General features: G+C 47.8%; 1 protein-coding gene and 1 pseudogene across 1 annotated transcript; one reads left to right on the top strand and one right to left on the bottom strand.

Annotated features, from left to right (window-relative positions):
* The first annotated feature begins 9,896 nt into the window (after positions 1 to 9,896).
* Positions 9,897 to 174,689, top strand: LOC121047997 (annotated as a pseudogene).
* Positions 174,690 to 185,451: 10,762 nt separating this feature from the next.
* LOC115314092 (hepatoma-derived growth factor-related protein 2-like) lies at positions 185,452 to 187,001 on the bottom strand. The gene is made up of 2 exons (XM_029973095.4): positions 186,752 to 187,001; positions 185,452 to 186,239 (listed from the first exon to the last, which is right to left on the bottom strand). The coding sequence occupies exons 1-2, from the start codon at positions 186,822 to 186,824 to the stop codon at positions 185,458 to 185,460; spliced, it is 855 nt and encodes a 284-aa protein (XP_029828955.1). The 5' UTR covers positions 186,825 to 187,001; the 3' UTR covers positions 185,452 to 185,457.
* Between the last annotated feature and the right edge of the window lie 56,792 nt (positions 187,002 to 243,793).

Here is a 243,793-nt window from a genome sequence, read left to right as displayed (position 1 = left end):
AGTTTTTTGGGCTCATGAATATAAACTGTAGGGCTCGGGCCGGACTCAGGCTTATATTTAAAACATTTTTGTCGGGCTCGGGCCGGGCTCGAACTTCTGTCTGAAAATTCTGCCGGGCCCGGGCCGGGCCCGGGCTATGTCTCTTCCGGGCCGGGTCGGGGCGGGCCTATAAATTAAATATTCTGTCGGGCTCGGGCCGGGCCCGGGCCGTGCCTCTGGCGGGCCGGGTCGGGCCGGGCCTAGAAAATCCGGCCCGTGCAGGGCTCTAGTTCGTCGTGAGCGTTCCTTTTTGCTTTCACGACGTCGTACAGTTTGTTCAACTGCGCGTACCGCCTCAGTTTGACGAGGGGAGTGGAACGGGGCAGTCCAGTGATGACCCTCATAGCGTGGTTGTTCAAAGCTTCGAGACATTTCCATTGTCTTGCTGTGAGCCAATAGTTGCGTGCTCCGTAGCATACCCGGGATACTACGCGAGGCTTGACCATTTTTTGGCAATGTCTTGTGTCGCTCCTCCGCGTGCATTGCAGATCCGTCTGATCATGCTGAGCACCGAGTTGCACTGTTTGAGTGTGTCGCGAAGCCAAACGTCTCCTATGCCGTTCTCCTCGATGCGGATCCTCAGGATCCTTACCGAAGGGGACGGCTGGATTCGTTTCCCCCCGCCAGGACCAGGTTCAGTTTCGCTGCATAGTCTTCCTTTACTCGAATTCTCGGGCTGCGTACGACCGTGTTGTTCGTCTTGTCTGGTGCCGCCAGCATCTCCACACGGGTCAGATGAGCCTCGATTGTATCTAGGCAAGATTGTAGTATATCTTTTTGCTTTTCGAGATCTTCCCCATAAGCCCAGATCGATACATCACCCTCGTATATGGTGTATTCTAGGCCAGAGATCTTACTGAGTTCGTGTGGTAGCGCCACAATCGCCAGATTAAACAGCATAGGCGACAGGACCGAGCCTTGTGGGACACCCAGGTTGTTCGCTCTTGGCACGCTATTGTGCCTGCTGCAGCGTACCGAGAATGTCGTTCCTTCCAGGAAACTCTTAAAGAAGTTGAGGGTCCTGCCGGTAATGTTAAGCCGGCTGGCGTCCTTGGTGATCGTCGAGTGGGGCACCGAATCGAACGCTTTTTTCATGTCGATGGCCACGATGGTCCGAAATTTAGATTTGTGCACGTTGAGAAAGACGCTGGACGATATCAGGGCCAGCCTTTCTTGGGTTCCCAGGCGGGGCCTGATCCCGGTCTGAGCTGGATGAAAGGCCCCCGTAGTTTCGAGATGCCAGTCGATTTGCTCAAATACCATCCGCTCCATGACTTTGCACATGTATGATGTGAGAGAAATGGGCCGATAATTGTTTAGGGATCCCTTGTCCCTGCCGGGATTCGGAATTGGAATGACCAAACAGTGTTTCCACTGCTCAGGCAGCTTGCCGGTGATCTACCGGGTGAAACAAGGAGACGGTAGGCTCTTTAAATCGACCGGAAAATTCGGTTTCTTAACCTATCGCGCTACGACTTTGTGCAGCGTTGCCCACAGATGGTGCATTTTTTTCGTAAAATTTGCAAAGAGCGAACTTACCTGAGGGAAAAGTAAAGAAATAAAAAGGCTTAGCTCCTATGGAAACGCAGCGACGCCACCGGCCTGCAATCAACACGACGCCGTTTCGCACGGTAGACAAGAGATGGCGCAAGCGGTCGCGACGCCAACTGCCGCCAACGAACGAGCAGACTACGCCGAGAACCGGCGTTTTTAGCAGACAAGGAACTGCAGTTGCTTGTTGTTACCGCGCCTGTTTTTGTTTCTGCAACTGTCGCCGTTTGCGGAACGCGCGCCGCTTTTGATTCGAAAAGGTCGTCTGCTAAAAACGCTGGCTCTCGGCGCCGTATGCTCATTCGTTGGCGGCGTTCGTTGCGCCATCTCTTGTCTACCGTGCAAAACGGCGCCGTGTTGATTGCAGACCGGTGCCGTCGCTGCGTTTCCATAGGAGCTAAGCCTTTTTGTTTCTTTACTTTTTCCAAAGGTAAGTTCGCTCTTTGCAAATTTTACAAAAAAAATTGCACCATCTGTGGGCGACGCTGCGCAAAGTCGTAGCGCGATAGGTTAAGAAACCGAATTTTCCGGTCGATTTAAAGAGCCTACCGTCTCCTTGTTTCACCCGGTAAATGAGGTTAGTCCAATTTAGCAGTTGGAGCTCGGTGTTTTCGGGGAGGTTCTTGAGCGTAGTCATTGTGACTTTATCCGAGCCGGGAGCTGAGCAGGATTTCCCCTTGTGGAGCGCCTAATCGAGGTCACCAGAGCGAAAGGCCGGTTCATGCGTTCGTCCGGTGCTAGGATCTCTCTGGTGTACGGATTTCCGAGCTCCTATAATAATTGAGGGGTTGTGTGGATTTTTATACAGCGTATAGTTGGACAGTCATTTCAACGTTGCGACGAGTCACTCGGTGTAGATGAGCAATTTATCCAGTGCAGTACAACCACTAGCCTGGGGTCTTTAACGTGCACCACGCAGTAGTGTTACACGACCGCACGCCGGTACGATGCTCATCCAGATCGAAACGGGCAGGGGCGGGGATTGAGCCCAGGATTTCTGGGCTCTGCAGCGCGAGCTTTCACTCCACGTGCTCCGAGCTGGTGTGCGCTAGCCCACTCGGCCACCGATTCCCATTTCCGAGCCCCTGATCATCCTTACATGGCGGTTGAGGGAAGAAAAAATCTCCGGCCAAGTGAGCGAGCTGCTCTGTCTCATTCATTTTTAGTGCCAATATGCTGGTGTCCTTCTTGCTCTTTTTCTTCCCGAGCATGGCTCGACTTCCCGGCCAAAGTCGCTTCACCGAAGTCTTCTCGGTTAGCGAGAAGCTGAAGACTATCCACCTATTGGTGCCGAGTTTCTTAGCGTACTGCTTGGCTTCTACCGTGGCTGGCGTGATTGTTCGCCGGGCTTGCGGGGTCTTGCGTCCATTGCTGTACCGCTGAACCGCTAGGAGTCGCTTGGCCCATATTCGTAGGAGGTGCATGTCGGGAGTTGGCGCATCTTCAACTTTCGTCTCGGTGGTTGTTTGTTTCAAGGCGTCGCTGAGCAGACTCTCAAAGCTGTACCCTGTAAACTTATCCGCTTGTAGCGTTTGTCGAAACTTCTCCCAGTGAACCGTTTTCACGACCTTTTTCTTGCTGCTGCTTTTAATCTTCCGAGTTGGTGAGAACTCAAACTAGAGTGGCCAATAGTCGCTGCCCCGGAGGTCCCTGACTCGCTTCCACTTTTAATGTTAGGTGTAAGGGCTCGAAGTCCACGTGAGATCAGGGTAAATGTCTTTCTGCCTGACGTCCCCCATTCGTCCTCCTGATTTGTTCACTAGTCGGGTCCGATGCGCCTGCACCTCACCGAGCAGGTGCTCCGCTCCCTTTGTGTTTGTGTCGTAACCCCATAGATGGTGCTGAAGATTAAAGTCACCTCCGTAAGGTTTTTGCTCCTTTGGGTAGAGATTGTGTAAATGGCCTAACCATCCGTGATCGTAGTCGTGTTTCTTGCCTCTTACTGGTCGGTGGTAGACTGATGTGAAGATGACGTTCACTTGCCACTGGACCGTGGTGCGAACTGGCACTATTTCCTGGTGGTCATTGCAGTACTTTGTCAGCTCAACCTGGTGCTGATCCCAGTCCTCTTTAGTGTAGACCAAGGCTTTCCCCGGAGGGTCGGCGCTTTGTCCCGGACGATTATTGGAGACCGATGGGCTTGAGTAGAGAATGAAACCTCGAAGATTAATGTCGTGTGCGTTGGCTTCCTGCACAAAGAAAACGTCGGGCGTCTCTTCGGGTTTGTCTTGGAATCTTGCTCTGAGCTCCGTCACCCGACTGCGAAGCCCTCGACAATTCCACTGAAGCACCTTGATTATGCTTTTATGATGCATACGTTGCTGGCGAGTGTCTTCCATTGGTTGAAGGAAGCTTTGTATTGTCTGTTTTCTTCTTGCAGCCTCTGAACCGTGGCTTTCAGCCTATCCAATTCTGCTTTCAGGAAGGCGTAGGTGTTCTGCTGGGGTGCTGCCGGGTCGAGTCCCTTTCGGAGCCTGTCAGCCCACAGTTGTGAGGCGCCCGGCGGGACCGGGATCCTGATCTCCCTGGTAGCAACCTCCCGCTTTTGCTGCAGCTTGTGCTGTTCCTTATCACTCTTGACTTGTTCTCTCATCCGTTTGTTGGTCTCTTGCCATGTGGGGCAGACACGGTTTCTGCCTATGTGCCCAGCCTTGTTACACCCTTGGCAGAGCAGGGCGTTCGGAGTTAGGCATCCCACCGGGGTAGCTAAACTCGTCGAGCACAACTTTGTGTCCGAAAGTTGCGGAACGCGCTAATTGGACTCTCGCGACGCTGACGTCAAGCTGAGCGAGGTGTCAATCATCCAAGCTCTCTCCGTGCTCAAATTCCGGCGAGAATGTAAGACACAAAGTCGTAGCGAGCTCCATCGAAGCGCGTGCGAGCAATACCGTGGTGCCAGCCGATTGAACGGCTGCACTGATGACGTCTCGCCCGAGTGTCCCTACATCCCTACGCCGCGTTAGAGTCAATGATGCCTAGATTGTACCTAGGCGGCCGGTAAATACTCTGAACTTTCTCGTCGCAAGATCGTCGTTTGTGGAAGTTATTGGTGACGACAAAGTGACGTTTCACAACTTTGGGAAGGAGTTATTTGAGGCCAAAATCTTCGCTTCGGAATTGAAGCGAAGATTGAACTTTGTGATGTTGTGGAGCCGTGCGCGGTGTACGCGGGCGGCTTTATAGAGCTCATCTTCCGCCACTGTCAACAACGCCACCGGGGTCACCCACAGGCGGTTTGTAGAGACGTCGGTAATGTCTGAGAGATGAGGGGAAACGGGGGATAACAAAAAAAAAAGCCGAAGAAAGGGAAATAAAAAAAATTAAAGACTTTTACAAATCTTTGTAATGCGAAATTAGAGCTCAACTCTTGAGGAGGAATAAGGGAGGGTACGGAGAGGAGGGTATGCCCCTCGTCCTCCCCCCTCTTCCTCTCCTCCCCTCCTCCCCCCATTCAGTTCCTCCGCTAAATTTAGCAGGGAAAAGGACATCACATGACAATCTAGCGGAGAAGTGAATTGGCGTTGAAGTCACGTAGCTGGGAATTGAATTGGTGTTGAGGTCATGTGACGTCAATTTCGCGCTAAATTTAGCGGGCCGGTTACGCCGACGGCGACGCCCACGCCGCGAAACCCGGAAACGGGCGCCAAAGAGCTGCGCTCTAAAGAAAGAATTAAGGTACGACCAACACACACAAACAAATAGGAGTCTCAAGAAGGGCCGTAGAAATTGTTCGGGAGAGAGAGAAAGATAGAGGAGGTGATGGTGGTGAAAAAGGGGGATATTCCTTTCCCCTAATATTTTATTATAACTCTCTGAAATGCTATAGTGGTTCGGGGCTGCATGGGGCGATACTCCCCCCCCCCTTCCACCCTTATGCCCCTTGCCCCCTCTTTTGACGCAACTGGGGGAGGGGGGGGGGCTAAATCCCCCCCCCCCTTCCCCATCCTCCTGTTTCGACGACCCTGCTTAGAGGTGTTCCAATAAGCAATGACGAAGAACAGCACAGCCTGCAATTTTCGAAATAACGGTTCAAGAGATTCTGGAATTAAAACGGCTCGCGTTCCATGAACTCAAGAGTGGCCATGACAGACTTTCAAGCGAAAGACTCGTGCCAGGGCACGTATATAGTGTGCGTGCGCGTTCAGTGACATCATTTTATAGTTGATACCTTTGACGATGGAGTCAGGATTATCAGTTGTGAACGACAAATTTGATGGTGCGTGTTCAAAACGACGATGTCAAGTTTAGTGTCCTTGCGTTCTTGAAGCTTCACCGCCAATATTGACAACCTGACATTACATTTATTTCCTTGTTTCCGTTGATAAACATACTTAATCCCAAACTGACTGATCTTCGAATGTCTACCATAAAATGATTTTATCCCGCCGATGAAGGGACAACTGCCCGGAGGCGAAATTCGCCCGAAAGTGGACAACGGTAGTCGGCTGGTTGTGACCTAGCCACGTCGGGCCACACTTTGGCCAGATTCGAAAGGGTTAAAGAAAAATTTATTGACACGGTAAACTGCAAGACGTAAATCACACCGGTATACAACAGGAACATGTTTGATTTATCCTGGCCTTTCCGTCCAAGGACGGAAAGGCCAGGATAAATCAAAGAACGGCAGGGACGCTTTTTAGTAAATTCTGCTTTATCGGCGGAAATAAGAGCGATTCCAGACTATCAACTTTGACGGTGTTGATTTTAAAATGCAATTCCCAAGCATCCATCGTGCTTTTTGGAGACCATCAAACATGACGGTCGCAGCTGATAATCTTTGTTGTGACGTCACACGTATGAGCCACGGTCGTCTCCGCGCGCTCTCTAGTGCTGCTCTTGTTCGGTGCCTAGGGAGGCGTAGGGATATTTCGTCCCTTAAACGAAAAACGTCACGAAGACAGACGGATCTGCGGGTTTGTGAGAAAAGAAAACTTCGCAGCAATCTTTTGACTCCTCCCCCCACTATGTCATAACACAAAGAATATTTTTGTTGACGAGTTTAGCGACCCTGGTTGTCGCTATGCTTGTTGCCCCATGTTGCGCAGACCGTAGCAGTCGGGCAAATGTCATGCTTATGCCCCAAGCGGTGTTAGTTAGCGCAGGTCACTGCTTTTGGCATATACGGTAACACCTGCATGTACCGCCTTCCGTACGAGACAGATCGCGGGGGCATGTCTCCATCGAAGGTTAACATTGCCGTGTTTGTCTTGCCCAGACGTCGGGCGGCCACCATGTGCACCTTCTCTGATTCCAGTTCAAGGTTGAGTACCTCGTCTTGGAGATCGTCTTGTAGGGTGTGAATGTCGTAAATTACCCCTTGCAATTGGTTGCGCTGTAAGTGCGAAAGACTTGAGCGGGTATTTTCTAGTCCTCGATGTTCACCTCGATGATCTTCTCTAGGACGGCCGCCAATGCCTCCGAGTCAGTCCTGACCGATGTGGTATTGGCCCTTTTTATCAGGTACATGGTGTATATCGTTGGTGCTTCTGTGATGTTTAGAAGCACTTTGAGTCTTGGAATGGGCGGCTTGATCGAAGTACGTGATCTTGTCAGGCGGATCTTATACTCGATTGGCCGACGCTTTTGGCGCTTGGTGACACACCCCGTTATTGCTTGCGCATACGGGTTCCCCCACGCCCGTTTGCATTTTTTCTTGTTTGTTACGGTGACCGAAGGGTCCCCGTTTTCTTGCAGCAAGGGCCCTTCTGCTCCCACAGCTGCAGCTCTTGGCTGTGACGTCCTTCCCCCGTCGTGTCGTGGTGCTGACTTGGCGGAGGAATATCTGACGTAGTGCCTGTAGGGGTGTGTGTAGGGTCGGTTGAGGCCTTCTAGTTGGCCTTTTTGGCTTTCGATTTCTTCTTCTGCTGCTTTCCGGCAACAGGAACGATGTTGTGAGTCTCTCCTAAAATGCTTTTGGAATTGTCTACGAGACTCTCCTTCCAAATGCTCGAAAGTAAAGTTCGTAGAGCCTACTCAACAGTCGGTGCTGAGTTCTCTTGGGAAGAAGTGGCTTGCTCACCAAAATGGAATACAGTGGGCAGCTCGATGTCATGTCTAGCAAGGGTTTCGTTGGGGTCGAACTTGCCGGTCCCGCCGTGACAGCGGCGGGTCCGGCGTTTTGCCCGGCGAGGTTTCTTGTGTCCATGGCTTCTAACTGCTGGTCATTAGGGCTATAAGTCTTGGCCGCTTCTTCCTGGTTTTACGGAGGAGCCGGCATCATTGTCTTTCGACAACCGCCCCCGCCCCCGCCCCCGCCCCCCGACTTTCAAGGTGCTAGGCCTAATATCGGGAGCCTAAGACAAACGCGCCGGATCTCCTCGGCACCTTCTTCTTTCTCCCTGCTTCGTACTCCATTTGCTGCGCTACTGCCGTTGTCGTCGTCGTCCTCGTCGTCGTAGTCGATTCGGCATTCCACTTCACTGAACATAAGCGACATGAAACAAGGGTCAAAAATCTGAACGGGAGACAGTTCCCGCTGCCAAACCGCCAGGCCAAACCTGTTTCCCGAATGCCTTCGGAACGCTCGGATCTTTCAGCCTGTGCTACCGCACTGCCACCGCATGCATCCGGGACCTTTCCAAGCTCGCCGCTTCACAGCAATACATTGCGTGCGTCGGCGCCTGATCTCACTACCCCTCCTCTAGTTCACTCTACCAGTGCCAAAGTCAACATTCCCCGCCAGTCGGGGGTCCATTGACCCCCGTCACGTAAACGGCGCCGAGGATGGCATGCCCCGCTTCTCTACCGGCTAACGTCCGTTGAGGTTATCGTTGCACTACCGAGCCGGAATTTCTCGCCAGACAGGCGCTGTGGCGCATGCCTGTGGCCTTATTTGAACATAATATTCTCGGTGGGAGTGAGAGGGGTTGAAGACAAAGGGGTCGGGCTAGCTATATAAGGAGATAGTAGGCAGGGGTCTGAACAGTCTTGATTTGTCGGTCTTCAGTTGGGGTCTCGAGTAAGGAGTTTGTGAGGGACAGTCTTAATGGGGTCCTTATCGGGAGGTTTCATCGTAGGTCTTGAGTAGAGAGAGTTTTGACTCATGGGTAGTATTTAGTAGAGGGTCTTGATAGAAGTCGCCATGGAGAGAGCCGTTCAACTGCAGCCGCCATCAGAGGACAACGGGACTTGGGGCGACGGAATGTGAGTTAGTTAACTGTTTCATTGCACTTGCTGTGTTTTGTGACTTCCTTGAGCACGACTGAAGCGTGGCTTGATGGAATCGCGCGTATACAAGGTCTAACGAGCCCACAAACGTCAGGTGCGTGACTAGTTTTTAAACAAAAATTCCAAAAGAGCGGGGAAAGACGGCAGAGTGTCAGTGATGGTCATTGATAACACATTTGAATCGCGGTCGGTCACCTCGGTGGCTCGGGATTCGAACTCCTGACACGATAGTGGACGGCCGCGCGATGGTTTGCTTTTCAGCGAGTGCGATAGTTGCGGCGCTCAGCCGCAGTGAAGTCGTTCGGGGCGATCTGCCTACTGACTAAGCTGTCATCCTGACAACTTTCCTATCAGACGAAGCGGCGATGTGCAGCTTCGTGCTGCACATCTACCCTCGGAAACGACCGTACCGTACGCGTTGAAGATTTCAATTGGGCCTCTACTGCAGGCGGGTATCTGGGATGACGTTGCAAGCCTAGGCGCGTTCGAAATGGGGCACGTCTGGCTGCGGCGGCCAAAGAGAAGTCCGTGAAGGCAGGAAACCTAGCTACAGGTGAAAGACCGTCTCTGTCTTGACATCGGCCCGAAAGAGCGGAAGCTGAAGGTCAGGGATCAATAGGTGGCTTTTGACGTGCCAGTCGAAGCCATCCGCCTGGCTTCGAACTTTTTGGCAAATGAAAGGTGCCTCTTGTGAGCACTGGCGGGTCCAGCGCCTCACGGACGTAGATTCAACGACCGCCCTCGTTCGGTTGGTTCTTCGGGTCAACATGACGGCGGAGTCTCTGCCTCACCAGCTCCGTTTCCAAAGCGGCACCGTGCTTGTCGTCACAACCGGGCGAGCGCCGGTGTGCCTCCGATGCAAGCGCGGGTCACACACGACGTGATTACAAGGCGCCCAGGTGTGAAAAGAGTCGTGCGTTTGGGCACGAGACCCGGGACTGTATGCGGTCTTATGCACGAGCCGCCGCCAGTCACGTTCTTGAAGACGAGAGCACGAACCACCTCATGGGCAAGGAGAAGCGGAGGAGTCTGTGACGCCGTTGACACCAGTGATCCCAACACGGGACACTCCAGCAGCAGGCGTCGAGACCAGAAGGATGCCAAGAAGTCAACATGACCAGGCCTTCACAGCGGCCCCAATGTCGGAGAGCTTCGCGCCGTCGAAGCTGCACGACGAGAAGGTGACAGCGCAGGAGGCATCGGCCTCGAACGACGAGAACAGCGCACTGGTTGAGGACAACGTGAGCGAAATGCACATCGAGGGCAAGACTGCCAAGTAACGCTTTAGCGAGTATAGTCAGAGAATCTCAACGAGCCTCTCGAGCAGCCGAAGCGTCGGCGCCTTGCGGCGGCGGGTAAGAGGGCATGCCCGGGAAGCGTATTGCCGTTTGCTCATCGAGTAAAACAATGAAGCACATCCAGGGCCCTGATTGGCCTATTTGAACGTCCCGGTCTTTCGCTAGCAGGAGAGGACAATTACCCTTTCGCGTTCGTTGTTTGTTGTTTGATATAACAAGACGGTTCTCACCGAAGACGGCGGCGGGGTCACCTTTTTCTGGCGGTTCAGTGGGGAACGGCAGGGTGCATTACTGGGGTCGGGTTAACCCACCCGACCCCCCTCGTTCATCCCGCTTCTCGGCAACAGTTTCCGAAAGCAAAGCTGACGATAATTTGGTGGTGAATTCAAACCCCACCGCGTGGTGGAGCGTTAAAAGCATATTGGGCCAAATTTCCGTGTAGAAGCAAAACACGAAGATGGCGGCGTCGGTTCCCGATTAGGTCTCAAGCCTAGCCAAGCAAGCAGTCAGCCAGTAAGAAAATCTCTTGAGGCGGCATCTGTGTACGCGTGAAGCACTGGTGCGGGTTTCACCCACCCGCGACGCGCGCATTTGTGACGTACCTTAGAAAAGGCCAATCAGAGGCCCCGGATTCGCCCTTGGTTTTAGTCCGTGCACTCTAAAAAAACGTCTGTGCGTCTACTTTCATGCACAACTCTCGGAGAGCCAATCAGCGGAACTTAAGGAGGCAGTCAGCGAATGACGATGGCGAAACATGTGTTTAGACCAAAAAACGCAGTCTGAGTTGTGACATTAAGCAATGCCAAACGTCACGCTTGCATTGCTTAATGTCACAACTCAGTCTGCGTTTTTTGGTCTAAACAGATGTTTCGGCATCGTCATTCGCTGAGCTGCCTCCGTAAGTTGCGCTGATTGGTTTTCGAGTGTTTTGCGTGAAAGTAGACGTACAGTCTCGGGCGATATGAAAGACCCACTGGGAGCGCGTGGCCGAGGCGGTGGCTGGCGGGGGCGCTGCGAGCGCTCCGGGCAATTCCATTCTGCTTCGAGGGGAGGACGCTCACTCGGGGCTCAGCACAAACTGATTAGCGCGCGCTTTAGCTGAGCCCCGAGTGAGCGTCCTCCCCTCGAAGCAGAATGGAATTGCCCGGAGCGCTTGCAGCGCCCCCGCCAGCCACCGCCTCGGCCACGCGCTCCCAGTGGGTCTTTCATATCGCCGGAGACTGTACATACTTTTTTTAGGGTGTGAGGAAGCAACTATACGCGTCCGGCAAGCGGCCGTGGTAGCGCGACGTCGCTTCCCCGGGGTGACTCGAAGTCCCAGTAACGTGTAGAGGCTGCAGCGGCTACCTATCTGGAGCGCCAATAGGTAAGATTTATGCTGGAAGTATTTGACTTGCTCGATGGCAGTAACTCTTGAAAGTTTCCTTCGTGCCGCTACGCTTAACGTTCGGGGACTTATGGCTGTGCGTCGAAAACTGCAGCTCTACTGGCTGTTCGCTGAGCATGATTTGGACGGAGTCGCTATTCAAGAGTTAAGAGTGAGGGACAAACAGACCACGACCTACTGTAGGTCGTGATGCAGACAGTTTGTTGTGGCATATGTTGTGGCCGTTTCTGGCTCGTTATGAGGCATGCCTGAGTGACAGTGTTGATTTGTCCTGCCGATTACTCCTTTTTTCTAAAGAAATCGATCTGTGCTGTCGTCCACTTAGCCTTTCCATGCCCATCTGACAGGTTTATTTTGTTATAACATATTATAATATAACAAAAACAAGTGCGTCAGCGGATGTCGGGTGCTGACGTGTCGTTAATTGGAAATGCGACGCTGGTTTATGAAGGAATAAAATAACGTTTATTTTACCGGATTAACTTTTAATACATGAAGAGGTCTATTTTGCGGCTGTTACATGGCGTGCATCCGGTCGTTATTTTCAGAGCGGTTTCTTCTTCCCAGGCAGGTGCTATGGGCAAGGTTCAATTCTCCGAATCGCGCTCGCGAAGCGTCACGTGTCCGAGGATCTACAGTGCGCCTCAAACTTAACGCCGCCACGGAATTTGCCGTTTCTGATAGTCCCTGTGGCGGTCGATTGAACTATGTCTAGAATGTTTGGGTTCCCGATTTCTATCCTCTCCTGAGAAGGCATACCGAACGTTTTGGTGACGGAATTAACAGTAAGTAGCCGACACGAGCTCAATGTTTGGAAACCCTGTAGCGGCGTTAAGTTTGGAGTGCACTGTACTTTACACATCCTGCCAAGGCCAGACTAAAAAGCTGGACCAGCCTAACCTGTTGAGGATTACATTACAGTGGTGCGAATCGCGCTCTCAAAGAGTCCCGTGTTCGAAGCGCACTGCCTCCTCCCCCCAATCCCCTACCCCGCATTCTTTGGTTCTTGTCCTCGCGGGGGGTTCTTACACATCCTGACGATTCCAGAAAAACAAGCTGGCCCATCTAACAAGTAGCAACGTTATCGCAGCAATGAACGGCGACCGTCACCAGAAAGACGTCACCATCTTTTAGAATCCCTGCCGCCGTGGTGCGGTCTCTCGCTGGAGAACGACTCCCGTTCATAAGGTCACCTCCCACTAAATCCTCTGGGCATCTTTTCTGCCATAGTGCCTCAAAGATTAGACGAAAGACTGCGTCACCACCACGGACGGCACCTTATTTGTATCGCAGTTTGCCAGACATAAATACCGTAGTCTTCCACAAGAAAGTATGTTCCAGCTCCCTGGCATTCAAAGACCGAACTATCTATTGCTGGGCGCTGCGCCCACTTTTTTCTTCTCGCAGTTCCTAGTCGCGTGTGAAGGCTACTGTACCATTCTTCTAGAAAGATAGATTCGTAGCAGTGATAGCGACGGTTTTCGTCTGCTTCGCCCTTGCCTTGCTGCTGCCCGCGTGAAAGAAAAAAAAAGGGGGGTTTTGGCCGTGATTAAGAAACTTAGGTTAAAAAGCTAATAAACGCTCGACACCCTTTTTTGGCCATAAATACGGGTAAAGATACTATGAGTATGCATGTAATTATAACCAAATATGGCCGGCGCTATACTTCGTTTATAAACACCCATAATCATCTTTGGTTATAATTATTGGTTATAACAAGCGATCGGTGTCCTCTTTTCGTTGCTTGTATAGCCTAAACCGAACCGTGGTCTAAAACCGGTGTGGCTATGAGGTGCGTCGTTTGTGAGAAGTCCGTGTACAGTACAGGTGGTCTCTGTCATGAAACGTCTGCCTCTAACCAAGAAGGCCGCTTTGGAACGCATGTTATAAAAGCCCCTTTTACTGCCATCTCCTATTCCCTTTTCGTGCAAGATGGCAACGGCCACCAAAACTCCGTTACCATGGCCCGGGCTAAGTGTTATGTTTGACCCGAGGGAAACGAAGTCAGACAATTTGCTGTTCAAATGTCTACTCTGTATGCCGAAACTCAAGCTACTGAGCACATCTAGGACGTCGAACTGTAACTTGGAAAAAGCACATTAAGCTAAGTTATTTTTCAATGTCACTTCCTTTTTTCTTTCGTTAAAATGTCGTGGTTAAGTTTGGTTAGTCAAAAGAGCGCAGCTTCCTTTCGGGATCGTTTTGTAAGTCGCAGTTTTACAGCTACATCTCACAATGCTCAATAATGTAAGCTAGCGAAAGCTCTTCGAAATAGGCTTAATTTTTTGTACTTGTATATTTGAGAAGGAGGGCAAATCAATCATGGCAGTTATATATAAACATAGCTATTTCATATTTGTTTATGTTTTCGATTTATTTAGACAGTTTTCTTATAGTAATTCGTGATACAGTTTCTTTACTTAATATTTCGCTGTACAACACCTCTCATACCTAGAAATTAACAACGGTGCTTCGCATTAGTCCTTTTTTTTTTTTTTTTTGTTTCCGCCAGTTTTTTCATTCGCAGAAGCTATCAGAGTTCGAGGTGCTTTCAAGCAGACGAAAAACCGAGACCACAACCCCCTGTCCTGAGGCGCCCTTGCTGAAGCAGATGAGGATCGACCAAATGCATCAAGTTCACGTTTCTCAAGAACGGTTCGACAAGCTTGTGGAGACGTTTGTGGTTGAGACGCTAGTCATTCTCGGTCATGGAGGAGCCGTCGTTTGTGAGACTTTTGGGCTCAGTCGCTTCTGAGAAAATGCTACCCTCACGAAAGGTGATAATGACAAGGAGGCACGCAAGCTTCAACAAAATGAAAGCCACCCTAAGTGAGACATTCCGAAACCTGGATACCTAGGCTTGAGATTTGAGAAAAGGTACACGGAAGTGATGTAATAGAAAGGAGGAACGTATCCTAGCAACACTCACGTGGCGGCTCTGCCCACTTTGTCGCCGCTATGTCATCGCAAACTTGACACCTGTCACCCGTTTGAACGACGTCCAAAGCCAACCCCCGGCGAGCGGAAGGAGCTACGCAGTCCCTGAGGCGCTCCTACGCGCGGAATAAAAGGTAGGATTTATTACGACACGGCGAGCAGTTTCGGCGTTTAGTGAAGGTACGGCAACCAATCCTGTGCGTCGCTGGCCGTCGTATCTGTTCTAGTACAGGTAAAAGTATTGAAAAACAATAAAAACCTAATGTGCGTTGTTGAAAAAAAACGAGTTTTTGTGTCCTTTTGCAATACATTTAAGAGTTAATTGGAGAGAAAGTTGTTTCAACATTACAAGGAATGCCAATGCGCGATACGCCCCTTCTTTAAAGCAACATGTCGGAGCAAGCCAGAATCGCGCGCTTGACCGCTGCACATAAAGAGCTCCCGTTACCAGCGTTTTACGGTCCCAGGGTGTAATGAACGTGCGGAAGCAAGCAGACGACCTGGACAAAGACGCCTGGTTGCTCTGTTGAACCCAAGATACATTCGGTTGATATGACTTAACCTGAGACAGGGAAGAAACAAGATACGTAAAAGGGACAGTCAACGCACAGCGTATCCAAAAACAGCTGTGTATTCGGAAACGTGCGTTTCTTTTCCTCCCCTGTCTCAGGTCAAGGTATGTCCACTTTTCACGAGCTCGCCTGCGCGCTCACCTTTATTGAGACCTACAGTGTAGTCCTAACTTGCAACAGCAACTACTGTCATCTTGTCTGGAATACCTCAGTAGCAAACTTCGCCATGTCTTTTTTGTATATACATTATGGTCTAGCCGCATTTAATCTTGTCCTAAATATGGCAGGCCTCGTGCATATTAATCGATATGTTACGAAATACAACCTAGAGGTAGTGTGCTGCAAAACATGTTCAAATAAGAGATCAGTGTTTGACATAACATGTAATTTAAGAATGTTTAAGTGTTTACGTTGTGCTATGCTGGTCAGTGTTAATTTTTACTCTCGTGAATGAAATATTGCAACCCATGTTTTCATATCATTTTACTTTTTCAAGTTACGGTTTTGCATTCTAAAAAATAAATCACCTGCAAAAATAAACTAGTTGTGCAACATAACATAAACCCTGATACTCTACGTCAAAAAGGACACATACACCGAAAGGTCTCAACGACAGCTGAAAATTTTATTTTCCAAAAAGTGCTTAAATAGGCACCGTGACAAAAAGTAAGGGAGAGAGAAACCTGCAATATCTTGAGAGATCTAACTTACACAAATCCCAATACTAACATCAAGAGACACACCTGAGTGATGTACAGTCATAATACAGAAAGTAATAACGGGATGCTTAAAACCACAGGGGAAATGAAACAATACCCAAAATGGCAATATCACTGGTTTAATCAACACTAAGAAATAGGCCTTTGCAGGTCTACAGATGGTGTAAAGTATTTCTCGGCTCTTTGCAGGGGCAAGCCAGGTGTCTTTTGTCGGTTTGGCAACCGGTAAACTTCTCTGTCATTATCCCAAGCATTTCATGCCTCCTTCTCATAAAATGGAAAGGCTATCGATATCACCGCCATGCACTCAGCATATATCCGGGGGCAGTATCGTCCGTCTCTAAACACAGCATATGAAATATCTGTGAACAGGTCCATCATGTTCCTCGACCTCACGCTCGAATTTGAAGATATAAACACATGTTGGAAGTATGAACCAAGGTCGTGCAAAGGATTTCTTTTGTTTGTATCTCGTCATTCAAAAACTATAAAACGCAGTGTTTCCTACAGTGCTCTTGTATCGGCCTTAAAGAAATATGGTCACCAGAATAATCGGCATTTTTTTAAGCAATTTTCCTGCCTACGTAATTCTGGGTATCCGATTGGCTTCCTGGTAAGCGCATCTGAAAACATCTACACCAAACTAACACAAGTCAGCTGACTAAGATATGGAAGAGAGAAGACAACCCTATTAACAAATCCACCAGACCGGTTGCACCATTCTAGTGTGGTCTAATGTGCACTTTAAAACACACTAGGCTGATCTGGTGTGCACACCACAGCACACTAGAATGGCATGACGTGCACACTACGCCACACCAGACCAGTCTAATGGGCACACTACGGCACACTAATCTGGTCTGATATGCACACCAGGGTGCCTCTGGTGTGCATACATTACGGATATACATCTAAAGTTGAATGAAAACGTGTTTTCTTGTAAAATTAAATAAGATGTATAGAGCTGAAACACCACATTTGATTTTATAAGGTCCTCAATTCAAGGGGCGATGCAACAATTCAGTTCGAATAATATGTACTTTGCGGAAGCATGCTGACACATTGTAACAAAAGTTTACCCATACACTCCAGCCTGACGCACAGAATAGAGGTTTGTCTCGTCAACAATCATCGTCAGCAGCTTTTCATCAATGAAAATTGAAAATATTTCACTGGGCTTTTTACATCATCAGAGGCCGTAAACACGGGTTCCGCAGGCTCCACAAAACACCGGTCTTCCTTTCGCCAGCCGAAAACTTGCGGCGGTGACTTTTGTTTCTTTCTTGATGTTGACAGAACTGGAAAGGCGGGCGTTCCGCCTTCAATTTCGTTATCGCTTGGAAGTTGTGTTGTTAGGCCCTTCGTTGGCAAGTTCTCCTCGTCACCGTCACTCACTCCACTATCACCAGATCCCGCATCGGACACTGTTCCACTTTCCGGAATCACAAACTAAACAGGGACGATCGTGACTTCGTGTCTGGTAGAAAGATCCTGATAGAATTTCCATCGGGCAGCAGTAGAATACGAAACTTGAAAGAAAAGAGCACGGGTCAAATTCTATCAGTAAGAGTAAAGCTTTACGAACCACGTAATGCACGTCGGTCGGAAATGGCTATACGCACTACGCGGAGAGCTCATGCCATTTTCGTCACCCTTTTCGAACGGCGCATTTATCACTGGGGAGCTCGTTAACACAGCTTCCCGCCTGCGTTCACGCCGCTTCGCGGCGAGGTATGCGGCTGCAAATTACAAAACTTAACCAGCACACGCTACTTCTCAGTGTCCAGCCGGCAACCCAAGCCCCGCTGTCTCCGATCGCACCTCCGGAAAGGGAGTCCCATACCATTTAGTTAGGCCCTCCGCGGATGGAACCCGCGTCCACTTGCGTATGAAGCCGACACCTTACCACTATGCCCCCTATGCCACATTTCTTTTCCAACAAAAACAAGTTTATTTACATATCGCAGTTACACGTAACATGCGTGGACACTTTCGTTTTATACGAGTTTCGCGTAGCGCGTATAGCCATTTCCCGCCGAAGTGCACTACGGAGTGCGTATAGCTTTACTCATCAGTAAACGGGTCAACACAGGGATGAACTAAACCACACCAAACAGGAAGCTTTCTTCCGACAATTACAGCTGATTCCTCGTGCATAGGTATGTAAAATTCAGAGTGAACGCCTGCCCCTAAACTATCGCCCAATCTACTTACCTGGCTAAACATTTATCGGCTTAAAACTACCGAAACACTGTCAAATCTAAGCACGGGAGCGTACACCACTGAAATCACAGAGCTACTATGCGACGTCCTCTCTTACACGATACGCATATCTACTCTTTACTTTTTGCCGCGACTTTCATACATTTCAGGGTAAAATACGTCTGCCCTAGGGAATCCAGAACTTCTAAAAATGCAAATTAAAATATTTCAGAGCAAAGTGCTGCTTACCTTTGTAACAGCAGGTCGAAGTGCGTAGCACGGCGTGCACGATGCGCGTCCTGGGCGCCGCCATGCACATCGGAGCCGACGGAGCGACGGAGTATCTGGAGAACCCCTCGCGGCGAAAATTCGAGACCTCGACACCGAAACCAGAAAATACATCTCCTAAGATACGTTGAACATTTCGCCTCGGTATTGTTTTGGGTCTCCCCAAAAAACTATTATTATATTGAGTGTATCCTGAAGATACACTTTGCCTTAAAGGGTTAAAAAAATAAAAACGAAAGGAAAACATTTGTGTTGCTAGAAGTGGTGGGCATCGTCAGCGGCGTCTGTGCACACTGGGCAATTTTTGACTCGCCAGAAAGTCATGAGACAATACATCAACTGATTAGGATTCGCAGCAGGGAAGAGCACAATTTAGGACTAAAATTTTGTAGGGACAAGTCTGGTATAATCGTTTTCAACGACGAGAAGGGGGAGTCCCTGGAGATACAGGACACACTGATAGAACACGTAGAAAAGTACAAATATATGGGAGCATGGTTAAGTGAAGGAAGACTGTATTTAAAATACCATGAAGATATTGAAATAAAGAAGGGGAAACGAGATTCGGCTATCATGAAACACAGGGCACTATGGAACTATAATAGATATGAAGTCGTTAGGGGTGTATGGAAGGGAGTCATGGTGCCAGGACTGTCATTTGGGAATGCGGTATTGTGCATGAGGTCAGAAATCCAGGCAGGTTTAGAGATACAGCAAAGGAGTGTGGGTAGGTTGGCATTGGGTGCACATGGGAATACACAAAATGAGGGAGTACAGGGGGATATGGGTTGGGCATCTTTCGAGAGTAGAGAAGCGATCAGTAAAGTATCATTTGAACAAAGACTAGCTGAAATTGAAGATACACGGTGAGCAGCGAAAGTGTACAAGTATCTATATATGAAAAGTCTAAACACTAAGTGGACAAACCGAACCCGCAAGCTGAGATTTAAATACAGTCAACGACATGGAGCCGATCAGAACATACCAGTAGAAAAGGGAGTAAAAGAAATAGAGAGGAAATTGTGGGAAGAGAGAATGCAAGGGAAATCAGCTTTAACAATATACAGGGCACAAAAACAAGAAATAAAGAAGGAACAGCTGTATGGTAATTCAGTGGGGAGCTCTTAGTTGTTTGAAGCTAGAACGGGGGTACTACGAACGAAAACGTATATAGGTCTGAATTCCAAGAAGTAGACACTCTCTGCGACGTATGCAACCGCAAAAGGGAAACTGTAGAACATGTAATTTTAAGGTGCACGGGGCTTCGTCCCACCCTCTTGGGGGGGATGACTACGGTTTTGGAGGGGCACTGGGTTTTCCGGGCATGGATGGACGAATGGATAGGGAAATAATTGCGGTGACTAAGAGGAGATTGGAAGAATGGTGGAAGAGATCTAGGGAAGGATAAAAAAAAAATACAGATAAAAATGGGCAATAAATTCAATTTAAAAGAGAGGGGGGGGGGTTCTGTTATAACAAAGTTATAACAAAGGAATGACGAAATGTTAGGCTAGGTGGCGCAAGCTGCCGCCCGTTACAACGGGTATATCCATTACCATCCATCCATCCATCCAGCTGCGCCAGCCGCGAAGGATGGAGAAAAAACGGTCATGGGAGCAAGTCACGACAAAAGGTAAGGAAATTTCTTTGTTTCTTTTTGTTCTTGTTGCATTGCGATTCGGGGATTTCGCATTATTAGATCTGCTGAGACACTTGTAGCTTGATCTTCAGTGAACGATACGAGCCTGAATGTATAGCTTTACAAAAGAAAAATTTCCGGGCAGCTATCAGTTCGAAAGTCTGTGTTATTCAGCATAGCCAGCCGGCAAGCATATTCTAGAGTTGTTATTTGGACACCAAATTGAGTTGTCTTCACCACTTGTGTCGTCGCTCTATAATAATGGCCGCCCGATCGGCATGTACTTCGCTCGTCTCCCAGGGAGTGACACAACACAACGAGAAGATAGCAAATCGGTTTACAATACTTCCCAGTTGTCCGTCTTCGAGAGCCGGCAATGCGGCCCGCTGAACCGGGTTGTCGCCCGTCATTCAGAGCTCGCAGTCGCAGTCCACGTCCAGGGGGGCTATGTTGCGCTTTTTGCACTCCCAGGAGACTAGGGAGAGGGAAGTGACGTCAACAACGCAGCAAATGCAGATTGGATGTTGATTTTGTTTTCTTCTGTCAACATCCAATCTGAAATTGCTATGGTCGTTGACGTCACTTCCCTCTTCCAAGTCTCCTGGGGGGCTATGTTGCGCTTTTTGCACTCCCAGGAGACTAGGGAGAGGGAAGTGACGTCAACCACACAGCAAACGCAGATTGGGTGTTGATTTCGTTTTCTTCTGTCAACATCCAATCTGCGTTTGCTGTGTCGTTGACGTCACTTCCCTCTTCCAAGTCTCCTGGGAGTGCAAAAAGCGCAACATAGCACCCCTGGGAGTGCAAAAAGCGCAACATAGCACCCCAGGCCTGCGGATCGTCCTTCCCACGCCAGCGCTGCGTAGGCAAGCTGTTCCGGGCTACCACAGCCCACGTCTCCCTGCGGAACCACTCCGGGATCATCATGGCCTAGGCCGGTATGGCGAGGGCTCGTCGTTTCCGCCGGTCCTAATCCAAACCTCGCTGGTGGAACGCTCTGGGAATCACCATGAGCCAGACCAGCCAAAACGGCTCCATCGTTCCTGAGCGGCCCCTGCCTGGTGCAGCACGCTCTTCCTGTTTCCTCGCGCTCGCCCCGGCTAGAAAATGTGGGTAATTAGAAACATACTCTGCATTCTAGAGAACAGTACGCACGTTGCAATGGCTGTACTGTGATATGCAAGCCTGGTGTAAGAAGATGACAGGCAACAAAGTGCGCATGTGAGAAGGATATTTACGCTTCACATGAGCTTTTTCTAAAGAAAACTTACGCATCCTGTTTTCTGCATGCCGTCAAATTTGTTACCAGACTCATCATTAAATTTGGTTGCCGAAACAAACAAAACTTTATGTGCTACGAAAATCCGCTATTTGAGAACTCGCAGGTTCGGAAGGTTTTGGTTACGACCGCGCGTGTGCCGAACGGCTATGCACACATACAAATACGACTGCCGGGTCGGGCCAACGGGCCTCTCGCTTTTTAAAGGCCTGATCGCCTGATTCTCGCCGTCACAGCGAAGCAACAATCGACCCTATTGTTCCTACCGTACACTGTTAGAAAAACTCCTGTCAAAATATGGGACACATACATGCTAACCTTGTTGCCACAACATGTACTGTATTACAGGACTACAGAACATGTTCCATACTTCTTTAGTACGGGACATGTTGTTGCTGTATGGGCAGCTACAACAAGTTCCATACACCATCATCACGGAACAAGTACTGTATGCTACAGGAAATGTACCATCGTGGCACACAGCAGCACATGTTCTGTTGCAAGCCATGCCAGAACATGTACCATTTTTACGAAGTACATTACATGTTCCAATGCGTCCAAAATGACACAGGTTACATTTCTTGTACGTACGGAAAAAGTTCAGCCTTGTTTGTGATAGTACTCGCCCCATTTTATGTTACTGCCGCTATTCATGAGTACATCCGGGCTTTGTATGTCACATGCCAAGCTCCTCCTTGAAAACGTTGATATGCGACATGCAAAACAGGGATGTCGTGGCAGTTTGCAGGCGCAACTTGATGCACGTCTTCGCAACATAAAATTACCTGCAATGCGCAAATGTTCCCCAAACTTGTATGTATGGAAAATTTGAACTGTCGTATCTAATGCGAGCACTATCCTGAAAACAGAACAATGAATCTGTGACATATATAGTCAATAGAACAGCCAGGAATGCCATGAGAAAGTGTTCACATGCTACGTCAAGTTTAGAGAGCATTGTACATGCAGTGACGGGGATAAAGGCAGATAAACATTTGTAAAAAAATCGTTATCAAACTAAGTTCACGCTTGGTCCTTTTGGTTCCAACCCATAGCAACGGACCCATTGCAAAGAAGACTGAACAGTTTGCTGCTTCAAAAATATTTACATTTATTTTTCTTTTAAATGACTAGAGCAGATACACAATAAAAAAAAAAACACAGTTCATGTCGCAAATATTTTGGGGGGCAGCTCAGCCATAAAAAAAAATATCAAAGTGAGCAGTCTCCTAAAAAAATGTGACCAAAAATTATGCTGACATGCTACATCTCGAAAAGAACCATCTTGGCGTATACAACAAATTGTAATATTAACAATAGAAAAGAAAGATTAATCTAAACAAGCACCGAAGTTTCTTTCCACTTCTTTTGGAACTTCGAGAACTTTTGGAGGGCTCCCTGCGCCTTCAGATGCACCAGAGCAACTTTTCTTGACGACTGCCGGGACCCCTCCTGCGGGTTCATTGCCACAAGTCGCCTGAAAAAAAGATAACATAAATAATGGGTGAGATTTCTTAGAGGAGGATGTATAACAGAAGCTAAGGAGTTCCTGGCTCCTTCTTTAACTTCTCTATCGGTTAGTAATCCAATCTGGACAAATTCTAAACCTCGTCTATAGTATACTTTCAAGCCGAGACACGCCCTTAATTTGGACAGTCCGTGCAGACACCATGAGCCTCCAAGTCTGATCCTTGCATCAAGACGAATTGTGATTGTACACAAAAAAACAAAAAAAAACAAAAAAAAACGATTCAGCTTACTGGCATCAGTTCTCAGTAATAACTGGACACATTTCGGATCTTGTGTCAGCACACAACGCTAAAACATTCTACAACCCGAGACGGAGGCTACAAAGAAGGACGAACACATCCATCTCAATTGAAACGTATGTCTTCGAAGCCTCCATCTCGGTTTGTAGAATGTCATATTAACCAGCTTGCCTGTCTAGTAAAGTTGTACCCAACGATACTTCGGTTAAAAAAAGGAATTCACAGTACCAGTAAATGCAATATTACAAAAAAACTTGCCTGGAGTGCTTAAGCAGAATATTCTGGTTATTATTAGAGGGAGGTTATCATTTGAGCCCGCTCTCGTTTCGCCCTTCTCACTTGGCCCTTCTCAAAACAACCATTCTCAAAAAAATCTTCTCTCTTGGACCTGGCGCATTTGGTCCTTTCCCGTTTCGTCCTTCGCATTTCAACCCTCCTCATTTGAGTCCGTTCTCGTTTCGCCCTTTTCACCTGGCCCTTTTCAAAACAGCCATTCTCAAAAATATCTCGCTTTGACCCGTCGCACTTGACTCGTTCTATACGAAAATCGTTTTTTTTTTTTGGGGGGGGGGGGGGGGTTATATTAATAAGTACATTGATATATTTTGTGCGTGCGTGTGTGTGTGTCACGCTACAGTCATACTCTCTCTGCCAAGGATTTTAGCAGTGCGTCGAGATCGTCGTGAAAAGCTACTAGCTGACAATAAAACAGACCAACTATTTATCGCAGCCAACTCATATTCCAAAATGTCACGTTTTTTGGGGTCTCTCGACCTGGGACAATGCCACCACTTCTATATTGCAGTGTTTCTCAAAAGGGGGTCGCGAAGACATCTATAGGGGTCCGCGAAGCCATGTCTAATCAGTCAAGCACGACAATATTAGTTGTCTTTCTTCACGTCGTTAAGAAACGTTCCAATTTTTGGGTGAGTACTCTCGTGCGTGTGTCAATGAGATAAGTCTACTTCACACTAGCAATTAGTTATATTCATTTATTAAATCATTATCATGATAGCCTATACCTTTCTATTCCCCTCACCCCGAGCGGGGTCCTCCATCATCTCCGCCTTTCTACAAGGGGCCCGCGAAACATCAATGGTTGAGAACCACTGCTAATATGTATGCTATTTCTGTTCAAACAAAGTTTCCAAAATAAAAGTTCATCGCTTTTTTTTTTCGTTTGCTTAGAGGAAGGGAAGGACGCGTCATTGTACGATTCTCAGTGCGCACCTCTACACATAACATATACCTAATGGTATGTTGGGGGCCCAAGCAAGGTAAGGCTCATCAACAAAGCCACGAAAGCATAACAACGTTAGAAGCATGCCGAAGTAATGCCATTCGGTCGTAGGGCGAACGGGCAAAATGAGAATGGGTCCAGTTGCGAAAAACAAGATTCGGATCTTATGAGAAGGTTCAAACGAGAAGGACCAAATGAGAATAGGACGAAATGTGCAAGGTTCAAATGCGAATGGGACGTTTTGAGATACACCCATTATTAGAATGCTGAACATTCATGTCTTTTGGTTCATATTAGTTATTCTAACTGATAAGCATAGCCCGGTCGCAGGTATATTCGTGTGCCCCTGCAGCACAAGGGCTCATGTATTTGAAGCCGATCGATACTAAGGCGGATTAAAATATAAGTTGCATGCTCCGTAGGATGCACAAGTTCTAGTATTGGTTCTATATGACAATGTATCTGAATACCAGATTCATCCTGATTCTTTCATTATATTGCAACATAATAATATGACTTACAGAGAAACGGTCCTCCCAAGGAGGTCACGCAGTTACTGCAGCACATCCAATTAATATGAGCAACGAATATTTTCAAGCGAATTGTGAATAAGGGTGTCTAGAAAGCAGCACGTTAACATCAGGCCTTTGCCTTTCTTAGTTCGAAGTTTCAACAAAAACATGGTACAACATGTTCCAGGTTGCTGTTGAACGTGCCAAACGAACACATATGCTAACGCTAATATTCTGCTCTACAAAACATATTTCTTTCCGAATTGCTGCCGAAAGTTAGACACTTTGTTTAATGTAATTGACAATGCCTCAGCGAAAGTGTGACCAAGCTGAATGAAACCCTTAATATCTACATGGGAATACTGCAATACGTTTGAGGAATCGTTATGCGCCTGCTACACCGAGCGTTTTTTTTTTTTTTCTTACAGATTTGTTTTAAAAAAAAAAGCCATGAAAGCTACACTTATCCGATTTGTGCGAGTGAGTTATACGCCCAGGGGGCATTTGGGGGTGGTTAATCTTCGCGATAAGTCGGATAATTAATTAAAATTCGTTAATTAACTTTTTAATTACTGAAAATAGTCATATGGTTCCAATTAGAAATTTGCTGAGCGTCGTCCAAAACCCCTAAATCAGTAATTTTTAGAAATACTTTGAGCGCGTGAAAAGAGCAACAGTGCGCTGAAGCTACTAGTGGAGCAGGTACAAGGCTGGGGCTAAATAAGAGACAGAAAAATCGCACAGGCGCCTTACCGCGACAGCTAGCTTTGTATGTGCTCCACGAGTTGTAACTTAAATGCACTACTACGCTTCTCACGCGCTGAAAGTCTTTCTAAAAATGACTGATTTAGTGGTTTTCGATAACGCTCAGCAAGTTTCTAATTGGAACCATATGTCTATTTTCACTAATTAAAAATTTATTTAACAAATTTTAATTAATTAGCCGACTAATCGCAAAGATTAGCCACCCACATAATGTCCCCATTGGCGTAGAACTCACTTGCAGAAACCGAATAAGTGTAGCTTTCATGGCTTTCTTTAAACAAATCTGTAAGAATAAAAAAAAAAAACGCCCTGTATATGTACAGTGCTCACCAAAGGAACACGCTACTGTATTACCTCTGGAGATTACATCAATCCATGACGTAGCGCACAAAATTGTTGCATTAAGCAACATGTTATAGTTGTCGTTTGGCCACCGACAAGTTAGCACTTTTATGAGGTAATGAACAGTTGGTGTGTTCCTATAAGTTTCGGAAACATTGCACATTGCCAAATGAAAACAGAATTTGAACTTTTTTGACTTGTACCATATTATATAATGTAAACGAAATATGTTTCGAGGGCTCAATATTTCCCGATTGAGGTCAAAGTTGAAGTTTTGGAATAATTTTCGGGTTCTAATTTTCACGATGCGGTGGGACCTCAATATAGTTTCCAATGTGTTTACATTTTACCAGAATTGTTCGCGGGACCTTTTTTTTTCAAATTGTAGGCGATTTGCGAAAATTAGGTTCTTGCGAAAAATAAGTCGATTACAGTCTTCGAAATTTCTAATTTTGAGCCAAATTGGCTTTGCCGGAAATACGTTGAAGAGCACACCATCATTCAAAAGAATGCCAAACTGCTTAGGATGTTGGCAAGGACACGATAACAGATTAGCTACATAATTTATTGCTAACGGCCTATTATGTCATTAATGCTGTCAAAAAATATTTAGCAGTTATTGCTGCTTCCCAGACGAAAAAAAATTGCCTATTTATTTCTTCATGAAATGCAATATCCACTAGACAATTCTACCACCTGAAGGAATTAGAACTGTCCATACGATACATTTTTACAAAGGAAATTCACAGCGCACATTTTTATAACTGAAAGGCACATCTATAGTTACCTCTAAACGAACTTCAACGCTGCTAGCAGCTCAACAGGGTACTTTAGGTATGTGGCGTACATCAGCTTCATGGCAGAGAGGAAGTTGACTCCTTCGAAGCACCTGGTGCCATCCAGTGGCAGTCGAAGATGCTTTTGCCTGAAAAAAAGTCGATTTTTTTAGTCATAAAGGAACGCTGAACCGAACGTTTATGATTTTAACTGTGTTTGAGAGCATTAATACCTAGGACTTCGGGAGTTATATTTTTTTTCAAACATGGCACACCTTTTCAGTTTTTATCTGGGGAGGAGATTCTAAGTTTCTTCCGGTTAACATATATATCCACGAGTTTTATCGCTTTATTCCGGTGATATATACAGTATTTTCCTTTAAATCACAAGGAGAAATCGCACTCCGTTGAGGTGAATGAACTTGATAAGCGATGAAAACAAGTCAAATCCAATCCTCAAAAAAAAAAAAGTGATCTTGACATTTAAAACCCAATTACAATTCACGAGCATGTCGCATATTCACGAGCAAGCTCGTGAATTGCGAGGTTGGTTAGGTCATGATGGGGCGAAAATATTTGTTTGGGGGGCTCTGCAGTATTTTTATTGGTAGAGCGAAGCTCTGCCACTATGGCCACGATTCGGGTCGTCCAATCAAAGAACATCAACGCGCGTCGTGCGTACAGCCACTTCTGGTTGAGCTGCACGACGTCGTGCATGTAGCATTACTCTACATAAAAAGGGTGTCCTCAGGCCATAAGCGGGAGTTCACTCTGAGCATGCGCAGCGTTCAGAGAGCTCCGATGTGGCGTCCAGTGAATACCACCTATTACAATAAAGGTTTCAACTCGACCGGGGTAATTTCGAAGTAAATTCGTTTATCAGAAGCTCAAGTTATTTAGGAAATATCAGTCCTGAAAAAATGGCATTAATTGAGTACGCAAAACGCCCGGAGCATCCGCGGCACGCACACGAGTATTACCACGACGATGATTGATTACTGGCTCAGCGCGGATAAGTTTACTGGGCGACTCAAAATATAGCACGATAATGCGTTACTATTCCTAAGATGCAAAAGCCTGCACTATTTCTCTGCATCAAGCAGGTGCCACCCTTATTTCACCGCATATTTAGCAAGCTGCCATGATCGCTCACACGGTCGAGTAGCAGAGGAACGCAGTGCTTCATTATGCTTTCAGACGCATTTAAAAAAAGAAAGTTAAAAACAAGCTCCGTTTCTCAAACGCTCTATTGAGAATATATTACGCTTTCAACCTTATGAAAATACTTCGTTCCTTAAAACATAACTGACCAATGTTCACGCCTTCTAATCCAATCTTCCCTCATCCTCCAATTGCCCCATCCCCCTCTTCGATCAAGCGCTAAACTTTGAACCATGTGAGGTTGAACTTGGCGGCGAAAGAAGTTTAATTCGACGCGCTGAAGCACGCGTGTTGACAGCGGCTTGGCATAATAATGCGGGAGTACTGCGAAAACTGTGCCCTCCTAGTGTTCAACTACTAAGTAGGAATAATGAATGCTTGGAGTTGGGCTAGTTGGTTTTACATTGATGGTATGCTGCGCTGCGTAGTTACGCGGAAAAAAACTGGAGAAATGAAGTTAATGCAGAAGGACAGACAAAAACATGCATGAATTGGCGCAGACTAACAACTGTTTAATTTCTTCCTCTTTTTTCTCCCCCGACCCGTATTTCCAAAATTGCGGCTAAGAAAACGAATGGTTGATGTTTTGAATTTGTTGGCTTCTGAACTTGATGGTGTTTGCTGTAGCTGCCTCTTTGATATACGAACTGGATGGTGTGTTTTTTGTAGCGTTTACCTGGGGCCTGATGTTTGCTCCGACAAGTTTGGTATCTTATTGAGTAGATCTATTTCTTCTTGTCGCAAAGCTAGTGATGGCTCACTGACGCACGCTCCGTGTCTACCCGAGGCCATGTGAAAAGCCTCGATTATTTCACGCTTTGTTCTGTCCTTTGATCTGGCCAAGATGGGAGTAGTGTCAAGGAGAGCTTTGCAGTTGCATTTTGAACAATGCGCTGCAAGGTTGCCAGGTGCTTGCAGTTGTCCGCATGCATGGTTGTGCTCCCTTAGTCTCTCGTTAAGACATCTTCCAGTCTGCCGGACGTAAGATCTTCCACACGACAGTGGTATTTTGTATAGCACACCTTCGACACATTCAACAAGTTTGCTCCTGTGTTTCACTTGACACAGTGCCTTGCTGTTAGTCTCGTCCACTTCATTGTTGACCTTCCTGCATAATCCTTTGAGCCTGAAAGGGGCAGATAGTGACACTCTGACTTCGTACCTTGCGGCGATGTTTTTTATCCTGAGTGAAACATTGTGTATATATGGCAGTACCACCTGTACATGGCAAAAGGAAATAGAGAACTACAGGGGTTTTTCCAGAAAAATGGAGTCAGCAAGTGCTTTAGATATGTAGACGATTTTTTGGTGTGTTTTCCAATACACGAACTAACAGACAAGGTATGTTCAAAGATCATGGAGAAGTTTCGAGAAGCGCACAGAGGACTGGATTTTACTTTTGAGTTACCTGAGAAAAGCAGCCTTCAGTTCTTGGACATCCACATGGCTTTTGATTACAGACACACATGCTGGATGTACAAAACTAGAGGAAAAAAACGAATTCTGCCGTATGATTCTGGACACACAAAGTTAGTAAAGAGGAGTGTTGCCTCAGGATGCATGTGGCGAGCAATTCAAAAATCGTGTCACCATAAAGTCTCAGAAAGTTTACAGAGGCAGACAAGCAGACTACACGGAAGCGATTATCCTGAACCCATACTGGTAGCTGTCGCAGAAAAATGTATTTCCACACTCACAGGAAAGTGCAAAACCAAGGAGAAGATCTTGGACAAAAGACCAATGGTGGTACTGCCATATATACACAATTTTTCACACAGGATAAAAAACATCGCCGCAAGGTACGAAGTCAGAGTGTCACTATCTGCCCCTTTCAGGCTCAAAGGATTATGCAGGAAGGTCAACAATGAAGTGGACGAGACTAACAGCAAGGCACTGTGTCAAGTGAAACACAGGAGCAAATTTGTTGAATGAGTCGAAGGTGTGGTATACAAAATACCACTGTCGTGTGAAAGATCCTACGTCGGGCAGACTGGGAGATGCCTTAACGACAGACTAAGGGAGCACAACCATGCATGCGGACAACTGCAAGCACCTGGCAACCTTGCAGCGCATTGTTCAAAATGCAACTGCAAAGCTCTTTTTGACACTACTTCCATCTTGGCCAGATCAAAGGACAGAACAAAGCGTGAAATAATCGAGGCTTTTCACATGGCCTCGGGTAGACACGGAGCGTGCGTCAGTGAGCCATCACTAGCTTTGCGACAAGAAGAAATAGATCTACTCAATAAGATACCAAACTTGTCGGAGCAAACATCAGGCCCCAGGTAAACGCTACAAAAACACACCATCCAGTTCGTATATCAAAGAGGCAGCTACAGCAAACACCATCAAGTTCAGAAGCCAACAAATTCAAAACATCAACCATTCGTTTTCTTAGCCGCAATTTCGGAAATACGGGTCGGGGGAGAAAGAAGAGAAAGAAATTAAACAGTTGTTAGTCTGCGCCAATTCATGCATGTTTTTGTCTGTCCTTCTGCATTAACTTCATTTCTCCAGTTTTTTTCCGCGTAACTACGCAGCGCAGCATACCATCAATACTAAGTAGGGTCGGGCCGTATGCCGCCCCCAATCAGGAACTATAAAAGGCTCAGCTTTATGCAGCTGGGAAGACGAGACGCTACACGCTGGGCATCCCGAACTTGGAATATACGACACCCTTAGAGATAGTAAAATAACACTGCGTTAGGAACAACTCAAAGTATACGTACCTTGGAAAACAAAGCCGTCTACGCACCGCTGAACGCCTCTGACGACGCGATAACGACGTCGAACTCGCCTTCCGAACGGGCAGCAGCACTCCGCAGCTCACGGGCCCACGCCGGCCGGCAGCGGCTTGCGCATGCGCGGGTGAGAGATGTCTTCCTGCTCGCGGCGTAACACGGCTCACGGGCACTGTACTTCCGCGGTCTGATAGAGTTCCATAAAAATTGCTGGATATCCGGCACTTTTGGGCGCGTTCAATTCGCTTATACCAGTTGAACCGACTATAAACTGTAGTCTTGTAAGGTTTTTTTTTATTTATACGGATAAGCTCATACTTATTGCCTAAATAGCACATTTCAATGCATATGGTACAATTCCCGTTTTTGAAAGCAAACAACACATTGTATGCATTTCCAGAAAACGGGACATGTTCTATTCGATTTTTCCACGTAGATTGATGCAATTTTCTAACAGTGTATTTCTCTACGTGGCATCTAAGTGACTCGTAAAACAACTTGTGTAAAATTGTTATTTTGCCAAATAGTCTGCTAAACGAGTTCGTCAGACCACTTTCCAAGCCTGCACATTTATTTTCGTTCACTTCAACAGCAACAATTACTGTAGAATTCACTTACTTGATGCGTCGCACTGCAGTGATTCACTTCTGTCGCCGTGTCGCTTCCCAAGATCTCGAGGGGAAGCGGTATAGTTTGACGCTTGAGTCGCCTTCGTGACTGTGACAGTCTTTCACGCATCAGTAGCGACATTTATTTTTTGGGAAAACCCTAGGAGTAGGCGAGATGTCACAGGAACCCGCTGAGGTCATAAAGACGTGAAGCCGGGACTTACTTTTAAGAAAAACGGTTCCTAAAAACGCTGGCGCTGATCCAAAATGCCACATTCACACGTGGTTTCTAAATGCGCCTGCCTGCACTCCCCGCGATCCGGACTGTCCAGGCCCACCCAGTCTTTCATTTTGCAGCCGCTAGCTGGCGCAACGTGTAGTGCGTGCCGAATTTTATTGCCGGTTAATATTTCGGTCACTTTAAATGAGGGAAGGGGGTGGAGTGCAGTGGAGAGGAGAGGACCCTATTGAAAAAGGCCAATATGAACTCGGCTTATTGGAAATATTGTATTCCAATGAAGTTAATGGAAACCAATAAAAACTTATTGTTATCCGATTAACCCAATACGCACGATGGGAATTCATATCGGAGCACAATATCCCGATATAGTATGCGGTTATTGGTATACAACAGGATATTGGAGCACAATATCCCGATATAACTTGCGGTTATTGGAATACAACACGGTATCGAAGCACAATATTCCGACAGAACTTACGGTTATTGGATTAGAATACGACACCGCGTGCATATTGGTGACCGACATGGACATACTGTGTGGCCACACGATATATAAATATCGGTCGTCGATCACGGGCCCAAAGGAGAATACAATATCGCGTGGATAAATCTCAGAACGAATTCCAAGTTACCAACATGAATTACGTCGGCATATACCGCGGACTAAGAGGATACGTAACACAGTATTGATCGCCCGTGAAGCAACATGTGGATATCGGTACGCCCACATATACGACATCGCGTGAATGATATCGTAGAACAGCAGGAGTTACCATACGGCAATACGAGAGAGAACGATATTGGAGGTGGATACACACAGAACACAAACGTTCCGCGTTGCAAACACATTAACATTGATCGAAAGCGCAAGTGTACGTACGGCACACAGTACACACAGCCTCGAGCGCTTGAAATGCTAGACAACCACCAAACCATTCAGAATAACTAGCTGGGACACCCGCGACCTACCTTTCAATGAGAAAGCCCAATAACGACGTGGTCATTGGAGTGATCGTTTTCAAACAAATGTTTATTGCAGTTTTAATGCAACAAAAGTTAGGTTACCGATGTGGGAACCCAAATCGAACGCGATACGTGACAATGTCAGTTCGCACGATAAAATAATGAGGATTAATGGGCTTGACAGGTCACGTGCTTCTTACCCGCACATTTATCGATATTGACCCACCTTTCTGAGTAATCCTACGTCGTACACAAAATCCACAACCACACACGAGCACATTTCACCCACCACTCTTCGTCGCCTGTTTCGCAAGATTCACACACTGTAAAAAACGACGGGAAAAATACGTGCATTTGCGCCATCAAACGATACGTTACAGACTCGTTTTATGAGAAAAGTTTCCATCGTCAACCCGCGCGCACGAAAGCTCGAGCGCTCGAGCTTCGGAGGCAGTTCGAACTCCGAAGGGAGGCGAGCCGAGCGAGCCGCGAGTAGCCCATCGAGCCAGACGAGCGGCTGAGCGAGTCCGCCTAGAGTTCCTGTATTCGCAACTCCAACGCCCTATAGGTGGCGAAGCGGTAGTTCCAAGATGGCGGAAGAGACGGGGATAGTTTCTCCAGGATATCCCGTGTGCCTGCTCGCTGACGCTGTTCAGCGCGCTAAAAATAATTTCTTTGTCTACAAATGTGAAGCGGTTAGGGAAGGATCATATTAGAGGTGACGGAGATGTTGTTGCACGTTAGGAAAACGAGCATGCTGATATTTAAAAGTTGCAGAAACCTCAAATTGCGAAGCTTTGGGGTGAGCGAGCGCATTTTAGGCACCGGCCACGTTACTGTTTGTGGCAGAATATTTTTGAGGGTGATGAAGATATGTTTGCGCTTTGCCTGGCCATTAGTGCTCTAAAAAGAGAGCCGCGAACGGTGACCGTCAAGCTTCGGAAGAGGAGCAATACACAGTATTGGTGTCTTCGCGTCACAGCCTCTCAACTCGCTGCTCAACATCTCAGTTTTAGTGTATTGCAACACGTAAACAAACTGCTCTATCGTTATTGATAGAAAGTTTGTTACCGAAGGCTACCGTGCGGTGTAGAATTACAACCGCAAGCTCGCGCTGCGCCTTTGAAGCACAATTTTCAGTGCGCGCCTGGAACGTTGCCGTGCTCATAACTCAAAAAAACAAATGTTGTAGTCTTCACACCCCTTGTCACATATACGACACTCCAGAACTTCAGTTCGCCGTGCATCCCACTGACGTCAAACTAACGGCCCCAACTTTTACGAGAGGCTTGATGACGGCGCAATATAAGATATTAAACAATTAAAGTACTCATCAAAGAGTACCAAAAAAAACAACAAAAAACACCGATGTTTTGCAGTAGAATTAAAAACAAAAACGATTACTTTTTTTTTACAGTCATTTACACTTACTTAAGCTATTTTAATAAGTTGCACAACTCGGCTGTCAAGCCGCTCGTAAAACGTTGGTAGCGTCGGTTGAACGTAAGCGCGCTGTACGTCCAACTGAAGTTTAGGGGTGTTGTGCGCTATGCAAAAACTGCCTATTAACAAAATCGGCGTGTTTAGGGGTTTTATTCATTGCTCTCTCAAAAAGAAATATCTTAATATACCGTACATTTTTGTACCGTGTTATTTGCAACATTGCGGTCCCTCTGGCCAAAACTGCGCATTCTACGCTCTCGTCATGAACGGCTGGCTAACACAGGCGCGCTTAAAATGCTTCGAGCATTTCTTTATTTGTTTGTAATTACCTAAAAGCAAGTACGGGTATTCTGTCTTTTTAAAGTGCATGGAATAAATGGTCATGTTCCTTGTAACGGCCTTAAAACGCGAACCCATTCCCGATTTGTATTGGTCGCCATACCGTTGCGCGACGAGTTTTCTCCTACTTATGGCAGAAAATAGACTTTCCGTAGACCGTACTATAAAGTCCTTCATTATTAGCGGGAGCGTTTACCGTCACATTGAGCACAGATTGAGCTGGCGGTCATGCACAAGACCAGAAATCCTCAGCTTATGCGATACACGAAAAGTCCCTAATGAAATTAGACATCCCGGTCTTTCGTGCAAGGCTGCTGCAAGGCGGAGCACAAGAATTCCTTTTTTTAACGCGCTCACTTTTTTCGTTAAAACGGCTTCACGCATGAAGGCCGACAGTCCCTGCCACCGTTTCCGCGCCGCGCTGCCGCTGCCGTCCCCGCTCCTCTGGTTCTCCGTTCGTCCGCTAGAGGGCGAGCGGCGCGCTGGAGTTGCGATCCCTACGGGAGCCAGAGTTGCGCATTTGTTTTCCCCGCGCCGCCACGTCGCTATTCGCCGAGATCCATCACGTGAGGAGCAAAGCATCCGTTGGCGTGAAAGAAAGCCACCTTTACGGTCGCTCCGCCGACGTTTCTCTTGCCCCGGCGTATGTTTCCCTGCTTTCCGCCTCCTTTTCCTCCTCTCCTGTTTTCCATGCGCGGCGGCGCGCGCGGCGCCGCTATTCGCCAAATTTAGTCACGTGAGGAGCAAAGCATCCAGCTCGTGCGGGAAAGCCGGCGCTACGGCCACGCGCCGAGGCTGAATGCGCAACTCTGCTACCGTAGGTAGCTATACAGGAACTCTAAGTCCGCCGAGTGGCCGAATCCGCCGATCCAGCCAAGCCTAGCCGAACCGCCGAGATTGCGCGATTGCGTCATTGCGCAGCGACCGCGACCGCGCGACCGCACCAACCCGGCGAGACGGCGGCGATGGCGGGACCGACGGATGACAGCTCGTCAAGTTCGTCGCGCACTTTGCTTGTGGGTTCCAAGTGAAACCAACGCACTTTCAATCGCTTCGAAAGGTACGTTAGACGACTTTATTACTTGCAGCATTGAGTGCTTTGGTATACACAGATCAAAGTGAACACTGAAGGACAGAAGGGAGACATGATGTTTTGAAATCGCAGCTTATTTTGAACGCATGCGTCCCCGCTGAAAGCGTCTGGCTGTGCTCTGTTGCAGACCTCGTTTCGACTGCGTGTACTCTGATGTAACGTCAGTCAGTGTTTACACTCGGCTAGCTTCGCTATCTTGTTATCTCATGTGCGAAATAGACGTAGAAACCAGCGCCTCGTCTCTTTCGGATATTCAACCTCCAGCCCCCTGGCTCCCAGCGTGCTTACCGGCGCAAACCGTTCCACGTGTTGGATTCGTGGGCTCGTTCGAAGAGGCGTTGTTTAGCGCTCACGAGTCGCCGAAGTGTTACCGGAGCTTCTCTTTACGAAAGTCGCGATCGACGCTGGGCTCTGAGCTCTTACTTTTTTCTTCCCTGGTAGACTAAGAGTGCCGACCATTCATCTGTGGTGCCGACTGGCGCCGTACGAAGTTGAGAAAAGCTAGCGAGTCTGTCAGATTTTCGTGATGCCGCCCAACTGCTATGCTACCGGCTGCGCTCAACGAATAATGTAAAAAAAAAAAAGCGTTTTCTAATTTTCAGTTTTTTTTTTTTTTTTTTTTGCCATGTTTCGTTTTAGTCGCCGCAAAGTAAATCGCGGCCGTACGTCGGTTGACTCCCGATTACTGTCTCTACATCGTAGATTGTCTCACCACAATGGTGCCTCGTTGGTGTGATCTTATTCTGATATCGTTACATCTTGCTTTTTCATCTTGGCACACTTCTAGACGACCTTCTACACATTGCACTCCTTGTCGACATGTCGCTGGTGTTAGAGACAAATCTGAAGTCGCTGTTTGCTCACTCCTTGGTGCACATATTTCATGTTCAACATCAGGTATTTGAAGGAGGCGCCATGAAACCCTGGAGTTTGTTTAGAGGTACCTCAACATACTGTATTCAAGTGTCGTTTTGTGTGTTTAGTTTCCTACAAAACCAAATTGCACTTTGTTCGTAATATACCCTATAACTGTTCACTACAATTAAAGTTGCTATGAAACATTGGCCACGAGAGGTGACTCGGCCAACGCAGCCTGAAAATTCCTCGCATAATTTTCTTCATGGGTCATTTTGAACATTGACAAATTTTCTTGTGAATAATGAGTGTTATGCACATGTGTTCTACTTTTCGTACAGGTACTTCAGTTAGATAAACCCCAGCAAAGGCAGCAAGACAGTCTCATGGAGTCACACCAAGGATAACTGCATTCCTGCTCGAGTCCCGAGTCTTGTCAAAAACTTCACTGAACATAATGGTACATTCCGTTTCCTTAACTTTTTCTTCTGAAATGTGTTTTTTTTATTGTTGCTTTTTTCTATTGAAAAAAGGGTAGTGCAACGTTTAAACACCCAATGTTTTTTTTTTCTTTTTGTAAAATGTGTAGTACATCGTTTAAACACCCAAGCGCTCATAAATGATCTCTGTACCAGACAATAGGGTGTCTTATACTCTGTTTCATATTTAGCGTGCAACGCTGTCAAAGGTACTAAAGTGGTGCGCATGAAAAAATAGAAAAAGTGTTACTCCGCGCGTTTTGTGGACGAGTGGTAGAAGGCACTGCGCTCTGGCGATATTGACGTCTTGGTGGCCGTGATTCAAACCCATTTTACGCGCAAAGTTTTTTTTTTTTTTTTTTTTTTTTTAGACATACTTTTCGTGCAAGATTGTGCGCATTGACGAAGTGCATATTTCAGTTCCTCCTTCTTGATTTTTATTTATAAGTCGCCGAGAGGCCAGATTTCTACCATCTGGTCTGCCGCTTTGCAAGTGTTATTTGCCTCCAGCACCGAGTTATATTTTTCTTTCGTGCAGCGTGGAATGAGGAATCGCCCTGATAGCGGCCTTGTCCCAAAATTTATAATAAGACGTTAATCGACAATAGTTGTGGCCTGTACAGTTTATTTTGAAATAGCTGTCAAGGGTAGGAATCTCCCTCTCGGAGCACTTGTGATGCACCTTCAGGCGAATGGCGTTCTGTGTGAACTCGTCATGCTTGACGGTCCCCGTGCTCGAAACTTTCACGTTGCGAGGTCTTTGCTTCGGGGACGCCACCTTGCCAGATAGGCACTGCGCCTTGCACTTCGCGACAGTACGGGGCACACTCCAGTGTCGTTACTGGCCGTCTCCAGGACTTCACGACCGAATTCTCCGGGGAATGTGTTCTTATACTCCCGTACACATTGGGGATCATCTGCTTGCACTCTTTCAAGATTTTCGCACAAAGAATCTTCGAAAACATCCGAGCAGGAGAGGTACTTGAGCTTGCTGCGTAAGACGCCATCTTCTCAAAACCAGCCAGTGCCACACAACCCGAAAACCCAGAGCGGCTGTCACACGGATGAACACGAAAACAATTTAAGGTGGTTTACATTATCTTTTCCTTTTTCTTGAAAAACATTTGTGCTCTGTTGAAATCATAACGCCACTATCAGTTACTAGCCCCGAGAAGGCACATTTTCCGACTTTTTAAATTTTTTTTGCAGGGGACGCACTATCTTATGGGGCGAACGTAGGCACGGTCAGCAATGCAAACCGGTGCGCTAGCTTTGACTGCGTTGCACTCTATGTATGAAACAGAGTATAGGATCTCTTCAGACGGGGCAACCTTTCCAGCAATTTTGGGGCTGCTGGCGGGTTGTTCCCTAGTTTTCCCTAGATTGACACGAATTGCTGAGATCGGGTCCGGCTCGAAGCGGACGAGCGACTCTGACTACTCGGAGATGTTTGAAGCGGCAGCACGTGACACCCCTGTGGTCGTGATGATGAGAACTGAGGACTTAGTTCTGGTTTGAAATGGATCATTTTTGAAAATAAACTGTTTCAAAAAGATGAGTTAGTATTCTCAGCGCAATTTAAAGATATAAAAACATGTTTTTAGGATATGACTGTGCGTCTAAATACTGAAAGAAAAATAAACTTTCATGACGATGATGGCAAGTCGTAGCAATTCGGTTGCTGCATGTGAACGCGGGCGGCCCGTGTTGCTGGTGTTGCGACATGAAGTTGCTGGGCGAAATTGTTCCGTCTGAAGCGGGCTTTAGGGAACTGAATTCAAGGGCCGTGGAGCTCTGGGTGCAAGCCCACCTGGAAACATTTTTTTTTCTTTTTTGCCTTTTTTAGTATTTAATTAGATATATATATATATACATATATACTTTTTAAGTTTTAACATATAGATGCATAATTTACACACTAATTCATTTTCAGAAGCGCTTTTATTCACACTCTGTGGCTTTCTAGTGCTTGCAATAGCTTCTCGGTGAGCTAATGCCAGCTCTGCAAAAGGAGAGGGATCTTCCCACGCTTTGCAGGCTGTAAAGCTGTGGTTTGCACAGCTCTAGTGTGTCACACCTCGCTCACTAGCTCCATCACGAAGCATAGGCGCTGCATGAGTCGCGCCGCACCGTAAGCCCATATACGGTCGGGTGACAAACCTGGGACCATTTGTCACTGCACTCAGCTATGGTATGGTGGCATGGTCGGGGCATGAAGCAGGGGTACAGCTTGGAAATGCTGATCTTCATGACATTTTAAACACATTTTTCATTACTTTTGTGTCGAGTTGTCAGCATTCTAAAGGTGAGAAAGCAAGCAGCAGCGACAGCAAGAAAAGAAAAATTTAAGACCGCTTTCACCAAGAATCAATTACGAGCACTAGAAAGGCATGGAGTGTAATTAAAACGCTTCTAAAGGTGAATTAGCGTATAAATTAAGTACTTGTGCCTCAAAAATACAAAAAAAACAATGTAAATATAGTTATAAGGATAAAAATATACACCAGGAGGACTTAAACCAAAACTACAGTCTGTAAGTTTGAAATTTGACATCTTAAACCACTTGGCCACCACCCAATTTTATTTCCAGGTCGTTCATCGAGGTATATGAATTTTGTTTGCAGCTGTCGGCTGCAAGAGAGATTGCCTTATTTTCATTTACTTTACTATTCCCACCAAATATGACAAGTGATAAAGAATAGAACCTCATTTGGTTGGCCGAGGCACTGTGCTTGCATCAAGGTAAACTAGCCTGTCTTGCTGGGTTCATATTTTGTTTCATCACCTTTTTAGGATTCTGATGTCGCTCATCAAAAGAAGAAAAAAAAACTGACTAATTCCGACTTATTCTGGTGTGCAGGTACCCTTGGCAGTAAACTCCGCTAAATGGGGCAAAATATAGATACTTTTTTTAGCGAATATGCATCGTTTTAGCAAAATGAGCTACACTATTTGACTAACGTGAAACAGAACGAGCCTCTCCACTTGGGTCTTTTTTCATCTCTCGCAGACACTATTTCCTGCTTTTTGTGGTTTGTATCAGACTTTTGTATTTTGTCCGGCCAAAGCATCTGTGTTACACTAAGACTGGGTTCTTTAGGATATCTACAGGTATTCTTCGCAGCAAATGGCTTCCAATCGGGAACACGAGTTTGTTCTCGGCCACCGAGAGCAAGTATTTTCAAGGGGAGCTATTGCCCGCCTATATGAGTTTTGTATTTCATTCCTCTTGAATGCCATAACCTTTGTGTAGTGGTCTTGCATTAGTATTTTGTTGTCTCTCTTCTGCAAAAACACCCAAGTTTGACTAAGACCGGGTTCTTTCTTATACATGCAGGTCTTGGTGGCAAGTACCAGCCAATCAAGGCCAGAAGTTTGCTCTTTGCCGCGCATGGCAAGTGTTTTCAAGGTGAGTGATTGACGCCTATCTGAGTTGTGCGTTTCATTCCTCACAGACACTCTATGTCCTGTCTTTATAGTGGTCTTGTGTCAGGCTTTTGTGTCTCTGTCCGGTCAAAGCATCTGTGTTAGACTAAGACTCGGTTCTTTAGGATATCTGCAGGTATTCTTTGCAGCAAATGGCTGCCAATCAGGAACACGTGTTTGTTCTCGGCCACTAAGAGCAAATATTTTCAAGGTGAGCTATTGCCCACCTATATCAGTTTTGTGTTTCATTCCTTTTGGATGCCATTTCCTATGTGTAGTGGTCTTGCACTAGTATTTTGTTGTCTCTCTTCTGCAAAAACACTCAGGTTTAATTAAGACCGGGTTCTTTCTTATACATGCAGGTCTTGGTGGCAAGAACCAGCCAATCAAGGCCAGAAGTTTGTTTTTTGCCGCGCATGGCAAGTGTTTTCAAGGTGAGTGAATAATGCGTATCTGAGTTGTTTGTTTCATTCCTCACAGACACGCTATTTCCTGTCTGTATAGTGGTCTTGTTTCAGGCTTTTGTGTCTCTGTCCGGCCAAAGCATCTGTGTTAGACTAATCTTTAGGATATGTGCAGCAATTCTTGTCAGCAAGTGGCTGCCAATCAGGAACACGAGTTTGTTCTCGGCCACCAAAAGCAAGTATTTTCAAGGCGAGCTATTGCCCGCCTATATGAGTTTCAGCATTCATCAAAGAGCGCAAAATCAAAGCCCGGGGGTTGGCCATTGCAAAAATGTTGACTCTGAAGCGCATAGGGAGGAAGCTTTATAAAAGTATCCACCTGCTTCTACAAGACAAACCGAAACTAAGAATGTGGGTTCCATTTGAAAAAAACAAACATTGTCAGCCCGAATTAACTCGGGGGCGGCACGGAGCAAACAGGCCACGGTACGAGTATGCTTGGTTCAGGCGTTTGTAGGGGTGGTAGATGACTCGGTGTTTTCTAAAAAAAAATATGTTTTTTCTAAAAGTGTGGTGGTCGAATATTCAGGGATGGGCATTGAGTCAGGATGTTAAGGTAAAAATTTCATCCACATGCCGGGATTCATGTGCCTTGTCCCCCTAGCGAGGGGGACAAGGCCTTCAAAATTTTGGGTTCGCAAAAGGGGTGCGTCAGTATTGACGTCTCATTTTACATCATGCGTCTCAATTTAAAACGCACTATAAATGACATGCCTGAGATTCGTTTGGGTGTACTTCCTCTCAGCAAGTACATGATTGTGTCTCAAAAAGGTCTAATCTGATGTTGACCGCTCCTCAGGTCTCCACCGACGATTCATCAGGACGAGACCCAGCCTGGACGTATACCATTCCCTACGGCCGGATCTGACTCTAACTCCGAAAATGCTGCTTCGATTGTATGTCTAATGTATTCTCTTGCCTCTTCCCCCTCTACCTTTGTCCCTTGCTGTGTGGTTAGTGTCTGCTGGTACCCCTCGGTCTTTTTTCTCAGTGCACTGATGTGTTCCCAGAACCTTTTTGCCGCATTTCTATCCTTCTGGTTTATCTCTATCATCCACTGGACCCCTGCTCTCCTAATTTTTGCCTGTATTAATGCTGATGCCTTCCCCTTTCTTTCCTGAAATTCCTCTCTTTTTGACGCTACTTCGGCTAGTGTGGCCCCCTTTTTCTTTGACCATCTGTGTTCTTTAGATGCCGCTTGGCGTCTCAATATTGCTGACTTAACCTCTTTATCCCACCAGCTTTTGAGCTTGTGTTTTAGTTTTCTTCCTCCTTGTTTGATCCGATATTTTTCTAACTCTTTTGAAAACACTAAGTCTTCATATGTCCATTCTTTACCCGGTCGCTTGGATACTATGTTCTCGATTCGCTTATTAACCTCTTGTAACTGTTTATCACTTAAGTTGTTCCTACCCTTTTGTTTTTGATTATGCATTTCTGGTTTTATTGTGCCAAATCTGATCTTGATTCTCTTATGGTCGCTCCCCAGACTTTTTGTGCCTTCCTCATTTTTTTCCATACCTCCTAATTTGTTGTATATCTTGCGCGAAATTAAACAGTAGTCAAGAGTCGAGTGCGAGTTCTTTCTTTCCCATGTTATTTTTCCATCACATTTCACCTGAACGTTAAACGATACCAGATCAAGAGCTTCGCAGAACGCCTCTAACATCCTCCCAGTTGTATCCGTATGTCCATCAAAGTCTTGCAAATGTGCATTCCTGTACTCCGAGATAATTATTTCCTTGTTATTGCCAATTTCCCTAACGTCTCCTGATATACATGTGAATTGTTCTGCATCTTCCTCCCCTGCATCACTCCCTGTTTTTAGATACACAAAACCCAGGATTGTGTCTAAACCCCCAATATTGCCTTTGACCCAGATGTGTTCCCTCCAGCCGTCTCGTTGTCTTTCCAGTCCTGACCCTTCACTAGCACCCCTAATCCCCTCCCTTGCATTCCCCATTGGCCCGGTTGCATCCCATCCAATGATATCCTAGAATGTGTGGTGGTTGTTCCATATCCCTCAGATGCGTTTATGCTAATCCATACACTGCAAAGATTTCACTTTCTAATTGCTCCTCAATCTCCTCCCACTTAATTTTGTTCCTGCCCCACTGCATGTTTATGAACCTTATGCTAAGCTGCTTCTTTTTCCTAGTCCCGCGAGGCTTCCTCTCACCCTCCCAAACCCTCCCAAACCCTCCCCCCTGTATCTACATTTTGGCCCTCATTTGCACCGGCGCTCTCAGGGCTCCGGGACCCCCCAAAAATGTACGATGTGATGTCCAATCCTATCACCTACCGTGCTCCCAATAGTTCCACTGTGGTGGATGCCCCATGTAAAAGGGTCGGAGCGAGCCTCGTACACCACCCTGTTTACTTCCATTACTCCGTACTCAAATCGTCGGCTCAACCCTCTTATTGCCCGGTTAGCTTCCACCACCCGCTTCTCTATCTGCAAAGACTGTCCCCAGACCTCTGGAACGGTGCATATTTGCACATGCACAGTCTCACCCTATTGAAGAAACCAGCTGAAGCTGGTCCCAGCTTCAAGCTGGGTTATTGCCCCAGCATGCCCAGCTTGGCATGCTGGTCATGCTGGTTGATCTGGTCACACTGGTCATGATGGTTTATTTGGTTATACTGGTCATGCTGGTTGATCTGGTACCAGCTTCAAGCTGGGTTATTGCCCCAGCATGCCCAGTTTGGCATGCTGCTCATCCTGGTTGATCTGGTCCCAGCTTTAAGCGGGGTTGTTGCCCCAGCATGTCCAGTTTGGCATGCTGGTCATGCTGGTGGACTTCGCAACCAGTTTAACCTGTTTAAATTAATGCCCAGGATAATCAAGCCAAGCTCTTCAGAAAAGCCAACTCGGCATCCAATTTATTATTTTCGTAATCGCGGCCGCCTCACATGAACTCAGATGCTACATATCCTCGGCGCTGACACAGTACTAAGTGACGCACAGACAGGGTTCTCGGGGCAAAGCCAACAGTTTTAATAAAACCAGATTGCTTGTCTTTCAACACAGAAATACTAGACACGCGCCAAAAACAGGCAATAGCAAAAGAAAATGCTACACGGATGAGAGAAGCGAACGTGGGTCCCGCCAGTGATGGGGGCGAAGCGGAAACTTGCGTGGTCGGCAGAGGCGAGGAAATCCGTGTGGCTTGGATGGCATTGGCGATACTCCTCGGCACCACCGCCATTCACGAGCACACAAACGTTAGAAGACACGAAGCGACGCCTCGATCGGGACGTCCGACAGCTTCCCGCACTGAACGAACTGCCGCTCGCTGTCTCCTCAAAACCCGCTTCGCTTGCACCGTCGTTCAAGTAGTCTCCAAACAACGCGCACACAGCCGTCCCCTCGAAAATCTGTTCAAGATAGCCAAACACGTCCTCAAATTCTCCGTTCATACCACTCTCTCTCTCTATTTTCTCGCACACAAAGGTAGCTTGCAGCGCGCCTGACGCGCCCGGTCGTCTACAAAAACGAGAGGACAAAGAACAGGACGTGGCCTCGTTTTAGCCTAAGCCGACCTTGGCTCGCGCTCCCAGCATGACCAACTTGACCACCAGGATTATTATTTCGACCAGATTCGCCAGCTTGTCTCCCAGCATGACAAGCTTGTCTCCCAGCTTGACCACATTGGCTTCATGGAAAACCAATTTGACCAATTAGGACCAGACTGGCTCCCAGCTACACCATATTGAAACTAAAATCAGATTCTAGTTAGACCATGCTGGTTTTCACTTAAACCAGACTGACCAAATTAAATTATAGCTTGCCCAGCTTAAACCAGCTTGTTTGCCAGTTAAACCAGTTTAACTGCCACATTGTCCAGATTGACCATCTTAGTTAACATCTTGGCCAGTTTGATTTTCATGCTGCTTTTTCAAATAGGGCAGAGACCTCCCTCAGCTTACGTAACACCAACTCTACCTGCCTGGCGAGGTTCTGGCTCCGTCCCTTTAACACATCATTTAGTCCTGCGTTTACTACCACTAGGTTCTCTCGCTCCCTGTTTTTCCCCACCTCCTCCTTCGCTTTGGCCACAGCGTCTACCATGCACTTTCCTGACTGCGCCATACGTTTACCCTCCCATCCCCTTTCACCCTGTCCAGCAGCCCCTCCTTAAACCTTGTTATGTTTGAGTCTCCTAGCACCACAGCACCCTTTTAACCCCCGACTGCCTGTCTTCACCCCTTCCAGCTATCTGTGCTTTCTCTGCCTCAACTTCTGCTGCTTTTCTCATGCCCTGCTGTACTGCAGTACTATACAGCTGTGTAGGCTCCTTTCCTACACAGTCATTCACCTCGTCACTATTTAACTGGCCCCCTTTGTCTGCCGCCCCCACCGCTGTCTTCTCTGCCACCTAACCCTTTTTCTTATTAACTACTCCTGTCAGTTGCTCAACCATCTCCTCATACTTCTTCTTATGCTCCTCCAACTCCGCCTTCCACTCTTCCCCCTGTCTAAGCTCCTCTACCTGTTGCTCAAGCTCGCCTCTCTGTTCACGTTCTCGTCTCAGCTCTCCCGCCACGCTCTCTACCTTACTTTCCCATTCCCTGGTCATCTCCACATCCTCTTCGGCCCTCTTAATCAAATCTCCCACCTGCGCCTCGAGCTGTACCCGCTTCTCCCGCTCTACCCGTATCTCCCGCTTCAACTCCTGAACCGTATCCGCCCATTCCCTTCCTATTCTTCTAAAACCAAGTCCTACCTTCTCGCAACTCCGATAGGTAAAGTTGCTCTCCTCGGCTTCTGCTACGCTTTTGAACTCCGTCTCCATCATGCAGCACCAACGGCCACACTCCTCACATTCTACATCGGGTCCTCCTTTTACTTTAGCCGTTACATCCTTCTTCCGTCACGTATTCACCATTGCCTACCGACACACAGCGAGACCCCACGACAAATAGCGCACCAGTATACCAAGAAAGCCTGGGTACGTCTCTGCACACACAACCAACTAGCCCGCCAAAAGTTTCAAACGTGCAGGTGGTTCGGTCTCGTGACCCTACCTAAAAAGCCTGCTTTAACCCAGCTATCCTATCGCTTCTTTAAAAACTTCTTTCTGCTGCCTCATAAAAACACCAGAGTTAGAGCAAAAATGCTTTACAGCAGGGCGCTAAACCTGGAGGATCAACCCCAATGGGGTGTGCCTCTTGCCTTTAGTGCGCAACACCACCAATGAAGCAGATCCAACAAGCAAGCCTATCCTATTGCTACTTTAAAAACGGCTTTTTACTACCCCATAAACACACCCGCAACTAAACTAAATGCACCAAAAATCACTTAGCTTCGCAAAAGATCTGGAAAACACGTCCTCTTTGTCAGCTGACGAGCAGCTGACTGGTGAGACATATTGATGCCTAATTCTGAACACAGAAAGGGAAGGTAGTGAGCTATGGTGATGGCACACTCATTCATGTTTTTTTTTTTTTCATGTCGTATCGTGGAGTGGAGCCAAGGGTGTTTTTTCACATCGCTCGGCTGCCCGAGACTGCACATATTTGTACAAAACATGGGAGTGCACAGCAGTATACTTCCTTCGTACTTTGCGATGTTGAATTTAAAAATTGTCAAATGGTTCATTAAAGGTTACCTAAAATATCATATATGTGAAAAGCCAAGCTTTCATTAAACAATTTTTTTATATCATTATTAGTGTTTGATGTGTACAGCCAGCGGCGTGGACTTTCCATTTTCAGGGGGGGGGGAGGGGGGGGGGGTGCTGCGCGTTACCTTTTCTCCAGAACTGGAGATGAAAGCTAACGAAAGCCAGCTGGGATTCCATTTCCCATGTATTTTGTCAATAAAGGCATCATGGACGTTATTTTGTTTACATGCCACTACTATAGAAGCTCGTTACATGGCACATAAACAGCGTCTCATTAAGGATCATGGCCCAGGCAAGGGGGGAGGGGGGGGGGGCTTGGCCCCCCCGGATCTCAACGGGGGGAGGGGGGGGGAGGCACGAGGCCCGGTGTCCCTCCTCGAAGTCTACGCCTATGTGTACAGCAATAATGGACCTCCTTTCTTAATGCATATTCCAAAGGTGAAGTTCCTTCTCTTAAAGGGGCTTTTTAAGATGGCCTATATATGGCCGTAACACATTCTATGTGCTCTAAGCGTCCTGAACATTTAAAGTTAAATCATGTAGAGCTTATTTCACTAATAAAAATGTGATAAAAGATAGTGAATCTGAGACGTACAAATGGCGCCACTGAACCCGGCCGAATGTAGGCGAGCAACGAACGGGGCTCAGCAGACAATCACAAGCGATGGCTTCACGTCCGGACAAGCAGCCGACCAGTCCTGCTCGTCTGCACGAGAAGCCCTCGCTTGCAATTGACTGACGATTGTCTTTTGCCGTTTTACCCTATTCGCCTTGATTTGGTTCAACCACATTCGCTACCTTTGATCATATTTTTTAATAGTGAGATAAGCCTCACATGATTGTAAGTTTTAGACTTTTGGGGTGCTTAGAGCAGTTAGGTTGAGTTAAGAACATAAATAGGCCATCCTGGAATACTAGGGAGTGTCCCTTTAATTTATTTCATTTTTTTATTTATATATTGTACAATTCAGCATTTCAGCGAAACAAAGCCGCAACACGATTGCAGATGAAAGTGGAGAGCCCATTTGTGTTGCCTGTATTTCTCCACTTTTCGTGCATTTGCTTGATAGTGTCACTCACTGCAGATTCATCTTGGACCTGGCATTAAAATGCGAGATGCGGCATTTACACCCGCCGTGGAAAAGGCTGCCACCCCTGGCCGCTTTCTCAGAATGGTCAGCCGATCACTATGGGAGCCTGCGGAACTCTTCAACAGGGTGTGTCAGGGCAAGCCTGCAGGCGTCTCCCCTAGGAGGGTGTGGTGGGAAAGAAGTCCCTACCGCACGAAAAAATTGACGCTCTGACAGGTGGTTATTTCTGATCAACCTGGAGGGGCACAAAATCTGTTATGGCTGTGCTGTGCTTAGCTCTCAACATAATGTGTGTATAGTGTGATTTATGATTCACTACGATTTGATATATTTTATGAACCTATTGTTGATTTTGCCTTGTGCAGCACACATGTACAGTCAGAGGCACTATGAGGTCAGACAAGGTGAATGCGGGAGGACCAGGAGAAATGCCGCGTGGGGTGCAGCACTTTCTTTGCACACTGGGAGCGAGGCCACGGTGTTCGATCTACAGCTAAACCCAATATTATCGAACCCGGTTAATTTAAGATATTGGTAAATGGACTGGTAGCTGCAATAAAAATGCATAGCGAAACATGCAATTACATCGAACGAAGATTGCAGCGTCTCCCCATAGACCGATCTGCCAAGAGTGCTGTTTAGCTCTGCAAGCTGGGTTTCCCCCGGTATAGCATATCTTTGGGGGAAAGCCAGCTTGCAGAGAAAGCTGACTTTTTTTCCTTTTGGGTGGCCGCGTCGACCGCCCAGAAGGGGATCAAAAAATCTCTTTTGCAGGGAGAGAGGGTGAGCCGGTAAACGAAGAAGCGGCCACTAATTAGCTGCGGACAGCGTCCCTCATGAGGTACAGATGCCCCTTCGAGTGTAAACTACTTTTCTAAATGTGGCGTCCTTGTTCGTTGTTAAATTCATTAAAACTTTTATAGAGAATTGCCCGCTATATCGGAGTGGTAGACGGTTCTTTGAAAGTTCGATATAGTCGGGTTTGACTGTATTATGTTGCCCACAGGTAGGGCAAAGCAGATTGATCGCGGGAAGGCGGGCCGAGTGATATCCTGACTGATTATCAGGCTGGACACGACAGAAGTTCCTTGTTTACTGTTGTAGTTGTGATTTTATTATTTTAAGCCTTTGTTTATGAATAACTGCTTGTTTATTTTTTTTTATGCACTGCAGGTTTCATCATGCAATACCAACTTTCCCAAGCCATCACTTTAGCCATCCAGATGTGCTGGAAAAAACGGCATGGAAGAAAAGAGCCATGGACAGCCCTGTCTGCAAGGGAATGTGCGCGAGTGGTGTGTGTTGGGAAAAAATAAAATAGTAACTTTCATTATCTTTGTTTGTAGTTTTGTTTCATGGCAGAATGAACACCTAAACTTTCGAAAAATTGGTATTCTTTTTGCACAATTTGCTAGCTGTTGTCGTCAGCAGTCCTTTCTGCATCTAATTGATATTGTGCATGCATGACCTGGTCACCCCAGAAGACACTAGATCGGCGGGTAACATCAGAACACGCTTAACAGGGTCACGTCAGGACAACAGAACACGCCAAGACACTAGAACACGTCAAGACACTAGAACACGCCAAGACAATAGAACACGCCAAGACACTAGAACACGCCAGGACACCAGAACACGCCAAGACCTGTGTCTGAATTTGCGCTCTGGTGTAAACGCCAGAAACACACCAGACCCGAGCTAGTGGATTTTTCAATAGGGAAGAACTAAGCAAAAATTTGTAGTACCCTACATTCGTGGCATAACCCATAAATTAAAGGTGAGAAGGTGCGAGGCAGGGCAGTAAGGTTGTGTGCTCTGCTTCAAACAAGGCGTATTTTATGAAGGTATAAAACGCAGGGCAAGTTAGTGAATCACATCCATAGTAACCCCGAGACGTGGGAAAAATAAAAAAACGGACAGAACAATAAAGTCTCTAAAACAGCTTGAAATTTATTGAACAACCATTGCCTTATATAAATGTCCCAGACCTCTTTCACAATTCAAACGACCTCCTCGCCCACTACACAGTCTACCCTAACAAGACAAGACAAAGTAAATTGCAACTTCAATCAGAAGAAAATGTGCAACATTTCTTACAAGACGCATTATGCCCCGTGTGACACAGAGGTTGTTTATCACATTCCCCTATCACGTGACAAATATCACATTGGTCAAATTGGCAGGTGCGTAAATAATAGGACAAGAGCGGCAATGATCTGTTGTAGCTCCCTTGACAGATGTTGCATCAGCATCTGTGAAGGGAACTACAACAGGTCATTGCCGCACCTGTAAATGCAGTGTTGTGCTCAGCAGCATCACCATTCTTGCAAGAAACAAAAGCCTGTATGCACGAGAAATGCAAAAAAAAAAAACATTTAAAACAATGGCCATCGAAGGAAACAAAGCAGCATGCGTAAGCGTTCCTCCGATCAAACTCGACAAGAAGTGTTTGGAATGTTTTATATCCCCCTGAAATGCGGGTCGTTTCAAACTAAATTGTATCTATAGCTCTCAGAATAAAGAACAAAAAAAATCAGATAGCTCAGGGACATGAAGAGGAAGAAGTATGAAACCATAGTCGGTAGTCCAGCGATGTTTTTCTGTCAAGTTCAAGCCGGCCCTACCCATGGTGGCTGTGTGATGAGCTGTGCAAGGTGTTGGAGCTGAAAAGACTGCATAGCTTATGGACGACCGTGACTGCGGAGCAGCGAGCGAAATGTGCATTTGACGGCTTTCATGAGGAGGGCTTCACTGACGGCAAGTGAACAGAGGGGTGTTTGGTGGTCGGGACCTCAGTCGTGATGGCGAGCGGCTCCCCGTCGCCGGTGGCGTCCGTGCTGGGTATCACCGTGGCGAGGGCGGTAGGGGCTCCCCGACGGTGTCCTTTTGGGCGGGACCACCGTCGTGGCGACAGACTCCTTGATGCCGGCGGCGTTCCTCATTGCGTGGGACTGCCATCCTGGCGTGTATGGTGCTGCGCAGGGGCATGGCTGCAGCGGTTCTCAAACCGGGCGACAAGGCATTGCCTCAAAGCCCTCTCTTAGAGGCCGACCAGAAGATTGGCAGGAACCAGTCTCTTGCCATCAGACGCTGACCCCTCCGAGCTCGGCTCAGACTCCCACTCTGACTTTTGAGGGTCGGAACCTGACTCCGGTTTTGGCTCGCTTAATACAAGGCAGGCGTTGTGCAGCATTGCACGTGCCGTTATAATGGTGGTGGTGGCTATTGATGGATGGTAATGCAGAGTCCGGTGCCTTTGCAGACACCAGAATCTGTTTTTCAACAGCCCACTGCAGCGCTCCCCGACGGACCTGACTGAGGAATGTGCCTTAATAGACCGGCAGCAAGCAATGGAGGTCACGTGGATCCCACGACAAGGACGAAGAACCAAGACTCCAAGCCGTAGCCGTAGTCGCCTGCACGTTTAGAGGACGCAACCTATTATAATCTGTTCTCTTTAAAATTGACGGCAAGGAAGTAGCGAAAAGAGATGATTGCAACTTTGTGTTTTCTTGGTACTATGCTCCTTCGGATAGTATTTACAAAGAGGTGCCAGAGGTATACACACACGGCCTGCACAGTTATTCATGTTTGGTACAGCACATTTTCTGTGGTACTGTGGTTTTCAAGCGTTACACAGCCACCGTATGCGAGAGGAATGAATCGAGCATGCTCACCGAGGAGGAGCCTGTCGTCGTCTACCAGCTGCCCTTGCTTGATGTTCCCGCAGAGCCAAAAGAAGCATCACCAAAGGAGTCGTGCACTGACCCAGGGCACCGTGGCTCCATGCATCTTACCCAGCATTCTGCGTCACGCATCTGGAAGTATGAGAGAGATACCGACATGAATTTACCTGAATGTTTCACTCATGATTCACAAAGCAGTCTCAATTCCAGAACGTTCCAAGTTCTTTTGACACTATTAACATGATTGCGACACACCTTCATGGACGCAAGATATGATGACAAACCACCACTTCCTTCAAACAAAAATAATGTGGCGGGCGGAAGGATGCACGTTTTAAAAGTCACAACATACTACTTAGAGCACACGCTCGTGCAATCGGAGCACATGGGCGGATTCAGAGGGGGTGGTCCGGATGTCCTGAATTCTTGAATTTTTCATGTGTCAAAATTTAGGTCGTGGAAACGGGGGGGGGGGGGGGGGGGGAGGGAGGGGGAGGGGTTTTTTAACATATGATACGCTGACCAAAAACCTGACCCCCCCCCCCCCCCCCCGCCCTCTAGAAATACCTGCGTCCGCCCCTGGCAGAGCACACAAGCCCGCACCTCTCATTTCTAAAATGGCATATCCACACCGTACCGGCGTTACGCTGTATTCTTTTTGGCACATATGGAACTGATTTTGAGAACGTAATACGAGCTTACATACCACTATCACGTTGAGGGTGTAGAAATGCTTGCGGCACAGTACACCGCCTCCGTGGCGGTGGGATCGTTCTTGGACGGGCCGACGATGGCGATCATCGTTTCGTTTACGCAACCGATGACGCCGAATATCCTACCGAGCGGCCTGAGGCCCGTCTCCACGTCGTACCTCTCGCTCGGCGTCTCGGGCAAGCGGAGCCAGCCGCGCCGGACCCCGACGCGACGCACGATAGCGACGGACACGACGCGGGCAGGGACGCCGACTGTCTTCAGTCCCACGCTACGTGCTCGTCGCTCGCCACCAAACTTTGTAAGCACTCCGTGACGTATAAACGAAGTGTACAACACTTGGAGCTCCACAGTTGTGAACGTCCACGAGCTTCGTTTCGCAGTCTCTTCGCCTCCGGTTCCTCGCGCCAACGTTGTCTCGCGCTGCCGGCGCTGCGTCGCACGCTTGCAATCATCCGGGAGCTCGAATGCAGCGCGGTGCTGTCGGTAAGTCTTCCCGGCGAAAACAATAACTAAATTAGTTAAAAAGTGGCATATTCACCCGACGATGACGCGGTTTGAAAAATATGACCAACGAAAGACGCCTACTCAGGAGCTAGTACCTTTTGATACGTACTGGGTACAAAGCGAAACGTCAGGATGTTGTCACGTCCGGTAGCCGGCTCCGCCCAGTTTAGCCGACTGCGCCCACATTTTTCTAGGGAAATTAGATCACTCTTGCTTCCAACCAATCAGATGTGAAGACGTCACTTCCGTATACTTTTAAAAGGAACATCTACAATGTCGAACCTAGCTATACTGAAGTACGTGTCGGCGACGGCGGACTGCTGGACACGGTTTCACATGTGTCTTTTATTTTAAAAAAAACGACGTTGGTGCGCATTCTAGCGACATCGCACATTTAACACACAGTTGGAACACAGTTGAAACACAGTTGAAACACAACACACAGTTGAAAAGTCAACGACGAGGAAGAAGAAAACGAGAGCACCAAAGCAGTGAGCTGTATCGTTTCAATTATTTTTCAACCTCGAGTATTCTTACACTAAATTCAATCTAGTGGTCGAATTCAGTAAAGTGTAGTGATTCAAACGATACCTCACTATCATTTAATTTCAATAGAAAATATTAGAAAATCAACACAGAATTATGTGCGTATCGAACGACCATCTTTTTTTAATCGGTGGGCTTCAATAGCAAGACGTTCTAGACTTTATCAACAACTAAGTAGATGTAATTCTTCATTTTCATGCTTAAGGTTGGAACCAGGAGGGCCTAGCGATCCTAAAAATACCAAACAGTCATTGAAACTAACTCGAGAAAACTTAAATTTCAAGAAAATAACGACACTCAATATATCTAGAAGAAGCATTAACTAAACCGTTCTTCTTGAATTTCTACGAAAATAGAACACAGTCAAACGAAACTTCTTCTTCTTCTAAAGTTCACATATGGTTAACACCGGCAAGATCGAGTCTTTTACGCAGAAATATGGACTATTAAGAAAAAAGAGCAGAAATATGAATCCTAAAACAGGCGGAAGCAACGACGACCTGGAGACATCCCAAATCACACCTGACCACACCAACAACAAAGAAATATGCGACATCCACCTAAGCTTCATAAGATTAATCGAAGACGATAAAGCTAGGATTAACAAAGAAACTGGCTCACAACTGTTACAACTGCTTGCGAGATTAATGAGCATTAGCTCGCGTCAAGAAGCCGAAAACGCAGCTGTTCGAGCAGTGCTCGTAGAACGAGAGAAAAACACCACGTACGCGGACGTGCTGCGAGGGAACAGGAACGACCCCAATGGGTTGGGAGGGAGACCATCTGTGGATGCGTTACAAACGACACCATAACTTCCCGGCCCGGGGGGATCACCCGCGTAGATGAATCATGCAATGCTGATCTATCTGAGATCTCCAGCACCGAACGCGTCGAACAACATCAAAGTAATCTTCAAAAAATACTTTGAGCCGCACAGCCTGGGACTGAATTAAGTTTCAGTGCGAGACATCAGAGAAGGAGTGGCTGTACTATCATCATCAGCTGAAGGACTGCAGAATCTCCAGGACGCGATCGAAATTCACCCAAGCACCAAAGATCTATTCGTGCTTAAAAAACCGACAAAACGTCGACCACAATTCCGTGTGTCGGGCGTCGACCCTGACATTCTATCTGCGGAATTCTTCATAAAACTTCAAAGTCAAAACCCAGAGATCGAAATTGAGCCTTCGGACTTCAGTCACCGGATTTCATTCAAAGAAAAATCGGGGAACAACACTCACATCTGTGAAGTGAGCGCCAAGGTCTACAAGAAACTAAAAGAAACAAACAAACTGCGCCTAGGCTGGACTTCCTGCTCCGTAACAGAGAACTTCTATGCCCCAGGTGCGACAAATGCTGCACCTACGGACATACAAAAGCCACATGTGCATCACAGATGATCTTCTGCTCCATCTGTGCGGGCAACCACCCTGCACAAGAGTGTAGAATAACAAACTATGAGGAGGGTAAATGCCGCGCATGTATCAACCGAAGGGTCAATGCCAACCACCCTTTTGGAGCGAGCGAATGCGATACACACGCCTTCCACGTTTTACAACTCCGATCTCGAACAGATTACCCAAAATAAGCAAACACAAAACTAATAATAACAAACAACATTACAATCAGGAAAAAGAGGAATTAAGAAGGAACAACCCGAGTAAAACCTATAAAAAGAAAACGCATCATGCAAACAAAACAAAACATAAGTTGACCGATGATTAATAAATTAGAGATCTTACAAATCAACTTAGGGATATCAAGGGCTGCAACTGTTAATCTGGTTAATATATACAATGAAAATAACGCTGAGTTTATTTTAATTCAAGAGCCATATGTTTTCGATAACCACATTACAAGTATTCCAAACTGAGAACCATTTTTTCACTGCCCCATAGATCCCAAATGCGCCATTATAGTTAGAGACCGATCTTGTTCAATCTTTCCAAAAATACTTGAAAAAGATCTAATAGTCTTACAATGTACATACTCAAACAAAACAGTAACAATAATAAATGTCTACATATCTCCTACAGCTTCATTTAATACATTCCTAACACGTCTTGAGTCAATCATAACAATAGACAAAAACGACATAATCATAGCCGGAGATTTTAATGCAAGACACACCAATTGGGGGGACAAAATAGATGATGACCGTGGGGAACAATTAAATAATTTTGTACTAACACATGTGTGACGGTGTCGCGTGAACGCTGGGAGAAAAAGAAAAGGAAGAAGAAGATCGAGCAGGAAAAGAAAAAGAATGTCACCACGCCTCAACGGAGCCGAACATTAAAAGAGATATTTGGACGACCAATCGAGCTTCGTCGCACTTGGCGCCCGAACGGGGACTCCGTAATGAGATAAATTTATGTGGGGACGGCGGTCATTATCAAATCGCCCATTAAGCTCTTCGCATCAACGAGAAGGCTTAGCTACAACGTCAGCAACGATGGATGAAGACGGCGCAAAAAGCGGCAGTGACGCGTCGTTGCAAGCTAAAGTTGAGGCGGCAGTTGCACGGAGCGAAGAACTTCAGCAGATCCTTTCGAGGAGGGACGAAGAAATCGCTGAATTGAGGCAACGCATCGCAGAGCTTCTTAGCCGACAACAGACTGTACCCGCACCGACGCCTGCCTATTCTGCAAGTGCTGCTGGGGATAGCGCTTCTCTGAAAGCCATGGAGACCCTGGTGTGCGGATTACTGTCCCCAGTAATCGAGAGACTGAACTGCTTCGAGGCCGCGAGCTCGAGAAGCAACTCTGAAAGCAGCGACGAGGGCTCCAAGCACCAAGGGCAACATAATAAAATATCCAAGAAAAAGAAACGGCAGCAGCGGTCGCTGCATGCCGAACTACAAGAGAGCATTCGAAACTCATGCAACACATCTGAAAGCAGAGACAAGGGCTCGAACTAGCAAAGCCAGGGGAGAGGACTGGGAGATACCGTCAACCATCGAGTTCAGCCATCTACCGCGGCCGTAAGTGCAGCTCCCCTCCTTGCCACTGACGTAATTGGTTGGTTCCATCAGGCCGAATTTTGGCTGAAAATTTACGGGCTGCTGGAAGATATCGCACTGCCGCTGCTCATATCAAAGCTACCTTCCAAAGATTTTGCTCGGATGCGCTTCGAGCTTAACTCCAAGAAGATTAGCACTTGGAATGACGTGAAGTCCGCGCTTTCGGCGGAACTACAATTTAGAAAGCCCTGCGGAAAATCAAAGAGCAATGTTCGCTCGAAGACAGACCTACACAGAAACGTGCATGGAGTACGCTATTCAGAAGCTGCAACTTATAGAAGAATGTGTCTTCACAGGAAGCGAAGCCGAGAAGTGCGAATTGCTTCTTGAATCGCTGAACGACAAGGCAAAGCGGATGTATTTCGATAGAAGCTTCACATCGCTTGATGACTTGCTTGACTCTTTTATGAAGTTTGATCGGGCAAGCGGAAAAGCCAAGAAGCCCGAAGAGAAGTCATTAAAAGTTTCAAACTTCCACGAAGGGGGGGCCGATGAGCTGTGCAGTTTCGTCAAACTTGATCGGCAACAGCAGCCCGGGGAAAAACGTCAGGAATACAATGCAGCGAGCAGTGCGAATGACAAACCACGACCAAGCCTGACCTACCAAAGGGAATTCCGTCGCCAGAACAATGCAGCCCAGACCAAGGCTCAAGGATCCCGTCGGAAAGTACTCAAGCTTTGCCTAAATTGCAAACAGGAAGGCCACTTCGTTACATGGTGCCCCCAGCCTCTCAGGCAAGAATTTTTTGAATGGCGGCGCGCATTTCAAGCGGAGCCTAACATTCCGACTGACCTGGAAAACTCCAACCTGGTGTCTTCGGGGCCTGCGGGGAGACACCAGTAGTGCAGCGCGTTAGCTGTGAATCTTCTGCGGGCGTCAAACGGGTCCCAGTCTTTATGGGATCCCTTGAACTCAGTGCAGTTTTGGAGTCTGGTTCCGCCAGAAGCCTTGTGAATGGAGCTGTTTGCCAGAGACTTCAGATGACACCTTCAAAATTTTCCCTGAAACTTGTGGGAGCAAATGGACTGCCACTTGAAAATAATGGAGAAGTGAGTGTCGACATTACGGTGGACGGAAGGTCATTTCGACAGACTTTTGTGGTTGTCCCACATTTAAAGGAAGACTTTCTTACTTGGAGATGACTTTCTACGCTCATCAAAAGCATTTATCGACTGGGGTACAAACACGTTTTCGATCCAAGCCGAAAAACCACTCAAGGTTTATGCAACGACCACCCAAGTAGTACCGCCTCTGTCCCGTAAAGTCATCGAAGTCGTTTTGGAAGTCCCAGACGGCGAGACAAGTCGTGATATCTTATACGTAACAGGTTCTCCATCAGCTATTGAACGGTACCTGTTGGAACTGCAACCGACAGTCATCGATGCAGGAACAAAGACTTTCAAACTTTTGGCTACAAACTTTTCCTTGAGGCCATCCAAATACCTGCGAGGGCATCTTTAGGATCAGCAGAAAAGGTAGAAGCTGTTGAAGCGGTTGACTTGTCTCCCATCGAATGGGAATCAGTCCTGCAATGTTCCAGTTTTTCTGATCTTGAGAACCAGGAAGATGTGCCGAAAGTCCGCAACGAAACGCAGCAGATAATAATTGATGAGTTGAGCTTCAACGAGGGAGCTTCGCTGAACTCCGAAGAGCTGGAGGCAGTAAAACAACTGTTGATGAAATATCGTTCTAGTTTTGCAACCGACACTGCACACCTGGGATCTTGTACGATAGAGAAACATTCCATTTCTACTGGTGGTGCAAGACCAATTGCGCAATATCCAAGGCAAATTTCACCGGCTCAAAGAGATTTGGTGAAGGCAATGATAAAAGACCTAATGGATGCAAAAATTATCCAGCCCCCCAAAAGCTCCTGGGCATCACCACTGGTTCTAGTTCAAAAAAAGGACAAGTCGACAAGGATGTGTGTAGACTACAGGAAGCTAAATACTGTAACTGAAAACGTTGTCTATCCACTACGACGAATCGATGATGTTCTGGCGGCATTGAGTGGGAGCAAGTATTTCTCAACATTGGACCTCCTTTCAGGATTCTACCAAATAGAGGTGGAACCTGGCGACACCGCTAAGACAGCTTTCGTTACGCAGTGGGGGCTGTATGTATTTCTGAGAATGCCGTTCGGGTTAAAAGGGGCACCGGCAATGCGTCAGCGAACTGTAGATGCCATTATCGGTGATCTAAAGTATCGCAACGCACTGGTCTACATGGACGACTGCATTGTTTATAGCACAACGTTCCAAGATCACCCTCGACAACTGGGAAATATTTTCGCGCGCTTTGATGCAGCAAATCTCAAGTTCAAACCGCAGAAGTGCCATTTTTTTTTTGCAAAAGAGTGACTTACCTTGGACATATTGTATCCCAGAAAGGTGTTGCACCTGATTCTAAGAAAGTCGATGCCGTAACGCGATTCCCCGTACTTAGAACTGCGGCTGAAGTTCAATCGTTCTTGGGACTGACGTCCTATTTCCGAAAGTTCATTTGGAACCATAGTGCCATCGCAGCCCCCTTGAGAGAGCTCCTGAAAAAAGAAGAAGCCTTCACCATGGGGTGCTCACAAGAACACGCCTTCCATGAACTGAAATCTGCCTTATGTGGACCTCCCGTCTTGAAGCACTTCTCAGAAGACTCTAAATACGGCCTCCAGGTCCACACTGATGCTTCCAGAACCGGCCTCGGCGCCATCCTCTTCCAGGAAGATGAAACTGGGGATTACAGGCCTGTTGTATACCTCAGCCGTTCTCTTCACGGAGCTGAAGAGAACTACACATCCACTGAACTTGAGGCCCTTGCAGTTAATGTTCTCTGGAACAGCTACGTCCCTACCTAATGGGCAGAAAGTTTCATGTTGTTACAGATCACCATGCGCTCTGCTGGGTTCTTCGTTACAAGGAGGGAAACCAACGCCTGCTCAGGTGGTCTCTCCTGCTCCAAGAATTCGACTTTGAAGTTGTGTACAAGTCTGGCGCATGTCACACTGCCCCCGATTGTCTGTCCCGTATTCCAAGCCGCTTCTGCTCAGGGGAACCTTCGAGTACCAACGGCTGGGGAGAGACTGGGAGGACCCGCACTTGCGATGTGTTTGAGGTCAAAGAGCCCAACTTAACCTCCGAGCAGAAGGAGGACCCGTTCTGTACAAAAATCATAAAGATACGACAGAAAAAGGCTGGTACAAAGAAACAGCAGAAGAGAGCAAGTAAACAATTCGTGCTTTTTCATGATGTATTGTACAAAAGGGATGCAGGACCAACGCATGAACGATTTCTTTTATGCTTGCCGGCGACGAAGCGAGCGGAAGTACTTCACGCATTTCATGGAAGTCGATTCGGAGCACACATGGGAATCCGTCGCACATACGAGAAAATCCACAGTAAATATTTCTGGCCTCGACCGTATCTGGATGCCCTATTGAAAAAGGCCAATATGAACTCGGCTTATTGGAAATATTGTATTCCAATGAAGTTGATGGAAACCAATAAAAACTTATTGTTATCCGATTAACCCAATACGCACGATGGAAATTCATATCGGAGCACAATATCCCGATATAGAATGCGGTTATTGGTATACAACAGGATATTGGAGCACAATATCCCGATATAACTTGCAATTATTGGTATACAACACCATATCGGAGCACAATATCCCGATAGAACTTACGGTTATTGGAATAGAATACGACATCGCGTGCATATTGGTGACCGACATGGACATACTGTACGGCCACACGATATATAAATATCGGTCGTCGATCACGGGCCCAAACGAGAATACAGTATGATATCGCGTGCATATATATCAGAACCAATTCCAAGTTACCAACATAAAAACGTCGGCATATACCGGGGACTAAGAAGAAACGTAACACAATATTGATCGTCCCTGAAGAAACATGTGGATATCGGTATGCCCAGATATACGACATCGCGTGAATGATATCGCAAAACAGCAGGAGTTACCACACGGTAATACGAGAGAGAACGATAGTGGAGGTGGGTACACACACAGAACACAAACGTTCCGTGTTGCGAACACATCATTGATCGAAAGCGCAAGTACGTACGGCTGAATTGGTACGGCACACCGTACACACAGCCTCGCGCGCTTGAAATGCTAGACAACCGCGAAACCATTCAGAACTCGCTCAGAATAACTAGCTGGGACACCCGCGACCTACCTATCAACGAGAGAGCCCAAGAACGACGTCCTTATTGGAGTGATCGTTTTCAAACAAATGTTTATTGCAGTTGTAATTCAAAAAAAGTTAGCTTACCGGTGTTGGGACCTAAATCGAACGCGATACGTGACAATGTCAGTTCGATGTAGTTGCTTCTTACCCGCACATTTATTGATATTGACCCACCTTTCTGGGTAATCCTACACCGTACACAAAATCCACGCCCACATACGAGCACATTTCACCCACCACTCTTCATCGCTTGTTTCGCGAGATGCACACACTGTAAAAAACGACGTGAAAATACGTGCATTTGCGGCATCAAACGATACGTCACAGCTTCGTTTTTTGAGAACTTTCCATGCTTTCCATCGTCAACCCGCGCGCGCAGCAGCTTGAGCTAAGTTCGAAGGGAGCAAGCCCAGGCGAGCCCACGGAACCCTAGTGTTTTATTATCACTTCTCTCGAACTGAAGATAACCCCGAGCATGCGCACTAGCATGGAAGGAAGTACGCGTCGCCACGCGGCACGCGAGTGAAAACTGTCGTGTCATCACTACAGTGTGTATGTTATTATTATTTAGTTATTTTTGCCGTTGCGGATGCTTTAAAGCAAAAGCAGCCATGTCTGGCATTAAATAAAGACGTTTTTCAACTCAACTCAAAGATGATCCCATTTCTGAGAGCGAAATGGAAGGGGTGCTTATGTTTTGCGGGCTTGTCGCCATCCGATAGGGCTCAATTATTTCTCTCCCGACTCGCTCGCAGTGACTTCCCATGGCTGTCGTGCCGGCAAAATTAGGAGCGCAGCCGGCAAATTTTCTCCCGTGAATGACGATCGGGTGCTTAGAATCCGAAGCAGCTCTTTCGGCGTCCATTTGATGTTCTCGGAGTCGGTGGTGAAGGCATCGCCCCGTTTGCCCGATGTACCTGGCCCCGCAGGACAGGGTGATCGCGTACACTTTCTCCGTCATGCAGGCGGTAAACTTGCTTGCGTGTTTGTTGGTCCAGCTGGGTTGGGGGGGGGGGGGGGGGGGGTCCCTCTCTGTTGACGTCCTACACATGTCGCCGAGCCTCGAGTTTCATGTGAACACCACTTTTGTGTCGTATTTTGAGGCGAGTGCTTTTTGGCGGTGAGATGTGTGGTTGTATGGAATACAGGCTGGTCTTCTGGTGACGGGTGAAGTCTCGGCGGTGGGCCTGGCCCGGGGGTTTGCAGCCAATTTTTGCGAGGTAGCCAAAAACAAATCTGCAGGGTAGCCTGCCCCTCCGAAGCCGTGCGCACTGTTGGCTTAGGCTGGTCTCCCGTCTAAAAGCTCGCGCCTCAAAATACGAGACAAAAGTGCTTTTCACTTGCAAATCGGGACTCGGCAACATGTGTAGGGCCGTCAACAGAGAGGGACCCCCACAACCCAGCTGCACCGAAAACCACGCAAGCAAGTTCACCACAAGCATGACGGAGAAAGTGTATACGATCCCCCTGTCCTGAGGGGCCAGGTACATTGGGCAAACGGGGCGATGCCTCAACGACCGACTCCAAGAACATAAAATGGACGCCGAAAGAGCTGCTTCGGATTCTCAGCATCCGATCGTCATTCACGGGAGAAAGTGTCCCGGCTGCTCTTCTAATTTCGCCGGCACGACAGCCATGGGAGGCCACTGCGAGCTAGTCGGGAGAGAAATAATTGAGGCCTATCGGATGGCGACAAGCTCGCCAAACATAAGCACCCCTTCTATTTCGCTCTCAAGAAAGGAGATTATCTTTCTGAGGCCCAGAATGGAAGCCGAACGCTGACAAACTAGACGAGGCGACAAGGTCACCGGCAGAAGCGGCCTTTCCTTTCATTCCGTTATTCCGCACCTCCAGTCGAGCGGGCCCCCTTCCCTGCACTCTCTTCCTCGCTTGGCAACCTCCTCACTTCCTCTGCTTCCTCTGCTTGCCCCAAGATTTCCCTTCCCCGTACTCTCACGGAGCGGGCGGGCTTTGAGCTTGAAACCGAAAATAAATTGTAGTAGAATAGAGGGTTGGGCGAGTTGGTAGATATTGAACATAGTTACAGTTGCGCACACAAGGACAAGGACAGAGAACAGGAACACGTAGACGACAGACGAGCGCACACTCACAACTCATATATTAACGAAAGAGGAAAAGAAAGTGTTAGCTTTCCGTCTGTTTCATCAACAGAGGAGGAAATTGCATTCTTAAAATCTTTTTCGTGTGGGTAGTTTTATGTGTCCCCTTCGAGCCCTCGGGCCTGTGGTCCCTCGTGTCTGTGTGGCCAACGCTCGAGCGGATTCCGCGTTCTGTACCACTTTCTTTTCCTCTTTCGTTAATACATGGGTTGTGAGTGTGCGCTTGTCTATCGTCAACGTGATACTCTTCTCTGTCCTGTCCTTGTGTGCGCAACTGCAGCTATGTCCGAAAATAAATTTTGTCGAAGTTGAAAGATTTTCTTTTTCGTATCGTCCCTTATGTGTCTCCACTTTCTAAATGTTTAAAAAGCACAAACACGCTCAAATGTACAAGTTATAGATATATGCGGGCCACGTAGGTCCGGTTTCCGAAATGGGCTTTTCAGTGTTCTGTTGTTTTCGTGCGTTGCAGACGCGGCCCGGCTTTTTATTGTAAACGGCCGGAATTCGTTCGTGGAATTCTTGTGCTGTGTTTGTTGGACGCTCTTCAACAAAAACGGCTCCTCGCCGACGACAAAACGTCAGTTAAATGTGCGCAACTTGTCTCGAATGTGTTTTCGGGCTGCCCAAGTCGGATTATGCATCTACCAACAATATATAGAATACAAATAAAAGCAACTAAACTTCATAATACAATAAAAACATGATAGAGTTAACATTTTCTGCCATAATGCAGTGTTTATTTATCACACTCCTCCAGGTGTTCATTAGTGCCGGCTGCCGGCATCGATGACGCTGACGCACAGAGCGTGGCTGAAACCCTCGCTGCCTTTGCTGTATTTGCCCACACTACATGACAGTAATTTCAAATTCGTTTTATTCAGATAATCGTATAGGAGGATGGGGTAACAGGCAACTCATGTCTCCTTACTAGGCCCAATCCTCGTATTTAGATGCTCACAAAACATTGTTTTGTACAGAAGGTATACTGTAGTAGGCGAAGTGTGACAGTGTATATAGAGGTTAAGTCTACGATGCCTGATAGTTTCGAAGTGACGCAGTCTGTATAGTCGTCCATTCAGCCAAGTCCTTTTCTTGAAGACAGCCCGAACACGGTCTGCAAGCCTGCCGTGCGCGCAGACTGGTGTACTATAATAGCGTAAAACCAGCGTCGTTCGAGGCAACAACGCACGAGCTTTTAGTTCCGGCTTCGCTCCTCCTTCTAAGCGCAGAACGGGAGAACGGGAAGGCAGCATTGTTTTCCGGTGGACTTTGGTCGAAATTTCAACTTGAGGATACTATAAATTCTACACGTGGAAAGCAGGTCAAAGCCCATGCGAAGGCACTGCTCTATAAAAGCTTATGAAGAGCACCTGTACCTACTAAAGTGAGAATCGCTGGAGCGTCCCAAGCGTTCTTCTCCCCGCCAAGACCACAGGAAAGAACAGCGTAGCAGCGGTAGCCGAGCCCCCGCGTGCTACCCCGGCCACATATCGCGCCCCCTTGAGTCGGCCGATCTTGAGGTCGAGTAATTAACTCCGCTGGGGACACTGAGGAATGGACGCCAGCCGACGGTGGGCGTACTTGTTACGCCGTCCGAACGCGGAGTAATGAATGCGCCCGGACGAGGTTCCCGCTGGCTCGGGTCGTTCGCATAGCGGACTAGACGGGCAGGGCCGCGCGCTTTATGAGCTATAGACTGGGTCATCCGAAGCTGAGCGCGTCTACCAGGCTGCGCAGCCTTGGACGGACGAAAGTGTTATCGAACGATGGGATCGCGGTACGGCGCGCACGCCACCGCCCAGAAAGGCATCCGGAGGCACTTTCGTGGGGGCCGTAGACGCTCCGTGCGCCGACGGCGCGCACTCCGCCTGGTCGCGTGATATCGAAAATTATATCTCGGGCGCTTGTCCGCCGCCCACTATTACGCCACTAACACGTAAAGGTGGGCGGCCAGCGAGGAAATATTGAGGCAGCAGTATTTCGAGGGACTGTGGGCGACCGCAAGAGGAGCCAATCCCAGATGGAGAAAGAAGACGAAAGCTCGCCGAGCGGGAAGGGAGCCAGCGCTTGGTAGAGGCCTGCACGGGTACGGGCCAGCCCGCGGGTCAAGGGCCGACCCGGCCCGCGGGCCGTGCTCGAGCTTCACGGCTCCATCCAGAAGGGCTCGGGCCGGGCGCGGGCCGGGCGCGAGCCGGGCGCGGGCCTTGGATTCAAGTCTATAAGGCAGGCCAGGGCGGGATGGCGCCACAGCCCCACTGGCTGTGGAAACTGGCTAGGAAACACCTTCTGCAAGCGCCGACAGATGGCGGCGGGGTACATGCTTCGAGGTATTTTCTTATTAACTGATGGCAAGGAGGTTTTATAGCCTCACTTTCTTTGCAGTCGGAGTAAATATAGTTTTCACATTTAAAAATTCTAAGCTTAAATGGTAAAACAAAATGGCTAGGTCGCGTAAGCTACTGCCCGATCCAAAGGGCTCAACCGGATTCATCCATCCATCATCCATCCATCCATTCGAGAGGACACATAGCAAAGGAGGCCGCACTAGCTTGGTTTCTTATAGAGAGCGACGGCGTCACGTTACACCTTGCAACCGAAGATCGCTGGGGACGTCCCCACGTACCCCTTCGCCAGTTTGGGCGCCGCGCAGTGAGAGAGGGTGCACCGTCTATCACTGGGATGCGTGTTAACAACCAGACTTGTACGTAATCCGTTACAAGTAACGGAATTACTTGTAATCCCTTACATTTATCGGTAATTTAGTAACGGAATAATTACATATTTTCTAGAGTAATTTTAAAGTAATTCCCTTACATTTTTGACGTAACGGATTCCTTGTAATCCGTTACTTTTTTTAAGGTCAACCCCCCCTCCCCCCTCCCCAATTCTAAATAATTTTTTTTCATTTTTGTAAAGTCGAGCGCAGTGACACTGTCACGCGAATCGACCAGCGCAAAGGGAGGCTTGGCACTCTTCAGTTCCGCAAACCCTTTTCTTTGCAACACCAAGCCCCTGTATCTATCTTTTTTTTTTTTTAGACCCTAACATCAATGGAAAAAAAACCAAAAAAACAATTCTACAAAAAAAAAAAAAAAAAAAAAAGGGGGGGGGGGGGCAAGTCATTTCCGCTTTTTTTTATTTCCTTTTTTTGGTGTCATCCTCTCCCCGAAGACGGGGAGAGGACACCAAGTGATTGTGCGCCTCTTCGAGAAGCTCCAGGTGGTAAGTGCACTGAAAATAATTAAAAATGTCCTTCTCGGTTATAGTGACTCCGTCTACCCTACCATTTTCATAATGTCACAACACGAGACAACGCTCCGTCTACCCTACCCTTTTTGTGAGTCAGCTTTTTGCGAGCACTTATAAAATGGTAATAATCTTCCTTTCTTCTTCTTCCTGTTTTGCCCCAGCAGGACGCATCTTATCTCAAGCAGATATTTTTACAAATAAAACATAATGGTGGCTGACGTAGACTTGATATTCTGGGCTTGAGGAGAAAGCGAAATTCGTTAGTGGGGCCATAGCGTGGCTTACTTAGTACTCTGCCCTTTGCTGGCCGTGGCATCAGCGGACGTCTATCTGGAGAACACCGGAGTAAACGGCAGTCAGTCCGTGCTCCGTGCGTTTTTGAACGGCACCAAGGAAGGTACACACGACAAACGTGCGTTTACATTTCCTTGTTTTAACCGACGTTCTAATTGTTGTTATGAGTATCCTTCTTTTTCTTTTATTACTTATATTTATATACTGGAAACTTTTTTTTATTCACCAACGTCTTAAGTGAGGCTCGAACTGTTCAGAACCAAAGGAAGAAGAATATTGAACCAGATCTTATTTATTATTTAATTATCCCCTTACTGTTACAACTGTGTTTTGCTGTTGATGACTTCTACAGCTTCGCGATTTAGACAATGGAGAATTTTAGTAGATCGGTCCGATGACTCCGATAATGATATCCGATACTTCGCCACCGTCTTTGCGTATGCATCATATCGTTACTGGGTACCGTTATTGCGGGTATCGGAGGTATCGGAAGGATCTACTAAATCTCTCGAATAACAGGCAACGGCTGCAACGACGAAGCTCTGCTCTACATTCGAGGTAAATAGCACTTCCCTTGCTTCGCTGAAAAAGCTCAATGCAGAGCATGAAGCATTCGTGAGGAACAATATGCCACTCCCATTTAGTGCCTCAGTTCAAATGGTGTTCAGCGTAGCAGTCGACGTACTGAGTAAGAAATAACGCAAATTGTTCTGAAGAGACTTTCGAGAGCCAGCTGTTGCTCAAAATACTCAAGGTCATTAAAAGGAACAGGTGGCAAGAATAAGAACTTGAATAACCCTCTTCCCTTTGTCTCTTACTTGAGGACAATAATGTTAAAAGTAACGCCACGAATGTAACGGATTACTTTTTGGGGTAACGGTCAGTTACTTTTATGGGAGGGTAATTGTAATTGTAGTAAATTACAATTTAGCCTCGAGTAATTGTAAATGTAATTCCTTACTATTTTTCAGTAACGTGTACAAGTCTGTTAACAACCACGTCCACCCCCCCCCCCCCCCCTCCCCGTGCACCGTCCATCACTGGGATGCGAGTTAACAACCCCGTCCACCCCCCCCCCCCCCCCTCCCCCCCTAGATCAGGCCGCTTCGGGGGAAGGGTCTCCAGATGGCTCATTACAAAATATCAAAAACACCTTGCGCTACTCGAACACGCCGCCTCGCGGCGCCCCTCCGGCGGCCCGAATACGCCCTAGCCCAGCTGTCCCCCACTGCACCTTGGTTGCCAGGTGTTACGTCGCGCAGTCGCTTACTGCAACCAGTCAATCCTGTGCGGCCGCCGTTGCTATGCGCTCTATCGCCTAGCTGGTCTGGCCTCTCGAAAAAAGCGGCTGGGGTACGGGTGCGCGCTATGGACGCCTTCGGAAGCTCCTGCACACTTGAAATTTTAACACCCTTATTAGTGTAAATGGCTCCTCCTCTGGCTAACCCCCTTATTCGTGTAATGGTGTAACTCCTAGCATCCTAAAAACAATATCGCGGTCAGCATCCGACAGGCGAGCCGTACACGTAAAAGGATTAGCGTTTTACTTGTATGGCTCGAGGTGGTACATGGCTTCTCGCCTACGGCTCAAACGCTCATTTAGTTTCATCTGTGGGCGAAAAAAAAAACATTCCAAACATCTGCCTCAAAGCGCCAACACCGCACGTAATATGAGTAAGGCCAAAAGCGCTGGAGGCTGAATAGCCGAGATCGTCGACGAAGTCTCGCTGGGCCAGCTCAATGCCGGTTGCATTTTCATCGCATCAGGAGAGTTTATAAAGAAGAGATCGTTTTACAAACACTGGCATGCTGGCTCTATTGAACACAACGCCCACGTGCCGTGAGCGATAACGAATCGCTCCGACACCCACTGTCGACAGCGGCTAGGAGGTATCGCACCGACGCCTGTTTGTGGCTCTCGACAACTAATGTCCGTGCTCACCTCTGTAAACGTGTGTTATCCACTCATGAACGTTTGTACGTAAAGAACGGCTTTCAGCACATAGAACACGCACGGGGAAAGCCGCCCAACCTCCTTTCGTTACAATCAAGCACAATAACAGGGCTACCAACGGCATCAAAGGGATCAACGCGACGGATGGATTAATGGAATCTTCGAGGATCTATTTCCAACCTTCTAATAGTCATAGATCAGCAGCAGCCAAACTTTTAGAATTGGGGGGTGACGACCCCCATGTAGCGACGGAAAGAGAAAGTTCTACATATTTGCAACAAAATATCGCAACTGCATTGATTGCCCGTCGCACGACCACATGATCACTCAAGTCACAGAAAAACCATACACACATCACATAACACTGCACATACGCATACACGAGGAAACAAGCATTCCCACACAGTCACACCGACCATCAGTACTTCAACTATAGACATTTTCCACAGGAGCGCCGCCATCTTGAATTGTCGTCACTTCCAGTATGGGCGACGACAAAATAGTAAAACGTTTCAACCTGTAACTAGTAAAAAAATAGAGGGGAGTCAAAACGAAAATGTGTGACGGTTAGGCTTAGATCCTAAATGTCTTCTATTGGCGTGGTGACGGCAAAGTAATGCTTTCGCCCATACTGGAAGTGACGACAATTCAAGATGGCGGCGCCCTTGTGGAAAAGGTATATACACGCTAGGTAATGCCCCGATCGGTATCTGTGCCATTTTAGGGCGCAGCTCTTAGGGGCCCGTTTCCGGCTTGAGCGGCGTCGCCGTCGGCGTAACCGCGAGGTCACGTGAGCCACCCAAGGGCACGTACCCCCCCCCCCCCCCGAGGTCACGTGACCCCCCTGAGGGCTGAGGCCACGTGCCCCCCCCCCCCCCTCGAGGTCGCGTGACCCCCTGAGTCCTCGTGACCCCTTCGAGCTCACGTGACCACCTGAGGTCACGTGACCCCCCCTTCCCCCGAGGTCACGTGACACCCCCGATGTCACACGACCCCCCTCAGGTCACGTGACCTCAAGGAGTCACCTATTCCTCAGTACGCTGTCATCCTCCTCCTCAAGAGCTGCGCTCTAATACGGCGTTACAGGGAATTGTAAACGGCTTTCATTTTTTTCGCGCATCGGTTAGCCCACTGACCACGCTAGTCCTAATGAAGATATGAAAAGATTAAGCCAATATTCTTTCTCAATAATGTTTCCCCGCATTTGTCTTCGATAGGTGCACATATCCCTTAATAACTTCTTACCGCATAGTCTATTGTATATGCTACGCGCCTAACTTCTTGTAACTCGACGTGAGTGAAAAGAAAAAACAAAATCGTGTGTATTTGGTCTGGCAACCACTCCCGTGGTCTGGTTGCCAGAGGAGTTAAGGCTATAGTCAGCGACGCTGTCGGTGCGGGCACAGCTGGTGCGGCAACGGCCGTGTGCAGCAGCGCACTGTGAACGCCGAGAACGTGGTGGAGAGAACAAATCGTCGACTGAAAACCTGGAGAAAGAAACCGTGCGAGTGGGCAAAACCTGGGCATTGATAAAAGCAGTATAAGGCTAGGACGCAAACGTAAGCTGTCCGTAATGTAGTTTCCGCTCGTTAAAAAGGAAACAACCTACAAATCCGAATCCCCAACCCCGCGATGGCTTCAGTGGCTTCATCTTCGCAGGGAGCTGTTAACTGATCGAATTTGTTAAAAAACACGCGTGCGCCAGGCAGCCCAACATGACGCGTTCCACCGCACAAAGTCGAGAAGTCGCCAAAACACTTATAAGTCTGACACAATGCCGTCCTAAACTTAAAAAAAAAAAAAAATCTACTTGGGCGTGTTGTGTTTTTGGGTGACACACGGTATGGGAAAGCAACCGGAAAAATGGCTGCCTTAACGTAACCAGCGGCGTACTATTCGATGGGTGCATTTTGCCTTGTGAAATTTCAAGGCTTATCATCGTTCCTGTGAAAAGTTAGGCTTACCTCCGTTCCTGTGTAATCCAATGCAGTCGACAGCGTCTGCCGGCGGTAAACTCGGACGTCCGTGGCGAACGCATTTTTTATAGTTTCAAGAATGTTCTAACTTTGCAAAAGAACGGACCGCCTTAAAATTTCACGACGTTCTCTCTAAAATACACTTCTGAGGAAACTGGACGCCCGTTGAGTGCAGGCGCCGATTTTTCCGGCTGAGTTCAGCGCGCTATCTGATACCTTGGGATACTTTTGTCCTACTGTGATGTTTTCAGCGCGGCAAACCTTCAAAGTGTGCTGTGAGATCTATAGAGCGTGCAGGTACGGGAAGTTTTGGCATGCTATGGTACTGTTCACTTTTACTCTCTGGGGAAAAAAAATGCCGGCATCATATGTTTTTTACACGCTTGGTCATTTTAGGAACTCAACCCCCCCCCCCCCCCCCCCCCCAGAAAAATTTGCTACACCTCGCCCAGATTTAGAATTCTGAATCTTACGTGGCCATCACGCGACACAAAGTCGCTTAATTATACGTGACCGCGGTTCATGTCGTCCATGGATCCCTGGATGACGTGTCCCGCGATTACCTACGATTATTCATATTAAAAATAGCGCAAAAAAGACGGGACAAAAAGTCGAAAAACCACACAGGACAAGCGCTAACTGGCAGCTAAAATTTATTGAATGCTTCCAACTTTGCTGTCGCGGTGCACGCGCTTAATCTCGTCTCAACAAAAACAGGGCGTACCGCGAAATCAGCAGATACAGCCCGCCCACCGCCTGTTCCAAAAAGTCAGCAAAACAGCTACATCACCCCGCCGCACAATCCGAACGAGGAAAGGAATAGGAAAAACGCCGTGTTAATATTAACAAGTTAGATAGTGTTAATGAAACTGTACTCTTTCGGCTGCATATACACCGATGCGACGCTTATGCAAACGTCTTTGTCAGAACCATGTATTTTTGCCGCCTCCAGCAACTCTCGTTCTATCCTTCCTTTGTTGCGTCCCTCCACCTGCGCACCGTCCAGCGTGGGGGAACAACCACAAGTTTTACAATGCCCCGGCAAGTGGGAGCTGTAATTGTTGCCAAGAGAGGCCGCATGCTCTCGAAGGAAGGATAGAACGAGAGTTCCTGGAGGCGGCAAAAATATATGCTTGTGGCAAAGACGTTTCAATAAGCATCGCATCGGTGTCTATGCAGCCCAAAGGGTACAGTTTCGTTAGCACTATCTAACTTGTTAATATTAAAGTGGCGTTTTTTCTATCCCTTTCCTCTTTCGGATTGTGCGGCGGGGTGATGTAGCTGTTTTGCTGACTTTTTGGAACAGGCGGTGGGCGGGCTGTATCTGCTGATTTGGCGGTACGCCCTGTTTTTGTTGAGACGAGATTAAGCGCGTGGACGGCGATAGCAAAGTTGAAAGCATTCAATAAACTTTAGTTGCCTGTTAGCGCTTGTCCTGTGTGCTTCTTCGTCTTTTTGTCCCGTCTTTTTTGCGCTATTTTAATATGAATGTCCATTACCAACTTGCCCAGCAGACCAAGCTTTTACACGTACGATTAAGCGACTTTGTGTCCCGGATTAGCACTAACCTTAGGACTAATTTAAGTGCTTACATGATACAAAGTCACGTAATTGAAAACATCTTAATTCAACGTAAAAGTTTAAGGTCAGTTTCACAGCAGTTACGTAGAAACGTTTACGCAGTACAATACGCTGCAAAATGCTTCGCTTTTCAACAAGAATCTGTGCAACGACTCAGCTACGACTTTTTACATATTGATCGTTCCATTTATTTTTGTAGGAGGTTATAAAAAAAAACAACAAAAAAACACAGTTTTGTGTGTACACAAAGTATCATTCTGTCATCTCATTAAATTTTCTTTGGCACTAGCGTCCCCCACCTTGGGGTCGCAATAATTGTGAAGGTTGAACGAAGGAAAGCTTTCTGCAATCTCCTTCGCTTTTATGTGTCCCTTCCTCCAATCTTGGAATCTCAGTATCGAGGAAGGCTCAGCTTTTGTAGGGGTGGAAAATATCTCTGTGTTTTATCAGAAATGTGTTTCTTGTTGCCCATAAAGTGGGGTGGGCGATGTCTTGGTGATGAGGAATATCTCGGGATATTATGGTAGGTAGGGTGTACGGTTAATAACTTGTTTTAATTTACCTTCAGTAGCAGCCAGCGGATCTCAAGACAATAAGACTTCCAGCAACACACACGCTAGAGAGACTTTGCCAGCCTCCCGTGAGTGTTCGGCACCACACCACAAATTTATTGTTGGATTGGTTTTGCCTAATGAATAATTCAATTATTATTACGTTCCTTTCATAGTATGCCAACGGCATGCAGTTGAGGATAGCCGGCATGAAATAGAAAACTGCAAGCAAAAGGAAAGAAAGAATATGATAGACAAATAACATAAAATTGTATTCCAAATTCTATGGTCTGCTCTAGTAAGATTCTTGGCAGATAATGCCACGTGAGAGTACAGGTCTCAAGCATGATTTTGAAACAGTGCACTATTTTTACATCTCCATCATTAGTATTTCCACAAAATAGCCGTGGAGATAGTTTAGTCAGTAGAGGAGACTGCACCAGCAAACCTGCCTCTGGAATCACACATTTCCCCAGCATCTACACACACAGCGAAAAAGTACACCCCTGGACGTGTAAACCGTTGTCCCAGGGCGGACTCCCCAAATGGTGTTGGTTTTACACGCGAGGCTCGGTGTATATCGTTTGCACCCGAGGTCTCGTGTAAAATGAACATCTTTGAACGTGTACTTCGTTCTGCGGTCACACGTCTAGGGGTGTTTTTTCAGAATGGCGGCCGTTTGACGTAAGACGGGTTCTACGGGCGAGGCCCAGCGCTTTACACGGCTTTTCGCCGCAGCGAAAGCGTAGTTTGCACGTGTTCGTTCGTAATCGTCCATACGTGCTGAAGTACCGCAGGCATTCACCCCCAAGCGCCGACGCCGTATCCATTACGGCGATTACGCGACAGTGGGAGCGATCATCGACTGCATCCAGCAGCGTGTTTCCCCATCGAGCTGGTCCCGTTCGCGTGGCGGTTCAGCCGATCGCCGAGGCCTCAAGCCGGTTGCATTGTCACAGACGCCGGGTAATTTCCACAGGAGTTATCTTTTCGCGACCACAGACATGAACTTTATTGAAAAAGCCCGTTTGCCGTGAGCGACGACGAATAGCTCCGACACCGACCCGACCGGCGTTACCGACGTCCCGCTCACCTCTTTACCGCGAGCAAAGTTGTACGCGACGTTTCGACGTATCCACTCATATCTCGTGTGTACGCAAATTTTGCGGCTTTCCGGGTACGAATCTGCTACCGAAACGGCCAGCGTACGAAGACGAACTAAAGCCGGCGCTATGCGCCATTTAAACACCCGGTTACTTTTCTACTAGACTGTAGCTATAGTGGTGTAGTTCCTTACACACTAAATGGACTACGTACGAACAAAGCTAAAATAACATTGGGCGGCTGCTTGCGCCATCTAGTGAGTATGCGGAAAACTACAAAAATGAAAGAGCATTTTTGGAAGTGACACGCTGGAACACGGACGGCGCATACCAACACGTACATCACAGCACATGCCACAAGATCAACATACAAACACATATACATGCACGAACAACAAACAGAGGCACTAACAACCCGACACTCCTACTCAATGCCATTAGTAACCCGCTCGGTATATATAGCAGACTTTTTGTTTCAGACGAAGGTCCGGTGACCCCCACCGTATTTTACATGAACGTAACGATACTACACAATTATTACTTATATAGTAGGGTGACATAAATATAATTTGGGAAAGTACACATTTCTCTTAGTCTAGATTATGGCTAAAAGACACCCTATATTTTTAAAAAAATGTTTCGAGCTAGCCAAAATGTAGCAAAATCTGGTTTCGTTTTCGGAAGTTCGAGCGCTAAAGGCTGGAATGCGCTAGCGAAGTGTGTGCTTGCTTCTGTCAAACTATAATCCATTGTATGACGCTCTCAAAGCTGCTGGCTGCAGCCCCCGTCTTGGTTTAGGGTTTGATTTACACGCGCTCCCGTGGAAATGAAATTATGCGCGCTCGAGTCGATAATATTGACAGCGTGAAGTATAAACCGAATGTAAACGATTTTGCGAGAGACGAGAAAAGCGACGGCGACCCGCTTCGCTGACGCTCGGTCACTCGCGCGACGACGCAAGCCGCATGAAAGCGGAACGATATTTTCTAGAAATCCAAAAACCGAGTGACGCGACGAGCGATAGTAAGAAATCTTCGTAATACGTCGCTGACTCGTCGCTGTCGCCGTCGCTCGCTAAATCGCTTTATGCAGTTCAGCCTTTATACTCACGCTAGTGCCTACCTGCATTACCCGCTGAGCCCAAGCAAGCGATAAGGATATTCAAATATGTCACAACAGTGGGCGTGCATTCGCTAAGAAAACATATATCTCAAATTCCTGCAGTTTGACGTCGGGATCCGTTACTTGTTCTGCTGTCACCTTGGCGAAACGGTCACTAAAGAGAAACTAGTCAGTTTGTTTTATCAGAAATTATAAAAACCTTATCTAGCCACTGGTATGCACAAAAGCATTCTGGCATTTCATATAAATAGTTTAGAATAAACTGAACACAATCGGTAACTTAATTTTCCAAACATAATAATAAAAAAATCTTTGAAAACAATGTATTTTTAAGGTGTTTCAAATAAAAAAAATGAAAAAGGAGCCTTAATTCAGCTGCACTATCACGTAAATACTTTGGGAAAAAAATATCTATTGAGAAGTAGGTTTTGCAATCTCTAATTTGCGTCTTTCAACTTTCCAGTTACTTTATGTGTACTTGCAGATTGTATTCTGACAAATCTAGACAAAATTGTATAAAAAGTAACAGTCTATATAAAATTTATAGCTTAATTAAATTCACATTTGTTTGATAATGTTCAATCCTAAATATGAGTTTTAAATTTCACATCTATTATTACAAATGATTGAATTACATGCTGCTTGATGTGTGCTTTGCTGCCCCCCCCCCCCCTTTAAATATATATATCCTGTATATTTGCTCGTTAGTTGTTGTAAACCTCTTAATGTCGTGTTATTTGTTTGTTGTTGTAGGTGTGTGAATGCATATGTTGTACCCCACTCCTACTTGGGCCTTCAATTTCCTGTAGTATCCTCTAAATAAAATTACAAAAACAAGTGAGCAGTAAAAATCTGGAAGACTAAGGTAAACACAGAGCCGTGCAAAAGGCATTCAGTATATGAAACAGATACAGATATGGGCCTCTGGTGGTCCATCGGTTCAGCCTCCACACCGCCTAAAGACGGCAGTGTTGCAATATTACGAACCAGTGCACAGGTAGACAGTTACCCAAAATCCAAACACAAAAAACTCACATCAGCGCTGTGCGAGTGTATATTTTTGTGTATTTGGATTTTGAGTAACTGTCTACCTGTGCGCTGGTTCGTAATTATGTTGTACCAACTCGCCCAATCTGCCGTATTAATAGTGTTGCAAAATACTTAGATCAACTATAATGCTAATGACTGCAGTCTATAAAAGCAAGCTACTCGTCGGAACGAGCTTGACGGTACGAGAATAAAAAGAATGTTTTCACAGTTAAACTCAGTCTGTTGCACCGTCTCTTCCGTCCTCAAGATCGAAAGTGCTACAAATTGGTGACCTGCACATGATGATTGACTCCGAGCACCTGCTATCCAGGGGAATGTTCTTCGTGGCCAAGGGCACGGCAACGGCTCTGCCTTTTCGGACGAAAATGCAGTAGGCACATATTCAACTTTCTCAGCCCCCACATCTGCAGCGCCTCCGCAACCGCCTCTGCTCAGTCGCATCTAGCGCCGGCATCTCCCAGCAATGGGCTGCGACCACCTTGCTTGCCCCACCGGCTCGGCAAGTGAATATTCATCGACATTTTCACACTGTTCACAAGGCATGTTGCTAGCCGACCAGGGTCTCCTCATCGTTGCCACGTCAGGCATTCGCTCTCAGTTCGGTTCCTCATCTTAGGGGATGTTGCATCGGCCCCGCAGTCGGCCAGCATCCCCTTTTCAGTCCGAGGCTGTACACTCCAAACTGATCGAGCCGGACTGAAAGCACGACAGGGTCGATTTCCCCCGTCTGCTGCCTCATTTCCTGACCTCAGCGTCGACTACCATGCACGGCTTCCGAACGCTCTCTTTCCTGCTCTCTAGTATGTCATCTTGCTTGCGGTACATGTCAACAGCAACGACACCTCTCTGGAGCCGCAATCACTTCAACAAAATCGTGCCATTCCTCACAGTGCAGAGCTGATGGCGATAGCTCTGCGGCAGCCTATCGGTTCATCCTTGGCATCGCCAAAGATGACAATGCTACTCATACTCGTTGCCACAAGCTCAACGACATGAGAATAAACAGAATGTTTTTATTGCTCGGAGTCGGTCGCAGCATCTTTTCCGTCCACAACATCGTATACTCTATAGGTAGTAAGCAAAAGAGACACACTTCAGATGAAAAGAACGAATGCTCAGATCACACATGCTGCGGGTGTCCAAAATTATCCATCATGTTGAATATTGTTTTGGTTTTTTTAATTCTAACAGAAGACAAACATCATTATCGCGCAATCAAAATGAATACTTACGAAACACCTAAGTCGCAGTGTAAGAGCTCATCGCTGAGCTGCGGCTGTGGCATATATTTATTTAAAAGTGCACCGATGATAAAACCTTCAGGTTTGGCAACAATACCGAGATTACAACGCTTGTTACCCTCTTAACAAAGAAGAGTTGTCCATTATAAAATACATAAGAAATAAAAAATACCGGAAACAATGCAAGGTACAAATCTGCACAACAGGCTTCCGAATTCAACTACTTCGTCGTACTGGAGTCTGTTACAGTAATAACAGCTTTGGATGGGCTGTGAGGACAGCATTCGCACTGAACTGGGTGCCTTGGTGACTATCACCAGTGTTGAGGAGTTGCAACACCAGAGTTGGAACGATTCCGCACTTCCACAACCCTGGAATCGAATGCAAATAAAATGGTGGCAGCACTGGAATGGAATGGGAATGAAATTAGTAGTTACATTTTGCCCAGAATAGAGTAGGAATGGAATAGGCTTTGTTCTAATGCGAGCTGCGTCAATGCCGTCAAAGGGGCTTTCGAAACGGCATTATTGCACTTAGGTAACTGACGGTTTGGTTATCTGACTGCTTATGTTCCTTCGAGGATGAAAGTGGCAACCCCAGTGAAGCAACCCAAACAGTAGAGTTGTAGGCGGGACAAGGGCAATTTACTCGATCTTACTCCAGGGTAAGGGTTTTGTACCTCGGCGTTCCAAAACCTACCCGTGCCCAGCACTTTTCAATCTGTGTTGTCACGTGACACGACCCACCGGAGTAACTCGGATCCATTTGGGTAAGATTTGGAACACAGCCAAAGTGTCGTTCCTGGCGCTGCGAGATGCAACCATAAGGCTGTTGGGACCATGTGTGATTACAGCACCAGTTGCAGGCCACCAGGCAGGGACAATGTCACGCCGCCTGCATTTCGTTAATACACGTGACTCCTCACTTATTATGTATCTCGTAAAAGTGGAGGACATATGCGGTTCTTTTGTGGAAAAGATGGGTGACTTAGTTTTCCTCTCTGTTATGAGGCTTTTACGCCTGGTGGTGTGATTGATATCTGCAGTGCCCCCATACCAATTGCCACTAGTGCTATGTGCGACCAACACTCAACTTAGTAAAATCAATGATTGCGGGTAGGGTTTTGAATTTTGCAGTTGTCTACGCATTTCACAACGCCAGCTTTACGCTGACGTTATTTTCCGGTAACTTAGTACTAGCTATCAAGTGCCATTTTCACAATTGGGAGGGATTGAGAGGAATGGAATGCAGCAGTTCAGCCATTCCAGGAGTGGGGATGGGCCCAGTTTTTCCTTTCCAGGAGTTCAAAGGAATGGAATTAGTATTAGAAAATTCTAATTCTCTGGAATGGAGTTGGGTGGAATGGGGAATCTTTCGTTTGTTTGCATGCCTAGAATGTTAGAGATGACTCGAGAATCTTGTTTGTTCGAGCTCGGAACACTTTCTAGATGCCTACGGGCTTACAAAAAGAGCTTCGCATGGCTGCTCGAGTCAGTCGTCCTTTTGTCGCTGTCAAAGTATGTGCGGTCTTTGTTACTTTATGTTTCTCGGCACAAGTTCGCTGCATTTAACATCGATCTGAAGTTTTATTACTCAAGTTTGTTTTTGTTCATGACATATTGGTGGATGTGCAGGGTAACGCAGTCTATGCCCATAAAGCGTACCATCTGTGAACACGATAACTCTGAAGACGACGATCGTGAAGGCGACGTCCTTGAAATCATCCGAGGACGACTCCAACTGTGACATCAACGACGACTTCAACTATGGCCTCGGAAGCGACCCGGACAATGAACTTGACAAAGCCCCTGGCTACCACACTTAGACGAAAACATCATGACGACTTCTACGCTGATCATGAAACGGACGACAACTCCAAAGACCAAACCCGGCTACAATGTCAACAACCAACCTGACAACGGCCTCGATGACAAACAGTCTTCAACCGTGATGACGAGACTGATGACGACACTAATGATGACCCAGGCGAAGACTCAAACAATTTCATGGAAGACGATCTCGACTACGGCTTTGACAGTTACCCAAGGACAATCCGGACGATGACTTTAAAGGGCAACTCCGGCCAAAACTCGAAATTAAAGAAATTACTGGTATCGCTGTAGTGACACAAAATACGACCCCAGCCAAAATATTACGTCCGTGGGATGCCGCATTCTCAACTAATGCCAATAATAAAAATGTGACCCGCCGCGAGCCGCTGCACCTTAGCGGGCGGCTAGCGGGTTGCCGATCACTAAAGCAACATTGGGCCGTGACGTCAGTACCGTTCTCTTTTTTTCCTCCAGTCCGAGCGTTATGCGGAGTGCGCTTCTTTGAGCCACTACCACCGCTACTTGGACTTGTGATTGTCATGTTTAGCCGTTGCTTTTATCTGTAGCCCGTGTAGCTTCGGTATAGTCTTTTGTTTATTTGCTTGTGAGGACTCAAAGACTGGTTTTAGCGAGCAACTCGTAGCGCCCAAGACTGCCCAGCTGTTCCTCGAAGGATGCCGAGTACAACTTGTAGTGCTGTGGGCTGCTCAAACAACCCGCTGCACAACCCGGAGGTGCTTTTTCACAAGTTTCCAACGTACCAGAATTGAAGAAGGTGTGGGTAAACGCTGTTCGACGAGTGGACTTTGTCTTTTACGCGCCCAAGGAAAAAAGAACGCAAAAACAGACATGTACAGCCCTAACGCAACAGCCCGTGCCGGAAAGCCTCAAAGCTTTGTGTCTGTTAGTGACCCGCAGCGCGAAAGCGAGAGGGCCCCCAGTACTGTACTTCACTGGCAGCGCGTCGTAGAGCAACGCCGCTCCATCCACGGAGCCCCGATGACAATTTAGGCCTAGTGACAGAGATACGGAAGACCGCACACACGACGACAGCCGCTGAGTACGGTACTGAACGAGTTCACTCGTTTTCCAGTCGCTACCTTTTGGGTATACTAGCGTCAAGTACGGCATGGCGCATGCACGGAGGCAGCGGCCGCCGAGTACGGCACTGTATGAGTTTACGGGTTTTCCAGTCGCTAGCTTTTAGGTATACGCACTAACTCTTCCTACATATGCTGGATAACTACAACGTATACAGATTTAAAATAAAATCAGCTTACCTCCTACCTTTAGACGGCTAGCGCAACAGAAGTAGCTGCTGCTGGGCCTGCGTACTTGTTGAACGAGAACGATCCTGACGCCACGTTCACATAGCGGCTGATTTCTAGTGCTGCCAGGGCCTCGAGCGGCTAGTTTCGGTTTTGTTGGCCGTGCCCGAAACAAAACTTTGAGGCGTCCATATCTTTAAAACTACGCACAATAACGAGGAAAAAATTACACCTTGCAATTCAGGGACGCTGACTGCACTAAAAACAGTCATAATCCCAAAATTGAAAGTATGGTCCGGAGTTGCCCTTTAACGAGAACCACGACTACAAACTTGACGGCGACCTTGATGATGAACCCGATGACGATATCTACGGCAAGTGTGGTATCTGCCACGAAGACGAACAGGACGACGACGCCTGGTATGTCACTCAACGAACGGAGGAAGTTTGCCAGCTTGGTCGCATTTTGATGCAAGCCACAACTTCCCGACGATGACTGCTACAATCTTTGTCGCCACGACGCCCAGTTTCAGCCTGGCTACCCACTTTGATTCTAAACACAAATTCATCGTCGCAGCAAGAAACTGTTAAAGTGGTGCTTCGACCTCAAGGTTATTCGCTACATGAGACCTAAGTTGTAAGTAGGGCTCCGTGTTTTCGGAGTTTATTTTTCGTCAAAATCGGAGGGTGTTTTTCGGAGTTTATTTTTTGCCGAAGATTCGGAGTTTATCGGAGTTTACATTTGTTTGATTGCCAATTCTCCGAAATTCGGAGTCTAATTTCACAGTGTTTCCTATTGAAAATAAATATGTAAATAATAACCGGATGTAAACGTATGCCAAATAAAAAATAACACGCGCTTGTATCGATTAAAATTTCTTCAGTTGAATTTGACGTTCGTGTCACTATTAATTTGTGCCACGACAAAAGTCGCACACAAGTGTGGCTTCGATAAACTTCGATAACTTAAAATCAATAAACTGCCGGAGGTAGCCGCAAGGAAGCTCGTAGTCATCCCACCAATCTATCCCGCAGCCGCGCGAGGTGGAGTGGTTAAGGATGTAACAGAGAAGTCTCAACTGCCCCTCTTTCCTATTTTATACAATCTCTATGGTCCCTAGCTTTCACTGTTACAAAAACATAACTTCTCCTATCTTCAAATCACAAATCGGATGGCTCCAACTGGAAACCAAAAGAGTGGCTTTTGACGTGACCCGATTGTACAATGAATGACCTGTTGCCCTGAATCAACCTTGACGAGACAAGCGGCAAGATCCCTTTTGACAACGGTCTGAGATTTGGAAGATAATTATGGTGCCATTTTCACAGGACCATTGACTCCGTGCTAAACAAATTGTTAAAAAAAGAAAAAAAAAGTTTTGTTTTGTTTTTTTTGTTTGGGGGGGGGGGGTGGCATTGGCACAAAAACATTCGGAGTTTATCGGATAAATCCGAATTGACGAAATATTTACCGGCGGGTGTTTTTCTGAGTTTTTCGGATTTATCCGAAAACACGGAGCCCTAGTTGTAAGTCGTTGGCCAATGGCACATCAACATTGTCACGCTGCCCTCTGCGACCCGAAGGCGATTCACGTCTTCCGACTCAACTGAACTAGGTATGCTCGGTAGGACTGTGAAAATCTGCTATTTACGTGACTCTGTATTTTGACCTAGTCTTGTTTAAGCTGTTAATTTAATTTTGTGTTGCATAGAGACGATGAGTCTTTCACAAGAGGGGAGTAATGCCACGTGCAAATAGCCGAGTCAGCAGCGTGATCGACTGTCATGCCGCTGACCCCACCAGCGCATGTCCTTCTTTCTTTTGTTTGCGTGACTGGAATGATGAGATGACTCTAAGTACCTTCGCATGGCTGCTTGAGGCAGTTGTCCTTCCGACATCATCAAAGGTCTTTGTTAATTTATGTTTCTCAGCACAAGTTTGGCGCATTACACACTGATTTTAAGTTTAATAAATAAGTATGTTTTTATTCGTGACAATATTTAGATGAATTTTGATAATTCAATCTTCTGATATTTCAAACTAAAGTGTGTGGCTTCCAGGGCCCGTTTGCTCAAGCGCTAACCGCGGCTAAAGTTAGCCGCAGTACCTAGGAGAGGGATTTTGAAATCACGTGACTGGCTCGGCAGGGATGCAGGGAAACATGGCGGTGCCCCAGTGAGTGAGCGCCGCTCGCTTTGAAACTAATATGTTGTTGTAGCTGCACTATTGGGCGCGTTAGTCAGCAATGAATGGTGCCAGAGGCTTTCGCTTTGCCTTACCTCATTTAAATCGCAAAGCATGAGCATATGACCTCGCCGCATTTTTTAGATAGTCTTTCGATTCTGGCCATTCTTAAGTCTAAATGAACGCGATAAATGTTAGCATGGCAACGTCTTTGGAAAGTGGATTGCCTTGACTCAATCAGCCGGGTATTAATAGCACACAAAAGCAGACAGCGTCCCAATAGACCATAATAGACCTTTCTCTAAATTTCCCAAGCACCGAGGTGCATGGTACAAGTTTAGTTATACGCGTTGCACGTGCTGGCGTCTGAAGTAGTAACTGTTTTAAAGCAAAAAGTCTAAAACAAATTTTGTCTTGCACGTGCGTTGGTCAAATTTTATTATGATTATTTACTTCGAATCTTTTATAAGAGGAAGGTCAGTGCGCGCGGACCGCAGAATTATACTTCCAGCGTTCTTCTCGATGCTTGGGTAATTTAGAAAAAGGTCTATAGGGATGCTGTCTGCTTTTGTGTGCAATCAATACCCGACCGATTGAGTCAAGACAATCCGCTTTCCAAAGATGTTGCCAAGCCGACAATTACCGCATTCATTTAGGCTTAGGAATGGCCAGAGTCGAAAGACTCTAAAAAATGCGGCGAGAGCCTTGCTCATGCTTTGTGATGAAGTGAGGTAAGGCAAAGCGAAAGCCTCCTGCACCATTCGTTGCTGACTAACGCGCCCGATATTGCAGCTAAAACGACATATTAGTTTCAAAGCGCGCGGCGCTCACTCACCGGGGCACCGCCACGCTTCCCCGCATCCCTACCGAGTCAGTCACGTGATTTGAAAATCCCTCTCTTAGGTACTGCGGCTAACTTCAGCCGCGGTTAGCACTTCGAGCAAACGGGCCCTGGAGTTTGAAATAATGAGAGTCGACTGTAAAACACCATTTTTGCTACCCCAAGTAGCAATTTATTTTAGAGTAATTTCTGGAATCTTTTATTCAGACCTAACACTTCTTTTTCGATAAGCTTGTCGGATTTAAATTGAACTGGTTTTGAATGCTCATAACATTTAGACTATTTTTTATAGCCTAAACGTAGCAAGCGTTCAAAACAAATACAACCTAGTGCATCAGATACACAGAAAACACAATATTAGCAAATGCTACTTTTATTGAACACATTTGGAGTTTCTGTTGCATGCATACAGCGCTGTGAAGAAGTACACCATTCTTATATGAAAATAGGCTTCCCACCAGTGAAATTTCTCAAGTTGGACAGCCTTGTTGTAAGTCAGGCACGTTAAAGAGAACCCTGCCAAAGTTTTCATAGACACTTTTACAAAGTTGTTTCATCTGTACAATAGCGACTTCAAGGTATAGACCTTTCCAGAAAGAGCGCTCTGGCCGCCGCCATTTTGCGAATCGAGCGACCCCTATCAGCCAGAAATTTCTGGCACCCGCCTGAGCTGTGGAAACCCGGTCAGCGTGACTCCCCACCTGCATTGTGCATTCGGATTTCGCCGGCTTTTCTTGGAAGTTTTTACTTTATTCGCCTGTTTAGAATGCTTACCCTTTGTATGTTATCTTCCACTGTGAAAACCAGAGAATACCAGGGCTCGTAGGCTGCTCGGCCTTCGCAGGAAACGAACAAAGAGAGCGAACGTCGAGCAGTTCGCGACGCAGGCAGTTCGACGTTCTTGGAGGATTATTTATGTTGAGATAATCTCCAAAAAGCCTTCCCGGCTATGTTCCGGGTCTTCGCGAAAAATAGCTGATAGGGTCGGGTCCGGGTTGTGGCGACGGAATAGACACGTTCGTTCACTTGCTTTGGAGCTGTGCGAAAAAGCAGCTCTCTTCTAGATGTTCCCCAAAACACGCCGGATTCCGTCCGATTGTCGTTAAGTGACTATCGGTGATCGTCGGCACTGTATATTGGACATGCTGTTTTATTCGAGATCTTTCTCAAGTCCTGTTCGGATAACGCGGCACCGTGGGGTACGTACAATATATCTATATGTTGTTCGATCGATGATACTCGTTGAATTTCATGTTGTGGGCGGGGAATATCCATGTAGTTCGGATATCCTGTGTGGTCAAATATTTTCGACGGCTAGAGCTTTGTAAATTGACACAGCTGAGATTACGGTGCCAAAAAAAAAAACATAAAATGAAACAAATTTTCCACTTGCATTTGTTCTGTCGCGCACGGACTCGCCAAAACAGCTTTCATTTCTTCATTTTTGTTCCCAAAAAAATAGTACAATGCATTCTTAAAAACCCCGAGAAATTCTATTCGCCATAGAACACGAAATAAAAAAATAGAACGCGGCAATTTAGCCTCCACCAGCGCCCGGAAGTGCGCCTACGCAGGCTGCCATAGCCCCCTGACTAGAAAACCCACAGCTCAGCGCAGTCGGGCAACACTGGCGTACCCTCTCAAAACCAGGGGCGCCCGCTGTAAATCGCTTCGTTCGAGACTGCCGCTGGAAAGGTCTATATGTGTAGAAACTTCCCAAAATGCAAACATTATGTGAAGAAACTGCATTTCAAAGTTGACGTCCTCGCAACCCCCCCTATCGGTAGCTGCTCTACGGCAACAATGAAAAGAACTATACAAAGACCGCTGAGGCCACATAACGTAAGACATGGTGTCCAAGATTCGCCATGGACGGCATTGTTGGTAGTTGGACTTGTTTGTGCTCACTCTTTTACCCAGTCTGTCAATTGACAGCTATTTACAGTGCATGATAGGAACTATTTGTGCTGTAGACATAAAAACATGTACATGTTGCCCCCCCCCCCCCCCCCCTTTGAATCTGGCAGGCGAGGCCACTCGAAAATGTTTGAGAGTAGCTGTGTAGAACTGACATGTTCTAACATTCTGATGACACAATTATACATATTAAAAGGTATGCTTAACCGAAATTCGAAGCTTGCAAAACAACACTGGGGCGGTAGGCGGGACGCTGCAAAATTCCCAAAACATCACTTATAGAGCATTATTTCTAACGGATGACCGTATTTTTGGAAACATGTGGGATTCAACAAGGCCGACGAGACATGTGATGTCGCGATTCTCGTTCCCTCTCCTCTAGGCTTCATCCCCTTAAGCAGGTGAACCGAAGCGGGAATGAGAGAAGCGAGGCCGCTTCCCCTCATTCTAAAGTGTACCAGGAGAAGTATGACGTCACATTTCTTGTTTGATTGTGCCCTTTCCTTTCCAAGAATACGGCCATTCGTTTGAGATATTAATGTAAGAGTGATGTTTCGGAGTTTGTAGAGCTCCCATTGAAAGCTTCCGTGGCCTTATTTTATGAAATCCAAATTTTGGTCCAGCATCCTTTTAAACAAGATTTTTCAAATATTAGCATAATGAACATACAATTGGACAACTTGCTAACTTACAACAGTGTCCTCCCGATGATGCCGTACAAAGGTTCTGTCACACGCACCAACCGAGGGGATTGCTGCAAGTCCATCCACCCTCAACTTTTAGTCACCTTTGAGCCTGAAGAACTGCTGTATGAGGCCCGTCCAGCCACTGAGCACACAAAGAGAAACACGGGAAATAACACTCTGTGACGAGCAAAGTCTCTCGGCGGAAAGCCCTCCATGACAAATGAGCACTGTTGGGTTACGGCAACGGCGTAATACACAGGTTCTGCTTCTTCGATGCCTTCACCGCTGCGGTGGGTGGTCGTAGCTAGTCCTAGCAGATAGTGTCACGTTTGTTGCTCAAACCAAAACGCCAAAGCCGCATAGTATTCTTGTTGCCGAAGTTCATAAGCCTTCATTCCCGGTCTACACACACTACACCAAGCCAGCCACGAGCAAAGCTAGCTAACCTAGTTTCTGCTTCGGCGACAAGCCGCCAGGGCGGTGACACCGCCGCTGAAACTTCTGCCTCGGCTCTTCAAACCGGGGCCCCTCAGTGCACAAGCATGACACTTGCTAGGCTGCTCTGCCTGTACCAAGTGACATGTGCCCGCATGTTGCCTCTCATAATTCTTCTGACTATACGTGCCCCGTATTGTACACGGTCATACTGTGCACACGGCGAAAGTTCCCTTTTGAAAGTGCTCCACGGTCGGCCTACAATGCTGCAAACACATAGCACATGACCACTATAGGTGACGACACTTGGGATACTTGCCATCCCTCGTTGTGGCGCAAAGTCGCTTTCTCAGTCGTCCTCACAAGGGGCAAGGAAAGGCAGGCACTGCATAAAAAATCAATACATATTATAACACTGGCTGTGGCAAACTAGTTTCAAAGATGATACAGTCACGTCTTCTTAATATGGACACCTCCATACTATAAATTTTTTTTTCTATAATGTAAGGTGTTTATATGAGAAAATTAAATTTAAAACAAAGATTGGATAACAAGCATAACCAAACAAACAGTTTATTCAGCTAAAAGATAATGAGATGTGAGTTTACTCTATCGCTTTAGAGCCGTTTAACATGTAGCACTACTGTCGTTTACAAGAACAGATACCTAGGCTGTAAAGTGATAATCGGTTGAATAGCAAAAGATGTTGCACTGTATGCACAAGCCGGATGTAATTGACACTTAGCTGCCGGCAGTTAGGATCCTATAATCTAATGATCGTAGACGGGAATTACATCTGGTGCCTACGGCTGGAATAATGTCTTGCTTCGTAATAGAAAAAGCACAAAAAAAAACACAGGATGGAGAAACCGGGTGTCACAAATTCAGGCTTCTCATTATTTTTTTTTAAACACTTTTATGATCTTTTTTTTTGGACCACTCTAAGTGTCGGTACGGTCAGCTGCCACTTTTAATCTCAGTTCGTCACGTCGTAGTTCCTTTCTAGGTCCCTAACAGGTTTGCTCGTTTGCGGGATGGGTTTTTGTTGACGGGCAATGCGGATCATCCCGGCGCATAGTTTGTGGCTTTGACATCACGGACGGAGGGGTGCGTATGCCGGCTCGCATATGGTGCCGATTTGACATGCGGGGGTGCCGCTGGGATACAAAGATGTTTACGCTGGCTAGCGTGCTTTTTGAAGGCAGCGGCTTTGCCCAGTCTGTCACCTGTCGTGGTTATCGTGTTCTACGTATCGGCGATAATTGATGTTTTTGGACTCATACGGGGGAATGGATGGGCACGTATGTTTGGTTGTTGGAAAAATGTAATAGGTTTTGCCATTTGGGTCGATGCCGGGCAGCTTTGTTTTTCTGGGAAGTTGACTGACCCGAAAGGCGGGGAAACGGGAGGTTGGTCGGTAGACGAGCCTATAAAAGGGGGTTCGGGAACAAAGGAGGTAGTCGAACCCCGGAGCTGGCCGGGTCGCTGCTCGACGCGGTTACTCCCTGCAGATGAGTCTTGGAATGTGTAATTTTTGGCTTTTGCCCTGTTTGTCGGGCAAGTGTTCGAATTTGTTGTGCTGAAGCTCGCGTGGCTGTGTGGTGCGCGGTGTCGACCTCATCAAGCTTCTAACCGGACCGCCGGACTCCGAGACGTCGTTCTTCGGCCGACAACTCCAGACTACGGACTACTCTGGACTCAGCACCTACCGGAAAGCTAAGCCAGGTTTTCTACGACTTGTCTACTTCATCCTCTGGCTCTGAAGTATGAACTGTTCAACATAGGGAAGATTTTTACGCAGTGCTACTTTCTGTCACGACTGTTTTGGGGGATTATCCCATGTGTGTAACGGCAACGTTCGAGTTCCATCTCGGTTTGTTCTCGTTCTTAGTGTCGGGTTTTCATCACTGTTTTGTTGGCTTATTCCGGTTTTATGAGCGTCGAGTCTTTTTAGTATTAGTTTCTGGCTCGCGGGGCTCCATAGCTTTGAGCTGGAGCATGGTTTGTGTTGAGTGCTCTATTGCCGTGTACAGCTTAGTTGTTCACTTCATTAAATCTAATCTTTTGTTCGCTTATCATCCCTGTGTCATCGTCTTTCTCTACTGATTATACACCAGGCGCTAGTCACTGGTCGAACTTAGCTCTTTTGTTCTTTTCCCGTAATTTCTCGTTCATCCTCAGAGTGGATCATTGAATTATTTTTATTAATTTGAACCCCACTCCTTACACCGAAACAGATGGGGAAGCACCACAAAGTATTAAACTCGTCGAACATTAAATGTTCTTGAATTACACCTCACCCATGCTTGCTACGTGATGAAGCCCAAAGCTTAGTTCAATGCCAATCAATATTAAATGTCTTTAGATGGGCACCTGCTGCCCAATCATGGCCTTTATTACAAAGCACTGTTCACACATTTGCGAGTCCTGCAGTGCCTTGTGGAATGGTGGGCGATACTTGCCGTTCCGCAAGGCACTGCAAGACAGATCAGGCTCAACTTTTGAATGTCGACGTGCTTACGGAATGCTGCAGCAAACCAATCATTCGCCGAGGGAAAAAGAAAGGAAGCTGCATGCCTCCGTGTGCTCATTGCCAGGGTTTTCTGCTCTGCTATGCACCCTGCTTGTGTGCTGTGATTTGCAAGCCAGCGCGGGATATATTTCCTTGATTTGTTTGTGTGTTCAGCTGTGCGAGGTTGTGATTGAAACAACCAAGAAGTATAGACCGCCATTCTTTTCATCAAGCTAAGGCTTCGCTCATCCGAACTGGGGACGATGACTGCTGTTGTTTACACGATTTTCGACAGCTATGTGGAGTGGCTTTGTGTTCAAAATTGCAATCCCAAGTGAAAGAAGTTACCGCAGACTATACTGTTAAAGGTTGCTGTTTATAAATTTCAACTGGCAGGCTCTGGCTACAACCACCTTAATATTCATTCAACATTGTTTGCATTTCTACTTACCCGTGATCGCTTCATTTGCCAAACACGTTAATGGCCGGTCACCTTACCAATGAAACTAATGTGCTAGTGTCTCCGGCGAAGAATTCCCTCAGGGCTACATGCAATGCACAACACAGTTTGTAGCCCGTTGTGTCTGAAAGCTTTCACACTGGGGAAACGTTGTTGCTGTCACAAACGCAGTCAAAGAATGCGATAGGATTGAGGGACAACAGGGGGATTGTCCAAGTTGACTGACTGACTGCATGAGCATATGTTTCTATCGTCACCGTGTTTCCTCCACGCAGGCGACGGAGAAAACGATATAGAGACTCCTCGCGTTTGCCAATTTTCTCTACAACGTCGAAATACGAGACACCCAGCAACGAAGTGTCGATATTGCCGGAGAGAGCGGCGGGACAACGATCAGCGCAAGATCGCGGCTTCGCCACTCTTATGCGACGGTGTCTTCGGTTTCCGCTCTCTGCAGCTTCCACCGGGACGCTAGCCGTGCCTAATTGTGTTAGCTTTGAGCACCACAGTTCATAGGGTTCACAGCGCCCGAGCGAAAGCTCGCGCAAAAGAACCGGCGAGCAGTCGAGTTGTTTCCAATCGACGGGGTGGCTAAACGCCGGTTGTGTGAATCGGGCTTAAAGGGGCACTGACACATCAAAATCATATTTTTTTTTATTATCCGAAACGATTGAAAACGATGCCGGGACATTACCCTCAAAATTTGAGATTTGGGAATTCAGTATTCGTGAAGTAAAAAAACAATTTCCAAATGCCGAATTCGAAGTTCCCGCGCGATCGGCGCCGGTGCCTTGACGTCAAAAATTGCGGAGACCTGAGAGTCGACTTCCTTTCACCACTCCCTGCTGTTGCCATGGCGACCCAAAGCGAGGAGGAAAGGAGCGAGCGGTGGCGTTCCGGCGGACCGGTTTTGAGCGGTGTCGCCTGTTTTCCGTTGGAGGATACAAATCCAGGAGACGGCACCACAACGAACTCCCGATTTTTGGTATTTCAAAAAGAAGGGCCGTAGTGCGTTCGCAATTGCGTTAAAAAACATGTTTTAGGATTGCCGTAATTAAATGTTATAGAGATGTCGCCTACAAAGCTTCTAAATTTCCTGATTTTTGACGTCACCGATCAAAAGAAGCGAGGAGGCGAGACGCGGGAAAATCAAACGCCAAAAATAAAAAGGCGCGCGCGCGCGCGGTAAAATTTTTTTTCGCGATGCGGTTTTTTTTGCGTGTCTATGACTGCAACTTGCATCGTTTTGGACAATAAAAATAAATACGACCTTTGGGGTGTCAGTGCCCCTTTAACGCCTGAGCCGGCTTGCTCAAAGCAAATCTAACGTTCTTGAACGGCACGTAATAAAAATCTGAGACTTGCTGCATTCTATACAAACTTGATAAAAAAAATCAAACACTCACCTTCGACTGCTACGTCCGCCGTACCGCTTCGAGGCAGAAGCAACATGGCGCTCGACGTTTTGGGGTGTTGGGCTGGGGTGTTTTCAGTGTTGCTTACACGCCTAGTCATGTAAACCGAAATCAAAACACCAATTTTTACTACCCCAAGTAATTTTTTGACGATTTATCACTAGCAGAGCGTGTAAAAATATGCTAGCGAGTGAAAATGGGGTGTAAACGGGCGTAATAATACATTTTCGCTAACAGTGTAGGGCTTCGAATGACGTCCCACTAGGGCTTCGAATGACCTTTCGAAGCAGCTGCAAACCTAATCTTTACCGGAACGCGTGGGAGAGTGTTCCTATTGCTCACACGCGCCTTATCCTGCATCATGTGGTTTTGAAGCTTGTTTAATGGTTATCTTCGCAGTTTTCTTTATGGAAACGGATACTCAGCTGTCTGCTGTATGCTTGATTTCAAAGGAGATATGCTGTTTTGCCTTCAATTGTTTGCAGGGAGTTTTTTGCTTACAACGCCAACGACACGAACATTTCCTTGGCTGGTAGAGGTATACAGCTTCGCTGTAAAATGCTCTATGGATGTTAACAATAAAAATCCCGTTTAAACGGCACACCTTCGTTCCGATTGGTCGTGGGAAGTCTAAAAATAAAGAGCGGGCAACCCGCGTGAGTCAGCTTTGGCATTATTAGATAGAGGTCCTGATTCCTTTTATCATCTACAGTCACCGACTTATGCCGGCTAAGAGTGCCATTGATCCTCCACTCACCGACAAATAACTTGCCCGTTTAGAGCGTCAGCGGCAACAGTAGCGGGAGTGTCAACGTCGTCGCCGGGCGGAAATTACCGTCGGAGGTCGGGCAGCCGATGGCAAGCGGAAACTAGTAGCTGTCGTCGTAACGATAACAGCTTCGCTGGTCCTCCACCTTCACGTGATTTGGATAAAATCTACATTTTGTTTTTTGCTTTAAAAAAAATGTTATTGCCAAGGCCAACAGGCGCAGCGCGTGTAACCTGCATGCTTCTTGATACAGGGACGCAGTTTACCATGGCTTTCGCTGCGAATGCCCGACTCAACCACCAGAATCGGGGTTACCGGTGTTCGACGTCATCATGTGACGTAGGTGCAAGGCACGTATAATCTTATGTCTAACACAACACAACCCCCAAAAAGACATATTTGGGGGTTTTAATTGCCAAACCAACGGCGGGCATCTGGCACGCCCCAGCGGAGGACTGAGGATTAATTTCGACCACCTGAGGGATCTTTTGACGTGCAGCCGAAAGCTCGGTTACACGGCGCCTTTTCCGCAATAAGCCTCCGTCAGATTGCGGGCACCTCGGCCGGGATTCGAACCCGCCACATGGGGATCCGTAGGCCGACGCTCTCGCCTCGGAGCCACCGAGGTGGCTGACACAGCCTATCAAAAGTTTATTGGTCTCAAATTCCTTCGAATCCACACTGGCCTTATAATCGAACAAGCCGACAAGGGCAGTACCTTAATCTTTCGGCATCAGAATCTTTACACAGATGGGGCTCTGCGAAAGCTATCTATCCCCGATGTTAGAGCGCAGCTCTTATGGCGCCTGTTTCCGTGTTTCGCGGCGTTTGCGTCGACGTCGGCGTAACCGCGCTAAATTTAGCGGGAAAATTTACATCACGTGACCTCAACACCAATTCTATATCCCGCTAAATTTAGCGGGGTGTTGCGGGATATGAACAAATTCAATTTCACTGCTAGATTTAGCGGAAAAATTGATGTCACGTTTTCTCAACATGCAGTTCAACTCTTTGCTAAATTTAGCGGGAAAATTGATGTCACGTGACTTTAACATCAATTCAATTCCCTACTAAAGTTAGAGGCAATAGAATTTTTGTTGAGGTTTCGTGACATCAATGTTTCAGCTAAATTTAGCGGGGAAATAGTGGGAGGAAAGAGTGTATGGAGCAAGGTGTAAGATAGACAGGTGGGGAAACGAGAGCCAAATGAGCAACCGGATTGTGTCGCCCTCGGTTTTTTCTTTTTCTGTGGCGCCATCTATGTGGAGCACCGCGAACTCTCACCCCGGGTGGGCGACCGGTGGCGACCGGCTAAACTGAGGGAGATGGTTTCTCGTGGATTATCAATGGAGGGCTGTCGTGCTCTCGGTTTATTTTGTGCACTCTCCCATAGAGTTCCATGCAAATCCGATTCCAATTTTTTTCCTCTCGCCGCAGCGCCATCTGTCGCAAATCGGGGTACCCGCAAGCAGACGGGTACACAATTCGGTCACGGCGCTGCGGTAGACTTTTGTAGGCCGTTTCCTCAACTGTCTATCTTACACCCTGGTATGGAGGAAGAGGAGGGGATTGTACGGAGGAGGAGGAGAAGGTAGGAAGGAGGATTAAAGGAGGAGGAGGATCAAAGGAGATGGGGATGAAAGGGGTATACCATCCCCTCCGTAACCTCCCCTCCTCCTCCTCCTCAAGAGCTGCGCTCTGATTTCGCGTTACAGAGATTTGTAAACGTCTTTCATTTTTGTGAGCCCTTTCTCTCTGACCCCTACCAAAGAAAAAAAGAAAAAAACTAACTTTTATTTGAAATACATTTTGTCATCTCTAGTGGGACTTGCATAATCGATCAAAAGCCCCGCATCGTTTCACACTACCTCGTTTCCGAAATTTATAAAGCAGGGTCTCCTGGCTGTTTTATTGTGTCTGCCGTAGCCAGGCCTCCCCAATTTATTTCGTCTTTGCCTTTGTCGATTTGGCTAGGTCAACGCCACAAGAGGCGCTATCGTCTCCACGAAGTCCACCACGTCTCCCTAGATGGCTGTCGCTCATGCTGAAAGGTTGCCAGCTCTATCACAATTCCTTGACTGGCCCATAGTTTGCCAATATTTTTATCGGTTAAGTCCAGAGCATTTTTTTTTATTTCCTCATCTTCAACCATCATTTTATAATTGCTACATTGATATTTTTTTTCTTTTTAGATTTGGACCCTTTTCCGTACTTGTCCGCACGCCTAATCTGCTCTGAACACCCACGCAAGCTCCCTTCAGTCTACGTAACGTATCTTGAAATCATGTAAACTTTTCAGATAGTGATGGCCAGAAGTTTTCCACAACCGCACACAATACAGGAGAACACTTAAGACTGCTTACGTGTAGGAATGCTTTCGCATTCCTACAAGCAGCGCGTCCTGCTGTCCGCGGTGCAGAAAACAGCGGGCAGCGCCCCCGCTCCGTCGCAGTGCGACATGGCTGCAAGCAGAGCGTAGAACACGTGAGGAGCGGGAATTCCCCGCTCCTTTTCACCCACCCCCCTCCGGGCCTCCGGCCACGCCTGACACATGACCCGAGAGAGGGGGAGAGATGGACGGCAAAGCGTGCGTCACCCTCTTCCTTTTATTGGCGGGCGGGACGCAGTGCATGGAGAGGGCTTCTCTGAGGGATGGCGTTCCTTGGAACTATGACGCACGGCAGCCAATAGGAATTTATTCCTCAATGCAGACAACGCCGGCTTCGCTCCATGGGACAGGGGAATGCAGGTGCCGTTTTTTTTAGGCGCCGTTCTTCCCCGCGGCTTCAACGCTGATAACGCAGGTTCGCTCCATGGGGCAGTTAATGCTTTCGCATTAACAAACCTACCGACAGCCACAATTACTTTTGTTACTCCTAGTTTAAATTTGTTGTTCTTCCTCCCGGTGGTGTGGGAGGCAGGTTCCGCTCCGATGGTCTGGAGCGAGGTGGCACGAACGTCGCTGAGTGACGGGTCGACTCACTGCTTGAATAGAACTATGTGCATTTATTTACACTCTAGTTACAAGTCCCAACTTGGGAGACCATCGTGCCTCGTCTAAAGTCTCGACCCCCGGCCCCAATTTCTCTTTATCAAATCTAAAGTCCGAATCCCTCAAAATCCTCTTCGCGCTCTTTTTGTAGGCCCGTAGGGGCCTCCTTTCGCCTCAGGAACCGACCATTCTCTTCAAAGTTCACCACTCACACGTGGTACACTGTTCTCCAATGGTCGGCGAGCTGTCATCCTGGCGCTCCAACCGCCAAACCTAAATTCCTTGTAGAGTTGTTCTCTGCAATTTTCCCAGTCTGACTGGCGCCAACCTCTAAATTATTGCATCGGGCAAAGAGCGACAATTTTACACTAAGCGGCAAAGCCCTCTATACACCGGCACACTCGGTTAACATCCACAAGCAGCCGCAAGAACGGGCTGTCCCAGGGATCTGTCCGAGCAGACTCCCGAAACCCGAGACGTTTCTAAACGACCGCGGGGGAACCGCTCCCTCATCTCAGCAGCTCTGCCCACGCAAACGCTCCCTCCAAAACGCCGACACCCACAAAGAAAGCTAAAAAAAAAAAAAAAAAAATGGCGACGCAACTCTGGAAGGTTCCAACAAAAGAAAACACCTTAACTAATAAGCATGATTTCTATATACTTAACTCTCCTCGAACAATCATAGATCACAAATCGACTTCATTCGTTTCTAACAATTTCTCTTCCTCCACAAGATTTGGATCGGCGACACCGACTAGTTCTTTTATTCGACGCGGATATCTACTAGGGCTTCTCCGCAGCGCGACCAGTTGTGTCTCCGGCATCTCCAGACACGACGCCCTTTTCCCCCAATCTAGAGTGCACCCCTCTTATTTTCTTGTTTGGTTCCCATCTAACCCCTGCAAAGCAATGATCAGCTCAACATCCCACCTATTATCCTCTAAACTAAAATCTAAAGCGCCTCCCCTCACTTGCCGTCGACTTGCCAACCTAAGCCCTCTCTTAGTTTGAAGCGTCCTGCACACGAAGTTCTTAGGAACCAGAGCATGTCGCGCATTGAATTGCCGTACATGTAATCAAAGTCCCCGACAACCACGTGTGTAAAAATACGGGGGAGTACCCACCCCAGTTTCATTGAAAACTGGATTCACCTAAAGTCACTGGATCTGGGAAAGTAGCTTCATTGCCTTTCCACCAGCTAGCCGGACACAAACAAATATCAACATGCCAGCGACATAACCGCTAAAGGGGATCGGCTCATCGCTGTTACCACGGCGATCAGCGTTCGCCATTTTGGACCCTTTCGGAACCTGGAAGCTCCGAAAGGGTCATTAGAACCAGTCGCACCAAGATCGCTATGCAGCACCATCGTACCGAAAGCGTTCCTCGGCCAACATGAGCGTATTTGGCACTGTGCATTCAATAAACGTATCACTCATGCTTATTTCCCCAGATCTTTTACAATTATGTCGGTCTTCTTGCGTGTTTCAAGACAGTAAAATTATTTTCCAATGCCCCCAAGCACCGACGCCGCGCGTGATGCCATACATCTTCGTACAGCCGTCACCCGCAACGTCGGTGCTTGGAGGCACAGAAAGATAATATTAGTGTCTTGAAACACGCAAGAAGAGCAACATAATTGTAAAAGATCTGGGGAAATAAGCATGAGTAATAAGTTTATTGCATGCACAGTGCCAAAGACGCTCATGTTGGCCGAGGAGAGCTTTTAGTACGACGATGCTCCATAGCGATCTTGGTGCGACTGGTTTTGACGACCCTTTCGAAGCTTCGAAGCCTTAAAAGGGTCCAAAATGGGAATTACCCTGTCAACTGACAGCGATGAGGCAATCACCTTGAGAGGTTTTGTAGTCTGTGTGTTGGTATTTGTCTGTGTCCCGTAGGAGGTGGGAAGGCAATGGCGCTACTTTCGCAGATCAAGTGACTATAGGTGCACCTAGACATGGGCCAGGATTCTCTAGTTTTAAAAAATGGCGTTTGAACAAAGTGGGCGCTTCCGAGGTATTTCACGGAACATATATTTTCTGCGCACTCTGCACCTCTCCCCCCCACCCCCCCCCTCCCCCTCCATCACTACGTCAGAGGAGCAGACCGCCCAACCCACAAAGGTTTCAGGGAATACCGCAGACTCGTTGAGCTGGAAATGGTGGGCCAACTCAAACAGGAAGCTTCCACATACATATCGGAACATTTATTTTCAAAAAACGATTCCGAGGTCAACATGCAGGTATATATGTGTAATGAAATCAGGCTTCCACGCACGGCCTCAACCAAAAAGTTTCTCACGGGTCTTTTCTGGTTTTTCCTTTTCTCCTTCCTCTTCCTTGTACACAGGACCTCCTCCTCTTGGCTTATTACGGTTTCGTCCTCTCTCAATATCTTTACATTCCTGCTTACTTCCTCCCTAGCTCTCACACCAACACCATAACAGCGTGTGTTTCCATTTATGTCCATGACAACGAAAAAAAGAAACGTCCTGTTTTTTTTTTTTTGTTTTTTGTTTTCATTGTCACGACTTATTTCAATTCACCCTTTTCTTTCCCTCTAAATTTGGCATAATTCAATGTCCGATTTCCTGTTGCTTATTATCTAAAATTGAGGCAGTAGCACTCCGTCTTTTTATGAGTCCGAGATCGTGATACAAGTTCTATCCGACTCCTACTACGATGTTTACGCATGTATGCTGTTCGTGTTACAAAATTAAAGATACGCACTTGTTGTTCGGAAACTGTGTCTAAAAAACAACTGCGCTCAATTCCGAAACTTTCGGGATTATGAGTGATTTCACAGTAAACACCACAAATAAACGACACTACACACTTAAAATGTTTACACCCTTATTCGTGTAAATGGCTTGTCCTATGGGGAGCACCCTTATTCGTGTAAAAAAAACACCTTAGAAAAGGGGTGTATCACACTTTCAAATAAGGGTGTTTGGACAAGTACGCGAGTAGCGAAAGCGGCCGATTAAATGCGCGGTTGCGGGCGTCAGTGACAGCATACGACGCATTAGCGTGTGGGCTTCATGTTCCTATCATACAAAAACGGACTAATTAAAAAGAAAGCTTCCTACAGGTGGAGTTGAACTGACAACCCCTCGATAACAGTTCAAGCGTTCAACTCACTACACCACCCTCAAGATGCAGATTTTGTGCTTTACTCCTGCTACTTAAGTCTTCCTAGCACATTTAGACTTCGAGTGGTTTTTTATTTTCGTTAATTTCAAATTTTCACGAGCATCCCTACGACTGCTTATACGCCCCTTTTGAAGTATATGCGATCGCGGCTCGATCACGTGTACTTTCCAACCTCTACATCCGGCTTTCGCGCGTGGCGGCGCTTTTCTATTTGGCTGTATCGTCCTACACACGAATTGACATTTCCACGTTTGGTCGCATCAACGTACCGAAGTTGAATCGGTCGGACCACCCCGTGCAGTTCATTAGGACTTTCAAACTATACCTGATCGTGACGATCAGTCGAGATGCCTTTATCGCCATTGTTTGTCGTAACAAAGTTCGATTAACTGATGCCTTGGGTTAATCCGACATTTCACCGATACATCCCTCTCACACCCTGTAGATATGGGTGTAAAGAGAAAGGCGAACAACCTTTTAACACAATTTACGAACGATATGTACCTGTAGGGTGTGTGAACGGTGTAGGATGGGTGTGAATCGTCCGTACAGCCTTGTTACACCCATCAATAATTGAAATCGTGTAAAAATGGTGTAAGATGGGTGTGTTTTCTAACTCACATTATTCTTACACCCTGTTTACACAATAATGGGTGTTAAACTTTTTACTGTGTATGCAATTGGCTGCGCGAAAAATGAGATATATTTTGTGATATCTTGCTGTAAACATGAGCAAAAACAAAAACCGAAACTCCGGCTCCTTCTGGCCTCGGGCCACCGAAAATATGGCTTCCACGTGGTATGAGCACTCACGCGATCCTCTACACGACGACTGGCGGGATCGAGGCGGGTGTGAACAAAGCGCAAGTGTTGCCTGCATCGCAGTCCTCAATACATATTGGTGTCTACGATATCCGACGACGTCTGCATAATTGTGGCACCAGTTTGCACACCTAGTGTGAACGAAACACCGAGAGACAATAATCGCAAACGGAGAGACGGCGATGACGGCGGTTGTGACGCGGAAGACGGGGGGGAATTCCGGACGGCCGGGCGGAGGCTGAGTACCGCGCTGCGCAGGCGCCTTACGCCAATCAGGTGGACACCTCTGAGCGCCGAGAGGAAACGCTGCTGACGTGACCTGCTACGCTTGTTCGGGGAAGTAAGGGAAACAAAAAGTAGCAATGTGAATGTCGTTTAGCTCAACGTTGGCTACGCTGACACCGTAGCCTGGACTGCGTTGTTGAGTGTGCCTCGATTCGCCCGCTAGAGTCAGCCGATTTCGGCAACTTCGTGCGTTCCAGAGATTGCCTGACCGTTTAAGAAACATTTGAACAGAACTAGGTCATATCTCACAAACCGTCTTCCTAGGTAATAAATACTAAAGTGTATTGCATTTTTTTTTTTTCAAAACAAACAATGAAGTGGAGGCGCTCTTGAGGTTATGGCATTTTTTTAACATTGCTACTAGGCTGAGTTCTGGCGAATTGAAGTGCATTGACAAGTTATGTTACTTCCGCATGTCCGGACCGCACCAGCATCGACGCCGGGCAGGTTGTCGACAACCTAGCGAGCAGCCGAAGAAGAAGCACGGGAACATTGGATATAAGAGAGTGTATGGCACGTGCCGTTTATTCTTGTTTTGTTAGCTTTGCTAGTTTTATTCCAGGCTGCCATTCCTAGACTGGAATTTGTAGAAAATACAAACATTGAGAGAAAACTGCATATTTGGTGATTATCTGCATTTCCTCCATGAAGAGCATGATACCTCGATACCTAGAAAACATTCTTTATTACAATGGAACCTGTTGCACCAGCTGCAACTGATCCCCCATTCGCCAGAGGGATAGCTAGCCATTGTGGGCTAGCCATTGCGGGCGGAGAAAAGCTCACCGGAGAAAAGCTCACCGGAGAAAAGCTCACCGGAGATAAGCTCACCGGAGAAAAGCTCACCGCGAAACCGGCAGATGCGAAGAAAAGCTCACCGATTTTTCTTTTTTAACTTAGCGGATTCTGCGTCAAACGTGGCAATTTAACATAATTCGCATTCGCCACTTCATTAAAAAAAAAAAAAAAAAACTGTCCTCTTTCTCGTAATATTCTTGAAGGTCATTTGGCATATTTACTAATTCCTCAGATATTAGTAATCACCCATTCTGCATATTAATGAAACCGCAAAAATGATATCAGAACATCGTACACCGCGGTAAAAAAGACAACAATTTATTGACAACTGAGGGTGCGCCGTCGGTAGCTCTGTCAAATAAAGAGGTTTGTTCTTTGTGAGCTAATGAATAGCGGTGTGTGAACCATTTCAGCTCCAAATATTCTGTAGTGCCTAATAGTTAAGTAGGTATTTGTTGATGCAATCAGTGTCGGCTACGCTGTTTACTTTCTGTTAATTTCACTAAGAAAACTTTAGTTGCGAGAATAGCTTCCTCCTGTCGTGTTTGTTGTCTTCACTCCATCGTCGTCGTTTGAGCGGTTTTCATAATGTATAACGTTTACAAACTCACCCTATTCGCTACTTTACAGAAGACTAGTTCTCATATAGATCACGAGTAACAACGGTGCCAGTGTGCAGCTCTAAAAGTCATGAGTGACTCACCTTAGAAGGGCGCTATCACACGATGGCAACCTGCGGAAACACCAGCACGAACGGCTAGAAAACGTGCATGTCAGTGGAAGAAAGAAGCATCGATATCCTACTGACTGTTTTATCCTGTTTTCAAAGGTTAATACAAGCTTCAAAGAGAATTTCAGGCACCGCGTTGTTGCGCATGCACTTTAGGATTTTCGGTGTTTACAGTTTTGATTTTTAGGTTTTAGGGAGACATAAGTTTTCGAACTTATTCAGGTTCATAAAATTTTCTGTTAGGCTTTAGTTGCCTCGAGAGTAAGCCGCAGAAAACACTCGCCCGCCATTATTCATTTGGGAGCAATATACTTAATAAGCTTGGCAAATAATACAAAAAATGACATTTTCTTTTTGACAAAGCTGACGAACTTTAATGATAATAAATTGATACATGTTACGCATGATCCAACAGCTTTCATATAAAAAAAAAAACAAAAAAACGGTGAGTTTTTCTCCGCATCCGCCGGTTTTGCGGTGAGCTTTTCTCCGGTGAGCTTATCTCCGGTGAGCTTTTCTCCGGTGAGCTTTTCTCCGGTGAGCTTTTCTCCGGGATTCAGCCATTGCTGAGGCACTCGGGAACTCAGGAGCTTGTTGGCTTAACGATTACCGACGCTAAACGAATAAAACACACATTTGGTCGTCCGTCCCAAAAGTGCGTTTTATTATTTCAGCGTCAGTAGCTGGGGCACTCTTTTGTTATGGTTTGATGTTTGTCTTGATTGTTTCGCATTGACCGTGCATACAATCTCCTACGACGTGCCTCCGGACGTGGTTGGAGATTTGCCGTGTTTGGACGCTTCCGCTCTAGGCGCACATAAAAATCTCTTAGCACACTTGCTACGCCCTTTGTCCACACAAATGTGGTTTCACATTTGTGACCTGAGCGTCTTTCGCAGTGTAAACGAGACTAAGCCGTGGCCACGAGTCGAAGGCAGACATCCGCGGCTACACAATAAGTCTTGAAGTTCAGTAGTGCTCAGAGTTTGCTCCCAAGCGGATGGGTCCAGGAGTCATATCTGAACTCTGCGAATGTGAACTGCATGGTGGTCATCTGGTTGGTGAGCCACACCGGCAGACGCCCACATAGGTCTTATCAAGCAACAAAAAATCGGGTTGGTTTCATGAATGTTTAGACAGGCGTAAGCTAGTCAGACTGTGGTGACCTTTCCCACTGCTTTATTTTTTATTTTTATTTCATAATACCTTGAAGGCCATTACAGGGCATTACACAAGGGATGGGACACTAATAGTTTCAATGTAAAAACAGTAATACAAGCTCGTGAGCAGCAACACAATGAATGACAAACTGAACATTTCAATATAAAACATAGTGATGCAAACCGGTGAGCATCAATAAAAATACAAATAAACACAAAAAAATTAAAAAAAGTGAATGAAGGGCACGATATTAACATGTTAAGACTCAGCATTATTTGCACAGGGATCTAAATGTTCACCTAGTAGCTTTTTAAATACATCCACATTGTTAGTTGTAACTATGTTATCAGGTAAAGCATTCCATTCTAATATTGTCAAAGGAAGAAAAGAATTGGCGTCGGAGGTGGTGGAGGCAAATATAGGCTCTATTTTACAGCTGTTGTCTAGTCTTGGGAAAAACGAAATGGGACGTGGGAGTAAAATTTTTCTAAGCGTAGGGTTGTGGTGGTAGATCTTGAAAAACTGCGTCAATCGAGATATCTTCCTTCTTAAAGCGAGCTCAGGAAGATTTGCTCGCTCTCGCAAACCAGAAACACTAGTGTAAAAAGAATAATCAGAATAAATAAATCTCAAACCTCTGTTTTGCACACTTTCAAGTTCTCGTTTGAGGTAGTTCTGCCACGGGGACCATACGGATGCAGCGTACTCTAGCTTGGGGCGGACTAAATTTAGGTATGCGATCTGTTTCACTTTAGGGGGGGCGAGTCTTAAGTTCCTTCGTAGAAAACCCAGTGTGCTATTTGCCTTAGCGATTATCTGATTAATATGAGTGGCCCATGCTAAATCGCTTGTTATATGAAGACCAAGATATTTGTAGGATGAAGCACTACTGAGTACAGTGTCGTTAATATTGTAGGTGTAAGAAGATAGTGACAAAATACGAGAAAAGGTTAGCACTTTACATTTATCCAAGTTCAACGACATCTGCCACGTGTCACACCAATGAGCAATGGATGATAAGTCGGTTTGCAGGGATGAATGATCGTCAGTATTCGTGATTGTGCGATAAATTACGCAGTCATCTGCAAAAGGGCAAATGGTGGAAGAGACACAGAGAGGGAGATCATTAATGTAGATTAGAAAAAGAAGTGGTCCGAGTACGCTTCCTTGAGGGACGCCTGATGTTACGTTAGTTCGAGATGACTCGGAGTTATTTGCGACGGTGTATTGAGAACGACCAGAAAGAAATTGTGATATCCAGGCGATGATAAGGGAATCAACTTTAAAATACTGAAGTTTGGTCAAAAGACGATTATGAGGTACTCTATCGAAGGCTTTTGCAAAGTCAAGAAAGATGGCATCGACTTGTTTTTTATGGTTAAGGTTAGAGTGAATGTTATGTACGAATTCTAGAAGTTGCGTTTGACATGATAGTCCTTTCCTAAATCCATGTTGATTAACGTTGAGAAGGTTATTGGAATCAAGGTATTTTATGACGTTTGAAAATATGATGTGCTCAATAATAGAGAGGTGATATGATGTGTTCAATAATAGAGAGGTAATAGAGAAAGAGAGAAATATGATGTGTTCAATATTAGAGAGGTGATAGGCCTCCTTAACAAGCAGCATGTTGTAGTGGCAGAAGTTCTTATGGTCGTTCACGTACACAGTTAACGAAACCAGTATAACTGTTTACCGAACTAAACATTTATTCAGCAAATTAAAATTTTTTTAAGGTCTTAGTCAAGCAGATATGCATGCGTGTGCTGGGGCCTGTGGACAGTGGCAGTGCAGCTCACCTCCAACGTGGAACTTGCACAGTTTGTGCTCGCGGCTTGCAGTGACGGCTTCTGAACCCACAACCCTGTGAAGTAATTCTGTGCTTGAAGAAAACTTGTTTTTCAGATAGGGTAGTCGTAGTATCCGTCATCTCGAATTTCGACCAGAGCTTACTCTTTCAAAGAAATTGTCTGAACTGTAAAGTAAGTATCTGCGCCAAATATTGTATATATGACATCTTCATTAGATGTCCATTCACGTCCACATAGACAAACTAGAAAACCTGTCCGGCGGTTTGAAGCACATACCGAGTGGACGTCAGATTGGCGGATGAGCACACACCGCTAAGGGTGGCAAATTTTGCTCCTGCACAATGACAAAGGTGGCACCATACCCAGAATGCACAGGTTGCAAATGTCGCATAGATACGCCCTATTACAGATTTGTGAAGGGTTTAATAAAACTTTCCAATGTCACTGCAGAAACAGGTGGCAACGGTGATGCATTCGCACTTGTAAAGCTGTGTCACCTGAATGCAGGCTTGGGATGTGATCAGTTACAAGTAACAGATTACTCTTAATACGTTACTCTGTCAAGCAATTTTGTAATTGCCACGTTACTTTTTTCGGAAGTAATTTGTAATGCAATTTCGTTATAAAATATTGCTAACGAATTACTTTAATTACTCGTAACTTTTTTAAAAATATCAGCATAATACAGTAACTGGAGCAATACGAGCACAACATTCAGCAGCGTAAAGATGGCGAGTTAAACCAAATAGAAAGTATCAGGAACGGGAGAATAGCCGAAAAAAAAAACACAATATTTTGTTTCACCAGCCACTAGAACGACAACAAAAACGGGCAAGGCATGTAAAAAATATACGAAACAGAAAGAACAAGTAAGACAACGCCGAGTAGGTTCTCTGTCGCCTTCCATCCTGTTTTTCTTCTTCTCCCGGGCGGGAGGAAGCTCTTCGTGTTGTTTTAATTTTGCCTTTTACACCGTTTCACTCTTTCACACTGCTTCGACGTCTCCCGCCAACCGCACACACATCAAACGCGGGTTCACATCCCCTCAATTCCCGGGTTCACAACTCGCGTAACAGACGATGTAGCCCCGCGCGAAGGGGTCGAATTCTCTTTCTCTTGGATGTGCACTTAGCCAGAGTGTCGAACCGGAACCGAACCGAACCGAAACTGGAACCGAACCATTATTTTTAGCGGAACCGGAACTGAAACGAACCGAAATATTCGCCGCCATCTGGGAACTGAACCGGAACAGGACTGAAAAATATATAACGGTAACCGGTTCAAAACGGTTCACGGTGATTTTATTTCTTACAAAGTGAGTATTTGAGAAGTAAAAATTGGCAGCTGTATTTCTATGTAGTGATCAAATTGTCATATACCGAATTGCTACGTATAAAATAATTTGGGTTTTCGTGGCGCTTTTGTATTGGCACTGCGATTAATCATGTTTCACGTGGTCACGTGATGTCATGGTGTCAAAATATGCTGCCAAATAATGTCACGTCACGTGCAATTGTGACGTAGTAGCGTGACTCACCGCGTCAAGTCGCCTTAAATTAAGTACGTCACTCTAGTCCGTTGCAATTCAAGAACGTAGGACGAGGGAAAGGAAGGCCGGGGAGGAGGAAGCGGGCGGAACACTGGAGAGCTGAGGAGATTTCCTCCTTTCTTCACCAGCGTTCCGTCTGCTTTTTCCTCCCCGGCTTTCCTTACCCTCGCGCTACTGTCTTGCGTTGCAACGGACTATGGATGTATTAGCGTTTTTGACACCTTGACGTCACATGCCATCACCACTTCTCACCGCAAGTCACATGACATCGTGACGTACTTGATTGTCATGAGCCCGAGTCGAGTGCTCGGGTTCTTGACAACCAGCATCGCCAAACATTCGTGTTGGCTCGTGTTCAATCAAAAATAAGAATAGCTGAACCCTTACACCGGCGGTATACAATTAGCGTCAAATCACATCGCCGCTTGTTGTAATAGCGAGTTGAGGATTGGAAAGCTATTTCTCTCCTTTCTTTTTCGTGCGTCTGCCATTGAGCGGAGAGAAAAACTAATTGGTGTTTTTGCAAGCTATCGACGTCAGGGATTAGCTCTTAGGAGTATTTACTTAAAGTACAAAAATTGTTGCATTAACCCTTTTAAATGAACATATCATTGAGGCAGTCAAACATGTTTTCGTTGTTGCTCAACTGTCCCATGAAAGTTGACCCGAGAATAGAAGCATTCAAAGGACTAAATATGGCTTATAAATCTGACGATAGATAACACCACAAGTGTGTACGGCAGGGATACGTGAAAAGATTCTAGTGGTCTTAGAGGCAGCCGCTCAGATTCTCGCAGTTTTGTTTAAACGTCACAGTTTTTGGGTGCAAAATAAGGTAAATGGAGGACTACTGTTAACAAATGACACAAATGTAATTGTCCAATTGGCACCCCCGAACGGAGAAAGGAGTCCCTCAGAAATAAAAAAAAAAATAAATAAAAAAAGTCTCTGGAGGAGCATCGTCAAATGAAAAGAGGGAGGCTCCAAGGGGGGGGGGGGGGGGGGGGGGGACTTTTAAAAACATACTGTGTGGTAAAGGTTCCTCTGTTCCACATCTTGGGCGCCGACCAGACAGCGTGATCCCGCAAAACTACTTCAGTTGGAAAATCACTCCTGCTAGAAAGCTTGTTTTCGTGGTGCCAGACGCTCGCGCCGTTCCTTACGACGCTGCACCAAGAAAGAATAATTTATGTTTCTGAATACATTAGTTGCAGTGAGCGCGAACCTTCTCCAGCGTGCATTGTGCACCACGGGATTTGATTTTCTCAGCAAAAACAGATCTCTGACCACTGGCATATAGTGCGATGATGTCACGTTCAAACCATGATAAACAGTTCAGTTTTCTGGTGAAATGTGATGTTCTCAACACAATACTCGGTTTCACTTTAAGTGTGAGCGTAGCAGAAGCTAAAAGAGCGAGTCCCGGACTTTCAGCGTTCTCGCTAAGCACGCGTGCTCCTGCAGTGCAAGCACTGGTCAGGACTATATTCTCGCGCTTGTAGCATCGGCGTCAGGACTTGAAGGGGCCCTGCAAAGAGTTTCTGGCTATTTTGTTTTTTTTTCTAATTTGCGTCGTGTTCGCTCTAACTAGCCAGAGACTCTAGCCACACATTAAACATAAAATAAAGAAATAAAGTCTGACGTATTTTTAACATAATAGGCGAAATAAGTTCAGAATTTGGAGCACATTTTCTTTTGAATTGGATGACGTGCTTGGGTCTCAACCAATAGAGGACCTAAACGACAAGAGTGTGCAACAACCATGCTCGATCTTCCTAAATGTTGGAAATTAACACCCAGTTATGAAGATGTGAACGCCCCACAAATTTACAGGTGTCCCAAGTAAAAATTTGAGTGAGAGTCACGTGCTTGAAGAGGTTAGAATGGGTCACTTGCGTCTATAGACCTTTAAAGAAATCGCCTCTTGGGCGCTGCCATCTTTGTCTGCTCGGCTGTGGAACGCCTTTCAAGCATGCGCTGTTGATGTGCTGTGCGGTATATCGGAAGCTGGGCATCCGTCCACAGCTCAGTGACTCAGCATTTTTTGCCCGCTCGCTTCGTTCGAGACTGCCACTGGAAAGGTCTATTCAGCCAGTTCTTCCTCTAGAATTCTATGTCGTCATTATCTGACGCTCTAGATTAATGTTGTCACTGAACGCTCGTGTATGACACTGATAGGCAGGCCTTTCGAAGCAGCATTTGATTTTCGTCGTCCCTTTGCAATGCCTCTTTAAGCTGAAACGAAGTATAGCAAAAGGGGATATCCAAATTGTAAAGTTGGCAGTATGTATAGCAGTCTCACGATGATATGCGGCAGCCTAATAAAATGTTAGAGCGCGCATGACTGATAAAGCACAGATTTTTAAAATGAGGCCCCAAAACAGGAACATGTAAAACCAAATATAACTTTAACCTACCCAGAATGTATTCTGCGAACAATCCGATGTCCAAACGTGATTTAAATTGTAAATATATTGCCTGCTCTTCGCGATATTTATGTGTAATTAGGAACATCAATGCACGCATTTCTGTTAGAGAAATACGGACCATAACCAACGAAGTCCTGAACAGTTAGGAGTCCGATGTTTCAAAACCGGTTCGGTATTTTCATCAGGGGAGACTATTTGCACGTGGAGAGCTGCAGCTTGTGGGAGCCGGGGGTGAAAGACGAGGCAGAGGGCACGTGACAGGCGGTCGGCGGAGAAGTCACGAGCTGGCGCAGGACAGTGCGGGCTGAGCGAGGCTGAAAGCTGGACAAGAACGACGGAGCCGGGGCTGCCTGACCTGGCCCATCGAACCCCGGAGCGGTCCACCAGCGAGGTCTAGAGCAAGACCGGTGGAAACGGCGAGCCCGGGCCATATGACCTGGGCTATGACGATCTCGGGGTGGTTCCGCAGCGAAACTCGGGCATTGATAGCCCGGGACAGACAGCCTACGCAGCGCTGGCGTGGGAAAGGCAATCCGCAGGCCTGGACACGGACCCCGACTGTGAGCTCTGATCGACGGGCGACAACAAGAGTCGGCGGGCCTGGACTACCGGCTCTCGACGACGGGCAACCGAGAGGTACAGTAAACCCATTCGCTGTCTTCTCGTTGCAGTGTGTAACTCCCTGGGTGACGGGCGGAGCGCATACCGATCGGGCGGCGATTATTAGTAGTGGACCTCCGTAAAGAAACCCACATTAAAATGGCGCCCAACGTGGGGCCCGTTCGGAATGCCTCTGCTTCTAATCGTCCCCAGGGAGTCCCATGGATTCGTTAAGCGGGTTGTTCACTAACGCTTACGATGCCCGTTGAGACAAAGTATGTTGGAATTTTGGTGACTTGTCTCACAGCAGAGCTCAGCAGGTGTCTCCTCGAATCGAGTACTTAAAGGTCTCGAAGGACGAGGTTGCGGACGCGCTTTCTCAGGTACCCCAGCATAGTGGTTGGCAGAAGGTGACCCAACCGGGGGGAACACGAGGAGCGCGGTTAAGATGTAAGAAAGTCGTCTTCGGAGGCAGAGGAGAGCCACGGCATGTTCGCTGGTAGGCAGGATAGCGACTGGCAGGAGGGAAAACAGCCAGGAGTTATTGCATATTTAGGATTTAGGCTTGGAGTGATGCGGTGAGCCAGTAAGGGCTTGTCGAGGCCCGGGGTGCAGATGGGTTTTTGTCAGTGGGTGTCGGAAAGATTGCGGGAATTGCAGTCGACACCGGGAACACTGGCGGACGAGATTGTCAGCGGGTGTTGGATAAACTGGCGTAAATTGCAGTTGACACGGGGAACGCTGGCAGGCGAGTTAAGGAGCAGTATGATTTGCAACCGCTGGGCCTAGACGGCTAGTTGCTTCGCGTCACTCCAACAACCGACGAAGGGCAGAGGGACGACTCTCCCTTGAGGGGGGTCGTTCCGAGAAAGCTGCGAAATGTTTTATAGGATACTTTTTCGGCTTCACTCTGGCCGGTCGTGGCAGTGACAGCAAGACTTTTAATAAGTTATGTCGCGTCACGACCTGGCCGGGGATGAGGCAGTAGACATTCGAGTGGCTTGTAGCTGTCTAGCTTGCCTTAAGTCATGAACGGTTAAAGCGGGCTTGCTCGCTAAGCTGCCGCCCCCTCCGAGGACCGAGCAGTCCCTAGAGCTCGTATACACGTGGACGGAATGGGACGCTGACGCTTACATCGAGTAGCACATGGTATATGTAGCCGTTGCGGAATTGCGGGTATGGTATTTGGTCATCCTGCCACAGGCTTTGGATCCCTTCGTTTGCGCAAAAGATGGACTAGGTTTACGCCATCGTTACCTGTTCTGAAGGAAACTCACACTTTGAGCAACGCAGCTAGTAATTTTGCCGCATCGCTTGCTTCGAGGTGAGAAGGGCACCCGTGGTATAAAGATGCGAGCGTCGTGTCTTACTTCTAGGCTTACTCGGCGAGATACAAACGAGGAGGCTTGCCCGGTTCACATCGCTGACTTGAAAGGATACTACCGTCGTCGCGATGGGGAAGACGTATAGCATGAGGTTGCGGTAGAACACAAGAAATCCCCTGTTCTTGGCGACCCACGAGCGAGCTCTGGAATGCAGACTTGCTGAGTTGGCCGCATGGTACACGAACCCGTCGGCAAGCTATGTGGCGGTAGAGGCAATGGCCCCCGCCACATTCTGCGGCAGAGTATTTGTTCGCTGTGTGTTGTTTTTACAGTTTGTTCTGCGCAGAATAGCTTCTTGGAAAGACGGCCGTATACAGACGGCGCAACCCAGGAAGCCCACCGGGAGGGAAGACGGGACCATTCGTTTTCCCATGTGCTCAGGGTGGCTGACAGTTGTTCGGCCTGACGAACGGTTCAGGCGGGCAGTTCTAAGCCCGCTGTGACCTCTAAGCGGAACGGGGCAAGTCCGTCTGCATCGGCCGTACCAGCTTAGAGCAAGCCCCCTGCTGCATCGCGGTGAGTGAGACAGCGAGCGACAGACAGGTCGGCATTGTCTGCCGGCTTCGCTAGACACCACCACCTACGCCGCTTTCGGACGCTGCAACCTGGCCACTCCGGCAACAGCAACAGCGGCCGCCCATGAAGTCCAGCGGCTCCCTGAGGCCCATGAGGTCCCCCGAAGTCCGGGTCTTGAGGGGGGGAGAGTGTGGGAGCCGGGGGTGAAAGACGAGGCAGAGGGCACGTGACAGGCGGTCGGCGGAGAAGTCACGAGCTGGCGCAGGACAGTGCGGGCTGAGCGAGGCTGAAAGCTGGACAAGAACGACGGAGCCGGGGCTGCCTGACCTGGCCCATCGAACCCCGGAGCGGTCCACCAGCGAGGTCTAGAGCAAGACCGGTGGAAACGGCGAGCCCGGGCCATATGACCTGGGCTATGACGATCTCGGGGTGGTTCCGCAGCGAAACTCGGGCATTGATAGCCCGGGACAGACAGCCTACGCAGCGCTGGCGTGGGAAAGGCAATCCGCAGGCCTGGACACGGACCCCGACTGTGAGCTCTGATCGACGGGCGACAACAAGAGTCGGCGGGCCTGGACTACCGGCTCTCGACGACGGGCAACCGAGAGGTACAGTAAACCCATTCGCTGTCTTCTCGTTGCAGTGTGTAACTCCCTGGGTGACGGGCGGAGCGCATACCGATCGGGCGGCGATTATTAGTAGTGGACCTCCGTAAAGAAACCCACAAGCTTCGCTTCCATCTGCGGTGTGTCGTTTGCTTCGTTCACTTTTAATGCGAAAGATTTAACTGTCCCATGGATCGAACCGATGTCATTAGCTTTGAAGCCGCGCCAACCGGCGCCTTCCTCCGTCCCAATGTCGCGTGTTGCAGAAATCTGATGGATAAGCTCCCATTGGCTGGGGCGCGTCATCAAGGAACGAGGCTCCCATTGGCTCTCGTGCGGCGTAGTTCCAAAAAACGCCTCCAGAGAAGCTCTCTCTATGGCGGCGCAGCGCACGCAGCGGCCCGGCTGCCGGTAAGAGGTGCGGCGGTGCGGGCCTGGCCGCACAGCCCGCTCGGGCAAACTCCGTGAGGGTGTGCGGCCGAGCTCAGCTCGGCGAGGCCACTTCACGAAAGCGCGCGCTCGGTCCTCGGCCAACGAAACGGGGCCGTCCACGCCACTACGCAGCTGGCGAACTATGGAAGCAGAAGAACGGCATTCATGATTTTGTTTCCACAACTCGTAAGAAGTGCTTAGGTGTCCTCAGACTTCTTTGTTCTTCAAGTGCCCTAGTCCGTTGACATACGCCGATGGTTAAGTGGCTGTCGACCTATTAAGCCCGACCTATTGAAACGTCGAGCTCCTAAATGTTTATTACTTCGTTGGTGAAGGTCTGTATTTCTCAAAATATTGACCCAACTAGACAGAGTTCCGTTGAACGTGTTTACGTTTAAAACCTGCAACGCTATACATTTCGTTTTGCAGTAAGGTGTCCTGTATGGGATTATTTAGAAGAGTAACATTAATTATCTATCTTTCTGCACATTTCGTGTATTTGCCTTCAGATCTATAATGTGAGCACACAGTTCGTTTTGGCGTAGCCCGCGACCCGGTGTTTCACACTGGCAAACAGCGAACAAAAAAAAAAGTGGTTTCCTTTGACTCAACAGATGGCGTGTAAAATATTTCAATTAGGAATTTATTCTTGAGTGAAGAAGATGAAAAGGACATGCTAGATCGCGAGAAAAACGAAATAGCAGAACGAAGAAAACGAAGTGCGGAACGAGATCGCCTCAACCAATACCGAACGACGCAATGCACATCGAACAACTCAACGGATCACAACGTTTTCCACCAATGTAAATATTGTGCATAAACTTTTTTTTATTCCTCCTCTTAACGCAATTTAACATGGCGTATTCTCGAGTATCATCCTCCCGTGTTGGTCTCAAGCGGTTATGTGAACTTCATACAGTGAAGATTATTGATGACAATAAAAATATTTTATTGCTGTTTGAAGACTTTGACAACATAAATAAAGGGCCGATCACCCTAACGATATACATCATTAATAAATACACTCCCAAATTATCTGAAAAATGCTCTGCAAATCTTTCCGGCGTTTGTATCCTAGATAGGCACGTCTACAAGTGATTTGGGAGAACCTTAAACCAATGTTTTATTTTAAAGCTGAGTTAAATAACATATGTGCTCCTGACACATATTCAACTTCTCAAACATATAGAAGTATGTTGCTTCTTTTATGTGATGAACAAGAATTTTATGTGTATGTGGGCTGGACGAAAACAAGGTACAGAGTGGCGCTTGGCGGAACTGTGACGATTGCGCACGCAGACCGTCAGAAAGTGACCAATTAAGTAGCTGTAATGTCGAGCAGAGTATAAAATACTACCTTGTTTTATTTAAAAAAATATAAGAAATAACAAGGGTAATGTTCATTTGCAAAATAATTTGACCGGCATTTTGACAAGAACAAACCTCAAACACCAAGCAATGTCTAAAATATTCACTTCGGTACCCGTTATTTTAGGCCAGATCCGTTCTAAGTACGAGGTCACCATTTTCTGCATGAATTTGCCTGCATCACTGTGCTGGGTGTAAACAATATTGGTCAGGAGTGCAAGCGTTCTGCTTGTCGCTCAGTGTTTCTCTAAAAGGTAGACTGAAAGGATTTGTCCTAAAACTGTCCTGGCATTTTGAAAATAGTATTGCTTTTAGCTGAGTTGCGTCGTCATCATATATTGGAAAACGCATTTTGCAAACTGGATTTCGGGATGTATATGGCGAGAATATTGCCATTTCATAATTTTAAGCACTGTAATTAATTCGTAACCTCAAGAGCATAACACGATTCGACGTATAATACTGCGACCCAAAGTTGTAGCATTAACGGGTATTTTAGGCGACCTACCAAACTGATAACCTATAGATTCAGGTAAAATATATGCAACCGTCGTAAAAAAAAAAAAAAAAAAAAATTGAGTCATATATGTTAATTTAGCTTTTCTTTTAGAGTCTTATTGAAATTAAATGACGCAATTCTATTATTCTACGAATGATAGATAGCTGTATAGATACTCGTTTCACTGTTGAAACAGTGCCTATTGCCTAAAAAAAAAAAACGCGGAAAATATAGTCTCAATTTTGCGGTTCAAACCGGTTCGAGCCGAATCAAACCGTTATTTGTTGCTCCCCGGAACTGAACCGGAGCTGAACCGAAAGCCATGAAACGAACCGGAACGAAACCAATAAAAATTTCGGTTCGATACCTTGATTCTAGCACGCTCTTGAGGCACGGCTGAAAAGCGATCGGCGCGAGGCTAAGAGCACCGTCTTCGAGGGTACGGACGATACTTCTTTTGGTTTGCTTGTCTGGGCATGGTGGTCGAGTCCACTCCTCACTTTAGAGTCACTGGAACAGGGGGGGGGGGGGGTGGGTAGGCATTCTAAGAAGTGCTGGCAGAGAGAGGGAGAGAACGCGTAAAAGTTGTGTGATCCTGTATTGTTTTGTGAAACCGATGGCCACCGCTTCTCTTGCGCTCTATGCCCTCCCCTTCCCTGGCCTTCACGAATATTGGTATGAAGGTGAGAACAGATGAACGATCGATAACCCGTAACCGCCACTTTTGCTCTGACTGGCCGAGTTTTCGGTCATGGAGGGTCATGGCCATCTTTTAATGAGATGCTCAAAATTTAGGGCATAAAGGGATACTTCAACAAAATTTGAAATATACCCGTCGTTTTCAAAAATAGGTTGAATATGATCCACAATATCCGTAACTGACAATCGCACGTTTGTATTTCGAGCCCGGCGGCTGTATTTTTCGTTATAAACGACCCACTCTGGTAAGCGCTCGGAGAACAGCCAGCGAAGGGCATGTGACGTCCAACGCAATCGTGACTTAGTTCGTCTCGGGACCAGCAAGGCTACGGCGAGGCCGACGTCGACAGGATGGCCTAGTCGTTCCAATCACCGAAGTGGCTGCTTTTCTGCGAAGTTTGAGTGACGGGTTAATCTTCTATAATCTTCTAGGGGGACAATAGCGACTTCTGGGACGCACAAAAGGGATTCTCGGGATGAGGGGAGTTCCTCCTTCCCCTCTTTTCTCGTCATGGCTGGATTGATTGATTGATTGATTGATTGGGGGCTTATGGCGCATCAGCATCTAAGGCTAAATTGCGCCAAGCTTAGACTATTGCCATTCTGGTTTAAGAAGAGGAAAGAGCTATAGTAGCGTAATATATGATAAAACTACGAACATGAATGTGTATAAGTGTAAACAATATGACAATGAATTTAGGATAGAAAATAAAATCACAGTCGGTGTAGAAGGCCGATATCTGTGAGGAAATTAAAAACACAACTGTATGGAATGAGCGGTTCGTCACCTAGTAGTAGGGCAAGGTGTAGTGGAATGTGTTTTCTATAAAGCAGTGAGAAGTGTTTATACCGGCATTGGTCATACATAGGGCATTCAATGAGTATGTGCATAATACTTAGAGGTAGGTTACAGTGCACACATTTCGGGGCATTCTCCCCGCTCAACAGGTGTCCATGTGTAAGACGAGTATAACCGATTCGTAACCTACAGAGTATGACTTCATAAAAGCGCTCCCGATGTCGGGCACTCTCCCACTTGCCTAAGAAAGTTTTGATTGCGTGTAGTTTGTTGCTCGTTTCGCTGTTCCACTGCACCTGCCACTTTGCTTTGATGCAACGTTTCAGAGAGTTGTGGTAATCTTTGTAAGGTATTTGGTGCGTGTCAATTTCTCGATCATTTGCAGAGCTAGCTGCACAATCAGCTGTTTTTTTTCCAGGAATGCCAACATGGCTCGGAGCCCAGCATAAGACTATGTCAAGATTTTTCTTAGCAGCCAGGATACTCTTGTGCTTTAACTCAGAAACCAGTGGGTTTTTTCCACGGTTCATTGATGCGACTGCCTTCAGAGAGCTTAAAGAGTCGGTGTAGATTACAGCATGAGAAAGTCGTTTTTTGATTATGTAATCAACAGCCAGCAGCAAACCATAAAGCTCTGCTGTTAGTATAGAGGCTTTTGAATTTATTCTCTTCACCTGATTTACCGATGGTCCCACATAGCACAGCCTACTACTGAGTCTTTTTTTGTCCCGTCTGTATAAAAACTGGCATACTCGTGATATTTGGTCTGAAGCTCAAAGGAGTCCTGCCTTATGACTTCCTGTGGAACATTCTTTTTGTTATACTTGGTCAGTGTAAGGTCGCGTTGTATGTGGCAGTTGTTCCATGGAGCTATATCTGGTGGGTACTGGACTAGCTGAGGCTTTGCATCAATCCCAACAGATTGTGCTGCAGTATTATTCCTCATAGAAAGAGGGGGGACTATGGAAGGTTTGTTTTCAAATGTAAGCTGGAACTTGATAGTCTCAATATTATCTCGAACGGGGTGCTCTGCGACAGAGCGCACCCTGACAGAGTACATAAAACCCAGGGAAAACCTGATATACTCAAGGGACAGTTCGTTTGCTTCCGCGTAAAGGCTAAGCACTGGGGAGTTGCGAAACGCACCTGTAGCCAATCGCAGTCCCTGGTGATGAATAGGATCTAACATCTTTAGAACTGATGCCCGAGCAGAGTTATAGACATCACAACCATAATCAAGCTGAGAGCGAATGACTGAGCGATAGATACGCAACAGACACAGTCGGTCGGAGCCCCATGATACATGTGACAAGACCTTGAGGATGTTCAGAGATTTAAGACACTTGAGTTTTAAGCTCTTAATGTGTGAAATGAAAGTCAACTTGGAATCGAACACAAGGCCCAAAAACTTGTGTTCATTTTTTACAACAATAGGAGAACCAGACATGTTCAAAGACGGTTCCTGAAGAGCACCCCGTCGACGAGAAAAGCTGACACAACCTGTTTTTTCGGGAGAAAATTTAAAACCATTTGTATCGGCCCATCTGACCAAATTATTAACCGCAAGTTGGACGCGACGTTCACAAATTGAGGAATTACAGGATGAAACGGAGATCTGGAGATCATCAACATATAAAGAATACTGCACCGAAGGAGGAATTGCACGGCCAATTGAATTAAGTTTGACAATAAAAAGAGTAACACTCAGCACACCCCCCTGAGGGACTCCATTTTCCTGTAAAATTTCTTTAGAGAGAGTTGTTCCCAGCCTCACACGGAAAGTACGCTGCTGCAGGTAACTCTGTATTCGCCTCGAGATCGAACCGTGTCGCCACCGCGCGGCCGAAATTGGAAACGCGCGAAAGCGGGGATGCAGCCGTGCGTCGTCTGCTACGGGCGCACACTCAGAGCATGGATCTCGACGACGCAAGCCCGTTTCAAGCTGAGCTTGACATTCCTTATGAAATGTTTTATGTTTTTGTTGCCGTTTCTTCTTACTAAAGGTTGTGTTGTATCGTTTCCCATGCGTAGAAATTCAGCAAAGCGATTATTATTAAGTCGGAAGCTTCCATAATCTTAGTGCGTTGGTTTGTATACAATCGCTGATCCCACGTATTTTTGTTATCTCGCACAAACCGTGGCTTCCATAAAGCATTGAATGTCGGGTGGGTCTGTGGTTTGATTCGAAAATTAAGCCGACTGATTGCTATCCTTTAATAGACTAATCAATCAATAAATCCGTATGTTGATTTTTCGCCGGTAATATTGCGTGAAAGGCGTTAAGATTACACATTTGTTTACTGGTTTTACTATGTCATAAATGGCATATCGCATTCACATTCTAAACTTCACGTTGTTACTCCTACAGAAATATGAAAACGGGAAGCCTTTTAAAGTGAAGTAATTTTTTTTTAAGTTATTATTTAAACAGTATAATCACCCTCGGTGAAATGACAAGCACGCTAAAGTGGTTTACCCTGCAAGCCTGTGTCAGAAAAGAAATAAAGACGTCAAAAATACTAAAGCAGGCATTTTTTTACTCCTTGTTGACTTTCTCCAGCACAAGACTCCAATTAACCGGCAAAAAAAAAAATCAATTAAAGCATTACTTGAATAATCTGAAATTTAATCGATGAACTGCCCAGTCTACGTTAGGTGAGGGCGGAGGGTGATCGGAAAGTCTGGTGAAGGTCGCTAGCCTTCATCAGTAAAGGAGTATCACTGCTGCCGATGCTGTCTGTGTCGTGGTGCGCGTCGTTTATTGGGGTTGCAGAGTCTACTGTGTTTGAATGCAAGAGTATTTAGCCACAAATTTACAGTATTAGTCTCTTGACATCCGCAGCCCTAACCAAGAAAATTGAAGCGGGTGAACCCACCCTACCGAGAAAAGCATTTAATAATAGGAACATTGCTGCGTTGCTCGGTTACACTCGTTTATTACAGTCACGACAGATATATTATAACAGTTTGTTTCACTTGCTTCAGTTGTCTTGCCAACCGTGCAGTTTGCAGGGGGGCTATGTTCGACAAATGTTTAGTTTTTTCTAAAAAGAAACGTAAGTGACAAAAGTGATGATATCGCGTCTGATTGGTTAGAAGCTCAAATGACGAAAAAGGGAACTTTCATCATTTGAGCCTCTAACCAATCAAACGCGATATCGTCACTTCTGTCACTTCCGTTTCTTTTTAGGAGAAACGAAACATTTGTCGAACATACCCCCCCAGATCTTAACTAGAAGAGAAACACCCTCCTCATCGCAACGCAGTAGATTTGTTCAGACTCCAAAAAACTTACCCACACTATGGCAGAGTAAGAGGGCTGAGGAACTCAATAGCATGATAATTTCCAATACAGCGTTAACTTATCTTCATTCCAAAATATTTATATTACTGCAAAAGCTAGGAGTTAAAAAAAGCATAGAAACTGCGATTTCACAGCCCACAGTACCAGTATTATGTTATGTGGGTTGGGATTGATTTTTTTTTTCACTCCCACGTGATAAACCGATACACCCATTCTAAAAGAAACAAATATTTAACACAAATAATCCAGTTCAGCCGGAGACAGGCATCAGTCGAGGTGATCCATGCTTCCCAACGTCTGCCTAGAGCAGACGACGCACCCACAGAAGCTATTATATAAATTTAGACCGCACGCTGGCAACACTATTCGATCTTCACTGAAGTACCGAACAGTACCGCATCCTTTTCCGCTAGAATTGTTTTACCACCGATAGTATGCGACAAAATAAACGCAAGAATCTACGCCGTCTCGCGCGCGACCGTGGAGAGCCTATGGGGCGGCCGTTCTCCTATCCCCGCTTTGATGACGATGATAGCGCGACCGTAGCGCCACCTCTAGGTCGATCTCGAGGCCAATAGCACTCAACATTCGGCCACGGAAACCAAGATCGAACAGATCCTGCAGTATGCCGTAACGCCAGACCGTGTCGTATGCCTTCTCCAAATCAAAGAAGATGGAGAGACACTGTTGCCTGTTGACAAACGCCTGACGTACGAAGGTCTCAAAGCGGACGAGATGATCGACAGTGGACCGTGCTGAACGAAAGCCACACTGGAACTTATCAAGGCAGTTGTTTCTTTCTAGAAAAAACATCAGTCTCTTGTTAATCATCCTTTCTAGTGTCTTGGAAATACAGCTAGTTAGAGCTATTGGTCTGAAGCTAGATGCACAAGAGGGATCTTTGCCGGGCTTCAGCACTGGAACAACCACAGCGATCTTCCAGGAGGATGGAAAGTGGCCCTCGAGCCAAACTCTATTAAAAAGGTACAAAATTAGCTCCATAGTGGATGGATGAAGATGTTCAAGCATTTTATAATGAATACCATCTGGTCCAGGGGCAGTTTGGGATAAAGAAGTGCCATTTGAAGTTCATATAATGTAAATAGAGTATTATAGGGTTCGTAGGTGCCACCTGATGTGTTAACAGCTTTTTTTTCTGCATTTATCTTGTTTCGCTGAAACGTCTGAGTATAATGTTGGGAACTGGAGACATACTCGAAATGCTCGCCAAGGATGTTGGCCTGTTCCTCAAGACTTGCAGGACACACTCCATTTCGACTCAGGGGTGGGACAGTGAATGCCCGGTAAGAGCCGTCAATTTTATGTACGCGATCACAGACTTCCTTCGCAGGTATAGTGCTGTTAATTGAGGAAGCGTACCCTCCAAAACTTTTTTCTTTGCTTGCCTTCGAATCCACCTCGCCTGGGCCCTTTTTCTTTTAAATTCAATAAGATCACATATTGTAGGGTAGCGCCTAAAAATACCCCAAGCTCGATTTTGTTCTTTTTTGGCCAAACGACAATCTTTGTTCCACCAGGGCTTAGGTCTCCTGGGTAGATGCGAGGACGTCATGGGGATGGAAAGAATGGCAGCCTGTAAAATGTGGTGAGTGATATGTTCGGTGGCTCTGTCGATATCGAGATCGTCAAGTGATGTGCATGCCAAAAGAGACGATTCTTTGAAAGTTGACCAGTCGGCGTTTTCGAATTTCCAACGAGGAGAGCGCGTGGGGACTGTCATGGGAAGATGGTTAAATTCTAAAATGATGGGAAAGTGGTCACTTCCGCGAGGATTAGGGATGACCTTCCATGAAAACAATGGGATTAATGATGGGTGACAAATAGATTGGTCAATGGAAGTGAAAGTGTGAGTTGTTGAACTAAAATATGGGGCTTCATTTGTGTTAACTAGGCACATTCCCGAGGAAAGAAGAAAGCGTTCAATGAGAGCCCCTATGGGATCTCGTCTGCCACTCCCCCACAAAGGATTGTGTGCATTAAATCTCCCAAAAGCAGAAAAGGTGGTGGGAGCTGACTAACAAGGTCTTCAAGCTCCTCAATCTTTAGCTGATAACTGGGGGGTATATATAAGGAACAAACTTTAATTAAAAGATCTAGCAAAATGCGGGCTGCCACAGCCTCCAGCGAATTCTGCAGAGTCACTTCGCTACATGGGGTTGAGCGTGGCACTACAACTGCAACGCCTCCAGATGAATGAACGGCTTGTAACCGGTCCTTGCGAAACACGTGGAAGTACTTTAATATATTAGTGTGGCTCGCTTTTAGATGTGTTTCTTGTAAGCAAAATGCAATGGGGCCGTGATCATCTAGTAGCTGGCTCACATCGTCATAGTTAGGAAGGAGGCCTCTACAGTTCCACTGAAGAAAAAGAGACATTGATATTCTAAAAGGAAGTCAGATCAATATATATACACAGTGCTTAAAGTCTGGGGGGTCTCTGGGGGTCTCAAACCCCCACTGATTCTAACGGGTAGTCTGAGATCCTCCTCCGAAGCCCCAGCATTAGTGAATTCAAAATCATATATTGCAATAAAATAGCTTGTTTTTTAGGGATGTGACATTAATTAGCAATTTGAGGGTTGCAAATAAAGCGTGGGCAGAGTCAGCAGTGGGTTTTATTTTATCTGCATCTAATAAATCTCGTCAGAACAACCCCCCCCCCCCTTACCACCACCTTCTTGTAGGGACCTCCCCTCAGCTTACGGGAGACTTTAAGCACTGTATATATATATATATATATATATATATATATATATATATATATATATATATATATATATATATATATATATATATATATATATATATATATATATATATATACTAAAGAAAGCTAGAACATAAATTTACGGGGCTTCTGGTGCCTCAACGCGTGGGATTGTTTTTTTTCTTAGAAGTGTCCTTTGGTCGTCCTACAACCTCAGAGGAGACCAGAGGAAAAGACTCTGTTTCAGGGAGAGGCTGGTCGTCTTCAGAGAGCGGTAGGCTCTCGTCCAATTTTTTCATTCGGCGAAAGCGTTGGGCCCTTGGGCGGAGGAGGAGGTTGTTCTGTCCGCCTGGGCTTCGGGGGGCTGCAGGAAGCACGAGGAGAGAGCCCTCGACCCCTGCCAGAAGGGCCAGTTAGGTCCGCTGATGGCACCTCTGGTACCTTGGAGGGAGTGGTACCCTCCTTGGAGGGTACAGCACCCTTAGGACATACAGGTGACTGAGTGTGCGTCACCTTCAGAGGTTCGGAAGGGGACCCCTGTGGAGACGACAGGTCTTCCGGAGAAGTCTGTGTCTCCACAGATGCCGTAGACAGTGGGGGTCCCCTCAACATTGCCTGGGCATAAGAACACCTTGCCTGAAAGGCAAGCTGTTCTTTGGCTGCTTGGTAGCTAAGGTTGTGCTTTACTTTAAAAGTCAGGATATCTTTTTCCTCTTTCCATTTTGAACAGGAGCGAGAAAAAGCAGGTGAGCTCCGCTACAGTTCACACATTTGACTTCATTTTCGCAGATGTCTGCTACATGGTAAGTACCACCGCACTTTCCACACGTTTCTTGGCCGCGGCAGTTTCGAGAACCATGCCCGAAACGTTGGCAGCGGAAACACCGCTGAGGATTTGGGATGAAAGGGCGGACTCTACAGTTCAAGTACCCTGCCTTCACAGTGGATGGAAGAGCATGGAGCTCAAATGTGAGTATCAGATCGCGGGTTGGTTTTTCTTGTCCGTCACGTTTTAAGGTGATTCGTCGAACAGCAACGACAGCACTCTTGCGCAGACCTTCAAGGATCTCGTCTTCACTGCATTCGAGAAGGTCATCTTCTGAGATTACACTGCGAACAGTATTCAGGGTACGGTGGGGGGTGACAGTAAGCGGGTAGTCTTCCAGGCTTGTCATCTTCAAGAGTGCTGTGCTCTGTGGCTTATTTTCTATCTCAACAAGGAGGTCTCCAGCAAGCTTCTTTGCCTTATAACATTTTCCAACCACTTGTTCTAGATGCTTTGCAATGACAAAGGGAGAAACTTTTGACAAATGCACAGTGTCACTCGCAGAGTGAACTACAAGAAATCGAGGATATTTTTCAGGTTCATTAGCTTTTTCAAAAGTAGGGGGAGCGGGGCGAACCCTTTTCGGGGTTCGCTCTGCTCGGGGTTGAGAAGAGAGGGGCGCCATAAAAAGGCAAAGGGTTTTCGGAATCTGTGGCGCGCCACCCACCACGGAGCCCAACGAGGGAATAGGTATCACCCCATAACAAATATGGCTTTGCTGGAAGCATTACTCTATTAGCGCTACCCAGAAACTATAACCAAGTGTGGATCTGGACGAGAGTATTTGTCACCACCCAAGGTTAGCCCTTTCCGCCAAAGGAGTTGAAGAAGGAAAGAAGAGAAATGAGAAGAGTGAAAAGAAAGAGAAGACAAAGGTGAAAGAAGGGAGGGGATAATAGAAGGAGTGGCGACTAGACTGAATCATCCTGGCCGGGCCTTACCAGGACTCCCGTCTATGAGAAGCGGGGGCCGAAGTGGTGTATTGCCTCGCCCGGGGAGCCCCGAAGGGTCCAAACCCACCCCGGGCTCGGCTCAACCACCAGGATGCCCTTTTCCCCAGACACGGAAAAGCCACGCACAGTCATACGTGGGCGGGCAAACCCGCATGGCTCGGGGTCCGTGGTGACGCCACTCACCAAACACCTGCTTTCACAGGTGCCCCCTGCGGGGGTCATCGACTCTTCGCTGGAGGCGAGACAGTTACCGTCTCTAGCTGTCAAGGTTCCTAGACGGGCACTACAAATGAGGCGTTGGCGACATTAACCAGGTGTTCTTTACTAATAATTTAATTCGTTTTAAAATTCCTTTTCGTGACTTTTTTTAACAAGATATTGGTGTATTCGAATTGATGCTGCTCCTTTGAACACATATAGACAAAAAAAAAAAATGAGCGCCGAAATTTCATTGAAGTATCCCTTTAAGGAGAATGGAAACCTAGAGTTTCAGTGCATACTTTGCTTGCCAAAAAACACACATATTGTCATCAGCAAGAACAACAAACTTTAATCTTAGGAAACACATCAAGGTAAGCTGGGACACCTGCATTCTGCATTGGCTATATATTGTAACGTTAGAACCAAGTTTTTTTTTCTTGTGCATAACAGGCCAAACACCCGAGTCAAAGGGGAGTTTTTGTCGATCGCTTATTCTTTAGCTCTGAATCTCGTAGTGGCGGTAGACGCTGTTACAGAGCATGCGCACCGCTAGCTTTGTCTGCACACTTCCAGGGATCATTTCCGGAGGCCGTAAGCTAGCGGGACGGCGGGTGCGGTTCAAGCTTTCGGTGCCTTGTCAGCTTACAGGTGAATGGAGTGCACCTACACTCCTTCTCTTAAAGCAGCTGTGGAACAGTTCCAGTGGTTTGGTAAATATTTTGGGAGTTGGTGTCTCGACCTTTCTCAAGTAAAGAAAAAAAAACGGTATTGCTTGCGTGTCCTAGTTTTTATTTTAAAAGTGGACAAAGATTGAGGTTTTTGGCACCTCACAAATCCTTCACCATCTTCCGAGTCACTTGCGCTGTTACGTCAATGGGGGTTGCGCGGGATTCCGGTGAAGCTCTCTCTCTAGAGCCATCAGTGAGCAGCGAGAACTCATCCGCTCGCGATCACGTGACCACGTGCTGGCGGGCGCCGCGCGAACGATATGGTGAAAGGAGGAAAGTCTCATCCGGGTCCGGCCATACCGTCCGGCTCTGTACCCCTCCCCCTCCGGCTTCAGGTGGCTGTTCGCGGTAGCAGATAGAGCTCACGGTTTTGTGGACCTAGGATAGATGGCGCCACTAAAACTCCGTATAATAAAAGTTTTGTCGATGATACCAGGTTTTTGACGCATTTATATTTATGTTGGAACGACAAGTTTTGTAGAAAAGTAACCTTTTATCGAGCAGGTATTCGCACAACTTGCTATCTTTCTACAAGACCCCTATTGACGTCACGCCGCGTGTTTCTCATGGTCGCCGCTCGGGGCTGCAGGTCAGGGAATATTCTAATATTTGCCACGCGATTATGTTCGGAACTGCAACATTTCGAAGGAAGGAGGTGTGTTTTCTGTCCTTTGTGATAAGGTGAACAATGTCAAATGTAGAAGACGGGAGACAAAAAATATACCGCAGACCAGAGTTTTGCCCATGCTCACGGTGTATTTCGGTAAGCAGTGATGTTCGGTACATAAGCTGCCCATGACCATGACGAAATATTCGCAGTCATCAAACATCCACATACCGAAACCAATGACCGCCATCAGTGTGTAAAGCCCACTCAGTTATTGGTTCAAATGAGCGGAGGGCGCAGAAGTCTAGGCATACACGCACTGAACGTTCTATAATATAATCATGTCGTTTAACGCCCGAGGCTGTGGTGCAGAAAATGAAAAACGTTTAGTCGAAGGAACAGACACAGAAGGGACCGTCTCACACTCAGCTAACTGGTTTATTTCTCAGTCATACTATACATACCACACAGCCACTCTCAACCACCTTCAGGAAATCTCTGCGTAGAAGGTGGTTGAGAGTGATTGTGTGGGTATGTAGAAACTGCTTGAGAAATAAGCCGGTTAGCTGAGTCTGAGTCGTTCCCTTCTGTGTCTGTTCCATTCACTAAATGTTTTTTCTTTTCTGCACCGCAGTCTCAGGTGTTCAGCGACATGATCAGCTACCACCAGCTCGCCTGCGCACTTACAGTCTTTTCAATATTATAATGTAGCAATTGCGTCGTCATAATCGAAACTACCTGCCATAGGGCTTATTCGCTCGTTCCTCTTACAGTGATGTCAAATTTACGGACACTCGGGTTCTCCTGTAATGTGATTACACTGAATCTACGAAATACCGCAAATATATTTCCCATGTAAGCGCCTAATGCCTTGCGAAACGCACGCTTCATGTGGCCTCACACACTTGACCGGGAGTTCTGAGGCGATGCTGGTATACTTGAAGCATTGTCGATTGCAGAATTTCTAAAGAAGCAGCGTAATTATGCCTCCCTGCTGGGAGTCCGAGCGATTTTAACTGCCGGGTGGCTTCCCTCGGAGAAGGCGGAAGGAGGCAGCGACTCAGTGAGCGTAGTTGTCTGCGCCTTTCAGAGATGGCGCCGCGTTCCACTATACTCCCTGCGGTCCGGTCTTCAGGACGTCAATAACCTTGGTGTTGGCGGCGCTACTGTTTTTTTTGGAAGACAATAAGCTCTTAGCACGGACAGTATGAGCAGCAACTGCTTTTTCTAAAAAAAAAGCTTTGAACCAAACTGTATAATGGAACGCAAAGCCTAGGTCCCCTTTGAACTCTGACAAATCGAGAAATAATGGAAAGTTCTGGGGTTTGCGCACTTGGGGAAAAGGTCGGAATGACAGCGATTTCGGTGTTGATCATATTGTCCCCGTGGGTAACTCATGTCCTAACTCAGATTCTCGGACAAAGAGAGTAAAATGAAAACTCACTCTGCTGGTTTTTATTTCAGTTGCGGCACAATTTTTTGTACGCTTTAAGAAATGCACACAAGAATGAAGCTTGCCTTCCAGTTACTCTTCAACATTTATTTAGCTGTTCATACAACTGATGCTAATTTCCGATCGCAAGTAACTTGTGACCTCCAGACAAATGTATACGTTACTTCTGCTTTCGTTTTGTGTGTGTGTATGTGTGCGCGCGTGCGTGCGGTGCGTGCGTGCGTGCGTGCGTGCGTGTACGCGTATGTGTCTGTGTGTGTGCGTGGGCGTGTCTGTACGTGTGTGTTTGTGTGTGCGTGTGCGTGTGTGTGTCTGTGTGTGTGTGTGTGTGTGTGTTAGAATCAAGGATTCGCGAGTACTAGTTTCCTACTTTGGTGCTTAGAATTTTCTAACTTCTATGGCCCCATTGTTCCGTTGTAGTGTGCCTTCGTTTCAGCTTCTAGCGAGGACAACCCAATGGAATAGACATCGCTGAACTTCGCCCATTTGATGTTTTTATAAAGAAGCTTTCTGATTTACATTGGAAACATCGTGTTAAAGTGACCGACGATTCGTGCGTGAAATGAGGTGTTGAAGAGAAGAAAAACTGCAGCCTTGTCAATGCTTTTATATATTTTTTTATATTCTTAAATCTTGCCCGCTTAAACAAAAATGGGCAACTATTTCATGATCCATAAACCTGAAAGATTTAATTTAAAAAGTAGGTAGCCAACACACACAAAAAATGTTTTATGTCCCCTCGAAGCAATTCGGGCATCAGAATGTTGCGTTTAATTTTTATTTTACTTTAAATTACAGTATTATAATCTAGTTTTGGACAAGGTGCTCCACAAAAGTAGTTAAGTTACTAAATGCTTCCTTCATAAAGTATTTAGAGAACTATTCAAGTTACTTTCCATCCAAAATATCTTGAGTAAGAGTACAAATGCGTCGAAATGCAAATAAATCACCTCCAAAGATACTTCCACATTGCGTAATTTGTATCGACTTCAATGATACTAGAATGCTTCATTTGCAAGCAATACAAGAAAAAAAAATTGCAATGCTATTCTATGCAGGCCCAGGTTACAATATATTTTTAGACAAATGAGTAAAAAGATGACACTCTACCTATGGTCACTTTGCTGATAATCACATATTCAGGTGGTTTTGTAATGCACACATTGGACGCATCGTTTTACCAAGCGCCGCGAGTCACTATATCCGGAGTTGACCTAAAAAAAATATATATATATATATATATATATATATATATATAGATATATTATAAGCAAAAGAATGACGGAATTACAAGGAAGGGTGACATATAATATGCGTGGCACTTGCCGCACCTTTTTTAAGTCGGATACCCCAAACCCTGCATGCAAACATGACTGAACTTCAAAAAGAAAGATACAGGCTACGTTTACAATGGATGCGACCGAAGCGCATTGAATCAAAAAATGACCAATCACGCGCCGCCGATCCTCCTCTCCCTTTCTATTCTACACAATATCATAAGTGGCAAATGTAGATTCGATTCGCTACGGTCTCTACCATATGTAAACTCAGCCACAGATGGATGTGAAGAAGCACATCTGTCTTTCTCGTGGTTGTCGATTTTTGTATCCTCTCTTCATAGTGAGCTCCATGAACCCCTTCAAAAAGGCATACAACATTGGGAGGACTCGTTGTTTGCACTTTGAGAGCTCATTCTGATCGTAGCTTGTTTCCAGTCTTGTTGCAATCGCTATGCTCATGAAAGGGTTGGTATATCGCTGTTCTTGCTGTACCACAATCAACAACAAAAAAATAAATATATATATGTATATATATAATCTAGAATATATATTTATTAATCTGCGCAAAAAAATTGTCGCTAGAATATTTTACGGGAATAGTAATATACACACCCCAGCGCAGATTTGAATTGATCGCAAACTTGGAGCGGCAGCGACCGAAGGATGAATAGGACACATGCACAGAACCAGAGATGCAGACTAAAAATACCAACAAATGTATATATATATATATATGATATATCTATCTCCCAAAAAATGCGTTTTTTATTCTTTCTTTATTCCTACTATCTGTTTTCTTGGCATTTTCAGTCTGCATCTTTGGTTCTGTGCATGCGTCCTGTTCATCCTTCGGTCGCTGCCACTCGAAGTTTGCGATCAATTCAAATCTCCGCTGGGGTGTGTATAGTACTATCCCCGTAAAATATTCTAGCGACAATTTTTTGTTCAGATTAAAAAATATATATATATATGTTAGATTGTGAGTGCACGATACCGAGAAATGCAATTAAGATAGCGTAAGTAATGCTCACGATCAAGTGTATCTGCACGAACCAAATTGCTTTCAAAAGTAATTGAAGTACAGTATCTCGAGTACAGTGTTAGAGATTGACACAAGTCTCTAATATAATCTTGTGACGCAATGTAGAATACGTCGAGACTCTCAAAATAATCTATTACCGCGGTATTTGTACGTTGTGATTTTTGTTCTCATTGCTACAGCTGGGATCTCGGGTATCGGGCACAACTGTAGCGGCGGCCACGTGGCTCAAAGTGCAACAATCTGTGAGGCGGTGGCGGCTTCGTCGTCTGCTCTTGTTTCGGTATAGGGACCACACACGCGCTGCGTCACAATATGTTGGGCCCACTTGACTAGCGCCATAGTTGCGCTCCCTGAACTGGGGCGTAATCCCGAAATCCAGCCGCCCAGTAATCAAGACCGAAGCCACTAATTAAGCATTACGCAGTAACATCTTAGTGGCAGCTTCCTCTCGAATTCTACGCTGTGGCTTATGGTTCGTGATACGCATTATTTGGAGTAAAAAATTGCAACCCAAAATTCGGATGCCTAATTTTACTGCGAAGAATTCCCGCGCAGTATTAAACAAAATATACAATAGAGAACGATAAAAAAAAAAAAAAAAAAAAAGCAACAATAACGAGACAAGGTCATTGAAACTACTTCTTTCTGACTTGGCCTCGAACAGGCAACAATCCCCTCCTCCACCCACCCTCACCCCGAAAATCAAATTTGGACATAAAAGGGCTTCACGATGGCAGACTTTGTGCTTCCCGTCCAGAGCCGCAATATCCACTCAAAAGGAGAAGAGCTTCGGACCGCTTATTAGCACGCGGAGCTAATTTACGGCGAGCCCGCGGAATCTCCTCCTCGGAGCACGCCGCCGCCTCCCGACGGCGGCGAGGGATCCTGCCGCACGCTGGTCGGGGTGCATCCAGCGACTGAGGTCGGCCCTCGGGTCGCCCGGGGATCGCTGGCAGGGACGTCACGGTCGGCGTACGGGTCGCCCGCGGGGTAACGGGGGACCGTCGGCGCGTTTAGCTCGCCCCACGCGCCGGCGGAGGGGCATCTCCCGTCCCCCGCGATTCTTCGCGAGCGTCGACGCGTAGCGGAGGGGCCCTCGTCCGGATTGGGAGAGCCCATCTGCGGACAATTCGCCGAGCGACCTTCCTCGCTCGACCCCCTAATTGCCCCGGGAGGGCGGCCGGCCTCGCTGCGGGGTACCGATCGCACCGAGCGGAGATGGCGTCGGAGGTCCCCGGAGCTCCTCGCGCGCGTAATGAAGGTGCGTGCCCACTGAAAACAGCGTTGCGTGTGTGTCCGTCCGAGGAATGTGTCCAGTCTTTATTGCCGACGAGGAGCGACAGCGGCGGGGGGAGTCGAAGGGGGCGAACTGCGCCGTCATCTGGAGCGCTCCCTCCCTCCCATAGCGTGTCGTTAGTCGGACCGGTGCCTTGGGAGCGCAGAACCTATACTTAGAGGTTGTCCCTTCACCTGGTGCCGCTGCTGGCCGCCGGTAATGAGCGGTGTGCGACCGTGGGGTTGGGCCGCATTTGCATGCCGATTCTAGCCTCCGGCCGCCCCTCCCACCGTGCGACGTCGCCGGGCACCTTCCTCCTCCCACGACTGCGCGGGGCGCCGCTGGTCCTACGTGCGGCTCGCTGCTCCCGGCGGCGACTCGCCCTTCTTTGTCTTGGGCCCGAAACAATGGAACGCCGACAAGTTTTCCGAGGTCACTGCTTGCCGCACTTTCTGGCCGGGTTGACCGCCCCATACCTGGTTTGTCGCGGAAGACGGGGCTCTCGTAATTTTGGGGTGAAAGGTGACTTTGCCGCCGCGTCGACGTCGACCCTGCTTCGGCGGTGAGCTGAGCGCCACGCTGCTGCGCTCGGCCTTGGTGCCTTGAACGACGAAAGGGTTGGCGGTCTTCCCGGCGACAGTTGCGTTGGGAGGAAGCGCTGGTAGAAGAGCCCCCTCTGGCTCCGAATTAAGGTGTCTCTGGATCTGTATTGATGGGGGCTCACAAAAACGTTGCCCTCCAACCTAAAAAAAAAAGAGATAAATTGCCCGAGGGCGACACTCGGCGGCAAGCAAATAGTGCCGCCCTTACTGTCCCTTCCGTCCCTTACCTAGATGTCGAGCCACTGAATCTACACTCGGAGAAAAATGGTGTCTCTATATTCCTCCATAAAAGGAGGAATTATTTCTTACTCTACTTTCCTTCGAAAAGCGAGAAACTTTCGTTCCTGAAAGCAGGGGAGGAAAGTTCCTACCTAGCCAGCATCCCATTATGGGTTCCCCGAATCGAGCGACTCGAGCTCTATCAGGCTACTGGCGGCAACCCAAAGCCCTCAAGCAGCTATCGCAAGAAAAGCAGTCAGCTGCTCCGCACCCATCTGAACAAGCCACTGCCTTCGCGGTAAGTGGAACGGCGAATGAACATATACCACGAGCTTTTCACAAACTGTGTTTAGTTCCAAGCCCCCCTTCCAGCTCAGGTAAAAAAACTTGTTCTTCAAACGCACTTACTCCGTCCTCTCGCTGTCAACACTCGGATGTTAAACGTATAAACCCGGACACTCCATGCACTTCACGTCTTGCCTTTACTATTCCTGGAGGCGTATATCTTTCGTCAACACCGCAAGTCACGGAGGAGTGGTAAACCATTTGCGAAACCAAAAGCCGCTCTCAAAATATATAATTCAAAGCTGCCTACTTTGATCATTGCAGTGTAACCAAAAATATAGCGGAACGTGAAATAAAGTTACATCCCTCGCCACGAAATGGCAGGCTCAATAACAGTGGTTTCAAGTAGTTACGCTAGGTGGCGCTACGTACCGCCCGGTTCATAGGTTACTAAAAATAAATTTGCTTGTTCGTGGAGCCACCGCGCTTCGAGCAGCTTTATCATACACACCTGCCATACACTTCGCGTAGCACAAAATACGATATCATCAACTGAACATACCCTATACAGCGAAATCATACTGAGTATATACATGCATCTACATCAATGCCACACTACACCATTACTAATTTCGTACAGTGCGCTTCCGCCTTTTATGTTCGTCGTTTGGAAGGTACGAATTTCCTTGATCACCCAAGCAATAAATAATGTTCCCAGTATGTTCATATATTCTCAGTACTGTCATTCCTCAGGAGGTATTTGCGACGGCCAAAGGTGAATCTCTTCATAAAAATCCTTCAGCTTTTCCACTCTCGTGAAGAAGGAAGACCAGCGGAGCTATACACTGTGTGCTTCTTCTTCTTCGTCGTCTGTTTTTCACGCCTGTTTCCTACGATGAATTCCCACCAACGCACCCAACTATCCATTCTTCTATTATAGCTGGAAAGGTTGTCGCCATCTACGAGCGACGGCGGAAACCATACTGGTTGTGTGCTTGCCACCGTCGCTTATAGATGGCGATAGCTGTCCAGATAGGTTTGTGTCGACATACACGGACACGATCCTGGGGAACCTAGCCCTTAGCAGCTCGGCTGTGAAACCAACGTTCATACCGTAAATATTTGCGACAGCTGATAAAACAACTCGCTCTACTGCGGTTCTTAGTAACCACGTGATTGCTTCCCTGCGAAGCAGAAAAGTAAAATGTTGCGAGAGACGCCCGTTTTTCTATGGTAGTGTTCACTTCTGTTTTTACGCTGTTCGCGTGCCGATGCAATGGTTGTCTTGAATTAACCTTTGTAAAGGGGGTATTCACTCGGCTCGAAGCGACGCTTCACGGGCTGTTGCCCGTGAAGCGAGTTGCTTTTCGAACAATATGACTACGGTCAAACACGCAATTTGCTGCAGGTGTTGTGTACGGCTAGCAACGCCGTGGCGAGTTTGAAACCAAGGCTCTGGGCCACAAGTGGAAAGTAGACTAAAAACTATTCGGCTACAACACGAAGAAAATTTACCTAGCACCACATCGGCCTTTCTACTTGATTTTGTCTATTGCTAATATACCAAACTATAAATTACTTTCCCTCACATTTCAAGCAAAAAAAAAAAGTATTTGTTTCAAGCCTGTTCAGCCCTTTCCCGAGAGTGCAATCGCTCTCGCGGAGGGGACAACACGAAATACCAGATGAGAGTTACATTGGCCCGTACTGAAGGTACGAAGGGAGTGTGGGAACCATGGGGTTCCCTCTATCCCTATCCAGGCCTAGCTTCGAGCAGGCCGTGGAGCCGTCGTCACCAATGGCGTCGGCCTCCCGGATACAAGGAACCACGAGGCCGAATTCCCCGAAGGGGCCGGCTCTCACTTGCCCATTTTGGGTGAACGCGCCTTCGGCACACCCTTGAGAGTTATAATGGACGCGACTGCTAGTGGCCTCCCCGGGCGCGTCCGTTCTCCGAGGCTACATAAGCTGGCCCCGAAGGTGGGCCGGGGGCTCTCGTCGGCGGAGGCCCTGGCTCTACGGAGCTCGGTTTTTCTTTGTGGGCCTCCGACTTCCCGTGAATCTGTCTAATGCGGCAGCGCGGGAAACCGACCGGGTGATACTGGCAATTGAGCCAGCGCCCAGACTTTTGATTGTCTAAGAGCGAAGCGTGCTGACATTGCAGTCAATAAACACGTCTTTATCCGAACCCGAGAAACCTTCTGTGTTTATAAGTGGTAAGCCCCCCAAAGAGCGAATCCCACATCTGGCGCCCCAACGTGTGGCTTACCGTGGACTGCAAAGACAGCAGCATCCATCTCCTTTCGCTAAGATAGCGAACCAGGTCAATTTCCGGCCAAGGATCAAACAGGTGGACAAAGGGAGAGGCGAACGCCCGACACCCGACGCCACTCAACGGCTTAGTGGCCACGTCAGCCACGCACGGACACAATGCAGTGTCTTTTCAGCCGAGCTCGCTTTCAAACGGAGGTGACTAAACGCCCGGAATACGTCCGAGGCATTCCCTTTCGGGACGACGCCAGCCTACTTCGCTGGGGAGGCGCACCTGCGCTTTTCGAGGTCAACCCCGTTCTCGAACAAAGCACGGTGACGCAACACGAAGCAAGTGCAGCTTTTTGCCTTCGAGACGGCTCGCGGGGCCCACCCAGAGTCAGCGCACAAACTAAAAGCGTATCTCGGAGCGAGAAAATGCGCTGTGCCTGCAACACCGGTCCCAGTCTAGCGAGGTTGCGGAGACCGCCGATGGTGCCCTTCGTCGCCGCGTCGACGGACCAGTAGCCATCAGGTTGACCAAGCGACCCCGGAACAAAGGCCCCCCGGGAAAACTGAGTGAGTCAAAACGATTTCCTTTTTACTCCGTCTTTCCTTCCCGCTATCAAGGGGCAGAGGACTAGCGTGAGCATGGTTTTCGGCTACTAGAATTTAGTATTTTCCGATTACCCGCGATTGACTCCGGCCAAAAGTCAGTGAGCGTCGCACGCAACAATAACGTTAGGAACCTTTCAGGGCCACCTATTGAGTTGCAACCCCGTAAGAGCGACGTTAATGGTGAAAACGCCGCGGGGTCCGGGAGCGGTTCAATCGTGCTACCGGACAGTGCAACAGGTTGAACAGCGTCCCGGGATGATGGCGTGTCCGATTAAGGTGACCGCCATGCGGTCACTGGACGAGATCGTGAACCACGGCACTCAAGGTGTTCGTTGGGAATCGACGGTAGCACCGATGAGTTTTTGACGCTCAGCAGAACGATCCCGGGTGTAAATATGTGAATAATTGTAAATATTTTCGCGGACTCTGCGGAGTCGGGCGGTGCGTCCGCCGGGCGGTACGCTCGCCACTAACGTCGCTAAGCAACTCGTATTGTTGCAGACGGGCTTAGTCAGCCGGGCAGCGTACTCGCCGGGTCGAGCAACTCGTGTTGTTGCCGATCGGTGCCGTAAATAGTCTGGTATTGCTATTGGCACGGGGGTTTGTTTTATTTGGGATCGGTTTCTGTTCTTGCTGATGCGGATAAACTCGTGCTACGGCGCTTGGCCTCTACGAACATTGCAGTTCAAAGGGGCTGTCCCGCGCGCCTGGGAATTCGGTGCTCTCCTTTGTTCGCGTTGGCCAGGGCAGCACGCGGCTCCAAGACTTTTCGAAGTTAGGTCGCTGTGCTATACCTGGCCACGGGCATTTGTGTTTTAGCCTAAGGTAAAAGCTAACATGTTTGAAAAATAACAATGTTGGCGAGCCTGCCCGATTGCAGCCCTGCATCGTTTCAATATTACAAGAAAGGACAGGGTGGTGCATTTGACATTTCATTGCGCCCGCAAATCGAAGCGATTAGGCATCGTTAGCAAAAGCAGCCACAAAGAACTTTGCCTAGTCGATCTGTCACCAACAAATCTATTGTCCGGGGTGACGCGAGTCAGCTTGGTATGTGGACATCCGTGTTCACATTAAGCGGAGTCGTGGAACTATTTTCACAATAACTTCGCAGGGGCCCGAACCCACGACCCTGAGATTAAGAGTCTCATGCTCTACCGACTGAGCTAGCCAGGCCAGTGCGATGCACGTGACTCACGGCAGAAAAGACACCCTTGTCTCTGCCTTTTTCTTTTTTTTTCATCTCTGGGTCCTTGAGCACCCAGGGATCGGTCGAGTGTCCTCAGTTGGCCGGCTCGACCTTGCTCGGAATTTCCGAGGTTTCTTGTGGAAAGAAACGGGAGAGGGGGCAGAGCGCAGGTTGCATTCCAGTACCAGGCGGGTGTGAGTCATGCCGCGGCCCACGAGGGGGACAACAATGCCGGGGCAGCGTCATCATTCGCCGGGGCAACGTCATCATCGCCGAGGCTGCCTGTCCCCCTGCCGGCCCGAAAGATTTGGTCACTTCCGCTGTGATCAAGATGGCATCACGTGTCCTCCTGCTGCCTGGTTCCGTCTCCAACCCTGGGAACCTGGAGCTGGGACTTGCTGCCATTCAAGGACTGCAAGTGTCATTCCCCGACACACTTTGCCGTCTCGGCGACCCTGCTGCTGCCCCAACCTGCGGATTCCCGTCCCGATGCCTGGACCCCCCCCTGCAAGCCACCTGCACTGCGGGTGGGCGCTCGTGCCGACGCCAACGACGGGGCGCGTCGTCAGGGTACGCTCCGGCGTCGTCATTTCTGGACTTCGGCCAAGACATCGTCCTGTCCCTGCGCCATGGAGAGCCACGGACTTCAGCGCCGGGAGCGTCCCCGAAGATATTTCATTTGTCAACCCTAGCATGTGGGGGTCGGTACCGGACGCGGTAGTTTTTTTTCGGTTTCGTTTTTTTTATTTTGTTTTTGAGAGCCGGTAGGCCGTTTTATTTTTTTGGCCTACCTTAGCCTTGAGAAGGGGGCAGTGTGGGAACCATGGGGTTCCCTCTATCCCTATCCAGGCCTAGCTTCGAGCAGGCCGTGGGAGCCGTCGTCCCCAATGGCGTCGGCCTCCCGGATACAAGGAACCACGAGGCCGAATTCCCCGAAGAGGCCGGCTCTCCCTTGCCCATTTTGGGTGAACGCGCCTTCGGCACACCCTTGAGAGTTATAATGGACGCGACTGCTAGTGGCCTCCCCGGGCGCGTCCATTCTCCGAGGCTACATAAGCTGGCCCCGAAGGTGGGCCAGGGGGCTCTCGTCGGCGGAGGCCCTGGCTCTACGGAGCTCGGTTTTTCTTTGTGGGCCTCCGACTTCCCGTGAATCTGTCTAATGCGGCAGCGCGGGAAACCGACCGGGTGATACTGGCAATTGAGCCAGCGCCCAGACTTTTGATTGTCTAAGAGCGAAGCGTGCTGACATTGCAGTCAATAAACACGTCTTTATCCGAACCCGAGAAACCTTCTGTGTTTATAAGTGGTAAGTCCCCCAAAGAGCGAATCCCACAGGAGCTACGGCTCAGACTAGAGTTCCAACATGACTACCCCTACATACTTACTACTATTACATGACTATCAGCTGGTCGATGATTTTTACCGTAATCGCTCAAGTGGTCTTAAACTTTTCAGTGTGATGTAGAAGGTCGGCCTGCGACGGTATACGTCATCTCTTCTTGCTGTTACACCAGTGGTACGGGAAACACATGATGACATCGGCGACGATACCACCTTTGTTAACAATGAACAACACTGCCATGGATATCTTGGTGACACGCGGGAATACAAAACCACGGCTATCGTCGGTTGGCACTTGGTAACAGGAAACAGAACCGAACGTAGTACCAAGAAGACGTGGAGGCACACGGCAGAAAAGCCTGCCTGTCTTGAACACAAAGGTTCCATAACATCGTTAGTAAATCGTTACGGAGTTGGTAATCCGTTGCGAACTGCGATGCAAGCATTGCAAGTTCGTGTGCTCGTTTGACAAACTTAGGTTTAAAAACGTAAATGGAACCAAGGTGCTTTACGCAATTTAAGACAAAACCTTGAGTCTGGAGAAAACTTCCGAAGGCATGTAGCGTAGATATATAATCAGTGAATAGGTTAATGGTTGTACTGGCGTTGAGGATTGCCATGTATGCAAGGCTTTTCAGAATTGCTGTAATTTAGCCATCATATATTGTTGTACGGTTTTCTAGTTTATACATTGCTTTTTTATGTATCGTTCCCGAATAATCCAGTATTGCATGTGCTGCTCCTACCGTCCGGTTGTGAACATATCCGTCAGTATAAATATTGAGATGGACAGCGCTAGGGGGGCTCCCTTAAAGTATGGTATAGCTGTTTTTTTCTGCAGGGTGCGTATCTCAAAGATCTAGTAGTTTAAGGAATCTTCTCTGTCTCCCAGGTCATCCAAAAAATAGCGTAGTCATTGGGCGCGTTAAGTCGGCGCTCCTTTACTCCTATACTTCGACGCTCCGAGTTTGATACTCCGAGCGCAGCAACTAAACGAAGCATAGCGTAGAGGAGCGCGACTAAGAGCGCGACACACCGCGGCTGCGTTCCAAACCTACTCGAATGGATCCGAGTTACCCTGGCGTATTACGTCACGTGACAACAAAAGTAGAGAAACGCTGGACGCGGGTAGGGTTTCGATAACCACCTTAACACTAGAGTTTGGTCGAGTAAGTTTTGGAACACGGCCAGAAACCGCAGAAACTATCGACGGGCCATACGAGCTCCTTCCGACCGTGGATACGGGTGGCAGAAGCCGGAAACATTTCGATGATAAATAATTAGGCCCGTGTAGAGCGGCAGAGTCTAAAGCAAAAGAGACGGCGACGTTATGAAGTTTCTACGAACGTTTCAATGTTCCTGAAAGGTTTCAAGACTCGCTTCGTGCACACATGTGGAAGGTTACCTTGGATGATCTATTTATTGACCATGTATGCTGTTCCGATTTAAATTAAAGACAACATTCGCGAAACCGCTTGTCGACGCAGGAAACTTTCAAATTTGTCAAAGATTCCCTGGTTCCGTCGGTTCCGTCTCGCAGCGAGGCGGAAGCTATACGCCGATACCGGCACACCGTCGTTCGATAGCACGTCAATTCGTTTTTAGGCGGCGTGCATGAACAAACCTTTCCCGCTACGCTAACTGGTGTTTCGGCTTTCCTATCTAAGTATCTTTATTCGCTGCGGTTGGGCAAAGCATTCTAAGCAGGGCAGCGGTCTGATTGTCTTTTCATCACAACTTTTTTTGTCGCTGAGCTATCGGCACGCTCGTTCGTTCGTTTTCACTTCGTTTTCAGGCAAGACGCACGGACAAACCTTTTCTTCAACGCTCACTGATGTTTTGGCTTTCAAATCAAAGTATCTTTATTCGCTGGGCTAAGCATTATAAAAGGGAGAGAGCGGTCGGAATGTCCCCTCATCTCGACAACTTTTCTGTCGCTGTGCAATCGGCACGCTACCGTTTGATAGATGAATTTCTTTTTCAGGCGAGATGCACGAACAAACCTTTTTCGGAACGCTAATTGCTGTCTTGGCTTTCAAATCAAATCGTTTTTACCTGCTGGAAGAAGCACTAATCAACTGAAAAGGGGCAGCGGTCCGGCTACGCCTTTTGTCTCGACGGTTTCAACGGCAGTGCAGCCATCCTGTTTGTTTACATGACGTCACGGATCGCGAAGAAGTCACTCGCGCCCCGAGAAATTCTCGGTGCACGAAGAGCGCGCTCGAGTGTCAGTCTCCGGTGGCACTCCTGTCCGTTTAGTGAAAGGAGCGCCAAACTCTCGCGCTCCGGAGCACAGACTTAACGCGCCCACTATTGGGCACTGAAATAAGTAAAAGAAAGCGGCTTCTTTATTGAGTGTTACTGCTATTGACATAATGTTTGCTAGAATATTAAGTTTGGTATTGCTGACGGTGCGGAATGCTTCTTCAGAAGCTGCGTTCTTTGCCCCGGACTGTGGCGTTTTTGCCAGGTGAGAGATGTTGGTATTTTTCCACCATACTGGGGCGGTGTAAGTGATGGCTCGTTCTATTCCTCTGATATAAAAACCTCTCTCAATTGTGTAACCTTAACGCCCCAGTTGACCCCAGAAAACATGCCGAGGAGGGCCTGTTCGCTTTGAGTTATTTTAGAGTTTAGATACTCTACGCGTGCAGTGAAGGTGAGTTTAAAGTAAAAGTCGACCCCGAGTATTTTTAATGAGTTTTCATGGCTAAGGATGCAACCTTCGATTTATGGTTGGTTACCCGTTTTCTACATTTATCTCCAATATCATGAACTTTGCACTTGGCTGGGTTAAAACTCGGCCTGTTTTTATCTCACCATTCTTTAATGAGATGTAAGGCCCAGTTCCCATTGTCATCCAGTTCTCTGAGTGATCTTCCTGTCACTATTAACGTAAAATTATTAGCGAATGGTTGAATTGTTACACATTCTTAAAATTTTTGCTGAGGGAGATCTGCAATAACTGTATTGTAGATAAGTCGTCTTGGGGGGGGGGGGGGGGGGTGAACCTTGCGGACCGAGCCGAGAGTAATTTTATTGTTTTTCGTTAGGTAATACATTTTACGGCTTGTGGAGAAGTCCCGCATCAGGTTGAAAAGATTTCTAGGGTGGTTGTTTTCTCTTAGTTTATCATTTACTGCTGGGGCAGAGAGCGAGTTGAAGACTCCCGTAATGTCTAGAGACACCAACATAATCCCCTTCCCCTTCCTCTTGATGTCCTCAAGTTGAGTTTCAATTTTATATAGCGCACTAACTGAAGACCTTTTGTGTGTAAAGCAATGAACTTCTCTTTTTCATAAACTACTAATAACTTAGAGTACAAGAAATAGCACAACCTGCTGTTCAATATTTTTTCTAATACTTTACCAAAAATAAAGTTCAGACAGATCGGTTATATATCCAGAAGGACTGCCTACTTTATCTGATTCTTTAAATAGTATTGTTTTCCCCTCTTTTCATTTACCTCTCAAATAAGCAAAGTCCAGACGAGAGCAGAAAATAATAAGAAATCGTTGTTTAAAATTGTTGTACACTGTTCTTTAAAAAAAATGTTTTAATGTTGTCAATTCCTGGCGCAGTGGTTATTTTGAATTTAGCCAAAAAAAGAAAAAAAAGTTTACTTCCGTTAATGTGAAAGGTATGTAATTCATTGTGCTGATATCTTCGATTGATATGAAGTTCATGTTTCCCTCATGTTAGGAGTCGCTGGTAGTTCCTCGAATAGTGTGGTTAAGATAAAATGTACTGTCCCTACCAGACCTCTTGTCCGAAGTCCATCTGGTCCCACTAAAGGATGAAGCACTACCAGGCGTTTCGGTTTAAGAGCTATCTTATACGGGAGAGTAAAAACACTGTTTCCGTGGATTACTTCGCAGAACTATCGAAAATAACTCTTCTTTGCATTTTTATGTTCGTTTCTCATCTTTGTGCGCTTAATAATAGATTTTCTTAGAACGTTCTTCGCTGTTATTTTTGCAATTTTTATGTGTGCACCTAACCGCGCGAATTTTCCGCTTCTTTTTTTAGTTGTGGGGTCCACCATTTAAGTTGTTTTGCTCTGTAAGTAGCTACCATCGAATATATCTCTGAAAGTTGATCGATTTTCTTATAGATTGTCTTAATTATATGTTCTAATGATTTTTAGAAAGGAGGGGTCTGCTTGATATGTCCTTGAGCTAGCAGTCTTTTATTAAGTTGTCTAGACTCACTCGCATATTCTGCTATTGAACTCATTAAAAAGTATTTAATTTTGAATGCACTCGTGCTTCTTATGCGTGTCCTTATTATACAAAATATAAATTACTTGTTGTAGTTAACCAGGTCATTTTCTAAGTTTCTTTATATTCCATTGTTTTTCTTTCTTTTTTTTTCTTGTTTTCTTTGTTGTTTTATGTATTTCCAGTAATAATTCTTAAGAGTGGTGCCTTCCTAATATGCTATTATAAAATGCGCCCAAACTAGCCAAACGGCTTTGTTTGGGCCCAGATGGTTCTCAATCATTTGTATGATGCAACTCATGACAATAAACTTGATTTATTGATTGATTGATTGATTTATAACCTTCAATTCGCCGGTTTTCGTTAGTCGTTTAACCGAACATCTCTTTCCAAAAAGCTCTAATTTTGATGTAGTTGTGGGTTGCTGCCTGACGGCATATCTAATACCTCCCAATTTGAAATATGACCTTAGTGTGGGTTTGTTGACAATAGTTTAAATCAATCCAGTTTTTCCCCTTTGGGAAAGCGAAAGTTGGTGAAGAGTTCGTCATTAATCCACACTAATCCTATGCTTATAAATAAGCTTGCCAGTTCCTTCCCTCTCTGGTCCAATCTTTGTCCCCCCCCAGCTAGGGCTTTTGGAATTGAAGTCTCCTAATAGAACCAGTTACTTTTGTTTTGTGTTGCTCTAACACTTCTGTAATTGTTGTAATTGTTTGCAACCAAGGTGTTATGTCGTCATCTAGTGGTATATTTTGTGTTGTTTTGTCCTTCGTTTTTTTCCCCAGTCTTGTTGTTTTGTCTTAATTTATGTTAAACCTTCACCTGCTCGTTTGCGCCCAAACTTTTTGTGTGTCTGCGTCTTTGGAGTGGGAGAAAATTACAAGCAGCTCTCGTTGCCGCTCTCGCTGAATCAGCCCAACATCGTTTTCTGGACAACTCGTGCGACGTGCCCGAAAAAACGAAACGGAAAGAAGATGAGCCGGAAGGGCGGAACTTTCCCCCGGTCTGCCTGCAGGTGAAGAAGAAAAACGTCTCGTTCCTCCTTCTTGCTTCCGCTTGGGGGCGCGTCATAGAGGGGAGAAATAGGGAGCTTTCATACACTTTCGCCACGTCTGTCTTAGGGTGGCGGCATCTCGGCCATCTCTATGGCCAGAATGCACGCGCTTCGATCTCGTTCAGAGCGAGAGCTTGGCTCTGCCCGGTGCTTTGGCGCCATTTTAAGGCCCATTCGGCACGCGCAGGCAGTTTTCAATACAACAGCGGGTGTCTTCACCCTATGACAGACGCACATCAAGGCAACCTAGGGAGAAAAACTCGCCGTTGCTACATTTTTCCTTCTTTTTTTTTTGAGTGTTATATTGAGCTGGCATGAAGGCCGCCATAACATAACACCGTGGTGCCTATACTTCATCTGTGGAAGCGATTGCGTAGTTTCACCGAGTGCTTCATTTTTATTCAGCATTCGGGTGAGGAAAGCAGCTTGGCCACGTACACGCTTGCACCTCGTCTTTTGAGACAAATTCTTCAAGCAGAGAGACCGTGAAGTGAAGTAAATAGAATTATGTGGATTAAAAAAAAATGAAGGGCAGTTACGGTTGAGGTGCACTATAGTCAGCTAACAAGCCTAGCTATGTTTGAATAAAAAAGTACTCTTGTGCGGTCACGGTGTAATAACAATGAATGCAATATAGACCGTGGTAAAGCGAAAAAAACGCGCTGCGAGAAGTCGGCGCTGCACACAGGCTTTTCGCTATAGCTATCGCCGACATGCGCGACTAAAACCGTAGCTGCTGTAGGTACTAAGCATGAAACACAGCAGAATCGCGCTGTGTCGCGCCGCCGAGCGGCGTAGCCATGAAAACGGCAACTGATCCTACGAAGGGTGGACTGGAGCGGAAGGTGTGCTCGTTGCCTGCCTGCGCTTAGTAGGCTGGTAAGGATGGTGTGGGTGCCCTTACAAAATTATGCATCCACTTCCTACAGAATTTCTATAAAAATAGTGTATAGAGGCTATATATATTCTAAAGAACTTTTCTATTCATTATCCTTAGCTTTTTGGCTGATTTTTTGTAGACTTTCTATAGAACTTAGCAGATAGAGATTGTAAAGCAATTGTAAAGAAATTGCACGAGACACAAATAGAGGCTGTAACAACCGGTTCTATCCCCTTTCTACAAACAATTGTAAAGTGTCTCGCCAAAAATTAGAATCGCGTCACAAATACTCACGCCACGGAGCATTGAGAGCCCTAGGAATAGACTACTTCCATAATTCCCTGCATGCTACACGGCGCGGGTTGCACTCCGGGAACTAGTTGGCCAGGGAGGAGAGTGGCATGGTTTCGGTTTCGACCGACACGTCGACAAGAGATTATACACAGAGCGTGGACTGTAAGCGGCCGTTATCTCATGTTTTCCAGTTCCGAGAGCGTCATTTGTGGTCTCTAAACTAACCTAAATGGCCAGACCTCAAAGCTTTAGCACAAGCCCGAGACGTATAGCTTGTCTTAATGCATGCTTGCTGTATTTTTGTACTTGAGCCCTTCTGTCAGCGTTTCGAGATATGTGGACGAGCTAGTGCTGGGAATCTCGACGCTGCGAAGCTCGGGGATCTTGCTTGTGTACGAATCAACAAGCTGTAGCAACCAATAAGTATGCATATATCGAGCTCGCGCCTTTACATCAGTGTTGTTGATCAGGAAGTTTGTTTCGTTCGTCCATAGACGAAATATAACTTTTTGCAATTACTGTTTTTCTTAATACGCCTGAGTACGCGAGGTAAAACTCGGAGTCGCCATTGAAAAGCTCCATTTGAACACACTTCTCATCTCTTATCTGTACTACCCCGCAGCACTGCACGAAGTGAAGTTCCCACCCGCTAGCATTCTACTAATATTCAACATTGCGTATGCGCATAAAGTTAACCTGCAGTCAGGGATGGGCAAAATACATGCAAATATGTAACGAAATACAAATACAAAATACTTCGTCAAAAATGCATCTATTACAAATCTAATTACATTTACAAAAAAGCATTTAAGTACAAGATACAAATACAACATAAATGTATTTGGTCTCCTCCAAATACTTTTCCAAATACATTCCCCAAAATTTGCGTTAGCGACTTCAGGGCACCTGCAACGGGTTTCTGGGTATCTCATTTTAATTTTGCATCGCACACTCGGGAGCTGTAGTGTGCGAGGCTCTAGTAACGTAGTAGAAATATAATCACAAAAAAAAAAATGTAATCAGCTTGGACGTCATAGGTGAAAAAAGTACTGAGCTTCAAGCAGCTTTTCTTGTCGATTACATTTTGGTATAGACAAACAGAGAACCGAGACGACCAAGACGCGCAGCACTAGCTATACTCTGTCTCATCCTACGATGGACTAAAAGCCAAAGCCACGGGCCGCCAGGTCCAATCATGTTCCACGTTATAGTATGACACGCTTTACATTGATTAGGGGTGGACGAATAATGCTCAAATTCAAAAGCGCCGCATCATTTCTATAGGTTCGACGCTGCAAAGAGCCTACATCTGGTGACTTTCTTCGCGATGTAAAATTTTTGAGTCACTCAGTGCTCTTCAATTCCAACCACTGTTCACCCGTCCCCTCATCCGAGACGTGGGCACCGGTACATGCATCGAGGCGAAATACCGCACAATTTCTAAGTAGCTAGTGATTGGATATGGCGGTTCGTAGCTTTTGCTCTTAGTCCACTGTAGGGTGAGACGAAGTATAGAGAATTTTTTATTGTTGCAACTGGCACCAGTTACGAAAATCTGAACGACCCGCGCATTTAGAATGTTCCAGGCAAAAATATGGATGGAAATCAGGCTGGAAAGCATCACAAGTTGTCACAGGCACTTATTTAGCCAGCCTGCCTGTGAACGTCGATTTCGTCACTATTCTTGCCCTGGACTAGCACCGTAATTACGAAGTCACTAAACGCTTGCGCTTGATTGAGAGACACTGCATTCGGTGCAGAACGTAGTTTTCTTCCTGCTCTGGAGAGTGAAAATAAATTTGAGGGATGTAATTTCGGCCACAAATTCGTGTTTAATTACAATTGTATTTGAAATACCCACGTTTTAGTATTTAAATACACACGTCAAATACATTACCCAATTTGTAACTAAATACAAATGCAAAATACACAAAGTATTTGAAATACGCATTTCAAATGCTTGTATTTGAAATACTGCCCATCCCTGCCTGCAATCATATAAGCACATTCGCACATTTAAACCGTTTTAAGAAAGCAAAAGTCGAGCACTTGTGTGAAGAATGTCGCACCGTTCGCCGGAAGTGCGCCAGACGGGCATGAACGGTGCGCCACACGAACGAAATTATTCAAGGCGCATTTGACCGTTGCTAATGGCCATACTATTTGTTATGTGTTTGCTTTCCTCCTGACTGAGTATGCCGAGATAATTTCAGACACACCGTTCAGGCACAGATCTTGGGCGTCAGTAAAAGCTCGTCCAAAAAGGCTTAGCCAGGAGTAGGGGACGCTTGTTAGGGCCTAAGCCGTAGCTATAGCCGATCTCAGTGTTTGCGAAAACTTAATCTTCTATTAGCATAAAATTGGAGTGTGAGATATGTGATGGCACGAGGAAGACATCATAGTAATATTTGTGCAGTAGAGAGGTCGAATTTATTGCGTTTCCTTAAAAGTTAATGCGCCAACGCTGGGCTCATCTTCGATACTCCCGTGAGGATGCGACTGGCTTTTCGCCCAATGAAGTAACAAGAAGCGGACGTTCGGCAAACAAAATACACGTGTAGGGCTGAAGGTGACCAAGTTTCAGTTGTAGTTCACTGGTACTAGACGGGACTACTGACATTGAGCTCAAAGATGCACTAGTAGGGTGAGGTGACTAAGCCACGTTTTACTACGTTTGCATACGCACGCACAATATCCGGTGTTTCGGGAACCTGGGAATGTGCCCCGGTCTTCGTTTTGTATCGCACGAGCATGAGTGTATTGTACATTCGTGAAAGTCAGATAATCGAAAACACAAGCAGCACGTGGGTCGCCGCGTGATAGCATGAGATGAAGCTGCTCAGTCGAAACTCAAACTGAGTGGCCAACTAGTTCCCAGAGTGCACTGCGTGGTATTTTGCCGCGATGGGGCGCGTCGGTTTTGGAAGAAGTCTATTCAGTAATATTGACTGCTCCCTCCAACGCCATATAAATACTACGTGCGGGAACTATAGGGGGCGCTTTTAAAAATGCCCGTAGTGCTTGAGCTGGTGTTCGACCCTGAGACGCGTTCAGATCCTGCGGCCTGTTCTCGCCTGCGAAGCAAAGGCGGCGGAAGCGCGCACGGACGGAGCTTTGGTTCGTTGAGCCGACACGTTGATGGTGGTGTTGCAGGAGGGCTTGGGCAGACCTGGAAATTCTTATCTAGGTGTTCCCTGCTTCTTAAATATACCAGGAAATAAATTTAACGTCTTCAATAAATCACAATGCAGGCAGGCTTTCGTCGAAAAACCTTCCAGGCATCTTCAAGTGCAACTGCAACCACTGCACTTTTTCACAAAATCGCACGAGGCCAATGCTTTCTTCAAATTAATCTGCTTCGAATCCAAGTTCCGGGTGGACGATAAAAATTAATATGATCAAAAACATGATTTAAGTAACACCATGCTGATTTTCCCACAAAAACACATTTCTCACCAAAAAAAAAAAATACTTTCCCGCAAAATAATTACAGATACAAGTTTTTTTTATTTACCTTCTTTCTGAAGTTTGATGCCGTTCATGTGCATTTATTTTCTCTTTAATAAACAAATAAAAAAAACGAAAATGTATAGGACACTGAACACGGGCAAAATGCGGCGCTCTTCTACGGTAATAGAAGATGTGAGCATTTTTTCTTTTCTATCTTCCATTTATTTAGTCAATTACCTGGTATCTTACGCAAGTAACACAGCATGCAAAGGAAACAAAAACAGATATCCGTTCGCCCACACTCACACAGACCAACAAAGGGAGTGACTGAGAGAGACAAACACATACTGGCAGATACAGGTCTAGTTATGTAAGGTTGATCTTGATTCGGCCAGTATATTCGTCTTGTCTGATACGAACTTGTCGTGATTCTGTGAGATTATACCACCGCCTCTTGCACTTCAAAAGAAAAAGAAAAATTCGCTGTCATGAAACAACTTGCAAACTGTGCTCGAGTTTAAAAGTCATAATTCTATGTCTCGTTTAATATATTTTTTTTCTTTTGCTGCTTTTCGGTTTTGCTGCTGTTCAAGTGCTGTTATTATTTTGTTTTGAACCGGACTCATAAGCAATGACAGCAGCGGCACTGTGCGCGCGAAGCTAATTGAAAACAATCTGGCACGAAGCAGTTTTTTCCACGGTGTTTCCCTATAAACTTTGGAATGATTCCTATTTTGCTTTGCTGAAGTATTAAAGAAAATAAACCTTTCTTTATAACCGAACAAATTAAATGCATTTTGTTCTAGTATGACCTGGCTTATATTAAAAATAAAACAAGTTGTAAATTAAGCTGGAGTTTAGAATATGATTAAATCTTCAGTGCATTTTGCACCGCCACGTCACACCAAGAGACGGCGCTTCCTAGCAAGTTTCCCAGCCAGTTTCCACTCGCTGTAGAAACTGGCTAGGAAACACCTTTCGCAAGTGCCGACAGATGGCGGCGGGGTGCATATTTCGAGGCGCTTGGGGACAGGACGCATGGCAACGAAGGCCGAATTGGGTTGGCTTGTTATAGGGAGCGACGCCGTGACGTAACACCTAGCAACCGTAGATAGGCGGTGACGTCCTCCTTAGCCTATTTCGGCGCCGTCCAGTGGGGGACGGCAGTTGTATCACTGGGGCGCGGGTTAACCCACCCCAGCCCCCCAATAGACTCCTTCCATAAAGCCCTGCATGCAACACAGCGCGCGTTGCACTCTGGGAACTAGTTGGCCAGGGAGGAGAGTGGCATGGTTTCGGTTTCGATCGACACGTCGACAAGAGGTCACACACAGAGCGTAGACTATTAACGGCCGTTATCTCACGCTTTCTGGTCTCGAGAGCGTCATTTGTGGTCTCTAAACTAACGTAAATGGCCAGACCTCGAAGCTTTAGCACAAGCCCGAGACGTATAGCTTGTCTTAACGCATGCTTGTTGTATCCTTGTACTTGAGCCTTTCTGTTAACGTTTCGAGATATGTGGACGAGTCAGTACTGGGAATGTCGACGCTGCGAAGCTCGGGGTTTTTGCTTGTATGCGAATCCGCAAGCTGTAGCAACCAATAAGTATGCATACATCGAGCTCGAGCCTTTACATTAGTATTGTTGATCAGGAAGTTTGTTTCGTGCGTCCATAGACGACATATAACTTTTTGCGATTACTGTTTTTCTTAATACGCCTGAGTATGCGAAGTAAGACTCGGAGGCGCCATTGAAAAGCTCGCTTTGAACACACTTCTCATCTCTCATCTGTTCTGGCCCGCAGCATTGCACGAAGTGAAGTTTCCACCCGCTTGCATTCCACTAATATTCAACATCGCGTATGCGCATAAAGTTATCCTGCAATCATATAGGCACATTCGCACATACAAACCGTTTCCAGAAAGCAAAAGTCGAGCACTTGTGTGAAGAATGTCGCACCGTTCGCCGGAAATGCGCCGGATGGGCATGAACCTCTATGCGGTGCGCCAAACGAACGAAATTATTCAAAGTGCTTTTGACGGTTGCTAATGGCTATAATATTTGTTATGTGTTTGCTTTCTTCCTGACTGAGTATGCCGAGATAATTTCAGACACACCGTTCAGGCACAAATCATGGGCGTCAGGAAAAGCTCGTCCAAAAAGGTTTACCGATGAGTAGGGGACGCTTGGTAGGGCTTTCGTCGTAGCAAGCCGATCTCAGTGTTTGCGAAAACCTAATCTTCTATCAGCATAAAAGTTTAGTATGAGATATGTGATGACACGAGGAGGGCATCATAATAACTTTTGTGCAGTAGTGAGGTCGAATTTATTGCGTTTCCTTAAAAGTTCATGCGCCAACGCTGAGCTCAACTTTGAGACTCCTGTGAGGATGCGGCTTGTTTTTCGCCCAATGAAGTAACAAGAAGCGGACGTTTGGCAAACAAAATACGCGTAGGGCTGAAGGTGACCAAATTTCAGTTGTAGTTCACTGGTACTAGACGGGATTACTGACATTGAGCTTAAAGATGCACTGGTGGGGTGAGGTGACTAAGCCACGTCTTACTACGTTTGCATATACGCACGCACAATATCCGGTGTTTCCGGATCCAAGGAAAGTGCCCCGGTCTTCGTTTTGTATCGCTCGAGAATGAGTGTATTGTACATTCGTAAAAAGTCAGATAATCGAAAACGCAATCAGCGCGTTTGGTCGCGGCGTGATAGCATGATATGAACCTGCTCACTCGAAACCGAAACTGAGTGGCCAACTAGTTCCCAGAGTGCACTGCGCGGTATTTCGCCGCGGTTGGGCACGTCGGTTTTGGAAGACATCTATTCACGCAGCTTCGCGGCGACAGTTTGCGGATGGCCCATTGCAAAATATTAGCCCACATTGTACCACCCGTACACGCCGTCTCGCGGTGCCCCGCCGGCGGCCCATGTACGCCCTATACCCCCGCTGACCCCCACTGCCCTTCGGGTGCTACGTGTTACGTCAGGCCGTCGCTCTCTCTACCCAGCTAATGCTATGGGGCCGCCGTCCCTCATGCACACGCTTAGTGGCCTGATCTGATTGCACCAGGGAGGAAAAGGGTTAGTTCAACCCGCGGAAAAGTGCTGAAAGGCGGCATTCACTGTGGAATTAGGGAAAGGAGTCGTTGTTTTTTACTGTAACAGAATATGGTTTATTTCTAGTGAAAACTGATTTGAGTAAAGCGAGCGAAGGCACGTCCACCTTCGACCGTCGTTCGAACAAGAAGAAAAAATTACACCATCTTCCCGAGGGAAACCATGGGGTGATGCGGAGCAACGTAGCGTTGCTGTTAGTTTGTGGGGTGGTGCTGACGCTTGCTTGCGCCAACCCACTAACTGACGGGACTGTTGCTTCCATCACACTTCATCGGAAGAACGGAGTGAAGTGGAGTCAACAGCGGGTGAACTGAACGCGCGCAGCGCGCTACTGCTGCTTATATTCACACTTGAAGGAGAGGAGACTAGAGGAGGAAAGTTGCGCATGCGCGCGCGGTGTGAGTAGAAGTGAAAGCACGCGAAGTGCACGCAGCTGGTAGAGAGAGAGAGCGGAGAGAGTAACGCGCAGCTGTTGGAGAGAGGGAAGGAGGAGAGTTGCGCATGCGTAGTGTGAGTGCGGACAACGACGCCGCGGGACATAGATCCGAGCAAGAGATGCTCCGCATCTAAAAGTGGCCCGCAACCGCAATGCTGATGAACATTGATGGCGGGTTAAGCGGGTTGCCTAGGATGTGGCTAGAGCGAGCCAGGCAACACCCTGATACGGCAGTAACGACAAAGTCATCTGGACAATAGTTCCATCGCGCAAACCACCGACAACATGTAGTTACGGAAGCCACAAGAAACGCGCTGAAATCGCGGAAGGACTTGTTCCCTTCAGTTTTTCCGCTAGGTTCTATTGGAGTCGCGAATACTCTCAAGGCTCAGCTCACAGATAGGAAGCCAGAGCCGCCTACATGGCTTGCACGTGACGCCCTTGCATCCTCCTGGTGGTCATTATTACTTTATCTTGACGAGAAAATCACACTTGGTGGCGCGATTTGAATGCTGCAGATAGAGTTCCTGTATAGGCTCCCTACGGGAGTCAGAGTTGCGCGTTTGATTACACGTGCCGCGTGCCGCCCTCGCCGCTATTCGCCGAGATCTGATCACGTGAGGAGCCGTATCAAGTGTCGTGCAGCAAAGTAAACGTTACACGCGCCCCGGCGTACGTTCCCCGGCTTTTGAGCGCGCCGCGCCTTTCGAACTCGCGGCGCTGCTATTCGCCGAATTCAGTCATGTGAGGAGCTGCATCCACATGCCATGCATGAACGCGCAACTCTGGCTCCCGTAGGGAGCCTATACAGGAACTCTAGCCGCAGAAGGCAATCGGTCAACAATAGCCTCTAGAAAAAAAAAAAAGTTAATGCTTTCTTTCAACAGCAAATTGCGAAGCCAATTTTTTTTGTCCTTTAAATTATACTGAGGGGATTAAACGTAGCTATCTTAAATTTATTCATATTGCCAAAAAAGTACAATTAATAAAAAAAAAATGCTTCATACTATGTGAAACCTCAGGAGAGCTGCTTGCCATTTTTTTACGTTTGAATAAAGGGGCAGACAAATAGGCTAAGGCACTCTCGCTGCGAGCACTCGCACGCGCACCAGTAGCCAAAGCACAAAGCAAAACACAGACACGCACAAGCGCACACGCATAAATCTTATTGTGTTTCGAAAACCAAACACAAAAATCTATCCCACTTCTTTCTTTTTTCGCTGGCGGCATGGGCGCTGTCTGCACAGCGCGCGAAGCCTGTCCTCATTGAATTCCGGATCGTCTGGGAGCAAAGTTTCCCGTTCGAAACGCCCCGCGCATTTTGCAACAATTAGGCAAAGACGCAACCCGCGTCGAGTGGGCCCCCGCGCGCTTCGTCCACGTCGCTTTTATGGCCCATTGTGGTGGGACTAGCGCGCGATAATAGCGCGTGGTACCAGACCCGACGGCCTGCTCGGCCGATGCGTTCCATTCAGTCTCGCGATGTACCGAGGTGAACTATCTCAACCATTGGAGCCAATCACGCTATAGTAGCGTACCACGGGACCTTGCACACCAATGGTTGCTACGAGCGATCTCAAAGTCATGCGATACGACTACTGCGCGCGGTTGGCTAAGACGATTCTCAACCTCCGCAGCGATCCAGTTTAAAACGCAACTGCAATACCGACTGAGGAGTGTGGGCGACGTACAGAGAGGGTCAATCATCTACTAGCACTGAAGAACGTGACCGAATTCTTCACGAGTCCGTGATCGATGAGGACGCGATCACGTGACTCGAGGTCGACGGCTGATTGGTTCAGGTCGCAGATTTAGCATTCTTCCCATTCTCAGCTTAGGAACCGCAGCAAACTGATGGCCTGCGTCGGCGGCTCGAGGCAGCGAGGAATTGCTGCCGCCGATTGTTCCGTGTTGACTTCTGTTTGAGAGGATAGAAACAGGCGGCGGGCGCATTTGTTCTCCCTCTCCGCTTGCCCACCTGCAGCGGCCCCTGTTTGTCTTGGTTCCGCTGACGACGTCTCGTGCGGCGATGGCGATCGGAGGAGCGATCTTGAGCAACGGAGGCAGGGGGAAAGAAGGGAAAGACCCGCCCTCGAAGACCGCATCACTGGCACTTGTTTGTCGACCTTCCGGTGCAAATGGAACTGCTGCCGGAGACTCGAAATCGTGGCTGACGCAAGCTGCTCCTCTTTATCGCCCCCGTTTAGTGTGCGCTGTCAATAGAGACTGCTGCTGATTGGCCTACAGGCGAGGTTATAGTTTCACTTGAGTTCTGTATCGAGGCAAGCTTTTCTTTTATTTTTTTAGGGCATGTATGACCGTAAAAGTAAGAGGGTCGTGGGAACCTTTTTTTTTATTATTATTTTTTTTTGCAAGCAAGGCTTTTGCGTTTTATTTTAAAGGGACCATGAAATGATTTTGAAATCAAATTTCAGCCACCGCAGGTCGTAAAAGGCGTGAAAAAAAAAAAAAAAACACACCAAAACACACAAATAGATAGTAAAAAAAAAAAAAAAAAATCGCTATGGAACTTTTAAAAGAAAAGCGGACTCTTTTATACCTTCTTTCCTTTGAAAGCTCTCTGCCTTTCACTGCGATGCATCCGCAGTGCCATGGCACGTCAGCAAAATCCACATGATCTATTGGATAAGAGCCTACCTCACCAGCACCGCGATCATAAGCAATAAATAGCCAGCGAATCTTTCTTGAAAGGTTTGTTAAAGAATGTTCTGATACACATTTTCTTGTATAATTAGCGATGTCACTGAAATTGCACAATGTCATAATGCTCGGAGCTACGCGCCATCTATCTTGCGGTAAACGAAGCAAGAGAAAGATAAGACTGCGCTTGCGCTGTTTCGCCTTTCCTGCATTTTGCTGAAAAACATGGCGTCAGTGGTGGTCTTTGACGTGGTCAGCGTGGTGGAAGCTCATCGTTCCGCAGAGAGCGCTATGCTTGACTGAATTTTCGTCATGCGTCGCGATGATAACCCAGCACATTCTAGAAGGGAAGGTCGTCGTCCTCGTGCGGCGATGTTGTCGCGGCACCCTCAAGACTGCAGAAACGCTCGTGCTGTCGTCTTTGTTTACTTCGACTACTGTGGTGTTTTTTAGCGTTTGTGTCCTCGGACATCGCCCAGATTTCTTATTTTGCGTATTCCATGCGTGTGCTCAAGTTCAAGGTATGACTGGTGCGTACTGTATTTAAAGGCGTTTATAAAGGATTCGAATATTTACTCGTTTTAATCACCCGAGAAAAGTGATTAGGGTTAGCATTCCTTGGACGATCGCAACCCGGAACCAGAAGTCTAAAGCGTGTTTCACATGCAGCAGTTTTGGCCCTTGAGCGGGCCGATTTCTGCCGTCGCGGCGCTCTGGCCAGCACCAGCGGTTCAGCGGCACGAGCTCCGCGACGGCAGAAATCGCGCCACTCTAGGGCCAAAATCGCTCCATGTGAGACACGCTTAAAGATACGTCGGACGTTATCCAGATCCCATAGTCTAAAGATACGTCGCACATAGCCGGTGAATGGCCACCGGTCCGTCGGACGCACTTCTCCATGCTCGCGAGTCGCGCTTTCTCGTACTTACATTTACGACTCGGATTAAAAAAAAAAAAAAAAAAAAGGTTCAATCAAATTAAGCTCGTCACAAATCAATCCATTCCAATCCAGTTCGAGTAGCCGCAAGCCATCATCATCATCACCCACAACAGAAAGTGTTACGATCAAAAAGGGGCTACATTTGCTTCGCACGTGTGACCAATAGACTACTTCCATAAAGCCCTGCATGCAACACGGCGCGCATTGCACTCTGGGAACTAGTTGGCCAGGGAGGAGGGTGGCATGGTTTCGGTTTCGATCGACAGGTCGACAAGAGATTGTTTTCTGGTCCCGAGAGCGTCATTTGTGGTCTCTAAACCAACCTAAATGGCCAGACCTCGAAGCTTTAGCACAAGCCCGAGACGTATAGCTTGTCTTAACACATGCTTGTTGTACTTTTGTACATGAGCCTTCCTGTTAGCGCTCCAATCGAGGTATGTGGACGAGCCAGTGCTGGGAGTCTCGACGCTGCGAAGCTCGGGTGCTCGGGGATCTTGCTTGTGTACGAATCAACAAGCTGTAGCAAACAATAAGTATGCATACATCGAGCTCGAGCCTTTACATTAGTATTGTTGATCAGGAAGTTTGTTTGCTTCGTGCGTCCATAGACGAAATATTTCTTTTTGCAATTACTGTTTTTCTTAATGTGCCTGAGTATGCGAGGTAAAACTCGGAGGTGCCAGTGAAAAACTAAATTTTAACACACTTCTTATCTATTATCTGCACTGACCCGCAGCACTGCACGAAGTGGAGTCCCACCCGCTTGCATTTCACTAATATTCAACATCGCGTATGCACATAAAGTTATCCTGCCAATCATATAGGCACATTCGCGCATACAGACCGCTTTAAGAAGGCAAAAGTCGAGCACTTGTGTGAAGAATGTCGCACCGTTCGCCGGAAGTGCGTCAGACGGGCATGAACGCCTATGCGCACCGCGCCCGTACGGCGCACGGTGCGACATTCTTCAGACAAGTGCTCGAACGAATTCAAAGCGCATTTGACGGTTGCTAATGGCCAGAATATTTGTTATGTGTTTGCTTTCTTCCTGCCCGAGTATGCCGAGATAATTTCAGACACACCGTTCCCGGCACAGATCTCGGGCGTCAGTAAAAGCTCGTCCAAAAAGGCTTAGCGAGGAGTAGGGGACGCTTGTTAGGGCCTCCGTCGTAGCTAGCCGATCTCAGCATTTCCAAAAAGTTAATCGTCTATCAGCATAAAATTTGAGTGGGAGATATATGATGACACGAGGAAGACATCATAGTAACTTTTGTGCAGTAGTGAGGTCGAATTTATTGCGTTTCCTTAAAAGTTCATGCGTAAACGCTTGCCTCAACTTGGATACCCTGTGAGGATGCGGTTTGCTTTTCACCCAATGAAGTAACAAGAAGCGGACGTTTGGCAAACAAAATGCGTGTTAGGCTCCAGACGAACAAATTTCAGTTGTAGTTTACTGATTACTGACATTGAGCTCAAAGGTGCACTCGTGGGGTGGGGTGACTAAGCCACGACTTACTACGTTCGCATACGCACGCACAATATCCGGTGTTTCGGGAACCAAGGAAAGTGCCCCGGTCTTCGTTTTGTATCGCTTGAGAATGAGTGTATTGTACACGTTCGTGAAAAGTCAGATAATCGAAAACTCAAGCAGCGCGTTCGGTCGCGGCGTGATAGCATGAGATGAAGCTGCTCAGTCGAAACCGAAACTGAGTGGCCAACTAGTTCCCAGAGTGCACTGCGTAGTATTTCGCCGCGATGGGGCGCGTCGGTTTTGGAAGAAGTCCATACTCCGGTGTGGAAATTATAATTCTACATGAAGCAGGCCTACAATAGGGTAGTGTAGTCTGGTGCAAGCAGGTCTCAAATGTCAGAACTTCCTTTTCTACATAGACGTCGTCGTTGTGTTTTCCCGAAATTTCGACGAGCACCTGAGATGCCTTCGAGCCGTACTACAAGTGATCAAGATCGCTTGACTCATCCTCAAGCCGACAAAATGCCATTTCGCCTATGACGAACTGAAGTTTTTAGGTCACGCCGTGAACAACGAAGGTATTCCTCCTAACCCCGAGAAGACGCTCGCCGTAATCGCATTTTCAGCGCCGTCGGACAAGAAAGCCCTTAGAAGATTCCTGGATGTCTGTGCCTACTATAGGCGCTTCGTTCAAGATTTCGTCAAGCTTTTTGCGTCGCTTACACATCTCACAAAGGACGCTGTGAAGTTCCAATGGGGAGAACAACAGCGGGCATTCGACGAGCTCAAGAAGAGACTCCAGACGCCGCCGATCCTTGCCATTTCGACCAGTTCGCAGAAACGGAAATCCACGCCGACACAAGTAATACCGGACTTGGCGCGGTAATGGTCCAACGGCAGGAGGGTAGAGGGCGAGTGATCACTTACGCAAGTCGGACGGTGTCTAAGACGGAGTGCAACTGCTCTACGACAGGAAAAGAATGCCTTGTTGTCGTGTGGCCGATAACGAAGTTTCGCCCGTACTTGTATGGTAGTCCATTCAGCGTGGTCACAGGTCACCACTCGCTGTGCTGACTCGTGAACCTAAGGGACCCTCTGGACGCCTCGCCCGCTGGAGTCTCCGAATGCAAGAATTTGTCAGGACCATTATGTAAAAATCCGGTTGCAAACACAGTGATGCCGACTGTCTGTCGAGATCCCCCGTCGAATCAGCACCTGCCAGAACCGACGACGAGGAGGACGAAGGTTTTCTCGGCGCAGTCAAGGTAGCCAACATGGCAGGACAGAACGTGACGACTGCGAACTCCGTGCCGTGATTGAGCGCCTGGAAGGTCAAAAAGTGCTGCTCCCAGCTTTTTCTCTCAAGATATGTCAAGCTTCGCCCTTCGACGGGGTGTTCTCCTCAAAAAGAACTTCGGGACCAGCAACCCAGAATGGCTACTAGTAATACCTTGCAGTCGTCGGGCAGAAATCTTTCAAGCCTGCCGTGACGACTCGACGGCTTGGAATTTTGGCTACAGCAGGACGCTCACCAGGATTGGGGAGAGGTACTATTGGCCGAGGCTACCGAATACCGTTCACCTGTGCACTCGATTATGCCATGAGTGTCAGTGACACAAGAAACCACCGACGGAGCCGTCAGGACTCTGTATCCGATTGCTCCCTCGTCCACGCCGTTCCTGCAGACCGAAATGGAATTACTTGGTCCTTTTCAGCCGTCAACATCGGAAACCGCTGAATAATCGTCGCCACAGATTATCTCACGCGGTACGCCGAAACGAAAGCCCTTCTTTCAGGGACTGCTGTGGAAGTCGCCAATTTCGTCATCGAGTCCATCGTTCTCCGGCACGGCGCTCCCGAAGTTCTGGTTAGAGATCGCGGGTCATCGTTCAGAGCACAGCAGCTGATGCAAGGGATCATTCGTCTCATCCATACCAATCACCGGCGACCCACAGCGTACCATCCTCATGCTAATGGGCTGACGGAACGCCTTAAACAAGACCATCGCCGACATGGTGTCGATGTACGTCGAAGTGGAACTCAAGACGATGGACGATCGTTCTGCCGTATGTCGTGTTCGCCTGCAACACAGAGGTTCAACAGACCACTGGTGCACCATTCCAACTGATATATGGTCGCTCAGTGACCACGATGCGTGACGCCGTGCTACCTAACGAGCCAGCTGATGACGGAAATGACGACGTCCAGGTGGTTTCGCAACGAGCAGGAGAAGTCCGCCAGCTCGCCCGAGTCCGGATCTAAAGGGCTGTTTATACTCCGCCGTAACGTCAACGAGCGCACGCGCTCGTTCACGCTCGCTGACGCTGTCTGCGAACGGGGGGTCTATACTCCAACGTCAAGTTGAACGCGGCGCCGCGCTGAGCAGCTCGACGCGCGACGTCGTAGCTTGGGACGGACTTGGACATGCTCTACGTTCGACGTCGGGCGTCGGCGCCGCCGACGCAGGCTAACCCAGACGCCCTCGCGCGAATGCCTCCTTCGGGAATCCGGTTGGCGGGGTCGTCGGGGCCAGTCGGAGTGTGGTGCGAGATGCTCATTTCTGGGATCTAAACCTGTCGTTCTTGCCGTGTGTCGTGTGCTGTTGTCGTGTTCCCGTGTTGGTGTGCGTATTTAACGTTCATGCGCTTGACTAAGCGATTGTGTGCGTGGACGTGGACCGTTCCGAGGATGTGCTACCTTCGATTCTCGATAGGCCTATCGACCTAACGAGCCGGTGGTGGTGGGCCGTGGTGTTGGGGTGCCGGCAAAAGCTGGAAGCTCGATGACGCGCCAGAGGTAGGGTGAATTAGAATTAAGGATGACCTAATGTGGTGTGCTATTTATTGTCATGTGCCAGTCGCACTTACCGGCAGTCGTCCCCGATCGAAAAAGCGTCGTCGAATGTACGGGAACGGCGGTCGCGGAAACCTCTGAACTATTTAGCCGGCCAGAAATTTTCAATTGGGCTGTCCCAGCTTGTAAATGGTCTCAGCTTGTAAACGATAGTAGCGATACGCAATTACAATTCGACTGAATCCTGTATTCTTTGTATAGCCTTTGTAAAGTGCGTTACAATTTCGAACGCGTACATTGCGTAATTTAGGCATCGTCCGCTCTCTTCGGTGTCTGTTTCTTAAGTCAGCCTGAAAGTCTACTATTTTGATAACATACCGGCTACCTGTCAGAAAGAGGTTTCTGTGGAATATCGAGTGCATAGATTTCATTGAAGCATTTCGGCGAAATCGCCGGCGTCGCTTGGCAGGATTCCGGTGAACCTGCAAGCAGCTAAATTCAAACGTTATCGGGCTTTTTCTTTCTTTTTTTTTTTGTTTTTGTTTTTTCGTTGACATTTGTGTGGCATTTAGGAGAAAATAAATGCCGGTTTTCACTCGTTATCACCATCATTTGCTTGTTTTTGAACTGCTAAAGCGCGATCCAAACCAACGCTTCTTTTTGCGCCTGTAGGTCGTGCGGCTGCGGATGTGACGTATTTTCGTGACGTCGCGCCGCTTCTTCGCTCCTTCCGGGCGCGCACAAGAAAGTTGGTTGATTTCAACTTCTTTCTCAACGCGCACAAAAACGCGCGGTGACGTATAGGGCGCTCCTGTGTCCCGGCCAATCGGTGGAGGGCAAGCTAGTTCCGGCTCCGCGTTTCTCGCCGTCTGGCTGCCCTCTCCTCCCCCCCTTTTTATTCTCTTCCAACATGACAACGCGATCTCTCTCTCTTCCTCTCGCCGTCTGGCCGGCCAGTCTGTCGCAGTTGTACTTTGCTTGTGCGCTCGTGCCTGCGTGGGCGCGTGCGCGCTCGCCCGAAGTTTCGCCCGTCCAAACCAAAGCGCACGGTTCTGACTCAGAAAGCGCGCCCGGAAACAGCGAAAACGCCACGAAATGCGTCACATCCGCAACCGCACGACCTACAGGCGCAAAAAGAAGCGTTGGTTTGGATCGCGCGTTACTGCTACCCCGAATGGTTGTTTTGAAGCGTGACATGAAAACACGAGGACGAACCACACTGACCGATTGCCTCTAGACTAGATGGCGCGAGCTACCGCCCATTGTGTGCGTAGAGACGATGCGGTTGCCACGGAGACGCGCATGCGTAAAGTGGGGCAGTTCGTCGGGGCGCGCTGGACCAGCGTTGGTCTGCGCTGGACTGTAAACACCATCGTTCGGGCGCTTCTCGGCGCAACGTAGTGGCCGACGAACGTCGGTCTGCGCCGGCGCGCGTTGCGTTCGTCGATGTTGGAGTATAAACAGCCCTTAAGACCGGCAACGTGTCGACGCTGGCCGCTACAACCATCGTTGTCTGGATGTTTACTTCCATCCCGGAGACCGGCTGTGGGTGTGGACACCGATACGACGTTGTGGCCTGAGCGAGAAGCTTTTAAAGCACTACTTCGGACCATACAAGGTCCTTAGACGCCTGGGGTTTATCAACTACGACGTGCTGCCCGACGAAACGCACGCATCATCGCGACGCCGACGGCGACCCGAGGTGGTTCACGTCGTTCGACTCAAGCGATTCAACGTTCGATAGGACTGCGGTCCTTATGTGTTCCAAATGACTCTTCAGTTTACCGTTCATTTTATTCGTTTTGTTTTGTTTGGTGGCGCATCGGGGCGATGCACATTTTTCAAGGGGGGAGAAATGCCGCGCGTGCAGCTAGCCAACTAGGCAGCGCACCCGTGGTCGAATGGTTATCGTGCTTGGATCCTACGTAAAGGGCCGGGGTTTGATGCCTGGGAGCGGACGCACTTTGTTGCTACTTCTGTAAATGTCGCGTTCCGGTGCACTCGAAAATTCTCTTGCTTATTTGAGATCCGGATGTTCTACGCACCGAACCTTCTACGCCGATTGTTACAGAAGCCCACGCGTGTACATAAGGAGCTCCGCGTGGCGAACCGGAGACAATTTCGCCCCAGCGCTCGATCCTGCTGTTTCGCCGACATTGACGTCTGCGGCGCTAATCTTCTTCTATTTTGTTTTTGGGCACAAGTTGGACCAATTAAACGTTCAGCTTCTCCAGTTATTCTCCGCCTCATCATTTGTAATTCGCGATATCTTTTCTAAACTCGCTTTGCATCAGTGGTATATTACACAAATATCCCCATGTCCTTCCAACTGGAGTGAAGTCGCTTTTACGTAACTCATTTGTATTCCATTTGAACTACTGTAATTTGGGTGGGTACGACAAGCAGAACTAATCTAGAGAAACTATTGGTATTCCAGACAAGAGTTGTAAGAATCGTGAGCAGCGTGCGTTATAGTCATCTTGCTAACCAACGTTTCGAGAGGATGGTTGTTTTAACAATATCTAAATACTATGAAAGTCCATTCGTACAAAGTACAAACCGGAATGTGGTGAGATGAATACCTTTTTTATATATGTTTTACATAATTTAGAAACAAACCTATAACTCGTCACCCAGATCTCTGAGGGTAGTAGAGTCATCACGCACAGATTATGGCGTTCAGATGATTGAAAATACCTTGCCGACATTATTAAACACTCTTGTGCACTATAATGTTGATGTGGGATCTTGTAGCACATGTGAGACAAGGGAATAATTTTTTTATCGAAATGAACATGAGATACTTTTATTAGTAAGTATACTATTTACATTGCTTTATTACTTGCTAAGTGTCTGCATTTTATAATTTCTTGCGCATGTTTTTCGGAAGCTATAGAGGCTGAGGACCAGTCAAACTGCTTGTGCAGTTTTTTTCTCCTCAGCTCCCGCCACATTTTATGGTAAATAAAAGCTATTAATATTATTTATAATACCTGATTGACTCCTGCCTTGCGAAAATATACGACCTTATAAGATACTCAAGGATTTTATAAGATCCTCAATTCAACGTCGGACGCGACGCACCAACGGGCCCCAAAAGCGGAAACCCCCTACGCACCCCCGCTCTAAACGTAGGCGACCCGGGACAGACATGGCGTCTTCACGCCCGGCTGTAACCGCCCCCCCCCTCCCCCCCCCCCCCCCCTTCCTCCCCGCATACACCGAAAAAGGCTCCTGGTTACGTCACTAATAAGAACGTATGTTCATGTTCTAAATATGCGCTCGCTTTTTTTTTTTTTTTTTTTTTTTTTTAAATATGCGCTCGCTCAAGCGAGAACCATTCAAATTCTTGCTATTTATGAACTTCGACTGCCCCACCCGCGTGGGCGTTCACGCCACACTCTAAAAAAATCCCGCGCGTCTACTTTCCCGTACAACACTCAGAGAACCAATCACCGCAACTTACGGAGGCAGCTCAACGAATGACGATGCCGAAACATATGTTTAGACCAAAAAACGCATTCTGAGTTGTGAAATTAAGCAATGCAAGCGTGACGTTTTGCACTGCTTAATGTCACAACTCAGAGTGCGTTTTTTGGTCTAAACATATGTTTCGTCATCGCTATTCGCTGAGGTGCCTTCATAAGTTGCGGTGATTGGTTCTCCGAGGTGTTGTGCGGGAAAGCAGACGCACGGGCATTTTTTACAGTGTACCAAATCTCTCTTATGGTATATTCGGCCGGTCATTTTCGAGCGCTCCAATCATCCGAGTCGGAGCTACCAGATCCCGGAGCGCCTCCGCATCGGAGCGAGAGAATCGGCGCGCCCAGCCGAACGCTTCTCAACTTTTCACAGCGGCAAGCCGAGCGGATAGAGGGTGGCCTGCGCCACTAGAGGACGGCGCGAGTCGCCCTATAGCGAAATTTTTTCTTCTTGGATTCAAAGGGTTCAGCAGTATTCAGTCATCCATCCATCCGCAAATCCTTGAAAAATGACAACCGTCAACGCGGACGCTAATAAGGTCATCGCAAGCCAGCCGTGCCAAGCGGAGGCTCCTGCGAAACTATAAAAAAGACAACATTACAGCTTGAAAACTCTCGTACTTTTGTTCTTACCGCTTTGTCCGAGTAGGTTCGAACTATAGAAACATAGGCCTTGACCTTGGGCACCGTACAAGGTGCTTCAAACAACTCGGCAAACTTCGCTTCGTAAACACGGCCCTCGTCGTCGACGTCCGAGCTGCTGGTGTTGTCGCTGTCTGCTAGCTTTGCCAGCAGCACTGACGTTGCCATCACTACCATTAAACGTCTTCGTTTCAACGACATTTCACCTCAATTCGGGGAGCACAACGTAACGGTGACGGCGTCGAGACTGACGGCTGTTTTTCGCAGCCCTCTTTCTTCGGAGTAGCTTCGTTCTCGCCGTGCGCTTCCGACACAAAAGCAAAATGGTGGAATGGCTGGAGTCACGTGACCGGTCGGCAGCTAGATCTCTCGCGCGCTCCCACTTCCAAGTCAGAGCGCCTCAAACCGCTCCGATTCGGAGGACGGCGAAAGTCGGAGCTTCGAGAGCGCTCCGAAAGAACCACCGAATATACTTGGAGCTCCTGGCATCAACCAGCCGAATGCACACCGGCTTTTCAGAGCGCTCCAGGACGCTGAAAAGCGACCAGCCGAATATACCATTATAATAGCGAGTTTTGGCACACCGTACGCTGCGGAGAGCGGGCCTAGCAGGCGCGTGATCATCCATGCTTCCAAGTGACGGCAGGAGCTCCCGCTATCCAAGCGTAGCCCTAGAATACGGTCTACTAAATGTTTCTAATGACTGCCTTTGAAATGTTGAGTATAGAAGTCGGTGCAGCAGCTTAGAACGTAATAGAGAGTTTTAGCAGACCGTTTTCATTTTCCGCTCCGCTCTGAGGGTGCTAAACTGCCCATGCGCGGCCTGCTTCGCCGGATAGGAAAGCGGAGCTCCAAAAACGCGTTTCAGTAGACCGTTTTTCTTCAGCGTAAGAGCGTTTCGAGAGCGTGGGAAAAATTCGCTTGCGTAGCCCCACAAGTTGACGCCTATAGTGCTAGAAAGACTGAAAAACTAAACGTTAACACCGAGAGTAAAAGGGAAAGTGTTTGTAGAGGTAGTAAAAACGAAGACGAGAATAATAAACACAAAAGAGTTGGCACACCGTCGAAGAATATTAAGCTATAAAATATAAATATAATCGTTCCACCTTGTGTGCGATTGAAGCCGAAGATATAAGCATGAGCGTGTTGCTCTAAACGGTAATTGCACTGCACGAGCGCGCGTGCTGGTCAAGGACGCTGAAAGGCCGGCACTCGCTCTTGTAGCTTCTGGTCCACTTGAATTAAAAATGCAACAAGTTTACTTATTCGAAGCATAAAAATGAAAGAATAGGACGAAGTTTGCGCATTGCGAGTACATTCGTTTGCGAAGTTCGAGTGCAATGTTGCTCAAGGCTTGCAAGGCATCTGCACGATGAATCCCCGCTGTTCTCAAGGAAGGAGACTTCTACTAACGAGATTAAGCTGGCGAGACATCGAATCTATGATTTGTATCCTTCGTGCCATCAAGCGCCGAAGCTTCCTTTCCGAACGCGGTTTGCTGGATATTTCCATTGTAGAAGAGAAACCCTTTAGGAGGCTATCCCGCTTAAAGAAGGACCTGACTGCTCTGCAAGCGGGCCTCCAAATCCCAGCACCCGACAGGTCGCCGCAGGGTGTTGCCAATCTGGCGAGACGCTTTGCACGGTTCTTTGTCGACTGGCCTATCCCAACCGTCTGTTCGTACTTGGATGAGCGTTTGGACGGAACTTGTCAGTGTTCTTCAGTTTTGTGAACTTCATCGTCGGTCACATCAACGAGAGGTTCGGCCACCTGCTTCGCTGACATGAACAAAACATAAATAGTTGACCCTGGCGAAACTGGAGTTGTGCTCACAGGTGAGACCCTGCATGGTTTGTGTAAATTTCGCGTTTCCATTGTTTCTAGCACAGCTGCTCTGTCTGGTAAAAAGTTTCTTTTTTCTATACGCCAATAATTTGAGTATTTACTTTTGTATAAGCACAAAAAAAAACAAAAAAAACAAGGTGTACATGTCAGGACAAGTCATGACGAGCGCGTTTGTAGTCTGTCAGTTTTAGTAGGCCACTTTTATGAGCCCTCTATTCTCTGCTTTACGCTTTCCAAGAAGCATCATCCTCACCGCGCATGCGTGGCCCGCTCTGAGTTGGAGTGAGCGTGCGCTCCGCTTCACAAGTTGTAGAGCGGACTGCCCTCAGCGTCCTTAGCATGATCGCTTAGATGTCAAGAAGGCTGCACTTACTCAATACGCGTCGATGTTTTTCACCGTGACCTCAGCTTGAAAGAGGCCGAATCAAGGAGTAAAGCGTACGCCCCGCGCGTGAATACTAAACCATTCGATTTGAGTTTTATGTAACACAAAACAGCATAATCAAACGAAGGGAACGAGTATCACTTTGCAACCAGCACGGCGTCGGTAAAGTCGTCGCGTTTTTGTGGACGTTCTATGGCTATGCAGTCAGATGTACGGGAGCGCGTTGCTTGAGCGCCGATTCTACCTGTGCACGCGCCCTATACTGCCGAAAATGCCACTGAAAGCTGACCACGACCATAGCGCTCGCAAGCTGCACCAAAGAAACCATTCCCTCTCAACTTTATTTATTCACTTTCGCTCGCAACTTTTGAATTGTTTAACTTTCCTCCGGAAATGTTCGCCTTGGATTTACTTGGTAGTTTTAGAAAATAATGGAGACTTCAATGCAGCCTTTTGTAAATGTACAACCCATGGTTCCGCTATTCTTCGAGGCCGCCTTATTTTGGCTAAGTGTCTAGGGAGCAAGAGAGCTGCGTCATTGTTTGTCGCCGATGCGAGTCTAAATGTATTAGATACGAATGCTGCGCCAATGCTGAATATGAAATCGGTTCTAGTCACAAGTTTCGCACTAAAAGCCATGCCCAAAATACGGCGGCCGAATTCGTTACCCGACGGTGTTTTGAAAAGAGTTACCAATAACGGTCGAAAGAATATTCCACGTCAAGTTTTTGTCTGGTGAAAACCAGACAGGCATAAAGAATGCAAAATTTAGCAAACATAACCCTGGACTTCTAAGCAATAGTGGTAGATTAGAACGCTTTTCAGAAGTTTCGTTTTGAATTCCGGCGTTGCGGGCCTCGCATGAACAATTTGACGGCCTTAAAGCTTAGCGGAATTAAGGAAAAATTGTATATATATATATATATATATATATATATATATACATATATATATATGTGTGTGTGTGTGATTTCATCTCAAATCGGGCAGGCTAAAAGGGTCTAATTTTTAATTTTCACGAAAAAAATATATGTTTTAGGGGCATTTCTCAAATAAATGAGAGTGCAAACCGAAAGTTCCCCAAATTTTTTGTTCTCGAGTTACGAAGCGTAGAAGCCGCAGTGGCAGAAACTAGTGTTTCTGCCTGCCGTCGCAGGTCGCGTGTTTGACACCCTCTGCTGGCGCTATTGTTTTCTCTACACCCTTTTAACTTTTCCCCCTCATTTAATAGGTATTATAAAGATACCTTGATGTATTCAAAAAGTTTTAGGAATTTGATTGTTTTCTAAAAAACATGTCAAACTCGTCACTCCGGTCGCTTTTCGGTCAAATTTGACAGGTCATTACTTTGTCTCTACTTAAGGTAAATTTTCTTTATTTGGCTCTACAGAAAGCCCAAAGCAATCCCAATATAGATATAATAATATCATTATTATCTGCCAAGTAGCCGCTCCGCTACCTTCACGTAAACGTTGTGAAGAATAACAAATGTTCACACATTTCACGCGATTGCGGCTCAAACAGAGGACATACAACCAAAGTATTACATTTCTAGACTGTTTTTTCTTGTATTCGACTAATATGTCTAAAAGAATTTAAAAAATAAAAATTTACAAAAATGGGGTTTTTGAGAAAATCGACCTCAAACTTTCAACATTTGTTATTTCTTAGAACGTTTACGTGAAGGTAGCGGAGCGGCTAGTCGACGGATCATAATGATATTATTATATCTATAATGGGCTTGCTTTGGGCTTTCTGTAGAGTCAAAGAAAGAAAATTTACCTTAAGTACAGAAAAAGTAATGACCTGTCAAATTTGACCGAAAAGCGACCGGAGTGACGAGTTTGACATGTGTTTTAGAAAACAATCAAATTTCTAAAAATATTTGAATGCATCAAGGTATCTTTATAATACCTATTAAATGAGGGGGAAAAGTTAAAAGGGTGTAGAGAAAACAATAGCGCCAGCAGAGGGTGTCAAACACGCGACCTGCGACGGCAGACAAAAACATTAGTTTCTGCCACTGCGGCTTCTACGGCTCGTAACTCGAGAACAAAAAATCGGAAGAACATGCGGTTTGCGCCTTCCTTCATTTGAGAAACACCCCCAAAACATATATTTTTTTCGTGAAAATTAAAAATTAGACACTTTTAGCCTGCCCGATTTGAGATGAAATCACCCATATAATATATATATATTTTTCTTTAATTTACGATTTGCAGTTTTTTACAACCCTACATTAGAAATACGCTTTATCTTAGAGGAGTAAAAAGTCCCATATTACATGTATTGGTGGTGTTTAAATGCTGCCGTGTTGTAAGAGTGCCTTTTTTTTTTTTTTTTAGGTCGTTAAGGACAAGGGAGCACCCCTGGACAACTGGTGGAGTTTTGTTGACCGCACAGCATGCCCATATGCCGTCCATCAAAAAATCAGAAGAGGACCACAAGAGGGCAGTGATGTGCGCCGACGGCATAATTTGTCAGCTGGACGAACCGTACAAAGACCATAGGCAGGCTTGTTTTTTTACATATTAGATTGCATAAAATGATCACAGTAAACCATATTAAAGCTTTTGTACTGAGCGAAATACCTGTCGAACTAGGCTTAAAGGCATCTAGAAATATTTTAATAAAAAAACATTTACTAACGACTCCGATTTTACTTCTCAGATGTGCGTGTGAATATTGCATCTGACCAAATTACAGTGTTACTGTTCAATTCAGCATTGTAAAAGTAGCCTGTGTTGCATGGCCTTCTATTGCAAGAAAAGACCGTAGCACAAGTGAGGCGGAAACTAGGCAGGAGCTTAAGCTGAAAAACGCACTTTCAAAAACACACAGAAGAAATAAAAAGAAGTGTAGTCAAGCAAAATGGTTTCATGTCATCCCCCAAGGCAGATATATACACTGTGCTCCCCTGTTAATACGAACACGAAAAAATCGCTTTTATTTACACTTTATTTTTTTGACAGCTATCGAAAGAGCTGAAAATTTGTCGCTCAGATTAGCGCCCCAAACGAGCGCTTTATTCCACACCAATAGGCTGATGTCAGCCCCTCGAATTTAAGGGGTAAAATAAAAACAGTACTAGATTACAGAAAGCGCAAAAAAAGAGAGAGGACGAAACTCGTCTGTGTTTCGTCCTCTCTCTGTTTTATACTTCCTGTTACCTAGTACATCTTACCAACACACTCGTTAGGATTATAAAATAACAGGATATTGATTGTTCCCGCTAACAGTGTCGCGCAGTGTATATAAACACACAGGTACCTTATCACAAACCGAAGCATACGAAGAAGAAAAAACTAATTTCATTGGGGAAAAAAAGTAGAGATATAAATAGAGCACTCACTTTTGCTAATTTTCACTGTCTTGCTGCCTAAAGTAACCAAACAAAATATCTGTCCGTTTGCCGACTACTTTAGTCTTTGGTCTTTAGCCTTTAATTTTTGGCTCTGGAGAGCCGCGGCACCGCGGAAAGGCAGCAGCCCGTACCACCGAGGCTTGCGATGCCGCGTCTAGGGAACATGGTAATGTGATGAGTATATACGTGCGAAGATGACGACGACATGGGTTGTTGGTATTGGGGAGAATGGCAGTCCGATTCGCAGAAGTCCAGACTTCGGGGAGGCGGGTTGGGCGGGTGAGCAGCGAGCCATGAGGATCTTGCACGCCGTTCGATCAGTGCATGAAGGAGCATCAGGAACATGATGGCGCTGTTGCTCACTGGGGTCCACTGGGGTCAAAGCATCATGCTCCAAGGAGGTAGCCCAGCCAAAGTAGAAGCTGCCGCCTCCGAGGAACCGAGGCCCACACTCTCAGAAAAAAAGGTGTATTATTACACCCCTTGTCCCATATAATACACCCCAAAACTTCAATTCGACGTACAACGCCCCATAATCGAACAGGTGGCCCCAAAGTTTACGAGGGGCTTGATAGCCGTGTGGTACAACTTATTAAGATAGCTGATGTACGTATTATTGACTACAAAAAAGATTATCGGAGTTTTCTTGGCCGTACTGCAAAAGCTTTGTGTTTTCTTTCTTTGGTCTTTGATACGTACTTTAGCTATTTAATAAGTTATATCGCACCGTTATCAAGCCCCTGGTAAAATTTTGTGCCGTCTGTTCGAGTATAGGGGAGTATAGGGGGTATATGTTGAAATGAAGTTTTGGGGTGTATTATATGGGACAAAAGGGTGTAAGGTGATACCCTTTTTTTTTAGAGTGCAGGGCTCAGATTGAGGCACCGCGGTCGCCCGGTGTGTCATCCTCTGAACGCGTCGTCGTCATCTCGCATAGAAAAATCGAGCCCGCTGGCTTAGACAAGGCAGCACCTGTTCCCACCGTTCAGGGGCCGTGGAAGGATTGCGGCCAGCGATTTCTCGAAGCAGCCAGAGGTTCTTGACCACCGTGAAACGTTTTCTGGAGGACGCCGTTTCAAACAAATTCTGCGCAGCCATCTTAGTGCAGCGAGGTTCATAGCGGTCAAGCGCGCTTTCGAATTCCTTTCCAGAAAAACACCATCTAGTGAACCTTTACTGAGAGTGGAACGTGCTTCTTAAAATGGCGACGAAAGCGGAGCTGACGCTTCACGCTCAAATCCAATCGGGTCGCGCATGCGCGATGGCGACTCCGCTTTCCATAGAGCGGAGCGAGAAAGCGAAAATGGTCTACTAAAACTCTCTAATGATCCCTCCTTCGTGCGTTATTTACTTCGTCTATATTGGTCTTTTCTCTGCATGTGCATAGGCCGACCTCACTAAGCATTAGGCGTTTGCGTGACGCCGCCATAGCTTTAGATCACACGGCCGTGCACGAGAGCGCTCGTGCCGTCTCGTAAACTCTACACGCCCAGAGCTCCACCAAGTTGGTCGCACGTGCAGAAAGACTAAAGTTGCCTCAATGCATTGCGGCAGCGGTGGCGTAGTCAAACTGACTGGGGCGATCGGTCAATCAAGTAAGGTACAAATATGCTGCTTTCTTCTCGGCAATATGTCACGTAATGCATAATATATACGTAGGTCTAAGTTAAGGGAATGTATCTCCAAGTAAAAACCATTAGTGCAGGCAATAATTATTCGGCAGAGCCGCTAAACCAACCTCCGCTGAAGTTGTTTTTCTTTGACGTGCGAACTTCCTTCAGAAACGGTGTTCGCCTCCGTACCACCCTTTTCCTCACCCTTTTGACACCCTTCAAAGATTAACTATTTTACAAATAAAAAAGGTGTATGACTAGAGATAAGCGTGTTGAAAAGATGGTAGTCTGTGAAACAGCCTTCTTACATTTTTAAGGGTGTACATTTTTGTAGTGTGTCTAAATACGTCTAATGTGTTTGGCACTCTTCAATCGTTGGACCAGATCTGTGGGCCCCTATGATTGGCCCTTCAGGTGCTTTGAGAGGAACTAGACGCCCAAACATTTCTTGGGCTCCGTGAAACCCAGAAACAGCCAATGGATTTCTAACTCTCTTAGCAGGTGTCCGTGCAGCTACTGCCCCGTTGAGCACGCGGTAAACGGATTGTTGCGGGAGCACAGCGAGTAAAGAGTCGGAGTGGACGTTGTGCTAAAGAGATGTAAAATGTACATGGACACCGAGCATCCAGAGCAAACCACACTTCTGTCAGGGATAGCTTCTTTTTTTTTTTCAGCCTTATCATTTGATGTGTTCCCTTTGTAAATCGCAGTAATGGGCTTCCAGAGCGCTTTGCAGGAAAACAGACGCCTGGTAGCCCAGTGCAGCAGTTTCCGCTTTATTTGCGGCAGCTTTCGTTTTCCCCTGGTAACGAGACCGAATGAGAAAGCCCCAGAGGATTGGCTCGAACAGATATCTATACCTGACGTGCCGGAGTTACCATCTGGTCCCTCCTTAATCGCGGGCACATGCACCCCTGCCCACAGTCACGTCCCACCTTCACCTCCATCGCCGCATCTCTGGGTTGAATCAGTTGCGCGAAGCACCGGATCGCGTAACTCGTTCAGCACGTTCTTCAACGAGAACCATCCTTTTCCAAAAATGCAAGCGTGTAAGAATCCTCCACAAGGAAGCGCGCAAGGCGGTGATAAATCCAACAACCTTCCCACGCTGTAAAAAAAAAAAAAAAAAATACCGCTCAACTTTTTGAAGGAGTGGTGTCCTCTCTGACGGAAGCTCGCTTGGAAAACGTGAGCGTCCGAATCGAACTTGCAGGGAGAACCACGCCGTGGCTTCAGTTCGTATCGGGCGACGCGATCGGCACATAGCGCTGATGGGACACGCGGCTGTGCACACGAGCCACACGAACGAGAACGACCGCGGAAACGTTCCCCCCAACTTTTTCATTGAAAAACTGCTGCGAGGAGGTCGGCGGCGTGCTGCCTCATCCACAAAAGCCCAACGCGGTCCGTTTCTCGGATACAATGCTGTCATTACGAAGCGAGCCTGGCCGCCGCGCGCTGCGCAAACACTGTGGCTAAGGGATGCCCCCACGTCGTGTCCGGTCGCCACCGCGTCGCAGGAGGGGTCTGCAGCCTGCAGTGCGATACGCGGAGGTAGAGGAACGATGGGGAGCCTGCAGCCGCTTGGGGGCGGGCAGCCGTTTCGCCCGCCTCCCCCGACAGGCACGACGTCCAGTCGTGATCGCTGTTATTGTTATGCTGATGATCATTGTTTCTCACGTTCGCCCCGCCAGCACAAACCCGGACAAAGCTGGTCGAATCCGCCCCTCGCAACTCCGCCGCAGAGCGGTTTGGTGTACACTCGGTCTCGCGGGGAATCGTCGGCGACTTCGTGGTCGTTTCCTGGAAGTCGCCGAAGAAGCTGCCGCTCGCGGAAATTGACACTTGGCTGCGCACTTTACGCGCGCTCTCAATCTGTTGCGCTGCTGCTGTCGCGCTCGGGTGCCTGGGGGGCGGTGTGAAGTGTGCGGAACTCGGACCGCTCTCCCGCATGGCTGTTAGGTTCATTCCTGCGTCCAGCATCCGACGCTGCCGTTGCTTGCACGGACGACGGACTCTTCGTGCGCCTTTGTGCTTCTTCCTCGAATCATTTGAGCTCATTGAGAGAAGCGACGATACGCGCCAGTTGAAAGAACCGCGTCTGAAAGCAGCAGCGTATTTAATGACAGCATATGTGCCGCAAGGTAAAGAACACGCGCTGCCTTGCACGCTTTCGAGACGAAGCCTAGACGCAAGGTCAAGCTCACTTTCTAGCACGGGAGACTCGGGTGCTCTAATAGGTTCGCCACGTTACCCTTGCTTTTGTATTCTGTTCGCGTAGTGCTTTTATAACAGTCCATCTATGCGTTGTGGGAGACCAGCCGTTAAGGAGTTTCTAGCTTTATACGCTTAATTCATAATTGCGAACGAAGGTGTCTCGGTGGAGGTTCGCTGGATTTGCGCGTGGTTAAGTGGTCAGCCTCGCTCCGAATTTCATTTGATGGTGAGCTAACCGAAGAACCTCTCCCCTGCTGCGCGAGAGTGACCAAGGTGTATTTAAACGCAACGTGCCCGTCTTGTACCCAGATGCACAGCAAAGTATTCAGTGCACACGAGCGCAAGAAACGTTAATAATGAGGCAAATGATGGCTGCAGCCTAAACAATTGCCGATGAGGCAGCGATTGAAATGTTGATTGATGGTGTAGACAGAATAAAGGAGAGATTAAGATCCTAAAAAAAAAAGGAGCTTTACAGAGAGTGTATAAAGCATCACATCCGGAGATCTGAAAAATAGGAGCAATAAGTTTGGAGTAATATCAATGAACTCAACGATGTGCTTAGCCAAATATAAAACAAGAAATTCCACTCTGCTGAACTCCGTTTTCAAGTCCACTGACGAGGAGGAGGGAAGGGTACTGATGGGAGGGCGATGCGACATAACTTAGAGTACGTCTTGGAGCCGCTCGTGTGTCCGGCCAAGTGTGAGTCGATGATAGTCGCGCAAAACTGCGTTTCTCAGACTGCGGGGTACCACTACCTTGAACGCCTCGTCGGAGTCGTTGTCGGAGGGTATGTACCTCAGCAAAAGCCCGTCATTGCTAGGCAGATATGAATCCTCCGCGCCCGCACCAATACCATATACGTCCCGGCACTCGGCGCCTACTGCAATCCCAGTAGTGTTGCGCACGGCGGTCGCACCGCCCGCCTCCACGGCGTCCGACTCTTCCTCGAGTCCGTCGATCACCTTTCGACAAAACGTATCATTCTGCTGGGCTTTTAGAAGCTCTTCTTTGCTGAACACGATTCCCACTGCGCTCACTGCGTCTATATGGTTGATCGTCTCGTCCAGGGTGGTCAGCTCTGCCGCCTCCATTTGGGACTGAGTCACGGCTTCGCCTGTCACTGTGAGTGTCGTTGGTTCGGCCTGGGTCTTTGCGGAAATCTGTGTGCAGTCTACGGGGGCTCGTGACATTGCGTCTGCCACCACGTTTGTGCTGCCTTTCCAGTACCGCATGACGTAGTCGTATTTTTGCAGCATCAAAGCCCATCTTGCCAAGCGACCCGCGGGTTCGCGAAGTCGGGAGAGCCAAATTAGGCTTTGGTGATCTGTTCCGATCACAAAAGTGGTCCCGTCAACATAAATGTCGAAACGCCGGAGTGCAAAGACAATGGCCAAGCACTCTTGTTCGCATGTGCTGTAATTCCTTTCAGCTGGCGTCAACGAGAGGCTGGAAAAAGCCATCGGTCGGAGTACACCTTCGTGCTGTTGGAGCTTTACAGAGAGTGATTGCTGGCATCTGTTTGGATCAGAAAGGGCTTGTTTAAGCCGGGTAGCTTGAGTTCAGCTGTGTCCGCGAGCGCTCGGGAGGTGCGGCGAAAGGCCGCTTCCTGCTCGGGACCCCAGCTCCAACTCACAGACTTTCGCAATAGACGTGTCAGTGGTGCTTGAAGCGCCACGCAGTTTGGGGTGAATTGGCGATAAATGTTCAGCATTCCCAAATAGCGGCGGAGGGAGCTTACGTCAGTTGGCGCAGGAAACTCCAGGATTGCCTGTAGTTTGTCGAGATGTGGCGCAAAGCGCCCGCGATCAAGTTCAAACCCGAGCAGGGCGATGCGAGTTTCGGCTATTTGAGCCTTTTCGGGGATCAGGGTCATTCCCGCGGCCTTAGCTGGTCGAGTACGTTCTCGAGATGACTTAGGTGATCGTCGAAAGTATTAGAGTAGACGACAGTGGTCGTCGAGATAGGCCGTTGCGTGTTTCCAATTCGCTTCTCCCAGTACTCGGTCGATCAATCGCTGGAACGTCATTGGCGCTCCGCACAGACCGAAGGACATTCGTGTGAATTCGAAAAGCCCGCGGTGACACCAGAAGACTGTTTTTACCTCGTCACCTGGCTCCATCCGAACCTGGAGGTAGAATCGGCTAGCGTCCAGGGTGATGAAGTACCGCGCACTGCCCAAGTTGGACAGAATCGAGTCGATGCTCGGCATCGGGTAAGGTAAGCGCCCTTTCGTGTGACGTCGTTCAGACGGCGGTAGTCCACGCAAAGACGTGAGCTGCCGTCTTTCTTCGGGACCAACACCACGGGGAATGCCCAGGGGCTGTTAGATTGCCGGACAACTCCGGTGTCGATCATTTCGTCCAGGGCAAAATCGATGGCTTTTCGTTTAGCCAAGCTTACGGGCCGCGCGTTCTGCCTCCATGGCAGTTCGTCGCCCGTGTCAATGCGATGTCGCACTTCGTTTGTGCAGCCCGGTCGGTCTGTGAACATTGCGTCATAGCGGCGCAACAACGACGACAGTCGGGCTTTAACTCGCCCTGACCCGCTGCATTACTGCGTGAGCGGTGGGTGCGTCATTTCCCCAATGGGGGCGGCGCTCGCTGCCATCGGCGCTGGACTCGGTGTCTTGTGGTCAATGTCCCGGTTTAGGGAGTCCCTCGCTTCCTCTCGATTGCTTCTCCCGTGCGCCAATGGTGGCGTTGACGGTATGGCCGGGGATTCGCAAAAGTGTTTCAGTCTGCCCAAAACGCAAAAGGAAGTCTGCCCAAAACAATGGACACCGATAGGCCAGGGAGATGAACGAAGCGTTGTCGTCTTACTCGATTCTCCCATCTCGCGACCAGCAGCGCGGTGCCAGCCGAAAGGGCGGTTCCGCAGGTGAGGCGAAAGGCAGTGTTGCATTCACGGAGTTGGAGAGAATTCTCTCGGAGGTGAGTCAACACTTCGTCGCCGAACAGCGAAGCGCTTGCTCCGGTGTCGAGGAGTGCCTTGAATGCCTTGCCGGCGATCGTCACAGAAATGAACGGGGCCGGCGTGACGGTCGGGAAGCCTATTCTGTAGGCGGTCGGTAAAAGAGTGGCCATGGGACCCTCCGATTCTTTCTTATGGTGAATTCACCTGGTAGATCTGACGCGCTCAATCCCGCTCCTTTTGGGGCGCGCATCTTCACCTCGCGGATTCGGATCAAGTTGGCCATCGTCAGCTCGCAGATTTGTGGCAGCGCGAGCTCCTTGGAGCGCGTCAAAGAACGGCGAAACCGCTCCGTGGAATTCGGGCGAACTCTCCGGAAATCGGCTGGTGCTCGGTTGCAGCGCGCTACGTCACTTCCTTTCTCGGCGCCTGCTCGGCAGGAGTGGATCGCGCTGTTGTGCGAAATGGCGTCGACGGTGGGACCGGACTTGCGTGCGTCGGTGCTCCTGCTGTGTGAAAGCGATGATTCAGAGAGCTCAGACAGTTCAAGTTCGAGCTCAAGCAGCAGTTCAAGTTCGAGCTCGGGCAGCAGCTCCGGCGAATCGCGTTCGCGGCTACTTTGCGAACGAAAGTTCACGGAGCTCTTTGGACCTCGTAACAAGAGACCCAAGATCGAGGATTACATCGAGCGAACGGTTCACGTCTACTGGGACGAGGAGGTAAGCGATACGTCTCGTACTTCGTCTTATATCTGTTCGGTTCAGCATGCGTAAGCAAAGAAAACCTTTGCTTCCAGTTCCGTCGGAAATTCCACATCTCGAGGCGAACAGCCTACAAGCTGATCGACGAGTTTCCGGCGTCTCCTATGTACCCCGCTGCCGATCACGGAGGATCGCCAGCGAAGAGCGCAGGGGAGCACCTGCTGTCATTTCTCTGGTGACTACTTGACTGTGGTTCTCCGTGTTCATTCCCATCGATTTTTGTTTTCATTTTATGTACACAACTCAGGTACGCGGCTAACAAAGCATGCATCAGAGACGTTGCCGGACGTTTCAACCTGGGTGAGAGCACGCTTCAAGGCATGATGGATCGAGTTCTGGATTTCATCCTGAGCATCGGACCGTGCCTCATCAAGTTCCCCGAGGATCTGGAGCGCCTGTCAAGAGACTTAGAAGAGGTTTGTACCCTGATTCAATTATTCTAGCTGTATCTCCTGAAAAAGGCTGTGCAGTGTGCACTACCGCACGAATTTCATGAGGAGGCCGATATATGATATATTTGTAGCCTTGTGCTACAAATATATCAAATATATCAAATATGAGTTAGGCTAGGTGGCGCAAGGTGCCGCCCATTACAAAGGGTATAGTCATTACCATCCATCCATCCATGAGATGTCTTGAAAGGTCCAACAGTATCTAACCACACCGTGTAAATTGGAGAGCGACCTTCATCGGTTGCAGCAGTCGAAGTGGCGCTGCAGATGACATGTTCATACGTTGGCGAATATCGCAATGCATGGCAAAGTTCTTTGCGTTCGGCCAAAAGTACTTTGTGCAAGTCTCAACAGAAAGAGCAGAGTTAACCATAGGCATAGTAATAGACGGATAAAACAACACTCCATAAACAGAGGCCAAACAGGTAGTGCTGGTGATCATCGCACCTCAACAGTAGGGAGCTTACAGGAAGTTTTAATTGGGTATTCTAGCCCTGAAAACGAGCATGTGTTTCTGCGGTCGCCAATCACTGAATGCTCTCTGCACCTAAATGTGGTACTAAAAACAGCAAAAATATTAGAATTTATCGGCAGCCAATATCCAACCATTTGCAAAGTAACTAGGAAAAACTTCTCTCCGTGGCATCACTCCAACAGGCTCCCAGAAGGCCGCCTGCGAGACTTATTGTTGCTAATATGAGTCTTATACCTGAGATATGAGCATAGTGAATTTCGGGAAGGTGAGAGAGCAGATGGGCAAGGAAATCATGGAATCATTCACCATGAGACCAATTGACAATAATGTATCCGCACCATCGCTGTTCCTGTCTAAAGATGGGACTCCGAAGCTTGCATGGCTGCAAATCAGCTTCCAGCTGATTAAATAGCTTTTTCTGGCTTAATTCTTTCCTTCTGATTTTGATTTTTGTAGTTCGGACTTCCCTCGTCCCTTTCACGCTTTTTTTTAATTTTTTTTTTGTTCAGTTTGACCACAAATAATGCTTGAGAATTCACTCATGCAGCTGCTAGTTAAAAGATGTGTTCGTCATCCCACGTGCCGAGTTTGTTTTATTTCTTTTGTTGTCAGTAATTTACTAGACACCGAGGATATAACAGTGGAACAATTTAAACTAAATTTGGCGCTAACCGTCATTCTGTTTCGTTTGACAAAACATCTCAGAACACCGAGAGAAAGTTTTGTTTACCTTTCTTGCTGCAGGTATCCGGTGTCCCTGGCACAATTGGGTCCATCGATGGATCATACATCGCCATTGAGTGCCCAGCCAAAAAAATCCGGTCAACTTACGTCAACCGGCATGGTTACCCGTCGTTGACACTGCAGGCAATCTGTGACCGCCACAAGCGGTTCCTGGATGTAACTACTGGACACCCAAGCAAGGTCCATGATGCCAGGGTGTCTCGAACATCAAGCATTGCAGACAAGCTACCAGAGATCTGCCGCAGCAGCTAGTACCACATCCTCGGCGATGCGGCGTATCTTTTGAGAGAGTATATGCTAACTCCCTCCGGGATTATGGTCGTCTGACGACAAAGCAGAGGAATTTCAATCTGAAATTCTCGGGCACTCGTGTGCTGATAGAGAACTCGTTCGCTGACCTAAAAAAGCGTTTTAGGCAGCTAAAGCTCCTCGAATTCATTACTGTGGACCACTCAGCAAAGTTCATTATTGCTTGTTGCGTCCTCCACAATCTCTGCATTGAGGCCGGAGAGCATAGCGTTGTGGAGGAACCCGAAGACGGGGAGACTGGATGCCCAGACACTGACTCCCTGGAGGAGTTTGGGCCCATGACGGCCACAGATTCCATCCTCCGCAGACTTGGAGAGGAGAAGAGGGACAGGGTCATTGCCCAAATGGGGCTGAGATGAGTCGCCATCCGGAGACGGAAACTCGCAAGCTTATTTTCACAACCTCATTGGAGGCCTGTAGAATGTAGGTCTTGGGGACAAGGGGCGTCTGCCCGAGTTCTTGCTTTTTCCCTCCCCATCAATGTGGCATGACATTCCTTTCAATTCTTTTTTTTTTTGTGATAGTTTTTTTTGCGCTGGCAAGGCCCCATTTCGTAGACAGGCAGTGGCCTTGGTAACAGATAGTGGAGTTTTGACACCCCCCAACAAGCTTTTTTGCAGTAGGGTTGGGCGGAATCGTGATAGTATTTTAAGGACAGATTTTGCTGGTGGCGTGAACTTCATAAGTGTATAGACGCTTTCAGCGCGCGCCAGATTGAGCCGCCATAGCCGACCTTCTCTTGTCTTACCGAGATGCCAAACCACTGAAGCGGGCGTTGACGAGTCTCCACCAGGGCCTACCCTACTGAAAAAAAACATTTGAAATTCAAACGGGTGGCAAACTGGTCGCCCGTTTGAAATCAAACCTGTCGATCCGTTTGGATCAAACGTGATTATGGGATACGGGTACCCGTTTGTAAACGGTACCCGTTCGAAACGGTACCCGTTTGATACAGGTGCCCGTTTGATACGGGTGCCGTATGGTACGAGTACCCGTTCGACATGGCACGTGACCACACGTTTGAACGTGCCCTTCGAAATGGCAAATTATGCGCTAGCCATAAATGGGTATCGTCTGGGAGGTTGGTTATCTTAAACATATTTAAGACGTCCCGAAACTCATAAACGTATTTATAACATGGAGAAAACACGTAGAACAAATGCACTCGCGTAGGTGCTTGTAAGTGGACAGGAAAACCGACACAAAAGATTGTTTTCAATTCTCCTCGAAGTTTATTACCTCTTCTGTAGACAAGTACAAACGTGCAAGCGATCTGTGAACACTATACAGGTAGACTTTCGGGGAAATTATTCTCCTGGCTGCCGCGCGAATAGGCGCTGCATAATTCTTTAGATAATTTAGAAGAGTACGCGTAGAAGAACGGTCAATCGTTGCCAACACGTAGGTTGCAGTGCACTTACCATAACAATAGCGGACTTGAAAGAGGTAATCCGTGATATTTGTCGACACGGTCAAAGCAGGACAACCACACAAACACAAACGAGAGGGAACGGCTCCTTGGAAGTTTCAACACGATGCGGCGCACAAGCTGTCATTTGCCGAACCCAACCAAACCGCGAGAATTTGCGACTTCTTTGAAGAATCGCTCGTTGCTGTCAGGTTACCCGTTGGGGTTTTGGGAGTTCGTAGGTGATCGTAAGATTAATGCGTAGACTGGGGTTGATTTAAAATTAACAAGACGTTTATTAACTGGGATTACAATCGGTTACACAAGGTTACATTATGTCGGAGGGAAGAGCGGTCGTCCCGTCCGTATCGTACGGCGTCCCGGAGTCGTCTCTGTTTGCGAAGGGGCTTCTCCTCGGTGAGACGTAACCCGACGCCTTGCTCCTCTCGCCTCGGAATCCCGCCCGTGTCACGTAAACCGGGGGGCCCGATTCTGGGGGCTCCACGGAGGTGCAATGGGAAAGCCCGGGCTGGGCGAAATTTTTGGTCGATTGTCTGGGTCTCTGTCTGGCAGGCAAGGTGGCTCTCCGCGCGGAAGGCGCTTGACGCTGACACGCCCTCCTTTAAATATGATCTGTCCTCAGATCACCAGGTACCTCGGCCGTGGTGAAGAGTTCTGCCGGATTCAGATCCCGTTCGTTGTAGAGACGAATTTGTTCCACGTTGACTGTCCTCACATTTAATTTCCCATGCGCTGGCAAAATTCGGCGAATCGTTACCAGGTTGTCTCCGAGGAGGTCGGTTACCTCATAGGGTCCGTCGAATCGCGCGTCCAGGGTGCCGCTTCTGGCGCCGATCTGGAGAAGAACGGTGTCTCCTGTTCTAATATCTGGAGTTCCTCTTTCTCTGCCGTACCGGAGCCTGGAGTACTCTTGGCTTGCCCGCAGGCTGGCCCTTGTCTCGTCTCGGCTTTTGGCGAGCTCGTGAAGCCTTTCGCTCTCGGATATATCTTCGTCGACTCAACCGATGTTCAGTTCTCCCGGAAGCTTCGGGTTGTATCCGTGCATAAGCCAGAAGGGGCTCCAGTCGCTGTGCTTGTGCTTGCTGACGTTTATGGCCAGCGTCGCGTCGTTCAGCACTCTGCTCCAATCATGTCGTTGTCCGACGATCTTCCGAAGCACCTGCTTCAGAGATCCAACCATTCTCTCGACGAGACCGTTCGACTGCGGCCAGTAGGGTGGGGTGTTGACATGTTCGATGCCAAGCCGACGATGGAGCGCTGTCGTGCGTTTGTTGACAAAACCTCGTGCTTGATCGGTAATGATGACTTCCGGCACCCCAAATCGAGGAATCCATCGGTTCATCAGGAAGTCCACGTAGTGCGTTGATGCAGTGCTCGGTACTGCCACCGCGTCCATGTATCTTGTGGCGTGGTCAACACATACGAGAATGTAGCCCTTGTCTTCGCTCGTGTCGATTGGACCGAGGTGGTCCAGCGAAATCACCACGTTGGGCTCGTTCGGGATGGCTCTAGGACTCAAGCAGCCTTTGCTCCGTGTTGTGCGCGCATTAATCGTCTGACACGTGTGGCAGGACTGTACGTAACGACGCACATCTTTGAGCAAAGTCGGCCACGAGTACTTTCGTAGGATGAGTTCCTTCGTCTTTTCCGTTCCCATGTGTCCTGAGTTGTCGTGAAAAATCGTCATCACAGAGTCTCGGAGCGTGGCGGGAACGACAATTCTTTTTACAATGCCTTCTTTTCTCCGTGGTTTCTTTCGTGAGGACGTCGTTCTCGTTGTTGTACGGGCTGTTTTCGTCGCTCGCCAGTGACGCTAACTTCTGGCATTCTGCGTCCCTTGCCTGCAGGTTGCTCAGGTGACTGTGATCTCCTGCCACAATGGCGTAGCACGTCAACCCTTGACCCGCCGGTACCGTTTTGAGGATGTCTCCTGGCATGCTCTCGCTTTCTCCCTGTCGTGAAAGGGCGTCGGCTGCCGTGTTCAATCTTCCTGGTCTGTGAACAACGTCGAACGTGTATTCAGCAAGGTCGAGCGTCCATCGAGCGAATCGGCGATTCGTTGCTCCCTTCTGAGCCAAATACGCCACGCTGAAGTTGTCCGTAAACACAGTGAAACGCGGTCCACCCCGGAGGTAAATAGAGAACTTCTCTGTCACTGCCCAATGCAGGGCCATGCATTCGAGCATGTTGGAGTGAAGGTTGGTGTCGTGTTTGTTCAGCGATCGGCTAGCGTATTCGATCACCCGTTCCCTGCCGTCTTGCATCTGACTGAGTATGGCTCCGAGGCCGTTCTGGCATGCGTTAACGTGCACATACGTCGGGCAGTCTGGTTGGAAGCTCGCAAGAAGTGGAGGGTGTTTGAGAGCGTGCTTCAGAGAGTCGACCACGTCTTGGTGTTCATGCGTCCACATAAAAGGTGTCTCTCTGACGATCAGATCTCTCAATATAAGAGTACGTGCTGAAAAATCAGGGATGAACTTACGGTAGTGGTTGGCGAACTGTAGGAACGAGTACAGCTTCTTGGCGTTCATGTGTGGTTGAAACTTGTCGACTGCGGCGACTCGAGCTTGGTCAAGCGTACGTCCGTCTGATGATATTTCGTATCCGAGGAAAGCGACGTTGTCGCGCACGAGTTGGCATTTCTTAATGTCCATTTTCAGTCCGTTGGTGACGATTCTGTGGAGAGCTGAGTCGAGGAGTTCTAGTGCTTCCTTGACCGTTGTTGCTCCTTGCCCTACGTCGTCCATGTAAGTGGAGGTTCGTGGCAATCCGTCGAATGTGCGTCGCATCACTTTCTGCATAGTCTGTGGAGCTTTGCAAAATCCAAATGCCATTCGGAGGTACTCGTACTTTCCGTCAGGTGTTACGAATGCCGTTTTGTGGATATCATCCGGTTTCACGCGTACGGTGAGGAAAGCTGTCTTTACATCCATTATGTTGAAGTACTTCGACTGGTCACGCATGATATCGTCGATCACATCTTCCATGATGGGCATGGGATAGGACGGATTCACAGTCTTCGCGTTCAGCTTCCTGTAGTCGTGAACCATCCTTCGCGGAGTCGTTGGGTGGTGCGGTTGATCCACAACAATCGTCGGTGCGGCATACTCGCTTTCGCTTGGCTGTATGATTCCCTTCTGGATGTAGTCGTCGACCTGATTGCGGATAAATTTTCTGTCCGCTGGGGAGCACCTGTATGCCCGGGATACGACTGGTATGTCGTCCCGTAAATCGATGGAGTGTTCGGCGTGTGGGCAAAGTCCGAGTGATTCTCCCTCTGACACGAAGGCTTCGCTGTGCCGGATGAGAATACACCGTAGTTTGTCCGCTTCATCGGGTGTCGCGTCTTTTGCCATTTCTGACACCGTTTCCTCGATGTCCTGAAGCAACTCTTTGCTTGGGGTCTGTTTTTTCGTGTTGAATCTTACGTATTCCGTCTCTTCGATGGCGGTCGGTGTACTGGATTCTCGTTTGCAGAACGAAACGATTAGTGTCTCTGCGGTTCTGCCTTTCTGATGCGTGGATGTCGTTAAATCGCGCATGTCGCGTGCGGATTGCTCGTTGTCGTCGTTCGGTATTTGCACGATCGTGACATCGTTCGATGTATGGAAAGTCACATCAACGTTGGCTTGTTGGCGCCAGTCAGATCCCAGTATCACATCCAAAGGCGCTGGCAATGGAGCGATAACTACGTTGGGAAGCTGCGTTCGTGTGGTACCAACAGTGTTGTCCAGCTTTGTTGTGTTTTTCGGTTCAAGCTTGCGATCGAGGACTTGGATGTGCTCTTGTCCTTTCCATGGGCTCGTTTTCGTCCCTACGTGAAGCGCGGATGGTGCGATGATGGAGACGTTAGCACCGCTGTCAATGCAGACTTTAACGGGCCTATCGTTGTGCACGAATCCGTCGACAATTGGAAGGCTGCCTCCAGTGGATCGTAGAAAGCAGTTCGCTTGTCGGTTCGTAACTGAGCTCTGAGCGTTCGACGTTGAGCCAGTGTTGCGTCGTTCTTCTGCACGGAGTGTTGCGGTCGTTTTGGGTTTGGTGCAATCGCGTGACAGGTGACCAGATTCACTACAATTGAAGCACTGTCGGGAGGGAGGCCTCTTGAATAGGCTGCTCGGTGGGGATTCTGACGTTTGGCGTTGAATGTTGGTCTTTCCTGACGATCTAGATTGCTGTGCCTGCGTGCTCGGTTTTTCGGTCCGTCTTCGACAATCCAGCATGGCTGCGCGTTCGATCAGTTCGATAACCGTTTTGCAGCACTGCGCGGCTAACGGGTTGGCCCAATTATCGTCCTTTATCCCGTTCAAAATGAGGGATATGCGTTCTTCCATAGCAAGCGTATATGGTGCCATGTCGAGCTTTGCGTTTTTAGAGTAAATGTATTGGACGATCGACTCACTTTCGACGAGTTGTTGTTTCTCTTGGAACTCGAGGAATTCCTGCATGGTCATTTTTCGTTTGAACCTCTCGGTGATTTTGTTTTTCCAAGAGTCCCAATCGTTGATTTTTGATCCGTATGATGATTGCCAATCTTTCGCTGATCCGCGGAGTCGTGAAATGGCGTTCACGAGGGCAAGTTGAGGAGTCCAATGAGCTAGGGCTGCGATACGTTCCACCTCGGCGATCCAGTGCTTGATATTGGTCTCGATGGCACCGTCGTAGATGGGGATTGCTGTTGAGGTGTCGCTCGTTGAGTGCACCTGCAGTGGTTGCCCTTGTCGTGCCATGGACTCTGAGATTCGGGCTTGCGTCTCGACGATCGTCCCGAGAAGATGGGTGATTTCGTGTCGTTCGTTTTCGTGTGGAGTCGACGTTTGCGGGGGAACTTCGGGAATGATGACGCTGCTCTGCGTGGCGTTGGTCGCGCTGGGATGTCGCTTGGCTCCAGCCGTTGCACTGTCGGGCCGTTGCTGGGAGCCGTTGCTACGTCTTTGGGAACGTCTGATGCCTTCGTCAAATATACAGCTTGGATGAGGCGTTGCATCTCGGCTTGTAGGCGTTCGACATCGGCTTGGAGCTTGTCGTTGGCTGTGGAGAGTTCCTCGATGCGAGCTTGCTGCTCGTTGCGAGTCTTGCTGACGGACGTGAGGTTTTGCACCGTGCCTTCAGCTCCTCGTCGATTGGCGTTGTCGTCTAGAAGTCTGCGGATGAGTTGCTTTTTCGGTCCGCTGCATGGGAGATGACGAGACCTCAATTCTTCCACCAGCTCGTATTTGGAGAAGAGGTGAAGATCATCAGCGTTCACTGCGTTCAAAGCGTCGTTGACCGTAAAGCGTCGTTCCTTGGTTCCGCTTTCGTTGACGCTCGTTGACGGGGTGTGGCCGCTCGTACCCTCCGTTGATGTCGGCTGCGCCATGTCAGGTTACCCGTTGGGGTTTTGGGAGTTCGTAGGTGATCGTAAGATTAATGCGTAGACTGGGGTTGATTTAAAATTAACAAGACGTTTATTAACTGGGATTACAATCGGTTACACAAGGTAACATTATGTCGGAGGGAAGAGCGGTCGTCCCGTCCGTATCGTACGGCGTCCCGGAGTCGTCTCTGTTTGCGAAGGGGCTTCTCCTCGGTGAGACGTAACCCGACGCCTTGCTCCTCTCGCCTCGGAATCCCGCCCGTGTCACGTAAACCGGGGGGCCCGATTCTGGGGGCTCCACGGAGGTGCAATGGGAAAGCCCGGGCTGGGCGAAATTTTTGGTCGATTGTCTGGGTCTCTGTCTGGCAGGCAAGGTGGCTCTCCGCGCGGAAGGCGCTTGACGCTGACATTGCCGACATACACGTGGGTCTTTTCGAACACTGATAGCTTTGGTGCACATCCAATACGTTGTCGAGAGACATCCCAATAAGACCGCAGGGTTAGGCGACAGATTGAAGCAGGTAGGACGAGCGAACTTCGAGCAGCAACTGACAACAAGCAGACAAAGAAAAAAGCGGCTGCAAGGCGCGCCCTTCCGGATCTCTATGCTTATCAGCGTGTAGCTCGCGCGCTGCTGTGGGTCACGTGACAGGGGTGACAAGAGAGGAGGGAGGGGGCGAGGTCAAGGCGCTGGGACCACCGGGACAGCCCCTCTCCCTCTCCCCAGGCATTCCAGGGAGATGCGTTTTTGTAGTCCCGAAGAACAAACGCGCGCGCGCGCGCGCGCTCGAACTTTGGAAATGGCGGCGGGGCTGCCAGAAGCTCGGCTTGCGCCCGAGCGAAGAAAGAACTCAGCGCAAGCTCGTAGTTTGAGTGCTGCGACGGCGGGCGTGCTCTCGCAATGCTCGATGTTCTTGCAGCCGCGTGTACGCGTGCTACCTTCGCTGCGTCTTGAATTAAAGTGAAACGGAGTCTAGACGTACATTCTTTCACGCGGTCGCGTCTTCTGCGAGAGAGATTCGAGCTGAATAAGTAAATTGAGGCAACAAAGATGGACAAAGTATTAAAGGTGTGTCAAAAATATCGTAAAACACAAAAAAAAAAGGTGTTAGTTTTAGTTGCAGTATAATCGAAAATCAGCGCAATTGAAATATAAATATAATTACTTGCATTACGCGGACGATCTGAAATCGATGAACCGGCGTTCCCAGCCTTCCGGAAAACATTGGCTGCCACGGCTGAAACGCTAGGCGTGCCCACGCCGCCGATCTGTACGTTCAATATCAAACGGGCTCCGGAGAGCCGTTTGATTAAACCGGTGCAGTTTGCAACATGGTCGCCGGTTTGAGCAAACGTGCGACAACTTTGCCCAAACGAGTCGCCCATTTGCCGAGACGAGCGACCCGTTTGCCAAATAGGTGACCGTTATGGCTCATACGGGGGACCCCTTTGAGCCATACGGGCGACCCCTTTGACAAACTGGTGACCAGTATTTATTTATTTATTTATTTATTCATTCTGCCAGCCGTGAGGCCAAGGCAGGAGTGGTACATATTTTCAAGAACATACCAAGGACACACAAAGAATTCAATAATTCAGTCACATCCCTTGGTGACATGGGAAGAAAGAAATATTTCAATTTCCTTCACAAAAGTTGACACACTTTGAGAGTTGACTATACATTCAGGCAGCTTATTCCAGAAATCAATACATCGAACAAAAAAGGAGTACTTAAAATGATCCGTAGAGTATTGATAGGATTGGATATTTAAGCTATGTTTTATTCTGTGGTACACCGGAGGAGACATCACGACGTATTTTCGGGTATCTAACATCGAATGACCATGAAATATCTGAAAAAAAAGTTTCATTCTATTCGTTTCTAATCTGGTCTTTATGCTAGGCAGGCCTGCTTGCTCCTTGAGTTTTGTGACCGACTCAGTCGACCGGTAGCAATTAAAGATAAATCTAGCAGCCTTATTTTGAATTCTTTCCAATTTATAAATATTTTGATTTGTGAATGGCTCCCAAACCGGACTAGCGTATTCCAGAGTTGGCAAAATTAGACACTTAAAGGCGATTAATTTGACATCGGAGCTAGCGAACTCTAACTTTGTTTTAAGCATCCATAGTTTTTGAAAGGCTTTCTTACATACATAGTCAATATGGGAGTTCCAGCATAAGTCACTTCTTAAGTGCACTCTAAGGTATTTATATTCGTTAACTTTAACAAGCGGAAGACCATTAATACTGTAGTTAAACTGCAAGTGTTGTTTTTTGCGCGTTACATTCATGTAGACCGTCTTACTTATATTCAGTTCCATCTGCCAGTCAGCACACCATTTCATTATCTTACGCAAGTGCTTGTCCAAATTTAGTTGGTCTTCATTGGAACTGATATTGGAGTAAATCACAGTGTCATCGGCAAAGTGCTTTAAAGTTACCGCGGAGTCAAAGTCCTTTCCCATGTCGCTGATAAATAATATAAAAAGAAGCGGTCCAAGTACCGATCCCTGCGGGACGCCGGATATTACTTGTAATGATTCTGTTCTCTCCTTTTTAAAATACACATACTGTTCCCGTCCTGATAAATATGAGTTCAACCAATCGACTATCGGATCATTCTGGTTAAACGGTTACCGGTATGGACCCGTTTATTTTCATATGGGCGCCAAATGGTTTTTTTCAGTAGGGTATGCTGGGGAGAAGGACACAGTAACACCCAAAGTGGCAATAACCTCTCCTGCTGTGATAATGATGAAGTGAAACGAACGGAATAAGAGGGATCAAAAACTGAAGGTCGGTTATGGCGACGCCCTTGCACGGCTGCCTGAAAGCGTCTATACATTGCGGTCCCTATCCCATGTTGAATTTCACAAGTGTATACATTGCCCTCCCTATCCCATGTACAGCCATCCTCAATACGAGGTTGAACATGTCCCAACCATTCGGTCGCGACTACCACGTTTCAAAGCAGCACCATTACGAATAATGGTGAGAGAATGCGCATGCATAGAGAAAAGAAACATGTGGTGGTCTTTATTTGTGTTGGCACCGCTTTGATGGGCTGGTAATGGTGATCGAACAACGCTCATGTGTTCACCCCCATATTGAAGACAAATGTACAGTCTTCGTCAGAGGTCCAGAGCCCATGGCTGCGAGCTTGCTCCCATACTGTGGTACTGGCATGGTTGGAGGAGAGTGAAGAGATTTGTAGCATGACCCCTTCCCCCCCAACGTTAGCAACACTACAGTACGGGAGCGAGCCTGCGCCGACCAGCGAGCCATGGGATCTGGGCTTTTGATAAAGACTGTCGATAGACAGGGTAAGGATTGCATATTCAGATTCAACCATAGAGTACCGGTTCACTGTACCATGACAATGCGAAGAGTGATTCACAATCTACATTCACAATGTGAATGTGTGTCGTGTGTATAAATTTAACATTACTTCACCATGTCACCATTCCCGTGCGGATCTGGGATGAATCTTCTACTTGTTCTTGTTTCTTCTGATGACCACTTTGGTTTTGCGTGAAATATTTTATTTTTTATTTGTCCAAATTTTGTCTCGTCTTGCCGTTCAGACTATTATTTTCATAGCAACAAAGGGCTGTGACAAGCGTTGATGTTGCTTGTGCTTCCGATTTTATCACAGTTCTCCCCTGCAGATCTGGAATGAGTCTTCTACTGTGCTTTAGACCATGTTCTTGTTTCGTTCTCATGACAATTTTGTTTTGCGTGAAATATATTCATCCTTAACTGTCCATATTTTTATGTCTCTTCTTGCCGTTTAAACTAACTTTTTAAAAAGCAACTGAGAGCTGACAAGTGTTACTGTTGTTTCTCCGTCTAATTTTATCGCAATTTTATCTTAACCGTATTGCTATTTTTAGGTTGCTCTGCGTTTTAGTCACGGAACATGTTTGCTGCCGTATTTTTTTAGCTTGGCAAATGTACTCTGCGTGCTGCTCTGAACTTCATAGGGGGTGGGGGCCCGTCAGGCAGAAATGCCTTTTGCCCTGCCTCCCCCTACCCGGCATTGCCGGTGAAAATCCAAATAAAAATGAAATGAAATTTCAATAGACATTTCTGCTTCCAGTAAATATATTCCTGTATTTGTGTGTTATGTTTGCAAATGCGCTCTTTTCGTTGTGTTTTATTCGCAGTATTTAAGGTGCCCTTGCCATGATCATAGAATTTGTATGCTCGAATACTTTTTAAGGTAAGTTTACCTAACCATCTTTTGAAGTATCCACTTCAGATTAGAAGGAAAGCCCACTTGCAAATTATGAATTAATTCCACTCATGTCAAGAATACAGCTATTGTAAAAAAATTCTTTCAATCCTGTTTCGTCTCAGGCTGGGTCACAAGCATGGCGAGAAGCCGCATTTTCTCTCGGTGCATTTCTTGTCGTTCCAGCCGCATCTCTTCCCTTAGCTTCCTTTTGGCTGCACACTTTTCTTCCTTTATCTTCCTTTTGGCCGCGTGCCTTTCTTCCTTCAACTCGTCCTGTCGTGCTTTTCGTACTGCTCTTGCTTCCTCAAGCTTCGCCATCTCAGTGAAGAACTCCTTCATATGCTCCATGCGTGCAGAGTTCACCCTTCCTGAATGATGAGGGGTGCCTGCACTGCTGGCTGGTTGGGACGACTCCTCTGAGCTTGTGGAAGATGTGCTCGCTACGGCACTGTCGGCTGGTGTTGGTATAGCTTCTGCTGCAGCTGCTTCTGCGGCAGCTGCTGCTGCTGCGGCCGCCCTTGCTTGACGGCTTGGCATAGCCTTCTTGTGCGTTGCCCCATGCACGTCCCTGAAGACCTCCGGCTCGATACTGTCATCCATCATGCTGATTCTATCCAGTTCATCCTCGTAAGGAACGTCGACAGGTCCCACACCGGAACGGCCGTTGTAGCTGACTGCTTGTCGCTTCCGCTTTTGTATCGTTTTCAGCCTTGTATTACACTGCTCTGGCGTTTTTTGTGATTTAAGTATGGTCTGTAGGTCTTCAGAGATTCTACTAAATACACATTTTTTGTTTTTAAATTTTTTTAGTGGTCCAATATGGGGAAAGTAACGTTCGTAGTAATCAAGCAGCAGCTTTGTTTCGCCAGGTGTCCACTCAGCATCTGAAAGAGGTATATTGAGTAATTTACTGCAACACTTAGGGCTTGTCATTGATGTTAGTTTTCAACGAAGCGAAACGCTTTTAGGCACTACTTGCATACTCAATGATCAGGCTTGAATATAGAACGCTTGGTGCCGTTTGCTTATTTGGATGTGTGAATATGTACAGACGCCGGGGGGCGGCAACATGAGCCGACAGCCAAGTGCCACCCGCCTAACGCAACTCAAGATATCCACATGCCATTTTTATTGGTCCTGCCTGAACTCTTTCGTGCCAGATATTATTGCCACCCCTCCACATTCCCCGTTCATGCAACATGCAAGCCCTGAATAAAAAGTTGAAATGAGGACATCATACTGAAATCTGGTTTTCTTAGGGAAAAGTAGATTTTTGAATTAGAATCTGGACATAGCTTTTTATGCCAACATGGCCCCAAAGAATCAATCTCCCCAATGTTCTGCCCCCTTTCTCTAGCCAAGCGGGGAAAAAAAGAAGTAGAATGACATCACTTACAGCCAGCGTTCTTTGTTTTCTTGGGGGCTACCTGGACTTCCTCCGTTGAAGGCGCTTCCACGGGAGGAGGCATTTGGCCTGTAAGGTTATTCACAGCATTGTCAAATCACCATTTTAACACAGGCTCCCAAGAACAAATTTCCACTGAATATTTTGAGCAAGCACTGCTTGTCACGAGCAACACCAGCCCGGCTTAAAAGATCGCCAAGGTTTGTCATGGTATTTTCATTGAGTGCAGCAGGTGTGGCAGCATCTGAATGAGGGAGATGCATCGGCTTATAAGTTTGATCAAAGATTTTACCTCCGAGTAACCGAAGCAGGGACAATAATAGCGAGTACCAGAGAGGAACACCCAGAGCATATCCCTGAATCATCAACTGGATGCAGGTTGGAGATTCATCACGCTCAGTTATGTTTTGATATTCGCAGATCGATAATGCTGAATGGTTTCGGTTCCGTTGACCGAGTCACTCTGGACCACAAGTTACTGTAGCTCTGCATGTAGGAATGTATACATCTATGCGACCGGCCTTAGGATGTTACTGCAGCCAGGCTCATATGGGGTCTAATGAGCAGTGAAGTTTTTCAAGGTGTCTTGAAGTGATGCATTTACTATGTGCCAATTTCATGGATGTACATTATGGGAATAAAATGTAATAACGGGGAAAGGAAAGTGGTTTACACGGCTACTCTAAGAGGCCGGGTGCAACCCTTTCAATCACATGCTTGGCTAAGCTTTCAGGTCTTTTGTGTTTCTAATCCCAATTTAGGTATGTTATTTGAAGTATAGAAAAGTAAAATAGTAATAACTAAAACAATGGTGTCCTCAAGAACACGCAGTGCAGGAGTCGTTGCTGACAACAATGTCTTGTATGGTCTGCTTTTTGAGCCCAAAACACACACTCTAAACTTTCACTGCTTTAATTTTATTTGGCCTATTTACGCGGTCCATTTTACGACAGGAAGACCCGTGGTCATCCTATATACGCGCGAGCTCCTTGCTCAAGCAGCAGAGCCAAACACAGCACCATCCTGCAGGTGAACAAGTCTCAAAATTAAGCATGCACTATGGTTGGCCACACGTGCTGAAAGCCCGAGCTCATGAAGCGTTCGTTCGCGCAGAGAGGGCGCCGGTCAAAGCTACCGCCTCGCGCTAGTACGGCCTCTACGGTTAGTCCGCACTAAGGTAACACGAAGTAGAGCTTCTGCTGCAGTACATCCTAAGGTGAACTCGAGCATAATAACGTGAGCATGTCGTTTAGTGGTCGCAAAACGCGCGCTCGTGCGCAGAAACCACTTTGTGTTTCGCCCGAAAGTCATCCGCCGACCTCGGAGCACGGACCTCTGCCAACTCACCATTGCCGTATCCAGCTGCTTCACGTCCTACGAGGAGGGACAGCAGCAGTTGGCGCACGGCTGGATCTGACAGCTGAGCGGGATCAGCCATGCTGTCGCTTGCAGAAGGGAGAAGCGCGGGAATCGGGGAATTGTGCACGGGAGACGGGAGGGCCGGGAGGGAGACTGCTAGAGGCTCACGGGAAGAGTGTCCTTCCGTTTCCGTTCACGTCGGTTGGGCGTTGGGCCGCTCCAAATCCGCGCCCGCATCTTCACCTGGTAGATCCAGAGCGTGGCGAAAAGAGCGGGTTTTCTCCTCCCTCGCAGATTTTAGAAATCGATCCAGATCTACCAGCTGAATTCACCATTAGCCACCGGTCCGTCCGTCCAAGGGCCGTTTGCCGATGGCTTTGCTCGTTTCCCGCACGGTGCGATTCCGTGTTTGACCGTTCCGGCACTGGCGCGCGAGATGACCGGGGCAATTGCACTGAAAGCATCTTCTGTCGTTGCCTCGCCGGGGGTTCCGCCGTGCGTTTTGGTTTTCGCCGGCTCTGTCGTAGCGTGCATAGGCTCGCTGACCTTGTGGGATCCTCGTTTCCTCCTGCCTCGCTGCCTCGTTGGGGCGCGAGTCGGTGGTTCTGAACTGCGGCGTCGGCCGGCTTGTTCGTCTGCCGTAGGAGTACGGGTCGAGCGCACGATCTGAGATTGCGTACGCATCTCGGCCCCGATCTTTCGCATAGTTTGCGGAATCGTAGCGGCTCGGTGCTCGGGATGGCGTGTCCCCGCTTCACGCGCAGCGCGGTTCGAGGGACGCTGACGCTGGAGACGGAGGCCGGTACGCACGGGCAGCGAGAATAGGGAGTTTTCGTAGATCGTTTCCGCTGTCCCGCAGCGCTCGCCGCAACCAGCTACGCTAGCCGGAACTCTACAGTCAAGGCTATGGGCGCGCCGGCGCAGTAGCGGCTGCTTCGTTGCGGAGGGCTTAGTGGAGGGGGAAACGCGGTGTACGAAGACTCCCTAGTGTCTCACTGAAGGCGCCGGGCCTCGGAGGCCAGCTCATTCAGGTCGCCGAAACGGCTGCCTCGAAGATACGCAGCGAAAGTCGGGTGGCTTTGGCGTATGACGCGTTCCACTCGCTCTGCATTGGGAGCTGAGGGTTCCGCGAGCTCGAAAAGCTTTTGCATGGCTCGTACGAACTCCATCAGAGACTCGTCCGGATGCTGGGTTCTGTGTTAGAGCTCCCTTCGCATCCTTCTCTCGTAGTCGGCGGGAAGGAATTCGCGGCGGAATGCTTCTCAAAACTGACCGAGCATTCCGGGTTGGTCACGGACAAGTCGGAACTAGCGGGCGGCTTCGTCGACGAGCGCGATTGGCAGAATGCGCTCAAGTATTTCACGATCAGACATTCCCATCGCGCATTGGTACTTCCGTAAATCCTCAAGGAAGTGCGTAGCGCTCGCTCTGTCTGCGTAACCCCGATAAGTCGGGACCGATAAGTCGGGAGGGGAATTCGGACCGGAGGTCGTTGGGTCTGTGGTGCGAGTGTTGTCGTTCGCAAGGCACCTGTCAGACTCTCAATCACACGTGCAGCGTTTTCAAGCAAGGTGTGATAAGGCGCCTCAGCGGTTTCTCCGTGGGGAGACCGGTAGGCTTCGCTTTGTGCCGGCGGCAGAGCAGATGCGTTCAGGCAAGATCCGGGAGCGATGGCGCCCGTCCGCAATGGCGTCAGAAGCATGCTCGGCTCCAGGGGTGCGTCGAAGGACGCTTCTCGTTGGAGGGTTGGCATTTCGGCTTCCCGTTGATATGGGGGCCGCGCGAATGCGTCGGCCGCAGTTGCCAGCGTGAGCAAATCCGAGAAGTCGGTCTGCATCGTCACGGTGAGCACTGGTTGCGCGAGGACTCGTCACTCGGCAGCAGTCGCCACACACAGGCGTACCGGAATTCTGGTCGTCAGCCCTTTTCTTGGGCGCCAAAATGTGGTTCTCCTTGTCGCCACTGCCTTTGGGAGTACCACGTTCGCGGCGAGACGCTCTACCGGGAAGCGGGTTCGTACTCGCGTGGCATGCTGCTCGTGGAGCGCAATCAGACACCAGTCAAGTTGGTCACGGTGATAATATCTGTTTATTTACAACGAAACAAATAACAAGAAAACAGCGGTGAACGCCGTTGGTGTGGAGATCGCCCACGGCCGAACGATCGTTCACAAAGATATACAAAGGACGGGGTAAACGCTCACTGGTGCGGCGGACGGTTCCCCGTTGTCGCCGCCGCCGAATCCCAAGAGGAGACCCAAGATCCCGCTGTCCGCTGGTTTTAAGATAACCACGGGTGCGAAGTGGCCAATCTCCTTTCTGCGGGGGTTCGTTACGGAAATCGCCCCAGAGGGGGAGAGGAGGGAGCCACTCACAGTGGTAAGCAGTGCCACCTCTCGCTACGTCAGCGTGGCCGCCACGGCGCGCCAAAACGCTAACGCAACAGAATGTTGAGGGATCGCAATCCCCACAATATTCAAACATTAAAAAGAGGAATAAACTTTGTATATAGCAGGAACTAGTTAAAACGAGAAACAAAACGAAAAACAGACTTTTTAGTTTTGGAAATCTGACGCTGCCGATCCCCCCCCCCCCCCAAGCATTGGCTACTCATACTACAATAAACGACTATTTATATACTGGGAAAAAGATTTTAGCTAAGCGAAGAATATAGGAACCAAGGAAGCAATATCCCTGCCCGTTTGCACCGTATCGCATCGAATCTCATTTTCGCATCGCCGTCCCCAACTTCTCAAGATGGTGCCTCCGACGGCTAACGTCGTCTGCTCTGTAGCGTATACACTGATGGTAACCCCGCCGCTACCCGTCTGTGTGGCATTATGACTGAGAAGAGCAATAAAGGCCTGTTCACACATGTAGCAGCGCTACAAGCGTAGCGCTTACCTCGCGCTATGCGCGTGCTGACGGGAGCGTTCACCAGCTTTGTGTCGCACCGTCAATACTGTTGTTCATGGCAGACAATAAGTAGCAGACGACACGTGAGAAGTGCTACATTAGCGCTTCGCTGCATGTGTGAACCGGCCTTAACAGTCCGACCAGGAGCTCCTCTTGTGCTCGTGCAGCAGCTAGACCCACCGGCAGCAGCCCGGCCACCCAGGGATCGGGAATCCCAACTACCCATCGCGTTTGTGAAACTGAAAAATACAACACCAGGAGTATCTTCAAGGAGAATAAGCAAGGGTGCATACCACGTAGTGGGGAAAGACAAATTGTATTGAACGTGTACATGAAGCTTCGGGGGCAGCATCAGGATCAGAGTGTGGAAGACATCTGTCTCATGACCAGACTGGCGTCCATCATAGAAAAGTGTTGAAGATTAAGATGGAAGCGAAGCGCTAGAACGGTGAGTTGACTACTCCATCAAGGAAGCGAACTGCTGGTAAGGGCAGCCGGCGTCATATCGTGACGTACGATTCCTTCACATTAACGGCACTGAGAAACTGTTCTCGACTTCTTCCACCGCAACGATGTGCCCACAGTGAGGAAGATCGCTGCCGAGTTAACACTTAAGAAATGTCTTCCGTCTCTCGAACCCTGGACGATTCGTCGCCTCCTCTTGGACACCGGCTTCAAGGTGGAGACGCGGAGCCGACGAACTGTGATGATTGGGAAAGAGGACATTGTGACTTGGCAGCAGAGTTACATACAGAAGGTGTAACAGCACCGACGGGAAGGCCGACCCATTTACTACTTGTATGAGACCTCCCTCAATGCAGGCCACATAGTCAGCAAAGTGTATACGGTACTTGATTTACTACTGCGAGCTGAACCCGATAGAGTTTATCTGGGCAGAGGTGAAGAATGGTGTGGGGGCGAGAAACACGACATAATACATGAAGGATGTGGAAGTCCTTCTGATGGAGTAGATGAAGGAAGTGACACCCGATAACTGGCGTAAAGCAATTGAGTACATGAAGTCAGAGGAAGCCAGGTTCAGGGAACTGAAGGGCATACACTGTGAACCAGAGCCCTTCATCATTTGCCTCAAGGAGGACGACTCTTCTAACGGGGAGTTACCGGCATTGAAATGTTAAGATGCTGGTTCTTCTCCGCATCTCATACTGTGCTTTCTGCCATGGTGGTGGCTTGCGCAGCAGCAGCTGAATATACTTTTTTTTTTCTTTTTTTTTTCTTAAGGTACACGAGTTGACCAGCTCGTAAGATTGCTCTCTCCACTCGTGCCGAGGTGATGGTTTGTGGTAGCTGAAGAGACACTTTATTTTATTTTTTGAAGTCGAGCAGCTCGAAAGAATGCCCTCTCCGCTCATGCCGTGGTGTTGGGTCGTGGCAGCTGAAGATACATTTTTCACTAGATTTCAAGGAAAAGAAATGACAAATGACTCACATTTTCAAAATGTTAACATTTATTGATTTGCGGTCATAATTCATATATGGAACATCGTAAAAGGAAAATATGTAAGAGATTTGCTTTGGCAAATAAGACCAGACTTGAGTTCGAACTGTTTCAGGGATGGATAAGGTGTTCTCTCTCTCTTTTTTTTTATATTTTGATTATAACCAAGGGATTGTAATGGCTTTGGCCATTAGTTGTTACCGGCGAAGATAACAGTGACTTTCAGAAGCTCACCTGTTAAGTTCTCGTGAACTGGTGTTGCTAACATGCTTCAGTCATTTGCAGAATAAAGAATATACAACCATGACACAATCTCAATGCTGCAGTCATCTGCGAAATAAAGGTAAAACAAGCATGAGCCACACCCTGAACACAAGATATATAGCACTACGCAGTTTCTTACATGTGTTGTTTATATGTGTTTTTGAATCCAGAGGGTAGAATGCATGTGTAAATGTGCATGCTGTGGTTAAACAATATATTTCACATGTTTGTTTTTTTCCCGCTGGTAAGAGGCGAGAAGAAATAATGCGTCGCAGTATTGATTCAATGGTTTGAAGTGAACATTTCTGTGCTACCCGCGCTAGCTTTTGTGGAAACTGTTTTTATAGCCAAAACGATGGCCCGTGGATATTAAAACAAACACGCAAAACGTAAAGCGCTCTTTCCTTTCACCGAATTCACGGAAACTGTCTGCTCGTTTCAACTTTTGGGCCAGCGGCAACTGAACGCGATCCATACGGGTTTAAACTCCACACAGTAGCGTGCCCGTGATACTATTTCGGGACACCGTGCCTGCTTTGTCAACACGCTGCATATGTCTGTGGCGCAATCAATGTCGCAGCACCAGAATCGTTAACAAATCAATGCCCTCAAGACTGCGACACTTCTTAAATCGGCGCCACAGATCTGACTTGGTGGAAAACGCATTGGAACCGCAGAGATCGACCAGGGTGTAATTTGCATTGAAAGTCCGTCCCACGTAGTCCAAGTGCCACTGTAAAAGCGTTGTCCTACATTTAGAAGGCGGGACGTAGGAAAGGAGACGCCGATGCACCTGCACACTCGACATTGGCGGTACTGCACCCTGCATGAGCGCTGCCATTTTGAAAAAAAGATTGGTCACTGTACGTCACGAAAAAGACGCTCTCGCATTGGATCGCGTGGTGATACCACTTCCTTTGAGCGGCGCCGGCCGCTGTCTTTCTTAACTTGTATCAGACTCTAGGGGTCATGGTGGGACCGGCCTCAACGAGGGATTATGAGACATTTGTTGGCAGCCGTCGACGCCAAAGGAGCGAGGAACGAAACACGAAATCCTGACAGGTTCGCCTCTGACTGGGTGCGCTATTAGTGAAAGTGAAGCTCAGGGACCCAAGTCTTTCGTCCCTCTTGGGGAATTTTCGCGTGCAAGAAACCTGCCGTCTTTGAGGAGCGTCCCAGCTCTCCGCACTTCAGCGTGTCGTGGACAGGTCGTGGAAGACGTCGGCTTGCTATGCTAGCCAAGAAAAGTAAGATGGGGTTTTCGTAAATTGGACACGGCCTTCGAGTTGGAACCAGACCTGGCTTAGCCATTAGGAATGATGTCGTTCTTTGCGAGTTTCCAGCCAACGATCAGGATAAAGTTTACGTTTTGGAGATAAAAAGTGGAGTGAAGAAAACAACAAAATGTTTATTTTGTCATTGTTATTCCGGTTTCAAACTCACCCGATTAACCAGTTTAAAAACATTAATTGCAAATAAATCATTATTCGATTAATCGGAAGGTTCATCGATCGATCGCTCAGCACTAATTAATAATACCATTTCACCAGACGTGCCCAAACTAATCTCTGTCAAAATTCTGAAGTATTTAAATTTCTGTGAATGTAAAAGATTTTGCTCAAATTTAACGAAGTAACGCACATCGTTACATCACTGATATCTACTTACACGATGTCAACGGAGTGCAAGAAACCTAATTCCTTGAACGTATTTTATCAACACGACAAAATAAAAGGTAGCAGGGGCAGTCTGTTGCCGCAAACATGGGCAGAACCACAGAACCTGGTACCATTCAGTTCGTACACGCAATCATGCACCATTCAGTATAACGTGTGGTTCATATGTGAGACAGATTTGTCGAAGAGGATGAGAAAAAAGACGAGCGACACGGAAGCATGGCTTGGAAATGCTACGCGGCTGACGTTATGCCCCCTCTCTTTACGCAAACCGGTCCCAATGGCGACGGTTTGCGTCGCAAAATGGCGACGCAAACCGTCGCCATTTTAAATTCAACGATCTTGCGTCACCTGCAGCCAGCTCTGGGCACTATAAACCTATTCTTTGTTCTTACGTCCACGAGTTGACAATTTTTTATCAAAATATAAATGGAAGCGATAATTTAACCGGCCCTCTTTCAGTAACCCGTCGCTGCCCGCTGCGTCGAGGGAGGTGGCGCCAGGCGGCGCCAGACGTCTCCCGATTCAAACGGTTCTGCCATATACGTTCATTCATCCAGTACGCTGCGTATCCGCACGTAGATTGGTGGATACATTCATCAGTTGTGTCTTAAGCAGTAATGGCGGTAACGGGTTAGAAGTAACGGTAACCGGTAACGTGTTACTTTTTTCAGTAAAGTGTAACGTAGTCGTTTCGCTTTCGAAGCAGTAAGGGGTAACGTACTTATGTTACTTATTTAAAGTTACGTTAAAGTAGTTACGTTACTCCCCCCCATATTCTTCACAAAACCTTAAAAAATTCCTCTTTATTTTGTTTTCGTGCTTCTAGGCGCCAAGCCGCATAAAGTTTTTCGTTTTTTTTTTTCGGTTTTCTTTGAGTTTTTTTTTTTTTTTTTGGTAAGTATTTAGGTGTTACCATAGAAAATATAAAGTAATTATGCTCCGTTTCTGGATGGACATCATGTTTCTTGAAATATGGCGCTTAAGCTTACCTGTAAAGTCAAAGAGTGAAACGTGTTAATTCATAATTTAAAAAGGAACTCAAGATTAACGTGTGTTACTTTTTATCAGTAACGGTAGCGGTAAAGTTTTCCTTTTATTTTCAGGTAACGGTGGTCGGTAACGCGTTGCTTTATTTTGCCACTAACGAGTATTTTATTTCATTACTTTTTTTGGTAACGACTACAACACTGGTCTTAAGTTTGCCGTTGATTAAGACCGTTTTTATTTTATCTTCGTTTCATATGCCCTGCTGGATAATAAAACAGATTTTTTCGCGTCTATGCGGTATTTTTAAGGCGACATTAAATGTCTAGCAATTCTTTGGCCAGCGGTTTCCGGAGAATAGACATCTGCAACACGAAACTCTTGCTCATGCACTAGAAAGTGATAATTGGACAATTTGGAACGAAGAACATTCCCAACGTCCTTTGAGGAGAAGTGAACCCAGGATCCCGAGTTTTCGAGCACTCCGCTTAGACATGCACTGCGCAAAGGGGGGACTTGTGTAGGGATAATAATTATGCACCGTCCTCGTCTCCTTATCGCGCGCTTACACGGTTCGAAGGACAAGCCGCTCACTGGATGGGCCGCAGTCTTCAGAATGCCTGAGGAAGGAGTCAACTAATAGGACGCTAGTTGATCAGAGACGGCGACGGGCTGAGTAGAACCGTCTTTACGGAATGAAGTACGGACATCTGATGCTTTCTTACTCGCTCTAGGGTTCCTCAGAATTTATTCACCGGATTACAGCCTTTACAGAAGACAAGCATTGCTACCTCATTCAGACGTAGTCCTCAAGGCCCTGTCAGACTGAGGCAACAATTAAACGACCCTCTCCGGCAACACGGGGAAATCGTGTTGCCGGCGACCCTGTTACTTTGCGGCAGCAACAAGAGTCGGGTAACATGTTGCTGCCGCCCGACTATACTGTGTGTTCCTATTTGTTGTCCGACAACCCTGTCACACCGCGCGGATGGCGGGGCCAACACGGGGAACACTCCGCCATCTTGATTGTTTACCTTCGTTCGTCTGCGGCGCGGAGTCGCTGGAAATGACTCTACTAATTGCTAGTGCGTTCGAAGAGCCGGAAATTACCACGAGACGACATTAACCAGTGACTGTGATGAAAAAACTTGAGACGGGGAGTAGTTTTCACGCTTCATGTTACCGAAATGTGCTTCATTCGCAGACAAAGCCGATAGCCCTAACCGAGGAAAACCGTACGAAGTGTTTTTGTCCGGTTCTTTCCTTCATTCAATTTCCCATATTTATTGTAAAATTGAGTTAGCACCGGCAGAACCCCGAAACGTCTTTTGTAGAGTGGTGTTAGCTGAACTGACAGTGCTTAAAAACTGCAACACAGACACAATCAACCTTGATAAGAATCGGTGGATTAAATATTTTTCAACGCCGTCTAATTGTCCACCCCCTGCTATGTGATCGCTTCATTCCCCTAAAACGTCTTGGGTGTTTTTGAAAAAAATCAGGTGTTTGGAAGCGGCTGTTTCCAAGTTACAAGCATCAACAATTATGATGAGAGTGGTCGTTTTAATGCTTCAATTTCTTTATCTTTACTTTCCTGGATTATTTTTATAATACTTCATCAGGTGAGTAGGCATGCCATTTTATTTCACTAGTACTAATGTGACCTGGTCTCTCGGCAATTCTAATTTCAAGACCAGCCTGAACGTTCGCGACCGAAGCTTTGACCCTTTCGACAATCGCTTTCTGCGATTGCGCAGTAAAAACGTTCATTTAATTATTTTAGCGGCACGCCGGCCTTGAATATTGTTAGTAAGACGTTATTGAAACGGAACTAGCTCGCCATGGAAGCTATCTCTGTTGCCGCGTTGCCGGTCCGGAATTCGCCCAGCCAGCAATCAAGGCAACACACGTTCTCCAACACAAGCTGCTGCTGTTTTTGTTGACGAAAGCTGTCATACCGAGGCAACATTTTAGTTGTCGCCCACTGTGTTCTGCTGTTGTCGCGATCTGACAGGTTTGTTAGACAACACGGGGAGCGAGCAACAAGTTGCCCGACTGTTGGACAACGTGTAATGTTGCTGTTGCCGTCGTGTTTCCTCAGTGTGACAGGGCCTTTAGGGAAATACCGCAGAAACACAGGCCCGTTTTTAGCCCCGGAAATACTGTAATTAAAAGATTGGGATATTCGTACTCCATTTCGCATTCGACGGTCACTATTTGGCACTACTGTAAAACCCTTATGTTCTCAAGCCCTCAAGTTTCGCGAAATTCGCGATTTGAAACATTCGCGAGATTCAAGGGCAGGCGAAAATTTCGGTGCTTAAGATTTTCAACCAGGCGTATGGAATTCGCGAAATTTAGTGGCCGCGTTTATATCCTATGTGACCGATTCGTGAATAATAGCGGCTGTGGAAATAAAGGGCTTTAGAGTGTTCGTTTCGAATTTGATTCGAGTTAAAATTTCACAATTCGCACACCTCACTAATTGATCACGTGTCGACGGGTCCATCGCAGTGCACAGCATGAGAACGGCAGCTCTTCTGCGGAAACATTTTTTTTTTTTATGGTTTAGCCTGTCTTTATGATGCACTCTGCACTAAAAGCAGTCGCCCCTTCGCCGCACTAGCGAGGCAAAGGCAGGGGTAACGCAGGATGTAATGTGTAAGTAAGGAGACACTGTGTGGAGACTGAATGGCAGGAAGCGGCAATGTGCAGCGCACGGGAGCGCGTGAGCGCACCGACGACTTACTTTTGGGTGCGATCTTGTGCGGTTGCAGTGTAAATGGGACTTTCTCACAGTGTGTTATGGTACTCAGTACACGGAGCGTGCGGAAAACAAAACAATACACCGATCTCGCAGCCAGTCTCATAACGCCACCGCTGCCGCTATGCATCGTGGGATCCGTAGTCTTTCTGCAGGCACGACAAACCCGCTGAGGGTCTGCGCATAGTCTCCTCTGTACCCACAAAGCCTGGCAGTTCGACGGCGCAGCCATAGAGTGCCCGGTCGCAGATTTGGAGGTCTAGGATCTGGTAGCAGAGAGAATTTCTCGGGGAATCTGGTATTCAGCGCACAGCTTTTGCAGCGGCGAGGCGCCCGTTACATTACTCTTCTCTCATTCGCTGTCTGCCGCTCCATCTTTTCACTTTCGGCGGTCGCGTCTCGTGGCGATCTGCCAAGCTTTGTCAGTATCGAGGAGGCTATGGTCTGCGCGAGCAGAGCACGAGGTGGCATGAACTGTCTCGTGCACTGGCGCCTGCCTCTTTTGAACTACAATTATGGCAGCGCGTCACGCATCTGCGGAACGCTTGGTGAGATCGGTCTATAAGGAGTATTCACTGGGCGCCATATTTGTGGGTGCTGTCTAGAGCGCACGCTCATAACGAGCATACATTAATAGGCTGCTAAGACCGGCAATCCTGATGGTGTGGAATGCACGTTCCAAAAGAACCGTGGAAGCTCGCCATCAGCACGCGCTCAGCAGTCGCGCACACAACTATGGCCGCCAGTGAATACTTCCTATTGGAACGCGGCAGCGCTGAGCAGAGCCCTGCCACCAGCTCGCGGCGAAAGACAATCAAACTCTCGGAACTAACTCAAGCCGTTGCGGCAAAGGAGCTTTCTTTCGCTGCTTTTCGGTCTCTCTCTTTCGCGCTCGTTCTCACGGGGAAGCCCGGAGCATGCGTGTTTCACGGTGCGGAACCGGCAGAGCGCCGCGCGCGTCGTATGTCTGAACACGTGATGTTTTCCCCCGCCGGTAGTAAGACGGAGGCACTCGAGGAAGAGGTTCGGCTGCCACTGCTCTTCAATCAAGAAGGAGACGAGCGCAGCGCTGCATCAGCGTTCGGCTCGCAATCGGCCCGCCAACCTTCGTTGTCTTATCCGGGTACCGGTTAACTTTTAAGAAAAAAGGGAGCGTGACTCGCTCCCGCAAGGCAGCAAACACGCTGCCACAACCATTGGTCCCCTAGGGGAGCAACGGTTACGGGAGCAACATTCTCTCCCCTACGGTTAGTCCCTCAAAGTTCAACCCCAGGACCGACTTTTGCACCCTCGCATTTAGGCCAGTGGGACTAAATGTTGCGCCCGACTGACCTTATTTATTACTAAATTGCGCCCTTACATACCCAGGTGGCGCTAGTCAACGTCAAATTCATAATAGGTAAAAACATGTTATCGCTGGGGTGGATCTTTTCCACGCTCATTACATTCACACATAAAGAACGCTTGTTTCACATTTGCACACGTATCATACATTTTAACATAGACAAGGAATTAGAACACAGACGACACACGCACAACACACACTCGACAAGACAAACGTGACGACACGCTAATTCAATCGCTACCCCCAAAGGCTACCCTTACGACTTTTATACTGATGATATGAAAGGAGCCGTTTGGTCAGCGATCATCTCAACCGTGAACGATGTTACAAATCTGGTGCTGCTTTGGCATCAATATTGTTCTCCAATATTGTTGCTAAACTTTCCGAGGAGTGTATCTCTTACTAAGAAGTAACGGTACACACAGTAATTGTCTCTGACAGTCTATAAAACAGCGTCCCCATAGGCTCCTAGCAGCCATGTTCTCGCTTCCACGCATAGACTGCCCCACCTTGCGCATGTGCGTTTCCGTGGAAACCACATCGTCGCCTGCGAAACGAAAAAAAAAACAAAAAACAACAAAAAACAACAACATCATTGTAAATAAAATACAAAAAAAGAACACGGAATGAACCTTTTTTTCTTTGGAAACGTTTTTACCACGTGCTACGTGGCTATGTTTATATGTTTATCCCAGTTAAACCAAAAAGGAAATATAAACGCCTTCAAAGACCTTTCCAAAGGTAGCAAAGGGGAAGGACGCCAGGACAACGGTCCAAAGCCGCATGGCCAGTGCATCAACAATGACGGCGCTCGAGTCAGCGCTGACTTCCACGACGTGCTGGAACAGAGGCTGCGATGGTTATGAAGTCGGCTCCAACCCTTAAGCATGCCTCCTCCTACAATATTTGATGCTACGATTGCTTGTGGGTACCTCCCCTGCGTTCCGAAACAGGAAGTGCGCCGCTAATGCTGGCCATCGCCGATGCAGCAGACGCCTCCATCTCGTCCGCGTGTCTTTTTCCCCCCTCGCTGTTGCTCCCGCGCGCCTCTCGCTGCTTTTGCACCCGCGGCTGCTTTTTCACCCGCGCGCCGCTCGGTTAGCCCCGCTCAAGTGCAGTTAGTCCTCAGCATTTGGGCACGGTACATAGCTCGAACCAGATGGTCTCTTTGGGGAGCAAATCGGAGTTTAGGGGATCAATTGCTGCCGCTAGTTCTTTGAGACCACCTTTTCTTAGAGTGTATAGATAAGGGGTTACTACAAGTATCGACATTCCTTGAAGCGTCGACTGCGTGACGGGGCACATTTAAGGAAGCGAATGGCGTTAGAGTGAACTGAATAACTCCATCTTGTTTCTACTGAATGTGCTTCGTCATTCGTTTAGTTGTCGTTGCTCGTAAAAAGAAGCATCGAGGGACTTTAAGTACGGTTATATAAGTGCCCGTCACATGACACACTTTGTGTTGAAAGAAAAGAAAAAGACAGAAGCAGATCTTTCCTTTTTGTGTTGGCATTATCTGACACAATATCCATCTTCGGGGTTTACAGCGCTACCCCCGCGCACTAAGATGGACCCGTCGTCACATGACCGACAAAGTGGTTATGTCAACTACCCAAAACTAGCACCCCACAAAAAAAAAAAAAAAAGCACGGTTTGAGCTGCAGTTAACTTTGATTCTGGCTGCATGTCGAAAGGCATGCATCAACTGCATGTGTCTCTTCCATCTCATTTTATAATCCTGTCTAGCTCTAGGAATGACCGATGGTCGCGTCTTCGAAGAAGCGGCGGCTCCCCGTGTTTACTCTCAGATATAAGGGGTGTAGGAGCTACACCCCTTGTCCCATATGGGACACCCCAAAACGACAATTCGACGTGCAATCTACCGACGTCGAACCTATGATACCAACTTTTTGAGCGACTTGATAGTTGACCGATACAACTTATTAAAAAAGCTAATGTACTTATTAAAGACTACAACAATCAAGAATTTTTTAACCTAATGCAAAACTTTTTTTTTTTTTTGATGCGCACATTTGCTATTTAGTACGTTACACCCAACAGCTATCAAGCCGTTTTTAAAAGAAGGTATCGCCAGCACGACATCACTGGACTGAATGTCGAAATGCGGTTTTGGGGTGTTACATGTGGGACAAGGGGTGTACCCACCTACACCTCCTATTTCTGAGAGTGTTCGCATAACCCCTTCCATCAGCCTCTTTCCTTTATTTTTATTCTATTTTTTGCTCTCTTTAGTTTTGAAAGTTCCGACCGGCGAGGCAGTGATACGACGACAACCGCCTGAGCACAACTGCTGTGCCCACCGGCCGACCGCGGTGGGACCTGTTGCGTTCGGAAACAGCTCCCTCGCGTGCAACGTGTGCACTCAGCCCGCGGCGTTGCGCTTGTTCGACCGAACCCGGACCTCTGGCGTTCTCCCACAGGGGCAATTAAACCGCTTATTTAATTCAGATCCGGATGTCCTGCTCGCCATCGGACGGCCATCCGTCTGCTCTCGATAAGCGCGGATTGAGCGCGACGCAGAGCGGCGAGAAGGGAGTCCTCTCCGATCAAAGAGAGCCGTCATTGTGATTTCTCCCTCGTGCGCCGCAGCGCGTCACATCGTCAACTCCAATTCCGCGACAAAACAAGCGATGCCGGAGGGTAGAGGAGTGCATCCTTCAAATAAACGCGGTTTCGCGCTTGAGAGGGCAAAAACAAAAAAAGAACATCTCCGTTCTGCAGTTAGCCGACAGCGTAGAAAAGCTTCCGCTGTAACCGTAACGAAATCACCGCCGGTCTCGCATCCCGTGATTACGCTTTCTCATGCGCAGACGCGCGCGGCGATCACAGTCACGTGTTGTCAGGACGCTCGCTGGCTGGTGTCGGCAACCGCGCAGTTTCCACTCCAGTGTCAGCCCGACGGTCGAGCACCGCGGGCGGTCGAGCGGAGTCTCACAAGAGCGAGACGGGTTTGTCGCGTTCTTCCCTTCCGCCAAGGAGAAGGTACCTGCAGTCGAGACTCGAGAGCAGCCGAGTGCCGTGAGAGCGGCGCAATGGCCCCGGGGCGAGCCCGACGTGACCACGGCGACGCCGGGAGCCCCCCCGACCTCTGCGGCACGCTCGGTTGCCAGAGGCTGCTGCGACGGCCGCCGCTCATTCGCATGGACGCCGTGCCGTGTCAGTCGCTTGACGTCCGCCGCCGCAGCGCTGGGCGCTCTCCCCGTTTGATAGCGCGCCAGCTGGTGCGCTCGGATTGGGGAAGGAAATAAATCACAAGGCGCTAAGCTCGACGCCACGACGGACGGACGAAGCGGTGCGAGGCCTTGGTCATTCACCCGGTTCCATGCCCCTCCAGGAGCGCGGAAGGCAGACCATGTGCGCGCTCCGCTCCAACATCCCTGGATTACTCGCAACGGTTTTACAACTGCACTCTATTGACGACCCGCTGATAGTCTGGAATTGCGACATGCCAGCCAAAACAATAAACTAATAAGTGATTCTTAATTTAAGTTCGTCAACTTTCACCTTACTGCTGAGATGTACGGAAAGGAGTTCCAAGGAACGAAGCACCTTCATTTTTAGAGAACAGGACAAACGCCGCCGTCTCATCTTGCGTCGGCGGAACTTGAACGGGAACTCGTTACGCTTTCGAACCAACGGCAAGAGGAACGATGTTCCGAACTTTTTTTGTTCACATGTCTGCAAGTTCACCCGAATTTCGTAAGCACTTTTTAGTAGCGACTATTCCAACTTCCGTCCACAGTAACTCGAGTTGCTAGTTTCAAACCCGATCGTAAGAACGATACTTCTTTTTCTTTTTACTTTGTATAAACCTTTCGTCACGAGAAGGAAGGAAAAACACACGTTTGTGTGCCCTGTTTCTTTTGCCCCCTGACGACAGACGGGAACGCGACAGAACAGCACACGACAAAACAGCACGCGACAAAACAGCAAGATCAAAACCGCACGCGTTAAAATAGCACGCGACAAAACAGCACAGCGACAAAACAGCACAGCGTCAAAACGGCATCGCGTCAAAACGGCAAAGCGTCAAAACGGCACCGCGTCAAAACGGCACAGCGAGAGAAGAGCACGTGCTAAAACAGCACGGCGTCAAAACAGCACAATGACAAAACAGGACGCACATAGCAACTTCGAGCGCGCTCTTCACCACTTTCTGAGAGAATCATTTCGAACCTCCTTGACCTTTTCATTTATTGTCGCTAGGTTATAAAGGAATTGACTGCCTATTTCAGTGCTTACCAAACTGCGCATCCCTAACTGCAATATGCCATCTAATTTGGCTCTCATGAAAGTGGTGATAAGTTGTTCTCTTCGACAAGAAGCAGCGCACTGAAAGTCAATTATCGTGCGGCGATTTTACGGATTACTATATATAGGGCAGTATTTGTTTTAACTTTTCAGGACAAAAACGATATATTTTGGCTTTGAAAAAGCGGCAACCAGTTGGCCTCTTCCACAATATGCTCTTCACCGAAATGACCTTTTACGAATTGGCCTATTCGACAAATTGGCCGTCAACAAGTTGGTTTTCGACGAATTGGCCTAGAGCCTTCCTTCCTTTACAGTGCCTACTTTGAGACATGCATTTTTTAACTCCATATGCTATATTTAAGATTCATCGTTTTTGGTTAAAGCCGAATAATGCCGGTAAAAGTACGCCAAATTCATTTTTCCAAATTCGGTTTTAACTAGAAAACGTCAGTATTTTCGAGGGAGTTTGGATGGGTGGGTGCGAGTTGGGGAAGTGGAGGGATGTGATTCAATACTAACTGTTGACCACTTCCTTTGGCAGTTTTGATCTTGTCTCTGAGATGAGTTCAACTTTCAATAAAAGCTCCTCGGCGCAGGGGTCTTCCGGACGAAGTCTGGGTTTTTGCACGTGATGGGGGTTAGTGTGCCTCATTGTTTGTTCAAAGAAGATAGTTTAATCATGAACTGAACAATGAAGATCAACGACGTCCGTAAATGCCACACATTTTTTAACACCCCCGGTTTCCGTCTACTAGAGGAGGGCATATACACCATTGATTTATTGAAGTTTCTGTGAATTTGTCACCTCTCGAGGTCGTGAAAATGGGAGAAAGACGCACTCAGTACAATGCTTGCAACTTTCTGGATCTTGATATTTGCCTCTCGGACTGAAGTAGTAGTGAAGCTCATGTTCGTCCTGTGTACAAATACGAGCACACGACGATAATTTCAGATCACAATAGGGCCCCAGTGCGCCTTGCAGAACACATCCCTTGGTTTACTCACTATACATTTTAAACAAACGCTTTTAACTATTGCGTTTTTGTCAGTTTACTTGTTTTCGTCAATAGACCGCAACGAACTGTTGAAGTTTATGAGTCCACAAATATTCACCGCAATAAACCGAAAACTTCTGTTTGGAATAAAAACCAAAAAAAGTACGCCAAATTTCAAGATAATAAAAACCTAAAAGGCCAAACCCCAGCTATATTGTCACTGTCCTGTTTTAACGCTGTGCTATTTCGTCGCGGTGCTGTTTTGACGCCGTTCTCTTCTGCCACTGTGCCATTTTGACGCTAGGCTGTTTTGACGCCGTGCTTTTTTGGCACGTGCTCTTCTGTCGCGTTGCCGTTTCTGCGCTGTGTTTTGACGCTGTGCTGTTTTCACCGTACTGTTTTGTCGCGTGCTCTTTCGTCGTGTGCTGTTCTTTCATGGTGCCACGACAGACATGAAGGATGGTCTGCTGCAATGCTCATCTAGATCGGAACGGGCAGGGATGGGGATCGAAGCAGGATCTCTGGGGTTGTGCACCGCAAGCTTTCGCTTCAGGCGCTCCGAGCTGCTGGGCTGCTAACACACGAAGAATGCCATTTCCGGTGTTCGCCCTCACGTTCAAAATGAGGACATCAGACAGCGAAAGAAATCGCCAAAGAAATCTATTGAAGAACAGTCAATGAAAAGAATGCCAGGAGACTACATAAACATTCGAGTCGCGTATTCCATTAAGTGGCTCATATTTTTATGTAGTTCCAGTTTTTATTCTAGAATGAAAACAAATTAATTTCGATAAGACGACAACAGCGACAGAAGAGCGTACGGCGAAGTTTCCGAAATCTAGACAAATCGATCCGTGCTACCTGGATGTTCAATCGTTCGGATGGATCAACACGGTCACACTAAAAGAAAATCGCGTGGCAGGCCTGAGCTTCCTTTAAATTCCCCTCCGAACATTGAACAATAACCAACACAGATGGCACATGTTCGGTCTTTGTATGTAGCCATAATGTTGACCCTACCTTTTGTGCGCTTGCAACATCTTTCTTACGCTGGTAGCCTCCAATATGTCAGCGGACTCGTTTTGGACTTATTACATCCTATTCAATTGGTATAGGCGTCAATCCAACAAAAAATGTTAAAAGATAAGTGAACGACCACAATCTTCCAAATCTTTCAGGATTCGAAAGAAAATAAATTTATTCGTGTTTTATTTATTTATTTATTTATTCCCGCCGTCCCCCCCCCCCCCCCCCCCCGCGCCTCTGAAAAGCGCGACCCCCTCGGCCCATTCCGTGCTCATCAAGCGTGCTCGTGTATGCTCGTACCTCGGTTGTGCTATGGCGACGTGCGGCAACAGCAGCATAAGCAGCGGCAGCGAAGTGCCGTCTGATGAGGCGCTCGAGCATGTACCATGGGCAGAGGTCTGAAGTGATACCGTGCACCTGCGACCCATTCGCGTCGTCGTCGTCATCGTCGCAGCGCATGCTCACAACGATGCTCGAGGACGACTTTTTAATGCCTCGAATGCACAGACGCAGTTGCGCACCCTCTTTGAGGAACCTGACGTCCTTGACGTCGTCCTTAGGGTCGTCGTAAAGGTCGTCCAAAACGTCGTTTTTGACGTCGTCTTCTGGGCCGTCGTTCTCGAGGTCGTCCTTCAGGTCGCCCTACAGGCCGTCTTAGAGGTTGTTCTAGACGTCGTCCCCGACGTCTTCCCAGTTGTCGTCTTTGAGGTCGTCCCAAAGGTCGTCCCAAAAGTCGTCCTAGAGGTCGCCCTAGACGTCGTGTTTGACGTCGTCCTCTAGGACGTCGTCCGCTTGGATGTCGTCCTCGACATCGTCCTATCAAGCAGAAGAACCCGCGCCATGGATACAGACACGGAGCGGCAGTACGCACACATTCACATTTGCGCCCAAGCTAGGAAGCAGTTATCGGTTTGAGTTGAGCTATAATCTGTTTCACCTTATGATGTACCGCGGGAAAGGCTACAAACGCGAGCTCCTTGCTCTAGGGCACATCTCGGCGGCACAAACTCTCGTGCGTTAAGAGCAGCTCCCAACGCTATGAGCTCGCGCTTCTAGCCTTCCCTGCGGTACAACATAAGGTGAAACGGAGTATAGGTGGTACAGGGTCAATGATGGTGGGGAAACCGCCAGAACATTAAACGATTGTACGGAGACAGAAGAATAAATTATTGCACAGAGATAAAGCAATCACTCAATTTTGAAGTGGCGCGCTGCAGTCGCGCTGACGTCATAGATTGCGTCGTAAACCATTAAAAAGAGAAGTGTTTACTCAACTTTTTCGACACCGTATTCACACGGAGCTGCGTCGTGAGTCTCATGACGAATGTTATCGGAATTCATAGAAAACCAACAATACTGGTTTCTGGAGCCAATTTGTCTAGCATTTCAGAAGACGGGAACACCGCGAGTGCACAGCTTTGATCGGTGCTCAAGGTCCGCGATTGCACGGGTACGCATAGCTCTGGCTGCACTGTTTGCGAGGAACGTACGCGGATGCAAGTTCACCGTCCATTCCGCACAATCAGAATCTTTATTCTTGGACGACGGGAAATGGCAAAATAGTTCTCAGCGTGCGTTGCGAACAGCATCCAACAATATGACGTTCAGTAAATACCCCAATGCAGGAGGACGAAGAACGAAAGAGAGATGAAGTAAGCATACGTCAGCTATTCCTCGGCTTCTCCCAGTAGGCCTTGCTCGCACCGTCTGATTCCGGCTGACGCTTCGCCCTATCGGCGCGATCAGAGAACTTTGTTCAAAGAAATACCATAATTCGATCATTACCCATCTGTATGAATCCCATATTTGGGTTCTGGGCGAAGCCGGGAAACTCTTGCGGGCATTATTTTTGAAACCTCACGTTTCGGCTCAATATTCTTTTAAAATATGAATACGACCTCATAGACTGCCTGAAATATTTGTTTGTAAATGCATATTACCGGGTTTTATTGCTTTTATCTTTTACAACGTTTCCGAACGTCCGTTGAGTCAAGCCCAACTTCATCGACCTCACCAACCGTTTGAACCCTTCCACAGCAGCCCAAGAAGGAGAAGCGCAAAAACATTCAGTTGGGATCGAAATAAAAGTAATGCGGAAACGAGGGCGCTAATTCGAGTGAAGCTTGAATAATGAGGCCTTTTAGAACTTCCCTCAAACACAAAACGAAGGAACGTACATTAAAACAAAGAAGAAAAACGAAGGAAACGCGCAGGGCGAATAAATCATAACGGCAACCGAACCAGTTTCATCTTAACACTCCCTCGTGGTCCCGAAGCTCTGCTTCATGTGGGGTTCGGTGGCCGAGTGTTCTAGCGGTTTCGGTGGCCGAGCACAGCAGCTCGGAGTATCTGGAGCGAACGCTCGCGCTGCAGAACCCAGGGATACTAAGTTCAATCCCCACCCCTGCCCATTTCGATTGATGAGCATCATACCGGAGTGCGGTCGTGTATCACTACTGCGTTGTGCACGTTAAAGACTCCAGGGTAGCGGTTGTACCGCACTGACTAAATTGCTCATCTACAGCTGAGAGACAATTGGCCCGTTGAGGCAGACTAAATTCAACCAGTATAAACATGCCCACAACGCCATTTTGTTTAAGCTCAGCTTCATTATAGGACCCGTGCAACAATATTGAGCAGGGATCTTTATCACTTTCCACTAGCTTACTGGCATGGGACCACGCAAAACCACTGGCCAGGAAGCTTCTTTGTCTATGGATAATTTCAAGGGTAAAAGCGGACGTTGTCTTTCAATTTCTACTTATCGAAACGTAATGACGAAGCTGTGGGGATTACATTGCTGGCCTTGTCAGCAATGCGATCCCCAGGATTTCCTCATGAAGCTTTTTGATCCCTGCGGTGACGGAATTTAAATGCGTATCATACAGTCTGGAAACAAGCGCTGCGTGAGCATGTTATTCGGAGCCCTGACAATCAATGTCTCCATTCGGTCAGTGGCTCGTGCGCAGTCGCCGAGAGTACGGGAATAGCCGAAGCTTAAAAACATCGGGAACTCAGCGCGTGTCTTGTGCTCTGCCAACCCCAGCGCGTCTAGCTCTGGTAAACCTGAGGCGTATAAGGTATAATCGGCTCTAGACCACGTGGCCGCATGTTCAGGCTGCGCGATGACGGGGTGAACGCCCCTCGTTCTCCTCAAAATATTTCTGCGTGTGCCATATATCGTGGAGAATAAACTAAGGCGTGCTTCCACGGTCGTGGAATAATTCTAAGTAGCCTTTACTGAAAGTAAAAACATCGTCGTCCTTTTTAGAGCCGCGGTCATACTGCTAGTACATCATATAGAGGGCAGTCTGCAAACACTGTCTGAGGTTTCTTCCTTCTATCACACAGCAACTGTCTGCTGGCATCTTCGAAGCATAGATGACATGCTCGCGACACGCTAGAGGCCAAGACACTTCTACCATCGTGTCCGCCGCGAACACCATGACTCTAGCATGATGTACGAGCAATGGGACAGTAGCATAATGGTATTCGGCGTGCCATTGGCGCTCGTCTGACTGCCTGGGGAGCAGGCTTGGGAAGTAATCCGTTACTGTTTGGAGTAATTTTGTTATTGCCATGTTACTCTTTTGCGGCAGTAATTTGTAATGTAACTTCGTTACAAAATATTGGTATCGATTTACTTTAATTACTCGTTACCTTTTTTTAAACATGAACAGAATAAAAAAAAACTGGAGCAATATGAGCAGGCAATTCAGAGGCATAGAGATAGCAAGTTCAAGAAATTTAAATAGAAACCATCATTAAGAGAAAAATAGCAAAAAAAAAAACAACAAAAAAAACAAAAAAACAAGAAAAAAACGATTTTTCGTCTGATCGGTTACCACAACCACTAGAAAGACGTGAAAATACTATGTGAAAAACAGAGACCAAGAAGACAATGCCGAGTAGGCTTATCTTGTTTCCATCGCCATCGCATTTTTCTACTGAGAAACTTCGTCGTGTTGAATTGTTTTTGACTTTTACACCACTTGAAAGGCCCGTTTCCAATAAGAGCTTTCCTAGATCGGTTCCTTACCTTCGCATCTCCAAGCGGAGGTAGACGCTGCTACTGAGCATGCGCACCGCTAGCTTGGTCTGTAGAATTCCAGGGATCATTTGCGGTCGCGGCATGCTAAAGGGATGGCGGGTGTTATTGCAACTTTCGCTGCCTTGTCAGCTTACAGGTGAACCTTACGCCTACAATCTTTCTCTCAAGTAAAATATTTTATTTTTACGATGACTACCATAATCCGTGTGTATGAGAAATGGAAAGTAGTGTTGCAGGACATTTTTGAAAACATCAAAATTGTTTCTATTGTTTTTCTTTATAAGCGTACTGGAAAAGTAACGTGAAAGTAATTTGTAACGTAACGAGTAAAGTAATCCGTTACTTTTCAACGAAATAATTTGTTACGGTAATTCATTACATTTGGGGCTCGGTCATTTGTAATTTTAATCCATTATATGCTTGATGTAACGGGCACAATTCTGCTGGGGAGCCACTATACGCCGGCGTGAACTTAAACCACCGTGGGTACCAGGCGGTTCGCCGGGGCACCCCACGCTTTTAATGATAGGAACATCTAATGACGCCCGGCTTTGCGACGCTGCATCCTAAGTAAGGCAGGAAGCGCGAGCACTAAACCAACCTGAATTTTCACCGGCCAATTGTTTTTTTTTTTTTTTTTGTCAGGGATGATTTGCGCAGGCGGTGATCTCGATGGGAGCTCCGTGTCGCTCGTACCTCGTCTATAAAAACGCACGAAGCTCTACGAAGAGAACTCCCAGGAACAGCGGAGAGGCCAACTGCAATTACTGAAGCGGCTCCCCGCGGCCAAGTCACGCGACCAGGTAGCTCGGTCGGAAGGCGTGCACCCTCCTTCCAGAGGAGGGACCGAGAAAATGAGCGGGGGCTCTACCTCCGGTGAACCGCAGGTTTGCCGTCCCTGTACCCAAGCTGGAGGTTCCTTCCATCCCCCGTCTGCCCCCGCGTCGAGACATTCCGCCCTCCAGTTCGGAGAAGGAAAGTCAGCGGCGCGGAACGCTCACCTTTGCATAACTCGGACACAAGGAAGCGTGTAAATAGCCCCACTTATTAAATACGTGCCTGCCAGCAGCCAGCTCGAAACAATGGGACGAGAGGGAGCAGACAGGGAGGTATTTTTTTTTTTTTTTTTAGTGAAAAGGGGCTGCCGTTGCCAAGCGCGAAGCGAGGATGAAGCTTGACGCGGCGGAACGTCCTACTCCAGGTGGTGGGGGTGTCGGAGAGGGGGAACGACGAAGGGAGAGACCCCGGTGGACCGAGGTCCCTCGATAGCGTCCCGAGTGACACCCGCAGGAAGCTCGGAGACGAAGAGGCCAGGTCCGGCAAGAATGTTCCAAAGGCCCTCGCGTGCAGTCGGGGGCAGTGAATCCTACGGGAGCTGGCGCTCCCGCTGCTTGCTATCTTCGGTCGTCATCTCAATCCTGGCCCGAGCACAGATGCACACTCGCCGGAGCCGGTGGGAACGCTCGGCCCCGGTGCTAGATGCGCAGGCTGGGCCGACAGGTTGAAGGAGGGGAGGGGGAGGCCACCGCCTCGCCGCTAGGAAAGGTCAGGGTAATAAATGGCAACGGGCGGCCGTGCCTCGGTAGCCCTCCTCTCTGCACACCAGCGCCGCAGGGAAGCCGAGAATGGAGGGAGGGGGCGGCCCGAGATGCGGCTCGCAGCCGGGTAGCGCGGTCCGCCACAACGCCTTTAATTGAGCGCTGGAGCCGAGCTCGATATCGCTCGACGTACTCGGGCGACGCTAATAGCATCGACTCGCTGCGCTGCCGCAGACAGTCCTCGACAAAAAGAGCGGTGGAGGCCGCACCACTTGCGGCCCACGCGGTGAAGCCAGCCACGGCGGGTGGGTGGACGGCCGGCTGTCCCCACAGGCCAGCGTCGCCGCTCCCAGAGCTGCGAGGCCTGAGCGAGGACCACTCCCGCTTGACCCCAATGGGTGTCGTTGTCGTCACTGCTGCTCTGCCCGTCGCAGGACGCGTCGCCCCGACATTGCGCGGTCCGCCACGCGACCGGGGGTGGACGGTTGTCTGGAGTCGTCGGGCGCCTGTGGAATGTCCGCAGGCGCGACGAGGGGCGGCCGGCACCGGCCACCCACTGGCTCTTTTCGGCGCCTCAGGCGGCGCTGCGTGGGAGGATCGGTAATTCTGGAGCCCCTGGACAGGCTTGTCCAGCGCTCGTAAATCGCCGTCTCGTAATACGGGCCCACGACGGTGCACGTGGGCTGGCCCCCAAGTCCTTCTCAAACGGTTTAAGGGACCACTCCTTGCGCTCCGAGCGAGGGCGTCCGCTCGAGCAAATTGTTCGGAACCTCAACTAACATATCTCTATGTACACGCGCTTAGTCGGTGGCAACAGTTTACAGTCGTGTTACTCTTTAACGCGGCAAGAGAAAATTATGAAGCGTTTTTCGGACCGGTCGTAATGTCTTCCACAACATAAACATGTACCATTAATAAAATAAACAGGAAGCTCAATAGTTGTATATACACGTCTCCGGTTTCATTAGTTGTACCACGTGGAGAGCGACCGCTCTGCTACGTCTATCATCGAGCTCGATTAATAGGATTGCTTAAGCATTCAAGTTCAGAACCTACAAACATAAGAGCTCTTCGAAGTACACCGGTACGTGCGGTGTCTTTACACGTCAAAAAGAGGGCTGCATTTAACAACCGCTTTCTCGCAATCGTTCCCTTCATACAACAAAACACAAGGGATTCTAAAACGCTAACTCGGGCGCAACCATACCGGCTGATGATCTTACTCGAGACGAAATTCGCACGACACCTCCATAGAGATTTGCAAACCAAACGTAACACTCGATGTTTAAGGTATATACAAAAATTTCTATGTATCCAAGGCAGTGGTTTTACAAATTGATATATCCACCATTTTGGGGCAAAATGCCTCTAACATTCATGGCCACATGGGCGGCTCTGATAGCTCCACAGACACATGTCATTTGACGACTTATAAATTCAAAATTAGTCACCTCATCAATAGCATCAGAATGAGTGGCAATTCAATTAACCAGTTCTTAAAAGGGAAGTTGAACTGAAATTCGGAGCTCACAAAACAATGCGGGAGTGATGGGCTGGACGTTGCAAAAGCCCAAAGACATACTCACGCAGCGATACTTAACGGATGGCCGTATTTTCGGAAAAGAAGTGTTCGATTGAACACCGACGACGAGACCGACGAGTCATGTGACTTTGCGATTCTCATTCCCCCTTTTCTTCGCTTTGTCCCCTCGAGCAGCAACAAACCTCGAGCAGGTGAACCGAAGCGAGGAGGAGAGAAGCGAGGCCGCTTCCCTCATTCTCAACTGTTCCAGGAGAATCGTGACTTGACATTCCTTGCTTGATCGCGCCCTTCTGTTCCAAAAATACGACCATCTGTTTGAGAACTCGATGCATGAGTGATGTTTTGGAGTTCGTAGCGTCCTGCTCAATGCTTCTGACGCCTTAATTTTGCGATATTTCGGATCAGCATCCCTTTAAACCATATTAGAAGAGCAACTTAACACCTGGCCAATATTCTCCTATACTCTGGGCCGAGCCTTGGACGCATGTTCGAGAAGCAGCTAAAATGGAAGACTATTTTTTGAGACTTGGAGGTTTGTTAAAGAGCGTTTAGATCTCGGCACTCCACAACATTTCAGCAGATAACAACGAGGCGGCAGACACAGGTGCGAAGTAGGCCCATTCCCGAGACACAACTATGACAATCTCGTATTGCAGAAATTACGTTACATCTTTAATCGATCGGATACTTTCTGATATTGTGAGAAACAAATCACTTCTGAAAGGAGATTGAAACAACGACTATCCTACTATACTCCATTTCACCTTCAGTCCGAGCGCAGCGGAAGCTAGGAGCCATCCCAGCCAATCCAGCGTTGAGAGAGTGTCATGTGACCTTGAGCTCCCTGTGTCGCTCTGTCCTACCGACAGGTCACGCGATTTTTTCCCGGCGCTGGATCGGCTCGGATGGTTCGCGGCGTCCACTGCGCTCGGACTGAAGGTGGAACGGAGTAGAGACCTGTTGTGAAACGTGCAGTGCCGTGCGTCGCCGCACGCCTCAACATAATGCATCATGTTTTTGCTGGTTTGAAATTATAAGTTCGAAAGGGACCATAGGATGAAGTTTGGAAAAAAATAAGGACGATTCTTTCCTTAACTACAGCACAAAATTTGCATGCATTTGACTTTTTTGGATTTTCAGGAAAGTTGAGGGCGCAATGTGAAAAACCATTTACTAAAATAGTAATCGAATACATTTGTTTCTTGTTTTTTTTTTTCTGAAAAGTGAACAAAGCTTGAAATCCTGTGCTGACGAGTTTTAGCTAAAAACGCAATTTCGAAATGACTTACAAGTTCGACTAAGATGCCTCAGAGCGTGTCAGAGGTCCTTTAGAAGAGCACTCGAACGGATTCTGAGATCGTCTATTTATTGTGATAACTCAATCTGCGGGCTCTAAGCATCCTAAAAATCCCAAAATTACATTCAAGGGCGGCCGATTTCCCTATTAAAAAATCCAATCAAAGATCGGTGTTCTGCGCCTAGGCGCACGCCGTCAGGGGCGCTGTCGGACGGGAAGGCAGCAGGGAAGGGCGTGCGCCAGCCGATCGCGAGTCCCGGCGGACTGATTTTGAAATGCGCGCGTATTCGGCGGACTGATTTTTTCGAATGTGTGGGTATTGGACGGTCTCGTTTTAAAACGTTCATCGGATGTGGTGTCGTCGTATGGAAATTCTTCGGCGGACGGCAGATATCAGGTCTATCCCTCACGACGCCGCTTCGTATTTTTCTTTTTTTTTGTTGCTGACAAAGTAAACGCAAACAAAAAATAAAAGAATACAAAAAAATTAAACGAGATGACGCAAAGTTTCTTTCACGCCTGAGCAGTATCACGGTATCACGCAAGCAGGCGCTCTTCAGATCTTTTATACGAGGGCTGTGTGCGGTCAACACAATGGCCTGACGGACAACGCTCGCACCGGACAGAGCTTTATGCGCACGCGCCTAATCTCTCCCGTGACGCCGCATTTCTCCGCGGCACAGCGCTGGCCGTCCCGCGGTCGACGCTCGCCCGATATTATTTAAAATTGGGCGACTGTACGCTTGTTTCGCCAGTGTGTGGATAGCAAAATCTCGGTATACAAGAAGCGTCTCCATAAAGCTACCCGTCACCGGCGAATTTAGGTCGGTTCACCAAGAACGGGGGAGGGGGGGGGGGGGGGGGTCGGAGAAACTGCTAATTCCATGGACTAAGGGGGAGCTTGGCGCTACTTTCCCAGGGTCCAGTGGCTTGAATAGCAGCCAACAAGGACTCTGCTTAGCCTTCCTGTTTTTTCCCCCTCCCCCCTCCTTTTCTGAAGGCAGCAGTGCTTTCTTAACCGGCCGACGCAATTGAAAATTGACTGAGGCTTCTTGTGAAGAATGGGCAGTGCAAGTGAGATTTCGGTTGCACATAAATGAACGCCCAGATGAACTAATTTTATTTTTATACGTTAAAGCTACACACATTTTGTTTCCCATCTGAATAGATATTTAGCGCTGAATGATGCGAACTCGAATTAAAAAAAAAAAGTTCCTTCGTTATATTCCAACTTTGATAATCTGACAAAGAACTCAACGCAGCATATACATTACAATTCTAAGCGGTTTAGCACATACTATTTCAGGAACTTTTTCTAGATTAAATGTGCCGCCAAACGGAAGTGCCAATCGACGAATGCTAGAAACCATCCGCATGTGTGTGCCTTTCTAATAATCCGCATGTTTTGGGGTACGACTGCATTCAACGAGATGACACTGTTCCTTTGGTTCCGGGCTGGCAATGCGTTCTAAATAAAAATCATCTAAACAATATAGTAAAAACCATTCATTCCTGCAACGCGCGGTTGCACCTCCTCGGTTTGGCACGTCAATATTGAAATTTCACGTTTGTTTAGCATTGCGTGAACGAACGCACTATCTAGCCTAAGCAGGAAGCTTTTCTGCAGATCGGGTGTAACTGGTGTGTCAGACAGCAGCGTTCGGAACACCATGCTCAAATTGGGATCGGAAAAGCCAAATATTAGTGAGTATTACCGTATTACATAGAGCGGCTAGGCGACCATCTTTCACTCTCTCTCGTGTTGTGTTGCACTGTCGGAACCCTGCGAGTGGGCGAACGCGCGCCGCACCTTTCCGGCGCCGCCAGTGTCGGCTGTGCTCGGAGTGGGTGTCACGAGAGATCCCCTCGAACGCCAGCAGTCCCCGGGCGAGTGTGCCCATTTCGCTCGCGCCGATGTCGATGGCACCCCGCGCAATGTTTGTCGGCAATCTCGCCGCGTCACTGACGGAGCCCTGTCAAAAAGGGGCTCGGCTGCGAGGCGCGTCCTTGCCGGCTGACAGGCCCGTTGAAGGCCGGCCGTCAAGCAGTGAACCAAATGCCGCCGGGTCCGCGAATCGGCCGAGAGTGGCGCGCGTACTTTGTAAACAGGCCCGCGGCTGCCGGGGAGTGCAGGGCCGCCAGAGCGGGGCTCGACCATTCGACGGACCTGACGCCTCCGCACTGTGGGGCGGCTGCAGCTGGCCCGATCCATCGCCACCAGACAACCTGCTACGACGCCCTCGCTCGCCTTGGATCCGAGAAACAATGAACGGCTGTCCGTCCAGGAATCGGGCTGACGGAACCGGGGACATCCGCCAAAGGTTGTTTGCCGGGAATTTCACGCCGGAGGAGAGAGACACGAAGAAGAGTCCGTCCGACGGGCAGCGGGGCTGCTGCTCCGGGAATGGCGCGCCGAATCGTCAGAACGCCACGCACGGCGTACACCGCAAGGCGGCTTCTTTTTTTTGTTCTTCTTTTTTGAGGGGGGGGGGGGGGGGGGGGCTGTTTGCTTGAGAGAGCTGGGACAGTTGGACGTGCGTATCCCAGCGACCTACGAACCCGCGGGGGTGTCCGCGCCGTGATGCAGTCCACGACGGCGAACGGAAGAACCACTCCTCGGACAGCTGGAAATCTCGGTCCGGCGTGACATGGGGGAAGGAGCCGGCCTCCTCACTGGCCTGCTCGGGGCGAGGGGACGCGAGGGGTTGCTTCGGGAGGATACAAGGAAAGTATTTGACATGTCGTTGGCGGGATGCCGAACTAGTTTTCCTCGAAAAGGAAACAATAGAAAGAGAGAGGTAAAAATGAAACGATGCCGTAGCAGAAACGACACAGGGCAGTCACTGCGACAACAAACCCCTAGAGGCGCCGTACCGTCCAAGACATTCCGCCCCTTGCACTCGCACAGTACGCAATCTATGTCAAGATGCCGTCCCCATCAAAAACCAAGTATAACTCGGAGCCACAGAGGCACGAAAGCACCTGCCTAGGCCAGCCCGTAGATTATACAAGCTCCTGCTATAATCGAAAGAAAGAGCGCCATAAATTTCGGAATTATAGACTATATAGAGAATAATAATAAAATAAAGAAACAGGTGGCTGCGACCTTGCACACGTCACCGCTCTCCCAGTGGGGGAAGCGCCGGAGCAGGAAGCCACTCCGAGCCAAGTGTGAGGCGGCCGGCTATTAGCGCAACAATCGAGAGAGCGCGCGGCAGAGTCCGCGGGGCCCGTCGTGGTTCCCAGACGGAAGGCGACGGGCGGCGCCGCCGTTCGGGTCGCCGGCGGCCATCACGATCGCTTCCTCCCCCCGGATCCCTTGGCGGCGCTGCTCATTAGCGCCATTTCGGCGGGACGCAGGTGGATCTACTTTGTCAACGAGGTCTATTATTCACCAGCATCCGTCTTGCTCGACGACGACACACGATCTTCCGTCGGACCGAGGGACGAGCTGCCGTCAAACCGCGTCCTATCAACGGGGGCCCCTTCGACGACGTCCAGGAAGCGCTCCGCTCGCAACTGCAGGAAAATGATCGAGAGTTGCGCGGCGAGATATGCCGTCCAGCGAGATATAGCGTCGCTTAACCTCCGTGGAAAGTGACGCTTTTGTTGACGTTTGCCGCCTCCTACTCAGACTTGGGAAGTTATCTGTTACAAGTAACGGATTACTTGTAATCCGTTACTTTTTCGAGTAATTTTGTAACTGCCATGTTACTCTTTTTTTTTTTTGCGGCAGTAATTTGTAATGTAATTTCGCTTCAAAATATTGGTAACAAATTACTTTAATTACTCGTTACTTCTTAAACTTACGAACGTAATACAGACACTGGAGCAATATGATTAGGCAATTCAGCAGCAACAAAGCCGAAAACACGATTTTTTGTTTAACTGGTCACTAGAGAACCACTAAAAAAAGGTGCCAGGCATATACAGATATGTGAAAAACAAAGGTAATGAGGACAACGCCAAGTAGGCGTTCTCTTCTCGATATCCCAACGGAGGGAGAGGCGGTTACTGAGAACGCGCACCGCTAGCTTTGTCTCGGAGTTCCAGGGATAATTTCCAGTCGCCATAAGCTAACTGGACGACGAGTCTGGTTGCAGCTTTCGCTGCCTTGGCAGCTTACAGGTGAACGGAGTCCACCTATACTTTTTCTCTTAAATAAAGTATTTTGATTTTACAATAAATAATATAACGCGGGCGTATGAAAAAGGAAATGTACTTTTGCAAAACATTTTCGAAAACATCAAAATTGTTTTTATTGTCTTCTTCAGAAATGTACGGGTAAAGTAACGTGAAAGTAAAATGTAACGGTAATCCATGACATTTTTGAAGTAACAGGCACAAGCCTGGTTCTCTGAAGCTGTTTCGAATGGAACGCAGGTTTTTCCGCCTTGCAAATGTGTTAAAAGGGTATGCGATAGAGGAAAAGGACCTGAGCTTGCTCACACCGCATCTAAAGCCAAGGAAGTGGAATTTTCGAATTATCATTGCTCTTCATAAAGCCGCAAAATGACGGCGCCCACAAGAACATCTGAGAATCAAGTGCCTCTAAGCTTCACTCGTTAAAAGGGGCGCACTCATCTATGCTCCCGGGAAAGCCGCCTGCTGGCCAGCCTCTTGCTGCCAGAAATTAATGAAACCGGTTTGGTTGGCAGGCTCACTGCGATGCACGGTAGCGGATTGGAAGAGGGTTTGAGAAAAGGGCAGGGAGATTCTAGTGCTGCTTTTGATCGGCCCAATGCCTGGAACGTTCCAATTAGCCGACCGCTCGGTACGGTAGTTTTCTCCGGCAGACTTAATGGTTACGCGGTAGCTTGGTTTTACGTGCCGTCATTTGGACGTCCTGGCAGACGTTTGCTGGAAACAAAGCGGCTGTTTCGTGCGGTTCCTTCGTGATTATGGCTGCGGTAGTCATGACATTTTTACAGGCCGCTACTAATGAAGCAGTCACCGTTTTCGAGAGTTCTGTGGTAGATGGTGCAGTAATAGCGCTATTTAAACAGCCTCCAGTATGACTGGTGTCCATTAAGTCCAGCTGAAGGGAGATAGCTTTTCCGATGGAAGCTAAGGCGGGATGATCTCTATTGATGGTATTCAGAGGTCATGGCCGAGGGGTTCTTGAAGTTTTGTCTAGAGGCCGATATTAATGGTTTAAACTGAAGCGGAAGAAATGTTGTCTCGTGACTAGTTCCTGACACTGTGAGACGTTCGAACAGTTTCTTACCGAGCCCATGGGGGCCACATTCAACAGGAGCATTTCTAAAATGAGCAGATTTGGTTGTGTGCTAATAATCAAATACCGCGCGTTTATCAACCCCAGGTAAGAATTCGGATTCCTTTCTATGCTATATTCCCGAGCCTTTAAGCACTGCGAGTAAATAAATGTATGCCATGGAATTCTACAGACACGCATGCTACGATAAATAAAGAAAAATGCGCGTTGTTTTACCCCAGTTTGGGTCACATTAAATGGTTTTAAAAACACTGCTTCGGTGTATACGCCTGTGCTATGGAAGCGTGTTGGGAACCCAAGAAAGCGTTCGCTCTTCATCTGTGTTCAATATGAGTATTGTGACGCCCTGATCTGCTCTATCACTATCAGATAATTGCCACACGGTCACTGCTCCTATTGAACACGCACGCCGGTACTGCTCCAAGTGCCTGAATTAATTGAATAACTTTATCTTCCAGTGGCGACCATTGCAAGAGCCAGTAAGTTGCCTGTCCTTCCCTGGGGCTGCGCCGAGTGACTGCAAGTCTCCCAGGAGCTACGGCATCCAAAGGCAGGTAGAAAACTGCCAGCCTTCTATAGCGTAGCTGGACTCCGTCGCTGCCTTCGACGCGTCATTTTCTATAGAAACGCTTTGGCTGACTCAGGCACAGGCGGAGAATACGCAACGTTTGAGCGAAAAACACGCACGCACACACACACACACACGCACGCGCGCGCGCGCACACACACACACACACACACACACACACACACACACACACACACACACACACACACTGACTCAACTGACACGGTTCTTTCCAGCATCGACGCATTAAACCTGAAAGTGTCTTACCCACCACCAAGTGATCCTTCATGGGGCCACGATCGACGTGGTGGTAAGCCAAAGCAAGAAAGATTTACGCGTCTTAACTCAAAGTAAAGTCGAAGCGGACGTACAATCCTCCTGTGCCCTGGTAATACAGGTACTGCCACCACCAGGCCACGTAAGTGCTGACTCATTAGCGAAAATTGTTTCATACAGGACTTATGTGTCCTGCCACTTGAGCCCATCTCCCACACACTGAGGTACATATCCTATCGAGCCATAGGCGAGCGATGGCAGCGGGAGTAGCAAGAAACCAGTTTTCTTATTATGAACAGGCCGCAGACGAAGAATAAGTGGCCGTTCCAGCAGGAGATCCCACGCGAACCCACAACGTGTCGCTAGCACTTCCGAGACGTGACCGTTCCTATTTTGTGCCGGGAAAAATTTACAACCTCGTTTGCGCGCCATGTAACGTTTCCGAGACGTCCGAATATTTTCTGGTGACATGCCCTGAGTTCTCGACTCGTCGAACCGCAATTCTGCAAACACTCGCAGCCCCTGAGCGACGAACGTGCCCCGAAAGTTTTACGGCGGCTCCCTGCCCAGCTCCAAACATCGGATCGCCTACTGTGCACTTCGCAATATGAGTCCATTTCTTTAGTGTTCAAGCGCATTTTGGGAGTGGGACGATATGAACCCAAGTTAAGCTGCTCTCGTCACTACCTACATGTACCATCCTCCCTTCTGAGTGGCCCCTAAAACTTCAAATTGCCGATGAACTAATTCCCAAAACAACTTTTTGTAGATGCCAACATAAGAAACATTTTTGACAAAATAAGCTGTCACTGAAAAAGAAATATCCAGAATATTTATTTTACGAGACGCATTCGAGCGAATCGGAAACATATGCTTTTATTTCGGGGTTGATGTGTCCATATATAGAAGCATCTTTCGGAATCTCTCATAACTCAAAAGAAGTCGGGGCGACGTCAATATATCGCTATTTTTTTTTTTCGGGGGGGGGGGGGGGGGGGGGGGGATTGTTGCGTTGCGTGTACTACCTTGACATCTAAACAAAACAGTACTTTATTTCTTATGTTTGGGGGGAAGGGGGAAGGGGAAGGGGAGTTTAGCGCTCATATAAGCAAACCGCACGCCCCATAGGAAACAATAGGTAAACAAAGCCACATCTCCACAGTAATTCTTGCGACATTTGCAGGCAATAAGTAGGGAATAAGATGCTCATTTATTCCAAAATCGTGACAGGCCTCCACCAGGCACAGCAAAGCGAAAATCAGCGGCGGTGTTATGGGCGGTTGTTCTGTGACCTTCGTTACCGGGACATATCAACGTGCTTTACCTTGTGGAAAAGTCGCCAAAATGTCACGCAGATATATTGGAGTGCGAGCGCAAGTGAGAACGCATTTATACTTTTGCATCCATGACCATTTCGATTTTCTTATTTTATATTTACTGCGCCAGTACCAGCGCCGCATCAGTAAGTAGCCGCAAGCCCTTTTTCCCTCGAGAATTTCTCGCTCTTTCCTCTTCTCGGCGAGTCTCTGCCTCTCTCACTTCGACGCTAGCGCCTCCTAGGCTGCCCTACCGCCGAGCGCCGCAACATGTAACTGCTGGCAAAGGCTAGATCGGTGCTTTTTGCGCAATTTAGACTCGCAGCTTTCGTGTTTGCCCTAGGATATGGGTTGCCGGTGTCCTTGACGTCTTTGCTACTGGGTATGTCTTTCCATCGCTTCACGTCTGCAGCAGGCACGCGAGTTTTGTCGAGGCTTCGGCTGTGTGTCTGCTCGGATCATTCGGTTGAAAATCAGATGCAATCTTCAGCTTTATAAACCTTCATACAATGAAATGAAACCGTGAGACATACTGTCCTAATCTTATTTCCTCTTCAGCAGACAGGGGAGCCAAGGCGATAAGCGCAAAACACGTTTCTCTTGTGGAATGCGAAGCCGTGATCCTACGCTGCGAACGGAGCAAAGCACATCGTAGTTTCCGTGTCGCTGATTGGGTTGTTTCGAAAACAGTTGATAGCAAATATCATGACTGCTTCTGCCTTTTTGGTTCTGCCTTTACACGCCAAAGTGACGACGAAATGAAAAAGAACGGGAAAAAAAAATACGTGAATGAGCGGTTTGTAAACAAGCGCAAGTGATTTAGCAATGCCCTCTTATGGTGGTTAGAAGGGGAGGTGGGTGCTTCACGGCGGGCAGCGAACGGCGGGGCGTGTATCAGTTATTCATGCTAACCATAGGCGTAGACTTCCGGGGGGCATCGGGGCTCGTGCCCCCCTTCCCCCCCCCCCCCCCCCCCCCCCCTCGCGGGCCCGGGCCATGATCCTTTACCGAGACGCTATTTACGTGCAATGTAACGAGCTTCTACTAGTGGCATGTAAACAAAATACCGCCCACGTTGCATTTATTGAAAACATACATGGGAAATGGAATCCCAGCGTGCTTTCGTTAGCTTCCATCTCCAGTGCTGGCGAAAAGGTAACGCGCAGCAGCACCCCCCCCTCCCCTACCCCCCGGAGAACTTCTCAGCCTGCCCCCTCCGAGAAATTGGGAAGTCTACGCCGCTGATGCTAACGATAAGTGGCGCCCGCGTAGCTTCTTAGATTTGTTTCGAGCGGCAACGCTCGGACTTGTTGCGATTCTAAACTGCATTTGTCGTGTTTATTTCGTCCAGAGCACATCCAAAGTCACTTTGACGCGTCCTCACGACTCCAGCGAGAATGGACAAACCTCCCAAGCGGAGAAATGACCATCCAACTCCACCACAGTTCTTGGTTTCAGCAAACCGCTTCGCTTTTTGGAGTTTAGCAAATGCCCCTGCAAATAAGAATGTCTCGTTCGCACTGATAAAAAGCCTACTCCATGGAAGCAGCAAGAACCCAAAAGAAAGTCAGAAGATGCTTGATGAGCTCATGGACATTGGACGTTTGAATGAAGTTCACGAACGTTTCGTGTCGTGCGATATCTTTGGCGATCACAGCTGCTCCCCGTCTCATCAAGCAGTTACTCTCATATTATCGACTATGTCACTGGTTATGTTGCGCGCAAAATGCTCAAAAAGGACAAATGCGACAAGTGCTCAAGAGTGCTGCTTCTGCCAGCTGGTATGGTGGCTTACAGCTGGTTCTGAACTTCCCGCAGAAGCTTGCTTGACGCAAGAGAAGAGCTCGACGAGGGGGGCTGCTCTATCCTTCTCCGGAACTCCAAGCCTTCGTTATAAACATGGAAAACTCGTTCACCTACGGTTTCAGCTTGAACAAGCTAAAGTAAAATAGCGCAATGGACCTGATTTCTTCTCTGACAAGAAATAAGCTGGGCGCGATTGGTTGCAGTGAACATAGCAAGGAGGTGAGCAACAGCCTCATCATGTTTTATGCGGTAACTAGGCTACATTTTCTGGTCCAGCGGAAAACAAGGCGAAAGAAGAACGAAGGAGGCGGATGCGCTATTTGAAGCTTCGTCGCATTACGTAGCTCATGCGCTTTAAATTTATCCCAGGAAATATTTTTAGAGCTCTTGTTCGTTCAGAAAATCAGCATTGTATTTACGCCCAGCACACCATGTCTTTATTTTTGTACCTTTCTAATGTCCACGCTCTCTTACAACCTGCGATGCTTCGAGATGAGACGCACAGCGAAGCAGTGTGCGCGTATTTTAAGAAATTCTCTTAGCAGGTATTTTACCACACCTTATCAGAGCAAGATGAGAGGCTAGCTTTTCAGAAAATGAGCAGAAACTGAATGTACGTCCACGTGTGAATATATTAGCAACCAATGAAAAAAAAAGAAAAATCGGCCCTCGTTCCACGAAGTGTACCCGTATTTCGCATGAGCGTACTGTCGCTCATATCTCCTTTTTTTTTTTTTTTTTTTTTTTTTTGTGCGCGCAAATGTAAATATGCCCTGTGCTATTGTGGGACTTTTGGAACAAACAAATGTTCCTGTGAGTATGAAATGCCACCGACAACGGCCGAACCGCCGGCCTTGCAGCGCGCTCGTGGGCGGTCGCCCGGCAAGCCGACCGATCTAAGTGACTCGACAGCAGCACCGCCGCTGCTACACTCCGCAGCGGCCAATGGCGCCACCTCCCCTTCTAGCCACCATAGCACCGTCATGGCGGGAGTTCGGTGACTTTTTTAAAAGCGAAACCCGCGACATACGCTCCACCGATAAAAAAAAAAAAAAAAAAAAAAAAGCTTCGACGGGGCAGTTGTCAACGTAGCATGTATACAATTACGTATGCACGCTGCCGGAGACTGCGAGGCCGTGATTGGCTGCACAGGAGGGTTGCGACACGGGAGGGCACAAATGCCGGACGCAAAAGAGTAAACCAGAAGGACAATTAGTCAAGATTAAATCTCCCGTTTCATATTTTGCTCTTTTTATCTTTGGATAAACTACCGAGAAAAAGTCATATCTTACAATCTTCATCACCCTCGATTAAAATATATTTAGTTCGACCCCTTCACGAGTCATCGTTTCGTTTCTCTTCTTTTTTTGTGTGTGTTTTGTCCTGTCCTTATTCCTCGTCCGTGTGTTTATCCGGAGCTGTTTTCTTTAGGTATGCCTATCGCACCGATCTGCTGCATAAATTTTCGTACTACTTGTTCAGGTCACAGGATTATAAGAGTATTCGTCTTGCATTACATGCATTTATTCAATAAGTTCTGCCCCACCAACTCAGAGTTTGTGCTACTAATATTTGCTACATGCAAGACGTTTTAGTTTACATGTATATCCGTATTCAGAAGAATGTACCGAAATATATAGATTCTTCAGTCGTATACGGTTGTGGAAAGAGAAATTTTAATGACTCCCGAAAGAAACCCTTTTGAAGCCACAAAGATGACTGAAAAATATGTCCAATTACTCGTACGATTACTCCTTCTAGGGCACAAAATGAAAACAAAGCAAAATTATGAACGATGTAAAATACTAAAGGTCTCGTAATTCGGTAACATCTGAGGTTCAAGTGTCACATCAACGCCTTTCAAAGGGTTCTGTTTTAGACGAAATAAAGGAAAAAGATGAAAAATCACCTTGGAGACGTTTGCATGGTACGGCCTCTGAGCGCCGCTATCCTTTGGCTGGCGTCGCGTCTGAGAGTCATGCCTTGTTAAGTCGTGCCCACTGTTGCCAGACATGCGCCCAAACGCACCATTTTCCATCCAGGGTAGCCAGACCAGCTTTTCCAGCGTGCCTGCATGCGAACGTCTTGTAGGAAGGTTGCATCATACTTCTCTATGCTTAGCAAGCAATACAAGCAGTCGTGGAGCGGGTCGTTCATTAGAACCGAAGAACGAATTGAGGGAGGGAAAATTGAGCATCCGTCTCCTTCCTTTTAACGGCGCATAACTCGGGCGCACGACCCTGAAAACGCACGCGCAGCAGCAAACAAAAAAAGGAAGCATTGAGGCATCGTTGTCGCAGGAGGGGCTGATTTGCGAGAGCGAGGGTGACTTGCAAAGGGGGAGAGGACTGATGATTTGACGTACCATAATGGCGCAAGTTCCATTCCTCTGAAGCGTCGATCGAGTGGCTCTCAGACGCCCGAATGGACCGTTGCAAGCACCGGCCAGTCTGCTAAGGCGTTTGGAGGGGAAGCGCAATGTACAAAACGACTTTGACGCCATCTTCTGCGCCTGCTTGCAAACAGGCATTCACTCTATCATGGGGGCAGATCTCAGCACGTGAGAAAGATTTTATAGCTCTTTATTTAGTGTCTTTCGAGCACCACGAGCATACGCCAGATTCCCATTCTCGCGCGAAGCTTTAATATATGCTTACTTGAAATGTAGGCGCTTGAAAGGGTGCTCCAGCGATTTTTTTAGGGTCTCTGATTTGCCTCAATTTTGGCTCAACACACCGATAGACACGGCTGTACAAGGCAGTCAAGTATTGACGATAATGTAATTATTGCAAAGGTGCAAGCGAGCTGGAGAAGAATGACGAATACAATCCCTGGAGAAGGGGAACAAGGGGGACAAAGGACAGACACAAATTTCCAAACACAGCTAGGTGACTGGTGCGCCACCGAAAAAATCCGCCTGGTCGAAGGACAAACAAAAATTTGCAAACACAGCTAGGTGACTGGTGCGCCACCGAAAAAAATCCGGCTGGTCGAAGGACAAACACAAATTTCCAAACACAGCTAGGTGACTGGTGCGCCACCGAAAAAATCCGCCTGGTCGAAGGACAAACACAAATTTCCAAACACAGCTAGGTGACTGGTGCGCCACCGAAAAAAATCCGCCTGATCGAAGGACAAACACAAATTTGCAAACACAGCTAGGTGACTGGTGCGCCACCGAAAAAAATCCGCCTGGTCGAAGGACAAACACAAATTTGCAAACACAGCTAGGTGACTGGTGCGCCACCGAAAAAAATCCGCCTGGTCGAAGGACAAACACAAATTTGCAAACACAGCTAGGTGACTGGTGCGCCACCGAAAAAAATCCGCCTGGTCGAAGGACAAACACAAATTTCCAAACACAGCTAGGTGACTGGTGCGCCACCGAAAAAATCCGCCTGGTCGAAGGACAAACACAAATTTCCAAACACAGCTAGGTGACTGGTGCGCCACCGAAAAAATCCGCCTGGTCGAAGGACAAACACAAATTTGCAAACACAACTAGGTGACTGGTGCGCCACCGAAAAAAATCCGCCTGGTCGAAGGACAAACACAAATTTGCAAGCACAGCTAGGTGATTGGTGCGCCACCGAAAAAAATCCGCCTGGTCGAAGGACAAACACAAATTTGCAAACACAGCTAGGTGACTGGTGCGCCACCGAAAAAAATCCGCCTGGTCGAAGGACAAACACAAATTTCCAAAAACAGCTAGGTGACTGGCGCGCCACCGAAAAAATCCGCCTGGTCGAAGGACAAACACAAATTTCCAAACACAGCTAGGTGACTGGTGCGCCACCGAAAAAATCCGTTTGGTCGAAGGACAAACACAAATTTCCAAACACAGTTAGGTGACTGGTGCGCCACCGAAAAAATCCGCCTGGTCGAAGGACAAACACAAATTTCCAAACACAGCTAGGTGACTGGTGCGCCACCGAAAAAATCCGCCTGGTCGAAGGACAAACACAAATTTCCAAACACAGCTAGGTGACTGGTGCGCCACCGAAAAAATCCGCCTGGTCGAAGGACAAACACAAATTTGCAAACACAGCTAGCTGACTGGTGCGCCACCGAAAAAAATCCGCCTGGTCGAAGGACAAACACAAATTTCCAAACACAGCTAGGTGACTGGTGCGCCACCGAAAAATCCAGCTGGTCGAAGGACAAACATAAATTTCCAAACACAGCTAGGTGACTGGTGCGCCACCGAAAAAATCCGGCTGGTCGGAGGACAAAAAGAAATTTCCAAACACAGCTAGGTGACTGGTGCGCCACCGAAAAAATCCGCCTGGTCGAAGGACAAACACAAATTTCCAGACACAGCTAGGTGGCTGGTGCGCTACCTAAAAAATCCGGCTGGTCGGAGGACAAAAACAAATTTCCAAACACAGCTAGGTGACTGGTGCGCCACCGAAAAAATCCGGCTGGTCGAAGGACAAACACAAATTTCCAAACACAGCTAGGTGACTGGTGCGCCACCGAAAAAATCCGGCTGGTCGGAGGACAAAACAAATTTCCAAACACAGCTAGGTGACTGGTGCGCCACCTAAAAAATCCGGCTGGTCGGAGGACAAAAACAAATTTCCAAACACAGCTAAGTGACTGGTGCGCCACCGAAAAAATCCGCCTGGTCGAAGGACAAACACAAATTTCCAAACACAGCTAGGTGACTGGTGCGTCACCGAAAAATCCGGCTGGTCAGAGGACAAAAATAAATTTCCAAACACAGCTAGGTGACTGGTGCGCCGCCGAAAAAATCCGGCTGGTCGAAGGACAAACACAAATTTCCAAACACAGCTAGGTGACTGGTGCGCCACCGAAAAAATCCAGCTGGTCGAAGGACAAACATAAATTTCCAAACACAGCTAGGTGACTGGTGCGCCACCGAAAAAATCCGCCTGGTCGAAGGACAAACACAAACTTCCAAACACAGCTAGGTGGCTGGTGCGCCACCGAAAAAATCCGGCTGGTCGGAGGACAAAAACAAATTTCCAAACACAGCTAGGTGACTGGTGCGCCACCGAAAAAATCTGCCTGGTCGAAGGACAAACACAAATTTCCAAACACAGCTAGGTGACTGGTGTGCCACCGAAAAAATCCACCTGGTCGAAGGACAAACATAAATTTCCAAACACAGCTAGGTGACTGGCGCGACACCGAAAAAATCCGCCTGGTCGAAGGACAAACCCAAATTTCCAAACACAGCTAGGTGACTGGTGCGCCACCAAAAAAAAAATACGCCTGGTCGAAGGACAAACACAAATTTCCAAACACAGCTAGGTGACTGGTGCGCCACCGAAAAAATCCGCCTGATCGAAGGACAAACACACATTTGCAAACACAGCTAGGTGACTGGTGCGCCACCGAAAAAAATCCGCCTGGTCGAAGGACAAACGCAAATTTGCAAACACAGCTAGGTGACTGGTGCGCCACCGAAAAAAATCCGCCTGGTCGAAGGACAAACACAAATTTCCAAACACAGCTAGGTGACTGGTGCGCCACCGAAAAAATCCGCCTGGTCGAAGGACAAACACAAATTTCTAAACACAGCTAGGTGACTGGTGCGCCACCGAAAAAATCCGCCTGGTCGAAGGACAAACACAAATTTGCAAACACAGCTAGGTGACTGGTGCGCCACCGAAAAAAATCCGCCTGGTCGAAGGACAAACACAAATTTGCAAGCACAGCTAGGTGACTGGTGCGCCACCGAAAAAAATCCGCCTGGTCGAAGGACAAACACAAATTTGCAAACACAGCTAGGTGACTGGTGCGCCACCGAAAAAAATCCGCCTGGTCGAAGGACAAACACAAATTTCCAAAAACAGCTAGGTGACTGGCGCGCCACCGAAAAAATCCGCCTGGTCGAAGGACAAACACAAATTTCCAAACACAGCTAGGTGACTGGTGCGCCACCGAAAAATCCGTTTGGTCGAAGGACAAACACAAATTTGCAAACACAGCTAGGTGACTGGTGCGCCACCGAAAAAATCCGCCTGATCGAAGGACAAACACAAATTTCCAAACACAGCTAGGTGACTGGTGTGCCACCGAAAAAATCCAGCTGGTCGAAGGACAAACATAAATTTCCAAACACAGCTAGGTGACTGGTGCGCCACCGAAAAAATCCGCCTGGTCGAAAGACAAACACAAATTTCCAAACACAGCTAGGTGACTGGTGCGCCACCGAAAAAATCCGTTTGGTCGAAGGACAAACACAAATTTGCAAACACAGCTAGGTGACTGGTGCGCCACCGAAAAAATCCGCCTGATCGAAGGACAAACACAAATTTCCAAACACAGCTAGGTGACTGGTGTGCCACCGAAAAAATCCACCTGGTCGAAGGACAAACATAAATTTCCAAACACAGCTAGGTGACTGGCGCGACACCGAAAAAATCCGCCTGGTCGAAGGACAAACCCAAATTTCCAAACACAGCTAGGTGACTGGTGCGCCACCAAAAAAAATACGCCTGGTCGAAGGACAAACACAAATTTCCAAACACAGCTAGGTGACTGGTGCGCCACCGAAAAAATCCGCCTGATCGAAGGACAAACACATATTTGCAAACACAGCTAGGTGACTGGTGCGCCACCGAAAAAAATCCGCCTGGTCGAAGGACAAACACAAATTTGCAAACACAGCTAGGTGACTGGTGCGCCACCGAAAAAAATCCGCCTGGTCGAAGGACAAACACAAATTTCCAAACACAGCTAGGTGACTGGTGCGCCACCGAAAAAATCCGCCTGGTCGAAGGACAAACACAAATTTCCAAACACAGCTAGGTGACTGGTGCGCCACCGAAAAAATCCGCCTGGTCGAAGGACAAACACAAATTTGCAAACACAGCTAGGTGACTGGTGCGCCACCGAAAAAAATCCGCCTGGTCGAAGGACAAACACAAATTTGCAAGCACAGCTAGGTGACTGGTGCGCCACCGAAAAAAATCCGCCTGGTCGAAGGACAAACACAAATTTGCAAACACAGCTAGGTGACTGGTGCGCCACCGAAAAAAATCCGCCTGGTCGAAGGACAAACACAAATTTCCAAAAACAGCTAGGTGACTGGCGCGCCACCGAAAAAATCCGCCTGGTCGAAGGACAAACACAAATTTCCAAACACAGCTAGGTGACTGGTGCGCCACCGAAAAAATCCGTTTGGTCGAAGGACAAACACAAATTTCCAAACACAGCTAGGTGACTGGTGCGCCACCGAGAAAATCCGCCTGGTCGAAGGACAAACACAAATTTCCAAACACAGCTAGGTGACTGGTGCGCCACCGAAAAAATCCGCCTGGTCGAAGGACAAACACAAATTTCCAAACACAGCTAGGTGACTGGTGCGCCACCGAAAAAATCCGCCTGGTCGAAGGACAAACACAAATTTGCAAACACAGTTAGGTGACTGGTGCGCCACCGAAAAAAATCCGCCTGGTCGAAGGACAAACACAAATTTCCAAACACAGCTAGGTGACTGGTGCGCCACCGAAAAAATCCAGCTGGTCGAAGGACAAACATAAATTTCCAAACACAGCTAGGTGACTGGTGCGCCACCGAAAAAATCCGCCTGGTCGAATGACAAACACAAATTTCCAGACACAGCTAGGTGGCTGGTGCGCTACCGAAAAAATCCGGCTGGTCGGAGGACAAAACAAATTTCCAAACACAGCTAGGTGACTGGTGCGCCACCTAAAAAATCCGGCTGGTCGGAGGACAAAAACAAATTTCCAAACACAGCTAAGTGACTGGTGCGCCACCGAAAAAATCCGCCTGGTCGAAGGACAAACACAAATTTCCAAACACAGCTAGGTGACTGGTGCGTCACCGAAAAAATCCGGCTGGTCAGAGGACAAAAATAAATTTCCAAACACAGCTAGGTGACTGGTGCGCCGCCGAAAAAATCCGGCTGGTCGAAGGACAAACACAAATTTCCAAACACAGCTAGGTGACTGGTGCGCCACCGAAAAAATCCAGCTGGTCGAAGGACAAACATAAATTTACAAACACAGCTAGGTGACTGGTGCGCCACCGAAAAAATCCGCCTGGTCGAAGGACAAACACAAACTTCCAAACACAGCTAGGTGGCTGGTGCGCCACCGAAAAAATCCGACTGGTCGGAGGACAAAAACAAATTTCCAAACACAGCTAGGTGACTGGTGCGCCACCGAAAAAATCCGCCTGGTCGAAGGACAAACACAAATTTCCAAACACAGCTAGGTGACTGGTGTGCCACCGAAAAAATCCACCTGGTCGAAGGACAAACATAAATTTCCAAACACAGCTAGGTGACTGGCGCGACACCGAAAAAATCCGCCTGGTCGAAGGACAAACCCAAATTTCCAAACACAGCTAGGTGACTGGTGCGCCACCAAAAAAAATACGCCTGGACGAAAAACAAACACAAATTTCCAAACACAGCTATGTGACTGGCGCGCCACCAAAAAAAATACGCCTGGTCCTGGACCAGGCGGATTTTTTCGGTGGCACACCAGTCACCTAGCAGTGTTTGGAAATGTGTTTGTCCTTTGTCCCCCTTGTTGCCCTTCTCCAGGGATTGTTCTCGCCACCCAAGTATTGCGTGAAAAAAAATATTTCGCGAAGTTATTAGATTTTTAAATTTCGTTCTCATCGTGTTCCTGAGACCGACAGCCTTTACTTGCAACACTGAAGTGAGACGACAGAAATGGTACAAAGTGGGCAGTAAACCACGTTCTCAACTGGTTACAAGACGTTTAATTGTGGGGAAAGGATTATTGGAATAACATTAACTGAAAAGCGCGAAGAAAAACAAAACGCTCGACACATTCTGTTTAATAATGAATTCCGCACGCAGATCTCGTGCGCTCCAAAAGCGCTCCATTTCGAGCGCGCATATTCCACACGCATATCTGGCTCGAGTTGGTGATCCTTCGCTCGTAGATCTCTTCCAGCAGCCGCTCCATTGAGTGCCTCCAACCCCGCCGAACTTGCTCCGCGGGATTTCACAGATCTATCCGGAACTTGACAGAGCGCATACGTCATTTCCTTTTTAACTTGACAGTGCGCATGCTCGGCTGGGTTGGCGAGGTCTCCGAGCCGGTGGAGGCACGGTCGGGTCGGCGAGTTGGATCTGTTCGCTTCTACCTCGCGTAGATCAGGGATACAAAGCCGGGACTGAAGCGTCGTAAGTCGTAAGTGCTAACATCTGTGAACGTGAGAGGAAGAACGAGAAAAGGAACGGCGGAAAATCCGGACGCAGACGCAAGGTTAGGCCTGTTCATTCTGTAGGTAATGATTGTTTACCTTTTTACACTGCATGCCGCCGGCGTTTTCTCAGTCAATAAAGCAAGAACGGATTAGGCAACGACCGTGCATGTGATGGTTTGTTATCTCTTTGTGTTTTTTAAAGTCGTACCAGCAATCTGAACTGCACCGATGGCGATCGCTGTGCGTGCCCCGCCGCTTCGAGTCGGCCGAAAGGTATGTGACGGTAGCGAACGCGGACGACCTTCTCGTTATTTGTGACACGGGCTCCAGGGTACAGACATTTTCGCCCGGCCTGTCTTGCGACTTATTTCTGCAGCTAAACAGTGACAGTTGTCACTGGTCGTCAAAAAGATCAGTCGGCTGAGGCGTTGGTGAGCTTGTCAAGTTCGAGCAGAGGCCATTTTAACGGCCGAGGGGGAAGCGGGGGGGGGGGGGGGGGGGGGGAGGAGGAGGTCCTTTCAAAGATGCGAGTTTATCTTCCCCTCGTCGATCCGGAGCGGGTCTCAGGGAGCTGAATTTCGCCTCCCTCGCGGATTTTGGAAAGCGCTCCGGATCTGCGAGTGGAATTCACCATAAGACTACTTGCTCAACTTGAAGGTCTGTGCCATTTACGACGTCACACCACTGGAGAGCGTGCTGAAATTTGAGCGTTGCTTTGGGCATCATCTTCATTTACGGTTTTCTCAATAGCTATTTTGACTTTCAAAAAAATAAATAACATACGGTGAGGATAAAAGTCCGGATATACAGAAAATGCAATTTGTTTGGGTAGATCGAATAAACGGTCGAAGTACCCCTTTAAAGGAACTGTGCAACAATACCAGTGCTTCGCTGAAATAATTTGTCAGTTGGTGTCTTGATTCCTCTGAAGTAAAGAACGAAAAACCGCTTTTTCTAGCATGTCCTAGTTTTTATTTTTAGAACTGGCAAAGATTGAGCTTTTCGACACCTCTCAACTCCTTCACCATCTCCCGAGTCACGGGCGTTATGACGTGAATGGTGGACGCGCTGGGCTCCGGTGAAGATGTCTCCCTCTATCTAGAACCATCAGCGAGCAGCCAGAGCTCACCTGCTCGAGACCACGTGACCACGTGCTTGCGCAGGAGCAAAGTTTCATCCGGGTCCGGCCATCCCCGTGCGGCTCTACCCCGGTCCCCATCCGGCTTCTGGCGGCTGTTCGCGGTAGCGCGGTAGCTATCGGTTCTGTTGACCTCGGATAGATGGCGCCACTAAAACTCCGTATAATCAAAGTTTTGTCGATGATACCAGGTTTCTGACACAATTATATTTATGTTGGAACGACTAGATTTATGGAAAAATTACCTTTTATCGATCAGGTATTTGCACAACTTCCTATCTTTTTACAAGTCCCCCATTGACGTCATGCCGCGTGCTTCCCATAGTCGCCGCTCGCGGCTGCAAGTAGAGAAATATTCGAATTTTTACCGCGCGATTACGCGACGGAATCGCAACAGTTTGAAGCAAGGAGATGGGTTTTCTGTCCTTTGTGATAAGATAAGCGATATCAAAAGTATAAGATGCTAAGTCTTTCAACGTGAAAATCGTTGCACAGCTCCTTTAAAGTTGCACCGTCGCAAAATTTACATAACGGAAGCCACATACAAATCGGCGACAGCGGCGCTACTTTTCCATGCGTAAAGAGCATCACAGCCTCTCGCAGAAATAAAGCCGTGCTGGTTTGCAACCTTCTTTATTCTTTTAACCTCCTATTATTGGCGAAAATGCCGGACTGCTTTTTACCCAGATAAGATTTGTAATCCTGTTCACGGTTTCATAAACTGCCGTTGTACTCTGTCCCACTCCGAACACTCCAAATGTTTGAGTCATGATTAGCTTAGGCACTGTTTTATACAGGGGATTTAAACTACCATAATTGTACAATATAATAGTTCTTGGCAGGGCAGCGAGAATAAAACCCGTCTACGATTAAAGCCTCTGGATCCTGGGAAATAGCGCTAAGCCCCTTTGTGGTCGTCATTTTGTTTCGTTGAATGAGCAGTTCCTCTTTGACCTTTCAATTTTTTGCGAGCCTATCTAAATTTACTGGTGACGGCTACTTTTATAGAGACGTTTCTTGTACAGAGGGCATTCACTGGATGCCATATTTGAGAACGATCTTTAAAGCGCATGCTCAGAACAAGCTAACATTAGTAGGCTGCTACGACCGGCAATCTTAATAATGCAATGTGCACGTTGCAAAAAAAAAAAAAAAAAAAAAAAAGCCTGTGAAAGTTTGTTGTCAGCACGTGCTCATCAGTTGTGCACACAGCTATAGCCGCCAGTGATTACTCCCTATCGGATATTGCAGGCATGGCGCCTCACTGGTGCCCCATGCGTGCAAGCATGTGCGGCGTGCGCGTGAACGTAGCTTTGACACATTTGGAATTGCACACAATGGCCCTTACGAGCAGAGACATGGCGGCGGTCAGATTCTCTTCTTGCAATCGTCTATACTTTGGGAACAACGTCTTCTCCAAATCCCTAGCTAGGCCTAGCTCATGCGGGCCATGGGTCGTCGCCATGTGGAGGCGTCCCGGATGCGACGCGAAGCTGGATTCCCTTGTCGACAGCTCTCCGTCGCCCTTCTCAGGTAATTCGCCTAAGGCACACCGTTCGGGACCTTGATACTTACCCAGGCAGCACAAAACGTCGTGGAAACGTCGAGAAAACGTCCCGGACGTCCGTGACGTCCCGCATGACTTCGATCACGTTTTTTCGATGTTGAGGTGACGTCCTTATATAACGTTCCATTAGAGTCCAATCAGTGACGTTGTGACGACGTTGTATTTCAACTCAAACGTCGTCAACGTTCCCACGACGTCGATGCACGACGTTCTCACAACGTCCAACGCTCACGTTTCTTTGACGTTGAACTGAAGTTCATAAATGACGTCCCATTATCGTCCTGTCCGTGACGTGCTGGCGACGTCACGTTTCAACTTTAACGTCGTCATCATCACCACGACGTCACGATAAGACGTTTTAGCAACGTCGACCACTCACGTGTCTTCAAAGTTAAAATAAAGTCCTGGGTGACGTTGCATTATTGCCCCGTCAGTGACGTTTCAGTGACGTCGCGTTCACACCTAAATGTCGTAAACGTCATACAAGACGTGGTGGCAACGTCGACCACTCACGTTTTGTTCGACGTCTTTAGATTTTCCAGCTCAATCTCCAGCCGCAGAATCACTGTGGTCAATGTGACAGTGCTCAAGAGCCGCAAAGAAAACTTAATTTTTGAGAGTTTTTTTAGAGAGAGTTTCAAAATGCTATTAATTGCACATCGATGACGCTAAAGAGGGCATTTACAAAACTCAATGTACACGGAAGAAAAAAAATAATATGAAAGCATGTTGGAAATATTCCTTTTAGATGTGTTTGTTATAATTTTGGTTTGTTTAAAATATTGTTACGGGTTTAAGTTGCGAAGCCCATGGCGTCTAGACCGGATCGAATTGTACTATTCTTGCATTTTGCACGCGCGCTGTCGTCTTCCATGGGTCCTGGGCCCTGGCACGCGCCTCAGGGGCGCCGCTACACTATCCCCTCTCCAGGTGATTTCCGGCCTGCATCCTTTCCTAGAAGCATCCATACTGCTCCGCGACTACCGAGATTGTTTTAATGTTCGTCAATTTTTTTTTTTCGTATTTTGTAACTTATGCTCACCTGCGCACAACCAAAAAATTCGCATCAACATTACAGTTCATCCATAACACCAACTTCCAGCGCCTTAGCGCTTTCGGTAGATCGGGGCCAAAGTCTTGTCACGTGACTGTCAGTAGAGATCTGGCTTTCGTTGCCACTGGTGACGTACCCAAACGAAAATTGCATGCCAGCACACACTATATCAGTGCACAACTTCACTGTATACTGCGCATTTTTGGAGTTGACTCAAAAAAAAAAAAAAATGCCCGGCAATGACGAAATTTGGTAGATACGGTCAACGGTTTGTGGAAATTGACATTCATGATGCCAAACCCTGAATGACCCAGATGACCGTCCAAAAAGCGTTCAAGCCTAGTCCGCACTTACGTGCCGAAAAAAAAAAACACAACAAAAAAGAAAAGAAAAAAAGAAAAAAAAAAACAGCCGGCACATCGCGAGAGAGAGGGGGATAGGAAAGGTAGGCAGAGTTGATGCCAGTGGCATCCCCATAGAGCCCCATGCGATACGTCGGGAAACTCGGCAAGAAGAGGGCGAGAGAGAAAAGTGGGGGAAGATAGCGACGGACGAACAATTGACAAACCTAAGTTCCGGGTGCACGTATTTTCTCAGTCGTTCCCAAAATATTTCACTGAATGTTCTGTTCTTCGAATTGGCCCAGAGAGAACAGCCCTGGGACCCGGTCCAGCTTTTTCCGAAAGCCAGTCACTAGCACCGGCCGTCACGTCTACAGGTCTACGAGGCAGGCTGCTATGTCGCCGTGATTTTTTTTTTCCCGAGTCTGCATATAGTATAAGTGCTGCGATTGGATGAGTCGTTCAAGTTGCCTTCATGAAAAAGTCTGATCGCCAAAAACGCCGTCGTATTCAGTCACGACTCGAGGACCTTTTTCAAGGCCATAACGCTTCACACGTTGAATCGTACTACTGCTCGGATCAAGGTGCTTGTGAGGATATGAATGACGCCCCCACAGAAAACAAGTGGCAGTGCACATAACGGCGCGTCAAGTCCAGTCTCCGATCAAGACCCTTCAGACGCCTCCGACGATCCCAATCAAGAACGCCCAGCGGATGGGATCCCCCTTCTGAAACCATTCCCGTGCACGCAGCGAGAGTACCAGCTACGCGCAATGGGACGGCTAAAGCACGCGCGTCAGCGCATTAATCAGAAGCAGAACGAGGTAAGCGGTGGAACATTCCGCGCCGCGTGACATCGTCTCTTGTTCACTTATTTACGTGAATTTGTTTGTTCTTTTATATCTTTGAGGCTGGCCCATCCAAGGACGTCTTTTGGAGGCGCTCCGTATTGCATCTCGTGTCTGAACATGCTCGAATAAACAGGTCGTGCCAAACCTGTGTTTTAGTTACTTCCTTCGTACTTGCATGATAGCAGCTTTCCTTCGCAATAATACTAAAAAAATACTTTTTTTTTTTTTTTTTGGGGGGGGGGGGGGGGGGGGGACGCAACGTTTTCCCACTACGGCTAGGGAACGTAATTTGGAAAGGTTTCTCGACGTTCTGTGAACGTCGTTGGTAGTCCGGATGTCGTAAACACACGTATCATAAACGTCGAGGGAGGACGCAACGGCCCACTGAGACGTGCATGTGACGTGCAACAAACGTCATTTGGAACGTCCCCTCGACCTCCTGTGCACCTTTTCTCGCGGACATTTAAAGGTTTCATCGGCGTCGAAGGAAGGTAACGTCCGGACCTTCGACGTTTTACGACGTCACGTTACAGACGTCTTCGACGTTCTTTCGACGTTTTCTTCACGTTTATGCGCTGCTTGGGTAGACGCGTCCGCCCCTCCGGGGAGCCGACCTGCATCCGATCACCCCGGGCGTGTCCATTCCCGCAGGCGTCCAAAACCAATGGCCAGCAGTGACTCACTGAGGAAGGGGGGATTAGGGGGGGGGGGGGGGGGGGGGCTCTGCTCGTCGGAGTTTTCCTTTCTCGTTTTGACCCTCCTCCTTCCGTAACACTGTGAATAAGGACAGCGCAGACTCCACTTGGTGATACTGTAAACCGACACGGCGCCGTTATATCCGACTTTGTTGGCTCTCGAGCAAACGTGCGGCGTATTCATCAGTACACACATCAGTATCCGGACCCAAGGAATCTACTGTGTTTCTACGTGGCACCCCCCAAGAGGAAACCCACAATACCGAGATTTTCCTATCCGCACACCGGAGAAACTAGCGTACATCTTCGTACCGCCACCACATGCGGCGTCGGTGCTTCGAGGCCTTGAAAAATATTGTTCCTGTCTTGAAATACGTAAGAACAATATAATTGTAAGAAATATATGGATATAAGCATGATTGGCACAATGATACGTTGATTCCATGCACAATGCCAAAGATGCTTATGTTGATGAGGAACGCTTTCAGTACGATGATGCTCCATAGTGATTTCGACCCCACTGGTTCAGAACGACCCTTTCGAAGCTTCGAAAATTCCAAAGGACCGAAAAGGCGATTTTCATGGCAACTGATACCAATCTGCCATTTGCCTTGGGAGGTTGCGCTATATGTATGTCAGTATTTGCTCGTTTCCAGCTGGGCAGGCAGGGAAGCCAATGGCGCTACTTTCCACGGATCCACTGACTTTAGTTCACGCAGCACTGTCTGCTTACTTCACGTTACGTTACGGCAGCTTATATCTACTTATGTTGAGAGTCACCGGAGCATTCCTGCTGTGTGTGAAGCGTCGCAACCAGTTGAAAGAGTAGCCTTGCATGCGACAATCATGGCACGGATGCTCCGGTGACATAACAGCGGTTCCGTGTTTGTGGATAAATCTGAATAAACCTCCGAGAAACACTCGCCGGTAAAATTTTAGTTAATTCAAATTTTACCGATAAACTCAAAATTTCAATTTTACAATCTATGAGAAAAAAAGTACTCTAAAAATAAGATTTTTCAAGAGCACTGGATTATAGGTTTTGAGTTCCCCTTCACATCTCGGATCAGTGACAAAAGGTGGTGTACTGCATATCTCGTCAAGGTTCGGTGAGGACAACAGGTAATTATAATTCTGGTTCGCGACAAAAATCCACTGCTCAGGTTTTTAATTTGAACCATACTAGTTTGACTTCTTAGCGGGTAGAAGGGTTATGTTTTTATAGCAGTGAACGCTATGAACTCTTATATTTTATGGGAGTGTGGGGGAAGCGCGGCAGAAATTTCTCTATTCCTCGTTTTGCCCGTGCAACGGTTGGATGAAGGGGTGGAATGGTATAAAAAAACTAGCTTCGCATTGTTCGCAAGGACTATCTTTCGTAAGTTTCTAGGTTTTAAAGTAGAGACGTTCATTGAAGCAACTCTTCTGGCAATTTTTGTCGCGATACTATTACCAATGTCAAGGGGGCTAACGCACCCGCTGAACAAATATCATATGGTACTGGAAAGTTCTTACGCATTTGGATCAGAACTTCAAAACGGGGAACCGAGCGAAATTAAACTCTGAAGTCCGAAGAATTAAAAATCTGACAAAAATTAAGTGGGATAGCTCCGAATGTTCGGCGAAAAATAAACTCCGATAAACACCCTCCTAATTTTACAAAAATAAGCTGCAAAAATCCGGAAGTTTCTTTATAACGTAACGTAGAAGACGTAAGCAAATGCTCCTGAGTGAGTGGGCCTTTACACTGCACTACACGTGACGTGCGAAAGCGTACATCGCATGTTATCTTAAAGCTGACAACCCAATCGAAGAATCGGTGATATATTGTCACGGCTAGTGACCAAAAATAACAGATAAACAGGAAGAAATAAACGTTTAATGTGGCGAACTTGTGCCAAAAATAAAAGAGTACAAAAGATAATAATAGAGCGTCGCGGGCGTCGAAGTCGGCGTGGCAGCAGAGTCGAACGCTGGGGCGAGACTGACTCCGCTCGCCTTGCGGAATCCCTTATGTACCCTCGTAAGTTTCTGGATCGTTCGGCGTAGAAGGTTCGGCGCGTGGAACATTCTAACCTCGAATCAGCAAGACGGTTCTCGAATTCACCAGAACCTTACATTACAGTGTCAACAAAAATGCGCCTCCGCGGCCAGGAATCGAACCCCGGCTTTCAGCGTGGGAAGCAAGCGCGATAACCGTTAGGCCACGCGCGCGCTCCCTGCTTGGCCAGCTGCGCGCGCGGCATTACTCCCCCCTTTAAAAAGTGCATCGTCCCGATGCAATCCGAAAACAAAACAAATAAAAATAACGGTAAACTAAAGAGTCATTTGGAACACATAAGGTCCACAGTCCTACGAGCGTAGTACGGCTTCAGTCGCACGACGTGGACGACTTCCGGACGTGGAGGGCGGCGTGACGAAGTCCGTGTTCCGTCGGGCATCACTTCGTAGTTCAGATCCCCGAGTCGACGAAGCACTTTGTAGGGTCCAAAGTATCGGTTCAGCAATTTCTCACTGAGGCCGCGGCGACGGATGGGCGTCCATACCCACACCCTATCTCCGGGCTGGAAGTGGACGTCCCTGCGACGAAGGTTGTAGCGGCCGGCGTCGACGCGTTGCTGGTCTTGAATCATGAGTCGGGCGAGCTGGCGGGCTTCTTCGGCGCGTTGAGCAACCGCCTGGGCGTCGTCGCTCTCATTTACAGATGGCTCATGGGGCAGCATTGCGTCCAGCATGGTCGTGACCTTCCGACCATGTACCAGCTGGAAAGGGGTGAATCCAGTGGTCTCCTGAACCGCCGTATTGTAGGCGAACGTGACGTAGGGCAACACCTCGTCCCACGTCTTGTGTTCTACGTCGACGTACATAGAGATCATATCGGCGATTGTCTTGTTGAGTCGCTCGGTCAGTCCGTTGGTCTGTGGGTATCATGCAGTGGTTCGACGATGGCCGGTGCCACTGAGACGAAGGATCTCTTGAGTCAGCTGGGCCATGAACGAAGATCCACGGTCTGTGATGAGGACTTCAGGGGCGCCGTGCCGGAGGACAATGGACTCAATGAAAAACTTGGCGACTTCAACAGCCGTGCCTGCTGGAAGGGCTTTCGTCTCGGCGTACCGTGTGAGATAATCGGTGGCGACGATAATCCAGCGGTTTCCCGACGTTGACGATGGGAAAGGGCCAAGTAAATCCATTCCGATCTGCTGGAACGGCATAGACGGGGGAGAAATCGGATGCAGAAGTCCTGACGGCTTCGTTGGCGGTTTCTTGCGTCGCTGACACTCGTTGCATGATCGAATGTATAGGTGAACGGTCTTCGGTAGCCTCGGCCAGTAGTACTTTTCTCGAATCCTGGCGAGCGTCCTGCTGTAGCCAAGGTGTCCAGCCGTTAAGTCGTCATGGCATCCTTGGAATATTTCGTCTCGAAGGCTGGCAGGAACAACCAACAGCCATGCTGTGTTGTTGTTGACGAAGTTCTCCTTGTACAGCACCCCTCGCCGCATGGAAAATGTATGCAGGATTCTTAAGAAAGCACGGGGAACCGAACTCGCTTGTCCCTCTAAGTGATCGATGAGCGCTCGCAGTTCAGGGTCGTCTCGTTGGAGTGCTGCCATGTCGCTGACGTCCAAAGCGCCGAGAAAACACTCATCGTCGTCGTCTTCGATACAGGCAGGACCGGCCTCGACAGGAGCTCTTGACAGGCAGTCGGCGTCATGATGCTTCCGGCCGGACTTGTACACAACGGTCATGTCGAACTCCTGCAGTCGTAGGCTCCACCGGGCGAGGCGTCCGGAGGGGTCTTTCAGATTCGCGAGCCAGCAGAGCGAGTGGTGGTCCGTGACCACGCGAAAAGGACTTCCATACAGATATGGGCGAAACTTTGTTATTGCCCAGACGACAGCAAGGCACTCCTTTTCAGTTGTAGAGTAGTTCCTCTCCGCCTTAGACAGCATCCGACTCGCGTATGCGATGACTCGCTCTGCCCCGTCCTGCCTTTGAACTAGCACTGCGCCAAGTCCGGTGTTACTGGCGTCCGTGTGGATCTCTGTATCAGCGAACTGGTCGAAATGGCCAAGAATCGGGGGCGTCTGGAGTCTTCGTTTCAGCTCATCGAATGACTGCTGGTGTTCGTCTGTCCATTCGAACTTTACGGCGTCCTTCGTGAGGTGCGTCAGCGGTGCGGACAGCTTGGCGAAGTCCCGAACAAATCGTCTGTAGTAGGCACAAAGTCCGAGGAATCTTCTCACGGCCTTCTTTTCAGACGGCGGCGTAAATGCAGCCACGGCGCGGGTCTTCTCAGGGTCAGGGAGAACACCTTTGTTGCTCACGACGTGGCCAAGGAACTTAAGTTCACCATAGGCGAATCGACACTTTGTTGGCTTGAGTGACAGGCCGGCGGTCTTGATGGCTTGAAGCACGGCTCGAAGTCGTTTCAGGTGCTCGTCGAAATCTCGTGAAAATACCACGACGTCGTCGAGGTAGACGAGGCAGCTCTGCCATTTCAGACCTGCCAGCACGGTGTCCATGACACGCTGGAAGGTGGCTGGCGCAGTACAAAGCCCGAACGGCATCACTTTGAATTCGTACAGTCCGTCGGGAGTGACGAAGGCAGTTTTCTCCCGGTCGCGTTCGTCGACTTCAATCTGCCAGTAGCCACTCTTCAGATCCATCGACGAAAAATATCGGGAGTGGCGCAGTCGGTCTAACGTATCGTCGATGCGGGGGAGCGGATAAACGTCCTTCTTCGTCACAGCGTTCAGTCGACGATAGTCCACGCAGAACCGCAGGGTTCCGTCCTTCTTCTTTACAAGGACGACTGGGGACGCCCATATGCTTCTTGAGGGTTGAATGATGTCGTCGTCGAGCATCTCCTGGACTTGATCTTGAATCACTTTCCTTTCCTTTAAGGAGACTCGATACGGCGACTGGTGGACAGGAAGTGCGTCGTCGTCGGTAACAATGCGATGTTTCGCCATTGGTGTTTGGCGAATCTTCGATGTCGTGGCAAAACAGTCGCTGTATTCGGCAAGGAGATCAACCAGTTGCCGGCGCTTCGTAGCTGGGAGCTCGGGGTCAATGTCGAGCGGCGGCGGCGTGCTGTTCTGCTGTGACGACGAGGTTTCTACGGAGATTGCGGTGACCACGACTGGCGCCTGAAGCTCCTCAATGTGGCCCACAGTGGTACCCTTCGTTAGGTGCTGCGGCTCCTCTCGGAAGTTCGTTACAAAAACAGTTGTACGTCCTTCTTGGAGATCCGTTACGCCTCGTGCGACGCCAATTCCTTTCTCAAGGAGCAGTTGGACGTTGCCTTCCAGAAGAGCTTCACCGTGCATGGCTGCGTCGAAAACACTCGACCGCGGCGGTAAGTTTATATGGTCGGCGATAACTCGGATCGCGGTTGACGTCGTGTTGGTCTCCACCGACGGTAAAACAGGCTTTCGCAGCGTCAGCTGGTTTGCCCCGAGATCGATGACGGCGCCATACTCGCAGAGAAAGTCCATTCCGAGGATA

This window comes from Ixodes scapularis, unplaced genomic scaffold, assembly GCF_016920785.2.
Source record: "Ixodes scapularis isolate PalLabHiFi unplaced genomic scaffold, ASM1692078v2 PGA_scaffold9__187_contigs__length_104089568, whole genome shotgun sequence".
NCBI lineage: Eukaryota > Metazoa > Arthropoda > Arachnida > Ixodida > Ixodidae > Ixodes > Ixodes scapularis.
The sequence above is the reverse complement of the archived record's forward strand: the minus strand, read 5'-3'. Positions and strand labels throughout refer to the sequence as shown.

Bases quoted from the DNA above. Each gene is read 5' to 3' on its own strand.
- LOC115314092 (XM_029973095.4), bottom strand. From the start codon at position 186,824: ATGCCTCCTCCCGTGGAAGCGCCTTCAACGGAGGAAGTCCAGGTAGCC. The intron at 186,240-186,751 runs GTAAGTGATGTC...TACCTCTTTCAG, and splicing joins GAAAACAAAGAACGCTGGCT to ATGCTGAGTGGACACCTGGC.